Below are 287,056 nucleotides of genomic sequence, written 5' to 3' on the forward strand. Positions count from 1 at the left end.
GATAGATAGATAGATAGATAGATAGATAGATAGATAGATAGATAGATAGATAGATAGATAGATAGATAGATAGATAGATAGATAGTATTGGTATTATTATTTTAATGTATTCGATTGATAGGGCATCATACTGGATAAACAGAAGTACACCTGTAGGCTGTTTTATAAACGGGGGGCAGGTGTACAAACAGCGCGGGAATGGGGGTACTTTCAAATGCGACATGTAGCGGAGCTCTCCGGTTTAATAAACTCTCAATGGCTAAACAAATGAAACGACCTCCACAACAAGGCAAAACTCTTCCCTTTCTGTTAATGATCAGAGAGTATAGAGGGGCCCTTAAATAACTCGTTGTCCAAAATAACTGGTGAACATTCAGAACTTTACTAACAAAGCCCTGAACATGACTTGTATGGAAGGCACTAGTTCATCACTCTAGTTACCTCATTGCTCATGATTTTTTTTTTTTTTTTTAAAACGTTAACAAGCGCTTTACAAAGGGGCCTTAAAGTGAATGTGACACGAAAAAGCATGTTTATTTCATAATACACGCGGTATTTTATGCTCCTAAATGATATGGACCGCTTGGATGTATGTGGAAGGGATCGCTATATTTATTTAGTTTTTTTTAATCCCGCGCCATGAAAATGAGGGACTTCCGGCTTCGGTCTTGCATTGAGCAGGAGGGCGCTGTGACGTGTCCGGGTGAAGTCGTCCTCTTCACTAAACAGCCGTACTGTTGTGTATGAGGACTAAGGATTCAGCCGATTTTGCGGATTAATACGTTTATTTTTTCGAATCACGCCAGCTAAACGGCTGCAGAAAAATATTGCTTTATGAGGGAGAGGCGTGTGCGCCTTTTTGGAGTTTCAAAAGGTTCCCATTCACCGTGGATATTGGCCAAAACAAGCCCTACCATTTGACTTACGAGGAAGTGAGTAACATCTTGTTTTGTATTATGTCAAATATTAATACAGCGATTACAAAGTAAACACTACAAACTTTCTTTAAATAAAGGACTACTTACGTTTGATTATTGATAGGCATATAAAAAGCTCTCCTCAAGCACATTAGCTGCAGGTTAGCTGCACAACAACTGCAGCCGCCCTGCTCCGGGGAACGAACTGTAAATTATTCTCCGCCGGGCGGGTTGTCGATCTGCGAAGACAATCGACAACCCAGTCGTCATGTCAAATAATCCGGGCTAGTTATGTGTGATTTTTCGCTTCGAAGACTTTGAAACATCACTCGGTTCGGGTTAGCATGTCAGCTAGCTGTCACGCCTCTTGGTTTGTTTATATTCTCCGAAGCCGGGGAAGGGAAATGACATATGTCCGATTTAGGTGTCATAAAATATCGTTCGGGAGGTGCAACAGTAAAGGTGAAGTCGACAGTTTTGACCATTATGGAGTAATTTTGCCATGTCGTCCTGAATAAGTGCATTTTTATTATTTCATATTCCATTTAGCACAAGACTTATTTGTCATGACCATGCTGTTTATTTAGCAATTGGGGAAATACTTGGATAAAAAGAATATCCTGTAAAAATATTGGAGACAGAAACAATGACATTTTGCAGCTCTCTTCGTCGTGTTTTGCTCGTTGTGAATAGTTCCCCCTTGACGGGCTGACTGGTCCTTCTCAAGCCATTTATTTAGCTATTGGGGAAAAATACTTGGATAAAAAGAATATCCTGTAACAATATTGGAGTAGAGAAACTGAAACAATGACATTTTGCGGCTCTCTTCATCGCGTTTTTCTCGTTCCGAATAATTCCCCCTCAATGGGCTGAATAGTAAAACCGATGAGCCCAGTCTCCCGCTGACGTCATCCACCTGTTGGGGACGCTCGAGCCCTATAATGGTAGGCGTGGCTAACCGGCAGATTAAAAGACTAATTTCTTATCATCTGCGCTTTGCTAAATTGTTGTATATAGTCGAATCGTCTCAATATATGATTCTAATTCACATAATAATGCTATTTAAGACTTTTTTTCTCCTGTCGTATACTCTTTAAATAACTCGTCACAACGCCAACTGTCGACAATTCAGATCCCAACTGACGTTCGCTAACTTTACTAGCAAAGCCCTGTGTGAAAGAAGCTAGTTAGCCCCTCCGCTGTTAGAGCTACCTCGAGTAACTGCGTTCTACGAGGCGGTGAAATATCGAGGACTATCTGAAGTCAGTTATCGAGAAATTAAGCGAATACTTGTGTTATAGACACCATTACAAGCGCAGGAATTGATCGAACAACACGATTGAATTATTTATGAAGACTATTATAGGCCATCACTCAAACTTTTAGCTTTAAGAAGTTAACAATTTTTGACATTAATCCCTTACCTTGCCGCAATATCCAACGGGTCCGGGCGAGAAGCTGGGATGGAGAGGGGTTCGGCCTCCTCATTGCTGATTGGTGATAACTGTGCTCGTCACTCTTGTCAGTTATTTGTTGTCACGAGAAGAGTGGTGGTGATAGGTCTAGGTCATAGGACTAGAGTATAGTTTTGAGCATGGACTACGGTTTTGAAGTGAACGGTTTCACTCGCTCGTTGACATGCCCGCTCTCCCATTTTTTTCTCCTCTGATCTACGTGATTCAGAAGAATGACCCATTTTGATTTCAAAATGGTGAAATTTAGCCGCAAGGTGGCAAGTTTGCATGCCTGGCCTCTTACAGAAAATCACAAATGATCGGTGTGGTAGACGTTCTTCAAGTGCACGCTTCACATTCCGCCCTCTTTCCAAAGTCCACAAAATTTACCAAAACCAATTCTAAAACATGTCTTCGCTTGGCGCACACACGCTACTCTAATTTTGTACAGCGTTTTAAAGTAGGGTCTATAGTGTTTTGTTTTTCATTTAGCTAACAAACCATGGGACAGCATTATATTTATTGCCAAAACTTTACGACCAATAATTCATGGACAAAAACTTTGCTCTACTAGAACTCTATTAATCATCAAATTGGCATGATACGACACATTAACAAAAAAGAAAGAAATATTTAAAGCAAAAATGTTTACGGGTACCACCATCAACGGCAAAATATGTCAGTTTATCCTCAATTACAATTAAGGCCCAAGTGGAATGGAAACTGAAATTCTTCTACTTCTTATTCCTCCAGTGAGGAACGGGGTGTCCTGTCCCTGTGCGTTGAGCTGACCATATGAACCAGGATTTACCCAATGCTGTTGATCTTGTGCCAGCTGCTCTGCATCCTCCTCGGCAACTCCATGTTGGTTGAGGTCGCCCTCAGTGATGGCAAGCTATCAGGTGAGAGGCTTGCCTCGTGGTCGTCTCGAGCCTGCGGCCTTTGGGTCAAACTGGAGGATGCCACTTGTAGGATGGTCTGGAGGCAGACGAAGGACATGGCCGAACCAGCAGGCTCTAAGCACTTCATTGGAGACTTACTGGGACCACCTGATGTTCTCGAGGGTTCTGAGAGCCATGCTATCAAAGCCATCGATTCTTGCAGCGAGAGTGTCATTCAGTGGCCATGTTTCTGAGCCATAAAGCAGGAGGGGAGAGTATGGCGAAGTTTTAAATCTGGAGCTTAGTCTTGTGTGAGATTGTCCAGTTTCCAGAGTGTCTGTCACTTTGCATTAAGAGTGTGGCTGATGGAGCGACTGAAGTCTGAGGTGATGTTGGTGTCACTAGGTCGGGAGGGTGTCGGGGCGAGGCAGAGTCTTGTGCAGGTTGACTCAGAGCTTTAGCTTAAGATGAGCCACCAGCAGACAATGGTCTGCGTTGTCAAGCTGTGTTCCTATGTACACCTGGCAGTTGGTGACAAAGAACTTCAGGTGTCATGAAATTTGGATGTGGTTCAATGCCTTCCTAGTCCTGCCATCTGGGCTGTACCACATCCAATGATGGAATACTTTCGCGGGGAAATCAGCGACACAGAGGTTGTTATGGTGGCAGAAGAAGAGAAGGCGGTTCCCAGTATCGTTTGTTGCCCTGTCAACAAAGGTGGTGCCGACAAGTGAGCCAGGGTACCGATCACTGCTGGATAGAGTGGTATTGGTGTCAGTGAGAATGATGGTGAAGTCGGGTGGGGGAGCTTGGTTGACAGCCTGGTGAAATTGGTCAAAGAATATGTATTTCCCATCGTCATCAGTGACATCTGTGGGGGTATAGGCGACAATCACTGTCATCTTCCCATGGTGATGGGGGAAGCGAGCAGACAGTAGTCTGTCCAGCTGATGAGGGACCTAGGGAGGGCTATTGGAGTGTCAAAAGTCATGCCAAAAATGCAGGTTGGACTCTTGGGGCCACTCCACATTGTCAGTCTGGCTATTTTCTGTGGTCAGTTTTGTAATAAACAGTTTATCCCTCTACAGGAAAGTCTGTTGGTGGGGATGCCACCTCATAGCATACTGCCACGCTGGGGTCTTTGTCTATCTACAACCTACGCTGAAGACCGGTCCACCTTGGCTAACCCTACCAGCAGTGTTGTCAGTAACACGTTACTACTGTAATCTGATTACTTTCTTCAGTGACGAGTAATCTTACGCGTTCATTTTTCCAAGCTAGTAATCTGATCAAAGTTAGTTTCCCTAGTGCCTGTGCGTTACTATTTTGTTTTTGCCTCATAATGTATGTAGAATGAAGAATACTGTAGTCATGTACGAAGAGCATTTCTCATGGGGTGGGGTGGGGGTGGGGTGGGGGGGGTGGGGGGGGTGGGTAACGTGCATTACGATGCTGTTTGAGGCTGTCTGCCACGGCGGTCAACAACATAGCATTCTGACGAGGCAGCGAGGCTGACAGTGAAAGGCAGGATATATATCGCAAATGGATGCCTTTGCTAACTGGAAATACAGCCATTACTTCACATTTATGTCCAGTAAAGATGACAAAAATATCTCCGTGCGTTGCAAACTTTACGCTGGCTGAAAAAGACTGTCGGCCGCTAAAAACTCTACATCCAATTCAACAAGGAAGCACTTGAAATTACAGGAAAATGCAACAAAACTCAAAAAAGCCTACAGAAAACAAGACAGCCAGCACTTCTACAGTTTGTAACCAGCCTTTATGCACATTTTATCGTCAGTGTTTGTAACCATAGGCGGAGTTTTACTTTTGTGGGGCTGGGGGCAAAGCATGTTGATGACTGAAAAAGTCAAAAGTTTGGACACACCTAAACATTTTTACGTTTTATATATTTTCCCTACTATTGTTAATCCTCTCTGAATACATCACAACTATGAACGAACATGAGGAATGGCAAAAAAAAGCGAAATAACTGAAAACAGGTGTTATATTCTACATTCTTCAAAGTGTCCACCTTTGAGGTGTCGCCAAACTTTTGGTCAATACTGACTGGATATATACATATATATAAAACTGTCCAAGCTCAGTTGTTGTTGGTTGCGTTTGAAAGCTTAGGTTTACAGAAATTCTAAATATCCATCTTGCCTCCACAGGTGTAGTTTTGGCTTAGCAAAGCAAAAGCTAGTGTCTTAGGTGCTAGTCACATGATCTGCTCGAAAAATGATTTTGACCCATTATGAAATACATTGTAGGATTCTTGTTCATTTCAATATTTTTTGTTGTTTTATTGCTTTACAACTTTTATAGACAATATTTTAACAGCTAGGTCTTTATTTTAAAGAGGTTCAGAATTTTTTACATTAGGCTTTATCTTGGAGTTAGCGGGGCTTTATTTAGTCGTTGGAGCTGATTTGAACAAATTCCGTGCAGTTTGTCAGTTATTTGTTAGTTTCAGGGCTCCGGGGTGGCTAAGCTAGCGCAAGTCAATGGTGGTTGAAATCAACTCCATCGACTAATTAAACCCCCGCTAACTCAAAGATTAAGCCTTATGTGAAAAATTCAATTACATGCAATGACATTTTTTGTTGTCATTTTTATGTTGAGGCCGCAAAAGGAGAAAAAAATGGTAAAAAGTAACTGATAAGTTACTTTTAAAGTAAGTTAGTTACTTTGATAATAAAGTAATCGGTAAAGTAACTAGATAACTTTTTTGAGGAGTAATCAGTAATTAAATTACTTTTTTAAGTAATCTGTGACAACACTGCCTACCAGAAGCAGGCACCTAACAGTATCGTGTCCAGGATCACTGGAACACACAAGACACATCGCCACATCAAGGCCAGAACCATTCAAGGGGGAAACTGAAATTAAGAAGCCTTTAATTTTTAGGATCTGCTCTTACAAAACACAATAGTATGGAGCATGGATCACATTATGACGAATGCTACTAATTACAACTACTCAATTGTCTCTATATGACATCGATTAATCAACTTTGGCTCAGCTTTTAACAAATTATAGCTGACTACAAAATATTTTTTTGTCATTCGAGACCTAGCAGAACATGTACACTAATGTCCAAAAGAATGATGATGTAAGAACACAATGTGTCAACAATGGTTCTCCAAAGACCAATTGTAACTGAAGATCTATTCAATTTCTATATGTTCATACCATCATTACATTTTTTTATTACTCTGCCCTCGGTCTCAAAGAACCACAAAACCTGGGGATACAGACATGCTGTATTGTATGGTAGGTGTCCTTTCCCTGTGATTGAATGTGTGTCCTTGTGTGGAAAGCACATTCTCCTCCTCTCAGGGAGTAAAAAAATAACACTCTAGTGGTGCTGATGCTGATGTACAGGTGAGAGAATAGCCAAGGATTTAGAGATTACCCGAGGCTTTGTGCGTCCACCATGGCCCATTCACAATAGGTCAGCTCAGAATAACTAGAAAGGGCTGACCAACCGTGTTCAGTCACCCCTGGAGTCATTAATCACACAACTCTGCAGATGAGGGCAGCACAGACGCTTGCACACACATGAAAAAAGCAGACACACCAGAGCTCGATGTAATTATGTAGGCAAATGCTGGATGACAGCCTCGCTGCAGGTAGTCAGTGCTTAAAGCCTCCACTCCAGCTACATTATCATACACACACAAATGAGAATATTGTTGCAAAACACCTCAGCGCACTAACAACACATCACATCATGTTAGGTGGTGATAAGACGAAACTTGTATCACACATCTGAGACTCAGATCTGCGTATTTCCTCCTGAGCTTTATTTGACATCTCCCTAGACACAAACAGAAACTACTGGAGCGGCGCAGCTGAACATTCATATTCCCAAACAGGATACTCAGCTTGCCGCCAGAACGTAATCAGGACCAGAATCTCAGATAAAGTTCCCATTTACAGGTTATGGAATCTTCAAAGAGACTTCTCAAGCATGACTGTCTGTGTTTTTGCTTGTGATATGCAACGTGAAATGTTCAGTAGTAAATCTGCAATTGTTGTGGGCCAATACTTGCGGTTTTCATCCTGACATCTCTCGTATAATTACTTCTCTTCCCCCATTTACATTACTCATGTTTTAATTTTGCCATGATACAATAAGTGTTTTCATGGTAGGTGCTTGACCACTGTGAGAGACAATCTAAAAAAAAAAAATCCAGAAAATACAGTGTAGGATTTTTGTTTAATAATTTATTTGTATTATGCTGCAGCAAGTATTAGAACACATGAGAAAAGCAATATTAATATTTGGTACAGTAGCCAATGCTCTAACTGATGGAATGTTATTTACCCAAAATATCACAATACATGGCCCTGGTCATCCTCTCCTGAATACAGTGCAGTCGTCCTGTCCCATGTGCAGAAAAACACCCCCAAAGCATGATGCTACCAACCTCATGCTTCACAGTAGGGATGGTGTTCTTGGAATGGTACTCATCATTCGTCTTCCTCCAAACACTGAGTGGAATTAAGACTAAAAAGTTCCATTTTAATCTGATATGACCACATGACTTTCTCCCTTAACTCCTCTGGATCATCCAAATGGTCACTGGCAGACTTAAAACAGGCCGAGACATGTGCTGGTTTACGCAGGGGAACCTTCCGTGCTATGCATGATTTTAAACAATGACATTTTAGTGTATTACCAACAGTAAACTTGGAAATGGTGGTCCCATCTCCTTTCAGGTCACTGACCAGCTCCTCCTGTGTAGTTCTTGGCTGATTCCTCACCGTTCTTAGGATAATTGAGACCCTACGAGGTAGATCTTGCATGGAGCCCCAGTCCGATTGAGATTGAAAGTCATGTTTAGCTTCTTCCATTTTCTAATAATTGCTCCAACAGTGGATCTTATATATCACCAAGCTGCTTGGCAATTTCCCCGTAACCCTGTCCAGCGTTGTAGAGGTCTACAATTCATTATCTGTGTCTTTGGAGAGCTCTTTGGTCTTGACCATGTTAGGAATTGGAGTCTTCCAGATTGCATGGGGAGGACAGGTGTTATTATGCAGCTAACCATCTCAAACAGGTTAAAAAGTCAGACTCAAAAAGTCGACCTCCACTCCACTAAGTCACTAGACTTTTTAAAAGGTGACTAACAGATCTTTCAGGCTCACAATTCTAGCTAATAGACAGGTGTTCAAATACTTATTTGCAGCAGTATTTTACAAATAAATTGTTAAAAAAAAAAAAAAATCATATAGTGCGATTTTTTTTTTCTTTAGATTGTCTCTCACAGTGGACAAGCACCTACAATAAAAATTTCAAACCCGCCAATCATTTCTAAGTGGGAGAACTTGCAAAATGACAGTGTGCTCAAATAATTATTTTCCTCACTATAAAGGCTGTATTCCGGACAGTTGGGAAGCCAGAAAGCATACTGTATCACTTGAAATTTCTGATGATCTTTAATGCTTTCATGCAGGCAAAATTATATAATTTTAAAACAATAATAAAAATAGCCTAATTTGTGATGTTAGATGTAATTTCAGTTGACTCCATTATAACAGACTAGTGGATGTGTTGGACTACTTCTCTAGACACCAAACTACTTTGTAGAGACTGAGTCAACATCACATTGACTTCCTGTAAATCAATCTGAAGAAAAGCTTGACAATTAATTGTGCTTATGCTTGGCACAGTTTTTAAAAGATGTCTTACTTGTCCGCATTTGAGAAGTTTGTAAATACTTTTACCATTTGCTTTCCAGTTTTGCTGAAAACAGTTTATTACATTTTGACACTAAATTTGTAATAAATTATGGTCGGGCAGTCTCTTGTAAGGAAACGTAAAGAAAAGAATTCCCAATTTTATTCAAGCATTTTGCCATTGTCAGCCCTCAATATGGATTCTACTGATCTTAAAGTGTCACCGGGTGTTATTAGCTGGTTGTAACAGCAATAACAAGCAGAAGACTCAGAGAAAGGTATTTTAGTGGAAATCCTTTGAAGTGTGCAAGATGAAAGTCACTTTTGAATTTTGCTGTTATGCTCCTTGTTAGAGAACAGCAAGTTGTGCAAAAAGTGAAAAACTGAACAGACGGGCAAGAGGTCGAACTCAGTTCACCTCTGAATATTGAAGCGCATTTGAGGTTAATCCTAAAATTTCCCCAAAAACATTCTGTCAGTAGGGTATTTTTCGTATACTTCAGACATTTATCATATTAAACCACTGCTGACTGACATTCTCTTTTGACAAACTGTGCTTCACTTAAATCCGTTTGTGACCTCAACCACTTCTTTCCTCCTTTTAGGTGACACAACTTTCACTTTGGCATTACAGCAGCACTTTAAAGATAGTGAAGCCTTTGCTACATTCTCTGACCTTGAAGATTTAGGTCTGTATTTACTTGGGTAAAACGTGTGACAATAAGCAGTTGGTTTGCTTTGCAGTTGGTTTTATTACTACACCAGCCAAGTGCAGTGACAGTATTCTAGAGATGTTTCTATGGGAGATGTGAGTAAAGGACATCTGTGATTGGGCTCAGATGTTACATACCAGAGCAGCCAAGCCACCCTCTTTCAAATGGCAACACCTGATCTAACATGACTCCTAGCGCAACAAGTCTAAAATTGCACAAGGAACAAAAACTATAGCCCCATGTCTTTTGCATTGGTATGTTATAAATAAGTAAGTGAATATGAATTTAATATAAAAATACAAAAAGGTGATGTTAACTGTCAACCAACGCAGTGTTTTTGAAGTATACTTTCACAACTATTTTTTTTTTTTTTTAAAGGCTTTTCAAATTTGTTAAAGAGGAAAAAAATGTCAAAAAAGAACTTCACATTTAGGTAAAGTGACAGCCAGGTTTTAATTGACTTACTTGAATTCAGTTCTTGGATGAACAAATTTGTGACCATTGGAAAGGCACTTACAAGGGAACATTAGACATTTATGTGAGAAATGTAATATTAGAATGACCCTAGAAAACTAGTTGTAGTATACTAGTTTCTTAGAAAAAAAAAACAAACTAAAAATAAATGTGGTCAGTGTTCCATAGGCATATCCTCATCCACCTCTTCCTCATCACTAGCAGGTTCATAGTCTTCATCAACACCCAAATTTGTCTCTTCGCCATCCAGTTCTCCTCCTAGCTCGCCTAGCAGCTGCTCAACATGCTCCAACATGGGTTGGTCGTCACAGCATAGCTTGGTGTGCAGCTGCAAAACACAAAAATGGTGGCATGAGCTTCCAGTCTAGAAAACACATTCCTGTAAATATCACATCAGAGAAGAAAAGGTTCAGTTTATTTGGCCAATCAAATGCTGGTGACCAGATCTTTGCATGTACATGGTTTTTCATCGATTTATACAGTGTATCACAAAAGTGAGTACACCCCTCGCATTTCTGCAGATATTTAAGCATATCTTTTCATGGGACAACACTGACAAAATGACATTGACACAATGAAAAGTAGTCTGTATGCAGCTTGTATAATAGAGTTAATTTATGTTCCCCTAAAAAAACCTAAAAATATAGCCATTAATATCTAAACGCCTGGTAACAAAAGTGAGTACACCCCTTAGAAACTACATCCTTAAATGTCCAAATTAAGTACTGCTTGTCATTTTCTCTCCGAAATGTCATGTGACTCGTTAGTGTTACTCGGTACAGGTGTGCATAGGGAGCAGGTGTGTTCAAATTTGTAGTGCAGCTCTCACACTCTCTCATACTGGTCACTGAACGTTCCAACATGGCACCACATGGCAAAGAACTCTCTGAGGATCTTAAAAGACGTATTGTTGCGCTACATGAAAATAGCCAAGGCTACAAGAAGATTGCCAACACCCTGAAACTGAGCTGCAGCACAGTGGCTAAAATCATCCAGCATTTTAAAAGAGCAGGGTCCACACAGAACAGGCCTCGGGTTGGTCGTCCAAAGAAGATGAGAGCACGTGCTGAGCTTCACATCCAAATGCTTTCTTTGAAAGATCGTCGCAGGAGTGCTGTCAGCATTGCTGCAGAGATTGAAGAGGTGGGGGGTCAGCATGTTAGTGCTCAGACCAGACACCGCACTCTACATCAAATTGGTGTGCATGGCTGTCACCCCAGGAGGAAGCCTCTTCTGAAGACATGAAAGCCCACAAACAGTTTGCTGAAGACACGTCAACAAAGCACATGGATTACTGGAACCATGTCATATGGTCTGTTGAGACGAAGATTAATTTGTTTGGTTCCGATGGTCTTAAGCATGTGTGGCGGCGACCAGGTGAGGAGTACAAAGATAAGTGTGTCATGCCTACAGTCAAGCATGGTGGTGGGAATGCCTTGGTATGGGGCTGCATGAAACATGAACTCTAACATGTATTGTGAAATACTGCAGCAGAGCATGATCCCCTCCCTCCAGAAACTGGTTCGCAAGGCAGTGTTCCATCATGACAATGACCCCAAACACTCTTCCAAGATGACCACTGCTTTACTGAAGAGGTTGAGGGTAAAGGTGATGGACTGGCCAAACATGTCTCCAGACTTGAACCCAATAGAACATCTTTGTTGGATCATCTAACGGAAGGTGGAGGTGCACAAAGTCTCAAATATCCGGCAGCTCTGCAATGTCATCATGGAGGGGTGGAAGAACATTCCAGTGGCAACCTGTGAAGCTCAACTCCATGCCCAGGAGAGTAAAGGCAGTTCTGGATAATAGTGATGGCCACGCAAAATATTGGCAGTTGACCTGTTGTATGTTAATATTGACAACTTTCACTAAGGGGTGTACTCACTTTTGTTGCCAGGGGTTTAGATATTAATGGCTATATTTTGAGTTTCTATTATATAAGCTGCACACAGACTACCTTTTATTGTGTCAAAGTGTCATTTTGTCCCATGAAAAGATATACTTAATTATCTGCAGAAATGTGAGGGGTGTACTCACTTTTGTGATACACTGCATATGACCTTCTCCATTCTATCGTGTTTGCATGCACATGTCCCTGATCGTGTAGTGGCACAGGGCTTTCCTCTACTTGGGCACACGGAACGGAAGATCCATTCCAGCTCAATGTGAGTGCGAAAGGTTGTCCTTGCCTTGTAAATTCACAGGCGACCTGTTCAGGGTGTAGTATCTCTTTTGCCCAAAGTCACCTATGGTAGGCTCCAGCACCACGTGACCCCGACTAGGTTTACCAGTGTTGAATGAATGGATGGATGCTGAATACACATCACAAGGCAAACAGTAGGGAAATTTATCTATTGATTCATATGTGCTTATAGACTATGTAATTTCTTTTTTCTTCCACCTGTATTCAAAAAGTGTATCACTGTGTGTAAATACAGTTAAATGCAAAAGTATCTGAAGCTTTATGAATTTCTCACATTTCTGCATTAAATCATCATCAAATGTGATCTGATATGAAAAAACTTTCTGATTTAACTAAAATCAACCAAACATTTATAGGTTTTCATATTTTTAATAGGATAACATGCAAGCAATGACAGAAGGGGGAGGAATAAGTATCTGAACCATCACATTTAATTCCTGGTTGCCCCCTGCTGATTGCAGGTCTTTTGAGCGAGGCATGGTGCATGCACATCAGAAAACGCTTCTCATCAAAACACAATTCTTACCAGATGTGGTTTTTATAGATAACAGCGCAGCTTTAAGCCACTCCTCAGTTATTGGACACGCAACTATTTAAAAAAAATACAAAAAATTAAAATATAGTATTCATTGCTCTCAAAGTCATTTGGCAGAAGGTTTAGTTACTTAATCCTCCCCCTCTTCGGCATTGTTTGCAGGTTATCCTCATTAAAAATAGGAAAACCTACCAACGTTTGGGTGGTTTTAGTTACAGCAGACACACCGTTTTCATCTATGTGTCTGTTAAGTAGTGATGGCCAGTGAAGCTTTTTTAGAAGCTTCGAACCATTTGGGCAAATTGCTTCGAAAATAGGTTTGGTACATGAAGCTTCATTACTAGTGACCTCTACTGGCAAAAACCAAAACTGCAGGGGCTTTCAATGCATTTTTCCTTTGAAGTTTCAAGTTTGATGCACACAGGAAAGCTGATTTTGATGTGCCATTTCGTCAACCTCTGAAAATAATTAAAAAATAAAAAGTCAATTTTGTTTTTTTAGAAAACGAAATTCTCATTGCATTATATTTATAATTAATTTCAGGGACAGAAATGAGTGATCCATTTAACTCAGGATGTAGCCAATTTTAGCAAAAGTGGACAGCTTCTTGAGGAAAGGTTGAATAAAAAAAAGGAAATATTTGTCAAAATAGGACTTGCACGAACAAATAAAGATTAATGCATTACAAATATTGAGTTATGAATGTGTTTTGGGGGGGGCGGGGGGGGGGGGGTCACGACGGTATGCTTGTGTAACTATGGCCGGGATATATGGATATATATATGGTGGGATGGAGAACACTCAAAGGTTTTTATTGAGGTGCATAATTATTAGCAAGGCAACGGTTTACGGTTCAAAGATGAACCATACGGTTCGCCCTGTACGGTTCAATACGCCTTTATGAACCGCGCCTTTTCGGTTTTGGAATTAATATTCCGAACGCTTGTCGAATGAATTGGTCGAGCTCTGAGTGCCTGTGCGTGACATGAAGCACAGCTGTGGAGAAATTCCCACCCTGCAAGTAAATGTCCGATCGCTGTCAAGCACCTGTGTAATAGAAGCCGAGTAACGCACTCTCTCGCTTACGAGCGAAGTGAAAGTGAAACAAGAAAGAAAACAAAAAGCTATGGCAAGCGGGGGAGTGGAGAGACCGAATTTTGAGGACGCACCGGCTTCTTTCAAATCTGCGGTGTGGCAACATTTCGGTTTCCCCGTGGACTACAATGCGGAGGGTGAGAAAATATTGGGAAAAAAAAAAAAAACAATTTGCAAGCATTGCTCAGCGATTGTTCCCTATGTCAGGGGTCCCCATCTGCCGGGCCGCGGAACAGTACCGGTCCATGGCGCATTTGCTACCGGGCCGCACAGAAATAATAATTTAATAACGACCGCATTCTGGCTGAATTAACCCTGTGCCCCTGCTTAACACACCAATATCTCTGTGTACTCTAGAAATAATACTACGGGATAGATTACAATGGTGTCATAGAAGTCCATTGATTGGACTGCTAGCAGTACATCTTGTTTGTGTATATAATATATCTATGTGCGCTTGTCCTCGATAATAGCGTATTACTAGGCCGCGGGCGCAGCACATTTCACACGAGCGAAGATAACTGGAAAACAGACGTCTTTGGAGATATTTTCACGGCGAAAAGGATATTTTTACGGCGAAAAGGGCACCTGACGAGCCTACAACCTCGAAGACCCACAAACTGCTAAGGAGTGGATTCGTGACCCGTTTGTGAATGAACAGAGAGATCGCAAATGACGGCGACCTTATTAAATGTACATTTGAGACAACAACTTTACCGAGGTTCTGGATTAAAGTCATTCTGGAATATCCTGACATCGCGACAAGAGCATTGAAAACCTTGCTACAATTTCCAACATCGTATCTTTGTGAAGCGGGCTTCTTAATTAATGTTTAGCGACAAGGCGAAGTCGTTAATGGTGAGCGCGGTGTGCAGCTGTTGTGTGCAGCTTACATGGCAGGATGAATCTGAGGAGAACTTTTCTACAAGTCCTTCCATGATCAAACGTAAGTTAATATTCCTTTCATTCAAGAAAGTTTGTAGTGTTTACTTTGGAATCGCTGCATTTACGCATTTTGCGGCTATGTGTAACGTTACGCGCATGTGCAGAATCGCATCGTAGCAATTTTTGATGGGTTGCAAAATTTGTCAAAACACCGGTCCGTGAAAAAAAGACCCAAATAACACCGGTCCGTGGTGCAAAAAAGGTTGGGGACCCCTGCCCTATGCTAATGGCAACACTCATAACATGACTCTGGCACCTCAGCAGTAGTTCTGACAAATTTTGCAACCCATCAAAAATTGCTACTTTGCGGTTCTGCGCATACACGTAATGTTAAAAATGGCCGCAAACGCAGCGATTCCAAAGTAAACACTACAAACTTTCTTTAAAGAAAGGAATATTTACTTAAGTTTGATCATGGAAAGACGTGTAGAAAAGTTTTCCTCAGACACATCCTACCATGTTAGTGGCACACAACAACTGCACCCCGCTGTCTCACTGTTAACGACTTAGCTGTGTAGTTAAGTATTAATTTACGCCATTTTGGTGTTGTACATGTATGTTTATGATGTATCTAGTTTAGTTAGCACCTTTGGATAACATTGAGAGTCCACCTGAATGTAAAAGCGCCACAAAAGCTTTGGGAGCAACATTTTATAAGGGAGCAAATTTTGACAGAACACCGGTACTTTCAGATATCACTTTCTCAGAGCAGGACAACCCCGAAGATGACACCAGTGAAAACACACGGCGGGCTTCGTTAATTTATTTGCAACGCTTGACCAGCGTTACATTGTTCCCTCGCGGACATATTTCTCCAACAACGTAATCCCCAACATTTATGAAATGGCACGCAAAGCCATCGAAGATGATTTCGCTAAAGCACATAGTTTCGCCCTGACCACTGATAGTTGGACGTCCCGTGCTACAGAGTGCTATTACCTAACTGTGACGGTCCACTATAATTTATACCTGTCAAGTTGTACGGTCTCGGCGTAATTTGTACCAGTGAGCACTGATTTTTAAATGTGTACGCCGTACGTTACGTTCAAAATCTGTACGTTTTTTTTTTCTCCGTTCAAATTTTGTCCCCGTTTCGGCAACAAGACAATGTGCGTTAATACGTTGGTTGAATGACGCGAGAAAAGTCAGAGACACGGAGAGGGAAGAGTGTTTGTTGAGACGCTGTAGCAAACACGATGCTTGACTAGGTGGTTCCAATATTTCCTGACTGTAGCCGACAGCCTACAATCTACGCCTAGATATCTCATGCATATACTGTAGAACTACATGCGAAATGACAGATACGGTAGCGTTAGTAAACAGCCGCCATTTTAGAGCAGTAAACTTCTCAGAAAGGCTCTGTTGTAGTGAACCTTCCTAGCAAACCTAAGTGACTTTTTATCTAAAATACCCCTAAATCGGCTAAATCTTGACTTGAGTATCTTTAAAGGATGAAACAGTTTTAAAATGTTCACATGTTGAAAGTAGACAGAAGGGAACTAATGCAAAAACGGGGGCAATTTTATCAACTTTAACGGTTCATTCACAACATTAAATCACCTAAAAACATAGCAAAGGTTACTATGTTTTTTTTTTTTTCCCCATTAAAAAAAAAAAAAAAAAACATGAAAGGTATCACTTTGCCAAGTAACTTTTTTACTACTGTGTGTGTATTTCAGTGATAGTCACTACACTAGCCAAAGAGCTAAGAGGCATTTTAATAGTCGAAAATGTTTACATTTCAAGTGTTTATTTCATTTTCTTAAGAGCAAAATAAAAGCTTTTTTTTTTTTTTCTTTTTTAAATGCAAAACGAAACCAAACCTGTGATCCCAAAACCGAGGTTCAAACCGAACCGTGGGCTAACTAAACCGTTGCACCCCTAATAATTATCTGAACTTTTTCTTTTTTTGCTCACAACTTCTCTTGTAAAATACTTGCTCGCAAGGTATACAGTACTATAGATGATGCTGGAGTGCATAAAGATGTTTTGCTAACTGAAAGAGATCAGGGTACATGTTTGATGGTTCTGCGAGTAAATGAGTGGGTTTTCTGCTCTTCCCAGTGGTGGATCAGTAAAGAATCGTCGCACCTGTTTTGTTGCATCTGCTGAGGCATTGACCCTCTGGTATGAGACACATCTCTGTCCAGAGTATCTATACTGAACTTTAGTTTTGTTAGCGATGTAACTTTTTTAAAATGAAATGACTAATGTTACGTTTCAAGCTAACATCACTCCTGTTATCCTGTTAAGTATTAAGCGGTCAAATTGTGGTCAAATTTCAACCACTCCCTTCATTTACAATTCCACTAATACAGAACATAATTAAATCCCCAATAAAATTTGCATTACACCATTGAATTTACAGTGATATGAAAAAGTATCTGAACCTTTTGGAATTTCTCACATTTTTGCATAAAATCACCATCAAATGTGATCTGATCTTTGTCAAACTCACACAGATGTAAAAACAGTGTCCGCTTAAACTAAAACCCCCTAACATTTATAGGGTTTCATATTTTAATGAGGATAGCACGCAAACAATGACAGAAGGGGGATAAAATAACTAAGTTAACCATCACATTTAATATTTTGTGCCCCACCCCCTTTGGCAGCAATAACTTCAACCAGGCGCTTTAGACGCAATCAGTCTGGCACATTGATCAGGACTAATCTTGCCCCATTCTTCTCTACAAAACTGCTGTAGTTCAGTCAGATTCCCAGGATGTCTGGCATGAATCACTGTCTTTCGGTCATACCACAGCATCTCAATGGGCTTCAAGTCTGGACTTTGACTTGGCCACTCCAGAACATGTACTTTTTTCTTCTGAAACCATCCTGAAGTTGATTTACCTGTGTGTTTGGATCATTGTCATGTTGCAGCATCCATCCTCTTTTTAGCTTCAACTGTCTGACAGACGGCCACATGTTTTCCTACAAAACACCCTGAAAAACTTTTGAATTTATTCTTCCAATAATGATTGCAAGTTGTCCAGGCCCTGAGCTAGCAAAACAGCCCCAAATCATGATGCTCCCTCTACCATGCTTCACGGTGAGGAAGTGGTGTTGATGTTGGTGAGCTGTTCCGTTTTCCCACCACACATGACGTTGTATGTTACTCCCAAACAATTTAACTTTGGTTTCATCAGTCCACAAAATATTTTGCCACAACTTTTGTGGAGTGTCCAAGTGCCTTTTTGCGAACATTAAACGAGCAACAATGCATTATTTTAGACAGCAGTGGCTTCCTCCGTGGAGCCCTCTCATGAACACCATTCTTGGCCTTAGTTTTACATATAGTTGATGTCTACACAAAGATATTGGACTGTGGCAGTGATTCCTTTATGTCTTTAGCAGACACTCTAGGGTTTTTTTTTTTTTTTTTTTTTTACCTCTGAGTATTCTGCGCTGAACTCTTGGCCGTCATCTTTGGTGGACGGCCATGGGAGAGAAGCCACAGTGTCAAACTCCCTGCATTTGTAGACAACTTCTCTGACTGTCGATTGATGAACATTCAGACATTTAGAGATGGTTTTGTATCCTTTCCCAGCTTTATATAAATCAACAATCCTTGATAGCAGGTCTTCAGAAAGGTCTTTTGACCGAGGCATGATCCATATCAGACAATCCTTCTCAACAAGACAATTCTTACCAGGTGTGTGTTTTATAGTGGGCAGGGCAGCTTTAAACCACTCATCAGTGATTGGGCACACACTTGACCTAAAATGGTAAAGATTGGTTTCAATTGCTTTTTAAGTCTCCTTAGGCAGAGGGTTGACTTACTTATTTTCCCCATTCTGTCATTGTTTGCATGCTATCCTCATTAAAATATGAAACCCCATAAATGTTTAAACATTGTTTTAACATCTGTGTGATTTTGACAATGATCAGATCCCATTTGATGGTGATTTTGTCCAGAAATCTGAAAAATTCCAAAAGGTTCAGATACTTTTTCATACCACTGTACGTATCCACGCATTGCTAAATATAAAACTGTGTGTGATATTCAAACTTTTCACCCTCTAGCCCCAAGCAAACATTTTATACAGTAGCTTATTATAATCCTTTTTATCTAACTCTGACCTTGAGCTTCAAAATCTTGTCAGGTACAGTACTGTGATGTTGCCATTTCCTTCATTGATTAAGTCTTTGTATCCCTCAGTTGCCACGAAATCACACTGGGCCACTGAATTTAATAGTGCAACATTAAGATGTCAGCAAACAGCCACTTGGAGCTAAGGAAAGTGTGCAGCCCTGGTGTTTTAAGTCTCTAAGTGCCGGTTAGAACGGCTGAATTATCCAAGAGCAGCTTGCAAGCTGTCAGCGAGGCCGACACAGCTCGCAAAACGCTGGTAAACAGTTTTTTCCCCTTCATTTGGCAAATTAGCATGTTAGGTGAGACACTGCAACATGGAGGAGGAAAAAAGAACATCTATTGCCTCTGCTTGTGGACTGCGATATACAATACTCAACCTAAATAAAGTAATTCCAGCAAATTATTTAAAAGCTTTTTAGAATCCATTTGTCATATGACCGTAGAACTACAAAATACCGCCATGAATCTGAACTTTTTTTTCAATGTGTATACACAGAAAGTTATTGTTCGAAACAAGATCCCTTAATACTGCAACGTTTCAAAAATGTGTACGTAGACTGATGAAAAACTAGAAAAGCTACATGTTAAATTAGACATGAAGTCGACCACAGGTCAGTTAAAAATCTCTATTACTCACTGAGAAAGGGATAAAAACAAAATGTTTAGCTCCGAAAGGGGAGTGTAGTTATTTACATCTAGCACTTGACGCACATATGGCCATGCAACGCACGATCAAATTTGCTCCGTCAGTGAAATATTGCGGGCAAAAGCCAAAAAAAGTTACTCACGTAGCCAACAGATTTATCTCTGTAAAATACTCCGCTTGTGTGTAATTACTGAACTCAAAGGGGTGGGGGTTATAAAACTGCTTCCCCTGCCACTGAGGACAGGAAGCACAACGCTATAATTCTCAGCGTGTAAATGCAGAGTAAGCAGAGCGTCTGCAGAGATTTACGCTAACGACCTTTTAGAAACAAACTACAGTGAAGTTGCAATAGTCCATCGTAAAAGAGTAGTATCTAGTATACAAGTGCAGGGTCACAAGGCCAGAAGATTGGACACGAGTTTGTGCGACTGCCTTGCGAAGGCAGCAGGCTCCAAGCAACATCCTGACACACAATGTCAGGGGAACTCATTTGGACTGTAACTCTGTCCTTTTGCAGTGTGTGTGTGTTTAAGAGGATGTTTTCTACACAGGTTGCAGCTCCTGAGGGGCAGAAGAAGAGGGATGAATGCATACCTCGGTCACAAAAGTCTGTCACACTGCCTAGCCTCCTTACCACCACACAAATTAAACACACTGGTGAAGGACACTAACACAATTGACTGTCGCTAATGCCTAGAGATGTCTATCCTCTTCAAATAAAAGTTGTCTGTGCTCACAGACATATTATCCGAATACAGAGAATAATTGCATCTTGCAGCCTTGCATGAGTCTTACTCATATCATTTCACTGGTTGCATAGGGGACATCATGTACAGAGAAGATAGCATGCTAAGATTACGTGTATAATGCTAACATTATACACTGCAAAAACACATCTCCAGAAAACTAGTTAAATTCCCTTGTTTTCAGTGTAAATCTACTAGAAATAAGTGGAAATATATGCCAGTGCTTCAAGTAAATTTTACTAACTTTGATTTCATCTTACAATACAGCCATTAGCCATAGCATGCAGAAGGGCTGCGGATTCAGTGGATTTTGCGAGAGGTGTGTGAGCCTTTTTGAGTTTCAAAAAGTTCCAGTTCACTGCGCGGAGAATGGCCAAAACAAGTCCGACAACTGTGAGACCATTGGACCGACGAGGAAGTGAGTAAACTACTTGATTTGTCTTATGTCAAATACAAGGCTCATGGCACACATTTAATAAGGAGGTGGCTAACATTTTGCGGGTGACAATACTCGGTGTCCACCGAGTACAGCGGTTACAAAGTAAACCCTACAAACGTTGGATAACACTAGAAGACCCATGGGTTTTGGTGCTCCCTAACCCTTACCAATGGTATCCCTTTTTGGGATGTTAGTCCAATGGGTTTTGGTGCTCCCTAATATTACCAATGGTGTCCCTTTTTGGAACATCCTGGGATCACCCCAAGACTGTCCCACTTGTTTTGTAAATGGGGCCATTACTGATGCACCGCAGGGGGGCACGTGAGGTAGGCCCAATCTCATTTCTATTTTTCTACCCCTTCCCCCTACCCCTTGGCCATTCAAACGGAGCAATAAGGGGTAGGGCTTGAAACGTCAGCCCTAAGAATTGGGACACCCCTTCACACTCACGTACGTCATAAGTCCGTTCGGCCAGTTGTTACGTAACCAAAAGATAAAAATGTTTTTCAGCATGTGCATCTTTCGTGGCATTCCAGACCCACTTAGAGTGTTGCCAAAAAGCTCAATCTTGGTCTCATCTGACCAAAGCATATGGTCCCAGTTGAAGCCCCAATACCGCTTGGCGAACTCCAGACGTTTGCGTTAATGATTGTGAATGAGGAAAGGTTTTCTCCGTGCATGCCTCTCAAACAGCTTGTTGGCGTGTAGACAGCACCTCATACCCACTGTGAAGTATTGGGGTGGGTCAGTGATGCTGTGGGGCTGTTTCGCTTCCAAAGGCCCTGGGAACCTTGTTAGGGTGCATGGCATCATGAATGCTTTGAAATACCAGGACATTTTAAATCAAAATCTGTTGCCCTCTGCCCGAAAGCTGAAGATGGGTCGTCACTGGGTCTTTCAGCCAGACAATGACCCTAAACATATGGCCAAATCTACACAGAAATGGTTCACCAGACACAAAATCAAGCTCCTCCCATGGCCATCTCAGTCCCCAGACCTCAACCCCATTGAAAACCTGTGGGGTGAGCTGAAGAGGACAGTACAGAGGAGAGGACCCAGGTCTCTGGATGATTTAGAGCACAGGTGTCAGACCGATTCCAGAAAGGGCCTAGTGGGTGCAGGTTTGCATTCCAACCAATGAAGAGGACACCTTTTCACCAATTAGATCATTTACATGTGTAATCAGTTAAACTTTGTCAGGTGCTGCTTGTTTCAGCAGGAAGTTCATTGGTTAAACTCTCTGCACGTTATCGGTTGAACAAAAACAAGCACCCAATAGGCCCTTTCTGAAATCTGTTTGACACCTGGGATTTAGAGAGATTCTGCCAAGAGGAATGGCTGAGGACCCCTCTTTCTGTCTTTTCCCATCTTGTGAAACATTATAGGAGAAGATTAGGTGCTGTTTTGTTGGCAAAAGGGGGTTGTACAAAGTATTAACACCAGGGGTGCTAATAATTGTGACACACATTATTTGATGTCAAATAATTATTTCTTCATGTGGGATTTTTTCCCCACTGAATAAATGCACTTCTATTGAAGGTTGGATTTTTCTCTTTTTTTCCATTAAGGTCCCATGTTATTTTGAAAAAAAAAAAAAAAATATTAGAAGCTAAAAAACACATAATTATTATAAATCCAATAATTATGTAGGGTACTGTATATCGATCGCTTCTTCACACATCCCAGTGTTCCATTTCATTCAGGAGCATAAAATACCGCGTGTATTATGAAATAAACATGCTTTTTTTGTGTCACAGGCACTTTAATTCACGCCATATTCGTGTTGAACATGTATGTTTACGATGTTACTTGTTTATTTAGCACCGGTGGATAACATTGAGAGTCCAAATGAATGTAAAAGAGGGCTTATTCACCCCCACAACAGCTTTCTGAGCAAAATATTATAAGGGTGCATAATTTGGTAGAACACCAGGGGCTGGCCGATCGGTGAAGACAATCAACCCCACCGCCATGTGTGACATGAGTCGGGGTAGTTTTGTGTGATTTTTCGTTTTCGAAAGGCGAGAAAAAGACTTGGAAACGCCGCTCGGTTCGGGTTGGCATGCCACCTATCTGTCACGCCTCCTGTTTTGTTTACGCTCTTTCATCCATCTCTGCAGCCAGGGCAGGGAAATTACAAAAGCTGGACTAACTCCGGTGGCATAAAATACCGTTTGGGAGGTGAAAGAAGTCGGCAATTTTGACCATTATGCAGTAATTTTGCCCTGTCGTACTGAATAAATACATTTTTAATATTTCATATTCCATTTAGCACAAGACTGTTATTTGTAATGACCGTACAATTTATTTAGCAATTGGGGAAAAATACTTAGATTAAAAAGAATATCCTGTAAAAATATTGGAGTAGAGAGATTGAAACAATCATGACATTTTGCTGCTCTGTGTCGCTTTTTCCTCATTCTGAATCTTCCCCCTCAGTAGGCTGAAATCTAAATCAGCTGAAATCGTGACCCTGCCGACGTTATCATCCAGCTGGGGACGATAAAGTGCTATAATGACAGGCGAGGCTAAACAGCAGTTTAAAAGACTAATTTCTCATCATCTGCGCTTTGCCAAATTGTTGTATATAGTCGAATCATCTCAAAATATGACTTTAATTCACATAACGGGTTTTAAGATTTTCTTTATGCTGTCACAGGCACTTTAATCAAACGTTTGTCAGAAATGTTCTTAATTCAAGAATAGGTATTGTTCAGAAAATAATTGTAAAGCATTTTTTTTTTCTTGATTTTAGGGGGAAAATTATTTTTAGGTGTATGGGCTTGATTAAGAGCAAATATTAATATTTACTTTAAATTGAATAATCTGACACATTAGTTAATCTGTAAACTAGTATTTAACACTCAAAAGAAGATGGAAAAAATTATTTGACTAGCTTTAAGAAATATAATCTGATTAGGACGTTACAAATTTGCAGTGTACAGTTTGCACAAGTGCATGTATGGAAAATTTTAAACTAAATGTTTAAACCAAACTAACGAAATGGTTGGAAAATCTCTAGGTCACTTCTTATTGATATCAGGTCACTTCCTGTAGATTTGGGGGCATTTCTGGTTTGCTTCCTGTTCATATCAGGTCACTTCCTTGTTGGTTTTTGGGCATTTCTGGTTTGCTTCCTGTTCATATCAGGTCACTTCCTTGTTGGTTTTTGGGTATATCTCAGTTAGTTCATGTTCATATCAGGTTATTTCCTGTTGATTGTGGGGCATTTCCCGGTCACTTCCTAATGATATCAGGTCATTTCCTATTGGTTTTGGGGCATTTCTAGGTGAGTTCCTGTTGATATCTGGGCATTTTTCCCAGAATTATTTTAGTAAAAATAATGAATGCTAAATTGCATTTTTTTAAAAAAATAATTTGGCTGAAGTTGAAGTTAAACAATTGAAACCGCTCAAAAATATATTTTTTTCTGGGCTGTAGTTCAATGTCAACAGGATTTATTGGGAAATCTTGGTCAAGAATAATGATGAAGCTAGATTTTCTGGGGACTGTCAGTGGTACCTAAAATGATTTGTTTGTGGGGTGGAGTTCAATATGAATAGTAGCCAATAGAGAGTTTTTCTGTGAGTTGACCATGGAGTCAAAGTACGTCAAAGAGAACACGGCTCACCTGGGCCCTCACGTTACCATCTAATTATGTGCCATTACAGCCCTTTTTAGATATACGAAGAAGTCTGGTAATATAAGGTATTTGCCCGGCGAACGCAGGTGAAATGCAATTTGCCGGCTCAACTGACAAGGACACTAGCAGGAACTTTACTGGCTCGCAACCCTGTTACAAGTCTGGTACATTACTGGTTCACGATGTCGAATGCAGCAGATAATGCTCCACTTCAGAGTGCAGAGGGTGATGACATACTAGCTCTCATGTGACTACCACACGCTGCACTACAATCCTCATTTTTCTTCACCCTAAGAAAAAGTAACATTTGACAAGCAACATAGGAAGAACTGATTACCTAACTTATTAACAAATTAGAATCGACAACAAGCCAGGTAAGTACCACTACAATTAACTCTTGTATAAACGGGGATGAGCTGGTAAAGTATCGGTACATTTCCCTATGTCTGAAAGCCATGAGCAAGGTAGATTCCAAGTCATCTTACCTAGAAATAATATGGTATATTAGTACGTCTGAAAGCAGCTTAAAGTGCATGTGACATGACAAAAAAGATCTTAAATTGCATTAAAATTGGAATTAAAATCATATTTTGAGACGATGGACGACATACAACAATTTGGCAAAGCACAGATGACGAAAAATGAGTCTTTAAATCTGCCGTTTAGCTCCTCCTGCCATTTTAGTGCTCTGGCGCCTCTATCTTGGTGATGACGTCAGAGAATGAGCGATTTCATCGGATTTAGCATTGAGCCCAATGAAGGAGGAAGCGTTTTTCAACGATTCCGGTTCAAGTGTGGAATTTTCGAACGATACTATTGATCCTGAAGAAGTATGTCACATACAGCCATATATGTTTAAGTGGTATTTGGAGGAGGAGGAAGATTCCAAACGAGAAAAAGGCGAGAGAGACAACAAACACGAGGCTGATGACGAGAGCAGACTGCATAATGTCATCATTGTTTTTATTGCTCTACTCCAATATTTTTACAGGGTATTCTTTGTATCTAAGTATTTTTTTCACGATTGCTAAATAAATTGTATGGTCATGATAAATAAGTCTTGTGCTAAATGGAATATGAAATATTAAAAATGTATTTATTCAGTACGACAGGGCCAACTTGCTGCATAATTGTGAACACTGCTGACTTCTTAAACCTTCCGAACGGTATTAACCCCACTGGAGCTAGTCCGGCTCTTCCCATTGCCCTGTGCGGATTCTGAGACGGAGGAAAGAGTGTAAACAAAAAAGGTGGGTGAGAGCTAGGCGACATGCTAACCTGAACCGGGCAGCTCTTACAAGTCTACTCCTCACCTTTTGAACACAAAAAACACAGAAAACTACCCCGACTCATGTCACACACAGCGGCGGGGTGATTGCCTTCACCCATCAGCCAGCCCGCGGAGGCGAGCAAGTTTCGGCTTGTCGTTCCCCTGCTGCGGCCCCGGCAGGCAGTCTCGCCGGATGCCTGCTGACATTGCCCTTGGTCCGGCGGTAGGCGACTGCTCGTCGCCGGGACGCAGCAGAGGAATCAAAGCTGAAAATGGCGCATTCTCAGTGGACAAACCGGCTGACGTCGGAGCGCATGGCTGCCCGAGGCCAAGCCGAGTATAGCGCTCTGTAGGCAGGTACGCGAAGAGGCCCGAGAGGGGTGGAAGTCTCGACGCAATCGAGAACCGGAGACGAGAGCGGTGGGCTTCCCAGGCCCAAGTCGTGTATAGCGCTATGTAGGCGGGCATGCAAAGAGGGCCGAGATGGGTGGAAGTCTCGGCACAATCGAGAACTGGAGAGTGGGGGGCTACCCGGGCCCAAGCAGAGGATAGCGCTCTCGAGGCAGGCACGCAAAAAAGGCAGGTGGGTGGAAGTCTAGACAAAATCGAGAACCGGAGATGAAAGTACGTGGCTGCCCGAGCACGGGCGCTCCCGCCTTCATCGGCCAGCGACCATTGTGTGCGACAGAAGCCGGTGGTCGGCCAAGGGAGGCATCTACTCCCGCCTTCTCGATGGACAGGAAGCATTGCCACCCACAAAATGCAAGCCAATTTCTTATTAAAACACGTACCATGATCCCAGTATATGACATAATATCCAACACGTAACTTACTTCGTCATCCGTCCAATGGTCCCTCGATTGTCGGACTTATTTTGCCCATTCTATGCGGTGAACAGGATCTTTTGAAACCCAAAAAGGCTCAAACCATTCTCCCTGGTCTAGCAACAAAAGCCTGCAGCACATTGGACGGGCGTGATGCGAAAAATAAACTATTTAATTCGCAAGATCAGAGAATCTGCAGCCCTTCTGCGGACAATAGTATGGCTGTATAGTGTAGATGATCTCATTCATTGACATCACATTCGCCTTCTTCCTCAACTCGAGACTCTAGCCGGAAGTCACTCATTTTCATGGCGCGGGATTCAAAAAGTTGAGTAAATATATCGATCGCTTCCACTCACTTCCAAGCAGTCCATTTATTTCGGGAGCATAAAATACCACATGTATTATGAAATAAACATGCTTTCCTGTGTCAGATGCACTTTAAGACTTTTAGACAGAAACCGAAATCCTCTGTCAATTATACGCCTTTACTGTTTACCTGGAGGGCTAGCATGGTCATGTGAGTTGTATAAAGAACTCACAGCCCCCCAAGAAAAGAAAAAAAAACACAGATCATAATCCTCATAAGGGACCAGCATACCAACTCAAGGACCAATTTCTCTGAATCAGTTACTGTATTTGCTGTGTGTAAGAGCAGCTTTTATGTCAATAGTGGTAAAATATTAACTACAAGAGAATATAATGGATAGATAAACAAGGTACATCTGTATTCTACTTTAATAACACTAGCTATTGATTGGGGACATAATGCAATAGCCGTGTGTCACAATAACATATGCTTCCAATGGGATTCTAAGGGATAATTAATTTAAATATGTGCTCAGCTTAGACGATCAAAATCCTTGAATAATATTCTGTATTCATTTACATTTTCTGACACTTCTGACATTTCCTTTGCCCTGGAGGAAAAGAAGCTGCTCGGCAACACTGAAAAGGACCACTGCTGAGTCAGTCATGGAGCAATTGAAATGAAACAGAGTTACACGAGCAAATACTAGACTTGATTTGAAGCCTCAAGTAGAAAAATTTAGCAGTCATTAGGCCATCAACGAAAGCAATTTAGAGTACTTTGCAAATGAACATTGACAGGACAACGTTCATTACAGCATTTTCAAAGTTACTGAGATTTAAAGAGCTTTCCAGATAAATCAAGCAGACAGTGAAATTTAATGATCAGTGATGGATACAAATTTCTTAAAGAAATTTTAAGTCTTCATTGGAAAAGCTGAAATAATGGACGATGAAGAGGGTGTGAGGGTGAACACACAGATATCTGTTCAGTCCTCCAGTCACATTTTGGGAGGAGGAAGTCATTAAAGTTTCATGGCATGCACATACCTTGGTCCAACCCATCCCACAATCCTTGCTCATGAGATCCCCTTTCAGGCACATCAAAAAGTAAAGCTTTGACCTCCATTTGCTTTTGTGCCTATTGCAAGCACACACACGAACACACACATAAATGCACACACAAGTATATATTCATCTATTCCATTGTCCTTAGTGACTACATAGCAGATCCTACCTGAATCCTGCCTCTATCTGACTGAGACTTAAATTCCATTTCATGACAGGTAGAAGATCGATTTTACGTGGGCTACTATTCACCATCTACACATAACTCGTTTTCAACCACACAACCACACATGCACATTGCCACACAGACCTCAAATTCAATCCGCTTCTTTCCTCAACTCCTGTCTCATTGTGAAATTGAAAACTGTACGATTAATGTATAAAGCAAGATATAAAGTACTGCCGGGCAAAACCAAAAATACGTTTTCAGAGAGAGAATGTGGCTATACTTTAAGGGGAATGTAGAACTTCAACACAAAGTATTCAAGGACAACAATGAAAAGCTTTTGTTTATCTCTACAGTATGTGGAGTGAAAGCCTGGAATAGTTCGAATATTGACCGTCAACAATGTCCAAACATGCAGCAGTTAAAAAGAAAAAGGAAAAGAGAAAAGAAAAGACAGCAAAAGAAATGAAAAAAAAAATCTATATTTTTGACACGTACAAGGAAAAGTTTGATAATGGGTTGGATAAACACAGGGTAAATTCTTATTGTCATTGCTTGTATTATTATTATTACTGATGTTGTTATTGTACAAGCCCGTTGTTTCATGTATACTGTTTAAGATTAATGACGAGTGTAGTAATTATTATTAGTTAGTATATTACCTAATACCTATATGAGTGATCCCGAACCACCGGGCCGGAGACCGGTACTGGTCTGTGGCGCATTTGTCACTATGCCGCAGGCTGATAAATCATTTGTTAACGACCACAATCTGGCCTGTGCCTCTTGACACATCAATATTCCCATCTACTCTATTGACCAATACTAGTAGATATTTGTCTATGTCGCCATCTAATGGTTGGCTGCCATTACTGGGGTGTTTGCACGCCTATAGCAGTGCAGTGTCAGTTAATGTAAACAGTAACGTTTGCTGTTTACTGTGTGCTGCGGGCGACGACGTCTTCAAACAGTTTTTTTTTTTTTTTTTTTTTTTTTTTTTTTTTACACAGGGAAAAAGCCACCTGCTCAGCCAGAAGAGGAGCCTGCAACCGAGGCCATTCTGCATAATATGTGCCAAAAAGCTAGCAAACAAGGCAACAAAGGCAAATCCACTGACAGCATCACACCTCGTGGCGAACTGTATTGCTATAGCCAAGAAAACTTTCATGATTTGAGAAGAACTCATTATGCCTGCAACCAAGGATACTTGCCGTCAAGTTTTGGGAGAGGCAACTATTAAAAAAGGTTGATTCAGTGTATGGTGAGTTACATTTTCCCAGCACTTCATGTTCGTTTTTAGCCCTGTCGTGTTATTTCCTATTTACTGTAATTTTTTGCCACACATTGCCGGTCCGTGAAAAAAAAGACACACATTACACTGGTTCGTGTTGCAAAAAAAGCAGACGAACTTCTCCCCAAAAAGACTGCTTGATTTTGTGCAACTATGACCAGGCCAAGTGATTAGGACACCAGATTCTGATCATTTGAATGGGTGAGCAAATACTTTGGATAATTTAGGCCAACTTTTCTACGGTTTGGCCTATCAGCCACACGCACATTTAAACAAGGGTTCTTAAAAACTGCGCCCAAAGCAAAAATGTACGAATTCTGTGTTTGTGGACACCAATAACCGAAGATTTAACAGTGGAAACGTCACTGATGTCACACATGAGACCGATCTTTACATTTGGAGTGAATTAGACAGGTGCTTTTTTGCTTCCATTTATTTACAACCACTTGCAGAGCTTCATATTGAAGAACACATGCGAAGGATAGGGGTATTATGGACAATTATTTTTCATGCATTGTTATGAATGTACTTAAAAATGAATGAATGAGGTTGGCTGTGGAAGCTCGTTTTTCTACAAACGTGCAGGTATGGACGTAATAATTTTTTATCGATGTATTAGAGCAGGATATGTGTAGGTAGATATGGCAGTTTTTGTGAGGGGTGTATTCAATTTACCACCAACCAATTTTCCTAAATTGTTCATTTGTGTTCTAGGTTCTAGCAACAAATGGTTCTAATCAAGCAGGTATTGTGTAAAACTCAGTTATGTTGTAAAAACTGCTCTTGTGTTAATTTATTACTGTTCATTTCCGGAGAGGGTGTACTCAATTATGACATGCACTGCATGTGTGTGACAATACAAACAATAACCCAAGTTATTGGACCCAATGGTACATGAATCTGGATAGCTGCTACACTCGTATCCACTTGTTTATCAAAGACCTTTTTCGTTAAATTTTGTTTTAAAGTGATTAACTTTTTTTGAATGAAAGTAGTTCCACACCTCAGTTCTTGTGCAGAGCACACCACAGTAAGACAGAGGATATTGCCAAAACAATGGGGACATGGTACATGTTTGCACATATTTGTCACCAGTCACATCTGAACAGTAAGGAGCCCGATTTCCCACTGAAGGTGCAGCTTGGCAGTAAAGATTTACTACTGTTTGCAACACAAAGCTTTGGCATCAGTTAAAGTAAGGAGATCAGGAGCACCCAAAAAAAAAAAGTTCAAAATGAACTACGACCACCGGACTCCCTCTACTGGCTCACTTGGAACCTACAGGCAACCATAAATTTACATTTACTTCATTTAAGTAATCAGCCCTAAGAGAAAAAAATTAGAAACAGAGCCCTGAGGATCAATGCTAATAAATCCCTAGAATATACCTACTAAATTTCATTCTGATCCTTCCAGAAATAATGGATGAGTAGCAGGTTTAATTCCGCAATTAATCAATCAATCTAATTAATCAGACCTAAGACCCCTTCCCAAAAAAACAAGAAAAAAAAAAAAAGAAACCAACATTTGGGCTCTAAGTATCGCTGAGTACCGTATTTTTCGGACTACAAGACGCACCTGAGTATAAGTCGCATTTTGGGGGATATTTACTTGATAAAATCCAACACATAGAACAGATCTGTCATCTTGAAAGGCAATTTAATATAAAAATACAATAGGGAACAACATGCTTAATAAGTGTACAGTGCATGAACAATGAAATGCGAATATACTGTCCTCACCAGGACGCTACGGCTCGGTCCTGGCTATACAGCGAGCTAAACTCCCAAATGATGATGCTTGACGTCCGTATAATTTGCAAAATCAATTTCGTCCTCGATACCAAACAGGGTCGCATCAATGTAAATAAATGATAATTAGGTGCTGTTACAGCAATGACACAAACGGTTAGCATGCGTTCGCTAGCATTAGCACATCGTTCAAACAACCACACAACTGGCTTTAACTGTCCGATCACGAGTGAAAAACACACAACAACAACAGAAAAGATGATACACACAGGTGTTGCCTGTGTAGAGATATTTTACAAGCATAAACAATGAACGTAGGTTTCTCACTAACTCGCCCACTCACTCAAGCTGCGTAGCTGTCCGTCTTCTTCTGGCGTGTGAGCGGTCTTCTTCACGTAAATAAGTGCGAGTGCGCCCTCACGTGGGTGTGAAAGCGCCACAAACTAAAAGCATGCATTTTAATATAAAAAAGTCAACTATACAATTGAACACACATTGCCAAAGGCAGAACGCCAACGTGGCCATAGCTATTAAGAGTTATTCAGATAACTATAGCATAAAGAACATGCTAACAAGTTTACCAAACCATCAGTGTCACTCCAAAACACCAAAATAACATGTGAAATGATATCATAATGTGTTAATAATTTCACACATAATCCGCTCCTGAGTATAAGTCGCACCCCCAGCCAAACTATGAAAAAAACTGCGACTTATGGTCCGAAAAATACGGTATACCTGGAATGTGCGTGCCAAATTTCATTCTGATCCAGCTATGAAAAACAGAAGAGTAGAATTTTTTATTCTGCGACTAATTAATTTAATAACGCTGAAACAGAAATCCAGCTCCGAGATAAATTCATATACAGGACTTGCCTAACTGCAGACCTTCAGCTTTAATTGTTTTATCTATCCAAATAAGGTGAAAGGTGTAGGAATTCCAACAACTCGTATAAATGCCTTCCAGTTATTCATTGACAAAGATATGGGACACAAAAAAATCATTTTGATATTAGTGGCAAATACTTTGCAGTCCATTTTTCCATAATATAAGACTAATAGTACAGTATATAAAATAATATTATACATAGCGACTAAGCTGTTGAAAAATGGTGTTGCACTTATAAATGAATGTTCCATTGGACAGGACAGTGTGTGTTCATCAACAAATAAGCTATTTATGGGCCACAGAGACATTGCACTGCTTCAACAATAACATTTAATTGGCACATTTCATGAATTACCTTCTTAGCATTGGTCAGATGTAATCTGGCTGCCTCCTTCAGCGATGACCTCTCCTCGTCCTCCTCATCCGTGAGTGCTTTCCCCTCTCTTTCCTGCTGCTCTTTGGCTCTTTCCAACTGCAAGTAACAAACCCAGCCGGAGAGATACCATACCTGGGGGAAAGACAAGGGGCATAATTTATCATTTATTTTAGAAAACAGGAAGCTCTAAATAACATTCTATAATAAACATCTCCCGTGCATTTATGTGAAGTCATGCATACACACAACCTAAAAACAATTGTATCATTTTCAAATTGCCACTGGCAAAATTCAATCTTTAGTTTGAAACAATTATTAACTATTCCCAATATAGATCATATTCTTTGCACATTGGCATTGTATTTTTATTTCAGGCTGTATTTAGAAGCTGATAAAGGCATGAAACCAATGTTTAAAAAAAAAAAAAAAATCTGCATCATTCTGAAATGATTAATGAAAAAAAAATTCATGCCCCTGTGGGTGAACAAGCATAGCTGACAACTCTGAACAGAACTTTTTGCACCAGATCCTAGGATAACACAGCACAAGATGGTTGGCCCCCATATTGTAAATCAGGGGTACCCCACTGGCAGAATGATGTCTGGCCCTAGGAACATTCTTGTTACTTAATAAAGGTAAATATATTTTTTTCCCCACCCGAAAGAGATTTTTCAATAGGCACGCATAAGGGCAGCTATTGTATGTCTTTCAAGCGTCTGCACAGATGGGCAGATCTCTGCGTGGTCACAACTGTTGTACTTTGGTTTTCGTGACTGCATTATGGTGTTGTCTAAAATCATTAAAGTGGATTCTGAAAACCATGTCCTCGTATGAGTGGACAGAGGCTTATCCTTTAATTTTAACTGCAATGGGTTCTACAAGGCCAGCGTGTTTTATGTGGAGTCTGTGCACTTTTTTAAAAGCCAACATTAAGCGACATTACGTACCAAGGCACAAAACTTTTGCTAAAATTACTCATCCTGCCTTTCCTGGGGAGAATCATTGAAAGGTTTTTTTTTTTTTTTTTTTTTTTTTTTTAAACATATTCATGTTTTTATGAAGCAAAGCAATCTTTCATCTCAGTCCAAATTTCGGCCACATCGCAGCAGTGAGACTGTGCTTATCAAAGTCTTAAATGATATTCATTGGAATAGTGACACAGGAACATCATCCGTTCTGGTATCACTGGATCTCAGTGCCGTTTTTGGTACGGTTGATCATAGCATACTACTCGGCAAACTAGAACAGTGAGTCTTTACTTCTAAATGTTATTTACCAGAAAGGGTTCCTTTGTCTTAATCGGAAACCATAAGCCCAAATAAACCAAAATTTCATATAAGTTCCTCAAGGGTCCGTTCTTGCACAACTTCTATTCAACACCTACTGCAAATGCTTCCTCCATATTAGATTATGTACTAGTACTTTAAATTTAAATATCTCCTCTAATACCTAAGCGGATGACACACAACTCTACATTTCACTGTTCCCAACGGACTAGTCTCTTACTCTGAGTAAATCCATTTATTCATCAAATCAGTGCCTGAATGTGCCAGAATTTTCTCCAGCTGAATGCAAGAAAGACAGAAGTGATCATTTTTGACCACAAAAAGGTTAAAGATCAACGCTCACCTTGGCTGAATGTCATTGGCGGCTATAAATCAAGTCAGAAATCTTGGTGTAATTACTAAACCCAGAACTGAACTTAAACAGCCATCAACAGCTTATTGCTACATCTCCGAATAACTGCCTTTGAAAAATTGAATTTGAGAAATTGAAAGAATTAAGGAGCTTCTGCCTAAACAAGAAATGGACACACAAATATAAGGAAAACGGACCATTTTACACCAGTCATTAAATTACTAGACTGATCTCCAGTGAGTCAAAAAGATAATCAAATCTTATTACTGGTCTTCAAAACACTTAACGGCCTTGGACCATTGTCATCAGGAACTGTTTTTTTTCTGTGTGTTTCAAGAACAAGAACCAAGCAGGCTGAGATAGCATTCGGTTATTATGCTCCTCAACTGTGGAACAAATTCTGATCTGTGGTGTGCTCAAATGGTAATTGCCTTTAATTCAGGGCTAAAAGCACTACTGTTTACTATAGCGTATGATTTGAAATTTGAACATTTACGCTAAATGAATGACTACTGTAGTTGAATAATTTTCAGCAAAATCCTGTTGAAATAATAAGATTATAGTATTGCTAATTCATCCATATTGTTTTGACGGGGGGAAAAATGTTATTAATAAAAAATGTCGAGACCCCTCTGGTTGCAGATACTACCCGCACAGTACTTTTTACAAGTAATTAAAATGCTTGTGAATGGGTGTAATTACTCCCACTTTAAAAACACATACCGTACTCATCCCTAGTCCAAGCTACTGTATTTTCATAGTTAATCTGTGAAATGACCAGCTGCCTTTTATTAACTTACTAAGTGTATTCAGAGTATTAAGTCTTAAGTGTTGCTTTTCCAAAAAATTCATTTTGCTTTCACAGTGGGGCACCAGGCTGTCTACCATCATTTTAATGATGTGTGGAAGTGTGGCAATTCTGGAATTGCAATAGGCTGGTGTAATAATTGAATGTTGCAATGGTAGTATAATACAAAAGTTACAACTCAGTACCAATTTGTTCAAAGTCTTGTCAACTTTAGAGGAATGAAACACTTGATTTGAAATGGGTCACCTGAAACCAAAGCCATTAATTGTCAAATATGACTGGTTAAAGATTTGTGGGGGAAAAATATGACTAAAACTAATTAGGCATGATTTGCGCAAAGTCTATATTCAATTAGGCTAGGGTGCACTTAATGGTATCTCTCTGGCTTTACTGTACTTAAATGGTGAGCAACAATTGATGAAGAGCAATTAGTGAACACATATCATGTGCAAGGTCCCTTTGACAAGCTCAGGCTATTGCCTGCAATGTACCAGTTGCTCTACAGCAATCAGCTGTCTTATCTATTCTGCCCACTCGTAGTATAGTATAGTTACTAATCGTTTTTTCTGCCTACATTTAGGTAGATAAAACTAAATTATTTATCAAATATGAAATTTTTTTCTTTGCACTATGCCTTGAGACATATCTAGTCATTGAACAAGTAAATAAGTTTGCCTATTAGTGAACATACTTTGTCTAATTCTGATACACTACACAGGATGCTCTGGCTTATTAGCTATCGAAGTCATCACCACCTACTCATTTACCCTTCTGGCACACTGATTTTTAGATGGCAATACTAAGATAGATGTTCTCTATACATTTCAGGTTGTAATTTGATACATTTAGAGAAATATTAATAATTGTAATACGATTTGTATTGTACTGTTAAAACAGTTTCCTGCTAAAATATACCATTCACCGTTATTTTAGCTTCAAATGTGTCCAGGGTATAAATAACTTGAGGCCTGAATACATGTGAAGGTTACCATATCGTACCATGCCAAACCAAAACATACCATACAATAATGATTAGTATAAACATTAATATACCAACCAAACATTCGGTGTACCACTTATTTACCACTTATTTATTATTTTATTATTTATTTATTACCGGGGCTATTCCAGCAAATTTTAAAGCTGTAATGTTAAGTAATTTCATAACATGCCAAATAGGGTCACAATTACAGTAATTAAACATTGTCCAACATATAAAGCATGAAAAAATAATTTATATGTTCTATATTTGACAAAATAATCGCGTTTCCGAAGTTCGAGCCTGAAAGGGGACAAACGTCACACCAAGAACAGCGATGGCAGTGCTCCATACGGCCGCCATACAAAGCCCTTCAAACAATGATTCAAACAGCGATATAAGCGATAGATCGAGCGCAAGGGAGGAGATCCAAGTTTTTGAAGAGTTGAAGGAAGAAGGAGGTTGGAATTTTATGTTCGACCTAACATGTATTAGCCAGACGCTAATCAGGATGCAAACAATGTGCCTACACTACCTGACATGGAATGGAGACAAGACCCATCGAGATTACAAGACTGGTAAGATATAGGCTGTTATTATTTTCATGATTTGAAGACTCAGGCATTTGCACATAATTTTATATTTTTGTCTATCTGATGACATTGTTTAAAAAAATAATAATCAGACTGCATGTTCATTTTGGCAGATCCGGCAGCGCTCATGCATATAAAATGATAATATAAAAACGTTGGGGGGGGGGGGGGGGAGATGAGTCGTTGATGGCTTTCTCCACTTTATTGTGGCAACAATAAGAAAACAAAATAATGGCGGACTGCCGCCACATTCGACCGCCAAGTTTTGCTTCTCGCTCATCTCCGCCTCGCCTCGTACTACCAGCTACTACTACTTCCAGTCCTAGCGTCTCTTAAACGGATCATGCATAGTGTCTTGTTATGAGCATTTTGTTGACAAAGGTATCGAACACACGACGTGCTTACTTCTTTATTAACACATGGAGCTAACAGTAGCTGGGGCTGTCGGCAGTAAGTGGCGTCTAATGGCGTGAGGAAATGTAGTTTTTTCACACAAGCGAACGGATTACAAAGCACCACTTCAGTGTTGTCCCGAGACTACATTTCCCATGATTCACTGCGTGACTTGAGCCGCTCGCTGATTCGCTGCGAGATTGACTCAATGACAACACGCTCGCTGTCACCTGTCAGCGGCTCTCGCGAAACAAAAACTAGAAGGCTATCAAGCAATCACCGTGAAAGAAACGCCGCTACAAATGCAATGCAATGCTTGAAGCATGAAGGTGGAAAGACATAATACAAATACAAATAAATGTGCACAAACTCACCGGCGGTGTAAACCTGCCGCTGTCAACGCTGTGGGAGGTCGCATTTCACAGCATTCTGCCGCGGTCCTCCTCGCCAGCTGTTTGCTCGCCATTCACGCTCGTCTGCATTTGATCGCTAGTCTGATACACTCCCGCTTTTTTGGTGAAGTCTTTTGTGTTTATTCGTTATTGGATCGTTTTTGTTCACCACTGTAAATAATAGCACTGAAGCAAGAAGGGGTAAGTCGCCATTTCTGTTCAACCCATTTTCTCCTGTTTTGTTTAGCGTAAGAAGCTAGGTTAATGGCTGTCTTTTCTTTGTTCTTTTTCAGGATCAGGGTTTAGTTAGCGGGTGGGGTTCAAGTGTAGATTCCTTTTGTTTGTTGTTTTGGCCTGGGCTTACCCTGAAGTCGCGCTTCATCCACATTTTGTACATATTCATTGCGAGTTTGATTGTTGTGTAAATAAATTTGTGCCACTTGTGAAATTGTGTGGCTCGTTTTATGTTACGCCCTTCGCGAGCCGTCCTTGGGACGTAACACTAGCGAACACAACAACAACTATGCCACGACTATTGCCACGAGTTGGCTTTCGGCTAACGTCGCTAGCTTCTACTGTACATTCCACAACAGTTGGCAGCTCTGCTTTGACAAAGTCATCAGTCATCTATCCAAAAATCACACTTACTTTTTGGCAAATACTTGATCATAAGCAGACCGGTTAAGGAAGCAGGCGTCTTCGAAGTGTTTGCAGCAGAGAACACTACTCGATGATGGCGTGAAATTCATTCGCTTCGTGCGAACGAAAGATGTCCATTTACGTGCCCTGCTATCCTTTGGCCACTCATACAACTTTTCGTTTGAGTGAGAACAAAACATCGCCACACACCGCCGTGGCATCTTACCGAGAAGCAATGCAACAAACAATACTGTTCTATGGCTGACTTCCCTCGCACTTAAGATTTCCGAAGATTGCCGAAGAAAAGCATTTTCGTTGTCAAGGGCGTTGCTATGGGTTAAACTAAGAATCTGGAAGGGTTGCGTTAAAAAAATAATGAAAATATGCTTATAATTGTTTAGCCATTGATATTATTCAAAAACATGGTTGGCCAACCTTAGTTCACATTTCCCCTTTAAGCAAGATGCAGGGTACAGCCTGAATTTGTCACCAGCCAATCGATGGACACATACTGTATACAAACAAGCATTCACACCTACAGAAAATTTAAAGGCAGCAATGACCCTACCTAGCGTTTTTTAGAGTATGGGATGAAACCAGAGTAGCTAGAGAATACTCAAGTAAGCACAGGGATAAAATGCAAATTACACACAGAAAGGCCACAGTTTGAATTGGAACCCAATACCCAAACTCCTGCCTATTACAATGGGTTTTTTTTCGGATGGATGTAAGGAAGGAAGAAAAGAAAGAAAGAATAACTGTCACTTTGTACAAGTCCAAAATACTAGTGCACCTGTGTTGCGCTCAAAAAGAAATCTGAGCAAAATCGAACTGATGTCTACAAAGCCAATGTACATTGGTACCTCGACATACGATCGCTTCGACACAATCTGTTCTACATCCGACGCAAAATTTGACTCACCATTTGTTTCTACATCCGACAACATGCTCGAAATACGCCGATTTATGACAGTGCCGCAGTTTCTGTTAGGTTTTGTGTTGGTTACCTCCTAGTGTCACTGTGATTGCCAATTGATTTCACCTGTAGTGCCTGCTCCTGGTGTATCCTCCAACTGCATCCTCCTGTGTCACCCACCTGTTCCTCATTGTCTCGTTACCCAGTGTCTGTGTGTATTTAAGATTCCAGTTTCTGTTTACTTGTTGCATCGTTGTCAATGTCTATGCCAGTGTGGTTGATATTAGGGATGGAACGATACAGTAAAGTCATGGTTCGGTACGATTTTCAAACGAGGGACAGGGTTTTCGATTCGATTCAATACATTTAATGCTCTGAAACAAAAAACACAAATATTTTTGTTTTTTTTTAAATTCTGCTAACAAGTAAAAATACCAATGCCATCATGAAAACATGCTTTTTAGTTCAAAGAATATTCATGTGCTTACTTCTTACTGATCTGAAGAAATTTTGTATAAAAGTGGTGAGAACAATCTTTACTGTTTGTAAAGTGAGGCGGGGCACACTGTTGTTTGCTACTGCTCTCTTAGCAGGTATGTTTACCACATGAGCAAAACATCCTATTAGTGGTCTGAATCCATCTGTGTTACGTACTGAATTAACAGTATTTGCAGCATTATCTGTAGTCACTGGTATGGATTAATTTGGCCTACTGAACTTCCATTAAGTCATGGCGGTTTTTAATTCATCGATGTGGACTTCGCGTCCCATGATCGCTCTGGGCTCACGCAGCCAATGGCATGTTGGGGGGAGAGGGGGGGTTTAACGTAGCATATCTAGGTTGCTATTTGATGATATCTATTGTCTACGCACGAGTGTTGTCAGGCATTAAAAAAGATAAAAAAACGCCAAAGAAGTCACGTCTGCTCATTACTGCACAACACCAGTATTTGACAATCGACTTTCAAAAACAGGACAAGTGTGAAGTACAGCGCTCTTAATTTGCCGCTCATTGTTCATCATGCAACCGTGAGATAGCTCTCAATGTCATCCCGGGGTGTCCAGCTGTCTATTGTCAAAGCGAGGTTGTTCGTAGCAGCCAAGTTGGCAACAATATATTGGCGGACTCTGTTGTACATATCCGTAAAGACAGTCTTTGTTAAATATGTACGAGTGTGGATAGCATATCAGCTCACCCATAATGCTGCCAAACAGTGGATCTGTACGACATTGAAGCACACACACAAAAATCTGCCACATTCGAACCCAGTTTGTTACATTATTACAGGTATTTATTATTACTATAATTATTCCGATTTTTATTAATAATTTATTTGTTTTGCTCTGTGTTACTGTTACTGATTTAGTGTAGGTTTTCGTGCTGTGGAGCGAATTAATGGAATTATAATGTATTCTTATGGGAAAATCCTGCTCGACATACGACCATTTCGACTTACAAACAAGGTCCTGGAACTTTGTATGTAGAGGTACCATTGTATTTCAAAGGTTCTCACTTTTGGAAACGTTAAAATGCCACTTCAATAATAGGATTCTTGTATTTCCATATGGATAAATCAGAATTTTCCAATGCCCATAAAAATGAAAAGGTTGGAGGGATACTTTAAATTTTGTTACACTGAAGCAATAGCTGGGACATTGCCAAATAGTGGTGAATAATACTGTGAGAGTTCGTGTATCACGACATTATCTTTCCTATTGTGAATAGGATTTTATCCGGAGTGACTGTGATTACCACGACTCAGCCACAGCAAGGCCTGCAGTGACTATGTGGCAGATGCAAACAGTTTTATCTTCTTAAAGAACTAAACAAAACATGCGTGAATTCCACTGAAGCCCTGCAGAAATTGGACCGATGGACTGATAATATTGGGACAGACCGCAGACAGCAGCGTAAAAGCAGCAGGTTCTTGAGCGAAATTTCATGTAAATAAAAGAGGCAGTATAGCCTTTTGAACATAACCAATGTCAACTCTCTATGAACTTGGAAGTGTGCTTGAGACTCACGCTAGGCCACACAACACCTACTTTTCTTTGCTCATTACAACGCAAATATTGGCTTTATTCATTGAAGGGCAAAAGCAGATGTGTAGGGCCCCTCAACCGCTTTGCTAACAAACACATCAGGATGTGCTGTGCTGAATTCAGAACTGCTGCTAAATATGCTTAGTGGGAAGCTACCCCCTGCAGCCACACTCACCAGAACATCAGCAGTGCTGGATAAATAGAGTTCGCACTGCTCTCATGATTACAGCAGCAGCAGGATTTCATTTCCAATCAAGGAAACATTTCCTGAGAAAGACCCCCAAAGAAATACTAGTGCTGTAAAATGGAATCTTTAAAGTGCCTGTGACACGAAAAAGCATGTTTATTTCATAATACACGCAGTATTTTATGCTCCTGAATGATATGGACCGCTTGGATGTGTGTGGAGGCGATCGCTATATTTATTTAGTTTTTTGAATCCCGCGCCAGGAAAATGAGTGACTTCCGGCTTCGGTCTTGCATTGAGGAGGAGGGCGCTGTGACGTGTACGGTAGAAGACGTCCTCTTCACTATACAGCGTACTGTTGTGTATGGGGACGAATGATTCAGCTGATTTTGCGGATTAATACGTTTATTTTTCGCATCACGCCAGCCAAACGGCTGCAGAAAAATCATTCTGTATGAGGGAGAGGCGTATGCGCCTTTTTGGAGTTTCAAAAGGTTCCCATTCACCGTGGATATTTACTGTGGGACCATTGGACTTACGAGGAAGTGAGTAAACATCTTGTTTTGTATTATGTCAAATACGAATACAGCGATTACAAAGTAAACACTACAAACTTCCTTTAAATGAAGGACTACTTACGTTTGATCATTGATAGGCATGTAAAAAGCTGTCCTAATGGTCATTAGCAGCAGCCCGTTAGCTGCACAACAACTCCAGCCACCCTCCTCCGGGGAACGAACTGTAAATTGCTCTCCGCTGGGCGGTTTGCCGATCCGCGACGACAATAGACAACCGGGTCGTCATGTCAAATAATCCAGGATAGTTATGTGTGATTTTCTGCTTTGAAGACTTTGAAACATCACTCGGTTCGGGTTAGCATGTCGGCTAGCTGTCACGCCTTCTGGTTTGTTTACATTCTCCGAAGCCGGGGAAGGGAAATGACATATGTCCGATTTAGGTGTCATAAAATATAGTTCGGGAGGTGCGACAGTAAAGGTGAAGTCGACAGTTTTGACCATTATGGAGTAATTTTGCCATGTCGTCCTGAATAAATGCATTTTTATTATTTCATATTCCATTCAGCACAAGACTGTTATTTGTCATGACCATGCCATTTATTTAGCAATTGGGGAAAATACTTGGATAAAACGAATATCCTGTAAAAATATTGAAGTAAAGAGACAGAAACAATGACATTTTGCCGCTCTCTTCGTCGTGTTTTCCTCATTGTGAATAGTTCCCCCTCGACGGGCTGACTGGTCCTTCTCAAGCCATTTATATAGCTATTGGGGAAAAATACTTGGATAAAAAGAATATCCTGTAAAAATATTGAAGAAAAGAGACAGAAACAATGACATTTTGCTGCTCTCTTCGTCGCATTTTCCTCATTGTGAATAGTTCCCCCTCGACGGGCTGACTGGTCCTTCTCAAGCCATTTATATAGCTATTGGGGAAAAATACTTGGATAAAAAGAATATCCTGTAAAAATATTGAAGTAAAGAGACAGAAACAATGACATTTTGCTGCTCTCTTCGTCGCGTTTTCCTCGTTCTGAATAGTTCTCCCTCGACGGGCTGACTGGTCCTTCTCAAGCCATTTATATAGCTATTGGGGAAAAATACTTGGATAAAAAGAATATCCTGTAAAAATATTGGAGTAGAGAGACTGAAACAATGACATTTGGCGGCTTTCTTCGTCGCGTTTTCCTCGTTCTGAATAATTCCCCCTCAATGGGCTGAATAGTAAAATCGATGAGACCAGTCTACCGCTGACGTCATCCACCTGTTGGGGACGCTAAAGCCCTATAATGGTAGGCGTGGCTAACTGGCACATTAAAAGGCTAATTTCTCGTCATCTGTGCTTTGCTAAATTGTTGTATATAGTCGAATCGTCTCAAAATATGATTCTAATTCACATAATAATGCCATTTAAGACTTTTTTTCTCGTGTCGTATGCTCTTTAAAGTCAAACATAGTCCACTTCTAAAACCTGACTATACTGTTGATTTGTTAGAATTTATAGACTCTCACATAGCTGACATCTCAAAAACTATTCCACAATCACGGACTTTTAATGTGTATTTTCCCATCAAACTTTAGTCTGATATTCAAGGCGCTATAATTTTGAGCATCGTTGGTATATTCATTAGTAGGGGTGTGACAAAAGATCGAAATGGTGATACATCATGATACTTTCTATTCCAAAAGGTTATCAATATGCTTCTGCCAAGAATCGATCTATAATTTTAAAAAAGTGTCACTGTTATATATACTGTATATATATATATATATATATATATATATATATATATATATATATATATATACAGTAGAGCTGAAATGAAATGAATACTCGAGCAACTCGAGTAACTCGAAAACTGATCCGAGTAATTTTATTCACCTCGAGGAATCGTGTAATTTTGCTCTAAGCATCACGTTTTGCCCAGACTACTTTTTAATGCAGGACAACGCGCTGATGTCACGTGCGTAGAGCAAGAAGCAATTTAAAAAAAAATACCCTACTGCAGCCGACAGCCGCTACAAACTACGCCAACGTTGCAAAAAACTAGCCCGCATGATGCCACGCAGAGCATGCTACAGTGGTAGCAGGTAGCGTTTGAATCGTCTCATAGATATCACGTGTAAGTTGAACTAGATGCGAAATGACAGAGTCAGCGGCGTGAGTAAACAGCCGCCATCTTAAAGCAGTAGACCTCTCAGCGCTAGTAAATATGATTAACATTAGTCACTCGCTCACGTAACGTTACCCTGCGGAGGGCTAGGTTTCTATTCATTTTGACCACTGTCGATGCGTGCCTAATGTGTTTTACATACAGGCTTTATTTAATCTGTGAAAACATAGCGCTGTAGAGTGATGAGGGTGTAAAATAAAAACTAAATAATGCTAACTAAAGGTGTAACGGTACATGTATTTGTATTGAACCATTTCGGTACGTGGTGCTCGGTTCGGAATGGAGGCGTACCGAACGAGTTTCTGACGTAATGTAACCCTTACTTTTCGAGGCTGTGAGTCGATCGGGTTACAGTTTCTTTGTGTAGATTATATTTACTCCGTCTTCTCGACTATAATGAGGACCAACACGGTAGGACAGTAAAACACAGAAACGTCAACGGCGCGACAACGTGGCCGCCGCTAGAACGCAGTGAAACACGGGCGTTAAAGTCAATCAGCCAGTGCACACCAGTCGCAGTACGGCCGCGTGTTCAACACGACACACGCGAAAAGAACGGCAGTTTATTATTTGACGCAAGAGGCGAACGTCCTGCGTCAATACTACTCGATTTTCAAACTAATATGCAATCATAACCCACGTTTTGAGTCCATCAGATCTCTTGAGTGGTAGATCGGGGCACAGTTGACTTGTCTTTGTTGATTTACTGCTGTCTTCTCTGCATTAATAATTAGTGGTGCACGATAATACATTTTTCAACCGATATCGATAACCGATAATTTCCTGGCCCTTCCACCCGATAACCGATAATGTCACGCCGATAAATCTATTCTAATATGTATGTAAAATTTTAAAGTACACAAAGATCAAATGTCACTGTGCAAAAATGTAATTTAGCGCTATTTTTTTCCACATCAAAATTGAACAAGTAGTAAATTCCAACATCTAAACAATGGCAATGACATTGTGTAATGGTAAGCTTTTGGCAACAATTACTTAGAGAGTAAACACCCAAGTTGCATAAAAATGCCTTTAAAAGTAAGCCATTCCTAACATATATCACATTATTTCTCTGCAAAAAATACCTCCGTAAAACTAGCAGAATTGGACAAAACTGTTGATTGCGCACATTTGGAGGCTAAATCAAAGTATATAATTGTCGGATTGCATTATCGGTTGAATTTCGTTTTATCTGGATTATCTGTGTGACGTCATAATTGCCATTATCGGCCGATAATTATCGGTGACCGATATTATCGTGCATCTCTAATAATAATAACCAACATGGCCCCGTGTTCAATACAGAACCCTCCTACCACAACAAAACAAGTAGGAACTAATATTCACATAGGAACTAAAGTTATACAACATAAAATGTTAAGGGTGTAACAGTACATGTATTTGTATTGAACCGTTTCGGTTCGTGGTGCTCGGTTCGGAACGGAGGCGTACCGAACGAGTTTCTGACGTAATGTAACCCTTACCTTTCGAGGATGTGAGTCGATCGGGTTACAGTTTCTTTGTGTAGATTATATTTACTCCGTCTTCTCTACTATAATGAGGACCGACACGGTAGGACAGTATAACCCTGAAACGTCAACGGCGCGACAACGTGGCCGCCACGAGAACGCAGTGAAACACGGGCGTTAAAATCAATCAGCCAATGCACTCCAGTCACAGTGCGGCCGCTTGTTAGATGCGTCCTATAATCGGCTCAACACGACGCACGCGAAAAGAACAGCAGAGTTTATTATTTGATGCGAGACGAGGCCCTCCTGAGTCAATACTACTACCGGGAGCTAGGATTGGGCAGACCGGAAGTCACTCGTGTAAAAATATGATGGATCTGGTCGATTTTCAAACTAATATGCAATCGTAACCCTCTTTTTGAGTCCATCAGATCTCTTGAGTGGTAGATCGGGGCACAGTTGACTTGTCTTTGTTGATTTACTGCTGACTTCTCTGCTATAATAATAACCAACACGGACCCGTGTTCAATACAAAATTAACCTACCACAACAAAACAAGTAGGAACTAATATTCACATAGGAACTAAAGTTATACAACATAAAATATACAATATTAATGAATACTACATCACATTTGTAAAATATAAACACATAATAAAATAAATAATAGCCCATTTGAATAAAATAAATTGAAATGAGCTAAAACACCTGTAATTAAAGAATATGAATAATACACAGATCCTGCTTACACAATCATATTTATTAATTTCTGTGTGGCGCTTTAACTTGAGAAAATCCACCAATAAAGCTTTTGAAAACCGTTCATAAGAAAAAAAAATTCATTGAGGCATTTCATTTGTAAAATACACGTTAAAATCTTTGTCATGGGGATTGCTTTTCTCTTTAGCACAGGACTTTTTTTTCTTCTTTCTTTCAGAAAGCTGACCAATACACGGGTTCTGAAAGGCAAATTGTTGTTGGATTATCTTTAAATAACCGCTACTTTATGAGCAGAATTCTAGCTTTGTATAGGCCAATGTTCCTGTTGTTGAAAGCACAAAGGTGTGTAATAAACAACTAGCACATTTATATTTTGCATTTTGTTTTCTTACTTTACCGAAAATGAACCGAACCGTGACCTCAAAACCGAGGTACGTACCGAACTGAGATTTTTGTGTACCGTTACACCCCTATAAAATATACAATATAAATGAATACTAAATCACATTTGTAAAAATATAAACATATAATAAAATAAATAATAGCCCATTTAAATAAAATAAAATGAAATGAGCTAAAACACCTGTATTTAAATAATAAGAATAATACACAGATCCTGCTTACACAATTAAATTTGTTCATTTAAGTGTGGCGCTTTAACTTGAGAAAATCCACCAATAAAGCTTTTGAAAACCATTCATAGGAAAAAAAAAGATTAATTGAGGCATTTCGTTTGTAAAATACATGTTAAATCTTTGTCATTGGGATTGCTTTTCTCTTTAGCACAGGACTTCTTTTTTCTTCTTTCAGAAAGAAAGCTGACCAATACGCGGGGTCTGAAAGGCAAATTGTTGTTGGATTATCTTTAAATACCCGCTACTTTTTGAGCAGAATTCTAGCTTTTTATAGGCTAACGTTCCTATTGTTGAAAGCACAAAGGTGTGTAATAAACAACTAGCACATTTATATTTTGCATTTTGTTTTCTTACTGTACCGAAAATGAACCGAACCGTGACCTCAAAACCGATGTACTGTACATACCGAACCGTGATTTTTGTGTACCGTTACACCCCTAATGCTAACTGTAAATTTTAGCTTGGTAGTCATTGCTAGATAAAACACCAAGTAGCACTGATCCCTTATTTGCTCCAATACAGCAGGTATCATACTGAAACGTTGACAAAGAGTCACCCGCCTGGGTTGCAATTATTTAATTTTTGGGAACTTGTGGAACAACCAACACACGACTGCTATCTCCCGCAGCCAACGCACGCGCATCTGCCAGAATGACAACAACAACAGGAAGGCACATTTCTCGCTCTCCCACACCTCCCTCATCTCCGCACGCCACGCGGCGCATTCAAGAATGCATGCAAATATCCCCGCCATATTATAACCTGATATGGTACAATACATTTATTTTGAACACTGCAAAAACTCAAAATCCTATCAGGACTTACTTAACTTAAAACTTAACGAACTTGACACAAAGGGAAATTCAATTGAAACGTGGGAAAAACACCTAACTTTTAAGTGATGTGTGTTATCAGGTGTAATGGCATTTTTAGGTATCAAATATATATACAGTATATATATATATATATATATTATATATATATATATATATATACACAGTGGGGCAAATAAGTATTTAGTCAACCACTAATTGTGCAAGTTCTCTTCAATTGTCAACATGGGTAAACCTCAACCATGAGAGAAAGATTGTGGAAAAAAAACAGAAAATCACATTGTTTAATTTTTGAAGAATTTATTTGAAATCATCGTGGAAAACAAGTTATTGGTCAATACCAAAAGTTCATCTCAATACTTTGTCATGTACCCTTTGTTGGCAATAACGGAGGCCAAACATTTTCTGTAACTCTTCACAAGCTTTTCAAACACTGTTGCTGGTACTTTGGCCCATTCCTCCATGCAGATCTCCTCTAGGGCAGTGATGTTTTGGGGCTGTCGTTGGGCAACACGGACTTTCAACTCCCTCCCGAGGATTTTCTATGGGGTTGAGATCTGGAGACTGGCTAGGCTACTCCAGGACCTTGAAATGCTCCTTACGAAGCCACTCCTTAGTTGCCCTGGCTGTGTGTTTGGGATCATTGCCATGCTGTAAGACCCAGTCACGTCTCATCTTCAATGCCCTTGCTGATGGAAGGAGATTTTCACTCAAAATCTCTCCATACACTAACCCATTCATTCTTTCCTTTACACAGATCAGTCGTCCTGGTCCCTTTGCAGAAAAACAGCCCCAAAGTATGATGTTTCCACCCCCATGCTTCACAGTGGGTATGGTGTTCTTCGGATGCAATTCAGTATTCTTTCTCCTCCAAACACGAGAACCTGTGTGTCCACCAAAAAGTTCTATTTTGGTTTCATCTGACCATAACACATTCTTCCAGTCCTCCTCTGGATCATCCAAATTCTCTCGCGAACTGCAGACGGGCCTGGACGTGTACTTTCTTCAGCAGGGGACACGTCTGGCAGTGCAGGATTTGAGTCCCTGGCGGCGCATTGTGTTACTGATAGTGGCCCTTGCTACTGTGGTCCCAGCTCTCTGTAGGTCATTCACTAGGTCTTCCCGTGTGGTTCTGGGATTTTTGCTCACCGTTCTTGTTATCATTTTGACGCCACTGGGTGAGATCCTGCATGGAGCCCCAGATCGAGGGATATTATCAGTGGTCTTGTATGTCTTCCATTTTCTAATAATTGCTCCCACAGTTGATTTCTTTACACCAAGCGTTTTACCTATTGCAGATTCAGTCTTCCCAGCCTGGTGCAGGTCTACAATTTAGTCTCTGGTGTCCTTCGGCTTCTCTTTGGTCTTGGCCATAGTGAAGTTTGGAGTGTGACTGACTAATATTGTGGACAGGTGTCTTTTATACCGATAATGAGTTAAAACAGGTGCCATTAATACAGGTAACGAATGGAGCCTCATTAGACCTCATTAGAAGAAGTTAGACCTCTTTGACAGCCAGAAATCTTGCTTGTTTGAAGGAAACCAAACACTTATTGTCCACTCTAATTTGGAAATAAATTCTTTAAAAATCAAACAATGTGATTTTCTGTTTTTTTTTCCACATTCTGTCTCTCATGGTTGAGTTTTACCTTTGTTGACAGTTACAGGCGTCTCTCATCTTTTCTTTTTGTTTTGTTTTTAAACCTGTCCTGTTCAGCTGTTTGACACGGAGAATGGAAGTCTAAGTAATCTAAGTAGATTAGTAGTCTCTAATCTTTTCAAGTAGGAGAATTTACACAAATGGTGGTTGACTAAATACTTAGTTGCCCTACTGTATATGTTTTTATAAGATCTAAAAGTTTTTTGAGTGAAAGCAGTGAATTAGTCTTTTTTTTTATTCTAGTCACATCTGAGATGCATTTGTTGGCTGTTTTCAACAATGTACATCAAAAATAAGGACAATGATTGACTGAAAATGGTTCAATGTTAGACGAAATGACGTTTTCTCATGTATATGTATAATTGTTCTTTACCTCAAAAAATATATGTTTTATCAGATTAATCGATTAATCGATAGAATTTTCAGTCGATTATTCGATTATTTAAATACTCGATAGCTGTAGCCCTAATATACAATATATATAATGCCCAATTTTAAAGAATAATGGATGTTAACTCACTGGCTACAATTGACGCCTGATCATTCGCAGCCAGTCTTTCTGATTTTTGGGGAATTGATAGGTAACTTTCTGTTCATGTAAGGGCATTTATAGGTCACTTCTTGTTGAGTTTGAGTCACTGCCTATTCATTTGAAAAATTTAACTCATTGGTTGCCATTGACCGTCACAGACGTCCAATCCATTTGAAGTGGGAAGGATGGCAGCTAATGAACAAATGTTGCCACCCACCTTCAAATGACTATAGGGCACTCTATCTTGCCAGACACCTCCAAGACTATTTTTACTCACTTATAAAACACCCAAAGCCTGCTACAAACCTCCAACACCTCCCGGGGAAATTTCAACAAATTTTCCCTCAAATCAAGCACCACCAAACACCTCTACAACCTCCGAGGGGATATTAAACGGTACATTTCTCATTTTTTACCTGCTTTGACAGCTACAAACTCCCAACATCTCTAGGGAAATTTTAACTTGTTTTTTTTTTTTTTACCCGCAAATGAAGCATCATATCCCTGCTACATGCTCGTGAGTGGAGCACCAAGACATCGAGGAAGTGTGCCAAATTTCCCCAACGCATCACGGAGTGACTGAATAAGGACATGTGAAGTATACAATATGTAAATATTAAAGATACACGATAATATCGGTTACCGATAATTATCGGCCGATAATGGGAATTATGACGTCACACAGATAATACAGATAAAAAAAAAAAAAATCTACCGATAATGCAATCCGATAATTATATACTTGATTTAGTCTCCAAATGTGCGCAACCAAGCAGTTTTCTCCACTTCCCCACCGCTGCCTTCTCAACCCCTCCCCTCTCTGAAACCCCTGTGGGAGGAGGGGTTGAGGAGTACGGCGTCATTGAGGAGGCGGTGTTACACATCAGTGTTGATGCGCTCTCAGTAGCGCGCGTTGCTTTTCCCGTGTGTGAAATGAAATAAACGACGCTCTCGCCATCTACAAAACAGTTCCACGAGGCGTAAAGAAAGCGTCCTCATTGAACACCACTAACCCAGCAGCCATTTAAAACTGCATCACAATGATTTTTGGACAGAATACGAGGCTGCTGCTAGCGTGAATGCTAAAGCTATTGTAAACACAAACTATAAAGGAAGCTACGGGGCTTGTGACGATACAGAGACCCGGAGTCGGGTTGTTTGGGAATGCAGCCCAAAGCGGGTGGTAAACTCCCATCTGTGGCTAAACACCTCACGAGACCGATAGACGACAAGTAGCTGTCTTCCGACGGAGCCCGCCGGTCCGGCCCTAGGCGGGCAGAGCAGAGCCATGCACCGAATACGGCGCAGCGAGCCGGCCGGGGCGGGCGGATATCAGGTACGAACTTAGCTGCCGCCGCCACTCCAGTTCAAGACAGAGGCCAGGCGCGGGTGCTAATTTGGCAGCCGGGCAGACTGGAGGGCACAGGCGAGAGGAAATTCCCGAAATGACCCGAAAGCCAAACCCCTGGATGAAAAAATAATGCAGTTTATACGACCACTATTCTTCGTGAAAGACATGCCGATCACATCAGTTTTACCACGGACATTTACACAAGTGATGTCAAGAAAGCATGTTTATCATGACGGCACAGTGGTTAGTTGATAATTTTAACATGCACCAAACCACACAAAGAAGTCATCCAGTCAGTAATCCATTCAGTACGCTTTAAATTTATGACGTCTTAATCAGATCATTCTTCTTAAATCTAGTCAAATAATTTTTCCCATCTTGTTTGAGTGTTGAAGACTAGTTAACAGATAAATGCGCCAGATTATTCCACTTACTTGAACTAAATATTGCCATTTGTTCTTATTAAGTCCAAACATCTAAAAAAGAAAAAATGTAATTTTTCACCTAAATCGAGAAAAAATTGCTTTCAAATAATGTTTTGAACCATATATATTCTTGAATAAAGAACATTTCTGACAAGTTTTTTTTTTTTTTTTTTTTTTTTTAGGATTATGTATAATTTATTGCTTAAAATAAGGCTGTTAAGCTTATTTTCAGCTGGCTATTTTTCTTCAAGAAATCTGAGTGAAATATACTTGAAGTGCTGGCAGTTAATTTCACTTATTTCCAATAGATTTAAACTGAAAACAAGGGAATTTAACTAGTTTTAAGGAGTTGTGTTTTTGCTGTGTAGTAATGTTATACATTAGGAATGGCTTACTTTTAAAGCCATTTTTGTGCAATTTATGTATTTACTCCAAGTAATTGTTGCCAAAAGTTTACCATTACACAATGTCAGACAATCTGTCTTTATTTAGATGTTGGAATTTACTACTTGTTCATATTTGATGCTGGAAAAAAAGAGCAATAATATTTTTGCACAGTAATATTTTCTCTTGTGTATTCTTTAAAATTTTACATAAATCTTTTAATAAAATTATCGGCTTGACATTATCGGTTATCGGTTGGAACGAGGAGGAAATTATCGGTTATCGGTATCGGTTGAAAAATGCATTATCGTGCATCACTAGAAAATGTATGTAAATAAATATTGTTTACTTTGATCTTTATAACCCTTTAACACCGAACGTGTCGGCGACGACATTTTTACGCATGTCATCTTTGAAGCCTCATCACCCTGTAATTACGTCACCCACATGCTGCTGACTGGTCTCATTTGAAAGTGCCGAAGTTGAGGTCCACACCCACTTTAACTTGAAGTTAATCGACTACGTAAAGCGGGAGATAATGTCATTTGAGTTTCATAGTTTTATTGCACTCATAAATAATCATTAAAACGCTGCATGGAACATGTGTTTATATGTCCATATATCCATCATTTTTTATCCTTTTTCAAAACCGAAAGCACCATGAAAGACTACATATCCCAGGAGCCGTTGTGAGGTCAAGAAGGACAAACCTAATGTAAACATTTTTTAAAAATTGCCGAGCGAGGTGCCATCTAACGAAAGAGAGGCAAGGGAGAGAGCGACGGCCGGTTGGATTAAGAGAGCGACTTTGAAACATGCGCAATGAATCGAAAACTAAATTTGGCGCAAGCTAATGCATTATTTCATCAATTCAAGGAAGAGGATGAGCCGGATTTGTCATTGTTTTCCTCGGATGAGTCGGCGTCTCAGCAAGTGAGAAAGTGACAGCAGCGTGCAAACGGCGAAATAGTGTGCTGTGTGACGTAGCTCCATGTCCTGTTCAAGAGGAAACTTTCTTGAGTAGCATGCCTGAAAAAATTGAACTGAACTAGATTGTCAATATTTTTTTTCAACGTTATATTTGATTTTTTTTCTTCACTGTCAATCTTTTTAATTTGTATACAGATGTGTGTGTTCAAGAAGCTTGATTGCATGTCGATACTTTTGATAAGGTGAGGGGTACAATACCTAACCTCGCAAAGAGATACTCTACAAATCCCTTTTGTGTTAGATGATACATGTGTGTATATATACTGTGTAAGTGTGTATATATATTTTTTCCACCATTTTGCACTGTATATAACCTGTTTTGACCATAGAATGTGTAAAGGCCAAAATCGCCAATGACCATACCTGCTGTTTGTGTTGAATTGTCAAACATAAAACTATCGTCTTATGTTTTTCTGTTGAATTTTTAAACCCTAACAAGTTGAATGAATATTATCAAGCTTCAAAACTGCTTGTCCAGCATGTTTGGTTGTCAATGGGACATCAACATTACAAATTTTGACATATGATTTTTTTTTTTTTTTAATTTTTTGGGTCCATAATATTGATCATAATTTGTCAGTGGAGAAAAAAACAGTTTGGACATGAAGGTTATGGTGTCGTGAAAAAAGGGACCCAATATGGCCATTGTGAACAATTTTTTCTTTGAAATATAAAGGTACACTGCTGGGCAAAAGTATTGGCACCCCTGCAATTCTGTCAGATAATGCTCGATTTCTCCCGGAAAATGATTGCAATTACAAATGCTTTGGTAGTAATATCTTCATTTATTTTGCTTGCAATGGAAAAACACAAAAGAGAATGGGAAAAAAATACATCATTATCATTTACACAAAACTGCAAAAATGGGCCGGACAAAAGTATTGGCACCCTTTAAAAATCATGTGATGCTTCTCTAATTTGTATAGTTAACAGCACCTGTTACTTACTTGTGGCACATAACAGGCGGTGGCAATAACTAAATCACACCTCCAGCCATTGAAGTTGGATGAAAGTTGACTCAACCTCTGTCCTGTGCCCTTGTGTGTACCACATTGAGCATGGAGAAAAGAAAGAAGACCAAAGAACTGTCTGAGGACTTGATAAGCAAAATTGTGAGGAAGCATGAGCAATCTCAAGGCTACAAGTCCATCTCCAAAGACCTGAATGTTCCTGTGTCTACCGTGCGCAGTGTCATCAATAAGTGTAAAACCCATGGCACTGTGGCTAACCTCCCGTGATGTGGACGGAAAAGGAAAATTGAGTTTTCCGAAAGATTGTGCGGAGGGTGGATAAAGTACCTCGACTAATATCCAAACAAATTCAAGCTGTCCTGCAGTCTGAGGGTACAACAGTGTCAACCCGTAATATCCGTCAGCGTCTGAATGAAAAGGGACTCTATTGTAGGATACCCAGTACAACCCCACTTCTGACGCAGACATAAAAAAGCCAGGTTGGTGTTTGCCAAAACTTACCTGAGAAAGCCAAAAACGTTTTGGAAGAATGTTCTCTGGTCAGATGAGACAATAGTAGAGCTTTTGGGGAAAAGGCATCACCATAGCATTTACAGGACGAAAACGAGGCCTTCAAAGAAAAGAACACGGTCCCCACAGTCAAATATGGCAGAGGTTCCCTGATGTTTTGGGGTTGCTTTGCTACCTCATGGGTCTTTCAGTAGGACAATGACCCAAAACACACTTCAAAAAGCACTAGAAAATGGTTTGAGAGAAAGCACTGGAGACTTCTAAAGTGGCCAGCAATGAGTCCAGACCTGAATCCCATAGAACACCTGTGGTGAGATCTGAAAATGGCAATTTGGAGAAGGCACCCTTTAAATCTCAGAGTCCTGGAGCATTTGACAAAAGAAGAATGGTCTAAAATACCAGCAGAGCATTGTAAGAATCTCATTGATGGATACCGGAAGCAGTTGTTCGCAGTTATTTTGTCTAAATGTTGTGCTACCAAGTATTAGGCTGAGGGTGCCAATACTTTTGTCCAGCCCATTTTTGGAGTTTTGTGTAAAATGATTAAGATTGAATATTTTTTTCCCATTCTCTTTTGTGTTTTTTCATTGCAAGCAAAATAAATGAAGATAATACTACCAAAGCATTTGTAATTGCAATCATTTTCTGGGAGAAATTGAGCATTATCTGACAGAATTGCAGGGGTGCCAATACTTTTGGCCAGCAGTGTAACATCAAAGGCATACAAATTCGACCAAAATAGGCTTGGCTGTTAAAGGGTTAATTAAATTTTATCTATTTTTTGGGGAATGGGGGGTAAAATCCTACTTCGCGGTTTTTCACTTTACGCGGGGGGTTTTGGTCCATATTGACCTCGACAAATAAGGGATTACTGTGACACTTGTACTTGTAGAATGATTTCCTGGCCCATGTAACGATAATTGTTATACTGCCATGTTGTAAGATAATCCTTATCGTGTGAGCCTTGCATCGCTAATCATATCTTATCGTGAGGTACCCAGAGGTTGCCACCCCTATTTATTAATATTATTAATATAAATAAAATGTGGATAATTTAAACAAGTAAGCCACAGTATATAATACTTTATGCACCAAATTTTACAGATGGTTGTCTGTGAAAGGTTTGCAGAAATGATGATTGAAGATTCTGAACCAGAAATGAACCCAACCCAGGAATCTGACCAATTAAGAAAAGCTTCACCTGGAGCAATAATAAAGGAAATCAAATAAAGTGCTACTTCTGTCTATCAAAACCACTTGTCATTTCATAGTGGAGATGCATCATAACCCCCATATGGCACTGCAGCGGGAAGAAAAATAGAATCATGAATCAACAACCTTTGAAGTAAGACTTGTGAGGTATTGTGTTTGTACTGCTTTGGCTAAGGCCTTTTACAAAAAAATATAAAACATAATCAGAATGTTTCTGTCCCAATAAGGTTGGGTTCCAACTAATTTAAATACAATATTACATATGTTTAATTTAAAAAAATCGAAATGTGTGCAGTAGGGCTGTTGGATTTTGCCTAAAAAGAACATCACGCTCATTTTCTCTCAAACCCAATTTTCAGAAATCAATTACGATTTCTTGGCAAAATAAAAACAGTGGCAAAGTATTCGAAATGTCTTCTATTTAAAGGTTTTTTTTTTTTATTTCAACTGAAAGTGCCAGTGAATTAAATGCACACAGAACAATCCCTTGGGATTAAGAGCATTTTATTTATACAATAGACTCTAGCTCTGTTCCTAATTAAAGCGATAATGAAAGAAAGAAAGTGCATATTCCATTTGAAACAAAATCAAACATTCAGTCAGTCAGTCAGTCTGTAAACCAAATAGTCTGTCAGCAAGTCACTCTGTCAAACAGCTAGCCATCCAGTCAATCAAGTCAGTCAGGTGAAGTAGGTAGCCAGTCAGGGTCAGGGTGAAGTGCTGTCACATTTCTCTCTGGTTTTACTTACATAAATTAAAGCGCATACGACAGGAGAAAAAAAGTCTTAAATAGCATTATTATGTGAATTAGAATCATATTTTGAGACGATTCGACTATATACAACAATTTAGCAAAGCACAGATGACGAGAAATTAGTATTTTAATCTGCCAGTTAGCCACGCCTACCATTATAGGGCTCTAGCGTCCCCAACAGGTGGATGACGTCAGCGGGAGACTGGGCTCATCGGTTTTACTATTCAGCCCATTGAGGGGAATTATTCAAAATGAGGAAAACGCGACAAAGAGAGCCGCAAAATGTCATTGTTTCAGTCTCTCTACTCCAATATTTTTACAGGATATTCTTTTTATCCAAGTATTTTTCCCAAATAGCGAAATAAATGGCTTGAGAAGGACCAGTCAGCCCGTTGAGGGGGAACTACTCACAACAAGGAAAACGCGACGAAGAGAGCTGCAAAATGTCATTGTTTCTTTCTCTTTACTTCAATATTTTTACAGGATATTCTTTTTATCCAAGTATTTTCCCCAATTGCTAAATAAATGGCATGGTCATGACAAATAACAGTCTTGTGCTAAATGGAATATGAAATAATAAAAATGCACTTATTTAGGACGACATGGCAAAATTAATCCATAATGGTCAAAACTGTCGACTTCACCTTTTCTGTCGCACCTCCGAACGATATTTTATGACACCTAAATCGGACATATGTCATTTCCCTTCCCCGGCTTCGGAGAATGTAAACAAACCAAGAGGCGTGACAGCTAGCCGACATGCTAACCCGAACCGAGTGATGTTTCAAAGTCTTCGAAGCGGAAAATCACACATAACTAGCCCGGATTATTTGACATGACGACTGGGTTGTCGATTGTCTTCGCGGACGGCAAACCGCCCGGCGGAGAGCAATTTACAGTTCGTTCCCCAGAGGAGGGCGGCTGCAGTTTTTGTGCAGCTAACGTGCAGCTAATGTGCATGAGGAGAGCTTTTTATATGCCTATCAATGATCAAACGTAAGTGGTCCTTTATTTAAAGAAAGCTTGTAGTGTTTACTTTTTAATCGCTGTATTCGTATTTGACATAATACAAAACAAGATGTTTACTCACTTCCTCGTGAGTCCAATGGTCCCACAGTAGTAGGGCTTGTTTTGGCCAATATCCACGGTGAATGGGAACCTTTTGAAACTCCAAAAAGGCGCACACGCCTCTCCCTCATAAAGCAAGATTTATCTGCAGCCGTTTGGCTGGCGTGATGCGAAAAATAAACGTATCAATCCGCAAAATCAGCTGAATCCTTAGTCCTCATACACAACAGTACTGCTGTTTAGTGAAGAGGACGCCTTCACCCGTACACGTCACAGCGCCTCCTCCTCAATGCAAGACCGAAGCCGGAAATCACTCATTTTCATGGCGCGGGATTAAAAAAACTAAACAAATATAGCGATCGCTTCCACACACATCCAAGCGGTCCATATCATTCAGGAGCATAAAATACCGCATGTATTATGAAATAAACATGATTTTTTGTGTCACATGCACTTTAATGATTAGTGCAAAACTGTCACTGAGTAATAACAATATGCAAGGTGGCAATTGGCTAGGCAAAAGTAGCAGAATCACCACAAGTAGCCATGTTGTTCTTTTTATTTTAGACGGCTCGCTCTCGTTGGAGGAATCGGAAATGCAGAGGAAACTACGGTGGTTTAGATAAACCAAAATAGTGCGGTTTTAAAAATCAAACGTACCAATTTCAACATTTAACATTTTTAAGTGTTTCGGTTCAAAATCAATTACTAGTCGAACAGCCTTAGTGTGCAGGGAAAGCTATTGTCTCCCCAAGTCATGGCTACGTAAACTGTGACGTGGCATGAAATTTAGCAAAATAAAAGAAAGAAGCGCCTTGACTGAAGAACAAGGAATCAATCATAAACAAAGATGTCCATACATGTCTGATAAATTATCTATTTAGATTGAAAATTCTCATATAACAGGCTCGACATTTAAGCACACGCGAAGATTAAATGGCGAGAGTAAAGTCTTCTATTGTGATTGAAAAAACAAGAGAGGACACAGAGGACATGGTGTGTGCATTAGGAAGAGAAAATATAATGCCATACAAACTGACTAAACACTTTTGACCATTAAAATTGGAGAGTGTGCATTTCCAATTGGCCAACTGCCCACTCGCAGGCAGTGTCACAGCTAAACCTCTATAGTAAGTTTTAAAGTTCAGCCCCCTGATGACTGCTCTCAATCTGTCAGCTGAGGCTGTGTGCATGTGTGTTTGTGTGGGAGGCTGAGCCTGAGGGGGAGTGTGGGAGAGACACTGTTGTGCTCTTTGACACTCAGTGGCGCACCTTCGCTTTCTGCACTGCTCACAGTGGGGATTTCAAGTGGAGAGGGACTACGGAGTTTCTACTAGTGCATAAAAATATTGTGATCCACGCCCCTCTTTAATAAACATACAAACTGCAGGAGTAAGAAATACATAAAGGATTTTGAAAGTAGACATTGCTAGTGCTCACAAACCAACTAAGCTCAAGCAACTTATCACTCAGAAGCATCTTCTCAGTTTTTGTATTACCTCATATACTGTTTGGGTCAAATTTAGGCCTGTTCCCAATTGACATCATGAAAAATATCTCTAAAAAAATAATAAGTAGCAAAAAGCATAAATATCCATACTCTCACAAAAACTCATCCAAAAAATATGAGACTACAATCATGAAAACTACTACGACTACTTACTAGACATCAGCCAAGGGGACACTTAGCGCATATGTTTTCGTTCCTTGCTTTCCCCCTCCCAACTCTTGTCTCTTTTGACTTCAAGGCATTTGTCCTTGTGTTTCTTCCTTAGAGTATTTGACTTGGTGATTATTTGAGCCGTGAGTGACCCTGCTTTGCTTTAAATAAATTATGTAAAAAATGTTTTTTTTTAACTGTCAAGTTGACATAATTTTAATGCCTCGAACATTTAGTTTAATGCTTTTTAAAGTGCGTATGACAGGATTAAAAAAAAGTCTTAAATAGCATTATTATGTGAATTACAATTATATTTTGAGACAATGTGAATATATACAACAATTTGGCAAAGCGCAGATGACGAGAAATTAGTCTTTTAATCCGCCGTTTAGCCTCGCCTACCATTATAGGGCTTTAGCGTCCCCAACAGGAGGATGACGTCGGCAGGGTCACGGTTTTATCTGATTTAGCCGAGTGGCATTTTCGGTGGACATTCAGCCACAAAATGCAAGCCACCTCCATATTAAGACATGTGCCATGATCCCAGTATTCGACATAATACAAAATATTTAATTCTAACATTTATTTAACCTATTCAACCACGAATATAGTGACAATACATCCTAATAAATGACCTATTGAAATGAACATTCATTCATTCATTCATTTTCCGAGCCGCTTAGACGCGAACCCTCGTGAGGATAAGCGGGGGTAACAAAAAATTGTTATTCGTAAACAAAACACAAACTGTATTAATATTTATAAATATAAAAAAAAAACACAATGAATAATGAGTTATTTTAAGGCTAGCTAGGTGCAGAATATGCAATAGGGGAGAAACCCACTGTCATTTTTGTTGTCTGACAATTAGAACCCATTAAAAGTATTAACTTGATCCAAAATGACTGTCATCTTGTCTTGCAAAGTGTGCATGCGACAAATTTGAAGCCAAATTATTATCATTTATTACATCATATTATTCATTGCCAATCAGAATTTTCATCATGGGTATCATTTTAAATGACATGACATGCTTTTATTTTGAGATGTTCACCGGAAGTACGTTTGCTAAGCCACTAACCGTAAGCTTTACACTCAGTAAAAAGAGAAAATGGACTTCTCTTTCATCATACATGTTGTATCAGTAATGGCTTCTTTTTTTTTTTCTTTTGTTCGCATCGCTTGCAAATTCTTTAATTCAGTGAGTTTTCATGTTTGATGTGCCACCTTTTAACCGCAATTTTGCGTTGTGGAGAAGACTGTCAATATTTTATAGCAGACTAAATAAAGTGGTTAGTACATTGTCTTTTTCCAATTAGCCTCAATGGCTAGTAATGGTGTTATGCAATGCTAACATTTTACAATGTTTAATATTGAAAATTTTTCTTATTTTGTATGTTGGAACGTAATTCCACGGCAGGTTGATGGCCAATAAACATCAGTGAAAGCTACTGGAGTCTCATATGTAATCAATACGCACAAGTGCCGAGTGCATGCAGCATATGTATGCATGCATATGTATGCACACACGCACGCGGCAATAAATCGCAGCTGGAAAAATTACCGCCCTCATTTTTATTTATCGTGCAATAAGTTGACTTCTTGCATATCGCAACAGGTTTATATACTCTTATACTATACTTTATACCCACGCTGCTGGCTAAGCGGAGACTTAATGCGCGAGGCGAGCTCTGTAATGCCCATTTCAGTGCAATTTGTGACCACCAATGGGCACTGGGTTGAAGCATATCATTGTGACGTACGTTTGAAATGTCCAAGATCAATGTGTGAATGCACCATCAGCTCATCACAGCTCGTTTATGTCAAGCGAACTGGCCAGTTCGACATTTAAAATTACGGGTTGGTGGAGAGCCAGATGCACTCATCAAAAGAGCCAGATATGGCTCGCGAGCCATAGCTTCCTGACCCCTGCTTTAGATTCAGTGTATTTGATGTGTGCAAGATTTTAAAAATGTCACAGTAAGTAAGGCATGATAAAAAAAAAATTAAATATATATATATATATATATATATATATATATATATATATATTAGGGCTGTCCCAAACGACTAATTTTCTCCCGATTAGTCAGCCGACTATTTTTACGATTAGTCGACTAATCTAATAATTAAAATTTTATTTATTTATTTTTTTTTTTTTTTTACTAATTTAGCAATGAAATTTTTGTTGACGCTTATCAATTCACCAAAAACCTATTGGTACAGTCAAATCATTTATTAAAGTACAAATAAACACGTAAATAACAATAATAAATCACAAATAAACAATGAGTTCAAATGCTGATAGAATTAACTAGCATCCCGATTGAAAAGATGGTCTCTTAAACTGATGGTTTACAACTTTTATTCCATCCTTGATGTAAACACACCGTAAGAGCTACGGTGCACACAAATAAAGCAACTCAATTAGAAATTAACAAAAACTTTTCACCTTTTTCCTTTTAAACCTTATTTATATATCAATGAATTGCCTATATGAATTGCCTTTACCTTATTACCTTATCATTGACAATCTCTCCCTTGAGTGCAATCACTGTATATACTGTATATATTTATGACCTTTTAACCTTATAAAATTTTCTATACCATAAAATAAACCATAACATGAAATAAATCTTTCAATTAGCATTAAGAACAATACTAATAGCACTTATAGGCCCATTGTCAATGAAACATTATTATTTAGTAAGGCGACAGCACCCTCTGGTGTACAAAAAATGGAGAATAAAAAAAAAAAAAAATTACAAACTGCGTGAAGGCGCTTGAGGTGTTTATTCACGGCCGACGTGCAGCCAAGCTTGGCACTGAAGAGACAGGACAGAAGAGTGTACTCTCCTTAGTTTCTTTGAAATAAGTCAATGTTTTGGACACTCTGGTGCGCTTTTTTTGGCTTTGTGCCGCTTTCCCCGCTTGCAAACAGAGCATCCGACATTCTAACTTTCCACGCATATATTTTTTTAACCCTTCATTAACCGTCGACGGGATGTTGTGCTCGTCGACGGATTTACGTCATCGATGACGTCGACTATGTCGACGTCATCGATGACGTCGACTATGTCGACTAGTCGGGACAGCTCTAATATATATATATAAAAGCAGATAAACAACCAACCACTAATTAAGAGTTAGAATTTAGAATTAGAGTTATTCAAAGAATCAAATCATTACATATAACATATGGCTTCAGTTGTCATGCATAATCATGCAATGGGTCAGTGACCATTTGAAACCATTTTAGGTTTTGAAAGGTTGCCTACAGGATTGCTGTAGTTGCATCACACGGTAGCTAAAGTTCTTGTCACGTGATTTTTTTCTTCATGTGGGAGTATGTAAAAGATCATGTTAAGTGACTTTACTACGCACTAACCTCTGTGGTATTAAACATGGAATAATGAAAGCAATGAATTTGTAATAAGGATCGTTGATGAATAATAAAGTGGACTGAGATATTTGTACATATTCACTCAACTCAATGATGCTGAACGTGCTGCAGGCATTGACCACATTGATAATCCCTATTCGCATCGCATCTATAGTGTATATGACCTATGGATGTCTGAGACCTTAATCCCGTCTGAATGTGTCATGTCTGTGATTTGTTAGGTAAAAATTCCACAGTAAATTACCGGCAATGATTTGCCAAACACTCTGATAAAAGTAGTTCAGTGCAAATATGCATGTCAGCGCTTGTAACTTGAAATTGCACGACTTTCCTGTTTCTTCTCTCTTTGCAATTATTTCTCTGTATTAGTGTGGCTTTCTATTTCTGTCTTTGGTAAGGGAGGCTACAGTACAAATTTTAATTAGTAGTCTTGACAGTTTTTAGTGTCCCACGTCTAATGCATGTTATTTATTCATTTATTTTTTACACTTTTGTGTTTTATGGCTAAGAGTGTCGGCAGACATCCTGTCATAGATGGGAAAAAAAAAAGATTAAGCTATATTGTCTTCTGCTGCTGCTTTTTCATCGTGTTTAATGGTGGGTGACATTTTATGTTCAGGGTACATGACCGCCACCTTGCTGTGTTGAGTGTGGGACTGCAAAGTCAGTAAAATAGACCAAATTAGAGACATTGCTTATCCCGTGCAAATGTGCTTTAAGATCTTAGACAACCTGTATAATGAATATTAATCATCAGCAGTCCCCAGGTAATAATTATCCCCTGCGAATAAGGCTTAAGACAGGGGCAAAAAAAGACTGATAGTAAGTATATTACTTGCGACTCAGTTGGATTTTTATACCGATTTTCCTTATCAAAACATTGCATAAAAATTGCTTTATTCTTTTGAATAACCCTGAATGGCAGACCACAGACTCTGAAGTACAAAAAGTCCAATCCATTATCTGTACCACTTATCCTCAGGAGGGTTAGCTGAAGCCTATTCCAGGTGACTATGGGAAGAAGGCAAAGAACACCCTGAATTGTTTGCCAGCCCACGGCAGGGCAAAAATAGATGTACAACCATTCGCCCTCACAACTGAGGACAATTTAGAGCAGGGGTGTCTAAACTATTCCAAAAGGGACTGCACTGGGTGCAGGTTTTCATTACAACCGATCAAGAGGACACCTTTCCACAAATCTGGTGTCTTACGAATGTTATCAATTGATTGCAGTAAGGTTCTGCTCGTTTCAGAAGAAACCTTAATGGTTAAAGTGCCTGTGACACCATAAAAAAAAAAAAAATCTTAAATAGCATTATTATGTGAATTAAAATCATATTTTGAGACAATTCGACTATATACAACAAGTTGGCAATGCACAGATGACGAGAAATTAGTTGTGCATTCTGCCGTTTAGCTACTCCTGTCATTATAGCGCTCTCGCGCCGCCATCTGGGTTATGACGTTGGCAGTGTAATGATTTCAGCAGATATGAATTCAGCCTAATGGAGGAGGAAGATTCAGAACAAGGAAAATGTGACGGAGAGCAGCAAAATATCATCATTGTTTTTATCTCTATTCCAATATTTTTACAGGATATTCTTTTTATCTAAGTCTCTTTCCCTTATTGCAAAATACATTGTATGGTCATAACCACTGGTGTCAAACCGATTCCAGAAAGGGCCTAGTGGGTGCAGGTTTGCTTTCCAACCAATGCAGAGGACACCTTTTCACCAATTAGATCTTTTACATGTGTAATCAGTTAAACTTTGTCAGGTGCTGCTTGTTTCAGCAGGAAGTTCATTGGTTAAATTCTCTGCGTGTTATCGGTTGGAACAAAATCCAGCACCCACTAGGCCCTTTCTGGAATCGGTTTGACACCTGTGGTCATAACTAATAACAGTCTTGTGTTAAATGGAATATAAAATATTAAAAATGCATTTATTCAGTAAAAATGTATTTATTCAGTACAGCAGGGCTAAATTACAACATAATGGTCAAAAATGCCGCCTTCTTAAACCTACGGAATAGTATTTTATGCCACCAGAGTTAGTCCGGCTCTTGTCATTTCCCTGCCCCGGCTTCGGAGACGAAGGAAAGAGCGTGAACAAAACAGGAGGCGTGAGAGCTAGGTGACATGCTAACCCGAACCGAGCGGCTTTTCGAAGTCTTCCTCACCTTTCAAAAACGAAAAATCACACAAAACTACACCGACACATGTCACATACGGTGGCGAGCAAGCTCTCTAGCCAGGCACTTGAAGAGGGCTAAGGGGGGTGGAAGTCTCTACACAATCAAGAACTGGAGATGAAAGCGGGGGGCTCCCCGAGTCCAAGACGAGGACAGCGCTATATAGACAGGCACCTCTTTATCGGCCGACGACCATGGTGTGCGACAAGCCGCCGGTCGGGGCAAGTGGCCTTCTTGGTGGACAGGGAGCATTGTCACCCACAACATGCAAGCCGCCTTCTTATTAAAACTTTTGCCATGATCTTTTGGAAATCCAGAAAGCCTCATACCATTCTCTCCCTGGTTTAGCAAAAAAAACTTGCAGCACATTGGGCTGGCTTGACGCAAAAAGTAAACAAATTAATCCGCAAAATCAGCTGAATCCGCAGTCCTTCTGCATACTACAGTATAGTTATGGCTTTAGTGTGAAAATGATTAGTCCGCTGACGTCACATTCACCTTCCTCCTCAAGTCAGACTCTGGCCATAAGTAACTCATTTTAATAGCGCGGGATTCAAAAAATTTAATAAATATATTTGTCACTTCCATACACATCCAAGCGTTCCATTTCATTCCGGAGCATTTAATACCGCATGTAATATGAAATAAACATGCTTTTTTGTGTCACAGGCACTTTAAACTAGGGTTGTTCCGATCATGTTTTTTTGCTCCCGATCCGATCCCGATAGTTTTAGTTTGAGTATCTGCCGATCGCGATATTTTCCCGATCCGATTGCTTTTTTTTGCTCCCGATTCAATTCCAATCATTCCCGATAATTTTTCCCGATCATATACATTTTGGCAATGCATTAAGAAAAAAATGAATACAACTCGGATGAATATATACATTCAACATACAGTACAGAAGTACTGTATTTGTTTATTATGAAAATAAATCTTCAAGATGGCATTTACATTATTAACATTCTTTCTGTGAGAGGGATCCACGGATAGAAAGACTTGTAATTCTTAAAGGATAAATGTGACTTTGTATATTGTATTGTATATTGAGACTAAATATTGCCATCTAGTGTATTTGTTGAGCTTTGTAAATGATACTGTAGCCATGCCCAAATGCATGATGGGAAGTGCAACCATGACTTGCGTAGTGCTACCAGTTGATATATCTTCTCTGCGTTGGGAAATAACATAGGATGTTAAGAAAAAGATCAATTACTACCTTGCTTCCCACATTATTTTCTAATCGTAGGGAGAGGGATTGTAAGGCTTTAACCAATTAAAAAAAGGCTCCAAAGGCTGCCAAAATTCACTCTACTCATTTTAAGCTGCCTTTTAGCTCTCTATATAGGTAAAACGGCGCCATTACAGAATGAGCGCAACAATGAGTGAGTGGGTCGTGCAGCGCATGCATTAATTGCGTTAAATATTTTAACGTGATACATTTTTTAAAAAATTAATTACTGCCGTTATCGAGATAGATTTGATAACCCTACCTTAAGCCTAAACTAAAGACTCTGGATGAGTGTAACATATTATGTCTGTAACATTAAATACAATTAGAAAACAATTTAATTAAAAAAAATATATATATATATGTGTTCGGACCCGATCGATCGGGACATCTCTACTTTAAACAGTCTGTGCTGGATCGGTTGTAACAAAAACCTATACCCACAACATTCCTTGACGACCGGTTTTGACACTTCTGATTTAGAGTGTTCAATGACATCCAGAACTGAAAGGTAGGTGAACAAATAACAAATTGCTAACGTCAAATGATCTTAATTATAATATTATATATATATAATTTTCTCCTGTCGCTTTCCAGGGCTCTGTTTGGCAAGGAGATTGAGATTGCAATGTATAAACTTGTTTAAAAAGATGTTTGGTCAATTGCTTGCACAACAGAGGGAAACAGCAGTCAATATAAACAGCTGACCCGTGAAGTGAACTGCAATTTAAATTCGTCTGAAAAAATGTGACTACTAAAGCTATTGCTGCCTCTGCCAAAGAAGTTATGTTTGCTCTGTGGGTGGATGATTGTCTGCTTGACTGCAGTCTGCTGGTGGGACCACCCGGAAAATAATAAAGCAGAGAACTGCAGCATGGAACAAGCTTGAATAACAATCTGTGTTAAACTGTATCTATTAGACATTACAAATTACTAATTTAAGTTTTGTCAACAGATGCAGATAAATCATAAAACTATCATAAAGCTGCCATGTCAAACAGATAGGGAAAATGGGAAAATAGTCATGATATGTTCAAAATTAATTTTGTAAAAAGAACTAAAAAGAATGGAGATTTTTCTCTATTTTCGAGAGCACCACTTTACCAATATTAGAAGACAGGGCCTGGATATAACAACTGCTATTCGAGTTTAACCAAAACATCTATGAAGAAGCCACTTTGAACATCTGCCTCACTTATATGTAACAATGTGGTCAATTTCCATAATAAATGGTTCCCACCCCAAACACAGTTTCTTCAGCCATAATTTGGAAGTGAGGCTTTTTAAACCAGTTATATTGCACTATCTGAAACAATATGATGTTGTAAGAAAAGCTGCACTGATACCTTGAGTCTCAAGCCTCCAAAAGTCAAAATGTTTTGTTTATGCGGGTGATCACTTTTTTTCCCCCCTACACAGTGGGACCCCCCTAAGTACGCAACCCGCTTATGCCGGTGGTTGTAATATTACCACCACTGGTTTCTGTACAGAGGTGGCAGAGTGGGTGGTACTATCTGCCCACTCAAAACAGGCTAAGAGAAATAAAGACACCTAGGGACTGCTCAACTCAGAAGGAAAATATCATTGAATTTAAGTTTTTATTTGGGAAATTGGTCAACACATCCTTCATATACAGTGCATACTGTAAATTCATCGATCTGAATGGACAACCCCAATTTCAATGCAGTTGCGACGTTATTTCAATCATAAATAAAAAAACAATTAGAACACAATGATTTGCAAATCATGTTCAACGTATATTAAATTGAATAAAACAATATAGTACTAAAAAGACAAGATGTTTCATGTTTAAACTGATAATAATTATTTGCGAAAAGCAAAAATGGTTTAAGTAAATTTTTTTGGCCTGTAACACCGATGACTAAAAATCTATTATTCTATTTTTGGAACCGGCTGGGGATCGATAGAATTAAAGGTGCGTGAAATTTCCGATTCTTAGATTGGTCGTGATTCGGCTGTGGAAGATTCGAGAACGATTCACAAACATCCATATTCCGATTACTTAAATATGCCAAATAAACTGAAAAAATTAAAACACAGTCAGCGCGGTCTCCGGGACGCAATGAGGAACGGACCGAGAGTACACATCCACAACTAATGACGCTAGATACAAACCATGCATTCAAACATGGCTGACTTAACCAACCAACCTCTCCGTGAGATCAGATCTGCTCCCATAACTTTAAAAGCAGACATGTGGAATTATTTTGGATTCTATGAGAAAAACCTCTAGAAAATAGGGGGTTTCGAAGAATGTTGAAAGCAAGCCGAGATACGTCATCCCATTTGGACGCCGTTTCACTCACACAGCAGTCCTGGCTCTCTACAAGCAGACGATTGTAGAAATCATGTCATCGCTGTTGAATGTAAACAGAGTCGGTGTTACGTGTGATGCACGGACATCTGTAGCCACCGAATTGTTTGTTACAGTAACAATTTATTTCATGACCGATGAGTGGGAGCTGAAAGCACACACGCTTCAAAAAAGACCGATGAACAAGGTTGCTAATATGGTTGAGCTGCTAAGCGGTGCTGTAAATGAATGGAACATCGCAAAAAAAGACTTTTCTGTTGTTACAGACGATGCAGCTATTTTAGTTGTCGCTGCCCAGCTGGGTAACTTTAGCCATCTGACATGCTCCACCCACACGCTGAACCGTGTTTTTTTTCCATTTGCAGGAGTCAATGCACAGCACACAAGAACATGGAATTTTCTCAGTAGCTTAACACACTTGACCTGTCCTGCATATTGGTGAGGTCCGGATGCAAAAGGACTGGAGGTTTATTGTTTTAATTATTTGTACCTCAGGGAAACTGGTTAATGTTCATATGTTCATGTTTACACAACTTAAAGCAGAAAAGAACTTTTTTTAAGCCATTTGTATTGAAGAAGTAGTACACATTGTCTTCATTTATACCCGAGTTCACTTTTAGTTGGATAAAAATATATTTCTGGAGAATGCTACGATTTATTCTGCTGTAGATTGAATGTAGCTTAAAGCTGCTGATACAGAATGGGGACTTGAGTATTTTATTTACTGTTCACTGTACTTGATACTGAAATAGTAGTTTATTTAAGCTTGAGAGGATTTTTGTACTATTTTTGTAACTAATGCACAAAACATTAAAAGCCAATAGCTGGGGGGGTTGTGCATCAATAATCGATTTGTAGTCGAACTGTAGTCTCTGAATCGTAATCGAATCATGAGGTGCCCCAAGATTTCCACCTCTAGATAGAATGATACCTCGTTCAGTTCTTTTGGAGTGTTCTATGCCTAAAACTAGAGAAAACCACAGTGGAAGTTTGGCACAATACTAAGCATGTGACATTTTTGTCCTATGCTACTATTATTGCATACATTTTACAGATAAGCTTATCAAATAATTTCTCTGAGAAAGAGAGGCACCTGACTGGGACGCTGATAAGCCAGGTATCATGAAAATTGTGTTTTTTTCCCCCCCTTAATTTGATTTTTTAAATCATAATAGACAGGTGAATATTTTTGTTTAATATTATTATCTTTACATAATCTTTATATTTAATATAAAATATTTTAAAAATTTAATCTAAAATGCATTTAATTATTCAAATTTCTTTTTGCCCCCGCTGCTGAAAAAAAGCCTATCGGAAACAGTGTTATTATTATTTTTTTTTATCCAGCTAACAAGTGTGTTGCACAGTATTACCCCTAAATATTGTTCAGAGTGGTGATTTTTGTTTTATTCACTTATTTGTTTTTGCACTACCACAGGTCAGCAGAAATGTGTTGTCATGGGGAGAATTTGATTTTGAACTACTCATAAGAGGAATGGTAAAGATGTGATAGGAGATAGAAAGAAGATGGGGAAATAAATCTTAGTAAAGCAAATTACAAAAATTTCTTGGGAAAAACACACACACGCACACACACGCACACACACACACACACACCTTTATGTAAAGTTGTGCTGTTCCTTCCAACATGTTATTTTCGCGCAGCCATAATCGATTCATTTCGTTTTAAAACAGTCTTAGATGAATGAATGCTGTCCATGAGAAAACTTGTTGTATCAAAGGAATATAAACTCGACACAAGAATGTAAAAGATTAATCTTTACACCTCAACATTTCCCTTTTTGGCGGGGGCAGAATACCAAAAATGACATCCGGTGCACCCGCACATAATGCACATACCATGGTATAAGCTTAATTGATAATGTTACAGGTGACGAGGCTTCTTTAGATAAAAGATTTTCAGATAGAGAGCATGAAAAATTCAAAATGCAAAAAATATACATATATATCTCGAACAACTGCTTCTGCAACGTTCATGCCATAGCTACTCAACAAATTGATTTTGCAGTATGAGAGGAATAATGTATGTGGACCAAAAATAATACACTGTACAAATGACAATGTTAAGAATAGTTTGGACTTATTTCAATTAACTACACAGACTTTAAGTAGTAAACATTTTTCTCATTAATCATCACTGAAGACTTTGCAGATCCTAGATAATGTCAAGGTAATAGGTAGCTTGGCAGGTAAGGCTAAGGTAGTTAGCATCATTAACTGTAGACAATCACTTTAGTTTGAAAATAAAGGGGATTAAAATTCAAATATTTCATTTAAAACCAGAAAAGTCTTACTTCAGTTAAAATATGCTATGTCGCAAAGAACAGCTAAGACGTTCTATTAGTTCTTACCTGAACAACCTCATCATCTTCTTCCAGAAGACCCTCCAGTACATCCACTGCCATCTTAAAAAAGACAAGAGATGCAATCAGAATGAAAATTGGAAAGGCCTTTGCAAGGACAAAAAAAATAAACAATCAGAAAATCCCTCCAGCAGAATCACACAAACACCCTGTTGAATCTCCAAGCCAGCCAGATCAATCAGAGTGATCCAAGGATCTGATAAGCATCTAGCCAGACCGCATCCCATATAACCAAGCCTGTAGATACAAAGATGAGACAAGAGGCACAGCCATCGACAGACACGCTCAGCAGTGCTTATTGCGCGGTCAATAGGCACTTTAGCTGCTCTGCCTGATAGCCTTTTTAATCTATTTAATGACATTTGGAGTCAATCCACTGTTTGTTTTCGCCCGGCTCACCACACTGATAAATCTAAATGGCAGTGTGAGCCGTCATCTATATTTCTCACCAGGTGTGCATATTTTTCTGAACAGTTCTTTTTGGCGCCCTAGGGCAACACTTTGAGCTATGAAAGGAGTCAAATGTTCAGTGACCTTTTACTGTCGAGCGTCATTGTTTCAGTCAGCTGCTGTGGGAACGTTCTATTACGGAAAATAGACCTTGACTCAGGTAGGCTGTGTTTCTTTTGCTCTCCCTCTCTTCCTGTGGAGCGTGTGCTCATGCTGTATGTGCACACGTTTTAGGAGCCCTAGGTGATGATTTATTGATTTTTGTCAACTTCAGGTTGGAGGTGACTGTTAGCCAATCACCCGTGATGTAGGGCAAGAACACACATGCACAACACTGTAGTTATTAAATAATAATAATAATAATAATAAATAAAGAGAGCAAGCACAATAAACAACCTTTTGTTATGGCAATCTTAGTTGCTGGCTAGCCTCTGAATTCCACCGCCCTTCCTCCCGCTCTTTAGAGTACTGTTTTCATTAAGCATGTGTGGGTCTGGAAGCAATAAGGAGGTGTGCTGCCAGGATACACAGAGGGAGAGATGGGTTAATTGAGAATCTTGTTAAGAGTGTACAAGTGCCCATTTCAGTTGAGTGATCGCTGGACTAATTATCGGATGAAAACCCCGAAGTTTTTAATTAATTGATGTCTAATTAAAAATAGACAAACAAAAACACCTAATCCCCTAAGATGATAGATGGATTCATGCCCCGTCTCAGAAATACTATATCTCCTTATCACTATTATGTGACACACAGTAATTTCAGGTAGGAACTTGGAAAGTATGAGAGATGGCAACAACGATCTGTCTGGTTGTGAGGGAGCTGTAAAACAGCCATTTTCAGAACAACAAATTAGAGCAAGAGGTATCTGGGAGCTACGATAAGTTGAGCAGCGATAACTGTTTCGTCATCGCCATGTGCCTAGCTTCCTAACTACATTGGTCAACCCTGGGGGCCTGTGATTAAAGATTTAGATCTTCTTAAGCTGCTTTATACTAAACAACAACAAGCAAGAAGATTAATATATCTGTGCCGCTATGGAGGAGGAAGTGGCCCCTTGCTGAGAAGATGGGGCAAAAGGCTGCATCATAAAGAACACAAAGTGGTCAGTGAACAGCAGCATCAAGATAAATGCACATGCCTCAAAGTCACTACGTTCACATTGTCCTCTTTATTTCAGCACTTTTATTACTTAAAAAAAAAAAAAAAAAAAAAAAAAGAGCACTAGTAGGGAAGAACTCATTTTTAATAGCTATTGTGTGCAGTTTGAGCAATCTGGAGGCAATTTGGTTTTACACCACTATTTTACTGTGATGCAGCAGCAGAGAGACGACTAAGACAAATCACTCCACAAGCGAAAGCAAACGATATCTGTAACACACACACAAATGCAAATAGTAATGCTTAAGTAAATAAATACAACAAGGGCAAGTCTCACTCATTGTAAAGTACAATCACCCTGCCTTCGTGAGCTACATTTCAGAACACAAATGTTCAATGACAAAAAAAGTAAACAAGAGTGACAGGAGCTTAGGAGTGAAACATGCCCTCAACTCATAAATATGCTGAAAGACAATTTAATAACTATCAGGGGACAGCCCATATGTCTGCCTGTCTGCACGTCTGCCTGAAGTGAATTAGTGATGCCTGTAACTATAGTACTTTTATTTATATACTTAGGGGTGCAACGGTACACAAAAATCTCGGTTCGGTATGTACTGTACCTCGGTTTTGAGGTCACGGTTCGGTTCATTTTCAGTACAGCAAGAAAACAAATGCAAAATATAAATGTGCTAGTTGTTTATTACACACCTTTCAACAATATGAACATTAGCCTATACAAAGCTAGAATTCTGCTCAAAAAGTAGCGGGTATTTAAAGATAATCCAACAACAATTTGCCTTTCAGACCCCGCGTATTGGTCAGCTTTCTTTCTGAAAGAAAGAAGAAAAAAAGTCCTGTGCTAAAGAGAAAAGCACTCCTAATGACAAAGATTTTAACATGTATTTTACAAATGAAATGCCTCAGTGAATCATTTTTTTTTCTTATGAACGGTTTTCAAAAGCTTTATTGGTGGATTTTCTCAAGTTGAAGCGCCACACAGAAATGAATAAATTTAATTGTGTAAGCAGGATCTGTGTATTATTCTTATTATTTAATTACAGGTGTTTTAGCTCATTTCAATTTATTTTATTTAAATGGGCTATTATTTATTTTAATATGTGTTTATACTTTACAAATGTGACGTAGTATTCATTTATATTGTATATTTTATGTTGTATAACTTTAGTTCCTATGTGAATATTAGTTCCTACTTGTTTTGTTGTGGTAGGATGGTTTTGTATTGAACACGGGGCCGTGTTGGTTATTATTATAGCAGAGAAGACAGCAGTAAATCAACAAAGACAAGTCAACTGTGCCCCGATCTACCACTCAAGAGATCTGATGGACTCAAAAAGTGGGTTATGATTGCATATTAGTTTGAAAATCGACCAGATCCACCGTATTTTTACACAAGTGACTTCCGGTCTGCCCAATCCTAGCTACTGGTAGTAGTATTAGAGAGTAGAGTAGTAGTAGTAAAGAGGGTCGCGTCTCGCGTCAAACAATAAACTCTGCCGTTCTTTTCGTGTGCGTCGTGTTGAGCCGCTTCTGGGACGCGTCTAATACGCAGCCGCACTGCGACTGGTGTGGATTGGCTGATTGACCTTAACACGGCCACGTTGTCATGCTGTTGACATTTCTGGGTTATACTGTCCTACCATGTTTGTCCTCATTATAGTAGAGAAGACGGAGTAAATATAATCTACACAAAGAAACTGTAACCCGATCGACTCGCAGCCTCGAAAAGTAAGGGTTACATTACGTCAGAAACTCGTTCGGTACGCCTCCGTTCCGAACCGAGCACCACGTACCGAAACGGTTCAATACAAATGCATGTACTGTTACACCCTTATATATACTGTATATACACTATGTAGATACAGTGTATATAAATATCATGTAATGGGTGGGATTTCAACACATTAATTATAGTTATTAATGACTATATTTTATTATTGACAGATGGAAAGAAAGATCAAACAGAAGAACAAAAACTAAACAAAAAAAAAATACATTATACATATACTACCTAATGTAAGGAGCGGTGCTATCATGATATTACCTTCCATAGGATGTTATGTGAGAAGGGTGGGGGGAGGGGGGGGGGAGTAACAGAAAGATAAGAGGCAAGATAGGTCATATAGGCGTGTGATAGGGTAAGGTGAGTGGACAATGAGTATTCATGAGTCGGGGCCCTACTTTTTGCTACCTGATCGCTAATCCTGACACCAATAATTATTTACCTCAATGTGTCTGGTTGCACCTTGTCATGCATTTGTTATTCATGCAGAAAATAATCCGCTATGCGGTAAATGCCGGGTATGCATGGCGCTGCCCCCACCAACCGAGGGGGAAGCGGGCAGGCCAGGCCAGGCCAGCCCCCCCCCGCAGTCCTAGCGGTTGGGACTCCGACAGCGCCCCAGCACCCAGGGCCTCAGCCCATCAGAGTCACTGCCAACCAGCCATCAGGAAGAGGACAAAGCGATGCAAACCACCACTCACCGAAACGTACCCCCCTGTAACGCCGCAACCACCTTCTCGACCGGGACCACAACGAGAAACCCATGGACTCCAAGGCGCATGGCAAAAAAAGACCCCCACCTGGGGAGAGGGACACCCCACCACCCCACTGGCGCTAACAGCATGGTGACTGTCGCTGAGGTACCACGAGCACCCGGGTAGATGGGAAAGGATGGGGACAAGAAAAAGACAGGAGGGTGTATATATATATATATATATATATATATATATTACAAATAATAATAATAAATGAATTACAAATAAATATTACAAATAAATTATTGAAAAATCATACAATGTGAGTTTTTTTTTATTATGTCTGTGTAAGTGGAAATGCATCTATGAGTGAAAGTTCAGAACTCTACCTATGACTTGCAATATCACAAGGGGTGCAAATACAGTACTTCTTCTCCTAACTATATATATATATATATATATATTACTGGCAATATCACAAGGGGTGCAAATACAGTACTTCTTCTCCTAACTATATTTATATACAGTGCCTTGCAAAAGTATTCGGCCCCATTGAACCTTGCAACCTTTCGCCACATTTCAGGCTTCAAACATAAAGATATAAAATTTTAATTTTTTGTCAAGAATCAACAACGAGTGGGACACGATCGTGAAGTGGAACAAAATTTATTGGATAATTTAAACTTTTTTAACAAATAAAAAACTGAAAAGTGGGGCGTGCAATATTATTCTGCCCCCTTGCGTTAATACTTTGTAGCGCCACCTTTTGCTCCAATTACAGCTGCAAGTCGCTTGGGGTATGTTTCTATCAGTTTTGCACATCGAGAGACTGACATTCTTGCCCATTCTTCCTTGCAAAACAGCTCGAGCTCAGTGAGGTTGGATGGAGAGTGTTTGTGAACAGCAGTCTTCAGCTCTTTCCACAGATTCTCGATTGGATTCAGGTCTGGACTTTGACTTGACCATTCTAACACCTGGATACGTTTATTTTTGAACCATTCCATTGTAGATTTGGCTTTATGTTTTGGATCATTGTCCTGTTGGAAGATAAATCTCCGTCCCAGTCTCAGGTCTTGTGCAGATACCAACAGGTTTTCTTCCAGAATGTTCCTGTATTTGGCTGCATCCATCTTCCCGTCAATTTTAACCATCTTCCCTGTCCCTGCTGAAGAAAAGCAGGCCCAAACCATGATGCTGCCACCACCATGTTTGACAGTGGGGATGGTGTGTTCAGGGTGATGAGCTGTGTTGCTTTTACGCCAAACATATCGTTTTGCATTGTGGCCAAAAAGTTCAAATTTGGTTTCATTTGACCAGAGCACCTTCTTCCACATGTTTGGTGTGTCTCCCAGGTGGCTTGTGGCAAACTTTAAACGAGACTTTTTATGGATATCTTTGAGAAATGGCTTTCTTCTTGCCACTCTTCCATAAAGGCCAGATTTGTGCAGTGTACGCCTGATTGTTGTCCTATGGACAGACTCTCCCACCTCAGCTGTAGATCTCTGCAGTTCATCCAGAGTGATCATGGGCCTCTTGGCTGCATCTCTGATCAGTTTTCTCCTTGTTTGAGAAGAAAGTTTGGAAGGACGGCCGGGTCTTGGAAGATTTGCAGTGGTCTGATGCTCCTTCCATTTCAATATGATGGCTTGCACAGTGCTCCTTGAGATGTTTAAAGCTTGGGAAATCTTTTTGTATCCAAATCCGGCTTTAAACTTCTCCACAACAGTATCTCGGACCTGCCTGGTGTGTTCCTTGGTTTTCATAATGCTCTCTGCACTTTAAACAGAACCCTGAGACTATCACAGAGCAGGTGCATTTATACGGAGACTTGATTACACACAGGTGGATTCTATTTATCATCATCGGTCATTTAGGACAACATTGGATCATTCAGAGATCCTCACTGAACTTCTGGAGTGAGTTTGATGCACTGAAAGTAAAGGGGCCGAATAATATTGCACGCCCCACTTTTCAGTTTTTTATTTGTTAAAAAAGTTTAAATTATTCAATAAATGTTGTTCCACTTCACGATTATGTCCCACTTGTTGATTCTTGACAAAAAAATTAAATTTCATATCTTTATGTTTGAAGCCTGAAATGTGGCGAAAGGTTGCAAGATTCAAGGGGGCCGAATACTTTTGCAAGGCACTGTGTATATATATATTATTAGGGCTGTCAAACGATTAAAATTTTTAACTGAGTTAATTACAGCTTAAAAATTAATTAATCGTAATTAATCGCAATTAATCGCAATTCAAACCATCTATAAAATATGCCATATTTTTCTGTAAATTATATATAAATTCTGTAAAATAATTTGTTGGAATGGAAAGATAAGACACAAGATGGATATATACATTCAACATACGATACATAAGGACTGTAGTGGGCATTTCACTCTGTCATTTAAATCTGTCTATGCTGTCCTCACCCCGAAGCGTCTACTTTTTCCAAACCTAGACAGCTAGTGAACGACGCCTTAACAATCAGACTTCTTTCTTTTTCATCTGATTTATTAATAAAATGGCCTCAAACCACTGTCCTCTTTAGACCGTAGTGAAACTACAAAAAAAAAGTACACAAGCATTGCATTAGCAACAACGTTAGCTTAGCATGCTATACAGGTTCACTAAACATAAACAAAAAGCGTCTCATACAAAAAATATAACATTTCGCTTACTAACTTAATATGTACATTCTTTACAACAACCATACTTACGGACAAATCTTGTCCAAGGATCATATAAGCACAACATTACAACGTAGGCGTCAGCCCGAGACGTCGTGCAGCCAGTGGCAAGAAAGCAATAAACCATGTCGCAAAGCGACCACAAGAGTTCGCTGTTTGACAGGACAAAAAAACCTCGCTGTAAAACTTACCAAAAGGCAGAATACTGTCTGAGCGGGACATGTGCGTTAATTGTAAGGGTGTCAACAATAATCGATGCGGCGATGCATCCCGATGCAGGGCAGGGACGATTCGATTCGATGCGGGCAACACGCTGAATCGATTCAGCGCATTTTAAAACATATAAGTACGTTCAAAAATCTTCCCTGCGCAATTCCGGTGATGCAATGGATTTGGTTTCCCCATTTGTATTGTTATTCTCAGAGAGAGCTACTTTACATTCAAAGCAAGCCCGTAGAGGTTAGATCGGCCCTAAAAAATTCCAGCCCAACCCGACACGGCCCGCTGGTATTGAAGCCCGACCGGCCAGATCAATTAACTATAGATTTGCATGCCCGAGCTGAGTGATGCGGGGGAAAAAAACGCAGCAGCAGCAGCAAATTATTTTCATTTCTTCAAGTTTTCTTACTGTTTAAATAGTCTACATATTTTTATAAGAGTTATAAAAGCCTTTACACAACGAAATAACGCTGGGAAAGTTTAATATAAAAAAAAAAACACGGTTTTGCAGACACACAGAGGAGAAGATTAGAAAGAATCACATTTGCCTTTGTGTGCATAAATAAAAGTGTCTTTCCTAACAAATTCTCAGTTGGCAGACAAAAAACGCAAGTTTACTCAATATTTAAATAGTCTACATATTTTTAAGAGATTTATAAAAGCATTTACTCAACAAAATAACGCTGGGAAAGTTTAATATTTAAAAAAAAAAAAACACGGTTTTACAGACACACAGAGGAGAAGATTCGAAAGGATCACATTTGCCTTTGTGTGCATAAATAAAAGTGTCTTTCATAACGAATTCTCAGTTGGCAGAAAAAAAAAACGCAAGTTTACTCAATATTTAAATAGTCTACATATTTTTATGAGATTTATAGAAGCATTTACACAACGAAATAACGCTGGGAAAATTAAAAAAAAAAAAAAAAAAAAACACGGTTTTACAGACACACAGAGGAGAAGATTCAAAAGGATCACATTTGCCTTTGTGTGCATAAATAAAAGTGTCTTTCGTAACGAATTCTCAGTTGGCAGGAAAAAAACGCAAGTTTACTCAATATTTAAATAGTCTACATATTTTTATGACATTTATAGAAGCATTTACACAACGAAATAACGCTGAGAAAGTTTAATTAAAAAAAAAAAGAAAAAATAACACGGTTTTACAGACACACAGAGGAGAAGATTCAAAAGGATCACATTTGTCTTTGTGTGCATAAATAAAAGTGTCTTTCATAACGAATTCTCAGTTGGCAGGAAAAAAACGCAAGTTTACTCAATATTTAAATAGTCTACATATTTTTATGAAAATTATAAAAGCATTCACACAACGAAATAACGGGAGGAGAAGAAGAAAAAGAGGGCTGCGCTACAGCCCTCTGCGCATTTTTTTTTTTTTTTTTAATAATTTATTAGTCCGGCGCGGCGGCCCGACCCGACCCACCGAAACGTGAATGCTTAACATTTCGGGTCGGGTTTGGGCACAAGATCTAACCTCTATGCAGGGGGGACGAGGAACCCAAATCCGCTTCCTTACCGGAGTAACGTCATAGACAAGCGTAGTTGTAATCGAGAGAGCAGAGAGATAGGACATAACATAACAATGGCTGAAACGGAGAAAGAGGGAGCAAGAAATATTATAGAAATAAGATAGGCTAGGCCTACATTTTACTTTTGTTCTACATTGCAATTTAGTTGATGTTTTGTTTGCAACTGAACTGATCCCTGGATTGATATTGCGATAAAGATGCTGCTGCACTACAATATTTTCTTTGTCGTTTTCTTTAATATTTACTTGAATATTTTTATTGATGGGTCGTTGTGACTAAAATACAGAGACTGTTATTACTGATTTTGCACAGGAGTTCAGATGTTGCACTGTGTGAAAGGCTGCTACTGTGTGTAAAAAAAAAAAAAAAAAAAAAAAAGAGAAAGCCCTGGTCTCATTCAAAGCACTAATTAAATGCTGTGATCTGATTTTTTTTTTAAAGATATATATGAAAGTATACTATTTTCATTTGACTTCAACCAGGAGTGACACAATAGCCAATAAAAAGTTGTTTAATGTCTGTCCGCTTGTGTTGGCTCATGATTCATGAAAAATATGCTTTGCGTTAGAATTTTAATGCATCCCAGGCTTTAATGCATCGCAATGCATTGCCGAATCGAACCGAATCGTGACCCTCTGAATCGAATCAAATCGAATCGAATCGAATCGTGGCCTTCCGAATCGTAATCGAATCGAATCGTGAGGGCAGTGTCGATGCACACCTCTAGTTAATTGCGTCAAATATTTTAACGTAATTTAAAAAATTAATTACCGCGCGTTAACACGATAATTTTGACAGCCCTAATATATATATAAAATACACACCCACACAGTGGTACCTCGATGTATGAAGTATGAATGGATCGACATACGATTTTTTCGGCATCCGATGTAAAATTTGACTCGTCAACTGTCTCGACATATGATGAAATGCTTGAGACACGACAATTTACGACATTGTTACAATTTCATTGCTTTCCCATAAGACGGCAGCACGTCGGATTCTCTTGTGTGAGAAATCATAATGGGTCCCGACTCCCAAAAAGGTTAGTGCAGGTGGTAGTAGTGGTGAAAAATGTTACAGAATAAGTAACAAAGTGCTGGTTCCGCAGGGACTGGATTTTTCAACAAGATAATGAACCTAAACACTGCTACAAATCTACTTAGGCATTCATGCAGAGGAACAAGTAATATTATTGAAAATCTGTGGTCTGATTTGAAGCGAGCTATCCATGCTCGGCAGCCATCAAACTGAGCTAGAGAGGTTTTGCAAAAAAAGAAACGTCAAAAATACCTTCATCCCAAATCCAGAGCCTCATTTGAAACTATTGACTAATCTGAGTAGAGATTGGCCACCATTACTGGGGTGTTTGCAAACATATAGCAGACCAGTGGCCTATACTACGAACCGAGTTCAACCTCCCCAGAAGTAATCCAGTTTACCATCGGGTAACCGGAGTTGACAAAACCTGGTTGTCTAGTTTGTGGTCAATCGGTGCTACGACGCTGATTATGAGGTAGATTAGTCGAACCTGTGTCAACCCAGTCAGAGTTACTGCGCGTTCACATAAAAGGGGGCGGTGACCAGAGTCAAACACTACTTGTGACGATGGCACGGGCACCTTACTTCACGGAGGAGGAATGCGCGATGATCATGCGGAATTATGAGGAATTAAAATCCACCCTCACCGCGAAATCCAACACCGCTTCGGCGAGTAGAGCGCAACGGGTCTGATGACAGCGAATTTACAGATCGTGTGTTTTGTGAATGCGTCAATATGCCAGTTTACTTATGTCCATGAAAAGAAATAAAGCCTGCTGTCAGGACAATAAAATAAGATTTGGTACATAAACAGTAAGAAATAATTGTCACGCATCACCACACGAAACAGGATGATTGTATGTTTAGTCCCCTTGACTGTACGAATACGTATGTTCTTTTTTTTAGTTTGGGCCTAAAAAATCCAGCCCGACCCGACCCGAGTCCGATCAATAAACTTGATTTGCAGGCCCGAGCCCGACAACCCCCCCCCAAAAAAAAAATATTTGTGAGGACTCAGGAGAAGAAGGAAATGCGGGGATGCCATGCGTTGTTGCGTAAATATAAGCCCGTCTTTTGTAACGATTTTTCACAGTTAAACAAGACTGTAAGATGCAAATTCAATAAACATTTATATCTTTTATATTTGTGCGTCTGTCCTATCAGTGGATTTGACATTTAATTTAATCTCCTCGAGTTGGCAGAAAAAAACGCAAGTTTTCTCAATGTTTAAATAGTCTACATATTTCTATGATTATTATAAATGCATCAATTTGAAGCGTTTCCATACTCCACTCCGAATCGCACGGCATACAGTGTTCTTACGCAGATATTCAGCATCCCCGATGGAATACATATATTGTCCCTGGCGAAAGAGCGCGCGGACAGGCACACACAATCTACGCGGTTGTGAGAGCCTGACTCGGCGGGTTACATTTGTGACATCTGCCTAGATCAGTTGGCACAGGTAAAGAATTCCCTCAGCTGAAAATCTATATCTTTCATAGAGAACATCTTCCGGGTACGCCAGCGGATTCTGGCGGTCCCGAAATACCCGTGCCCTCCGGAGAGAGCCCCTCACAATCCGCGCGCCAATGTCGTATGGGTCGTCCAAGTACGCTGTCATTGTCAGGAGGACACGTCCACGGAGGAGTGCTTTTTAAATAGAGCGTGGTTAATTGGAATCCTGATGTTAAGCAAGATCTAACTCTGACACGACCAGGTTTGGCGTGTGGCGTGTGTTGCCATGGCAACACTTCTCGGTTCCAACATATCCACCTTTCGTAGTCTCGCATAGCCGCGAACTTACGTCGCACGTGATAAAGTTACTCTCGAAGTTACCCTGCTAAACCAGAAAACCGGCTTCGTAGTATAGGCCACAGCATAAGTCAATGTAAACAGTAACGTTAGATGCTGTTGGCTGTGTGCTGCGGGCGACACAACTCAGCAATGGAGGACAGGGTACTTCCGGTCATTTTGCTCGGATTAGTCAATCAGAAGTGATTAGAGGTTGTTATTTCTGCAAAAGGTTCTAGTTAATATTGATCATGATTTTGGTAGAGGTGCCTAAATGTATACAATGGCCGTTATTGTTTAAATAATTACTACGTACTCTGTTTATCCAACAATGGGTAATTTATTTGACATCTTTTCTTATTATCCCACCTTTGTCATTCCTTTGAGTAATTTTTTTTTTTTTACTGTAGGCACTTGTATGGCCAGTAGGAATGATATATTATTGCCTGAAACACTGCCTGCAGAGTTAAAGGTTTATGATAGCAACTATTACAGCTTTGAGCAGACGCATTATTTCCCATGGGAAAAGGTATTTGGAATTAGAACAATGTAGGAGTCAAAAAGCAACCTAAAACATATTGCTGTATTATAACATTCTACAAAGAAAGAAAGTAATTCACAGTGCATCGCAACTGTATTCACAGTTTTTCACTTTTTGCTACATTTTCAGGCATGAAAATGGGTCAAGGGTTAAAAAGGTGAGAAGGGTGTGGAGGAAATATATTCCAGCACACTGTATTGTACACCCCAACAAAATATTGAGCTCTGTCGACCCACACTGTGTTTCAGCAGGGCCATGCAGAGACCGGTGGAGGGGTGGGTGCTCGTAGATCAAAAGGGGCACATGAACAAGTATTTAATACACCTTAAAACAACATAACTTAAATTTTAACCAGCTTTAGATAATAATTGGCTGCGACTGTGACATACTTTAATTGGGAGGGGGCAACAGTGAATAGAAATCAAAACTGTCATCAACACTTTCTGGCTGTGACTCAGTCAGTCTGCCTCTTTTCTTCCTTCAACCTCTGCATCAAAACTTCCTTCCTCAACTTGTTCATCTGAGAACAAACCACATCAGATGGTCACTGAGCCACCAACAGCACAGTTTTCTTAAAACTATTATTTCATTATTATCCATACTTAACAACTCTAGCACCTAATGATTAATAAAGCAATGACATAAAAATCTTATAGAAAAATAACATTGTAATTGTGTTTATAATTGGATTTAATACCCGACTATTCTTGCAAACTTGTTCTTACCAGGTCTGCTATTCACCCAGCTGATGAGGTATCCACTGCCTTTAGAAGCCTCATCTAACTCCTTTTTTATCCCTCAATCTCCCTTCCCTACGACGCATGTCTATGTAATGAAATATAAATATTTAAAAAAACAAACAGACTCCCCGGTGGCTTTCAGTTTTAAAGCTTTCTTAATTTCTTTCTCACTCAATAACGATGGAGTTAGATTTGTGTTTTTATTATTCAATCAAAAAACAAAGTTACTGCTATCAAAAACAAAGTTGCTTCAATCAAAATACAGGATATACTTTTAATCCCAAAAAGTAGCTTCAATAAAAAAAAAATGTTTTTGATTGCAATAATAAATTTGAGACAAAAAAAGCATTTGAAAACTATTTTTCTTGATTGAAACAAATTTTTCCATTTAATGTTTTGCATTTGGGCCACATTTTGGCTAGGACATTTGTGTCTTTATTATTCAATCAAATAAGTTGCTTCAAACAAAAAAATATATATAAAAAGAAAAACTTTGCACATGTGCCAATCACTGTTTACCAAAGCCTGAGAGGGTTTGAGTAGACTCACTATGAAGCTTTTAATAAAGCCAAGCATTTTCTAACTACTTTATTCTTGTTTAAAAATAATTCGGTGGGGCAGTAACATGTTTAAAACTTATCATAATTCTTACATTTTGAAGTGCTTGAAAACCATTTATAAATGATACTTTGGTGAAAAAAGTGAAAAAACATGTCTTATATATATATGTATCTTTTTTCCAATGTAAAATCTGAATAAATGCATTGAACACGCACAAAAAATGGGGGGGGTTGGGGGGGCGCTACTTCGCAGTTTTCACTTATTGCGGCGGGTTCTGGTCCCCATTAATCGCGAAAAACGAGGGATCCCTGTATTTCTGAAAAGCTTTAACCCTTTAACACCTAAGCCTATTTTGGCCGAATTTGCATGCATTTGATGTTGCCTTTATATTTCAAAGAAAAAAATTGTTTACAATGGCCAAATTGGGTCCCTTTTTTCAGGACACCTTGAACTTCATGTCTAAACTGTTGTTTTCTGCACTGACCAATTATAATCCACATTTTGGACCCAAAAAGACAAAAAAATTGCAATTTTTTTTTTCAAAATTTGTAATGTTGACGTCCCATTGACAACCAAACATGCTCGACCAACCGTTTTGAAGCTTGATAATATTTATTCAACTTGTTAGGATAAACATTCAATAGAAAAAAATAAGATTGAATAGTTTTATGTTTGACAATTCAACACAAACAGCAGGTATGGTCATAGGCGTTTTTGGCCTTTACACATACTATGGTCAAAACAGGTTATATAGTGTGCAAAATACTGAGAAAAAAATTTATATATATATCATCTAACACAAAAAGGGTTTGGAAGATATCTCTTTGTGAAGTTAGGTGTTGTACCCATCACCTTATCAAAAGTATATACGTACATGCAATCAAGCTTCTCGAACACACATCTACATAAAAATTGAAAAGATTATAGTGAAGAAAAAATATATATAACATTGAAAAAAAGTATTTAAAAAAATATTTACAAGTAGTTGAATTCAAATTTTTCAAGCAAGCGACTCAATAAAGTGTTTTTTTTTTTTTTTTTTTTTTTTGCGCACTCAATAAAGCTTCTTCTTGAACAGGTCACAGAGGGAGCTGCGTCACACAGCCTACTCTTTCTAGTGACGAGATTTGTCGTTCACTTGAGCAAACGAATCCATTCCGGTTCGTTCAGTAAAAAGATTCGTTCAAACAAATCGTTCAACGAATCGTTCGCCCCCCTCATCTCCCTCCCCGCCCAAACGAATCGTTCGGTTACTGAACGGGAAGTGACGTTGCCGAACGAATCACCAAAGACCGCTTCGCAGTATAACTGAACGGGAAGTGACATTGCTTGGTCCCTCCCTCTCTTCCACATTGACCACTCGTCGTAGTTTCAGAAATGAGTGACAGGCGGTATCATTCTGCTTTCACAGACAGCCTCGTCTCCCTCCTGCTGCTGCAAAAGCGAGGGAGAACTTCCGCGTCGTCTGTCCTAGTTCTATGGGCTCAAAGTCATGGCTCGTGCTTGCATTTCGATTTAGGACACGGTTAAACATTTTCCTTTTGTGAGGGGAGTAGGGGGCGGGGGCGCACGGACTTTCTTTAGCAGGTTCTTGATCACACATACATATACAGCATGTTTGCTGTCACGAAAATAAAAATACATCGAAAGTTTAATTTCTGAATATGGAACGACCAACACATCATATTTACATCTCGCTCTGTTGTATTTTTGTTTTTTAGTATTAAGATGATCGTGTTGAATTTTTGCACTGGTATTAATAAATAAAATAATCCGGTCAGCTCCCCTGTCGTCCCCGCATCTCAGATCGTCAAATGCTGACGAGAAATAATTGTTTGCTCTTTACGATGTCGCCTTTCTACTCTCATTAGTCTGTTAAGAAAAATGTAGACATATTGCGACATCTCCCGTGTCCGCGTGCTTTGTTTTTGGGCGCTTGAGTAGCACATGATGGACGGAGTGACATAATTTGTCAAACCAACCAACACCTGACACGAAGAAAAAAAAAAAAAACACTCGGAAAAAAATTACATGTACTGTATATACAGTTTCATTGCAAATCAGTATTATGGTGATCATATTGTTTTTTTGCACTGGTATTAATAAATAAAATAATCCGGTCAGCTCCCCTGTCGTCCCCGCATCTCAGATCGTCAAATGCTAACGAGAAATAATTGTTAGCTCTTTACGATGTCGCCTTTCTACTCTCATTAGTCTGTTAAGAAAAATGTAGACATATTGCGACATCTCCCGTGTCTGCGTGCGTTGTTTTGGGCGCTTGAGTAGCACATGATGGACGGATTGACATAATTTGTCAAACCAACCAACACCCGACACGCTGACACGAAAAAAAAAAAATAAAACACTCGGGGAAAAATTGACATGTATATACAGTTTCATTGCAAATCAGTATTATGGTGATCATACTAAATATTTTTTTCTGTGCACATATGAGGTAAATATCGCTGCCATGAAGCCTCCATATAGTGACAGTTCTCTGCCCGCTTCACTGCCGTCACGCGACCGCAGCTCAGCTTTTGCTTGCCTCGTAGCTACCCGTGTTTTAAATTACTGTAAATTTGATAGTATGTCGTCATAGGCAGTCACGAGTTTGTTGAGAAAAGTACTACTCTAAACAATGCTCGCTAGATTTGTGTGGTGTTTTTGTCTGTTTGAGCAGCATTTGATAGGCTCCACGTTAACAAATATGTGACAAAGTCATTTCCTTTCATTTTCTGATTCATTCACCGCATAGTCATTACTGGAAAATCAAGTTAGCAGCAAGCTAGGTCAGGAACCGGAGGACCGAGTCACTGAACGGGAAGTGACAAAACTCAGTCTTGCCCCCCTGCCTGCACGCTGGCTGCTTATTGGCCACACGTGGACGTGAGTGACAAACGCCCTGATTCTGTTTCCGGTCCCTCCCCTGCCCGCGATGAGGCTGGCGTCTGATTGGTCGTGTGCGATGTCAGAAGACGCTGCCGCTTGCTCAACGCCCTCCCACGCAGCGAACAAGCACCACCTTCATAGAACGAATCAGTGCAGATGATGATTAGTTCGGTCTCGTTCACCAAAACAATTCGTTCAAAAAGAACGAATCGTTCGCGACCGATACAACACTAACTCTTTCGCCGTTTGCGCTCTACTGTCACTTCTACTCGCCGAGACGCCGATTCATCAGAGGAAAACAACGACAAATACGACTCATCTTCTTCCTTGAGTTAATGAAATAATGCATTAGCTTGTGCTAAATGTAGTTTTAGATTCATTCTGCGCGTTTCAAAGTCGCTCGCTCAAACAAACCGGTGTTGTGCATTTTTCGGCACAACACCGGCCGTTGCTTGCTTCGCATGCGTCCCTTTCAATAGTTGGCGCCTCGCTCGGAAATTTATTAAAAATGATCACATTCGGTCCGTCCTTCCTGACTTTACAACGACACTTGGGATAAGTAGTCTCTTGTGCTTCTTTCGGTTTTGAAAAAGGACAAGAAATGATGGAAATATGGAGATGGATACATGGTCCATGCAGTGTTTTAATGCATATTTATGAGTGCAATAAAACTATAAAACTCAAATGACATTATCTCCCGTTTTTCTTGGCTGATTGACTTCAAATAAAAACTGGTGTGGACATCAACTTCCACACTTTCAAACGAGACCAACCAACAGCACGTGGGTGATGTAATTACAGCGTGACGAAGCTTCAAAGACGATATGCGTAAACGCGTCGCTGCCGACATGTTCGGTGTTAAAGGGTTAAGAAGCAGGACTCATTCCCACCACTCGTCGGGCCGCTGTTGTGCCGACACCGGCCGTCAGCTCAAATCCAAGCCGAGAATAACGCGTCTCCGGCGGATGACGGGAGCGATGTGAGGCGCCCCCTCCATCCGAGAGAATGCCGCTTAATTTGACTCAACAGTGTGTTTCTTCGTTTATATTACCGCTAAATACACAAGCTTGACGCCAATTTAACGGGAGCTATTTTTTTTCATGGGAGATTTGACTAGCTCTGGCAGTGTTCAACGCAAGCTGCGACGAATGGCAGTAACTTTTTTATATCGCAAAACGTGAAAACGATTGAAACCATTACTCACCAAATTCAATCTGCTGGCAAATACAGGCAAGTGTGTATGCTGCGCTCTGGTCTGCCCCGATGTGGATAAGGCCTGCTTTTTGTTTTCGCAGCTTTGCAATGCAACCGAAGGCTCTCCGAGCACTCCATGTACACGCAGATGTGCGCGCGTTTGGAATAATGGAACGCAGCTTGGGCCGATGATTGGTTCTCGTCAGCGAAGCATCTAGAAGGATTTGCTGACTGTGTTCTTAAGTGCTCAGTTTACGTACTAAGTTAATCACATGATGATAATACTAATAATTAAATAAAACCTCCCGACCCCCCCCCCCCCCCTCCCAAAAAGAATTTCTCCTCGGATCTACGCAATTCACGTAGGTCGCCCTTTTTGACTTCAAAGCTGCGAATTTCACCGAAAGGTGAGAGATTTTCATGCCTGATTTTGTTATGTATATATTTTAATGGAATAATCTATGCATAGTTTACGGGCTCATGACCGAATAAGAGACTCGTGCTAGGGAGACCCTAAAAGTTACAGCCTCATTCAAAAATGTAATAAATTTTTTTCCCCCTCAAACTTTTACAAATAACATTCCGTAATGACATGGAAAAGGTTTTTAGGGGGAATTCGTTTTGCAATTTTATTGAAAAGTTAAAAAGAAAAGAAAAAAAACTATGAAATTACAAGCTGGAAGGAGCCAAAATGAATGTTTTTGTAAAGAGAACCAAAGTATGACTGACAAAAAACTTCCAAGAAACAAGATGCACTCCCGCAACTTTTTTAAAAAGCTATTACAAGAGGAAGATTGCCTCTTACAAACTAGCACAATTTCTTTATGCCATACATTTTTTTAAGGTCAAAACTTGAATGGTGTGATGGACTCAAATAGTTGCTCTTTCAGTCAAATGGATGCACTCGGTACTCAATTGTTACTGAACAGTGCACTCATTCACATAAGAAATAGAAAGCTTTCACAAATCATAAAATGTCAAAGCCTTGAAATCTTTTAGACACTTGAGATTTGGTGGTGCAGATATTTCACAGAGGTTTTGAATTACTGTAGATAATCTCAGTAAATACACTATTATAAAAATGACACCCTATCTGCAAGTGGCTAAAAAAGCAGGCTTGTTTTTACCCCTTCGAGTTACCATAATACAGTGGTACCTCTACATACGATCACTTCGACACACGATCTTTTCGACATCCGACGTAAAATTTGAGCCGCCATTTGTTTCTACATCCGACGAGTTGCTCGAAATACGACGACATGACAGCACTGCAAACGAACGCACGGTGGATTTTCTTGTGTGAGAAATCAACACAGTTTTCAAAAAAAGTTGATACAGTTGGAGAAACAAGGAAAAAAGTGATGCTTACCTTTGAAATGAAGATGCAAGTTATAGAAAAATATGAGCTTGGGGTGCGCGTCCCTGAACTGGCTCAACAATACAGCTCCATGGTCCTCTTCCGACCACCGTTCGCCACTATTTATAAGTTAAGGTGACAATTATTATTGTGGTAACATTGCCAAGGAAATCGCCAGCTTCGTCACGTTTTTATCATTTATTTAAGAACTTATCCAACACAAAACGCCCATTGTCTTAAGCAGTTGACCGCTCTCAAGAAAACGAAAGTATTATCTCTACCGCACCGACCTATCTCACTGAGACGTCACCTTCGCGGTGCGTTCAGGGACAGTAAAAAGTGTCCGCCATATTAGAATCCGATTCGTTACATTATTTACAGGAATAATTATTAATTATTCTTCTTATTATTATATTATTCTGAATTATTTATTTATAACTTATTTGTTTTTCTATGTTTAATTGCCATTTGTAACAGTGCCAGCAGTATTTATTAAGAATTTAGTGTATGTTTTTAGGCTTTGGAACGAATTAATGGAATTATAATGTATTCCTATGGGAAAATCCTGCTCGACATACGACCATTTCGACTTACAAACAAGGTCCTGGAACGAATTAAATTCGTATGTAGAGGTACCACTGTAATTCGTTTTGGCAAAACCTTCATTTCAAAGTCACACATTAGTTGAGACAAAGAGCTCAATACAAACAGGTGTTTTTCTTCTAACACAGGTGCGCTTCCAAATTGCACTGTTAGACGTTCTTGGCAAATGGATCCATGTGAAAATTTCAAAGCCTTGGCAATGTTTCGCTCGACCAAAGTCACCAATCCAAAAAAATATGGACAAATGGTCAGTTTCTGGCAATCTAATAGGGAGGCTGCCTTCAAACTAAAAACTTTACAAACTGCAAACGTACAAAACTTTTTAGTCTGTGGGTAGACAGTGTGTATGTGTGTCTTCATATTCAATAAGGATTAGTCTCAGACTGTGAGAACCGCGAGAATAATAAAAGATTGCCACTGCCTTTAAAGTCATTTTCCGTCACAAGCTTCCAAATTGCGGAATAGATGAAGAACAAAAATGATGTGCAGGAGGTGTAAATGAATATAAATGCATACATGCTCACGCAGCAAAACACTGATGTTATTATTTATGAAGCAGTCACAAGTGTCTGCAGCTGGTGACATCGACAGCCGGATGAAGACAAATGACATGTCAAAAACTGTGAACTGAGATGCTGTCATTTCACTGATACACCTCACAGCCCGTTCTCTCCTTCTACCGCAGCACGCTGCAATAACCGTAAACCTCTCAGCAAGAATGAGCACAAATTAATCAGTGGATCAGAACAGGAAATAACTGAACAGTGGTTAACATGGTGGAAATCACAGAAAATGACTTCACACACTAATGAGTTTGAGGTTCTGCACTGAACCGACAAGTATTTAGCTGCAAAAATTCATGGTAATTAATATGGAAAATTGATGGGTGATTAAGCGGGCAAGTGTGCCATAATAAAGATATCATGGCACAAACTCATACGACAGCGTCATTTATGCCTCCACTAAGCGTGAATCAAATGAGCAGGGGTGACAAAAATGGTCCCCGCGGCCCATTTTTAGCCTGTGGGCCTGTTCTGAAAATACCTGACCAGAAAATGATTCTGATTTCCTCAGAATTTTATAATAAACAGGTAAGTAAAAAATATGAACACTTGCATACATGTACAAAAATTAAGTGTTTTGTTTCGATACGAAACCATGACCGACCTCATTAATTCATTATTATTGTGAAAAATCATACACTTCTTAGGTGGCTTCACATGAATGAATATCATTGTTGTAATAACATCACTAAAGATAATTTGAGGAAATGTATTATTTTAAGCAACACAATGTAACGTTTCAACCTTTATAAAATATTTTCATAACATTTGTGATGATATGTCGACTGACTAGTTGAATGACACCTCTTTTATATCTTGAGGGGGTCTGTATCGCTTTCACTGGCACTAATTAACTTTGAGGAGGGTGGCAGGAACACGGCCACACAAAAAAACTACAAATGTGCTGACTGCTTTACGGCATACGTCACTTCCCACTTTCCTCATTCATTATAATGACGGAAGTCGATGCAAACGTTTTCGCGCAAATACTGCAAAGATGGCAGAGCAACAAAAGAGACAAAAAGTTTTGTACAAGGAAGAAGAAAAAAAAGGCAGGCTACCAGGATACTCAAGAATAAACATTAGCCCGGCTTTCACTCGCTGGCGGGACAGCCCCACACTGGCGCTTTTGTCCACCGGCGTCGCTAAAATCGACTAAAACTGAAAAGTTACCTAGTGTTGCTTTGATAAGAGTGTTTAACTCCATGAAACAGATTTTAGAACGCATTTTAAGGACAACTGAAGTTGCAACAAAATGCTGTACAAAAATACAATGTACAAAATACAATAGAACATAAAAACAAAACTAAAGAAAATCTAAACAGTTTAATGGAAGGGGGGAATGAATGAACGAACGCACAAATAAAGATTTAATGAATAATTAAAATATGTAAAAAAAAATAACTCAAGTTGTGTTAATTTCCAACAAATTAAAATAGTTTTTAAGACAGATTTTAAAAGTGGAGAAGCTGCTCGTCTAATGTACACCCAGAGGTCATTCCATAGTTTTGAACTAGCAATAAAAACAGCTCCATCTCCTCTAAGCTTTTGCTTAGACTTTTAGCCTTTTTGGCAGCTGGTTCAATTCAAAGTTCGTCTGGAAGTGCACATTTTTCAAATATTATGTCCTACGCAAAGGTAAAGTGGTAACTTAATGCTAAATGTTTGAAAAAAAAAAAAGACCCATGTAAACACATAGCATGCAGTGACACTAACGTTTTATTGCTTTGTGACTGAGATTTTCCTGTTAATAATATTAATAATAAGTTAATAATTGTATTTTTCAATTTGGTTGGTGGTATTGCAAATTGTACAGTATCGGCAGCATTGTACCAATTTCAAATACCCTCTGCATAAGGGTGGTACCATAAAAGAAATAACACATTAAAATTTGATACAGCTCGCCATCATGTTTTTTTTTTATGTTTTTGTTTTTTTTAATCAGCTGTTATGCTTGCTTTGCGTTAAGTGTTGAGCTGAATAGACACACTGAGTAGCAGTTGACATCCACTTTCCATTTTTGCATCAGCCCTACTTTCCGATCTGGAGCATGTGCCAGCTTTTCTTGTGTTTCATTCACACTGACATATTGTAATTGACTGTTTGACCTTGGTGGTTGTCTTTGCTGCACTGAATGTTATTGTAGTTTTTTTCACTCGTGTAGCACGGTAGCTTTGCCCAACACTGCAAATACCAGTCTTAAATTATTGACACAGGACTCTGGAGGGGATAAAGACCTGCCATGACCTTACCACCTTCCAAGCTATTCACTGGAAAGCAAAAGTGCTTGGCTGTTCCACTTCAAAGACATCCAAACAGGTCGACAAAAAAAGCAAAAATGTTTCAGCATAGGATTGGTCAATTTACCTCGTATTCTTCACCCTCGACGAGAAGCTTGACTGTTGTGATGCGAGACTCGTATGGCGGGATAAGGCTCTGTGGGAGAAACAAAAAAAAAGGAGACTGTTGTACTGCAATATCTATGCCGAACATTTACACAACCATGGTTCCAGCGCAATGTCTGATAATGGCAGGATCCAATTTCAAGGTACGGGACATTGTGCGGCTAATCATAACGAAGATGACAGCAGTCCGAGTTTGGATCAAGCTGCTGGAGAAGATAAGGGACACAAAGATGACGCCACTGTGGGATCGTTGTCTCGTCATAAGAACATTTGCTCCATTTATCCATGAAAACTCGGGTCACAATTAGAATTTATTCTATTTTAAAGTGTCTCTTCATAACATTCTTTGGCGACATTATTTTAATTTCCTTCACCCGCAGCCAGATCACACATAAAATTACACAGTTTAGCAAGCATTGGTTCCACTTATAACTTTTATTATCCTTTTTTCATTATCTTCTACTTTTAATCTCTACTTGTGTTTGTGCCTTTGGCAAAATGCATTGTGAAAATCCTTTTAGTCCAAAGTATTTTATAAACCATAGAACATTAAGAGTTGGATGAAGACAGACATTTACAAATTCACCTTTATGTCATCTTCCAAGATGGAGGAGGTGTCGTTCTGTTTCTGGGCAGGCAGCCACTGTCTGACACTCTTCAATAAGTATTCTTTCCCTTCCTAAGAACGGAGGGGGGAAAAATACATCAGTGACACCGTAGTACAATATCTAATTGTTTAATGGATGCTTAACAGATACAATGAAATCCATGGACTGGTTTGTTGTATGAGATCCAGCAAGCAAATACCTGGCCGTGTTGTTCAAAGAGTAATCTGATTCAAAATCATCTGATTTTGAAATCCCTTTTTTTGCATAAACTGCAATGTATTACATCTAAATTACATCTATCCAAATCATTTAAAGTTTTTGGATCAGCCTAATCCAGATCCAAACTTTACAAAATGACCATATTTGGGTAGCAAGTGCTCTATATTAGACTGCATATTACACAGAAGGCTACAAGTTCTGTAAAATAAAAAATACACAAATAAAAATTTAAAAAAAAAAAAACACACACGAAACACCAGCATGTAGCAACGCTAAGTCTACTCATTTGAAGAAACAAAAAGCACATAAAGGCAAATACCCCAATCTCAACATCTCAAGATCAGAAAAAAAGACCATGTCCAACCCACAAAAAGTTTATAGAAGAAAAAAAGTAAAATAATATCCTGCAAAAGTGGAGCGTCCCTTCCTGTGATGATATCATTGAGCCAGCACAAAATGCAATTGTCCGAATGTATTTTTGATACTGTATTAAGTTCCCAATTCATGTAAAAACTGAATCCTTTACCCAATTTCTACAGCTTTTGAGTAGTATTTAGTGTGAAAGAGTATAATTTCAATTGTCTCGTTTCAAATTGAGAACAAATGGATTTTGTACTGCATGGTAAATGTATTTATTTGGCAAGTTGTAACCTTGTTTGAATATCATATAGTTCCTGGAATAAACCCTAAACCCACCAAGCTGCTGGGATCAAAAGTGATCCCAAATCCAAGCAAAAGGTTTAGAAGAAGAAAAAAAATGGGGTTGATCCAGATTAAAACCAAGTTGTATTAACCTATCAAATCTAATTTTGATCCCAAATCCAAGCAAAAGGTTTAGAAGAAGAAAAAAAATGGGGTTGATCCAGATTAAAACCAAGTTGTATTAACCTATCAAATCTAATTTCAGAATCTGTATTTGGTTTTCAGCAAAATATTTTGAAGAATTGATTAAATCTATTCTTAAAATCAGTTTCGATTACCGTAGTTAAAAAAAAACAAAATACAATAAAAATCTGGGTCCTGGGCTTCCTGAAGTATAATTCTGCCAATGGAGTTAGACTGCCCCCTACAGTTAAGAAATTAATGTTTAGGGTTTAATTCCACTCAACCTTTTGAAAATACCATACAGTATATTAATTGTTTGGTTGAGAGTGGCACAGTGGGCAACTGGTAAACACGTACACCTCACAGTTCTGAGGCTGTGGGTTTAAATGAGGCCTTAGTGTGGGGAGTTCGCATGTTCTCCATGGACCTACGTTGGACTTCTCTGGTTACTGCAGTCTCATCCCAAATTCCAAAAACGCTATTTGAGGGTTAACTAACATTTCTAAATTATTTGTGTGTGAACACGAGTTTGAATGTTTGTTTCAATGTTCAGGCATTTAAAGATTTTAGGCCACAGTCTAAATTACATTATTCATTCATTAAACTAGTGTAAATGTATCAATACCCTGTTTCACATGACTGACATAATAATAGTGATAATAATTCCTTATTTTTTAAATGTAATACAGTCAAATTTATTTGTGTGTCTTATTGTCAAAAAGATGACAAGAAGCCTTGATCGTTGGATGTTTCAGGGCACAAATGAGGCATTGCTGTTTGTACATTTAGCACTTGTTTTTGAAAGCAACATTATTTGATACAAATGATTTTAGTCTTTAAATGCAATGAATAGACATTCTGAATGAAAACTAAATGTCATTGCTACAAAGACTAGTCAAAACATTTGAACAAATATTTTGCCGTTGTGATGTGTCTTTGTTTGAATAATTGACACGCTGATATGTCACCAGCACCATTCTAATACAGTTCTACTCTTTCTTATTAATTATAATACGTAAAATTTAAATGTCAAAAAGAGTGTGTGAAAATGGACCTTGTGAAAGGTTGAGCAGAGCTTCATTAGGATTAAATGAAACGCAAATCAAAAATAATTTCGCACTTCTTTTACAGAGAAAGGTCAGCCTGTGACCTTTCACTTGATATGTGGACAACTCACTTCACAAGAAATTTCTTTTAGAACTATTCAATAGTAGAGGTAAATTTGAGAGTAACTTTCTCAAAGCAGCTCTAGGGAGATGAAAAATAAATACTGATCATATAAAATGCATGGCCGATTCCCACTAGTAGTGCATGCCCTTTTTACTGAACAAAAGAAATCATCATCATTTAAACATTACACTTCAAAATGAAAGGATATTCTTGGGACATTCTGCCTGATTATCTCTTTCATTGAAGTTGCATAATTGTCTAACAAAGATCTGCCTGATAATTAGCATTCCCATCCATATGACCCGCTGCGTTTCTGCATGAGTGATAATTTAAGTGTCCATATGCTGATTAATGGAATACGATTCAATTTGCTGAGAATAATTAACTCAGCATATTCCTACTTTAATGTGGTGATAATTCATCCCACGAGTGTCTGCGTACGTGTGTGTATGACCTGACCTGAATTTTCTCTGTACTGAACAAGTAGCTGGCCATGAGCTGGAGCCCTTCAGGGTTGTCAGGGTGATACTGCAATGCTCTCTCAATGAACTCTCTGCACTTGTCAGCAGCTCCTTCCTCCATGCTGCACACACATTGACAAACCTCAGCTCATTAACCAAAGTAGAGACAAGAAGAGAGATTAGAGATGTCCAGATTCAAATTATGTTCTCAATTACCAGAGATCAGTTAGGTAAAGCTCAGCAACAGAGCAGTAAGCCATGCTAACATCCTTCATCGTTGGGAGTTCTGATTCCGCATCTAAAGGTGATGCAGCTGCGGCCTGTGCCTGATTAAATAACATGGTCGGCTTTAAAAACATGTCTTGATCAAAAATGCCTTAAAAATACATTGCATTTTCATGAAATCATAACACCGCTAACATTTAATTAACATCACTGGTAGCACGTCATTCTTTTAAAATCCATTTCTGTTAAAAAGTAAATCCTTCCAGCACCAACATTGTATACAGTACAACCTAGCGACAAAAACGTAGAATGCACCAGGTATGGACGGTTAACCTTAAATGTGGATGATGGCTAAAATTGATTGGCTGATGGATAGTGGCTTCCAAAAAAATAAAAAATGTGTTTGACTCCTCTCGATTGGACAGATTACATAAGAGGTTCTTAACACTTCCTTACTTTAGGGCCCAACTTTGTGCAAACTTTTATTACATTTGTAGTCAATACATAAAATAAATCAACAAAATAAAAATAAATGACTAATAAAAAGAATGATAAGATGAAACTGTAGAAAGGATCATCTATTTTTCTAAAGAAATCCAATTAGCATACATTGCAAACAAATATATTTAACATATGTATTATTATTATTAATAGTAATTGTAGCAGTCAATATTTTTATAAATCAATAGTCAATATAAATTAATTTTTATACCATTAGAAGATCGAAGTCAGCAAGAGTTCAATCAGTGTAGCAACTCTAATGTAGGCTACAGTGCCATGGGTGTGGTAATGGGTGAAAAAGCTCATCAAACCTCATTCCATACAGATGTATTTTACACTTATGTTCGCTATCAAAGACGTACAAATACATCTCTTTTGTCTATTTATTTATTGCAGGAGAGGCTAAATAAGGGTCCAACATCACTTTTCACCATGAGATTAATCTGGAGAGTGGAGACCAATTTTTATGTACCCACAACGGCCAGTAGGAAGCAGAAGTGCGTTGAATGCACTCAGCAAGTGTCAGTAGTGTATTAAAAAAAAACAATTAAAGTATATTGATAACAAACAGAGAAATTGAACTTTAAATCACAGGCCTCCAACATACTGGACATTCTGGGAGGGCGCAAAAGGGTTAAGACCTCCAACAGCGACTGGCTTATTTCATATTCCGTATTCATATTTTGCTCACACGTCTCATGCACAGGCATGGATAGGAAAGTGTACAGAGCCTAGAATTTGGTGCTACGTGCCTGTCCCCGCGCATGGTCCTTGCTTCTCATAGATGGGTATTTTTTATAGGGTGCCATTTGTGTCCCCAGTATAAATTAGGATGTATTTTCCCGAAAGTTGGACGAACGTATTTTTTGTATATTATCAATTACCGTGTAATATAAATTCAACTTTACAGGCTCCTAAATTCTTTTTTCTAATTTACTTCTGGTAAAGGTTTACTGAATTTTGGTAAGTCCCCAGTGTGTTTCATTCAAATTTAGTCTTTAAAATGACTAATATGAGTAGAAAAAAAAATCCCAAAACAATTTTGATTTCATTATCCTGGATAAACTATCTTTAATAATGTGTTGTTTTCAAATTAAAATCCACTCTGTTAAAGCCATATGTATATATCAAAGAAATTAATTAAATTCAAACATTTCAAAAGGTTCATTTGTAAAATTATAAATTTCTCATCAAGTATCCAAAGTCACATTAGCTATTATGCTAGCAGAGCTAGGCTGAGGGCTAACCTTAAGACAAAATGTCCTCTCTGTTAGTGTCCATATGGCAACTTATTTAAAAAATTCCCCAGGTAACAAACATAAATTATTTTGATAGCGACAAGAAATTAGCTGTTGATTACAGACTGTTCATTTGATCAGTATGTCCATCTAATTGACAATGAATTTAACCTTGGAATTGTACTTCAAATCAGTGTGCACTCACGGTAGCCTTTTGTTTGTCCAATGCAGCGAGCAGGACGTGTATTCCTTTGGTGTAGAAATCAATAGCTTCCTGCCCTGTGTGGAGCTGTCCCAGGTACATGTACTTACTGTGGCCTACATCTGGGTTTATCTCCACAGCATGTAAAAAAGCGTGCATCATGAGTCAAGGAGGCTAAAGGCACCCATAGAATTCATGATTACAGAGAGTACTCCACAGTTAAGGATATTCCTTTAGCTTTCTCGGTTTCTCCAAGCTCAGAGGAGATGTGTCCCAGCATTTCAAGAGCCTGGAGGTTGGTGGACTCCAGGTCTAGGGCGCGCTGACAGTAGAGTCCAGCCATCTGAAAGTCAAAGCTGTCCATGCATTCTTCAGTCTGTGCAACACAAAACGACAAGATAAGGTTGACGTAAAGAAGAGTTGGGTACCGATATCACATTAACTCGTTGGCTTCAATTGACAGCGCAAGAGCAGGGGTGGGCAAACTCTTCCACAAATGTCCACGGTGAGTGCGGGTTTCATTTCCAACCCATCAAGAGGAAACCTTTTCACCAGTCTGGTGTCTTGCAAGCACAATCGGTTGATCGCAGTCAGGTACTAGTTGTTTCAGCAGAAACCTCATTGTTTAACTGTCTGTGCTGGATCAGTTGGACAAAGACCAGGACCCACTACTGCCCTTGAGGACCAGTTTAACTACCCCTGCGCTACAGGTCCAATCCATGTTGACTGGGAGGGCTGACAGTGAATGATTGCTACGAGCCCTCCCAGTCAAAATGGCACTGGAACATGAGCATTCAAATGGCACTGGAACATGAGCATTCACAGCCATTCCTCAAAGTTTAAATGAATTGGACGTGAGTAACCTTCTCTAGTAGTTGCTCAACAGAGTACTTGGCCGCTGTTTTCTTCTTTGCCTTTTCATGCATCCTCACTTTCATCCTCTCCTGAGGTGTCAAGTCCACAAAACCGGCATCTAAAGTTGCAAAATAAAAAGGAAGAGTAAGATTGACCATTTGATGCAAGCTTATACTCTATCGGCATCTTAAATTGGAAAATACATTGGTAGAGTAAGATTGACCATTTGGTACACGCTTATACTCTATCATCCGTACATATTACCGGTTTACCGTGGTTTGGACGGTTGCCTTTCCTCTTTGGTTTGGTTTTCTTTTTGCCCTTAGCCTGCCTTCCCATAATTTGGAATGCAATGCCTAACGTTTGAACAATTTAGACTTTCCCTCAGTGAACTCCCAAAACACATGGAAATCAGAACATTAAAAGTGTGCGCATGCGCCAAATGATTGCTTCCTGACAGCTACGGAAAGTGACAGGAGACATACTTAGTTGTCAAGCCATATTTGTTGCCCATAATATTAAAATGTCCAATTGGCCATATTTAATTATTGCCATTGTAATTAAAAAAAAAAAAAAAAAAAAAAAGTCTAATCTTAATGCGACGTGGGATGCAATTTTGAGGGCGGGATTCATATAATGACAAGCGCGTGGACCAATGGCACAATGTGTTTTGAACGCACCCCCAACGCAATGAGAATTTTCTAGATTTTAACCAATGAGGAAGCACGTTACATTTACGCACAGGTTTTTCTGATTCGGTTGTAAATACGAATGACAGAGGCGTTGATATTGATGACATCGCGCAGTTAATACTAAAACCCGACTCGACTTTGTCGCTCAGGTAATTGAACATTTGCGTGATTTTACTACTGACGAACAGTATATTATTCCCGTTGGACTGCAACGAAACTGAATTGCAAAGCAATCCTAGGTTAGCTGACTTGTAAATGCTAATGCTAGTTGCGTTAGCTTTATCCATTAAATCGAATCTGAGTTTAAGAATAGCATCACAATGTATCATACGCGTAGTGAATACACAAGCATGAAACAAGGTAGTCACGCAATCTTGTCAACTGTCGTCATTTTATTTTCGCTATCCAGACCTTGTAACGATTAGCTGTTAGCTTTCCAGCTGTATATTTTTTTTTCTGTAGTTAAGTTCAGTTTTTGTTTTAAGCACCCCTCGAGGTTTTATTTTTAATTATTTTTAAGGCACTGTATATGTAGGCTCCAGGTTAAGGCGTTTGTTTATCATGCTCCCTGCAGGCTGATGGGACCACGTTGATGTCATTCCACGTACCACTCAGCTTCTTGCCAGCCCAGAGAGGAAGACTGCCTTGTTCCACAGGTAGCTTGTGGCCAATGCCACAGGCTCTACCTGCGAAGGAAAGTGGCCCACCAGCGGGACAAAAGATCTTACACGTTAGCTGCAACCAATATCAGTTGACCTGCGCCTTGAATTGCTGTGCATCTGTTTGCATGAAAAGTGGTCATGTCAGACTTAAATAAAGAGGTCGTGGATTTAGTGTGGGGGAGACCAACAAGTGGAGCAGTTTCAGCCTCCATATTTCGCAGATGGACACAAGGTAAGATGTTAAGTCTGTTTATTTCTTTTTTTTTTTTTTTTTTTTTTTTTTTTTTTAAACCTGTCCTGTTCAGCTGTTTGACACAGAGAATGGAAGTCTAAGTGCCCGGATTCTGAACAGTTTTAATGTTTCACATGGAGAGTCTGACATACTCCCATTGTGATCATTCAAAATACCTTTTTATTATGACAAAGCAGCGAACAGGAAGGGATTATGGGGGGACAGAAGAAAAGAAATACAAGAGAAGAAAGAAAAGAAACACATACACAAACAACAAGAAATACGTTGAACATCTAAACTAGTTACTAATATGCTGGTGCTATCGTCAGCGAGATGTATTTCCGGTTTACACCATGTGGGGGCCAATTGGCCAGTGAAAGAGGAGAATGGGGGTGGGGGTGTCTATAAGACTATATGCTAAGTGATTGAAAGGGGTAGAGTGTACACAAATCAGTTCTGTGATCTAGAACCCAGTAATCGTGTGAATCTCTTATGAGTGTAAACCCGTTGGCGACCAACCCTACGCCGCCGCATCGCCAATCCCGGCACCGGAACCCCCAACCCGAGCATGCCCTACCACATCCAGCAGCACGCAAGCCCCACCGGGCGCGCGACAGCCACGCAGACGGGCGGAGAAACCGTGCGGGCGCCAACCCAGGGCCACGGCCCCCACCCAGCCAGCCCGGGGAGGGAGGGCGGGCGGGGGGGTGGGGGTGCCATGCGCAGCCCATCCCTCCTCCCGCCGCCCAGCAAAGAAGCCACCGTCCCCCCCCCCGGGACCCAGGGTGGTCCCCCGGGCCACCCACGCGCCCATCAACCGGCCTTCAGGGATGGCAGGAGGGGACGCATCACCAACCCCACGCCTACACCCACCCCCGCCCGCCCACCCGGGCCACGAGCCACAGCCCCCCAACCGGCACGGCACGCCACGGGACCCCCAGCGGCCCACCAAGCCCCAGGCAAGGCAGGGTCCCCCGCCGGTGCAGGCGACACCCTGCTGATACACCGGTGCCCAGCCAGCGACCCGCGACGGAGCGCAGGGCGGATGCCCAGCCAGAGAAGAGAGGGGAAGGCGGAGGCAGGAGAACGCCCAGGAACTGCCACGGGGCGATGCAAGATCGGAGACCCGACCCCCCAACCCACTCCCGCGGCCGGCAGCCGAGGCAGAGGGGAGGCCACACCCCGGGAGCCACGCCATATAGAAAAAGTGTGGGACCCACCTACCACCCTATTACTGTGGCTAAGTCTGTTTATTTCAAATTGAATGCATGTTGTGTCATATAGCGCTCTTGTAATACTCCGGGTTGGCGGATATTTGAATATGAAACTATCCACCTCAGATATCTGTGTGCACTGTGCAGAAAGTGTTTATTGGAAATAGTTTAAAATGATTTGCTCTGTGTCAATCACAGGGTTTGTGTTCAGTGACAGTGAGCACACGGCACTGGAGCAGTTTGAAGGAGGGCCATGTGCAGTAATTGTACCTGTACAGGTATGATCATTTGTAAATCCATATGATATGTATGCTGCCTTAAATATGAAGTCAAATGAAAATGTAAATTTGTTTTCTCCTTGCAGGCTTTCCTCCTGAAGACTCTTCTCTTTAACCGAGAGACTTCAAACTGGAGACATGTGACAGGTACATCAAACTAAGAACCATCACATTCTTTTTGTATGCTTCTTAAATAATGCATTATTTTGTGTGTGCTCTTTAGAAGAAGAGCAAAAAACGCTCCTGTGTTCTGCACTAAGTGAGATTCTAGAATCTGCCTGCTCCAACACCTCCACAGGATTCTGCCTTGTGTCATGGGCCAAGGGACAAGGCCCACATATTCTCACACATACAAAAGCACAGAACCTGTCAGAAACGCAGGATATGCCAGTGCCAGAGAGCAGCCAACCACTGGAGGGGCAGCAGCAACCCAGTGAGTCTAAACAACTGTTGGATTACAAAGTCTGATTTTGAATGACTCTCAAAAAGCAATGCTCACTCCTTCACAGGAATGGGCTCTTTGCACAGAGCACTGTGACGTCACATCTGGAGGCGAGTTTACCTTAAAATCAGAAGATGTAAAAAATGCTGCTTGGTGTGCTGGGCGAGGTTTTACAAAGACAATGTATGTCTATGATGGTCAGTTTGGGCAAGTTCTTTAAACAGCACATTAGGAATAACAAATTTTTTGACAATAAAAAACCAAGCAGACGTTTGTCCGTTTTGGAGAGTTTGTGCAAAGAGCCCATTGTATGTACTGTGAAAGACTAACCATCAAGACTGTAATATGCTTTAAACCCTAGCACACAGTCCAAGCATCTCACTTCTTTGTTCAAATAACAGGTTTTTGTGATTAAAAAAAAAAAAAGAAATCCTTTTTGAAAATTTCTAAAATCAACGTATGAGAACTCTGCTATTATTAGGATATGGCTATGATAAGACATAACTAATAACATTAGAAATTCGATATTAAATTTGAGTCATTGCACATTTGTGAACATTTATTATTCCTTTGAATAATGTCAAATAATTCACCTCTGTACAAGTAGGTTTTTCCTAACATTGTTTGGTTTCTGGCTGAAGCCTGAATTTTTTTAAGGTGGTCATCAATATTTTTCATGAGTTTAATTGTTAATTCTGGAGGGGAAAAAACATGGCAACACCTTAGTGTATCAACGTTGCCTCCATTTAAAAAAGAAAACAACAACAACAAAACTTTTTTTTAGATGTATAATTTACTTGTTACATTTCCAATGTTAAATGTTTTGATTTTTGTCTAAAGTTTTCTATCACAAAAACCTTGCATTTGAGTGTGGTGTGTAAACACTTTATATCTACTGTATGTTTGTTTTCTTGTACTTAGCTGCTTTGGCTGTTGAAGACCTTGGCTTTGAGCGATTTCACAGTGTTCTTCAGTAAGTGACACTATGTTTTCTCTCTAAGATACTTTATCTTTAAGGAGATAAATTCACCAAGTCTCACTTGTCTAAAAGATCTGTGACGTTGTTGGAAATATCCCAAGGATTGTCCACTTTGATTTGTAATTGTCATGTTGAAATCAACTGCTTTGAGGACTCATGGCTTATTCAAATGTGCCACTGGTCAACATATTCCACTCTAATGCAGCGTCTACAAATGCAAGAATGGATTTGATTTTACCATGTTGACCAGTGGGACCAGCTGTTTTAAACCTGAATCTAAATTTTTACTTTTGAGATAATAATGGGTGCCCATGTTAACAGTAAAAGTATTTGTTATTTTTATTGGTAAAGGCTATGCTTAATCACTGAACCACCAAATGAGTGTGCAGATCCAGTCATACATGTGGGGCAGTAAGAATTGCCAAACATAACAACTTCACCGAACATTTCAATGTGTGTAGGTTATGAGAATATAGTGGCTCGGACTGATGAATGATACACTCAAATTTAATGAATTGAATGTTGTCACTGCAGTATTGAGCTGAGATAACAAGGCATGATGCGTGCGCAGAAAATATTAGAAAGGTCACTGCATGTACTTTGTTTTAATCTAATGAAATGTAACATTCTTGGTATTTATGTCTCTTAAAAATGCCTGTGATTGTTTTACAACCTGCAGGAAAAGAGTGTTGATGTCTGTGTCAGATCTCCAAACTGAGGTGCTATCCCTCTTTCACACCTGGGAGGGGTGCTGTGGAGTTTTACTTTTCCTCTACTCTGTCATCCTCACCAAGGTAATGAGAGGGAAGAAAATATACTTAAAATTGTGGAGAGTGAATGTCATTTTTTTATCTGTTGGTCTGCACAGGGCATTGAGAACATAAAAAATGAGATCCAGGACACAATGGAGCCTCTTATAGATCCAGTGCACGGCCATGGCTGGTACCAGAAAACATTTTATCACAAAAAATGATATGGTCAAAATTTTCATTTTTAATTCAATTTTTTTTTTCCTCTTCATAACTGTTCTTTATTTATATATTTTGTAGTCAAAGTCTGGTGAATCTTCTTGTAACTGGCCATGCAGTTGCCAATGTCTGGGATGGAGATCGAGAGTGTTCTGGAATGAGTAAGAAAACAAATATTTAATCCATTTAATGTTATGTGAAACTAAGTCACAAACAGTAAATATTCCTAATTTTAATTAAAAATGCACAGTCTCTTGAGTAACATCACAATAAATACAATACGTTATTGTGTGCTAATTGTCAATCATGTCCACAAGAGGGCAATAGTTTTAAACTCACTTCGAAGTTGCACAATTTAGATTTTTGTTTAATCTCTTTTGTGTCCTGTGCCTTCATGTTTAGAGCTGCACGGAATTCATAAACAGGCATCAGTTGGCTTCCTCACACTCATGGAGTCACTTCGCTACTGCAAGGTACAATGACAGTAAACACACTAGTAAGACATAATACAAACTTCTTAACAGAAATGAGTGAACACAACACACTATGTTTACAGGACTCCACATTCTAATAAACACAACCTCACTGTTACATGTAAAGTAGAGCTTGTGTATTACAGTTTAGGAGTGGGGGGCTTAGAAGGTTTGGATAAGTTTCCAAACAAATGGTACAAACGGCTACTGCCACTTTAACTTATTGACTATAGATAGTTCTAATGTGTTTTAAAATAGTGTTCTATTTAACATGAAAGAGCAATAGCTATTTATTATTGCCAACACAAGCACCAAAAAGGAAATTGCATTTAGTTGATAACAAGATGATCCATACATGCCAGACTGAGTCTAAATAAGGCTATAAGCGAGCTTGTTTTGTGGAGTTCTGCTACATAATAATAATAATAGTAATAATAAATAACTAGAATGAAAAACCTTGGCTACTGATGTTGCAGAGGTGACATAGCTCGACATTAGTTCAGGCAACTTAAGTTCAGTTCCCATTCAGTGAAGGAAAATGTGAGTGGTTGTTTCAACAAGTGACCGACTAGTCAGAGTCACCTGGGTTGGTCGGTGGCTCCTAACAGAATTTCAACTGAATAGTTTATTCAACTAAAACAATAGCATGGTGCAAAGAAATTGTTTCCATTCAAAGTTGGACTTAATATGAATGTAATTATTACTTTATGTCAATCTTTCAAAATTGTGATGATAATAATAACAAATCTATATTCATTATAAACACATTCTCTCTATATGTATATTTCAGGTGGGGACATACATGAAGTCGCCCAAGTTCCCTATTTGGATCATTGGAAGTGAAACACACCTCTCTGTTTTTTTCACAAAGGCAAGTTCAATACACTATTCCATAATTGTCTAAACACATGTCAGGCAGTGTTTAATAAAAGCCAGACTCCTTGACAGGTTAGGAAAACCAAAATATGGAACCCACTTAGCAGATTTAATAAAGTGAGGTAAGGTATCAATGCAAGAGGGAGCACAGTGAGGGAGAAGAAAAAAGTACGTTTAAGAGACAGTCATATATGGCCAGTGCTGTTTCTTGGCTTTCCACGTTTTTTTTTTTCTTTTTCTAAAAGGAGCGTGGCCTACCCCTACAGTTATAACGACACACACAAGCTGAACACAATGCAATTCCACAATCATGACAAAATTGTGACTCTGTATCATCCTTGCGGCCTGCTGTATATGAAAGTTACTGGTTGTGGTAATAATTACTTGTGGCAATTCTGACCACAAAGGCATTCTTCTCAAAAGCGGTTCTGATTTTATTAATGCAGGGTTAAACCCGCAGTCCGTACTGAAGCTCAGAGAGGGCTTCATGAGGCACTGCTTGTCAATGTCAGTCAAATAAACTTTTGTCTTCAACAATTACAGTTAGTCAGGCAGTGTTTCTTTGCTTAACTATCAGAGGAGGGTTTGTAGAAACAAAAGGAAGGAATTTCATTTTTGTGCTGTACAAAGGGAAGACACTTGAGTTTGTTTTAATGAGATGAGTGAACTTATATTTGTTTGGACTAGTCCATCTGTGAGAAGAAATCATGACCAGTGGATCAAATGAATGACAAATAACAGGAGCTGAATACTTCAGGAAGACCACACAACTACCGTAGATGTAAAATGTGTATCTTCACTCTCATGATTCACTTGGACATTATTAAGACTGGCCAACAGGAGTTAATGTATCCATTTTGTGACATTTCCTTGATTTTTCTATATTGCTATTCTTAAGGTTGGGTTCACCCAGACAATGTTATTTTCAATGAAAAGTCAGAATTTTATTGATCACGTGAGTTGTAAAATGAATAGAAAATATAGTGAAGAAGGTTACTAGGTTAGAAATAATTTATTCTTGTAACATTACAAGTTTTAGCTCCTACTATTGCAACTTTTTCTCGTATTACAATGTTTGATTTCATTCTCATAATATTGTGACTTTAATCTCATATGACTATTCTTGTAGCCTTAATTTTATTCTTTTTCTTTCTTTTGTTTCCGGCCTTTTGCTGACCGAATGTTGAGGCAAGGTTACAGCTCTGGCAGCTGAAGTCAAGTGAATCAGAGCAAATATTTGATTGGCTGCTTACTCATCGTCAGTGAAATTTGTCGCAGAAAGATCCACCAAGGCATTTTCTTCACTTTGCAAGCTAATTGACTGGTCAGTAATCAAAATGTATAACTGCCCTGTTGCCTGCCAACTCCACGCAAAGCTTTCAAACTTTGGGCTATGCCCTCTGTGGTTTTGTGGCAGGGGGCTTTATGATTGAGCCATTGTTACTGTAGGAGTTCATATACAGTCATGTGAAAAAAATTAGGACACCCTATGGAAGCCTGTGTGCTTTCTAACATATTTGGTCACATGGATATTTTGTATGAATTTTAACAATATTGAGAGATTCAAATAATATAACCAAACAATTAAAAATGAAGAAAAAAATATATAACGTTTTGTAAAATGTAATTTTAAATAAATGCAATTTCTGTTGAGGAATAAATTAGGACACCCCCACATTTAATCCCACCTAAAATTGCTAAACACACACACACACACGAGTATCGTATCAGGTGCACATGACTAGAACATCATTACCAAGTGTTTTGAAGGAGGCGTGCCTTATTTAAACCTCACACACAGTTTTGTGTGCACTGTTGAAGTGAGAGAAAACACCATGGTGAGATTAAAGGACCTATCTGAGACCTTCAGAAAGAAGATTGTAGACGTAAGTGTGGTAAGGGATTTCAAAAGAATATAAAACCAGCCATACCACTGTCTGGAAAATAGTCTGCAAGGGGAGGACATTCAAAACAACTGCCAACATGCCCAGGTCTGGCTGTCCAAGCAAGTTCACCCAAGGAGCAGACCACAAGATGCTAAAATCCAAAAACCCTAAAATGTCATCACGGGACCTACAGCAGGGTGTTGCTACTGTTGATGTGAAAGTGCATACCTCTACAATCAGAAAGAGACTTCACAAGTTTAACCTTCATGGGAGGCATGTAAGGAGGAAACCTTTGCTCTCCAAGAAGAACATGAGGGCAAAATTGAAGTTTGCCAATGTGAATGTAGACAAAGACCAGGACTTCTGGAATAATGTTCTCTGGACAGATGAATCTAAAATTGAATTATTTGGACACCAGAACAGAGGACATTTTTGGCGTACACCCAATACACCATTCCAGGAAAAGAAGCTCATACCAACTGTGAAGCATGGAGGTGGAAGTGTCATGGTTTGGGGATGCTTTGCTGCAGTAGAACGTGGCCAGCTCACCATCATATATTCCACCATAAAGTCTATCGTATATCAGAGGGTGCTTGAGGAACATGTGAGATAATCTGTGAAAAAAAATTCAAGCTGAAGCAAAACTGGACCCTGCAACATGACAATGACCCAAAACATACTAGTCAATCCACCAAGGACTGGCTGAAAAGGACAAAATGGAAAGTCCTGGAATGGCCGTGTCAAAGCCCAGATCTTAATCCCGTTGTGTTGCTGTGGGGTGACTTAAAACGGGCTGTACATGCAAGAAACCCCTCAAACATCTCGCAGCTGAAAGTATTCTGCGTTGAGGAGTGGGGAGGAGTGGGAAAACTTTCTTTAGACCCGATTTCATAGACTGGTAGATGGCTACAAAAAGCGTCTCACTGAAGTCATTTCAGCCAAAGGGGGTACTATCAGCTATTAGGTAGTACGGTGTCCTCTTTCCTCAGTTAGAATATGCATTTTTGTTGATATATTTGGTTTAATGAGTAAAACAATGTTAATTTTTGTTGTTTACCTGCAATTAAATCACTTTCTTTTCCAGAGCTAACGAAAACCAAAATCAGACATTGATATATGAACGTTTTTTAATAAAGAACTGAATATTTAATGGAGTGTCCTAATTTTTTCACATGACTGTAGATGACACTTGTGCACCTGGCAATAGATCAGTTCCTGCTTAATGGGTGCTTCACAATTACCCTCTAATTGACTGGCAGCGATCAGTCCAGGATGTACTTTGTATTATGCCTGAAGTCAGTTGGGATACGTCAGTTGAAATATACTGAGGCTCCCACCATCATTCCGAATAGGAAAAGCGATATAAAAGATTAATATCTGGATAGAGCTTGCCTTGCACAGCCAGACTATTCTCCCTGTATTTTTCAAACACTGTGAGAAATAGTCTGGGACCCACCCCATTAACGTCCTCTTGAGCAAGGTACAAAATCAACCGTCCAATCAGATTTGTTTATTTGCGTCTGTCAGGGACGCGGGCAGGCAGGCAGGTTGTGTGGACCCAATTGCAGGGAAACAAAAGCGGCAAGGCAGGTGAACTCAAAAAACGTTTAATGATATCTAACAAAAACACAAAGTACAACTGAAAGCACTGAGGATCAAAAGGGCAAGATTCAAACAAAACTTACTTAAATCGGAGGGACTGGTACACGAGGGCTTGGACCGGACTTGAAATTGACGTAGACATAGACATAGACAATGACGCAACAAGGAGTGAACAGAAAATGGGAGCTTATATACACACAAGCAGACAAGGGGTAACGAGACAACAAGGAACAGGTGAGCACAGGAGGATAGGCTAGGAGAAGGCACATCAGGTGAAATCAATGGGCAATCACAGGGACAAGTCACACTAGGAGAAAACAAACACAAAACCTAACAGCGTCACGTGTTCTTAACGAGTAACGTCACTCTTGTGCGCCGAAAATCGTCTCTACAACAATACAGATGGCGAACGGGAGAGCCGAGAATATGTTCCAGTCCGCGGTAAAACCAGTTTTAAATTACCAAAAACACATCGAAAAAAGTCATTGACAACAGTCAACATGGCTCGCGCTAGCCATGTTTAATAAACTTCTCCATTCTCCACTCACACCAATTACTTGTCGCTTTAACGTCATGTCTGCCTGTCGCTGATTGGTCCACTCCGCTGTCTGTTTGCTGTGGCTTGCTCCGCCCTCGGAATTTGATCCGCCGGAAGGCCGCCAGACTCCATCGCTGGAACAGCGGTGAGTCTGGTATACCAGGCAAGGATAGCGCAACTTTTGAAATAGTAATTTATAAGTATGAAGGATCAGTGAGGTGTCCATCAGCAAGTGCCGTGTCATGTCATCGCATGTTAATTTATATGAGCAGCCGAATTGGATCCATGTTCCTATTATTCCCATAAGGGTTATAGCCTTGGAACCTTTTTGAATAACATGTAAGCTCAAACAAACATGCAGTGCTTCCTCGCTTGGTGTGAAATGCCCTCATCCATATTCAGGTCAATTGTGTTTTTTCAACTTCGGTGAAAGGCCCTTCTGGAGTCAGAATCCTCAGATTTCAGATGTGTGGGTCTATGTGTAGTACAGTACATAAGGTCTATGTGTAGTACAGTACATAAAAGTGATCCAGCATTCAGATAGCTATATTTGTTCCTCATAAAGTAACATAATATATTGGTGTCTGGTGTAGTTAACTGGCTGGTTGACTTAGACCAAATCAATTTGCTTTGCTTTTGTTAGGGGGGGGGGGGAGATCCCAGGCAATCATGTTCATCACAACACAACACCCGTAATTAGCCATTGATTAAAAGCTCAGTTACATGTGTCCATGTTGAGGGACTCATGTGTTGATTCACTGATGACCAAACGTCATTATGTATGCTTACCAAATGCGTCAGTTCTCCTGGTGTTAGTGACATGCGTACAGTCACAGTATAGTATCTTCATTAAGTACAGGGAACCTAATCCTGATTAGCGTTTATGTGTGTGTGGCTCAGGTCGATGACTTCTTGTGAGTGAAAGCGATTCCAAAATTCCCATCTGGATCCATTTGTACTCTTGGAGAATTGACCTGAATATATGCGCATACATGTTTACTGACATAACTTTAGATGACTTTCTCTATTCTCTGTCACCATTAACATGCTCAAGCCCATTGAGCCCAAAACCGCTCTTGACAGTAAATCTGCTTTCAGTCCTTGTATATTGCTATTTCCCAGGCATTGTGGTACCAAATCTGTACCTGCTAATGTAGCTTTTAGTCCCAATATAGAGACATTCTCACAAAAGCATAACATCCGATCCCTGCCTCTGATGTGTCAGTCGCTCCTTCTGTCTGCCTTTGGGGAGGGGTGTGTGCTCCCCAGAGCTGTCATCAGTGTGTGACTGTAACCTTTTAGGCCACAGCTTAATAGCATCAGTGCTTTTAATCAAATCTACCTACACAAAGGACATTTTGCCATCTTTCATACACACTTGTTCCCATGTCTGTGTGTGCAAGCGTGAAATGTTTTGTAGGATAAAACAGGATGTTTTCGTGATGCCATGATGGGAAAGTGAAAATGAGAGATAAAAACTATCTAGTATATCTTGTGTTTCTCTCCTAAAGGACTAATTTTACCTTTAGTTTGATCACTTTCTCTTTGAAATTATTAGTCACTGCAGATGTCATCTGTCCAAGTAAAATACTTTCACAAACCTATTCAATGTATTGCTCCCATATGGAAACTTAAGATGAAAGAAGGGATCGGGTCAGAAGGATGTCCTTCAGGTAACAGTGCTGTGGTCACTCAGGAAAAGCATGTGTGTGTGGGTGACAGTGTACATTGACCTTTGCCCTCGCCAGTGAGTGATGGCGGTTGCTGTATATCATCTTGAGAGAATTTAAAGGCGTGTGTGTGTGTCTATGTACAGTAGTCTGGGGCAGTGATTTGCTTGCAGGGAGAAAAGCCTCACTGATGCTCTGTGTCCTGAGAATACTCTGAATACACATACTGCAAATTTTCTTCAAGGATTTGTACAAGCATACAGAGAAAACATGTGCAGATAACAAGGTCGATGTAAAGTTTTCTCCTATATGTTGGCAGAGCAACAAAAGGAAGCTATTTAAACAAAAACTGACGACGAGCATTAGAGTGACCTGGCAGAGAGCTGTGGGTTCCAGAGATTGTTCATTTCCCAGTCATTACAAAATAAGCAACTTTAAAACTAATGGTTTGTCTTTGAGATGGCATTCATTGTGGATCTCACTTTAATAAAGAAGTCATATGTATAGGGGGCCCACTATACTGGACTTAAAGGGGAGTTTAATTATTCGCTGGAGTTGATTTCAACAAATTCATAGCAGTTTGTCAGTTATTTGTTAGTTTCAGGGCTCCGGAGTGGCTTAGCTAGGGCGAGTGAATGGTGCCTCCTAAGCATGCCGGTAAAAACGATAGTAACAGATGTAACACTGTCAAATAAATTCAAAATGCAGATCCTTGTTGGAAATACCCATGCGGCCAAAACAATGTCACACCAAACTGCCTTAATTCATTTCATTAAGCAGGACAATTTTTTTTTTTTTTTTTTTTTAGATGCGTAATGCGACCACAATAGAGGAGTGCTTCGGTCACTCGTTCTCAGCCTGCTGGGGACTCACTTTCATTCCAACAAAAAAAAAAAAAAAATCGGCAGCGAAAAAACCGATGTGATATCACTCCGCCCTGCTTGCCTAGACAGCCTGTTCCCTGCAGAGCTGCTGGATTACAAACGTCGCTGTTCATACTACCATTATTGACATGCAATGGTAAGATTTAATAACTATCCTAAAAACATAGCCAACACTATTGATCGCATGTGTCATCGGTGATTCTCATGCGTGCATATGTTGTTTTTTTATTGGTATGCTTAGCAGGCAGCATTGACTCGTGCTAGTTTAGCCGCTCAGGAGCCCTGAAACTAACAAACTGCGCGGAATTTGTTGAAATCAACTCCACCAACTAATTAAACCCCCATTAACACGAACATTAAGCCTTATGTCAAAAATTCTGAACTTCCCTTTCAACATCAGATTGAACAAATTGGGTATTTTTTTCCCTGGAAAAGTATACTGTAAGGTTGCACGGAATGGCCATCATGCATGACATTGCACCAGACCTCACCCTACCTCGTTGGGGCGCAGTTCAGTAAGCATCAAAGAATATCTACATAACTGTTTCGTTACTTCTGCCTTTATAGCTATTTTATGGCATTGGGTCACTTCTTTGGAGGAAAAAAAAAAACTTTTGCATAAATCAGTTGTTGACTGGCAATTTTCCCCCACAAAACTTGCTATAATAGTAGGTGGACCAGCGTTCTTGAATTAATTCTGTTTGACCTAAAAGCCACATACAATAACAGCATGGTGTCAAAAGTGAAGAAAGAACGGTCTCTTCTAAATATCACGCTTTCAGGAGATGAAGTGTGGGTGATGTAGACGCACAAGGTGGCAAAGAGGTGTACATTAACAGTCATTAATAATCTTTGACAGGTTAGACCAAAGGCCATTGTATAAAGCTGAAAGGCTGTGTGTGTGCTGCATTAGTTGTCCTATCCCCCTGTGTAATGTTCTCTGTTACAGGATCCATCAGAAATGCTGTTGAGCCATTCTATTGTGTCTCCTTGATTTTCTGTTGAGGCAGTCTTTTAAAGTGTACGACTGCTCCTTACGTAAAACACATGCACCGTAAACCTAGATTGGGAAATATGTCCCGTATCAAGTCAACTCAGATGCATTCATAACTTTGGATTTGGATAGAACAAATCTGTTGAGTCTGTGTTGTACTGATCCTGTTTGGAACATGGCAGTTGACAAGATCCCGGCATTGTTGTCTTGAAACAGATCCCTTTGGACTTGCTCCATGGTCACTAAAAAGCCTCTCAAGACATACAATAGCTCTTTGGGCGGACCGGAGGGAAATTACCCACGTAGCTTCCTGCATGTGAAGATAAGGGTTGAACGGGGGGAAAGAGAGCATGGAAGACAAAGAGGAAGTACTCCACATTTTAAAGTACCATTTTGGAGTAGGTAAATTTGACTTGAGTACACATCTCATACAAAAGACAAACCTTAGGCTGCGTGACAGCAAAATTAAAATGTGGTCTGTAGATTTGACTTTTGGTGTTGTTTATTGTGCATGTCAGATCAGAATCAAAATATTCGTTGTCGGCCAAGTATGTCAGAACCACATAATTTGTCTCCAGTATCTAGAGCCACTCTAGTATTGGTACAAAACAACCCACCAACAAATGCATTTCAGACATGAGCTATTTAGCCATGAAGGGGATAAAGGTAGTGCAAAAACATGACCAAATGCAGAGGCAAAGTTTTCTTTTGACTGTCTGACGTCAGCGTCAGTTAAATAGGACATGCTTGATTTTTAGCTTGTGTTTTCTTAACTTTGTTCCTGTGTTGAGAAGTTTGTTGTTGCTCTGTGAAGAGGGTCAAGGGTTTGAGCCAAAATGTTGGACTATGGAGAATGGAATGTCTTCCTCAAGGCCACACACACACACACACCCCTTTCTCTGTTGATGTTATGTCTTTCTAGAAGTGTCAATTTGACAATATCTACATCTGCAACTAGAATATACTTATTCTTTTCAAGCAATTAAATGTTTGCAAATGAGTAATTACTGTTTCGCAGACACAAACACATTCACAAGTAATGTAATGGCACCAAGAAGAGAGACAAACACGTACTCCCTGTGGAGTATGTTAGCAGCATGTCTCACAACTCAGCGGCATCTTCCTCAGGCCTCTAATAAAACATAGATCAAAGACAACCAAGCAGACCTGTCATCACACACAGTCACGTCATTTTGGCTGCCATTATTTCACCTGGTGAGCATGTTCTGAGAGCTCATGGACTTTGTATTATGCCCTCCCTAACATCCATAATGGTAGATTTTCTTGTTTTGCACGTGATCACAATGTGTTGTTTGTGTCCCGAAGACAATCTATCTGATTTTCCTTAATATCAGTTGGACCTCTAGGTTTTTTTAATGCTGCATGAAATCTATAGTTGGTCCCATAATGTTGCAATAAGACAAACAGTCTTAACATTAATATGAAGTTAATGGTTTATCAACATTGTTCGTGTGCCTAGTCCTCCAGTCCAGTGTTCAACCAGTGACTATTAGAACAAAAACTGTTCTAATAATGATCTGCCACCTTTTATATTCCTTGTGGAACAGACACGATTAGGTAATGACAAATCTACCAAGAGATTTATGAAACTTATAATGCTAACAAATCAGGCCCAGCTATAGTATGTGTGACAGATGACCATGTCGACTGCTCTGTTTTTTTTTGTGTTTTTTTTGTATCTGAAGCAAAAGCAGCTGGGAGTCATCTCTGTCCAATCTCCCCCTCTCTCAACCTCCCCAGTGAACACTGAGCACAGTAATAAGTGGACAGTGAAATCTTAGCATCCTTCCCGGATCAAGCTTTAATAAAGGCCAAGCATAACTGAGATGACCAGGGCTCATTTGCCCTACATCAACATTGTGTGTTAGTGTAGTATTTGTCAGTACTTCCTGACTTGTAAAGAGGAACCAGAAATATCTGTGCATCTTCTCTACACACCTCTATGACATTTCTTTTATTAACAAAATGTTTCCTTTTCATTCTACACAGCAGTTTTTCATTTGTAATAATTATTGAAACTGTGTGATATTTTAGCTGTCTTGACATTTTGCCTTGTTTTCTTTGTCACCATTGGGCATTAAAATATACAGTACTGTGCAAAAGTTTTAGGCAGGACACCTGCCTAAAACTTTTGCACAGTACTGTATATATATTTTTTAAATTATTTAATTTATTAGGATCATCAAAGCTTCCACTTGGGGAAAATGTATACATACAGTATATCCTGTATATACATAATATAATAAAAATATACAGTACTGTGCAAAGGTTTTAGGCAGGTGTCCTGCCTAAAACTTTTGCACAGTACTGTATATAAATGAATAAATCATGTAGAATTGTAGATTATCACAAATAGAATTTGAAGCTAATTCAGTCAAAATTATGAGCCAAAAAAGTACAATAAGCTGTAGTGTAGCCTCAAAACTTTTGAAAACTTTCCCGTTCGTGTTTTTGTTTCAGGATATAGAGTAAAACTGTAGAGCTCTACATTGTTAATATCCTCAAGAAGATATCAAAATGAATGACTATCCAAAAATTACAGCCTGGTATTTGCCTACTGCTAATCTTATCTGGGTGAAATTCACCAACAAACAAAGTGCAGAGTTTCTCATGAATGATGTTTATGTGTTGGGCATGATTACCTGATTGTGTGTTTGCAATAAAAACAAGTCAGCAGACGTTATCAGAAAATCAGTTAATAGTCTGGCGGACTTCAGTGATTATGTTGGCCCCTTGCACTGCCGTACACCCACACATGTTCAGCCTACATTAACGGTGCACATGCATACATGCACACGACTGTTTCTACATCGCCAGACACTCAACATCCATTTGTTAATACTTTCCAGTTCCCACAATACCTACGTATGTCTGCTTGCCTGGCCCATATAAGAGCCAGTCAAACATTCTTCTTGTCATAGTGTCAGTCACCTCATTATTTGTTGCCTCTATTTTCAATGTACAATGTGTCTTCCTGCCTATAGGAGATGTCCCTGGTCGGACCAGAGTGTCCATCAGAGCTGGCAAGGAGAGTCTTCCAGTCATTTGATCCTGAAGGTAATCAATTGATGCAAGTATTTATTACATAGCATCATAAGCACGACTAATGAGGTAGTGGCATGGTAAAATCGACGCAGCATTTCTTGCCTATCTGGTGTAAGATGCAAAACCACCCCGTTGCTTTTTTTTTTTTTTTTTTTTTTTTTTTCTTTTATTTCTTTTAAACAATATTTTTCCTCTTCAACAACCAGAACGACTTTTCTCTCACATCTTCACTGTTGTTGTTTAGGTTGGTGAGCTTAGCTCCTCTCACAGCTGAGTCAGCCATCCCACTCTTTCCTCCTTGTCACTTCCAGGTTACTGGGAGAAAGGGCAAAAGGAGTGATGCAATATTATTAAAGAATCAGAAATAATTATTTGGATTCTATTTTTAATGTATGTCAATTTGCTGCAATACACAAAAGAAAAAATGATTCCCGACCAGTATCAACTTTCGTCTCGTTCTGATGGGGTCCCTTACATTTTTCATTTAATGTCAAGGCCTTCTAAGGTTGAAACATTGATGTCAAGCCACTTTGGGCTAAATTCACTGCCACAGCAGACTTGAAAAAAGCTCCCCTAGAGGATGTCTTACCCTTTAAAGACCACATGTGCCATCTTACACCATAGTGGAATGCAATACTCATAAATCGTCAAAAGGCACAAACTCACAACATGATTGAATGCGACGAAATGGCTGACAACTCACTGGTTTGCTGAGACAACCATGACAAAACAGGAAAAACTGCTCACGAAGCACAGCAGACTGACAAAACCTTAAAGGATTGTGATACGCTAGGAAAATATATATGCTTACCCTCCCACGACAGACCCGTCCAGTTTTGTTTCACCCTATTATGTATTGTCAATTTTGTAGCGTTTAGCTCTTTATATGACAGTCAACTTAAGTTTTTCATCTGCACCGTGACTGCTGTGGCACATGTTTTAGACAAGTTCAAAATCTGATCATGCATCATATTTGCTTCTGACTTACCCCCACATTGTCTTCCCTTACCTCCCATTATGTCACTGTGGCTGTTGGGACCAAATCGTATGTGTAAATTAAGCATGGGTTTAGAATTAAATTATATTTATATACAGTGCTGGCTGAAAGTATTGGCACCCCTCCAATTCTGTTGGATAATGCTCAATTTCTCCCAGAAAATCATTGCAATTACAAATGCTTTGGTAGTACTGGAAATATCTTCATGTATGTTGCTTACAATGAAATAAACACAAAAGAGAATGGAAAAAATAATAAATCATTATCATTTTACACAAAACTCCAAAATTGGGCCAGACAAAAGTATTGGCACCCTTTGGAAAATCATGTGATGCTTCTCTAATTTGTATAATTAAAAGCACCTGTTACCTGTGGTACATAACAGGTGGTGGCAACAACTAAATCACACTTGCAGCCAGTTAAAATGGATTAAAGTTACTCAACCTCTGTCCTGTGTCCTTGTGTGTACCACATTGAGCATGGAGAAAAGAAAGAAGACTAAAGAACTGTCTGAGGACTTGAGAAGCAAAATTGTGAGAAAGCATGGGCAATCTCAAGGCTACAAGTCCATCTCCAAAGACCTGAATGTTCCTGTGTCTACCTTGCGCAGTGTCAACAATAAGTGTAAAGCCCATTGCACTGTGGCTAACCTCCCCTAGATGTGGACGGAAAAGGAAAATTTACAGTGCCTTGCAAAAGTATTTGGCCCCCTTGAATCTTGCAACCTTTCGCCACATTTCAGGCTTCAAACATAAAGATATGAAATTTAATTTTTTTTGTCAAGAATCAACAACAAGTGGGACACAATCGTGAAGTGGAACAACATTTATTGGATAATTTAAACTTTTTTTAACAAATAAAAAACTGAAAAGTGGGGCGTGCAATGTTATTCGGCCCCTTTACTTTCAGTGCAGCAAACTCACTCCAGAAGTTCAATGAGGATCTCTGAATGATCCAATGTTGTCCTAAATGACCGATGATGATAAATAGAATCCACCTGTGTGAAATCAAGTCTCCGTATAAATGCACCTGCTCTGTGATAGTCTCAGGGTTCTGTTTAAAGTGCAGAGAGCATTATGAAAACCAAGGAACACACCAGGCAGGTCCGAGATACTGTTGTGGAGAAGTTTAAAGCCGGATTTGGATACAAAAAGATTTCCCAAGCTTTAAACATCTCAAGGAGCACTGTGCAAGCCATCATATTGAAATGGAAGGAGCATCAGACCACTGCAAATCTACCAAGACCCGGCCGTCCTTCCAAACTTTCTTCTCAAACAAGGAGAAAACTGATCAGAGATGCAGCCAAGAGGCCCATGATCACTCTGGATGAACTGCAGAGATCTACAGCTGAGGTGGGAGAGTCTGTCCATAGGACAACAATCAGTCGTACACTGCACAAATCTGGCCTTTATGGAAGAGTGGCAAGAAGAAAGCCATTTCTCAAAGATATCCATAAAAAGTCTCGTTTAAAGTTTGCCACAAGCCACCTGGGAGTCACACCAAACATGTGGAAGAAGGTGCTCTGGTCAGATGAAACCAAAATTGAACTTTTTGGCCACAATGCAAAACGATATGTTTGGCGTAAAAGCAACACAGCTCATCACCCTGAACACACCATCCCCACTGTCAAACATGGTGGTGGCAGCATCATGGTTTGGGCCTGCTTTTCTTCAGCAGGGACAGGGAAGATGGTTAAAATTGACAGGAAGATGGATGCAGCCAAATACAGGAACATTCTGGAAGAAAACCTGTTGGTATCTGCACAAGACCTGAGACTGGGACGGAGATTTATATTCCAACAGGACATTGATCCAAAACATAAAGCCAAATCTACAATGGAATGGTTCAAAAATAAACGTATCCAGGTGTTAGAATGGCCAAGTCAAAGTCCAGACCTGAATCCAATCGAGAATCTGTGGAAAGAGCTGAAGACTGCTGTTCACAAACACTCTCCATCCAACCTCACTGAGCTCGAGCTGTTTTGCAAGGAAGAATGGGCAAGAATGTCAGTCTCTCGATGTGCAAAACTGATAGAAACATACCCCAAGCGACTTGCAGCTGTAATTGGAGCAAAAGGTGGCGCTACAAAGTATTAACGCAAGGGGGCCGAATAATATTGCACGCCCCACTTTTCAGTTTTTTATTTGTTAAAAAAGTTTAAATTATCCAATAAATTTTGTTCCACTTCATGATTGTGTCCCACTTGTTGTTGATTCTTGACAAAAAATTAAAATTTTATATCTTTATGTTTGAAGCCTGAAATGTGGCGAAAGGTTGCAAGGTTCAAGGGGGCCGAATACTTTTGCAAGGCACTGTATGAGAGATTTCAACGAAAGATTGTGCGGATGGTGGATAAAGAACCTCGACTAACATCCAAACAAGTTCAAGCTGTCCTGCAGTCCCGAGGGTACAACAGTGTCAACCAGCACTATCCGTCGGCGTCTGAATGAAAAGGGACTCGATGGTAGGATACCCAGGAAGACCCCAGTTCTGACCCAGAGGCATAAAAAAGCCAGGCTGGAGTTTACCAAAACTTACCTGAGAAAGCCAAAAACGTTTTGTAAGAATGTTCTCTGGTCAGATGAGACAAAAGTAGAACTTTTTGAGAAAAGGTATCAACATAGAGTTTACAGGAAAAAAAACAAGGACTTCAAAGAAAAGAACATGGTCCCCACAGTCAAACATGGCGGAGGTTCCCTGATGTTTTGGGGTTTCTTTGCTGCCTCTGACACTGGACTGCTTGGCCGTGTGCATTGCATTATGAAGTCTGAAGACTACCAACAAATTTTGCAGCGCAATGTAGGGCCAGTGTGAGAAAGCCAAGTCTCCCTCAGAGGTCATGGGTCCACCAGCAGGACAATGACCCAAAAGACACTTCAAAAAGCACTAGAAAATGGTTTGAGAGAAAGCACTGGAGACTTAAAGTGTCCAGCAATAAGTCCAGACCTGAATCCCATAGAACACCTGTGGAGAGATCTGAAAATGGCAGTTTGGAGAATGCACCCTTCAAACCGTTACCTGAAACGGTTGTTCGCAGTTATTTTGTCTAAAGCTTGTGCTACCAAATATTAGACTGAGAGTGCCAATACTTTTGTCCGGGCCCGTTTTTGGAATTTAGTGTAAAATGATGATGATTTAATTATTTTTTTTTTCATTCTTTTTTGTGTTTTTTCATTGCAAGCAAAATACATGAAGATATTTCCGGTACTACCAAAGCATTTGTAATTGCAATCATTTTCTGGGAGAAATTGAGCATTATCTGACAGAATTGCAGGGGTGCCAATACTTTCAGCCAGCACTGTATACATTATAAAGTGATAATATATGACGTGACTTCCCTTAAAAAATATTATTTGCAACATGCATTAGTGACACATATAAATATATAACACAGATTGTTACATTACATGGTCATATAAGCACATCCTGCCAGGACATTGTGTTCACCCAATTGCCTTTTTTCCTAAATATTCTCAAATAAACACATCTACAATCTCAACAAGTGTAGGATTTTCAATAAAGGTTCTTCATATGCATACATTCAAGATCATTTAGTATGCATTTTAATAGATATTATGATATTATATATTATTATTATTAACTAGGGCTGGGCGATATGGCCTTAAGTACGTATCACGATAAATTGAGCAGATTTACCTCGATAACGATAAATTCGCTCAAGCGGACTGTTATGTAATTTGAAAATCTGAATCAATCCATGAAATACAAATTAACTGTTTCTCGTTAAATTTATTTACCACCTTTCAATTTAACAATTGTACATGCAATCTAAACATTAGTTATTTAAAAATTTCTTGTAAACAATAAGAATTCAAGTGTGAACATTTATAACAGCTTGTTTGACTTGAAAAATGTACAACATCAATACGACGACTGTGCAAACGTCATTGTAACACAAATGACTTACAGCTTGAACAGTACACTTCAAACAGACAACTTATTGGTAATGGCTGCTGTGACGTAATTACTCAAAACAAGTGTTTTCTTCAAGGTTAGGTTTTGTTTTTTTCTCCATAGCATTTTTTTAATACATGCCCGCACTCATGCGCCCCCCTCACTGACACAAACACATTAAAGCTATATTGCTTTTATGCCAATGAAACATTTAAGATTTTATGATGGCAGTAATGACACAATAAAGCAAGCACATACAGAAAAATAGCTGTGGCCATTAAATGGACATATTATAGGCTTCACTGTTGGATTATACTTTATGCTGAATGCTTTACCATCATAAAAGCTATCAGAGAAATCACACACACACACACACACACAGATACAACATAACGCGACACAATGATTGCTAGATGCAGTCCGTGCCCAATCCACTCATTAATTTCAGCCGTTTCGACAAGGTTAGAGCCGCTATCCGACTCATCACGTTCATTTGTAGCGTTAGCAACGTTAGCGTTACCCTGTGGCCTGGCTACCAGTATAAAGCACTGAAACCACCCTCTCCTGAAATCGTGAGAACAAGGGAGGACAGAAGGTGAAAACCCGTCTGGAAGCCGTCAAGAGTCTACTTAATGTCGGGTGAAAGTTTGGCGAAGCTCCCTTAAGCCCGACTGCATCACATTTGCTTGTAGCGTTAGCCGGTAGCGTTAGCCTTCCGTGCTTCTGTTTGATTTCCTGATAACCACATGACTTCATACAAAAGCACACTGACTGCTTCCTTAAAGGGAAATGAACATAGCCGAACAACAAACAGTCAAGGCGGCATGAAAAGACTATATTTTCTTGTTTTATTAAATTACCGAATTAAGCGACATGGTCAAAATTACAGTACATCGGTCACCGTGAAGAATTTCGGTAACGGTAAATTTTCGGTTTACGGCCCGGCTCTATTATGAACACACACGCTTTAGCCTTAATCTGACCAAGTCAGTACGTCTCCCTGTGTTGCGAAAGGAGAAACACTCTCCCACCCTATCCTTAAATTTGCATTTTTCACCCCAAAGATTTGACAAAGTGCAAGGTAAACCTGTCGCAATATGCAATAATTCAATTTATCACACGATAAATAAAAATGAAGATGGTAATTTTTCCGCTGCGGTTTATCGCCCCGTGTGCACGTGCGTGCGCGTGTGCGGCAGAAGTGCTGTTAAAAGTTCAGATTCCCTGTTACCAACTACGCAAAATGCATCTTCGTTCCAGGTCCGGCAAAAAATAGCGCCGGAGCCAATCCGTTCCCATTATATCCTATTGTTCAACCTACACCGGCCGCGTCAGTGGATTGACTGCGGACCATCACTGGCGTGCCGGAGCTCGTCGACTGGTTTAGGCGATTTTCTATTTTTGCTGGGGACGCATCCGTCAAAATGTGCGGCTCCAGGCCTGGAGTCAACAGCCCAGTGTCTTATTAAACACCACGGTTTAAACACCAGCGAACATGGACGAAGAACGTTTCATCGTGGAGGTGGAAAGTCGTGCGTGCACTTCCGGATATTTACAACGAAGTCCGCCAAAACATTGTTACCGACTTGGCTGCTACGAACAACCTCGCTTTGACAACGGACAGCTGAATGGACATGATGAACATTGAGTGGCAAATTAAGAGTGCTGTGCTTCAAACTCGTCCTGTTTATGAAAGTCGATTGCCATATGCTGGTGTTGTGCAGTAATGAGCAGACGTGACTTCTGTGGAGTTTGCTAACTTTTTTAATGCGCGCACACACTAGATATCATGAAATAACAAACTACATGTGCTACGTCCCATGCCCTTAGCCACGTGAGCCCAGAGTGATTATGGGACACGTAGTCCACATACTACATTGATGAATTATAAACCGCCATGACTGAATGGAAGTTAAGCAGGCCAAATCAATCCATGCCAGTGACTATAGATAATGCTGCAAATATTGTTAATTCAGTACGTGACACATATGGATTCGGACCACAAATAGGATGTTTTCCTCATGTAGTAAACCTAGCTGTTAAGAGAGCTGTAGCAACCAACAGTGTGCCCCGCCTCACTTTACAAGCAGTAAAGATTGTTCTCAGCACTTTTATACAAAATTTCTTCAGATCAGTAAGAAGTATGTACATAAATATTATGCACTAAAATGCATGTTTACATGATGCCAATTTATTTTTGTTCGTTAGAAAAAAAAAAAGAAAAAAAACGGAACAAAAAATAAAATTGTTATTTTTTTCAGGGCATTAAATGCATTTAATCGAATCAAAAATTGTGTCCCCCGTATGGAAACTCGGACCGAACCGTGACTTAACTGTATCATTGCATCCTTATGGAACACCATAGCAGAAGTTATGAGGGGAAAAGTTTTCATTTGCCTAAATGCTGAAATTACTAAGTGCAATTTTTTTTATTTTTTTTTTTGAGAAACACATTTTATTCTGCGTTTCTGTGCGGTATTAATATTGTTGTCTTAAGAGGCATGGTCTATTGTTTTTAGTTGTGATTTCTTAAACAGTATTTTTTAATTTAAGAGTAAACATTTATCGCGTTGAAATGGGTGTACTTTATCAATTAATATATACTGTATTCTCACTGTGTTATTGTAAATTGGTTTTTAAAAAAAAAATTGGGGGGACTTGCTTCACCCAATAACACTAGGCACGCTAACTTGGGGAAGGCTCTCTAAGGCTAATCAATTCCTACTCAATTCCTAGTTTTGCTCAGTAGTCCATCATGTCTGCTGTTGAATTTTAAACCTACGGCATATTTACCAGTCTTAAAAAAAAGCAACTTACCCAGCACACAAGAGTCAGTGCAATCCACCAGTTACCATTCTAAAGCAAATCTCTGTACCTCTCAAATAGTCATACACAAAAGCCTTCAATTCCTATTGGTCTAGATGAGTGTTTCATGTCATTTTCAGCTATGATGTCAATGTCCTTTATTTTGTACTAGCAGTTGTGGCTTGAAGTTGCCGGGCATACTGCTTGTGCTGAGTTGTTGGGGCCAAGGTTTGTTAAATCGCGACATAAGAAACCTCGAAATCAGGGCTTCCCCATGATTTTTTTTTTTTTCATGTATACTGGACGGATTTATCGAGCAGTATGGTCTGGCGTTGCTCGGTTGAAAAAGTGAAAATTGGCATTTTCTATGCTAATCTTTTGAGTTTCGAATGCATTTTCCACGCTAAAAGGAGGCCTACAGAGATAAACCTATCTCAGAACACTCCCAGACAAATAAAGTACAACTATGTATGTAACATTATGTCAAAATCCGCCCAGCCGTTTCGGCATCCATAACACACGAACATGCAGACAAAATCGCCTTCATAGAGATAAAGATAGTCAACTGAAACAAATCCCTTATTAATATTTCAGAAAATTTTACTTTTTTTTTTTTTTAATCCAGCGTTTTGTTGTAGAGTACTCAAAGCACCAAGGTATCATCTCACCACATTTTAAATGTGTACATCAAAAGCGTAAAGTTTGAAAGCCAAATGTGACATTGCAATCGCAAGAGAAGTGTCTTTTGCCCAAAAATGGTGCTGTCGCCTCCACAATCAGGTCGCATTTTCTTTGCTAATTTTTGGAGTATCGAATTAATTGTCCACACTAAATGGAAGCCTACAGAGTTCAAACCCATCTTAGACGCTCCCAGACACATAAAGTACAACTGTGTAAAATTTCATCAAAATCCACCCAGCCGTTTCGGAGTCCATAGGGAACGAACACACACAGACACACACAGACAAAATTCTATTAATATGTAAGTATATAATATTATATATGACACTTCAAAGTCTCATAAACATGCAGGAGTTTTATTTGCGACATCTCCTCTTGAGCTTTAACGTTCCTGGTGAAAATGAATGCAAATCTATATTTATTTAGTCGTCGATTTACTTTAGCGCCCCTAAATTTTCTACTTCCACCCCTAAAATTTAAGCTCAGGGCCTCGGTATTCTTAGTAAAAAAATTCTGTCGGGAGCCCTGCTCTCCCAGGAGGTATGACAACACAGCCACAACGGTCTCTGTTAAATGCTTAATGCTGTTTGCACATACGTTTTTGGGTGAGATGGGTTGAGGGAAGTGGTCAAAACAGATAGGCCATGCATCTAAATAAGTGCCTACAGGCTTACATGTTCAAGTTTGAAAGAGCTGCATTCTATATTCGTAGATGGGCCTTCAAAAGCACATGTTAGCATTTAATCATCTCCTTACAGGTAAAATGATCATCATGCCCATGGAATGTAGGTCTGGAAGAAAGGGCAAAGTGTATATGTGTGTTATTTTGACTTGCATCACATATGTTAATTCCCATGTGGAATGTACCGTGTGTGCAGTATGGGTGAAGGACTTATTTTTTTATTTTATTTTTTTTAGCTACAGCTGTGTCCTGGTCCAACTTGGTCATCCGTCTCCCTTTGTGTCTCTCCCTCCAGATAACGGCTTCATCCCAGACTGTCTGCTACAGGAAGTGATGAAAGCCCTTGACCTTGTCTCAGAGCCAGAGTAGTAAGTGCTTGCATTTCTTGCGGCTGGTCTTCGCGGCTGCTCGTATGAGTGTGTGTGTGGCACCTGTAGCTCTTCTAAAGTTCCCACTCCAAAGTCATGGCCAGGCCAGGTCAACGGCCCAGCTCACGTTTCACTGCCAGACTGCTACAAAGTACAGCTAGAGTCGACTCATAGTGAATGTGTAAGATTAAAAAATAAATAAAACTCAGAATCCTCGGCTCAGAGGAAGAACATTAACGACAGGAAGAAAGCCAGCAAGAGGGGAGAACAGTTAAAAGTATTGCTTCAAACAGGAGCACGTTTTCCACCAAGGAGCGTTAAGCCCTGCACTGGGACAGGCATAGCCGGGTGTTTTGACCAATGATGTGCTCTGCAGAGCCCCAGATGGCCAACACATCACAACATATTCGAGCACACCATGGGGGGACTCCTTTCCCTTTACATGCCACACAACATGAGTATAACAGGCCAAAATACATCATGTTGAATAATGTTCCGTTAGTTGGTGGTGATGATCTAAAACAACCCATTTTGTGCATTTATTATTAAGTGAACCAGGGCATGCTGTTCTTTCCATGTGCCTCACAATGTCTTATTTTAGTTTTTCGTGTGATGCTGTTCTGGCCACTTGTGAACAAATGATAGATGTTCTCAGCCATCAAAGAATTAGATGTATTAATGTCTTGCTATTTTAAATTAAGCAAAAATATGTTTTTTGCCTGATATATTGAACAGATGGTGAATTAAAACCGTTAGCGTAACTCTTAAGTTAAATTTGTTTTTTTAACTGACTGCTAATCACAAATTACTCATAGCATATGTACCATTTCTTAAAGGGACCCACGGATAGGAAGACTTGTAGTTCTTAAAAGATAAACGTTAATATGAGTTGATATGAAAAACCCTCTTGATGTTGTCGTTATTATCCAATTTGTAAAATTAGTTTAACTTGTAAGTCACCATTGTTGTTAACGTCGCAGGGCGGTGACGTCACATGGTTACGCTGCAGGGCTTCCAGATTATGACTCTAGTGACATAAACATGTCATCTGTTCAACCCCATTCAATTTAAACCCGAGAGGATTCAATTTGAACCCAAGAGGAACATTAATGTGCATGACAGCACTGTCAATATTTCACAAAGCGAGCAGCAAAAACAAAATGAACAGGTAAGACGGGATGAGACGAGACGAGTGTATGACAAAACCATTCTTCTGCCAAAATGTGTTACACTGGCGAAACGTCCTACAAGAAGTGAATTTAAACCCAAAGTACTACCGTGCGCTTTTACCTTGTTTTGTTTAGATGCATACAGACAGAACATACTAAAGATGCCTTAAAAAAATACTTAAACGTAGTAATATCAAATAAGGGTGGTTTAAATACTCTACGTGACTAATGTGGTCAACAGTAGAGGTGTGCAAAATTTCCGATTCTTAGATTATTCGCGATTCGGCCGTGGAAGATTCGAGAACGATTCACAAACATCCAAATTCCGATTATTGAAATATGCCAAGTAAAGCGGAAGTACAACACACTCAGCGAGCCGCGCGGTCTTCGGTACGCAATAAGGCACGGTGCGAGAGTAGCTAAACATCATGCTTCTCATTACCCGGCCCCTCAGGTAATGCCAATGCTCAACTCACGGCTCTAGCTCAACTCATGCCACGAGATAAAAAAACACAACAACATACCTGACTGCTGGCGACAAGCTGCTACAAAGTACATCCACATAATGTTACGGTAGATATAATTTATATAGGACTAGATGCAATATCGATTCGGTAGCGTGAGCAGCACATCTACAAAAAGCTAGATGCGTGCGTTAGTAAACGGCCGCCATCTTAAAGCAGTACACTTCCCTGCAAGGCTGTTGTAGCGAACCTTCCAAGCGGACCTAATTAACTTTTTATCTAAAATACTCCTAAATTGGTAAAATATTGACTTGAATCTATCTTTAAAATAGTTTTTAAACTTTCACATGTCGAAAGTAGACAAAAGGGAAATTATGGAATAACGGGAGCAATTTTTACAACTTTAACAGTTGATTCACATCATTAAATTAATTGAATGTAGTTCAAAGCTGCTGATACAGAATGGGGACTGGAGTTTTTTATTTACTGTTATTTTTGTATATTTGTTTACTGTTATATGTTAACTTGATACTGAAATAGTAGTTTGGTTTAGCCTGAGAGTATTTATGAACAATTTTGGAACTAATGTACAAAACATTAAAAAAAAAAAAAAAAAAAAAAAAAAGGAAGGGGGTGCATCCATAATCGTTTTATAATCGAATCGGAGCCTCTGAATCGTAATCGTAATCGAATCGTTAGGTGCCCAAAGATTCCCAGCTCTAGTCAACAGATCAACAATCGGCTTGAAAGCTACCACAAGAAAACACAATGCTTAAAAGTATGAGAGGGAAACACATGCAAAAAGTATTTTGAGGCAATGAAAAGATATTAAAAGACTCAATAAAAACACAAATGTTAAATACTCTGTGCTTTTAACCGATGTGCGCATGTGTTGGACATCTCTCCGCGTAGAAGGAATTGCAGAAGACCGGTAGTGTTCGTTTAGTGAGTGACAAATTACGTCATCACCCCGAGCGTCCATTGCGCGCATAAAATATGGCGCCATCCGTAGGTCAAAACATGTACTGAATGTTATAGATTTTTTTATTAGAGCCTACAAGTCTTTAAGTTCGAGGTTCCATTTAAAGAGGCCAAGATTTTGAATGGATGAGGTAAAGAGCCAATGTAACATAAATTGGCACTTTTAGAGTGCTGGACTAAAAAAAGAAAAAGAACGGAAGAAAGAAAATGTCTAAGGAAAATCTTCCCTTCACAGGAGACTTGGTATTTATATTAAGATTATTTTTTGATCAGGTTTTGCCATTCTTGGAACAGCCACCTTTTGGCAATGCAGAGGATAGGCTAGCTTAACTATCGTTTTTTCCAAATCTACTTGGCTCGATCATAATTTGAAGGTCCATTCTGTCAACTGATAGCATTTAAATCATTCCGTTTACTCATGAGCTAATATAAAGAAGGGATTTATAAATTGTACTGTGTATGTCAAAAACTATTAACAATGCTCGCGTTACTTCCGGGGGCAGCAGCGAATGAATTAAAATCCTTATTATTAGTGTAGTTGCTGCATAAGTCATTATTGCTACCATTGATGTCACTAGTATTATTATTTATTATCATTATTATTATTGTTGTCGTTGTCGTTATTGTTGTTGCTTTTGCTGTCATTATCATTGTTATAGTGTTGTCACCGTTATTCGAATAAATTTAAGTCCAGTTATTAAGGTTATAAACATAATACATTCAGGATAAAATAAGGACGTTCGTGCTGATAGTGATAGTTAAAATAAATAGGGATTCAGCAGCGAATGAATTAAAATCCTTATTTTTAGTGTAGTTGCTGCATAAGTCATTATTGCTACCATTGATGTCACTAGCATTATTATTTTTTATTATTATTATTATTGTTGTCGTTGTCGTTATTGTTGTTGCTTTTGCTGTCATTATCATTGTTATAGTGTTGTCACCGTTATTCGAATAAATTTAAGTCCAGTTATTAAGGTTATAAACATAATACATTCAGGATAAAATAAGGATGTTCGTGCTGATGGTGATAGTTAAAATAAATGGGGATTCATATCTGTTTACAGTAGATGAAACATTATGCAAACATGTCTCCACATTATAGTATAGGGCTGACAAGGAGGAGATCTGATGCTAGAGGCTAACCCCATTGGCTCAAGCTCCAAAATCTTGTCTTTTAATGCCTGATGAACTCGTCTAAGTATCCTTGAGGAAGATACAAAACCCCACGTTGCTCCTGGTGCCGCGTCACCAGTACCTAAATGAGGATATAGTGTGAAGCGCTTTGAGGACCTTAAAAAGGTGGAAAGGCGTAATACAAGTTTAACTCCATTTACCATTTAACCAATCAGGGGCACGGCTGCATCTCAGCTGAAATAACCAGGTTTTAAATGGATTTTTTCATATCGCCCGGTCGGATTAAAAAAAGGCGGATACAGATACAAGTCAAATTTCCAAATGTCTGTGCCGATAATCGGTCTATCTCCAATACTAACAGTAAACAACATTTGCTGTTTTTACATATCTGAGGCCAAAACTCATTGAATTGTGTTCACGCTCATGCAACCATGCACAAGTTTAAAATAGGCTGCAGTTACGCTTTACCCCAGTGGTGGCAGTCGCGAGTAAAAAAAAAAAAAAAGTTACAAACTCTGTATAGTACCTCTAACAACATAACTACAACTTCCTAACGTTCTACTTACTAAATTTTGAATTTACGTCTATAATATATAGAATAACAAGCTACCTTGCTCTGTTCTCATGTTTCTATTGTCAGAAAGCTGCTAATATCGAAATCAAATTGGGCCTTTTAAACAAGTTCAATGAATGTTGTGTTGAAATAAGCCTGACTTCCTTAGACTACTGCCAGATAAACGCACAATGTCTCTGCATTGAAACAGATTGACGCAAGGCTATAAATCACAGATGAGAAAACATCAGCTGATTGCATTAGTGCACAAGACACAAAGATGGATTAGACATGAGGAAAAACTGCAACTTGCTCCAAGGAATTGCACGCATTGTCATACCGCATCGAGTCCACTTTTAAATGATCACGTCACGAATACACACACACACATACATCATACTTAACTACACTACACAAGTAGAGGGAGTCCATTCTCTCCCTGCTGCCTTAAAAGGCAATCGAAAAAAGTCTTATTTCATTTGCACCGTAATAACAATAATAACGCTGATCTAACACACAGGAATGTCTGGAAAGAGGTATATTTAGTTGCACCACAGTCTTTGTGAAAACACGCTAGCGCTCACCAAAACATGGTTTCACTGGGCGCTGACGTGATGTTTCCTTGTATTCTTAACTAACTTTTTTCTTTATTTCCCCCATTCCTTCATCAGTGTCAGTCTGGTCAAGAACAAGTTGGATCCAGAGAATTTGGGCATAATTCTCTTGGCCCCATTCCTCTTGGAATTCTTTCCTGATCAGGTATGTGCACAAAGGTGGACACACAAATTCCTTCAATCCTTATTTAGTTGTGCTTAGCGTAGTTAAAAAACAATCAGTTTGAGAACACCTTCACATGAGCTTCGATATCCGTGGCCAAGTGCTGTTTTAGCTAATCAAAGGCTTTTGCGCCAAAACATTCCTGTGGTGTCTCATGTGAAATCTATGCGTGTGTTCACAATCGTGACGCTGCTTGCTAAAGAGTTTAGAGAGGGCTGTTAAGCCTTCGTATTTTATGAGACAGAGATAGAGGGAACTGTGTTAAAGTGATCAGGGCTTTAGGGACTCACCAGAGGAGCTGCAAAGAAATTATACTGCCATTAGCCAAGTGGTCGCACAAGCAGACACACGTGGGATTGGGTCAAGGGTTTGAATTTCATACAAAGGCATACAAACACAAGAAACTGAACACGCGCACAGACAACACACCCTATTTGCATCTTGCACATATAAGCTTAACTCAGCAAAAGTGTCATTGCTGTTCTAGTTTTGGCTCCTTTGTGGTAATTGGAGTTACGCTTTGTTTCAGGGCTTTAAAAATGCACTAAAATGTAACATGCAGGATTGTAAGTTTGCTGCCAGAGCTTTGCAGTCAAAAATGTTCCACTTCTGGGTCTTAACCTCCAGTTGTGCGATTATGTTCTGGCTGGAGAGCCTCTCCAGCATGTTTTTCACTCTGTTTCCCGACCTGTGTTCCAGGATTCAGGAATCCCGGACTCATTTACCGTGTATCACTATAATGGGCTCAAACAGTCTAACCACAATGAGAGGGTAAGACGATGATGCTTCCTTCTCCTAAACAGTCTCTATCCATGTTGCATATCTTCATTACCTGTCTTCACTCATGCACACTCTGTCACAAAGACACACACTGTCGGCGGTACCTTAACCTTCCAGAATAAACAGTAGCTATTGCAAGCCCAATCGCCTGTCCAGTCATCCAAAAACCCATAGCCTTTCCTCCTGTTTGCAAAGCCATTATGGCAGAGAGGCGAGTGCCAACAGCACGGCTGTGATGAATTGTCACCGGCAGGTTTAGTATGACGGATGACTGTCAGTGTGTGTGTAGCGCATCTGTCGCTGCAGACAAACCTGGTAGTCAGGAATATCCCTTTCTGAAGCAACAACTTTTTTTATCATTTGTCATATGACCATGTATGTCTACCTGAAGTTGTCGGAGGTGAACCAACACAAGTCTTCAAATGCAAGGGCATTTTTAAGCACATCACTGCAAGGCGCTTCTTATGTTGCAGTAGCGATTCCTTTTAATCGACACAAATGGGTATAACAGCTCCTAAAAGTATTATTCATATCCCTGCAGCTGGTATATATGTGTATGTCTGCACAAGTGGGTGTGTCTGCTCTAAAATAACACTGAAAAGAGATTGATAGCGCCACTGTCTGTGGCTGGGGTCAGGAAACAAATTAAATCAAGTGATATTGTTTCCCATTGGGACACATTGGATCTATATTTGTTTTTCGACTACCGCAAAGATTTTATTGTGTGCTTCACAAATGTGACAGGTTTATTTGGAAAATGTTCATTTTAGGGTTTTTTTGTTCAAGAAGGGTACATAGGTAGCAATATTTAAAATGTGAGGGACCCCACACAATGAGGAAAAACGTATGTTCTGACTGTGCAACTAGAAGGTAAAATTAATAAGAAGAAGCTTGGCCAAATAGCAAAGACTAGCTACTGGTTAAGGCATTGCAGTTGTCACATTTATTAGGAATGACTTTTAAAAAGATTTATCCTAACTAATAATGCTTTGATGTAGAGCCGTCCCGACTCGTCGACATAGTCGACGTCATCGATGACGTAAATGCATCGAAGAGCACAACATCCTGTCGGCGGTTAATAAAGGGTTAAAAAATATATATCCATGGAAAGTTGAGAATGTCGGACTGTCGGTATGTAACCGGGGAAAGTGGCACAAAGCCAAAAAAGCTCACCAGAGTGGCCAAAACATTGACTTATTTCAATGAAACAAAGGAGGGTACACTGTTGTGTCCTGTCCCTTCAATGCCAAGCTTGCATACCAGGCTGCACATGGGCTGTGAATGAACACCTAAAGCGCCGTCACCCAGTTGTAATTTTGGAAGACGACAGGAGACAACAAATTGGCAGATCTTAAGTCTATCTAGCGAACTAACGACATGTTTTATTGAAGTTTGTAAGCCTGTCGCGATATGCAATGAGTCAATTAATCCCACAGTAAATAAAAATGAGGGCGATAATTTTCACTGCTGCGTTTTATCACCGCTTGCGTGCATACATTTTGATTGTGCGTGTTGATGGCATATGAGACTCCAGTTCCTTTCACAGATGTTTATTGGTCATCAATATGCCGTAGAATTAAAAGTTCAGACATAAAAAATAAGGAAACACATCTACTATATTAAACACTGTAAACGTTAGCATTGCTACTTTGAGACTACTGGGGCAAAAAGACAACCTACTTAACTCTGCTATAAAAAAATTGGCGGTCTTCTCCAAAACGCAAACTTGCGGTTAAAAGGTGACACTTCAAACATTAAAAATAGCTGGTTAACAGCATATGCAAACGAAAAAAATGAAAGAAAGAAAAACAAATCTATTACTGACACCACATGCAATGACGAAAAGTGTTTTTTTGTTTGTTTGTTTGTTTGTTTTTTGCGGAGTGTAAAGCTTACGGTTAGCGGTTTAGCGAACGTACTTCTGGTGAACATTTAAATTACATAAAAGCATGTGATGTTTATCACATAAATAACGATTTCTGGAATTAATACCACATACTTCAGAATTCGGATTCTACACTAAAAAAAACTTTAAAATTACACCCTTTATGAAAAATCTGATAGGCAATGAATAATTATTATAATACTATTATATATAGTAGCATACTATAATATTAATGCTGGATTTTTTTTTAAATAAATAATTGTTTTGAATCATGTTTGAAAGGCGAAGTCAGTGTTCTGAATCTGTTTACATTCAATTCTTTTGCACTGGTTAATGCTATCAGCATTTGACCATTGTTTATTTGTGATTTATTATTGTTATTTACGTGTTTATTTGTACTTTAATAAAGAGTTTAAGTGTTCCAAAATGTTTTTTGTGAATTAATAAGCGTCAACAAAAATGTCATTGCTAAATTAGTGCTTGGGGGGGGGGGGGGATCTATCAAAAATCTATTCGGCTGACTAAATGAGAAAAAATTAGTCGTTAGGGACAGCCCTACTTTGATTTGTGTTAAACCAGTTTAACATTTACAGTAACTCGCTTTGTGAGTCCTTTAAATAATCAGTAAACTTTTTTTCCAAAGTTACAAAAACCCGAAGAAAAAAAAAAAATCTCACATTATTTTTTTTAATCCCTTGATGCTGGCTAAATACCTTACCTTTAGATCTGATATATTGCGCAGTTTTCTCGTGTCGTTATGCAAAACAGCGATCCAAAAAACTTGGAAGGGCTTGCTTATTTTTAAGTTATGCAACTGCAGGTTAAAATTCTGAATTGTCAGATGTGTCATTTTTTTCTTTGTGATTGTATCCTTCTAATGTATAGCCATCATTTTGTGTTTGACTGGATGAGAAGATCACTTGTACGGTGGGATGACACGATACATTCCAGACACGATATGTCCCAGACAATAACACAACTTTCATTCTATATTCCCTCAACTTGTATATGAAAACCCCCTAACACTGTCGCTACAGTGCGGTTAACATGAATAATGTGCTGCCATTTGTTACGCATCCACCCATCCATCCATCTATACATTTTCTATACCGCTTATTTTCAGAAGGATTGTAAGTGTGCTTGTCAATGCTGACTTCAAGCAAGAGGCAGTATACACCATGGACTAGTTGTCAGCTAAATGCAATCTGCATTGCCTAATTTAGTGTTTGTTGGTTTGGCATTTATGTAATTTGTTTGCTTTTTGAAAAATTCAAGGTAGCGCCACTGCGCCATTTTGTTTTGGAGCTTGTTAAGGCTTCAAATTCTGCTGCTACTAGTTGGCGCTACAGAGGTGAAGCAAATGACCCATACAGGACCCTTCAGGGTATGACTCTCAACAAGCATGGGAGGTTTGGCGCAGATATGATGTATATCAGTCAAGTTATGACTGTTCAAAAAATTTTGTGAGAGACAAAATGCCGAGGGTCTTTTCACTTTCCTGTTTGGACCCTGCCGCCTCAACGAAAACTCAATATTTTTCACCAGATACCTGATCAAATGTCTTAAGGCTCCCCTGATGCTGGTTTGAGATGAATTGATTTTTTTTGCCCGAGGAGGAGGGGCCTTTCTCGTAAAAAAGGGGATTTCCTGTTCAAACGAGGGGGCGCTAGACCTAATGGGTAATATTTCAATGCAGTCGTGTTCAGGCTCGGATAGCTCACATGCATAACAGATATGAAAAAGATTGCACCTTGTATCAGGAAGTTATTAGTCATTTACTGAATTTGGCGTGTTTCCAAAAAAATTGCTGACTTTTAGTACCCTGCCAGTCAGGCCTGTGAATGAAAACTCACCATTTTGATAAGTTAGGATCTCATATGTCTCGTGAACAGTCGTACCAATTTTGAGATGATGTTTAAAAAACGGCTCAACTAGAACAAAATGCTTTTATTATGACGAGGGCTTACGTTATCATTCCATGTGTCAAAATTGCATTAAAATCCCCCTGAAGTTTGTACTGACATCGACATACAGTGGGGAGAACAAGTATTTGATACACTGTCAATGGGTTTTCCCATTGGCAGTGTATCAAATATTTGTTCTCCCCACTGTATGTATGTGTTGTGCATACACGCATGTTTCAGGTGGAGTATGCGGAAGGGACCGCTTTGGTGCTAGGATTTGAAGACCCCATGGTACGGACCGATGACACTCCAGTCAAGCGCTGCCTACAGACCAAGTGGCCCTATATTGAGCTGCTGTGGACCACAGAGCGTTCACCATCACTCAACTAGTCTTGTCTGTACGTGAAACGTACCACTACTGCCTCCATCTCCCACACACAAACACCTGCACACACTGCTGTGCTCCAGGGAGATGAAGACCAGTACCACAACCATTTAAACACACATACATGCAGAATATATACACAATATTAATGAATGAGAACTGCACACAAAAGACTGCAACAAACACACTATATGCCTGAGATTAATTCTTTCAGTCGAGATTCAACTCACCTTTAAATGTTATTGTTTTTGTCCAGCACGGCTTGCCATTTGCTACACAGAATGTTTGTCATGTTCAACTGTAGTGTGTCACACAAAGACACATGCCACAGTGCATATAGAGTTGTTATAAAAACTCAACGACTGTTTAAAGGACTGAAAACAAGGAATGACCAAAGCCTTCCACATGAGAACACAGACTTTCATTCTCAAAACGTTTACAAGTATAGGACCAACATATTCACTCGTTGAACTGTGGAGGTTGATTCAATGTTTTCAAGAATATGTAAGACTGCACACTGATAATGTACCTCATGCACCACATTGAGAAGTTGGTCAGGCGTTCATGTATTTATTAACACACTCACAGTTCGGATTATGGAATAAACACTTTTTTGACAAGCTCCTCCATTGTATTAATATGAAGTCTTCTTTGTTCAACATCATGAAACATAAGGTTTCCAGGTCCGTCTGCATCCCTGCGCCGCTTATTTGAGGCATGTGTTTGTGTTCTGTAGAGGCTCGCAAGCCATATTTCACTACATCGTCCGGTTGGTGAGTTAAATGTCTAATACAAATAATGTTTTCTGACATAATACTCTTTAAATGGAAATTGTCCTCTTACCGCAAGTATAAACGGACTGGAGTGGCAATATAGTTGTTGTCCTCGCCAAGAAAAACAAAGTGAGCGAGAGCTAGAGCCCTCCCTTTGGGCAGTCGAGAACAAGTAAACCCGCTAATGTTAACTGAAAAAAAGCACATTGTGGTTTTTTTTTTCATATTAGATGTTATTTGAATTCCAGAACCTGTGTTTTTAGGCTGGCAACCCACTGTATTCGTCACAAATCATTCATTTTGTATCTGACGACAACAAACAATTCTCATAAATAAGGCCATAGATGGGGAATGTTTTGCTTCTTGGAGATGTTTGTGTTTGTTTATGCTCTTTGGTTCACATTCCTCCTTATTGCAACTGTTCCTGTTTTTCAACCAAAGATCCAAGTTGAGTGGTTGGCTTGACCTCTCTGGTGATATATTTTTTGACCGAAGAGCAGAAGGAGCAAATCTGTTTTCAAAAAATGAGTAAAAGTAAAGTAATCAAGTCAACTCAAAATTATTCCTTGTTAAAATGCAGACACCTGTATATGCTACCAAACTACGCTAACAGTACAGTAAGTTTTTGTACTTTGAGTAAAATGACAAGTACAAAGTAGAAGTATTTAAACTTTTTTACTTCCGATCAATTAACATGTAATATGAGGATGGGCAAACAGTAAAAAATTGATAAACTTAATTTGATATATTGCCTTCAAACTGCCTATTGCCAAATCAGCTCAAACCGAAATATGTCAGCTGTGACCTTCTGGAGAACTTGTGTCTTGTTCATGTTAGATTTCATGATGACATAGAGCAGACACTTCACATGCATACTTTTTGCATGAAAGTTACTTGAAGACAAGGTGAAGCGTGCAATTAAATGATGAGGGCAATGGTTCAGCAAGTGAGAGCTGAAGTGTCTCCTTTTTTTTTTTTTTTTTTACTTGACAGACACTAATTCTGCTTAATTCTTCTTCACGCTGCATTATCAGACTGTCAGCGGATTGCATTTTGTTATTAATACGCCTGTAAAGCTCAGTTAAGTAAAACAGACCGTCCGAAGTGGATTTTCTCAGTCCATTATTACTATCATCTCTGAAATATTTTGAAATGAGGTTATGCAGTCAAATTACAGCCACGTTTTCCAACTTAAGCAAATCTTAAAGCCTGCATTAGGTACATTTGCATAAACTAATTACAAAAGCCAATAAATGTGCTTTTACAAAGACAACAGCCACCGGTTAGGGGCCCTTGAGCAAGGCACATTTATCATCGCCCGCTCAAGACGTGCAATGCTGCACACCCTTTTCACTTGACATCTGCCATTGCATGCATGAGTGATATGGTTCTCAGAGTTATATAAATTACATAAAGAGCTAAAAGCAGAGCATTAATATTTTATTATAAAATTCTTGTGTTGGATCTTATATAAAGCAACACTAGGTAACGTTTCAACCTTTATAAAATACTTTCATAACATTTGTGATATGTCGACTGACAAATAGTTGAATGACACCTCGTTTATATCAGGAGGTCTGTATTGCTTTCACCGGCACTGATTAACTTTGAGGAGGGTGGCAGGAACCCTGCCATACAAAAGAAAAATACAAATGTGCTGACTACAGCATATGTCACTTTACTCATTCATTATAAAGACAAAATTTGATGCATACGCTTCGGAGCGAATTCTGCAAAGATGGCAGCACAACCAGAGACAAAACGTTTTGTCTGAAGAGGAAAAAAAAAGGCAGGCTACCAGATTGCGCCATTTTTCAGAGGATCAGAATCAGGTGAAAAGGATCGGGTTTTTTCGTTTAAAAAAAATATATATTTATGTTCTTCTGTTTCATGCTCGTACAGTGCCACAGCCTCTCACCCACCTTCTTATTAAGCTGTGCGCCCAAACTGTGCAGCTTGGGTTTAGCACTTAAAGTTAACGATGACTGATAGGTTTGTAGCTTTGCTCTTGCCAGAGAAGCTTGGTAGCTCTACGATCAAAGGCACAAATGTGTCAATCATCGTTACACTTGCATAAGCGTGCTGTGGCAACTCACTGTGTAAGTGAGAGCCTGTTCGTAGCAGTAAGCGTCAAAGCGCAAGTGGATTTGAGTTAGGCCTGCACAATATATCATTTGAACATCACCATCGCAATGTGCAGTTGCGCAACAGTCATATCGCAAGACGTGCATGTGTTTTTTTTTTTTTTTTTCACATGTTAACTTTTGTTTTACTTCGTAAAAGCAGCAAGTGTGCAGATCCTGGATCCCTTTTATATACAGCAACCCTGGATTAAATCCCATTATATAAATTAAAGATGTCCCCGATCTGATCACGTTATCATAAATCTGGCCGATCGCGCCATATTTCAGAGGATCGGAATCTGGTGAAAAGGATCAGGTTTTTTTTTTTTTTTTTTTTTTTTTTTATGTGTTTATACATTTTTCTGCTTCATACTCGTACAGCGCCACAACTTATCACCCTCCTTCCTGTTGGGCAGTGCGACCAAGCAATTTTTCTTGGTCACCAGTGCAGCTGGCATTTGGTACCTAGATTTAACGATGATTGACAGGTTTGTTGCTTTGATCTGGCCTAGAAGCCTCAGGAGTCCTACCATCAGAGGCACAAATGTGTTAATCATCGTTAAACTTACAGCTCAGTGTAACTGTGCTAACTCATTCATTGTGTAAGTGAGAGGCTGTTCTTGGCTGTGTGTGCGCCAAAGCGTGAGTGGACTCACTTACAGTGTATCACAAAAGTGAGTACACCCCTCGCATTTCTGCAGATATTTAATTATATCTTTTCATGGGACAACACTGACAAAATGACACTTTGACACAATGAAAAGTAGTCTGTGTGAATTTATTTTCCCCTCAAAATAATTCAAAATATAGCCATTAATATCTAAACCCCTGGCAACAAAAGTGAGTACACTCCATAGAAACTACTTATATCCCTAAATGTCCAAATTGAGTACTGGTTGTCATTTTCCCTCCAAAATGTCATGTGACTCGTTACAGGAGTGCTGTCAGCATTGCTGCAGAGATTGAAGAGGTGGGGGGTAAGCCTGTTAGTGCTCAGACCATACGCCGCACTCTATATCAAATTGGTGTGCATGGCTGTCACCCCAGGAGGAAGCCTCTTCTGAAGAGTTTACACAAGAAAGCCCGCAAAGAGTTTGCTGAAGACATGTCAACAAAGAACATGGATGGCTGGAACCATGTCCTATGGTCTGATGAGACGGGCGGGCTTTGTTGTGGCAAAGTGTCATTTTGTCAGTGTTGTCCCATGAAAACATATACTTAAATATCTGCAGAAATGCGAGGGGTGTACTCACTTCTGTGATACACTGTACAGTCCCTGACAAAAGTCTTGTCGCTTATCCATTTATAAGCGACAAGACTTTTGTCAGGGACTGTATATGAATTATATAAATGTTAAGGAAAGTGATTAAAAGTATGGCGTTAAAGGTGATGCAATGAAAAATATGGGTGCACCCACAAGTGCTAGTGCACTTTAAGAAAAATGTTGCAGCCAGTGCAGCCTATGCAAAAAGTAAGTGCCTTGGCAATTTAAATCGCCATGTTCATTTCTTCTAATATCGTCCAGGCCTATCCTAAACAGGTATCTTCTTATCTGGTGAAAATTCTTTAGTTTTAATATCGAAATATACCCCCCCCCTCCCCCCCCACCACCAATTGGCAATGATAGTTTTTCCCAACATAATTTAGGCCTAATTTATGTGGATTCACTCAATGAAGCATTGAATAATGACAAGCATTTTTCTACGTTATTCTGTCTAAAAATAATTCACATTATGAAGGCAGCACGGTGGGACAGTAATATGTTTGGAACTTTTGTTCCCCAAAAAAATTTTAAAAAGCAAACTTTTTTTTTGGTATAGGATCAGGGTTCGCTATTGGCAGATTCTCAAAATTAGGTGACTCTGACTTGGGTGCAAAAATATGCGATCGTGACATCCTTAGAAATTTTGCTTATGTACCAAATGTATTCATTTCAAAATGTGATTTTTTTTTTCCTAATGGGTCCAAACTCAAAGAAACCCTGTTCTAATATACAGTCATGTGAAAAAATTAGACACCCCATTAAATATTCTGTTCCTTATTAATAAATGTTCACATATCAATGTCTGATCTTGTTTACTTGGTCTCTGTTAAAGAAAGAGATTTAATTGCAGGTAAACAACAAAAATTACCATTGTTTTACCCATTAAACTAAATATATCAACAAAAATGCATATTCTAACTGAAGAAAAAGTTAGAACACCCTACCACCTAAGAGCTAGTGTTACCCCCTTTGGCTGAAATAACTTCAGTGAGGCGCTTTTTGTAGCCATATACCAGTCTTTGACATCAGTCAGAAGTTTGCCCCACTCCTCAACGAAGAATACTTTCAACAGTGACTGACTATTGAAGTGAAGAGAAAACAGCATGCTGAGATCAAAGGAGCTGTCTGAGGCCTTCAGAAAGAAGACTGTAGATGCTTATGAGTCTGGTAAGGGATTTCAAAAGATCTCAAAATAACATGAAATCAGCCATTCCACTGTCTGGAAAATAGTCCACAAGTGGAGGACATTCAAAACAACTGCCAACATGCCCAGGTCTGGCCGTCCAAGCATGTTCACCCCGAGAGCAGACCGCAAGATGCTAAAAGAAGTCGCCAAAAACCTTAAAATTTCATCACGTGCAAGGAGGAAACCTTTGCTCTCTAAGAGAAACATGAAGGCCAGACTGAAGTTTGCCAGAGTTAATTTAGACAAAGACCAGGACTTCTGGAATAATGTTCTTTGGACAGATGAATGTGAAATTGAATTATTTGGACATCAGAACAGAGGACCTGTTTGGCGTAAACCCCAATACAGCATTCCAGGAAAAGAACCTCAGACCAACTGTGAAGCATGGAGGTGGAATTGTCATGGTTTGGGGATGCTTTGCTACAGCAGGACCTGGCCAACTCACCATCAAAGTATCCACCATGAATTCTATCATGTATCAAAGGGTGCTTTAGGAACATGTGACATCATCTGTGAAAAATTTTAAACTGAAGCCAAACTGGACCCTGTAACATGACTATGACTTAAAACATACCAGTAAATCCACTAAGGACTGGCTGAAAAGGAAGAAATGGAGAGTCCTGGAATGGCCGAGTCAAAGCCCAGATCTTAATCCCATTAAGATGCTGTGGGGTGACTTGAAACGGGCTGTAAATGCAAGAAACTCCTTAAACATCTCACAGCTGAAACTTTCGTCACAGCTCTATGGAATGGGACGGGAAACCAGCCCCAATGCAAAAGCTGTGATGATAATGATGTCAAATACTGGTAAACGGCTGCAGAAAGCGTCTCACTGAAGTTATTTCAGTCAAAAGGGGTAACACTAGCTATTAGGTGGTAGGGCAGGGGGCGGGAACCTATGGCACACAAGCCAGATCTGGCTCTTTTGACGGCTGCATCTGGCTCGCAGACAAATCTTTAATTATTTAAAAAAAAAAAAAAAAAAAAAAACGGTCACCAGTCATACTCTGGTGTTGTGCAGTAATGAGCTGACGTGACTTTTGCAGGGATGCTCCGACAACACTCCTGCACTACGTATTAGATATCATCAAATAGCAACTTAGATGTGCTATGTTAGATCCCCCCCAAGTCCCATGCCATTGGCTGCGTGAGCCCAGGGTGATCATGGGACACGTAGTCCATATACTACAACCGTCGACTAGAAAGCCGGTTCTCAGAAATTTTAATGGAAAAGTGGCAAACATACTTGTCGTTGTGTCTATCTATCTATTTATCTATCAATGGCATAGGCAACACAGATGAGGCAGAGACACTGTTCAAGTGGGGTTGCTGTATTGCTGTTAGATAGCGGCCGATGTGCTCGTGTGCGTAAAATCAGGAAGTATACTTTCCTCGCTTTCAGTTTCGTGTTCAGCGTTGTCATCTAATTTTAGAAACCGTTTTGAGAAGATGGCAAAAAGAAAAAAAGACAAGGAGTTTTGTACTTTTCAGCAGGACGTAAGGACATAAATGCGGCACCATTTTTTCTCTCGCTTTGGATGAGTCAACAGACATAAGCTATTTATCGCAGTTCAGCGTGATTGCAAGGCTGTGACAATGAAGGGACAATAAAAGGGGAAGATTTATTCAAATCCTTCACTGAGTTCGGTAAAGAAAAAAACTTGTTTCGTTGTGCACTGATGGTGCTACGTGCTGTCAACGCCTGCATGGAGCTTAACCCCACCAAGTATCAACCAGACTACAAAGCCATCAACAAAACCATGCAGCACCAGAAGTCACATTAATGGTAAGAAATACTCATCATTGATGAGCAAAAGCATAACTATGTTATTAAAAAGAATTCAGAGATTTATTGTCGTTTAAAAGTGTTGCAATTACATTAAATGCACACATTACTTGTGTTTTTAGTTTTAAACATATTGTATGGCTCTCACGGAATTACACTTAAAAATGTGTGGTGTTAATGGCTCTCTCAGCCAAAAAGGTTTCCGACTCCTGCGGTAGGGTGTCCTAACTTTTTTCTCAGTTAGAATATGCATTTTTGTTGGTATATTTGGTAAAATGAGTAAAACAATGTTCATTTTTGTTGTTTACCTGCAGTCAGAGGCGTAGCGTCCCATTAGGCATTCGCAGGCAGTTGCCTATGGCCCCCAGCCAGCAGGGGCCCCCAGAGGGCCAACAGATTTGGCACACAATGATTTAGCACACTCAGCTTCACCGCACTGTCGTAGCTACAAGTATTGGGAGTGATTCAATACCATGGAATCATTTCGCAGATTATCTACCAATTCTGTTATCAGTCCTAATTAGCATACATATTTAAGCAAGTCCACTCAGTTTTAACACTGCATTTATATGCAAAGAGTGATTCACCAAAACTTTATGATAAGTCCTTGCTGTAATATTCTATGTTGGTTTTCACAGGCCACCTCATTATTCATGTTACTACTTAAAGAAATGGTGATTTTTCCAAGAAAGTCTATTAGTGGGTCTATCGTATTCCTCCTTGAATACTCTATAAGAAAAATATAACATATATGCATCTAAAATAATTCTTAACGATTTTATCAGCAATTTTAATACTCCTTTTAGCAAAGTTCCTTGGGTATGCGGTATGCCGCTGCGTACGTTCCCATACCAACCAGTCCTGTTATTGTCCTACGTCACAAGCGCTGCATATTCTGACAACGAGAATAGGCGTAAGCGTAAGGTGCGCATTTCGAGCAGAGGACGGCCTCCCCACCTGTTAGAGGATTAATCTGTGCGTCCATGAACGAATTTAAGTATTTCCTCTACATGCCATAAAGTTCTTATGATAAGTTAGACCCATTATCAGCGCGACCGTTTCGTGTTTTTCCTGTTACGTCGGCTGGTTGATCCCACTCGTTCTCGCTGCGTCGAGGAGAGCGTTCTTTACATTATATTTGCATTGCACATTTGCTTTAAGAGGGAAGGTGTTAGTTTAGCATCTTAAAATGATGTACATCCATATGAGTGTAAAGTGCTTAGTTTTCGCCACTTTTATGGCCAAGATGACCGCACGCAGCGCGCACTCGAAACCCCCCACCCCACCCCACCTTCGTGTTCATTTTACTGCGCAAATATGTATGTATTAATGCAATTGGGGGGGCACTTTGAGTGTCCTAAAAAGCGCTCTATGAGAGCGAGGCGTTATTAGACTTTTATTAATTAATTATTAATTTTTGTGGGGTGGCGTGGCTCAGTGGTAGAGTAGTTGTCCCCCAACCCAGAGGTTGTGGGTTCGATTGTTCGCCCTGATGAACTCGCCTAAGTATACTTGAGCAAGATACTGAACCCCACGTTGCTCCTGGTGCTGTGTCACCAGTAGGTGAATGGCGAGATAGTGTAAAGCACTTTGAGCGCCTTGAAAGGTGGAAAAGTGCTATATAAGTATAACGCCATTTACCATTTAAATATGCTATTGCTCCAAGTCCAACTGTCCCCCTTACTTGCACATGCTCAAAGGGCCCCATGTTGCCTGTTGCCTGGGGACCCTTGCTATCCCTCTGCCTGCAATTAAATCACTTTATTTTCCATTGATCAGACATTGATATGTGAACATTTCTTACTACAGACCTGAATATTTAATGGGGTGTCCTAATTTTTTCACATGACTCTATGTACCTTCACTAGCAATTGGGTTGTTCGATTCTCATGCTAATCTACTGCCAATTACTACTAATAGTTTAATTTACAGTATCTTTCATTCGGTTGTTTTTTATTTTTCAAGTATTTAAAATGATGGATGCATTCCCCATGCGGAAAACGCGCCATAAAAGGAGCGGTGACGCACGGTTTGCGCGCTCAGATGTGGTTTGTGCCTGCTTTAATGACCGCAGTGTGTCTGTGAGTGGGGGGTAAAGTTTGGTGCAGGGGGCGGGGTGGGATTGTAGCAATTTGTGGCTGTCCCGTTCCCGTGCACTCGACTTGCTTGCTGGCTTGGAAGAGGTCAGAAGACACAGAAGATCCGGGGGACAAGCGCGGTTATCCAGACTCACTCAAGCCAGCACTTGAAACTACCTCACCTGCACACTTCGGGACCTCCATTTGCTTGCCTCGCAGTTTAACCGGGAACTGGGAGCAACAGGATGGAGCATTTGTTCGTATTCCGGCTACTCAGCCTATTCTGGTGCGCGCCAAGTGAAGTGTGGAGTTTCAACCTTTACGCACAGCATCCCACTGTGTACCATGGACCGACTGGGAGTTATTTCGGTTATTCCGTGGATTTCTATCAGGCCAGCCCCAACAGCAACGCGTGAGTGGCAAATTTGTCTATCACAATATTACTTTACACTTGCATAACAGCATTAGATCCATAGGCGCATTATAGGATAGATCAACATTTTTTACAAGCGGGATAATATACTGTATGTGATTGGTTGATATTGTTTATGATGAAGGTTGAAGAGGTCCACTGCGCTGTTTTGAGGTTTATTTCAAGTATTTAAAGTCTCATCTAGCTAAATGGTTCCCAAATACTGTTTATGGATTGGATTTTACCAGGTTATGATATGCATATGGAACACATGTCAATATAGGAGGTATGATTTTTGTTGTTGTTGATAGTAATTAACTATGATTAAATATCAATATGCACGTTTTATATTTCATTATGACGTTTGCGTACTTTCACAGTCTACAAAAGTCTACATAAACTAAAATATCAAAAATACAACTATAGTGGTATGAAAAAGCATCTAAACCTTTTGGAATTTCTCACATTTCTGCTTAAAATCACCATCAAATGTGATCTGATTGTTGTCAAAATCACACAGATGTAAAAATAGTGTCTGCTTTAACTAAAACCAACCCAGCATTTATAGGTTTTCATATTTTAATGAGATTAGCATGCAAACAATGACAGAATGTGGGAAATAAGTAAGTGAAGTCCCTTCCTAAGGAGACTTAAAAACCAATTGAAACCAATTTTCCCCAAACAATTTAAGTCAGGTGTGTGCCCAATCACTGATGTGTGGTTTAAAGCTGCCTTGCCCAATATAAAAAACACACCTGGTAAGAAATGTCTTGATGAGAAGCATTGGGGATGGCGTGGCTCAGTGGTAGAGTAGTCGTCCCCCATGGGTTCGATTCTCTGCCCTGATGAACTCGCCTAAGTATCCTTGAGCAAGATACTGAACCCCACATTGCTCCTGGTGCTGTGTCAACAGTAGTTAGATGGCGATGTAGTGTAAAGCGCTTTGAGCGCCTTGAAAGGTGGAAAAGTGCTATACAAGTATAACACCATTTAACACCATTGTCTGATGTGCATCATGGCTTGGTCAAAAGAGCTGTCTGAAGACCTGCGATCAACGATTGTTGATTTGTATAAAGCTGGGAAAGGATACAAAACCATCTCTAAAAGTCTGGATGTTCATCAATCGACATTTAGAGAGGTTTTCTAAAAATGGAGAGAGTTTGGCACTGTTGCTTCTGTCCCAAGGAACGGCCGTCCAACAAAGATGATGCCAAGAGTTCAGCGCAGAATACTCAGAGAGGTAAAATAGAACCCTACAGAGTCTGCTAAAGACTTCAGACAGAAATCACTGGCACAGTCCAATATCTCCGTGCACACATTAACTATATGTAAAACTATGGCCAAGAATGGTGTTCATGGGAGAACTCCATAGAGGAAGCCACTGCTGTCTAAAAAAAACATTGTTGCTTGTTTTGTAGAGAAGAATGGGCCAAGATTAGTCCTGATCGATGTGCCAGACTGATCTGCAGCTACAATAAGCGTCAGGTTGAAGTTATTGCTGCCAAAGGGGCCGGGGGGAGGGGGGGCACAAAATATTAAATGTGATGGTTCATTTACTTCTTATTCCCCCTTATGCCATTGTTTGCATACTATCCTCATTAAAATATTAAAACGTATAAATGTTTGGGTGGTTTTAGTTAAAACAGGCACTGTTTTTCCATCTGTGTGATTTTGACAAAGATCAGATCACATTTGATGGTGATTTTATGCAGAAATTTGAGAAATTCCAAAAGTTTTAGATACTTTTTCATGCCACTGTACATCACCTGTAAACTGTCAATTTTCCCTGAGTTATTGCAAAAAACGTGCCCAGTTTCAGTACACAACTATTACCAAAATGCACTTTATATTAATACAACATATAATATTAAAATATATTGTAATCAGACTATAATGCCCAATGCACAACTCATGTCTTGAGTTATCACCAGAATGGAGCTGTCATGCATGATTGTTCTGTCGTTTCTTGCATTAGTTGTGAGAAGGATGTGCATTTGTGTCTCAGGTTCAGTGTGTTGGTAGGTGCTCCAAAAGCCAACACCTCCCAGCCTGGAATCGTGGAGGCTGGGTCGGTCTACTACTGCCCTTGGCCTGGCCTGCCTGACAGCTGCAAACAAATACCCTTTGACAATGCCAGTGAGTTGCCTTCCTTATTTTATTCTAAACTGAGAGCTGTCTTTAAGAGATATCTTGGATGTGTGAAAGAGAGACATGTATATCCCTTTTGAAGCTAAAGGTGACCTCAGTTGTTGTATTTAGAACCAAAGAGTTAATTGTTTTTGAGCTGGCACGTGGTTGTTTGCATGGAAAAACAAGAGCGATAAGACATGTGGCTTTTATCAAAATGATGGCTGGTGGGTTTGCTGTGGCAAAACTGAATAGTTTGATATGCAAAGTATCCAATCAGCCTCTCCTTCATCTCTAACGTTCTATGAGGCAGATGGAGGTAAAAATCCAGAACAAGTGAGAACACAAGAAAGGCGGGGAGTGTAAAGGGGTTGGGGTCTTTGTATGCACATGGGAATTTGGTTCCCCTTTGGAAGAAAGAAGGGATTGGGTGAGGTCTGCTTTTCATTACATCTTGAAAATGTACCCTGTCTCCTTTCCCCTCCTCTTGTGTCTCCTCTCCTCCATCAATCCACCCCCTCTCTTTCTCTCTTTGAGATGACTTAACATCTTCAAAATGAGAGGGCAAAAATGACTTTTTCATGCCTACTCAGCTGGAGGAAGTGGTTTTAAATCAGCATTTGAGCAGCATCAAATACTGTAAAGGCTTTGTAAAGAAAAGTTATGACCCTTCATCCAGAAATAAAAGCCTTGCATGTGTTTTGTAAGCACTGTACTGTGCCAACGTCATAGGCCACTAAGAGCTTTGTTGTTTTAATAACATTTTTACTGCTGTCATTTTGACTTAGTAAAACAGAAGGACATACAGTATTCGGAAAAGGGTGATGCAGAGGCCAAGTAAGAAACCATACATTTTCAGTGATGACCTAGAAAAAGGTGGATTTGACATCATGAAATGTTCTCTACTTTTCAGAATGATAATGGAACTGCCCTTTAGTTTAGTATGCACCAGGAAGTAGCCGTGTCACTAACTATAGTACTTTTTAGCGCAAAAAAATTTCTTTTTATACTTTTCATGAGAAACGCTTACTGTTTTCCAACTGATCTTTTCCAAATTGAATGTCTGCCCTGCACTATGGATCAGCATGTTCTTTATCAATTTGATTAATAAAGTTGCTGTATGAATTAACTTTATGAACACATTTCTGTATTTTAATAATTGCAGTATTGCTGCCATAACCAATAGTAACATAAATGTACTTCTGCTTTTCATATCTGACATCAATTTGGACTTTTTTAGAATGGAAACTACCACAAATTTTGAACTATGAAAGGCACACCTGACTATCAGCTGCATCCTCTCTACCTGTAGTTTTTCATATGTAGGCTGCACTAAACTATAGGCCGCAGATGTCCATGTTGTATTATGGGATATTTAGCTAAAATGACATGCAGCTCACGAGTCTGTATAAAATAATAAATTAGCGCCACTGGACTATAAGTCGCAGAGTTCCCTCTGTTTCCCTTATTTGGGAACAGTCAAACATGGTGGCCTATAGGGTAGCATAACAGCACGACAACTCTGAGGTTCAGAATTTGAACCTTGGCTTTTGCTTTCTTTTGTACTGCATTAATTTTCTTCGCATGCATATTTTTTTCTATTGGTATTCTAACTGTTATAACACCCATTTTAGTAAAAACTTACAGTATGTCTTCCATAGTTGTGGTTGTGATTGTAAGTCATTGGTATATACTGTATGTGCCCTGTAACAGCCTGGCGACCAGTCCATACCCGGCTTATCGTTCAAAATCAGCTAGAACATGCTTCTACTCACCATGATTAGGAAAAGCGCATTTTAAAATAGATGCTTCAAAACACAATAAATCAATACCAAATGTTCCACAAACAACAGTATTCTTATGAACGAGCTGATACGGTGAATGGAAGTTTCCTGGTGGAATATTATCAATATATCAATAATAGAGGATTTTAATCAGCTAGTTTTGGGTTATTTTTACCAAAGTTTAGTTTCTCGAGATAAGTGTTTCGGGTTTAATTACAGATTCTTTAGGTAGCGTAATGAGTCAGGAACAGCAAGCCTGTGCTTGCATGTGTATGTACTAATCTAAATACCAGTGCTTGTATCTCTTCATGCACTACTTTGTGATTGATGACCAAGCTCATGGTGGGCATTTCTAAAGTTGCAGCAGGCCCACTAATATGGGTACAATTTTACAAACCAGACTAGGAAAGAAGCACACTTGTACACAGTAATTAAGGTAAGAGTAGCAAACAGCTGTGTTACTTGTGTGTGTGTGTGTGTTTCACTGGTTATTATCCACTCGTGACTTTCGTATGGACCTGATTAATTGCATGTACCTGCTTGTTCATGGGAGCAGTGACAAAAGACAGTCTTATTTTCTCATGTCAGCATCATGGAGGTTGGAAGGCTGAAGCTGATTAATGTATGTACTGTATGGTCAACAATAATGTGAAAGCAACTCTTCTACAAGATAAAGAACAGTGCGTCTGATTGAATTGTAGTGTGATGCAGTTAAGGTCAGGTCTCTAAACTTCTTCCATATCAAACTGGGTAATAAAAGGATACTTGATGATTCCTTTTTAATCTTGAGCCTTTTGGGGTATCTTATCTTGGTGGATGTTCGAATCAAATGTTCAATGTAGATAGTAAATTATCATGGAAATCCCACATCAGACACATCAAAACCAAAATCTACAAAAACCTGTCACTAATAAACAAAGTGAAATCATATCTTGATAACGGTGCACTCCGCACTTTGTATTGCTCCCTAGTGCTCCCATATTTCACATATTGTATTGAAGTGTGAGGAAACATTTATAAGTCTACCATCAATTCATTAGTCACATTGCAGAAACGAGCGGTACGGATTATACGTAAGGTCGGATTTCTCGATCACACCCATCATTTATTTGCTCACTCGAAACTATTACAAATCAAAGATCTTGTCAACTATTATACAGCTATAATGTTATTTAAAGCATATAATAAATTACTGCCATACAATATACAAAACCTTTTTAAGGTACATGAGAGTATCCATAGTCTGCGAGGCTCTAGAGATTTTATGTTACCAAGATTTTGAACTACTTGCAAACGTTTTCGTTGTCAAAGTTGTCAAAGTATCCAAAAATTATAAATTGTTGTATAAAAATATGGTCTGGTCACAGTATAACGACATTTGCTGACAATGTGTGTTGCTGTTCTTGTCAATTGGTGTATATATTGAAATTATTGTTAATGAGCCAACTTTAGTTGGTTGTCTATTAGTTTACCGGTAGTTGTTTCTGTCTGTTTTTCTTCGCTTTCACTGTGTGGACAGGAGAATCCCACAAAGTAAGGATGCTGGACAATGAGATCAGGGGTGGGATAAAATATGATTTTTCGTCTTCCCACTCCCTTTCGAGTGCAATTGTTTTTGTTGAATTATACTGTGTTTGTTTTTGGGTTTTTTTGTGTGTGTGTGTGCGTGCTAGAAATAAAAACGCTTCATCATCATCATCATCATCATCATCAAATGTTCTCTTTTTTTATTAGTGGAACTGGCGTCACTGATGGTCTGATGGTTCGCTCGCCTGACTTCCATGCAGACAGCATGTGGTCTGTCCACATTCAGTGACAATGTGGATGTCAATCGGCATCTGCATGTGCCCGGTAATTGATTGCTGTCCAAGTCAGTGTATAGCCTGTCTTTTACCGGAAATCAGATGGGACAGACTTCAGCGCCCTGCAGCCATCAACTGAAAAGCCATAAAGAAAATTGATGGTTTCAGTAACAGTGTAAATGGGAGTCTGAATGGTTATCTTTCTCTTTATGTGGTCTGGGATTAATTGGGGACAAATCCAGGGTCTAATCTCGTAACTGGGATAGGCTTCAGCCCCCTTCGTTCCTAAACATCATAAACAGTATAGAAATTGGATGGATTGATGTCAGGCTGTTTTTCAAGTTGAGTGAATTGATTGTGTTCTGAACCAACTAAAACGTGTTCCTGTTCACCAGAATACAAATGCTTGCCCAGTATGGATGTTGCTTTTTTTTTTTTTTTTTTTTTTTTTTTTTTTTTTTTTTTTTTTTTAAATCATCCAGTCAGTCAATGTGCTTTGAATTCCCCACATCCATTCACAAGATCAGAACAATGGCTGGCCGTGATCATGCACATGCATAGTGTGAGTTTGAGTGAACATGTGTTAAAGGAAGGTCTTTAACGCGGATGGGGGTATACATTCCTAAAGAGACCCAGCTGCAATAATGCTGGAAAATATCCACAAACACACACACACGTACACACCATATTACCGATCCTAAAACAATCTAGTTCAGTCAGCGGGGAGACACTTGTGTGTGTTTGTCTCCCAGGTGTTGTTATGTTTTATGAGAACAGCTTTAGCTCTTAAAAAAGAAAAAATTGACATCCTGACAAATGTCTGTTTCTGTGGCACAAATGTTGTTTGGTGTTTATTTATTGTTTTTTTCCCTTTTTTTCTTATTGTGTGTTTTATCAAAGACAAATGCTTTCCATCCTCTCAAAATCCAACAATGAATCCTCAGTGCCAAAATTCATGTCATCTTTTGCTGTCATCAATTAATAATGTTTTATTCATCTTTGCTCTTTCTTTCTGATAGATAACCGCATGATAAAGGTAAACGGAAGCAGAGAACCTCTAGAGTTTAAGTCCCACCAATGGTTTGGAGCATCTGTGAGGACACACAAAGGCAAAGTAGTGGTAAGTAACCACTGGAAATTTGTAATAAAAAGTTTATTATTACTGAAAAATGAAACGCATTTTAGCAACTCCAGGTTTACAGCTAGGTGTAATATAGAGATATGCAGTAAAATTGATTCATGAGCCTTGAGCTGAAATTTCAATATCTTTATGACACTTATTTTTGGGGTGTAAATGTTATGGCAGCAAGTAATGTTTTAATACTGTATGTGCAGTAAATGTAATCCAATAAAATAAAAATACTATATACCCTGCATGATATGATTAAATATTAATGAAAATGAATAAAATATTAGTTATATTCACTCATATAAATACAGTATGGTTATACTAAAGTGATACACATTACACATTCTACGTATTTATTTATTTATTTATTTTATCATTTTCCTGAAAAAGATTTGGTGTATCAACTGAATCTGATAGTCTGCTCCTTTGAGCAGCTCCAAGCTTGAGGTTGCTTTCCAAAACGTAAACTTGATGTATTGTGCAGGCGTGCGCTCCTCTCTACCACTGGCGCACTGTGAAGCTAAGCGGGGAGATGGATCCCGTGGGTACATGCTATGTGGCCGTCCAAAACTTCAGTACCTACGCAGAATACTCTCCGTGTCGGACCAGTGAGTCACTCTACTACGCCGCCTCCACTTCTTATCCACCTCACCTTTCCCTTTCTTCCACCTTTCCATCTGTACTCAGTGGTCATAACACTGGGTACACTTGCAAAGAAGAATGCAATAGCTACTTTTACTTAGTAAACATTATGATTTTGTTGAGCATCAGCCTAACATTAAATTTAATGATGCATCTTTTATCTCAACAGTCTGACTAGAATCTGTTAATTTAGTCTGCCTCCTGGGACTTTTGAATGAATATACAATACCATATAGTAGGCCTAAACAATATATCATTTGAACATCGCCATCGCAATGTGCACATGTGCAATACTCCAATAGCAGAACATGCGATTGTTTTTTTTTTTTTTTTTTTTTTTTTTTTTATGTAAACCTTTTCTTCATAAAAGCTGCAATTGTGCAGAGACATGACTTCTTTGATCTCTTTTATATACAGCAACCTTCATCATTCACAGATAAGTCCCCTTAACCTGGATTTTGGTATTATATGAATACTAGGGATGTCCCGATCGCATATATTTGCACCGAATCGGTGTCACCTGATTTTGAGAATCTACCGATACAGAGTCCCGATCCGATACTGAAAAAGGTTTTGTGTTTTTTTTGTTTGTCTTTTTTTTTTATTTGCTTTGCAGCTCATGCTGCTGAGAACAGCCTCTCACTTACACAATGAATGAGTTGCCACAGCATACTTCAGACTGTGTACCAAGTTTAGCAAAGATTAACACATTTGTACCTTTTATTGAAGAGCTACTGAGGCGTCTCTGGTCAGATCAAAGCTACAAACCTGTCAATTAACTTTAAAACGCCAGCTGCACTGGTGACCAAGAAAAACGGTTTGGTCGCATTGCTTAGCAGGAGGGAGGGTGAGAGCTGTACGAGTATGAAGCAGAAAAAAACGATCCTTTTCACCCGATTCCGATCTTCTGAAAAATGGTGCGATCGGCCTGATTTGGGATCGGATCGGGACATCTCTAATGAATACAATATGGTCATAATTAGTCAATCGAAGTCTTCCTAAACACAGCTATTCAAGTTATCTGGTGAAAATTCTGCTAGTTTTAATATCGCAATGTACAGTGCCTTGCAAAAGTATTCGGCCCCTTGAACCTTGCAACCTTTCGCCACATTTCAGGCTTCGAACATAAAGATATAAAATTGTAATTTTTTGTCAAGAATCATCAACAAGTGGGACACAATCGTGAAGTGGAACAAAATTTATTGGATAATTTAAACTTTTTTAACAAATAAAAAACTGAAAAGTGGGGCGTGCAATATTATTCGGCCCCATTGCGTTAATACTTTGTAGCGCCACCTTTTGCTCCAATTACAGCTGCAAGTCGCTTGGGGTATGTTTCTATCAGTTTTGCACATCGAGAGACTGACATTCTTGCCCATTCTTCCTTGCAAAACAGCTCGAGCTCAGTGAGGTTGGATGGAGAATGTTTGTGAACAGCAGTCTTCAGCTCTTTCCACAGATTCTCAATTGGATTCAGGTCTGGACTTTGACTTGGCCATTCTAACACCTGGATACGTTTATTTTTTATCCATTCCATTGTAAATTTGGCTTTATGTTTTGGATCATTGTCCTGTTGGAAGATAAATCTCCGTCCCAGTCTCAGGTCTTGTGCAGATACCAACAGGTTTTCTTCCAGAATGTTCCTGTATTTGGCTGCATCCATCTTCCCGTCAATTTTAACCATCTTCCCTGTCCTTGCTGAAGAAAAGCAGGCCAAAACCATGATGCTGCCACCACCATGTTTGACAGTGGGGATGGTGTGTTCAGGGTGATGAGCTGTGTTGCTTTTACACCAAACATATCGTTTTGCATTGTGGCCAAAAAGTTCAATTTTGGTTTCATCTGACCAGAGCACCTTCTTCCACATTTTTGGTGTGTCTCCCAGGTGGCTTGTGGCAAACTTTAAACGAGACTTTTTATGGATATCTTTGAGAAATGGCTTTCTTCTTGCCACTCTTCCATAAAGGCCAGATTTGTGCAGTGTACGACTGATTGTTGTCCTATGGACAGACTCTCCCACCTCAGCTGTAGATCTCTGCAGTTCATCCAGAGTGATCATGAGCCTCTTGGCTGCATCTCTGATCAGTTTTCTCCTTGTTTGAGAAGAAAGTTTGGAAGGACGGCCGAGTCTAGGTAGATTTGCAGTGGTCTGATGCTCCTTCCATTTCAATATGATGGCTTGCACAGTGCTCCTTGAGATGTTTAAAGCTTGGGAAATCTTTTTGTATCCAAATCCGGCTTTTAACCTCTCCACAACAGTATCTCGGACCTGCCTGGTGTGTTCCTTGGTTTTCATAATGCTCTCTGCACTTTAAACAGAACCCTGAGACTATCACAGAGCAGGTGCATTTATACGGAGACTTGATTACACACAGGTGGATTCTATTTATCATCATCGGTCATTTAGGACAACATTGGATCATTCAGAGATCCTCACTGAACTTCTGGAGTGAATTTACTGCACTGAAAGTAAAGGCACTGTATATCATAATATATCGCAAACCCCATAAGTCGCAATGTCAGTTTTTTCCGGTATCGTTCAGCCCTACCATATAGTTGTTCATAAGTATTATTTCTCTGAATGGTTCTTCTACACTCAAAAGAATCTTCCTAGTTTGTGGTTCTGAATCTTTTTCACCAAGTACCATGGGAAGTACCACATATATTACCACCTTCATCACCAACACTACACTACAGTATCATAGTAAGCCTAATTGTTCATTAAAAACGAGTTGTTTCATTCTTTGAAATAGCTATATTATTAAATGCTACTGTAACATTATACAGGGTGAAAATTAATAGGAAGATAAATGCAAGCGTATTACACTATAAACTTAAAATACAACTAAACTGTACATTGGCAGGGATACTTTAACTTTGCACCAAAATATATACCTAAACAAGCTACAATCCCAGTAATAAAACATTATTTATTTTAGTGGTTTTGATTTGCTGCCTTGTACAAATGCTAAGATTTGTTTCTAATCATTTGACGCCTGTTTTAAATAACCAACGATACTAAACAATAACATACAGCATTATTTGCCATATTTGTCATGGAGACATTTTATATTACAGGTAGTCCGCAGGTTACAACGGACCTGACTTACGCGATTTCGACTTTACGACGCCTGCGTCTCGTCATTTTTTTTTTTTTTTTTTAATGTGACTTTTGTTTTGTGATGCATGCTTTTATTTTTGCACAGGAAGTGTAGAACAGGAAGCAAGCGTATGTACAGACGTGCCCGCCCGGGTTACATCGCCAGCGCAGTAACAGAACTCGTTCAGAAACCCGGGACTGCCTGTATATCAATTATTTTTTAATTTATTTATGTTCTTATGGTTTATCAAACCATTTAAAATTCCCTAGCCCGCAAGTGACTGAAAACCAGACCACGGTACGTATATTACGTAAATTGACATACCCCTCTGAAAATTGACACAATTCCATGTACTTGATATGTGCATTCAGGACAGCTCTTCTGCATCTTATTAGATTGTGCAAGGGGACCTGATTACGTGTCCATCAAAACAGTTTATCTTATTATGTCCCGCTCTCCTTCCCAGTTGCACCCCGACAACAATTGATAAATAGAGTTGCTACCTTACATCTCACATTCAAGTCCTACCCGACTGATAGTTTATCTGTGTCTTTTTTCTGTCATCTCAAAGGGCTTGTAGGGACTTTCCTTCCCTAACTCAGCTGCACTCACATCGAAGTCAGTCTTTCCCCCTTCCTTGCGGGTGATATGAGCATGATAAGGACAGATGGAGGCTATCAGGTGGCACATCATAAACAGCAGATCAAATGCAGCCTGTACTGTCAGACTCTCTGCTAACAAATCCCTCACTGTTCACACTCAGATATACACGAGCACCCTCCAGTTATCACACAGATATGCATTTTCTCCACATTTTCTATGTGTGTATGTACTAGTTCAAACAAAGCCCCACTTAACACAGTGAACCATGCAGTTCTCCAGAGGGACATAAAACTGTGCTGTATTTCCTATCATATGTCTCATTTCTATGCCTCCACTAACACTTGAATGTTCACCCTCCCTACATCCTATCAATCAAGCTGTGTTTATGCACACGTGCGTTGTTACACATCATCAAGCATCACCTCGGGGTGCCTCCAACGTGGGGAACAATCCATCCTTTTTATTTTCATGCACAGTTAAGCGATATAATTCAAACCAAAACAATCCTTGACCATATTGTTTTTCTTTTTTCTACTTTCTATTAAACTGTTTCATCTGAAAGAGGTAATATACTCCTTAGTCAGATTAGCTTTTAGCTCCAAAAAAACAAACATTTCGACTGATTAAAACAAATGACATGCTGCCTTATTATACTCAATTGTGCATGTGTGTTTTTTCAGATGACCCAGACCCAGAGGGACAGGGCTTCTGCCAGGCGGGCTTCAGTGTGGATTTCACCAAGGTACAGATGAATGCTAACACTAGCACATTATTGGCAAAGTCTCCCTGAAGCATCAAGCACATCCCTTCTTAAAGTTGCAAACTGAGACCTCCCTTTTGAGATTTATAGTGAAAGATGGGGAGCCTGTTTATCCCATGGGGAGCTTCTTATTCCAGTGTGCCTCTTAACACAATAGACTAAATACACATATGTGCATTCTTTCACTGTAAAGTCAGGGAGACCTTTAACCTTCATCTCACGGTCCAACGTAACCCTCCTGTACAGGAAGCTCTCACTCTGCGAAAGTTGTCAACATATATGACAGCAGGAATCAAACACACAAACATATGTGCACACTGGACCACATTTGTTGCCACGCAAAGAGTCACATGTACGCACAAGTTCCTGTCACATGACTGACCGCAAGTAATTGTATTTATTCCAGGAAGGAAGGCTGGTGGTAGGAGGCCCTGGAAGCTTTTACTGGCAAGGTAAATGCAGCAACGCACCCACTATATACTAAACTGATGGAGGGGAACTTCCGAATCTAAATAATTTCAAATTCAACCAAACATCCATCCATAAAGTTCCCAAAAGGTGACTGGAATGTATACAGAGAAATTTAATGAGGGCCTGATGTGTAACTCTAATCCGTGAACCAGTTACAGGTCAATCACAAGATATGTAAAGCAAAATAAGGCAGGTGAGCTAGCCATGAGTTCAACATTAGTTTGGTGATTTAACCACAAACTTTCAAGAAAAATGCATGATTAAAGTCGTAAACAACACAATGACATGCATGGGATGAGGCCTCATTTTGTTGAGTATCAAAGGATAGCATATAATTGATTTCTTCATTTGCATTTTGAGGCCGAACAACTAGAATGCCAACAACACTCGGCCTAAAACACACAGCTACTGTACACATAAGAAATGTAACCAGTAGAAACTAATATTATAATCCATTGGTCAACCATAATGTCCCTCGTAGGACATCACATGTAGGACTTATGCCAGTATTAAGTGTTCAGTAGAAGCTATAAAGTTGAATATGCCGAATCCCATCCATTGCAGTGAACCTTGAGTTATAATCAAAACAACTTGTCGTTTTTTTAGATTGATATCAATCCTAGAGATGATTTTTTTTTTTTCTTCAGTTTCAAGAAAAAAACTAAAAAGTTTTCGCTATGGTGGCAGTGAACTCTACAACAAACACCAGATACGTATCCATTTTTCAAAAAAGCCGAACCTAATATGTGAATTACATGTTGCTTGTAGAGATACCACAATAACTTTGCCTTCTGAAAGTGCTCTTTAACAGATTAATAACATTTGATTTTTTTTTGTTTTTGTTTTTGTTTTTTTGCCACCATGTTTAGCTGTCTCGACATGTAGAATAGTGAATCTGAATTACTATTGCTATCGGATCCATTTTAAAGTGTCATAAGGGAGTTTTGTGAGTATTGTGGTGTATATCAAGAAAAAGCGAACGGACAAACAGAAAATACAATGATATGTGAATAGTGACACAGAAATGTGATTGACCATATATACTGCCTAACTATAAGTAGCATTACAAAATGATGACAGCTTCATTTACCGAGGTGAAATCCTACGATGAAAAGACAAAGGACAGGTTCGCTGTGATTGTCAGATTTCCTTACATTTCGGTGGACGAAAGTTACAAAAAGACAATTTTAAATATATAATTAATTTGCTGTAATTTTTTATTCTAACGAGAGATATGAATGAAAAGTGTTTTAAGTAATGAGTGTGACACAGAACAACCAGAACTTGCCGTCTTTTCTTGTTCTGTGACTAAGGCAATTAAAAGCGTAATGATGTGAAATGAAATGTAAACAAATTCAATTGTTAGTTTATGTTAGTTAATCATGGAGGAAGTCAATGCTTTCAAAACAGCAGAATTTTTACCTAGGAATAGATCTTTTTCAGTTTAAAAAAAAAATCAAAGGTCCATCAGCAATCCCAGAACAAATTGTGTTCAACCTTAAAGGTTCCACTGCATATAGACAGTATTCATGTAAGTGCAGATGATGAGTTTAGCAGTCATATCACTGCATTTTACTCCCACACACGTACGCACACACACGCAATGTTGCATTTGCCAGATAAGCAGCGTCATTGCAAAAATATGATAGAAAGACCTCTTTCCTTACTGTTCCCTTTCCCCTCACCTCATACTTCGGGTCTCGCACTGTGATAGGAAGTGGGTGTTTGGGCTACATAATAATCTGATCTGGGTGGTAATGGAGTGAGGAGGGACGGCAGCTCTGTTCCATGATAAAGTTCTCAGGAGGAGGAGGGTCAGAGAGAAAAGGTGGCGGTTGGGATAGCAGGTCATTAAGCAGATGAGAGTAACATGTTGCAGAAGGCCGCAAGAGAGATGCGAGGTGAGGGCGAGGGTTAAGGATTTAGACATCACAGAAGTAATTCCTGCACGATGGATTGCTTTCAGGATGTGGACTCCAAGCAGATTGCTGAAATGTCATATAATTAGAGTTCACCCTTATATGTGACAGTACTGCCACTACTCCAGGTGCTCTCCTCTAATATATCCTATATGATAGAAATCACTGTTCTGCAGATGCTCATTTATCTCCACTTTCCTTCTGAGGCCCCTTTATGAGCCCTCACTGCATCACGGTACCGCCACAACGCGTCTTCGCTAGACCTGCTGCGTATTCAGCATAAATTGTCACCCAGCGTTTTGTCATAAGTCCATTTAGTCACATGTGATGACATGCCCAACTTTCCCTGCCTCCGTTACTCGATACCGCCATCTTTAAAAGAAAAAAAAAACGCCCGCACAAGTGTAAAGAAACCTTTAGTGTCATTTGGGCAGCATCCCATTTATTCAAGATGACGCAAAGGCAAGCTAGATTACAGCACACATTTTGGCGAAAGGGTAATGATTTTACTGTGATTTAAGAGCCAAAGAAAAAAAAATGACATTGCTCCTATTTCTGTTCGTTGTCTTCATCTATCTTTTTAGTCAGCCGGCCACATTCTGTTTCATGTTGGATGACACAAGGCCATAGACTTCAAAATATATTATATCATTATGAAGTCTATGACAAGGCATTAGGACTTCACCATTGGGAAGCAATGCATTTTGGAGCAGACGCAACAGTTTTCTTTCTTTTGGTAGCTGATGATAGATCATACAGAGCAGTTTTGTTTCTGTTACGGCTCTGGGGACAATGTTTCCATCCTGTCTTATGACAATGTCGAATTCCTCCAACAAAACTGTAAAACTTTTTAGTACTTGTTCGTTTGCATTCCAGTGCCTGAAAAAAGACACTTAGGCTAGGTTCATACCGCAGGTCTTAATGCACAAATCTGATTTTGTCGTGTTTTTCCGACTCGAATGAGGCATTAACTTGACGGTCTGAACGTGACAAGTTGTAAAGAAGTGAACCATTTCAAATCCGATCTGGGTCACAATGTAGTGGTGGTCTGAACTGTCGTCTCCCAAATCAGAATTCATGCAGCAATTACATCAGCAACGAGCGAGAGGAGCAGGCAAGATGGCGGCAATGTGGCTGTTTATTAGCGTTAGCGCTAGGGTTGTTCCGATCATGTTTTTTTTATCCCGATCCGATCCCGATCGTTTTAGTTTGAGTATCTGCCGATCCCGATATTTCCCGATCCGATTGCTTTTTTTTGCTCCCGATTCAATTCCAATCATTCCCGATAATTTTTCCCGATCATATACATTTTGGCAATGCATTAAGAAAAAAATGAATAAAACTCAGACGAATATATACATTCAACATACAGTACATAAGTACTGTATTTGTTTATTATGACAATAAATCCTCAAGATGGCATTTACATTATTAACATTCTTTCTGTAAGAGGGATCCACGGATAGAAAGACTTGTGACTTTGTATATTGTGACTAAATATTGCCATCTAGTGTATTTTTTGAGCTTTCAGTAAATGATACTGTAGCCATGCCCATATGCATGATGGGAAGTGGAACCATGACTGTGCGCTGTGCTACCAATTTATATATCTTTTCTGCATTGGGAAATAACATAAGGTGTTAAGAAAAAGATCAATTGCTACCTTGCTTCCCCATATGGCTTCCCATGATATTTCGAATCGTGGGAAGAGGGATTGTAAGGCTTTAGCCAATTAAAAAAAGGCTCAAAGGCTGCCATAATTCACTCTACTCATTTTATGTTGCCTTTTATCTCTCTATCTAGGTCAAACGGCGTCATTACAGATTGAGCGCGACAATGCGTGAGTGGATCGTGGAGCGCATGCATTAATTGCGTTAAATATTTTAACGTGATACGTTTTTTAAAAAATTAATTACCGCCGTTATCGGAAGAAATTTGATAACCCTACCTTAAGCCTAAACTAAAGACTGTGGATGAGTGTAACATATTATGTCTGTAACGTTAAATACAATTAGAAAACGATTTAATTAAAAAGTATATATATATTTAAAAAAGGCATGGCAGATATTTTTTTTGCCGATTCCGATACTTTGAAAATGACGTGATCGGACCCGATCGATCAGGATGTCGATCGATCGGGACATCTCTAGTTAGCGCCTAGCTTAAACTTGGCTTTTACTACGCGGGAGGCAGGCTTGACCACAGTCATAAAAAAATACAATGAAGAAAAGAATAAGCCTAATAATGCTCGATTTCCTACTGTGCGCTAAATGAGCAATATTTTTGTATCGCTTACATGGTTGAGTCGGTGCAAACTGACGCACACACATAAGGCTTATTTGTGTGCATCATGCACGCACAGCGCGTAGTTATTTGTTTTGATGCTTCTGCGCATGCAGGTCAGTTTGCTCAGAGCTTGTCTCGGCGCGTGTCGGACAGCGAATTAGTGCACATGCGTAAGGCTAGGTTCATACCGCAGGTCTTAATGCACAATTCCGATTTTTTTATACGTTTTTTTAGCGTGCCCGTTCAGACTGCCTTTGTTCATTAGGACCATTCAAATATCACACACTAATTCGCAGTCCGAGATGCGCTGAGCAAACTGACCCGCATGCGCAGGGTACATCAAAACAAATGACAACACATGACAAATACACACACATATACAGACAGTTTGTCACGAATTCCTGCCGTATACTGTAAGCAATCTTCAAATATTGCTTATTTGGAGAAGAGAGAAAACTGAGCATTCTTGGACCTATTCTCAACCCATTTTATTTTTTTTATGACTGTTGTCAAGCCCGCCCTATGCTCAAAAGCCGCGTTAAAGCTAGGTGCTAACGCTAATGCACGGCTGCACCGCTACCGTAGCACCCTGTCTCTCTCGCTCTTTGCTGATGTAATTGCTGCGTGAATTCCGATTTGGGGGACTGTACAGTTCAGACTGCAGCCACAATCCTGAAAAATATGGCACAGATCGGATTTCAACCGCATACGAAAGTGACCTACATCGGATTTGAAATGTTCCACTTTTATGTGATTTTTCCTGTTCAGATCATCAAGTTAATGCCTCACTCGAGTAGGAAAAGCATGAAAAAATCGGATTCGCGCATTAAAACCTGCAGTACGAACCTAGCCTTTGTGATTCAAATGGCAAAAACCAACTAAATAGGGGCAGTGCTGTGTTGGAACGCATAGGTCATAGGCAGGACTTCCACTACTTTTTCATTCTCGTGGTTCAAAAACGAGCAAAAAAAGAGAAAATTAATTCTAATGACAAAATGAATCGTGAGAGAATGGATCACTCCTGTTTAGTTTGTTTGACTGTTCATTTGTTTATTAGTAGGCTTACGCTACCTCCTGGTTCATGGATGACAAGTGAAAAAATGTTTGGCATGCCATTTTTGTCTTAGTCTGCCTGTTTGTTCATTTGTTGTTTTTTTACATAAACCTGGGTCGGTCAAAACAATGCACCAGTATGCCCTTAATGGGCTAAATAGACAGGCTGAGCTATTCAGAACCCAACAAACAATGTTTGTATGATTCAGGGTTCTTGTTTATCAGCTACTTCAATAATGCACATTACAGCATATAAAAGCCACGATAGACTAATGGACTCTCCCTTTGGTGCCTTTGTCTCCACAAGGCCGGCTGCCTCCAGTTAAAATACTTCCTCTTCATGTTTATAAAAGCACTTCGCCTGGATTTTATGGACTGTTATATGCAACAATCATCATTAGCAATGGAGCCCATCACATGTATACTCCTAGACACTTTATTATGTAAACTCTCACAATATCCAATACAGTACCAAAAAAAAAAAAAAAAAAAGAACAAAAATTATAACACCCTGTTCTGATTGACACACACAGAGGCGGCATTTAACACTATATTTATTATTGTGGCTGCAGTTTTCAGTAGTGAAACAATTTTATGAATTATACTTAAACCGATGTATTGTAAACACCTGTCATTATGATGCAGTGCAGTTCTTCACCATCACAGCGACTGCAATATGCACATTCTGAAGTTGTGCCTTATGTTGTGACCAGTGAGTGTATGGTCTCCTCCTTGCTGGCATATTTGTCATTAATCAACTTTAATGGTTAGTTTAATGTGTTGATATGTTATTTTGGTAGATAAAGTCAGTCCAAGTAGGCAATATGAAGCTGCCAGGAGGGTTAAGAGGGCGCCGTTTCCTCTGCCTGAGTCCAAGCACACGCACACATGCACATTAAAAAGGATTTATGGAAGCTTGAGTACGGCAGTAGATAAAATGGTTTGTTTGTTTGACCTGCTGCTCAACAGAAGAGCAAAGGTGTTGTTTGTGTCTCTGCGAGTACGGATAAATCATAAGCCCTCACTGTGGAAAAAGACAGATGTTTTCTTGCAAGTTTTAAGTAAGTTTAGGAATATATTTCCTCTTTGTTGTCTCTACTAATGATGGGTTTTACATTCCCTCGGGGAGCACTCCATTGTTAGCTCTATGCACACAATGCTTCTAACGATGATGCGTGAGCCTAAACAGACATGACAGTCTCACTCTGATTATTTTCCCTGTTTTGTGTATCTCTGTGTGTGACTTTGTGTGTGTGCAGGTCAGGTGATGACAGCAGGCGTAGCCGAGATACTGAACGGCTACTCCTTGAAGGCCGTGCTAAGACGAGTTCCAGGAGAGAAACACACCGCCGCTGCTGAAGATACTCATGATGACAGTTACCTCGGTAATGCGCAAACACTCAATTATCCTCTTATGATTGTAGAATCATCTTCAAAATCAAAATCTTACACCAAAGTGTGTGTCTCTCAGATCACTATCTGATGTGCCAAAATATCAAAATGGTGATCTATCCTGATAGTTCGTATCCCAAACGGTTATCGATATGCTCCTGCTAAGAATCGATAAATCATTTTAAAAAGGTGTCCGTGTTTTAAAAAAAAGATGAACCAACAGGTTGTTACCAAATCTTCCACTTGAATAGTATCTCTGTTACATCAATGGCTGCCGATGACGGTGCTAGACACTCAATCCATTTAGACTAGGACCAGACGAGAGCATTTGCAGCCAGTCTTTCCGATTTTTGGCGCATTTACAGGTTACTTTCTGTTGAGTATGAGTCAGTGCATCTTCTTCTGTGGATATTCCCGGGTCACTTCCTGTTCTGTAACCCAAAATCAACACAAATGCCCTAAAAAAAACAACAGGAAGTGACCCAGAAATGTCCCCCAATCAATAGGAAGTGACTGAAAATCAAAAGCAAATGACCTGAAATGCCCCAAAATGAACTCATTGGCTGCCATTGACGCCCATAGATGTCCAATCCGTTTGAAGTGGGAGGGATGGCCGCAAATGAACGAATGCTCACTAGTTATATTGTAGAATATCGTAAAATGATTTCCTGACCCATATAGCGATAATCGTTGTATCGCCATATCGGGAAATCATCGTTATCGTGAGCCTTGTATTGGAAATCGTATCGTATCGTGAGGTATCCAGACGTTCCCACCCCTGTCTGATACTAGGTTAAAGATATAGACTTAGTTTTCATTTAAACTGGTGAGATAGCAAATATACAGTGGGGCAAATAAGTATTTAGTCAACCACTAATTGTGCAGGTTCTCCCACTTGAAAATATTAGAGAGGCCTGTAATTGTCAACATGGGTAAACCTCCACCATGAGAGACAGAATGTGGAAAAAAAACAGATCATCACATTGTTTGATTTTTAAAGAATTTATTTGCAAATCATGGTGGAAAATAAGTATTTGGTCAAAGTTCAAAGTTTGCTTTCTTTGTTGGCAATAACAGAGGCCAAACGTTTTCTGTAACTCTTCACAAGCTTTTCACACACTGTTGCTGGTATTTTGGTCCATTCCTCCAAGCAGATCTCCTCTAGAGCAGTGATGTTTTGGGGCCGTCGTTGGTCAACACGGACTTTCAACTCCCTCCACAGATTTTCTATGGGTTTGAGATCTGGAGACTGGCTAGGCCACTCCAGGACCTTGAAATGCTTCTTATGAAGCCACTCCTTTGTTGCCCTGGCTGTGTGTTTGGGATCACTGTCATGCTGAAAGACCCAGCCACGTCTCATCTTTAATGCCCATGCTGATGGAAGGAGATTTTCACTCAAAATCTCTCGATACATGGCCCCATTCATTCTTTCCTTTACACAGATCAGTCGTCCTGGTCCCTTTGCAGAAAAACAGCCCCAAAGCATGATGTTTCCACCCCCATGCTTCACAGTGGGTATGGTGTTCTTCGGATGCAATTCAGTATTCTTTCTCCTCCAAACACGAGAACCTGTGTTTCTACCAAAAAGTTCTATTTTGGTTTCATCTGACTTTAACACATTCCTCTTTTGGATCATCCAAATGCTCTCTAGCGAACCGCAGACGGGCCTGGACGTGTCCTGGCTTCAGCAGTGGGACACGTCTGGCAGTGCAGGGTTTGAGTCCCTGGCGGCGCATTGTGTTACTGATAGCAGCCTTTGTTACTGTGGTCCCATATCTCTTTAGGTCATTCACTAGGTTCCCCCGTGTGGCTCTGGGATTTTTGCTCACCGTTCTTGTTATCATTTTGACGCCACGGGTTGAGATCTTGCATGGAGCCCTAGATCGAGGGAGATTATCAGTGGTCTTGTATGTCTTCCAGTTTCTAATAATTGCCCCCACAGTTGATTCCTTTACACCAAGCGTTTTACCTAGGGTTGTTCCGATCATGTTTTTTTGCTCCCGATCTGATCCCGATCGTTTTAGTTTGAGTATCTGCCGATCCCGATATTTCCCGATCCGATTGCTTTTTTTTGCTCCCTATTCAATTTTTCCCGATCATATACATTTTGGCAATGCATTAAGAAAAAAACGAATAAAACTCGGACGAATATATACATTCAACATACAGTACATAAGTACTGTATTTGTTTATTATGACAATAAATCCTCAAGATGGCATTTACATTATTAACATTCTTTCTGTGAGAGGGATCCACGGATAGAAAGACTTGTGACTTTGTGTATTGTGACTAAATATTGCCATCTAGTGTATTTGTTGAGCTTTCAGTAAATGATACTGCAGCATGCCCCATTGCATGATGAGAAGTGGAACCATGATGGGAAGTAAAACCATGACTGTGCGTCGTGCTACCAATGGATATATCTTCTCTGCTTTGGGAAATAAGTTTAAGTGTTAAGACAAAGATCTATTGCCACCTTGCTTCCCCACATTGCTTCACATTATATATCTAATCATAGGTAGAGGTATTGCAAGGTTTTATCCAATTGAAGAACAAAGACTGCCAGAATTCACTCTACTTATTTTGCGCTGCCTTTTATCTCTCTATATACAGTAAGTAAAAGCACAACGAGTGAGAGGGTCGTGCAGCATATATATTAATAACGTTAAATATTTTGACTTGACACATTTTTAAATAAATTAATTGCCGCCGTTATCGGGATATTTTTGATAACCCTACGTTAAGCCTAAACTAAAGACTCTGGATGAGTGTAACATATTATGTCTGTAATGTTAAATACAATTAGAAAACGATTTAATTCAAATATATATATATTTAAAAAAGGCATGGCCGATATTTTTTTGCCGATTCCGATACTTTGAAAATGACGTGATCGGACCCGATCGATCGGGACATCTCTAGTTTTACCTATTGCAGATTCATGCTTCCCAGCCTGGTGCAGGTCTACAATTTTGTCACTGATGTCCTTCGACAGCTCTTTGGTCTTGGCCATAGTGGAGTTTAGAGTGTGACTGACTGAGATTGTGGACAGGTGTCTTTTATACCGATAATGAGTTAAAACAGGTGCCATTAATACAGGTAACGAGTGGAGCCTCGTTAGACCTTGTTAGACCTCATTAGAAGTTAGACCTCTTTCACAGCCAGAAATCTTGCTTGTTTGTAGGTGACCAAATGCTTATTTTCCACTTCAATTTTGAGATAAATTCTTTAAAAATCATACAGAAAACGGCCACCGTTATTGAAACAAAGGATACATAACAATGTATTGAGATGAACTTTTGGTACTGACCAAATATTTATTTTCCACCGTGATTTGCAAATAAATTCTTTAAAATCAAACAATGGGATTTTCTGTATTTTTTTCCCCACATTCTGTCTCTCATGGTTGAGGTTTACCCATGTTGACAATTACAGGCCTCTCTAATCTTTTCAAGTAGGAAAACTTGCACAATTGGTGGTTGACTAAATACTTATTTGCCCCACTGTACACTACGAGGTTTTTCATCTGACACTAAACAGTAATTCTTGAGATTTAGAATGGAATATGATTTTCTGATGCTAAAATACTGTCCTGGCATTTTTGGTGAAGCCTTGACCTGGAAGAAAGGTCATCAGGTTATCCGCAACCCTCCCTATAGCTGTCAACCCTTAACAACAACACTCTTCCATTGTCAGGTCAGCAACGACTGGCCAGGTCACTGCCCTTTCCCTCCATGCTTCCAGCAGCTCTTGTGCTCAAACAAACATGAGTTTCTTTCTGACGCCTACGAATGGCGGGTTTTTCCAATGACTTCTCAGTTCAACCTTTGTCACTGGATTCCACACATATTGAGATGGGAATTTTCCACATCTGACGTCCAGAGTCATAAGCCATGCTGTTCATCCTTTGTCCCAGAAATCTTGGAAACGTTGCTGATATTTAGCCTTTTTCTATTATGCAGCTTCCCATGGCTTTGGTAACTTCACCAGGATAATTTTCTTTTCCTCTTGAGACTACATGATGATGTCATTGTCAGGCCAGGGTTGTGTATAGTACCCCATCAGGGAGTTGGGAGTTTCCTTCCAGTTTCCCATCACCTAGGTGAATGCAGGAGATGCTTGGATGTGGACGCATTTGAAAAGGAACAGGAGAGGCTTTGACTTTGGTGGTTGTTTCTTCGCCTTGCTTGCTCCTGGATATCTGGGACCACGACCATAACTGTATCTAAACCCATTTGTATCTGTGCAATGTAAAGACCAAAAGATATGCGCCATTGCCCCGTTCCCACCACACAACCTGTACAAATTGTCCTCCATCATCCTCAAGCTCTGCATATTCACCTAGATCTCACCAATCCAGGCTCGGAGTAGAAAGAGTATGAGGATGAGTGAGACACATTTTTTTCACACTTCTTAAGTACCTCAAGGTTTCAGACTTCATCATGGATCTCTTCTGAGAAACCTTTGCTGGAAATATGCTCCGCCAAACCCTGTCAGTAGTACAGCATGTTATTGTAGTAGCTCGTAAAAAAAAATTGGTGCCGACTGACTATGCTGGAGCACACTTTCAAACTGTGGTGGATAGTCAACAAGCACTATCAAAATTGGCCGGTCATGTCAAAATCTATATCCAAGACCAAATTTATACTAGATACAGTTTACAGTATATCAGTGTTGTTTTTAGCAGCCCTTTTAATTGTCGTTTTAGTCTTAGTCTTTTGGACGATTATTCTTGACTAGTCTTAGTCATAATTTTAATCATCTCAAAACGTGTCCCGTATTTTTCGTAAGTCACACCTGAGTATAAGTCGCACCAGCCATAAAATGCCCAACGAAGAGGAAAAAAAGTGTCAATGTCACTCCAAAACACCAAAATAACACGTGAAATGATATCATAATGTGTTAATAATTTCACACATAAGTCGCTCCTGAGTATAAGTCGCACCTCCAGCCAAACTATGAAAAAAACTCATAGTCTGAAAAATACGGTATGTCTTCGTCCAGTTTTTGTTGACAAAAACTCAAGAGTAAAATCGTCTAGTTTTAGTTGATGTTTACGAAAAATGTTTTTGTCTGGAAAATAAAATTAAAAAAAAAAACCTCCAAAAATGAATAAGTAAAGGTTTCCAACTATTTCAAATGAACATTGACATGCGTCTACATATAACGTCTACAAGGACAATGCTAACTTGGTAATAATACACACTCAGCAGGGAAACAGTACATTATTTTTAAATGAATTATACACACCTGGTCGCCACAAACTGTATGTAAAAAAAAAAAAAAAAAGTTGTCCGAGCATTTAAGAGAATGCTCGCCTAATGCTAACGCAAACACTATGCTAACACTACGAGTTACATTTAGTGTGTGATGATCACTCAGCACAGAACTTTGAAGGCTAAAGCAACATTGTATATTCTCCCTGGTCAAGATAAGAAAACAAATCTTACCGTATGTTCAAGCTGGAGTGACTGGAGATGACACTGGTGAGTCGGAACGGTGGGGGAGGGGTGCAGCATGTCAGGAGTGACATAACCAGACACTGCTACTGTGCACGCTAACTACACATAAAATGTCACACATTGTGAATATGTGACGGAATCTATTGCGCATCTTCGTCTCGTTCTCGTCTCGTCAGACGAAAACTGGTCTTTATATCGTTTTGTTTTAGTCTCCCAAATCACGTTTTTAACTCATTATCGTCTCGTCATGAAAAAAAAGTCTTTGTTGACAAAATATTTATCGTCGTTATCGTTATTGTCGTCGTTGACAAAAACAATACTGGTCTTTTGCATAGCCTTTGTTTACAATTGCTCTCACTTGTTTTGATATTTTCTTTGCATTTGGCAAGGTCACTCCAAAAGCAACATTTGTGCCTCCATATTTGTCGCTTTACACGATGGCCTTTGTGTGTTGTTACAGTATCTCCTGGTGTACACTGATTGTGTGTTTTTATTCTACTCGTATATTGTTCTGTAAAGTGGGATTACAAACAGTGATTGCCTTTTTTCCATGATTTGGCAATTTGACATTACTGCAATTTCATCTGATTGACTAAAATCGCTCAGACACAATGTATTATAGTGCTTGTCCCATTTTCTTTGGCATGTTCTTGACCACCTCTGAAAGTGTTTTTATGTGGACCAAAATACACTAAAACAGTTTTCTTTTCCCCAAGAGTGGAGCAAAATTGTTCTTGTTCTCCACATTTGCTGTGCTAATAATAGTCGGTATTAATGTTTTCAACTAAAAATCGGAAACAATGTCACTACAAACATTCCTTCACGTGGCAAGGGTAGACGAGAGTAAGTTTCAGTTTCATTAAGTATGTAGCATTTTTCCAGAAAGCACATTTACAATAATACTACTGGCAGTGGAGATGCATTACTTACACCTGTCAAAGCAGGCATACTGCATTGTTTATAGTCTGATTTCACAATGTCTTTGGGAAATGTTTTCCAAATGTTACCAACATGGCTTAATGTGCAAATATTTCAACTTCTAGGTTATTCTGTGGCAACGGGGGAATTTACTGGTGATTCGGAACAAGGTGAGAAAACCATAAACACATGCAGCACCGACAACCACAAGTTGTTTCCTTTGCCCCGTTGATGCTCAAAACAGTGATGTGTGATTGGGTGACACAAAGAGAGTGAGTGCACAGCTGGGTGACAATGTGCGGCTCTGAACTCACAGGCAATAGTGAGTTGTAGTGTGTGTAGTGTAGAACTGTCTCTGAATGTCTGGGTCGTGACCCCGAGGGGACACGTCTTTGGGAATTACTGATAAAGGGATTTCCTGCGCTCCAGTTTGACTGATTAGAATGATTATTGGCAGACTTTGTGGACCTCTGAAGGTTTAGTGTTTCTTCTGGACTTGAACAATGGCTAATGAGCCTGCGCTGGCGGATTTAGTAGGATTTTATTCAAAAAGAAAATGGGCATTACAGTATATACTAGTATACTTTATTTATTGTTGTACAGTGGTATGAAGAAGTATCTGAACCTTTAGGAATTTCTCACATTTCTGCATGAAATCACCATCAAATGTGATCTGAGCTTTGTCAAAATCACACAGATTAAAAAACAGTGTCTGCTTTAACTAAAACCACCCAAACATTTATAGGTTTTCATATTTCAATGATGATAGTATGCAAACAATGTCAGAATGGGGAAAAAGAAGTACGGTAAGTGAACCATCACATTTAATATCTTGTGGCCCCCCCACCTTTGGCAGCAATAACTTCAACTAGACGCTTCCTGTAGCTGCAGATTAGTCTGGCACATCGATCAGGACTAATTTTGGACTATTCTTCTCTACAAAACTGCTGTAGTTCAGTTAGATTCCTGGGATGTCTGGCATGAATCGCTGTCATTTGGTCATGCCACAGCATCTCAATGGGGTTCATGTCTGGACTTTGACTTGGCCACTCCAGAACATGTATTTTGTTCTTTTGAAACCATTCTGAAGTTGATTTACTTCTGTGTTTAGGATCAGTGTCTTGTTGCAGCATCCATCCTCTTTTTAGCTTCAACTGTCTGACAGACGGCCTCAGGTTTTCCTGCAAAACATCCTGATAAACTTTTGAATTCATTCTTCCATTAACGATTGCAAGTTGTCCAGGCCTTGAGGTAACAAAACAGCCCCAAATCATGATGCTCCCTCCAACATGCTTCACGTTGGGGATGAGGTGTTGATGTTGGTAAGCTGTTCCATTTTCCTCCACACATGACGTTGTGTCTTACTCCCAAATAATTCAACTTTGGTTTCATCAGTCCAAAAAATATTTTGCCCAAACTTCTGTGGCAAGTCCAAGTGCTTTTTTAAACGAGCAACAATGTTTTTTTTTTAGACAGCAGTGGCTTACTCCGTGGAGTCCTCCCATGAACACCATTCTTGGCCATAGTTTTACATATGCAGAAGTTGATGTGTGCACAGAGATATTGGACTGTGCCAGTGATTTCTGTAAGTCTTTAGCAAACACTCTTGGATTATTTTTTTACCTCTCTGAGTATTCTGCGGTGAATTGTTGGCGTCATCTTTGGTGAACGGCCACTCCTTGGGAGAGAAGCAACAGTGCCAAACCATTCCATTCTCCATTTGTAGACAACTTGTCTGACTCAATTGATGAACATCCAGACTTTTAGAGATGGTTTTGTATCCTTTCCCAGCTTTATACAAATCAACAATCCTTGATCGCAGGTTTTCTGACAGCTGTTTTGACCGAGCCATGATGCACATCAGACAATGCTTCTCATCAAGACATTTCTTAGCAGGTGTGTGTTTTATAGTGGGCAGGGCAGCTTTAAACCACTCATCAGTGATTGGGCAATGGGCACACACCTGAATTAAAATGTTTGGTAAAAATGGGTTTCAATTGCTCTTTAAGTCTCCTTAGGCAGAGGGTTCATTACATATTTTTCCCCCTTCTTTCATTGTTTGCATGCTATCCTCATTAAAATATGAAAACCTATAACTGTTTGGGTGGTTTGAGTTAAAGCAGACACTGTATTTTCATCTGTGTGATTTTGATCACATTTGGTGGTGATTTTATGCAGAAATGTGAGAAAATCAAAAAGGTTCAGATACTTTTTTTATACCACTCAGTGTTTCCCCTAGGATTTTTTGAAGCTGTGGTGGTGGGCTGCATCGGAGTCGGACAGCCTCACCATGTCGTGCCACAGCGAATTTTTTTTCTTCATTTTTTCCCCCAAGAAGAACCATAACAAAGATATATTTGAAATATTTCATTAGCCAGGCTAATGTTGTACCTCTCAGCTACAGTACATGTATGTAAAATGCGTAGCTGATTACAGCTACGTTACCCGATGTACTAATGCGACTTTTTTTCTCGTGGCAATAGTACGACTTACATCTCGTAGTGACTCAGGGTTGGCAACCCAAACTGTTGAAAGAGCCATATTTGACCCCCAAAAAAACAAAAAAAACTGATACAGTATGTCTGGAGCCACAAAAAATTAAAAGCCTTTTACAAGCCTTATAATTATCGATACTAGCTATATTAGCCTACTATAGAAATACGTAATTAGCCTTCATGATTAAATGTTTGTTTTCCCTGCAGTGGAGCCTATAGAGAATGACGCACCACGTGACTACTCTGTTGTACTATGCCACCACAAGTTTAACTTCATTACAATATTAATGAATTGAAAGAATGTTTGTGTCATGTTTGTCCTCCTAGAAATCCTATTAAAACAAAAAAATATATTTCCCTCCCCCATCTTTTTCCATTTAAAAAAAAAAAAAAAAGCTCCGAAGCATCGCTAAAGAGCCGCATGCGGCCCGAGAGCCGCGGGTTGCAGACCACCGTCGTAGTCCTCCTTTTTCCTTTTATTTGACCCTCATAAGTACTACATTACCACAACAATAACAGTCCTTCTGTCAATTGACCCATTTAGAGCACTGGGGGAATTCTAATAGCCGTGTAAAGAGTTTTACTTGATTCGGTGAGAAGGTGAATAGTTTTTTCCCCGTTGTTCGTAAACTAAATTTCCACACAAAGGCACGTCGAGGTACCATTAACTTAGCAAGGAGAGGTATGAGAGTCATTTTTCGAGTGTCCCAGAGCTCGCGAAATTTGGGTGGGGGGGCGCATTTATCAGTTTCGTCAGCCGTAATTGTCTGAAGTTGGCGCGCCGGTGTTGTGCCGAAAAATAGCCACTCCACGTGAAATGTCCCCCCTGACGGGAGCGCCCACACGTCACTCGTACAAACAGCCTTTTCTTACCAATCGATGGACACAGAAACGACGTTCTTGTACCGTGAATATGTATCATTTTACTCTGCTTGAACTGATAAATCGTTTACTGTGACCAACGCTCTGAAAATAGAGCAAGGCTTTATTTTGGGCCCCGCCTCTCCGCAGTCTCTCAGCGCAAGTTAGTCAAAGTTTGCATTCCGTCCAAGACGGCCGTCCACCGCTCACTTTCGCCGAAAAGTCCGAGCCAAATTATTGTAATGCCCCGGATATGGGCAAGAAGGAGAGAAGTCTGTATTTGCTTACCCACTTTATTGTGGTAACAATAATAAAGAAAAACAATAACAAAATAACAGCGGGCTGCTACAACATGCGACCGCTATCTCTCGCTATCTCGCTCGTTCTCCCATTCTTCCTACTCGTTCCCCTTGCGTCTCTTAAGGGGGGGCCTGCATAGTTACGAACATTAGGCTACAATACACAATGAATAGGTGTCCGCTGAACTCCTCCCACTCGGCTGCCGCTAGTTTGAAGCGGCCTTAAAAAAATTTTTTTTATTTAAATAAATAAATAAAATACATCTCATTTGCCAGGCGTGGCGGCTTTCATTTTAGTGTGGCGGTGCGCCACAATCTGTTGAATATAGGGGAATCCCTGCCACTGTACTTACTAGTATTTCACATGAGCAGACCTTCCAAAGGGGTTGCAAATTTTTGCAAGTACTATACTCAGAAATTAATTTTCAGCTTGACAGACACAGTTGCATCACTAGTATTACGCTATATCAACCGAAAAAGTGCTATTGTTAAAGACAAGAATAAATTTCGGAGATTTTTGTAACTACATTTTCAGACAACATTGCTGCCAGTACTATTGTCTCCAATTGTCTCGCCTATCTATGAGAGCCAGTCTGCTTAAGAGTATTTAGTGATTTTTTTTTTTTTTAACACCCAATTCAAAGGCCCTTCAGCACAACACATGTGAGAGAGTCTTTATGGTTACACATGCCTTTGGATACAAATGTTGTGGTGCGAAGCTCACTGTCGTTTCGGTCACAGAGTCTTCTTCACAACCATGAAGTGGTCGTAACTTAAAGGTTCCAAGGGTAAGTTGTGCTTTATGGCCTGGTGGTTATACGAAATAGCTGCAGGGCAGAAGAGCAAAGGGTCTCTCTGATCGCTCTAAGACGTAAATTGCACTGCAGCTTTCAATCACTAGTACAGCCGATCATTCATCGTGTTCTCGACGTGTCTCTTTTCACAGTTCTTGCACTGTTTAAAATTTAAAGCCTTTGACAAACCTCTTCCGAGCCCTGTCTTTGACTCTAAGTCTTTTCCACACGTGCACTAATTCAAGCCTGTTTGGGTATTTTTCAGAGCTCCTTGCCGGCGTGCCGAGAGGAGCACAGAACTTCGGATATGTGAGTATGGACACAGGAATGTCAAAAGTGGTGTGTTTTTGCAGGGATTTTGGAGCTAATCATACAATAAGTTGAGGAACCGTGCAATCAAAGTGGCAGCAGTGCATATTTATGACCTCTGAACTCATGTGAAGCCCCCCCAGGGGAAAAAAAGTCTTGGTGCAACAGTCCTCCAAGGACAATATTTTTTTTTAAATATCAATGAATTTCTGTATGACAGAGCATAATGATGATGAAGATTCTGAAACACAAGTGCAAGTCAATTAGCCACTGTTTTGGCCTTCAATGAAGAAAGACAAAATACTGGTCAAAATGTCACTAAAAATGTTGGAGTGCCTTTGAAATTTGCAATAACCTCATAGTTACAGGCATTTCATGGACACATGCAAAGTTTTCAATACCATAATTATAAAAGAATATTCATCAAAATGACTCACTTTATCAAATAATTTGTTATTCTCACTTAACTCATGTAAAGAATGATTTAAAATAATGCGACCACTTATTCTCCACACTGTTATTCTACACACCTAACCCTACCCCTGTACTGGACTGTCTCAGAAAATTAGAATTAGAATACACAATATTCTAATCTCAGGAAATTAGAATATTGTGTATTCTAATTTCCTGAGACAGTCCTGTATATATACACAGGACTGTCTCAAAAAATTAGAATATTGTGTATTCTAATTTTCTGAGACAGTCCAGTATATGGCATAGCAGTGTGTAAGACTGTCTGGCACAAACGAAACTCCTGAAAATCACTGAAAGACTAGTGGTGAAAATGAAGTAAAGACAATTTAAAGACCAAATGAGTAATGAAACATTGTCCAACAAATAAAGCACGAAAAAATAAATTATATGTTGTATATTTGACAAAATAATCGCGTTTCTGAAGTTCGAGCCTTAAAGGGGACGAACCCGGAAATGATACGTCACACCGAGAACAGCGATGGCAGCGCTCCATACGGCCGCCATACAAAGCCCTTCAAACAATGATTCAAACAGCGATATAAGCGATAGATCGAGCGCAAGTGAGGAGATCCAAGTTTTTGAAGAGTTGGAGGAAGAGGAGGAGGTTGGAATTTTATGTTGGACCGTACATGTATTAGCCAGACGCTAATCAGGATGCAAACAATGTGCCCAAACTACCTGACATGGAATGGAGACAAGACCCATCGAGATTACAAGATTGGTTATTATTTTTATGATTCGAAGCATGTCAGGTAAATAAACCACCTACTATTGCCTGGGATAAAAGAAAAGTTTTGACGATTCCCCGATCATGTTGTGGAATGAACAGTAGAAGCTCGCAACGTTAGCTTTTATTCACCTGATATGTTTCAGCAAACACTTCCGCCTTCGGACCCTCTGACGAAGGCGGGAGTGTTCGCCGAAACATGTCAGGTAAATAAACCACCTACTATTGCCTGGGATAAAAGAAAAGTTTTGACGAATTTAATTGTGTAGGCAAAATGAACTCAATACAACTATAATCGGGGACTGCCACGAGTTAGCTTTCAGCTAACGTCGCTAGCTTCTACTGTTCATTCCACAACACGATCGGGGTTTTGCCTCGAGTTACTTTCGGCTAACGTAGCTACCTTGTACTGTTCATTCCACAACAGTTGGCAGCTCTGCTTTGACAAAGTCATCAGTCATCTATCCAAAAATCACTTACTTTTTTGCAAATCCTTGATCATAAGCAGACCGGTTGAGGAAACAGGCATCTTCGAAGTGTTTGTAGCAGAGAACACTACTCGATGATAGCATGAAATTCATTCGCTTCGTGCGAACGAAAGATGTCCATTTACGTGCCCTGCTATCCTTTGGCCACTCATACAACTTTTCTTTAGCTTGAGAACAATACATCGCCACACACCGCCGTGGCATCTTACCGAGAAGCAACGCAACAATACTGTTCTATGGCAGACTTCCCTCGCAGTTCTCTGTGTGACGTAATTTCCGAAGATTTCCGAAGACTGTCAAAGAAAAGCATTTTCGTTGTCAAGGGTGTTGCTATGGGTTAAACAAAGAATCTCGAAGGGTTGCGTTAAAAAAAATAACGAAACTATGCTTTTAATTGTTTAGCCATTGATATTATTCAAAAACATGGTTGGCCAACCTTACTTCACATTTGGTCTTTAAGAGCCTTATCATTCCACTGGCAAGTGTTTAATTGTTACAAATCTAGAAGCAAATTGCATTAATCTGTTACCAAATGAACTTTATAGTGATATTGACCCAATTTCAGTTTTTTGTTGTTTGAATCGCGATTTATAAAATTATTCACTGTCACTTATATAAATTTTGCTGACATCAACACCACAGGAGCTGATTTCCATCCTAAACCTAAGCTCCCCAGTGTTGAACTGGTGAAAAACTCGCTGAGTGCAGCAAAGGGTTCGGAGCTACAAACACATGACTCACCCTGGCGCCTGCAACCTATGGTGCGCCACTGGTTTGACTGTGTGAGAACCAAATAAGAAACCGTTTCCAGATTTCACCACAGTCATTTCAGCCTCTTACATGGCTTCCTCATCCTTCTCCACCGCCACCACTACCGTCACGACAACAGCAAACGAGGAATCTGTCTTTTCGTTGAGGATGTGGAACAATACATTGACTCTGGTCAATTCATGCGGTTTACTGCTTTCAGACGTGGACCTTGAACTCGTCAAGCGTCGTCATGTTTGCAACGCAAAGTGGAAAGAAGCACGAGACAGGCCATGAAGAAACTTGAGTCTTACAGTACCAGACGGCCACTTTTGCATCGACGTGACTCACTCAATGTTGCACTGTGTGTTTAACTGTTGAGCGTTCTTATGGGAACTTGTCCCCAGGGCTGACTGTGTCGATCTTCCTTAATGACACACGGCTTCCGCCGCATGTGGAGAACGCTGACCCCACGTCACCCCGCTAACCCGCCTTCATGCAAACACGACCTCCCTCGCCTTAACCTGCAACCACAGTGCACGCAGAGTACACACGCACTATGCAACACTGAGGTTTAAGCAAGAATGCTGCATCAGTATAGTTAGTGCAATAGAGGATGCAGGTTGGTTATTTTCATGTCCTATATAATCATCCCACTGGGACCAGTTAACATTTAGCACTATGAATTTGATATTTGTGTTTATCTTTACCTCCATTTCTGTTTGTAAATCAATCCTGGTTTAGTGTGTCTTTGTAACATCTGTGATTGGGTCAAGCAGCATCCGTGTGTGTACATGTGTGTGTATGTGTGAAGCCCCCGGCTGTCTCCATGTGGTTGTTATTTTAGGTCTTATGAAGGAATTCTCAGCCTCCCCCTCCATCTCTCCCCACAAGTAGGGTTACTTTTGGGGGGAAGGAGAGAGTGAGGGGGGTTAGTGAAGGGGAACCTAGAGGATGGTCATGAGGGAGGGCAGGATCGAAAAGAAAGGCATGATATAAGCTTTTTTTTGTGCAGTTTTATTCCATTGTTTTTTTTTTCTTTCTTGGTTTACTCTGTGATGAACAAAACTTTCTGAATCATCATGAGTGGTCTTTTTACTTTTGTAGGTGGTGATGATCAACTCATCCAACCTGACTTTCATTCAGAATTTCACAGGAGAACAGGTAGGAGCTTCAGCACATCCCTGTCATTCCTAATGCCACCTGCTACGGTATATGGGAAATTCATTTTGCAGCTATAGTAATCATCAGGGGTATCCTAATGACATAATTTTGCATATGAGTCTGAGTCACCTGATTTTGAGGATCTTCCTATCCCGAGTCCCAATCCAAAACCTTAGTGATGTATTAAGGAGGGAAAAAAAGCACAACTTGTCATTGTTTTGAACAATCCCGACATGATAGCCATATAAAGAGTTACTGCAGCAGTTTTTTGAACCATTCATTTATTGATCTTCTGTGCTGCTTATCCTCACCTGGGTCACGAGGGGTTCTGGAGCCTATCCCAGGTAACTCAGGCCAGTAGGAGGGGTACACCCTGAATTGGTTGCCAGCTATTTGCAGGGCACAACCAGAAAAACAACTATTTACGTACACATTTATACTTACAGACAATTTGGAATGTTCAACCAGCCTACCATGCATGTTTTGGGGATGTGGTAGGAACCCGAAGCACCTTGAGAAAACCACACAGGCATGGGGTGAACATACAAACAACACACAGGAAAGCTGAAGCCATTGATTCAACCCTGTTCTGAGATGTCAGAATTGTGCTAACCTCTCTTCCTCCATGCCGCCTTGTTTTAAACCAAGTAAAAATATATACATAAATCTTTTTTTCCACAACAGTTGTGCTGCACAAAATAGGATTGCAAACAAATTATATTTGAATCTACAGTATGGTGACATACTACATACTGTAGTAATTTGGCCAAATTTCAAAATTGTCCTATATGCATGTGTGATACACCATTGAAAAGCTTAAAATCTCAATTTTCTGGGGGAAGAAAAATTTTGAACAGAAGGGCATTTAAAAAAAAAAATTAAACAGCCAAACCATGCCACCACGCAAGAGCAGAATTAAAGATGCCATGATTTTAACGAGATATTATCGCGTACTTACCTTGTTTTGACCCAAAAACTCCATGTAGCATGTATCACCAAGTGTCAAGACACAGATGTGAATGGCTACAACCGGATTTTGGGGGAATTTCATGGGTGAAACATGGTAATATAACAAGGGTCGCGATGCAGAAATCGCAGACATCAAGGAGGGGTCGAGATGTTCTTTTTCATATATTTAACCTTTTAAACTTTTTTTTTTTTTTTTCAATTTTTCTTTGTTCGGATCGATTATTTATCGTCTAAAATATCGTGGAAAATGCGGCAGAAACAAAAAATTAAAATCAAACCATAGTTATGAGATAGATATCCGTGACTTATATTTACAGACACCATTTTTGTCATTGTGACGTAATTTGTTTAAAAGTTCAAAATATGCAAGTGAATGATTTTTTAAAGTGTTTTTTTTTTATTTTTTTTACGAAATATTAGACATCAAATAATGATTCTAAGCTAAAAATAACAGACAGTTTGAATAAGAAATATAATTACTTACCTTCTTTTTATGGCTGGATTTGAAACGAAAGCGGTTGCGCGACGTCTGTAAACGGGGGTTTCCAGGGTAAAACGAACAAATTAAAAATGGTTCGGGGGCTTAATGTGCCATGAATCTGCTATTGCAGCATACTGTATAGACCAGGGGTCGGCAACCTATGACACGCGTGTCAGCACTGGCACGCGAAGGGTTAACCAGTGACACGCGAGGGCATGGCAAAAAAAAAAAAAATGCGTGTTATGTTCATTGTCGGTTGTAGCTTTATCACTTGCTCAAGCGCCCCATCTTGTGGCCGTTTTATTTATTGGTTCTAAAACAGTAGAAGAAAAATGCAAATAGGAAGTTCTTCAAATGGGATTCAGTGTGTTACATGGCAGCTCCACTCTCACAACTTGAGTGGCATTTGTGTTCTTTAGAGCAACGTCTGTGAGTATTTTGTTGTCAAATTGAGAATTACACTCTTTATATTGTCTTTAGGTTGCATGTTTGAGGGGAAATGTGTTTGATATTTCTAATTAAGAACTACTGAATACAGGCTAATTGTGTTTGCATATATGGATGGCATTTTGTTATTTGCAGCATTGTTGCTGATTGCATGTATTTTTTCATTGTTTTAGTTTCATAAAAAAGAAAAGAGACACATAAAGGATTACTGAAAACATCCGGAGTGTGAACCTTTTCATGTTTAGCTGTTTGGATAGCGGAAGCGAGCCCATTTACAATGTGCCTTTTTACCGGAAATTAAGGCATTTTCAGTTGCGCGCCCTGTTATTTAGGGGCTTTACGGGACCGCCCCTCTCACCCACTCTGCCTGTGGCGTTATATGCGAGCAATAATTGATTTTGAGCACACCTCCAGCTCTTCCCCAATTTCTCGACTCCTGCGCTTGTCGGATTTTTTTTCTCTGCGCGTTTAATTCAGCCCACACTACTAACATGTCACGAAGCCGACCAATCAGAGAGCTGGCGGAAGTACACTGTGTTACCAATTGCACTTTTTGGTAATTGCAACTCTGCACCGTAGGGTGTAGTGGACAGGCGATTAACGTGGCTTGTTGTCGTCGATTCGCCCGGTGCTTATTACTTCAGAGAGGTGGTGATATGTATAAAAACACAGTGACACGTTGGATGGTATTTTGCTGGAGACTTTTATTAACAAAACTAAAACCAGCATGGGACACAGCCACTTTTCATGGCGCTCTTCGCACATCTCTCTCTCAACACCTTGCTCCCTGCCTCTCTTTTTCTTACGCTTAACTAGTAAGCTGGTCATACTGTAGGGGACAGCGGCCCCTTGGGGGTGCCGGTAACAACTGGTTGGCTGGTTACTTTCGCTTGCTCTGTGCATTATGCCTCGGGAGCTGTGTGTGTGTGTCGCATAACAAGTGTCAAACGCAACTACGAGACGAAACATGAAATTCATGGAAAACAGGGCCAGGGATCACATTAAGGTAGTCATCTTTTGTATTTGTTATATAAAATCTAAAATTGTGCATAGAATTCACTGTTAGTGAAAAAGACAAAGTAGTCGCCTGACTTTGAAGGTTAAAACAGTCCGCTCTGTACTGTGAGAGACCTGCACTGAGAGTCACGCTTGTTCGCCTTTTCTTGCTGGGTTGTGTGTGTGTGATATGTTTACATAAGATGATGCTCAAGTTTTGATATTTTCTAAAATATACTTTTATTTTTTAGTTATTTGTTAAAGAAGAATGGTAGTTGTAAGATTTCAACGTATGTTCATGTTGTTTTCTTTGGAGTAAAATTACAGCTCTGTTGGATATAAAAACCCGGATGTGCGTCATTAATCTTGGTGTGGCACACTGATTGACAAGAAAATTTGAAAGTGGCACGCCACACCAAAAAGGTTGCTGACCCCTGGTATAGACGTATTGTTCTATTAAACACAACAGTTCTTTTGTCTTAAAATACAGCAGTTTATTTTAAAGAGGGGTGCAACAGCAGAAACTGCTTTTTCAGTCTTGTCTGTGTTTTTTCGCTATATGCTGTAGATAAATTTGAGAGGAAATAGGAAATTCCACTATTTTGAGAAAAGAAAAGCTCTTAGAAGACCAGTAAATCAATTTTACACAATGCCAGGAAAACTAAAGTGCTTAACTCCACTTTTAAATGTTAAAATAAATAAAAACTATTTAATAACCTGATCTTTTTCACCCGATCCCTATCTTCTGAAAATTAGATCTGGCCATATTTCTGTTCATGCGATCTGATCGGGGACATCTTTAATAATCATTTTCCATAAGTAAAATATCAGATGTCATTTATGATCGTAACATGTAATACTCAATGCTCTGTCCCCCAGATGGCCTCCTATTTTGGCTATTCAGTGGCTGTAACTGACCTGAATGGAGATGGGTAAGTGGACTAATTGCTCCTAGTCGCTTGAATTGCATATACCATGAATATTACTGTACATCCAATCTCAACATTGTGCTTCCAGGACGGATGATGTTTTAGTTGGAGCCCCCCTCTATATGGAGCGGGAGATGGAAAGCAAGCCCAAAGAGGTGGGCAGGGTCTACCTGTACCTGCAGAAGGCCCCGCTCACCTTTACCAAAGCTGTCGCACTCACCGGCACGCACACCTTCGGGCGTTTCGGCACAGCTATAGCACCTCTGGGAGATGTCAACAACGATGGATACAATGGTAAGAAGTGGGCGAAAAGTGTGGGAAAGAAAAGATACAAAGGAAATTAGGATGGATGAAATTAATCTTAGTAACACAAACAAATGCGAGAGGAAGAATAACAGCTCCTCCTCCTCTTCACAATCTTTGCCATTTTTGGCTCGAGGCTGATAGATACGTGGCAGATGATAACAAAAATGTAACCTTATTATTGTGGTATCATTACATCAATGAAAAGAATTGTTAATAGCCAATTTCTTTCTTAGGTTAGCATTCATGAAAGCTTGTTTGGATGATTTGAACTGCAGAGAAAATACATACCGACACCACAAATCCAATGAAGCCTTTTCTCATCAGAATTTCGGAGTGTGTACAAAACAAATGTGGTGACATTAGGAGACAATTAAGGAATTTGAGGATCATGTATTCGTTTTATTCAAAATGTTTCATTTATTGGAACATCTACAGTGTATCACAAAAGTGAGTACACCCCTTGCATTTCTACAGATATTTAAGTATATCTTTTCATGGGACAACACTGACAAAATGACACTTTGACACAATGAAAAGTAGTCTGTGTGCAGCTTATACAATAGTTAATTTGTTTTCCCCTCAAAATAACTCAAAATATAGCCATTAATATCTAAACCCCTGGCAACAAAAGTGAGTACACTTCTTAGAAACTAAGTACATCCCTAAATCTCCGAATTGAGTACTGCTTGTCATTTTCCCTCCAAAATATCATGTGACTCGTTACAGGAGTGCTGTCAGCATTGCTGCAGAGATTGAAGAGGTGGAGGGGTCAACTTGTTAGTGCTAAGACCATACGCGTCACTCTGCATCAAATTGGCTATCACCCCAGGAGGAAGCCTCTTCTGAAGACTGTACACAAGAAAGCCTGCAAACTGTTTGCTGAAGACATGTCAACAAAGCATATGAATTACTGGAACCATGTCCTATGGTCTGATGAGACGGGCGGGCTTTCTTGTGTACCGTCTTCAGAAGAGAAGGCCTTTTCTGAAGACGGTTTAGCTATTAATGGCTATATTTTGAGTTATTTTGAGGGGAAAATTAATTAACTCTATTATCCTGTATAAGCTGCACACAGACTACTTTTCATTGTGTCAAAGTGTCATTTTGATAGTATTGTCCCATGAAAAGATATACTTAAATATCTGCAGAAATCTGTGGTGTGTACTCACTTTTGTGATACACTGTAGAGTTAACACTTAACTAATTAACCGACTTTTGTCGGTAAATTATACGCCTCAAGTCAGACGTGATACAACAGCTTTGAATCTACCGCACCTATAATGAGGCAGCAGTATTAACTTGTTTTTACACCTGCACGACTGTTAAGAATTTTAAATGTTATCTTTGCATTGTAGTATGATGGTTTTCCTTCTGCAAATACATTAAATTCAGAAAAAACTCAAACATTGGGAATATGTTATATGCTGGTGCAAATGTTTGTGGAAATACTGTAGTTAAAAAAAAACAATATATTTTTAGTATAGTTTGAAAGTACATTGATTTAGTCACATCAATCTGTACTCAAATTTAGTGAGACAATCTGTATGCGAGGGCGTAGGTTTGGTCTCAACATTGGTAGGGACGCTATAACAGCATAACCTGCATGCTCTTTTCGGGGGGGTTAAAAAAATATGCATCGGCTGCAAATAAAAATATTTTTTCAATGATAAGAGATAGAAAATACATACATTTTAATTAGGGAATAAATGCACAAAATGCACAGTTGGATTAACGTTAACAGTAGAAAAAGTACAGGAAGACACGTCACTAAACAGCTTTCTACTTGAGTTTTACAGGTTAGAAAGTTCACACGGTTTAATGTTATGCTAACTCTGATGCAGGTCGAACATTCAGTTGCAAAATTAGTGGTGTGTTCCCCACCTTCACAGCATTGACGTCTTTTTACATTACTTAAAATGGCTGCTGCTGGCCGAAAAAAAAACTTCTAATATCCCTCCTCTTCAAAGGGGGCGGAGGAGGCGGCAAGTCAACATGTATTTCTGTTGGCATTGTGTGAATGTGGGGGTTCTACTCATCAGCCAATCAAACGTGCATTTGAAGGGGAAAAAATGGACCAGCACATTCAGCAAGTAAAAGGGGGTAAATGTAACTCTGAACATAATGTAGGGTCAATTCTATCCTTACAACTTATAGGAAGACAATCTAAATTACCTATATAACTGAACTCAATATATAATGCAAATAAGGTCGCTTAAAAGTTGGTGGGGACAATTTGAGAATCCCTAAAAGTGGTGTTATGTCCCTACCGTCCCTATGCAAACCTACGCCCTTGGCTGTATGCAATATAGCTCTTAGCAGAGGTGGGTAGTAATGCGTTACATGTACTCCGTTACATTTACTTGAGTAACATTTTGATAAAAAATTACCTTCTAAGAGTAGTTTTACTAAGCTATACTTTTTTCTTTCACTTGAGTAGATTTGTGAAGAAAAAAACACTACTTTTACTCTGCTACTTTGGACTTCACAAGTCGTTTCCTTTTTTAATTAGATTTTTTTTTTTTTGCCAGCAATGACAAGAGTAGCTCTACCAATTTCACCAATAGGACGCTGCAACAATAATTACATAACCCCATTACACCAATCTGACGCAAGTTTGCCGTTCTATGATCATGCCAGCCTGTTCAATCACGTGGCGTCTTTAAAGCACCGTAAAAACTGAAGTATTTGACAGAGCACTGCCCTCAACTTGACTCAAAAGCGCAGATTTAAATCTCTCTCCCAGTTTTTATTTGGGTCCGAGTGATCACGGAAAACCAGAGATATAATCCCTTTAATTTAATAATACTGTGGTACCTCGACGTACCGCTTCAACACACGATCTTTTCAACATCCGACGTAAAATTTGAATCGCCATTTGTTTCTACATCCAACGACATGACTGAAGTACGACGACATGACAGCGCCGCAGACAGACGCACGGCGGATTTTCTTGTGAGAGAAATCAACACAGGTTCAAAGAAGGTTAGTGCAGGTGGTGAAAAAAAAGGATAAAGGTGACGCTTACCATTGAAATGATGGAAATGATAGAAAAATACGAGCGCCGGGTGCACATCCGTGAACTGGCTCAACAATACGGCCGTAGAATGTCGACCATCTCCACTGGCATTTTATGACCTCCGTTCGCCAGTCTTTATAAGTTAAGGTGACAATTATTATCGTGGTAACATCACCAAAGAAATCGCCAGCTTCGTCTGGTTCATCATTTTATTCAGAACTTGTACAACACAACACACATACTGTCCGCCGCAGTTGGCCGTGTTCTCAACAAATCATTAAAATAGAAAGTAAAAGCTCAACCACACCTCTCCTTCTGTCTGTCACGTCAGCGACGCGGTGCATTCAGGTACACCACGCAAAACATTATTATAAAATATTATTATTATTATTTCATTAATTAGTTTTTTATTATTTATTTATTTTGCTTTGCTATATGTAATTGCCATTTGTAATCATACCAGCAGTATTTATTAAGGATTTAGTGTAGGTTTTCCGGCTGTGGATCGAATTAATGGAATTATAATGTATTTTTTTATGGTAAAATCCTGCTTGACATACGACCATTTCGACTTACAAACTCGTTCCTGGACCGAATTAAACTTCGTATGTAGAGGTACCACTGTCGTAACTATGAAGGAACTACAGTGGTACCTCTACATACGAATTTAATTCGTTCCAGGACCTTGTTTGTAAGTCGAAATGGTCGTATGTCGAGCAGGATTTTCCCATAGGAATACATTATAATTCCATTAATTCGTTCCAAAGCCTAAAAACATACACTAAATTCTTAATAAATACTGCTGGCACTGTTAAAAATGGCAATTAAACATAGAAAAACAAATAAGTTATAAATAAATAATTCAGAATAATATAATAAGAAGAAAAATAATTAATAATTATTCCTGTAAATAATGTAACGAATCGGATTCTAATATGGCGGACACTTTTTACTGTCCCTGAACGCACCGCGAAGATGACGTCTCAGTGAGATAGGTCGGTGCGGTAGAGATAATACTTTCGTTTTCTTGAGAGCAGTCAACTGCTTAAGACAATGGGCGTTTTGTGTTGGATAAGTTCTTAAATAAATGATAAAAACGTGACGAAGCTGGCGATTTCCTTGGCAATGTTACCACAATAATAATTGTCACCTTAACTTATAAATAGTGGCGAACGGTGGTCGGAAGAGGACCATGGAGCTGTATTGTTGAGCCAGTTCAGGGACGCGCACCCCAAGCTCATGTTTTTCTATAACTTGCATCTTCATTTCAAAGGTAAGCATCACTTTTTTCCTTGTTTCTCCAACTGTATCAACTTTTTTTGAAAACTGTGTTGATTTCTCACACAAGAAAATCCACCTTGCGTTCGTTTGCACTGCTGTCATGTCGTCGTATTTCGAGCAATTCAAACTAGGAACTTTTTTCTCCACTAGAGGGCACTCATGCTCTTTGGACGAATAACGCTTCATTTCTGTCCTTTTTTTTTTTTTTTTTTTTTTCTGTACCTCGTCGGAATTCAATGATTTTTTTTTTTTTTTCTTTCTTTGGGTTAGTGTGGTTATTATCTGTATAACAACCATTCATTTAAACAGGTTTGTGCTGAGAGAAAAAAAATATCATTGTTTACAAAAAAAAAAAAAAAAAAAAAAATCTAACAAAAAATAAGCAGTTACTCACAATGTTACTCATTACTTCAGTATTCGTTTTACTGGAAACTTTTTTACTTGTACTTGAGTACATTTTTTAGATGAGTACTTTTACTTGAGTAATATTATTTTTAAGTAACGCTACTCTGACTTGAATAAAAATTTTTGGGCTACTCCACTCACCTCTGGCTCTTGGTTACTCAAGGGCAAGACTAAAGCAATATTTGATCCTCACATTTGGAAAAAGTTGCCCTGCCCCACCTGTTCCTCACTTAGTCGGATGGTGTGCACGAATTCACATATTATTCTCTCACATTTGAAGTCGGTGACTATTTAGATTTTACTTTGTCAAGATTAAACAGTCTGCACAAGTTCATATTTAGAATATCTGTCTTTGTTAAGAATTGTAAAAATAAACAGACATTATGTCCTCTCCTCAGAACCTCCAGCCATTGTTTCAGTTTTGAGGGGTCTCCAAAGCTGAGTGAATTGCTGTTTACAGTTTCAGAGTCATTCAGAGATTTAAATAGGTGTTAAATGGACTGTGACCCTTCCTGTCTGCCAATTTTGGTCAAATGTTTGTAGGTAAATCCAATGACAGTTCTTTTTCTGCAGCTCCTGTACATTCTGGACTATGTTTGGTCTCTGACAAAGGAAATCCCATCAAAAACTTAAACGTGTAAGCCCTCAGTCCAGTCAGGAAGTCCTGCGATGAAAGGTTTTCTGCGTGAACACGTTTCCGCCAGTGATGTCCAAGTGTATAGCCTTGTTGTCTGAGCAAGTTATTTTTAACTCTCCACATGTGCCTGTAGATAGAAATCATCTGGGAGTGAGTTTCTGTCCTGGAGCCCAAAGTTAATTTCTCTTTTGTGTGTTTGTTTTATCCTCACATTGATTGGGCCTCACACACATGCACACCAGCCTGTAACTCCACTATCCACTGTGCTGAGGCTTTCTTGATGAACGGATACACATCTGGCTTTTTACATATGACATCCATGCAAGTGATTTATGTTTTATATATTCGTTGATGCGTGAACTTGCGTTTCACCCTGTTAAACTATCAGATCAATATTCAGTCAATCAATAGCAAGGCCTTCACTGACAAGCAACATAAATCACATTTAGCTGTCTGTCAGGATGTGACACGCTCCCAAGGGCTGCAGAGGAGCTCTTAGTGCCATGCATGGAATTGTTTTTAATCTAATGAGTGCACGCCCTTGTCTGCGTGATTTCGTTATTGCGCATGACATCACAATTGTCATGGCGACATGGCTATCATGGTTGTCAATGCATGTCAAAAGTATACCTGTACCCCCACTTTTTCCATCTTCATTTAATTACTAACAGATGTCGTCACAGTGTTTGTACATTCCTCTTAGAAAGAAACATCCAGGTTTGCACTCATCCTCACGTTTTGTTTGGAATCAGCTGTTTCAAACCAGTTGAGTGCAGCTGAGTGTGCTGTCTGTGGAGCAGTATGTTTTTATTTTTAGTCATAGCAATTAACTTTCTGTCACCATCACTCAAACTGATCTTATATGTGATGACTCTGACATCATTCCAGTGGTGATTTTCTATTTTGAGAAAAAAAAAGACCTAATAGACTACGAAAATTACAATGATGTATACTCGTCTCGGTAGCTGTGCCCCAGTTTATCAGGTCCTTTTATTTAAACTCTTTGTTTCACTTTGTCAGTTTGGGAAAAGTTAGAACCTGCTTATAGTTTATTTATAGTACTTATACTTAAAGATTATTATAAATGTACTGTAATTTCTGGACTATAAGGCGCACCTGACTATAAGCCGCCACCCACCAAATTTGACACGAAAACAGCATTTGTTCATAGATAAGCCGCACTGGACAATAAGCCGCAGCTGACCTCACTGTATTATGGGATATTTTAATATTTACACCAAAATATATTAACCGGTAACACTTTATTTGACAGGGGCATCATAAGACTGTTCTAAGACCAAATGAGCCACCATAAAGCTTTTACCTAATTGGCTGCAAAGCTTCATTGCTTCAAGAAGCCTCATTTGGCCATCAATGCTCCCTTGGGGGAGACAGTCACCTCTGCTGCCACCTGCTGTCAACACTGTTGTTGTCTAACGGGCCTCCTAGCATGCATTGCAGCACTACAAATATTAAATTATAATTAAAATCCATGTTCTGCGCTAATTATTTCTCCAGTTACTCTTCCAGTTGTTTCATAAATTGCTAGCTCTGGCATTTGGTAAAACTTTATTTGACAGTGGCACCATAAGACCATCATAGTTGATAATGACATCTGTCATAAGCATTCATTAACGGCCATTATCATGTCATAATTATGACGGTTTTATGGCAGTCTTATGAAACCGTTGTCAAAGTGTTACCTATTTACCCAAATAAATCAACAAATAAGCCGCACTAGACTATAAGCTGCAGGATTCAAAATGAGGGAAAAAAGTAGCGGCTTATAGTCCGAAAATTACGGCAGTTGCATTTGAGTACAAACATCGGCCCTTTTTCAGTTTTTTGGTAGCTACTTGGCTTGATATTCAATATACAGACTGTGGCTGCTACAACTAATTGATTAAAATTGCTTAATTAAATAGTTGCCAATGTATTTGTAAATCGATTTTTGCCAGCAGCTATGAGCAGTCCCATTTAGGTCGTTGTTTGTGTTGTTTGCGTAGGCCAGTGATTAGTGCAAGAGAGAGAGAGTTCACTGCTACACTCAGGTTGGGTTGTTCAATCAATAATACAGTGGTACCTCTACATGCGAAGTTAATTTTTTCCAAGACTCTGTTTGTAAGTTGAAATGGTTATATGTCGAGCAGGATTTTCCCATAAGAATACATTATAATTCCATTAATTCGTTCCACAGCCCAAAACTGAAATAAATGATAAAAACCTGACGAAGCTGGCGAATTTTTTGGCGATGTTACCACAATAATAATTGTCAGCTTAACTTATAAAGACTGGCGAACGGTGGTCAGAGAAGGACCGTGGCAATCGTAGACATTCTACGGCTGTATTGTTGAGCCAGTTCCCGGATGCGCACACCACGCTATTTTTTTCTATCATTTGCATCTTCATTTCAATGGTAAGCGTCACCTTTTTCCTTGTTTCACCACCTGTACCAACCTTTTTGAAACCTGTGTCGATTTCTCTCACAAGAAAATCCGCCCTGCGTCCGTCTGCGGTGCTGTCATGTTGTCGTATTTCGAGCATGTCGCTGGATGCAGAAACAAATGGCGAGTCAAATTTTACGTCTGATTTCGAAAAGATCTTGTGTCAAAGCGATCGTATGTTGAGGTACCAGTGTATTACATAGTGTCGAATGTTAGATTGTCTTTTGTGTTGTTAGATCCAGTGTGCCTCCGTCAGAGCTGAGTAAATGAAGCCAATTATATTGTTTGTATTCTTTGTTGATGAGACGTTACTACTTAGCATGGAGCTCTAAGCTAGTTAGCGATTATGTTAATCTGTGTCTTTAGTGTCCGTTTGTATTGTGTTGTGGAAAAGCATAATAGCACTTATGTTATTGTTATTGATTGTAAAGTTGTCTCATTTCTTCTTATGAAGAAACCCAACACATAAACCCATTCATATAACATAGTCTCCTTTCAACACAAACTCCCATTCAAACTGTAAATTATCATACAAGAGAGCGTGCTTTGAAATTGGATTACGATTTTAATTATTAACAACTGATCAAGAAAGCTGATTCATTACAGTCTGCCTCCTACAGTACTTATTCAATTTTGTTGTTTAGTTTGTTAAAAGAAAATAAATGAGTCATTTCTATCAGTGCTTTGCCCACACCAAAAAAAAAAAAAAAAAAAAAGTCAATCAGCAGCACTTTTTTCATTTGAATGACTTTGTCTGACTTGTTACCAGGGGGGAAAGTGGGCCAGAACGGTCAGGAACGCAGTTCCGGTATAAGATTCAGGGCCAGAACGCAGTTCCGGTACATGATGCTTTGATTCCGAACATATGACGGCAACTGTCAAAAAACTATGTAAAAAAAAAAATGCTAAGCTGCCACACATGCATTTCCTCTCCAAGACGAAAACAATCTACCAACATCAGATTTACATACCGAAGTGTTAACAACAAGCATAATAAAGTGCCTGTGTAGCTTAATCCGTTTCCACCAACGTTTATTATCTATCTTATTCCACGGACGGCATGGAGGTTTCCCCAGCTGCTGCAGTTATATGAGTCTGCAAAACGTAGCAAAGCAAAACGGCTGAACTCATTTAGCCGTTCAATTGGCTGTCATTCTGACATGTGATCAGCAGAAATAGTTAGCTCTGATTGGTTCAAATGTGCATGTTTTCTGGAACAGCAAAAAAAAAAGGTTGAATTAATGCGACAAAAAAGGGCAATGCAACATAAAATGAAAGAGTTGAGGAGGCTTATTTATCATATTCAGTTTTATTTGCTCTGATGGGGAGGTTCAGAACATCTTAGCTGTCAATATGCACTTTGGTCTTAAATTGGTTCATTTATGTTAGGCTACTTATTCATTTCCTTATGATTTAAAAAAGTCAATGTTTGCGCGATCTTCAAAATGTATTCCATTTCACTCTGCATTTGTACTTATTTTTCCGAATGTATGTTACTTATATCTTTTTTATCAAAAAAAAATAAAAAGTAAATGTTTAAATTAACTTCCATTTTAATATACATCCTATGTTCTTCAGTAGTTAAAATTGAGATTTGGCATTTAGTATGTGAGGAAATGAGGAAAAATAAAAATTAGGAGATGGCGGTTTGGGTTATTGCTGTTTTTGTAAACTTTTTTGTTGCAAATCATTGAAAAAATACAATTTTGAATGAAAATCAGTTTTTGTATGTGTTATAGAAATAACTGTGCTAAAACAGTTTTCTTTCCATTTCAGTAGTTCAAGAGGTTTGACCCCCCCCACACACACACACACACACACACACACACACAAAATGAAAGTAAAAAATTAATGAATAAATAAAATTTCTGGCTCTGTGGCGACACGTCGGGGAGTTCCGGCAAGAAATTCTAGCCACTTTCACCCCTGCTTGTTACTGAAAAATTATTTTGATGTTTTACACTCTGAAACTTTATTAAAAACTTTAACAAGTTTTATGTACTTAGAACAGTACAGTTGTAGACAAAAATTAATTCAGGAAGCTGTAATAAAATATTATTTTTGAAAGAAATTGTTAGCCATTTTGTCTTCATTGTTACTTACAACATGCCTAAAACAACTTCAAGTTAAAGTGACATTTATCCGATGAATCATTTAATTAATCGTCCGATTAATTGATTATAAAAAAAAAATCGCTAGTTGCAGCCCTCATATAGACACACACAGTCTCAGTCTAAACATTTTTCATAAAGGGAGAACCCTGCACATGCTGTTGAGTAAAGATGCTTTTGGACACCAATAGGCACACATCGCTCACAGTGTATTCCCTACATACTCTATATGCTGTATACTGTATACACACATGCATACATTTATTCATTCTCCTCAAATCTGCTTCATGTGGAACTACTTGTTTAGACTGACTTAGGCTGAGGGGGGGGCAGAGACAAACAGGATGTCTCAAGCTGTTTATGCACTAGAAGGGAAAGTCATTCAGTTGAGTTGGTTCATGCAAATATTAACCAAACTTAACTGTAAATACAAGGTTTTTCTGCAAAGTAAGGTGCTAGTGTGGTGAAATACAGTACGTGTGTGTTTTTGCACTTCTGTCGACACCATCTGCAGCAGTTAGAGGTAATAGTTCAACCTTTTATGGAAATGTGCTTACCTGCTGTCCTGCCAAGAATTCGATGAGAAGATAAGCGGCGCTCTCAGTTTTATCCTGAAGATATGGGAAGAGAGCCGAGAGACGTTTGGCTAATCTTGAAGACAGAAATCGTTAACCCCACCTTCTGAAAAATTGAAACAATACATTTTTCTCATTCCGCCCATACTCCAATTTTTATTATTACCAAGCATTGGAGTGAAAATGGTTATGGATGATGGGAAATAAGTTAAGAGCTCAGGTAGTGGTAAAAAGAAGAAAGTGATGCGGAAAAAACAATAACTTCCTGCACAGGGCAGAAAAGGAAGTCACTTCTTCCAGTCTTTATACTGAGCTAATTAAGCATCTTGTATTTTCCTGTTACCATGAGAACCACATCAAGAAATAATACACTTTGATTAGAAAAATTGGGGTTTCCTGAGAGGGATTTTGTTGGTTCAGCAAGTAATAAGTTTACTGGTCTGTTTTAGATGCCTTATTTATTTGTATTTATTTTTTTTTGTGTACAGCATTAAATGGGCTCTGCTAATTGCTAAGATAAGTGGGTGGAATCTACCACTTTATTGCGTTATTATCAACGTGAGAGGACCTTTTCAGCGTTTCTCAGCAGTGTGTGAGCCATGTTTGTGGACTTGATTAGGGCAGGCATTTTTAGGATATGTGCATTTTGTGAAAGTACTGGCTAGACTACTGAAATACCTGCAGTGGACTGTCAACGAAAAAATAACAAATAGGTAATCCAATGATTTGAAAGGATGCTGAAGAGCTTATTAGTATCGTCACGGGGGCAGGTAGACGAAGGTCGCTGGAATGTTTTCCCCTGCTTTGATCTCAAGGGGACCAGAACCACGCTGATGTCTAAAACATGTGCATTTGTGTCATCTCTCAGACGTGGCGGTGGGATGTCCGTTTGGTGGGGAGGATCGCGGAGGACGAGTATTGATCTTTAATGGCCACAGAGATGCGACAACGCGAGGCCTGACGCTGAGCCAAGAACTGAAAGCGGCCTCCGCCCCCACCAGGGCTCTGCCCGGTTATGGCTTCGCCCTGCGAGGAGGCCAGGACCTGGACCGCAACCAATACCCTGGTATTAGAACACAATGAGTCAGTCTTGCTCTGCGTGCTGCCTGTGTTTGTATCATCAAAATTCCAACTTAAAGTTGCAAATCCTTCAAATTTTCACTTGCTTTCCAGCTGCTCTTATTACATCCTCCCTCCTTTTCATTCCTGACCTCTACATTTCATCAGTCCTCCTTTTGCCGTGTTCTCCTTTGTTGCCTCCCTCGGCTCGCTCTGCTAAAGTCATCATTTAAAAGGAGAACCGCCAAGGAGCTGTGCCAATGAATAAGATACTCTTTACGGAGAGTTTACATAACAGTTAAAGGATGGATGGATGGATGGATGGATGGATGGATGGATGGATGGATGGATGGATGGATGGATGGATGGATGGATGGATGGATGGATGGATGGATGGATGGATGGATGGATGGATGGATGGATGGATGGATGGATGGATGGATGGATGGATGGATGGATGGATGGATGGATGGATGGATGGATGGATGGATGGATGGATGGATGGATGGATGGATGGATGGATGGATGGATGGATGGATGGATGGATGGATGGATGGATGGATGGATGGATGGGAGAGAGAGCGGTGTCATTCCTTTTCTCCAGTTGAACCTTACCTATTTTAGCCATCATTTGTTTTAATACCCCATTTCATAGTATGTAACTGAAGATTCATTAGGAATTTTGCGTTATTTCTATCCGTCCATCAGTCCCTCCCCCACATCCACTCTCCTTTCTTTCATATAAGATTTTTTCCATTCATGCAGAAGCTATTTTGTTTACTTTTTTTACTTTAAGTACAATCCTCTGCCATTTAATCAAATTGAGAAGATTTTTTCTGTGTAATGCAGTTTATATACAGTATACACATGCTTATATTTGGGTGAACACCGGCCATCACAAACAAAGCTGGGCTGTAAAGTCCCAGTTTTATTAGCTCATTATCTCTCAATCTGCTCTTTGGAAAACCTCACAATTACTTGACCTTTTCTTTTCTATACTTCCATCACCCATTACCGTTTTTGTGTGCATGTGGCCACAATGATGGTGATTTCTTCATTTAACAATGTAGGTACACGCCTAAATACACACATGTTGACAACTGTGACTTGTGATTTGTTTCATTAGTGGTATAGGGAGTGTGTTTCCGGGCTTCTTGTTAAAGTGAGACCTTATGTAACTGCCAATTAGAAATCCTGCAATTAGAAACACTGTGCAATAAATACAAATACAAGGGTAACAGGTTGAAACTCTGGTGCAGGCGGAAGTTGGTTTGATTCTCTGGGTGGCAAAGTAGTAGTCCAACACAAATACATGGAACATTTAAGCGCACAAATGTGTAGCGCAAGACCTGTGTCGCCTGTCATTAAGAACCCGGTAGATGGAATTGAGGCTCACGCACATGGTGAGTCGTTTGTTGGCCAGTAAAGTCACACTGTTCAAAGGAGCAAAGATGTTTGATCAGTGTTATAAGGCCTGTGAGTCACCATTAACGTTCAGTGTTATTACTCACAGACACAGGACAGGATTATAATTAAACTCTGAGCTGCTTTTAGTTTGAGTGGCACCAATTTAGAGTGGTGTTGTGTTTATCTCTGTGGATGTGATAGACTGCAGTTGAAAACCATGGCTGTTAGGGGGGGATTGCAAAAGGTTGCCAATAGTCATTTCAATATGACCAAAGAGCAAAAAGGACTGTTGCCGTTTCTTGACTACATCATAAGTTCTCGCAATTACAGCTGCAGAAATAGCATTCAAACTCATAAGATCGATAATTAATTTGAAAGTGGAATATGTAATGGAAAACAATGAAGTAGTTTCGTCCCCTCAGTTCCTGCTCATCCATCGGGTGTGAAATTACACTGTTAATTGTATGAAGATGACGTATTGAACAATTTGTCAAACAAATGGCAGATTTTGCTTTAACATTTTCCAAACGCAAAAAAACAAAATAAATTCACAAACAATTCCAGTTTCCTTGAGTGACCCTTTTCAGATTAGCATGACCTTGATGACTAAAATCGACACAGAAATAAATAATAAACACACAATTTTTAGCAAACATTGTTTTTATTGCGGTAATGTCAGAGGTTGAAAATAACTTCTGCAACTATGCAAGTAAGTTTCAAATTTATTCCAAACACTTGACAGAATGGTCAACAGCAAACTAATCCAAAATTGTATCGATCCCAAATAATGTGGCGAATAAAGTGGAATAGTGAAAAGCACATCAAATACCAAGCAATTACGCATGCAGGATAGATATTTGCTCATACAGAAAACTTCAATACAACAGATCAATTGCAGTGTGGTGTTATTCCGTCAACTAATAATTTTTTTCATGACGAGACGATAACAAGCTAAAAAAGTGTTTTGGGAGACTAAAACATAACAAAACTAATGCAAGTTTTCGTCGATACAATGTGTGACATTTTATGTGTAGTTAGCTTGATTCGTAGCAGTGTCTGGTTGTGTCACTTATGTGACGTGCTGCTGCTCACCAGTCTCCAGGCTTGCACACACTTAAGATTTGCCTTTAAAGGTCTGTGTAACTCATAGAATTAGCATAGCATTCGCGTTAGCATTAGGCTAATGCTAATGGCAAGCGTCCTCTTAGGCTACGTCCACACTAGGACAGACATTTTTCTCCAGGGTATTTTGCCAACTATTTTTATACCTGTTCACACTTATTAAGGTGTGTTTAAGGCCCCCCTGCTTCTGCAGGGTACGCCTGCATTTGCGCAAACTGTGCATGCGTAGAAAGGAGCAGCCTCATATGTTACGTCATCGCCCGCGCAGCTTACCCCTGAACCGGAAACTCATTACCCACCGGCGGCAAATTTCGAAATTACTACACCTTCTAGACTGTCATTATTTTCTGATCACTGCTTTTTTCGTGAATGCAATTGAACGCATCATGCAGGAGCGAGAGTAAAGGGAGTGCTCACTCGGCTTTTACGAGCAGTCGCCGAGTTGTGATTGAAATAATCCTGACATCGTACTTGGGATGTTACAATAGATGCTCTGTTGCGCTCTCACCACTTGGAAAATAATAAATAGAAGCATATGGTGTGGCCCTGTGTATATTTCCTGGAAGCCGAAACCAGGAGTGCTTGTGCTTGTACAGTTTTGACAGGCAGAAAAATTCATTGGAAAAAACTGTTCGCACACCTCTTTGACTGGGGGTACCACGCAGGTCACTTTTCAGGGTTTAATCTTCCTCAACGCATTTTCATATACTCATGTTCGGTTGACATTGAGTTGGGAAGGACCAGCCCCGCAGCTGGCTGATCGGAGACAACGCAGGAGACGAGCTCTGTATAAAACGCTCATCTGGGCGTCATCTGCGATGGGAGGACCACAAATGGGCACTGAATTGAAGCATATTATTGCGATGTAGTTTGAAGTTTCAAGAAAAATGTGTGGAAAAGAAAAGAGGAGCAGGAATGCCACGTCATGATCGTCCGCCTCCATTGTTTAGGATGCCGACTAAGTCCGCCTCCAAAACATGTCAGGTAAATAAAAACAACCTAAAACACATTGTCTGAGATATAAAAAAAATTCAACTAATCTATCTGAAGGCATGACGTCACTTCCTTAGTATCCGATTGTTGTACGGACACAGCAGTCCATATTAAGCGGCGTTTAATATTACTATTATCCGTGTAACAACTAATCCGGATAATAGGCACACTAGTGTAGCCGACATGCCGTATAGTCCAGCTGATTAAACGTTTAAGGCCATTATCCGTCCTAGTGTAGACGTAGCCTTAAACTCTGGACAACTTTTTTTTTTTTACATACAGTTCGTGGTGTTCAGATGGGTATAAATAATTGAAAATGATCTACTGTCTTCCTGCCGTGTATTATCACCAAATTGGCGTTGTCCTTGTAGACGCTATAATATGTGCTTGTCTGTCAATGTTCATTCGAAATAGATGGAAACCTTTACTTATATATTTATTTTTTGGAGTAAATTTTTTTTAAATTTTACAGACGAAAACATTTTTACTAAACGTCGACTAAAACTAGACTAAATTAGTCTTGAATTTTTGTCAACAAAAACTAGACTAAGACAAACACATTTTCAGATGACTAAAATATGACTAAGAATAATAAGTATTATCGTCCAAAACATTAAGACGTTGGTGTCTGCGTGTTAGGTGAAGGATTCTGACCTTCTAGCCGGACCGCCGGAATCGCTCTAGCCAAACCGCCGGACCTGCGCTGGCACAGATCCAACGATCCAGGCCGGCGAGACCCCGGCAATCCGGCCAGAAGGGAAACCTCCGCGCGTTCTCCTTAGTCTTAACCCTTTGTACTGACTCCATTTTGAAAGGTTTAAAGAAGGCTCGCCTAAACAAGTTGATAATTTATTCAGATCGACATCGATCAAAACGGCAAGGCAAAACAGAAACACTCAGGCGGGGAGGCAAGCTCGTTCCAAGGTCACCGTATCAGAAGTCAACAAAAGGTTCCCGAGAAAAAATGACAATGCTTATTTAAATATTCAGTCTTTTGAAGGCTCTAGCGGGGTGGGCCGTGAGCAGGAAGAAGGGTGTGTTTGGGATTGTTGTCTGTTTGTGGATTAGACAGGAGGATTCGGGAGTTACTGTTGTCCAGGCAACGAGGGTTGTGGATTTTGCCACCTCAGCGTCAAAGGGGCTCTTGGAATCTTGTCAGTCGTGTTATCAGTTGGATTTCGGCATTCTCCGGTGCTATTTGTGTTGGGACAGAGCGTCCCGCCATTTGTTCTAGACTGTCCGGGAGAACTGACTGCGAGAGTTGGTGCGTCAATCTTGCTCATGACACACAGGTTGGGCTTTCGTGATGAGAAGGCGTCGTGTATCTTTTATGCCCTGTATTCTGCTTCTTTTCCTTAAACTGTGGTGTAAGTGCTATGTATTTTATATTGGGTGTGTTAGAGTAATACAAACAGTCAAACCATAAATACGAGAAACGATACTATTCCCTGATTAATTATATTAAGTGCGTTAGAGTAATGCAAACAGTAAGACGGTGCCTACGAGAAAAGGTACTCTCCTTCAAAGGGTTAGTGTGCTACTGTAAAGGGCTTTGGGCATGGTAAAAACACATAGATGCATGCACTATATAAGTACTCTCCATTTAATGGAGAACATACAGACAATATTCAATCAAAGATTGGCAGGAACACTGTGGTTACACTGAAGGTCAGCCACTGCAACATGGTCCGATTCCCTGTGGATTCCTTTTAAGTGCAGCTCAGGGGTGAAAGATAGAAAATGGACAACATTTACCTGCCAGCCATGTCAGTGTTCAATGTGTGTGGTGCTGTTGGGTGGTTGCATTTGTCATCAAGACTCAATTTATTACAAACCTCTCTCAACTTGCAAAAATAGTGCAGATTGGAGAAATGCTCCAGAAATAATATTTGTCAGCTATTCATTGCAGTATAAAGTTGCAAATCATATGGAAAACCAATATCCCAATGCACTTGCACAAATAAGTCACAGAATATCTTAAAATCCCACACAGACACCCTAGACAGAAAAAATCCGGAGCATCTCCTCTGAAACCACCTTCTTTTCCTTCGAGTGTCGTTGACTTTTGACTTTGCCTCATCACCACTGGTCCCCCGCAGTCTCGCCGGCAGTCGGCGCGTCCTGCCAGTGACAGCTTGACAGTCTGTCTAAACTCTGCCTGAAGGTCGTGTTTTCTTAGCAATAGATGGACACAATCAGCTTGAGAGGCTGGGTTACCAGGAGAGAGGGACGTTGAAACACATACACTCCTTAACTTTGTACTGGCAGAAAGGATTGACGCATTAAGGAAAGTACACTGTTATTTTATTATTAGTCTTCCACTTAACCCTCAAATCAAATACTGGTTTTAGGGAAAGATGCCTGCCAATTGCAAAGATGGAGTTTCTTTCTTCCAGAGCTAAAAACAGCCAGAGGGACCCAGAAATTTTAAGCAAGGTGGTTTTGTCCGTCTCAGCATCTGGTGAAAGCACACCTTGCTTCTGATGGCTTTCACAGATTGCAGCCTATTAAAGGCCAAGTACATGAGAACCTACCCCCTCCCCCGTCTTTTCACATGCCCCCTCACCCTGCCCCTCCTTTGCACACCTTTCAAGTGCCCCACAAAAGCCACATCGCGGGGTCCTTTCTTGTCACAACCACACATAGCGCCACCCAACACCCTGGGAGATGGGGGACGGAGCCTAACTATTTAATGTAGTGGTTTCAGCCAAAGGCAGAAACAGATGTGGGCCACTCCAATTTAGTTAGTTCCTTCTTAAATATGCAAGAAAGGCCTTACATGACAAAGGACAACGACATGAGTAAACAGTACTGTAATTCCCCTCGTGCTTGGTTATTAGAGCTGGGAATCTTTGGGCACCTAACGATTCGATTACGATTACGATTCAGATGGTCCGATTCGATTCTAAAACGATTATTGATGCACCCCCCCTTTTTTTTTTTTTTTTTTTTTTAATATTTTGTACATTTGTTCCAAAATTGTTCAAAAATACTCTCAGGCTAAACCAAACTACTATTTCAGTATCAAGTTAACATATAGCAGTAAACAAATATACAAAAATAACAGTAAATAAAAAACTCCAGTCCCCATTCTGTATCAGCAGCTTTAAACTACATTCAATTAATTTAATGTTGTGAATCAACCGTTAAAGTTGTTAAAATTGCTCCTGTTAATCCATAATTTCCCTTTTGTCAACTTTCGACATGTGAAAGTTTTAAAACTATTTTAAAGATAGATTCAAGTCAATATTTTACCGATTTAGGAGTATTTTAGATAAAAAGTTAATTAGGTTTGCTTGGAAGGTTCGCTACAACAGCCTTGCAGAGAAGTGTACTGCTTTAAGATGGCGGCCGTTTACTACGTCTGCATCTAGCTTTTTCTAGATGTGCTGCAAACGCTACCGCTACCGTAGTGCATCTAGTCTTATATAAATGATATCTACCGTAACATTATGTGGATGACGTACTTTTGGAGCAGCTTCAGGTATGTTGTTGTGTTTTTTTATCTCGTGGCATGAGTTGAGCTAGAGCCGTGAGTTGAGCATTGGCATTACCCGAGGGGCCGGGTAATGAGAAGCATGATGTTTAGCTACTCTCGCTCCGTTGCTCATTGACCGCGCGGCGCGCTGAGTGTGTTGTACTTCCGCTTTACTTGGCATATTTCAATAATCGGAATTTGGATGTTTGTGAATCGTTCTCGAATCTTCCACGGCCGAATCGCGAATAATCTAAGAATCGGAAATTTTGCACACCTCTATTGGTTATGGTGTGAAAAGGCCTTAAAACTGTTACACACAGCAAAAACAGACATCAAGACATTGTTTACAGACTAAAGCCAAAGCAATCATTAAATTAATATACGTATCGGAGCATTATGGAATCAATATTAGCAAAACGTCATGGAAAAAATCAGATCGGAAGTCTAAACATCTGTATTGGGACATCCATGATCTGAAATTTTTGTGTCTGGTAACCATTAGTGAAATATTTTAAAATGTATTTTCAACAGTACAGTGGTACCTCTACATACGATCGCTTCGACACACGAACTTTTCGACATCCGACGTAAAATTTGACTCGCCATTTGTTTCTACATCCGACGACATGCTCGAAATACGACGACAATGGCAGCACCGCAGACGAATGCACGGCGGATTTTCTTGTGTGACAAATCAACACAGGTTTCAGAAAAGGTTGGTACAGGTGGTGAAACAAGGAAAAAGTTGACGCTTACCTTCTAAATAAAGATGCAAATGACAGAAAAATATGAGCGTAGGGTGGGCATCCGTGAAATGGCTCAACAATACATCTCCACGGTCCTCCTCCGACCATCGTTCGCCAGTCTTTATAAGTTAAGCTGACAATTCTTATTGTGGTAACATCTCCAGAGAAATCGCCAGCTTCGCCACGTTTTCAGCATTTCTTTCACAACTTATTCAACACAAAACGCCTGCTGTCTGCCGCAATTGACGATGTTCTCAAGAAAGCATTGAAAGCGAAAGTAAACTTTCACCCGCTCCCCTCCCTCTTTGTCACGTCAGCGCCGCGGTGCCTTCAGGTACAGAAAAAAACGTCCGCCTTATTAGAACCCGTTTCGTTACACTATTAAAGGAATTATTATTATTATTATATTATTAATCCGATTTTTATTTATTATTTATTTGTTTTGCTATATGTAATTGCCATTTGTAATAGTACCAGCAGTATGTTTTAAGGATTTAGTGCAGGTTTTTGGGCTGTGGAACGAATTAATGGAATTATAATGTATTCCTATGGGAAAATCCTGCTCGACATACGACCATTTCGACTTACAAACAAGCTCCTGGAACGGATTAACTTCGTATGTAAAGGTACCACTGTATATTGCAAATATAGACATGCTACGCACTAGGCCACTGTGCCTGTAAGTAATCCATACATATAAACATCATTTGTCAACCAAATTTTGATTGCAGTATCCATGTCATTTTACAATCAGAAGGTCGATTGTGGTTTTACCAGTTTTTGCCCCAAAATCCAGTCGTCGATTGTAAAAACACAAATGATTAATCGCCAATGAAAATAGCAGCGTAATTAGTTGCCGCGCTCCATGTGCATTATGGGGTTTTCTTTCTCAAGATCATGTTAACTTAGTTTGGCTGTGTCTGGCCTGGCTTCTCTTTACAATTGACAGATTGTTTTAATCAGTGTTTGTGTGTGTGTGTGTGTGTTTTTCTTTTCTTTTTAAATGGAATCTGCCCCCATCGACACTAAAATATAATTTCGGATTTCTTCCAAACTGCAAGAGGCAATTTAAAAAGTTTTTTTTTTTTTTTTAAGTTCATCCCAAAATCAATGAAAACAACAGATAGTTGTGTTGCTATTTTTTGTGATTTCCTTTGGTGCTAGGGCCTCACAAATATACATGCACGGCTGGCCAAAAGTATTGGCACCCCTGCATTTCTGTCAGATAACTCTCAATTTCTCCCAGAAAATGATTGCAATTACAAATGCTTTGGTAGTAATATCTTCATGTATTTTGCTTGTCCTGAAAAAACACAAAAGAGAATGAAAAAAAAAAAAAATCATCATCTTACACAAAACTCAAAAAATGGGCCGGACAAAAGTATTAGCACCTTCAGCCTAATACTTTAGACAAAATAATCACCAACAGCCGCTTCCAGTATCCATCACTGAGTTTCTTACAATGGTCTGCTGGAATTTTACACCATTCTTATTTGGCCAACTGATGCAGGTCTCTGAGATTTGAAGGGTAACTTCTCCAAACTGCCATTTTCAGATCTCTCCACAGGTGTTCTATGGGATTCAGCTCTGGACTCATTGCTGGCCACTTTAGAAGTCTCCAGTGCTTTCTCTCATACCATTTTCTAGTGCATTTGAAGTGTGTTTTGGGTCATTGTCCTGCTGGAAGACCCATGACGTCTGAGGGAGACTCAGCTTTCTCACACTGGGCCTACATTAGGCTTCAAAATTTGTTGGTAGTCTTCAGACTTCATACTGCCATCCACATGGTCAAGCAGTCCAGTGCCAGAGGTAGCAAAGCAACCCCAAAACATCAGGGAACCTCCGCCATGTTTGACTGTGGAGACCGTGCTCTTTTCTTTGAAGGCCTTGTTTTTTTTTCCTGTAAACTGTGTATATGTTGATGCATTTTCCCCAAAGAGCTCTACTTTTGTCACATCTGACCAGAGAACATTCTATCAAAACGTTTTTGGCTCTCTTGGGTACGTTTTGGCAAACTCAAGCCTGGCTTTTTATGTCTCTAGGTCAGAAGTGGAGTCTTCCTGGGTATCCTACCATGGAGTCCCTTTTCATTCAGATGCCGATGGATAGTACGGGTTGACACTGTTGTACCCTCGGACTGCAGGACAGTTTTAACTTGTTTGGATGTTAGTCGAGTTTCTTTGTCCACCATCCGCACAATCTTTCGTTGAAATCTCTCGTCAAATTATCTTTTCACATCTAGGGAGGTTAGCCACAGTGTGTGCCGTTGGCTTTACACTTATTGATGACAGTGGACACGGTAGACACAGGAACATTCAGGTCTTTGGCGATGGACTTGTAGCCTTGAGATTGCCCATGCTTCCTCACAATTTTGCTTCTCAAGTCCTCAGACAGTTCTTTGGTCTCCTTTCTTTTCTCCATGCTCAATGTGGTACACACAAGAACACAGAACGGAGGTTGAGTCAACTTTAATCCATTTTAACTGGTTGCAAGTGTGATTGAGCTCTTGCCACCACCTGTTATGTGCCACAGGTAAGTAACAGGTGCTGTTTATTATACAAATTAGAGAAGCATCACATGATTTTTCAAAGGGTGCCAATACTTTTGTCCAGCCCATTTTTGAAGTTTTGTGTAAAATGATAATGATTTTTTTCCCATTCTCTTTTATGTTTTTTCATTGCAAGCTAAAAAAAAATTAAGATATTACTACCAAAGCATTTGTGATTGCAATCATTTTCTGGGAGAAATGGAGCATTATCTGACAGAATTGCAGGGGTGCCAATACTTTTTCCAGCAGTGTATACAGTATATATGAACCTTTTTGGAAGGTGTTTGAATTTAGTCTGTAGTGAGTCATGGATAAAAAAACGAGGATGGAATGATACCCGCGCCTCCAACTATGTCCTTGTGCATGTGCATTAACACAAGGACTGTTTGTTGATTAAGATTTTTGAGAGCTTTAAATCAATCCCATCTGTGCCCCTCTTTGAAACACCCCCTCTTGTCCTCTGCTCCCCCCGCAGATTTGATCGTGGGGTCGTTTGGTGCTGGGGAGGTGTCAGTGTACAGGTATTGCAAGACCTTATCCTTGACCTTGTTCATTGAATTCTGGGTTTACCTGTCAAATAGTGATAGTTTTGTGACATATGAATATGTGTTTTGCTCATAGAGCTCAACCTGTTGTATCTGTGGATGCAGCAATGATCCTGACTCCCAGGATACTGAATCCTGATGACAGGCAGTGTCAACTACCGTTCAGCGATGCCATGGTTACCTGGTAAGACTCTCTGTGCCACACTCACATTCATATGGACAATTTAGAGTTTTCATTTAATTGAATATCCATGTTTATTAAATGTGCGAGGAAGCAGCAAACCCACACAATGTTGGGGATTTCATGCAAACTCGACTTGTGCCGAGATTTAACCCCGGGATCTCTCGAACATAAGGCAGACGTACAAACCACTGTTCTTAACCTTATGTTATATATCGTCATCAGTTTTTCAATTTTTTGGGAAAATGGTGTGTCACGAAATGAACCACAATGTAGTCTGTGTATGAAGCTGTAATGTCAATGTATTTTAAATGATCAAGGCTGCTGAAAAATAGATTATGTTTGCAGTCAGGACTGCTGATGTACACATTTTTTATGCAAAACAAAACACAATATTAGCTCATTGTGGTCATCAGCCGTTTTTCTTTGTTGTTTTCGTTTGGCTGCAACCATTTGAGGTTGGAACTTCAGCTCCAAGAGGAATAGTTCAGATTTCCCAGCAGTCTTAAATATGGCATCACTCCTATACGATGCTATGAAGATACTCGACAGCCCTTCACACTGAAGTTAACATGACTGGAGCTGTTTGTGTACGTACATACGAATACTATATAAAAAGAATGTTATACATGTTTATATATGATGTTTTCGGGATCTTATAGTGACCATGCATTATTTTTTTTCTCACATCATGGCTTTGCTGACAGGTGATATTTTGAGTTTTTGAACACAATGAATTACTTTGTACAGTTGCGTAGGAACAATTTTGTCATGCGTTAGGACATTATCAACAGTAACTTAAATGATGTTACTTGCTGTTTTTGTGACCAAATATTTACAGCAATAATATGGCTTTACAGTATAGCAATAACATAAGTTAGAGAGAGATATAACAACTAGTGGCGGAGCAAATGGGAACAGGGCCCAGGTGCAATGAGCATAAACAGGATCCCCGGAGTGTACAGTCCAACTGGGGTGGGGAGGGTGCTTGTGGGAATTTATTCACAGGCCCTTCCAGACAACCGGCCAAGCGGCTGGCAGATATATTTTAACACTTAAACACTATGTTACAGCTTAGCGCATTATCTTAACTTTCTGTTTGACCGTCCCCTGGCCCAACCACGCCAACTTAACGAACGCAAATCGGGCCACTTAGAGGGCCAGGTGCAGTTGCACCCCCAGCGTACCTCTAAATTCCAAACATACAGATTTAAAGGGGAAGTTCAGGATTTTTGACATCGGCTTAATCTTCGAGTTAGCGAGGGTTTAATTACTCGGTGGACTTGATTTCAACAAATTCCGTGTAGTTTGTTAGTTATTTGTTAGTTTCAGGGCTCCGGAGTAGCTAAGCTAGCGCTAGTCAATTGGACCATCTTAGCTTGCCAATAAAAAACAACATATGCACACATGAAAATCATCGACAACCCATGCAATCAATAGTCTTGGGTATATTTTCAGGATAAAGTTGTTAAAATTTACCATTGCATGTCAATAATTGCAGTATGAACAGCAACATTTGTAATTCAGAAGCTCTGCAGAGGAGCAGGGGGAGTGATATCACATCCTTTTTTTTTTTTTCACTGCCGATTTGTTATGTCGTAGCCAGCAGCAAGTAACCAGTTTATATTATTCCTGGTTCTTCATAGGGAATTTGTGGAAACTTTCCTTTGCCCATTACTTCTGTCTGGTTCCACAGCCTCTGAATGCACATTTCGCCATGTTGCCGGCCATCAGTAAACATTCGAGGCAGGTGGGAAGTCAGAGTTTCCAACCTCCGATCTGGAAAAATATAATTGGAAGGCCTCCACTATTTGATCACTTACAAGAAGGCAGGTTTGCTGGGGGTCAAAATGTCGTTTGATGGCCAAAATAAAAAACATCGTGATCAGCCATCTTTGCTGTTTACATTCGCTTGGAACGCTTTGAGGTCGCAACTGGTAACCTCCGAGTGGGATAAGTCCGACTTCCCACCTTCCTCGAATGCAGCGTGAGCACGAGTGGCCGAAGCACTCCTCTCTATTGTGGTGGTATTACGTATCTTTAAAAAAATAGTCCTGCAGAATGAAAGGAATTACGTCAGTTGGTGTGACATTGTTTTGGCTGCACGATTGTTTTGGAACAATGATCTGTGTTTTGAATTTATTTGTGTATGTTGGATCTGTTCGTAGATCTGTATCATTTTTTATCGGCATGCTGGAAGGTCCCATTGACTCGCACTAGCTTAGCAACTCCGGAGCCCTCAAACTAACAAATAACTTGCAAACTGCACAGAATTTGTTGAAATCAACTCCACCAACTAGTTAAACTCCGCTAACTCAAAGAGTAAGCCTAATGCCAAAAATATTGAACTACCGCTTTAAGTTAAACTATAAGAATTGAACTCGGTCATTAACATCTTAGAATGTGACCAATCCAAAGCTATCCCTAATATTGCCACATTACTCCTTTCTCCGTTATCTTCCTAGGAAAGTCAAATGAACCACGTGTGCTTAAAGGAAGGACAATTTAAAAAGTTTCAATTTTTTTTAAAAGGACTTGTGATTTAAAACCAGAAAAGATCAAAGTCTTAACCAAACATGCATCTAATTGGAACTGCTACAGCTGTAATGAATCCCGAATGTGCCTGGAATCATGCTGCTTATACAGGACCATAACACACACTGTGTAACGCATGGACAATTACAACACACGATCACACACACTAGGACAAATACTTCACCTCTATTTTAGCATATCTCGGATCAAATGCATATCCAAACAATATTTCATATAACCTTTAGGGAGTAAATTAATCTGAAACCTTATAATCCTATTTTCAATATATTGTTTTCCCCATGTGGTCAATTTGGATAGTTGAGTGAGGCCCGAGTTGAAAATCTCCCACTGCTTCAGCTACATCTAGCATTGGTCCCAACATATTAAGACTGGAAGCGGGACTGTTTAGACAAGAGAAGTGTGCTGGGCTCGCTGCCATGATGGTGCGGTGGTGTGTGAGTGTTGGCGGCAGCTGAGGCGGGACTAGAGATTTGAGACTGATTGACAAAAAGCACTAAACTGGAGCTGTGTCATAATAATACTCACTTAATTCAAATAAACAGGCTCAAAGTTGGTTCGAAGGTATGGAATCAGATATGCCCTGACATACACACACACACCCTCACAGTAATCAAACAGCAGCAGACAAAAGTAACGAATTGAGGAGACTCCCTCGGGTCAAGAGGTGAACGAATGTTAGGTTTGTTTGTGTGTTGTTGTAACAATAGGCACAAATATGCCACACATTGAGAACATGCAAGGGGATTTTGTATCTTAAATATTGTTCATTAAGCTCGTGTATTTTCTCCCAGCCAATCAACAAAGGAAAATTCAGTGCAACATCTAAGGATTGTTAGGGTTTTTAATCATTTTTCTACATAGGATAAAGATGTAACTGTAAAACCTTTGTTAACTACTAAGTAGAGGTGCATAAGATAGTGTCAGTCGAACGGGTAGTCCTTCCTTCCTTTGTATTGGATTTTTTTTTTTTTTTTTTCCGATTCATATACAGGTAAACTAGTCAAACTTTAGCAGAGGAACCAATGTCGGAGCCCATCCAGCCTATCATCCACCTTCTTTTGTGTCTACCACTTGATTGAAATTCATGACAACAAGCCAGATCTCGTTTTTGCATGTGTTACAACACATGTACAGTCAATCACACATGCACATAGACGGCATCTCTGTTTTTTCAAACCGACATTTTAAAGCAAAGGCTCAATTCCTATTGAGTTTCCATTGGGTGCATCCATGAGAGCAAGGTAATGAACAAAAGTCTTCTCAATTGTTTTTTGCTATAAAGGTTCAATGCCGAAATACAATATATTTTTGTGTATATAAGGAAAACAGTATACTGTATATGCATGCAACACAAAGTGATATATACAGTAATATTTTACATATAGTGTGGTATATAAAGTTTTTTATATACGGTATACTGTACATGTACGTATGTATGTACGGGCGGCTGTGGCGTAGTTGGTAGCTTGAGTTGTCCTGGGACCGAAGTGTCAGCGGTTCAATTCCCAGCTACGACTACCCGCTGTCGAAGTGCCCTTGGGCAAGGCGCTGAACCCTAATTTGCCCCCAATGGGTTGGCAGCAGCACCAATGGTGTGTGAATGTGTGCCAATGTAAGGCGCTTTGGGCATTGTAACAATGTAGATAAATGCGCTATATAAGTACTCTCCATTTACCATTTGCCATATGTACAGTATGTATGTGCAGCATAATCTCAACAAGAGTGTGTCAAAGAGTGATTTACAATCCGATAATGCTTGCATCAAAGATAAAGGCTTGTATTCTGCAGCCCCTTCTACTGGCTATTTCAGAACTTACAGGCAATAATAAGTCTGCAATTAATTATTGTAATCAATTAGCTTTGATACCAAAAAAAATGAAATACCAGTTTTGAGGCTCGACATGTATACATCGCTAGAATATATCTATTAAATTGTAATTCTGATCTATCTACGAATAACAGACTATTAGCAATTTTTATAAGTGTCCTCTCCAACACCAGTAACAACTACAACAAGAAAAAAGTGAGCGAGAACTTGCGACCTTCTAACGGGTTTTCTAATAAGGAAAACTAAAATGGGTAGTAACATTTGTGACCTTCCAACGGGTTTTCTAATAAGGAAAACTAACATGGGTAGTAACATTTTGAGGCTAGTGTCTATTACCACAATTGAGTTCTACATAGTTCTGAGTCTTTGTACTACCCTAATTATTTTCAAACATATTCAGAAGCAAATCTATTATTTTATTTTACAGAATTTAACCATTCACAAGACTCAAAGTCAATCATTTCAAGTGACAACTGCTAGAGCCTGTGTTGCTTATTGGATTATGTGATTATATCATGCAAACATTTACAGTAATCGTTAATTAATCGACCATGCTTGCGCTTCTGCTTTGCATTAATCTTTGTTATAGGAGTTTACGGTAAAAAGGCCGTTTAAATCAGTGGTACATACAACATTTGTTATTGATATTTATTTAAAACACATTTTAATAGGAGCAAGCTGTAGATTCTCTCAGCTATATCATTTTTTTTCCTGCAGTAGTTTGTGGTCTCCCCACTAAAAGTACCGAAACTAATCCCAATTTTTTTTTTTTCAATGCGAACAATGCATTCCAGTTTATTTTTTATGAATTTTGAAAAGAATGATCCAATCAATTGTTGTTTTGATTTTTTTTCTGCTTCCAAGCATGCATCCCTTGGGACTACGACTGGCTGTTATTTACTGTTTTTGTAAAAGCAAAACAGATGGAGGCCCGGCTATAACTATTGGTCACAGCATTTAAAAAAAAAAAAAAGAAAGAAATGCTTATCTAATGTTTATGAAGAGGAGAAGGAGGCTGAAGCTGTGGTGTAAAATGTTTTAAAAGTTCTCACTCATTAAATGTGGCCAGGGTGAGAGGGTACAGTAAGCATGTCTAATAATAACAATGTGTTTTGGTGATAAAACGCAGATGCATTTTTGGGAACAGTGCCATATAGTTTGTTGTCATGACAAAGAAAGTGCCAAGGTTATGTTCTATATGTGCAGTATGCCACACACACAAACATGCACACACCAATTACTAGAATCACTTTGAAGCACACCCACCTTAATACATAAAACACATGCAACACTCAAAATACCACCTGGTCAAAAAAATATTTCAAATTGACTCAAAGGGGGGTATTTTTTAAAGGTTTGTATTTTAGTATGTGCATTTAAAGCATCTGCATCACATATTTATTATATTTGGGAAGCCCAGCTCTTAATTACTGAGCATGGCACCGACATAGGCAAGCTCAATATGTACAATGAACTCATTAGAATTTTTGAAGTGGAACCAAGCAAAAAATGCCCCATGAAGCTTAGCTTTAACTCGGTCATGATTCCACACTTGCTTAGATTATGAGACATTAACAGCTCCCCATGTTGGACTCACTTAACTGTTTCCTTGATTTAAGGAGGTGATAACACACACATGTGCTTATATTGATAAACACATAAATAAAGGAAATGGGGAACAGTTACCTAGGTTCCCATGTCTGTTTATTTAAAATAAAATTCTCAGAGGAATGAACTCCTAATAAATTACCTGGAATAAATCCTTTAGCTTGTATACATTAAACACTATACGCAACATTAACTCTACATCACTTATCTTGCAGCCTGAAGGTGGATGTGTGTGCAGAAGTGAGTGGAGTAGCCATCCCAAGCTCTGTGGGTAAGCAAGTTTCTGCTCAGCCATACATACAATACAGGATGACCCAAAAAAAAGTTTACACTGCCATAATACAACTTACATGCCATGTTTATTCATATTAAAATTAGAATGTAATCACAAATTATACATTATTGTAAAGAACATGTACAGTACACTCTATTTTTCAGTGTGTCCTCCCTTAAGTGTCACAACAGCCTCCAGGCGCCTGTGGAACGCTTGACAGGTCTTCTTTATGTAGGATGCTGTCATCTTTTCCCAAGATCTAACAATGGACCTCTCCAAGGCTGCCACAGAAGTTTGTGGCTTCTTACAGGCACTGTCCTCCACAGTTGCCCATATGCTATAATCTAGGGGATTGAGATCTGGACTCTGGGGTGGCCACATATCACCTTGTCAATCAACTTTTTGGTCCGCACAGATCGGGTTTTCCAGACACAGGTTTTCGTGAGGCTGTTCCAGTATCTTTCAGCATCTTTTTAACTTTGTAGACTGCACATCTGGATATTCTCAGATTTGCTGCAATCTCAGTAGGTGTCAGACCGGCATGCAGCAATTCAGGTACAGTTTAAGTTTTCTTCATTTTCAGCAGAAGCACAGAAATTGTAGAGACGAGAGATTACCAGCTGCATTGAGTGACCTTAATGAATCACTTAAGCATGACAACCTATTTAGATATGTTTCAATGGCTTTTAAACAAGCAGTCAACTGAGTGTAAACTTTTTTTTGGGTCACCCTGTATACTAATACAGTATATACTATATACAGTGGATATACAGTATAATGTGTGTGTATATATATATATATATATATATATATATATATATATATATATATATATATATATATGTAAATTTATCGCGTTAACTGGCGGTAATTGATTTTCTTAATTAATCACATTAAAATATTTGACGCATTTAACACATGCGCGGAATGACCTGCTCATGCATTGCCTCAAACAGATTACAATGACGCCGTTTTTATGCACATTTAGAGCTAAGAGGCAGAGGAAGGCGAGTGGACACAGGCGTTCATTGTACCGGGCTGTTTATTGGCATAAGTTTCGGCAACTCCTTCACAACAAACATAAGTATCATTTAGTGAAAGCACAACAAAAGGCACAAGGCAATTCAAAGTGCTTTACATCACATGAAGATCATAAAAATCACATTTAAATCAATACAACGTAAAAACCAAGACAAAAGATCGCATTTAATCACAAATAGAATAAAAATAAATAAATAAAAATAAAACAGAAATAAAAATAAAACAAAAACTACTACTACTAATAATAATAATTGAAATCAGCAATGGAGATAAGCACAAGAGAAATAGAAAGCAGGTAGATTGAAATGTATAGCCAGTTATGGATATGCAGTGCTAAACAAAAGCGTTTTTAGCCCTGATTTAAAAGAGCTAACAGTTTGAGCATACTTCAGACGTTCAGGTAACTTGTTCCAGAGGTGAGGAGCATAATAACTAAATGCTGCCTCACCCTGCTTGGTTCTTGTTCTTGGAACATGCAGAAGACCGGTTCCAGACGACCTTAGGGGTCTAGATGTCTCATAGGAATCTAACAAGTCAAGCATGTATTTTGGTCCAAGGCCATTAAGTGTTTTGTAGACGAGCAGTAGTATTTTATAGTCTATCCTTTGACTCACTGTAAGCCAGTGTAGCGATTTCAAAACCGTTGTAATGTGGTCCAGCTTCCTTGTATTTGTGAGGACTCTGGCTGCAGCATTCTGTACTAGCTGCAGCTTCCTGAATGATTTTTTATCAAGACCTGTAAATATACCGTTGCAATAGTCCAATCTGCTGAAAATGAATGCATGCATAAGTTTTTCCATGTCTTGTTGAGTCAGAAGCCCCTTAATTCTGGTTATATTTTTTAGGTGGTAATAAGCGGATTTAGTGACGGACTTTAGATGGTTATCAAATTTTAGGTCTGAACTAGTCGATTTTTTGATTGAAAATGTTACAAATTTATTACCGTAAAACGAAAACATTAAAAAAATTACTATAACTTGTAATAACATTGGTCTTTTAAGAACTACAAGTCTTTCTATCTGTGGATCCCTTTGACAGCAAGAATGTTAATGCCATCTTGTGGATTTATTGCTATAATAAACAAATACAGTACTTATGTACAGTATGTTGAATGTATATATCGGTCTTGTGTCTTATCTTTCCATTCCAACAATAATTTACAGAAAAATATGGCATATTTTAGTGATGGTTTGAATTGCAATCAATTACGATGAATTAATTTTTCAGCTGTGATTAACTTGATTAAAAAATTTAATCATTTGGCAGCCCTAATATATACTAATATATACCTACATACTCTATGTACAAGAGATGTTGTTGAGTTGCTTCTCGTCCCACGTCACATCAAGTACAGTGTATTTGAGCACGTGATTGGGTAGTTTGGTGTTTAATCAAGCAAGCGATATACAAATAAAGTAGTATTTAAATGCAGACATTTGCATTTGCTATGGTTTAGTGCAATTATTTTATGGCACAAGCAGTTTTTGTCACATTTTTTCCGTGACTTCCATAACCCCTCCTGTTGCCCATGTTGGTGTATCCTTCAGCAAGATATCGAATCCCACATTGCTCCTGATGCTGCATCATCGATATATAAATGAGGAAATGAATGAGCGTTGAAGCGCTATGAGTACATTAGGTACAAAAGCACTATACAAATATAAGCTAATTTACCTTTGACCATGATTGTTAAGCTCCGCAAATGCAGAAACAAGGTTGGATCTCGAAGCAGACAATAACTGAGGGATTCATACAAGGGTTTATTTGATACAAAACAAAAAAACACGCAATCGCGGAAAAGTGGAACAACAAAATGCGTCCGCGACAGCAGGTCGACAGGGCTCAACAATACTAACTCGAGGGTAACTAAGGTGATAGACAGAGAGCCAAAATGACAGAATAAAACACTCAAATACCTGCACAAGGTAGAGGATACAAACGAGAACAGCAGATGAACAAAAACCCCACATAGGGGCAAAAGAAGTGAATGCATAGAGACTAGACTGCGATGTGTCAAATGGCGATCACCAAGACAATACCTCGGCGCCCTTCTCTTGAATAGCCTACGTTTATATACTATTGTTGATGAGCTTTGATTAGCTGCTGGGGCGACGCCGGATATGGAGGACCAGGAGTGCAAAAATTAAATAACTAAATACACAAATAAATTATTAAATGTATCATTTAAATGCTTCTTTTTCAATATTTCATTTATTTCAATATTTAATTTCAACATGTATTTATTTATTTCAATATTTATTTGTTTATTTGAATTTATATTTATTTATTTTACTTTTTATTTATTTTTTTCACTTTTTATTGATTTATTTTAATTTTTATTTAATTATTTCAACATTTATTTCCACTTTTATTTATGTATTTGAACATTTATTTATTGATTCCAATATTTATTTATTTCAACATTTATATATTAATTTCAATTTTTATTTATTTATTTCATTATTTATTTCAACAATTATTTATTTCACTTTTTATTTATTTCATTCTTGCACTCTTGTTCCGCCTGTGGCCGCATGAAATAATTTTATCTGTTATTGGCTCATCAAACTCGGTGGGCGGGCGTGAACTAGGCGGGGTTTGAGCTGAGTAAGTCATGGCGGCGATTGCTGAGGTTCTGCATGAGCTTTCTCGGGATTTAATAACGGACACGTTAGACTTAGCAGAACACGTTGACACAGGAAATTCGGACCCTGAGCACGTGGCTTAGAAAAGGGTTTATCGTGAGAGGGAGCTCACGCAAACCACAGCAATTGCTGCCATGTTAGAAAGGAAGGAGCACTAGCTATCCAGAGCCATGTAGCTTGATTCTCTCAACTCAAACCCCACCCAGTTTGATGAGCCAAAGACGGATCAAATTATTTCCTGCAGCCACAAGGGGAACGAAAGTGCAAGAATGAAATAAATAAATATTGAAATAAATAAATGTTGAATTAATTAATTAATTAATTAAAAATTTGTCGGAACACTCCCACAGCCGGCTCCGAGCAGCACCTGTATAACATCTTTCCTGCATCTTTGTCCATCAATTCCTCTCAGACCTTAGAGCCGAGTTGCATTTGGATTGGTTGAAAGGTGTCCGAGGAGGTGTGAAGCGAGTCCTCTTCTTGGACACTCAGCAGCCTCAGCTCACTGGTCTCTTAACGTTGGGCCACGACCATCCACAGGCTTGCTTAAGCTACATCATTTACCTGAAAGTGAGCGGACCGGAGAAGAAGCACACTGTCCACTCAAGTAGACCAGCTGTTCTTCTTATTGTCACTTTTGACTATATGTTGGTTCATCTTTCTCCACAGGAGGAAGATGAGTTCCGGGACAAATTGACTCCAATCTCATTGGCTCTGAACTACAGTTTGGCTCCTCCCTCTCGGGGCCAGCAGCTTCCACCAGTCCTAAACTACTATAGCAGCACCTTCCTCCAAGAACACGTGAGCATGAACACAAAAGAACAGTTTGATTAGTGGTTAGCACCATGGTTTTGGGTTCGGGTTTCAGATACGAATCTTGGCTCCGGCCTTCCTGCTTGGGGTTTCATGTGGGTTTTCTTCAGGTATCCGACTTCCTCCCATGTTCCAAAGCAAGACTCTAAATTTCCCATATGGGTGGATGTGAGTGTGAATCATGGTTGTCTACTAGTGGTTGTCAACTAGTCAACTGTGTACTCCAAAACTTACCTAGCACAATTCAGTGCCTGTGCCTGTATGGAAACTCAACATTTTTGCTCTATTTGTATGACAAAATCCAGTGTAGCCTTTACATTTCCTCATGATGCCCCTCCTTTTCCTCTCAGGCTTACATTCTGCTGGACTGTGGTGACGACAATATTTGCATCCCGGATCTCCATCTTTCTGCCAGCATGTAAGACCTCGACCGACAAACATGGAACAAATCAAAAAAACGCACAGCCACACACAAAAATCTGTTACTCCTCAAACAATGAGAAAACATTAGAGTTGCGCATTGTTGTTCCCTATACCATGTGGAGATTATAATGTGTGTCCCGTGTGCGGACCAGCGTTCTCTCAGTAGTGCTTCCAGATGCACGCTATCCCCATGGAAACGTTATACAAACATCCTGTCACCCACTACTGACTGACAAATACAGTACATGTACACAAGTTGAGGTCAAGAGCAGTCGATTTCACAAATGCTTGGATTACACGTGTCATATTTTTGAAGATCGCGTGTACGCAGATATTTTTGACTCATTCACTGCCAGCCCAGGTTATCTGTTGTGGTAGTTAGTAAAAGAATGAAATTGTTTTTGAAAGCACCCATTAACAGCAATAGACGCCCGATCCATTTTGACTGGGAGGAGCTGGAAACGATCAAATGGTCATCGATCGCTACCAGTCACTCTCAGTCAAATTGGATTGGACATCTATTGCTGTCAGTGACAGTCATTGGTTAATAATGTATATCTTCAACACACTTGACTTAAAAACCAAAAGCTACACTTTTGAGTTTTAAAAAAAAATCATACATCAATGGGACTAGAAAAATGCTTTCTACTTGAAAAAAAGCTTTTTCTTTTAACAAATCAGAAGCCTGAAAATACAACATAAATGGTCTAGTAGATTGTAGCCCGCAGGGTGCATGCCATATCTACCTATGTTTATATAGCCATGTAGTGTATGTTGCTGGGTTTTTTTTCAACCAATTGCATGCCATGTCATACATTGATAACGAGCCAATTGCAAGCTGGGATATGGTCGACCAGAAGTTACACTTCATAAGATTGGCGAAACCTGAAAAGAGCTAAGGGAGCTTCTCCTTCCATGTCTCATCTATCATTATAATCATTTTCATGTATTATGTAACCGCCCTATTTTGAAAATGTACCAAGTAAAAAGTACAGATGTTAGTGTTAAACTGCTATTAGTAAAATGTAGGCTAATATACTAGCCCTTCCTAAAAATTTGCATATTGTGATAAAGTTCATTATTTTCTCTAATGTACTGATCAGTGTTGTTAATAACGGCGTTACAATATAACGGCGTTACTAACGGCGTTATTTTTTTCAGTAGTGGGTAATCTAATTAATTACTTTTCTCATCTTGGCAACGCCGTTACCGTTACTGAGGACGGAAAAGCATGCGTTACTATGCGTTACTATATTGGTCGAAAAGTCTGAGGGAGACGGACTCACCGAGACGACAGAGCAGAGCAGGAGTAGGGAGGAGGCAAGAAAGTTGTGACGCCGAGCAAACGCGATGCCAGGTAGCTCCAATAATACATGTTGTAGCCGATAGCCAACAAACTACGCCCGCATGTTATGGTAGACATGGTAGATATCACATCTACTGTACATAGATATAACTAGATGCAAAATGACAGACATGGCACTAAATGAGTTAGTAGACAGCCGCCATCTTAAAGCAGTAGACTTTTCAGGACGGCTCTGTTGTAGAGAACCTTCCTAGCGAACCTAAGTAACTTTTAATCTAAAATACTTCTAAATCGGCAAAATCTTGACTTGAATCTATCTTTAAATGATGAAACAGTTTTAAAACTTTCATATGTCGAAAGTAGAGAGAAGGCAACAAATGCAATAATGGGAGCAATTTTAACAACTTTTAACAGTTGATTCAGGGTAAAGGGTAAATTAGGGTAAATAATTGGGCTCGGGCCAATTGTACCAAAAACCTTCACAAAAAACTTCCCATCGTGTGGCCAATGTTTTTATTAGGGTTTTTTTTGGTTTTTTTGTTTGTTTTTTTTTGAGGGGAAAAAAAAAAAAAGTAATTATCACCAATTACTTTGCCAAGTAACTAATTACTCTTACATTCAGGTAATTGAGTTACTAACGCAATTACTTTTTGGGAGAAGTAATTTATAACTATAATTAATTACTTTTTTTCAGTAAGATTAACAACACTGGTACTGATAAACATTAGACTTTCATATATTTTAGATTCATTACACACAACTGAAATAGTTAAAAGCCTTTTATTGTTTTAATATTGATGATTTTGGCAAAAAAGTCAAGAAAACCCAAAAATCCCTATCTCAAAAATTTAGCATATTTCATCCGACCAATACACAAAAGTGTTTTTTTAAATACAAAAAAAAGTCAACCTTCAATTAGTTATATCAGCTATGCACTCAATACTTGGTCTGGAATACTGTTGCAGAAATGACTGCTTCAATGCGGCGTGGCATGGATGCAATCAGCCTGTGGCACTGCTGAGGTGTTATGGAGGCCTAGGATGCTTCGATAGCGGCCTTAAGCTCATCCACAGTGTTTGGTCTGGTGTCTCTCAACTTCCTTTTCGCAATATCCCACAGATTCTCTATGGGGTTCAGGTCAGGAGAGTTTGCAGGCAAATTCAGCATAGTAACCATGGTCAGGAAACCATTTACCAGTGGTTTTGGCACTGTGAGCAGGTGCCAGGTCGTGCTGAAAAATGAAATCTTCATCTGCATAAAGCTTTTCAGCAGATGGAAGCATGAAGTGCTCCAAAATCTCCTGATCGCTAGCTGCATTGACCCTGCCCTTGATAAAACACAGTAGACCAACACCAGCAGCTGACATGGCACCCCAGACCATCATTGACTGTGGGTACTTGAAACTGGACTTCAGGCATTTTGGCATTACCTTCTCCCCAGTCCTTCTCTAAACTCTGGCACCTTGGTTTCCGAATGACATGCAAAATTTGAGCGGCAAGTCCATTGCTGCTTCTCTGTAGCCCAGGTCAGGCGCTTCTGCCGCTGTTTCAGGTTCAAAAGTGGCTTGACATGGAGAATGCGGCACCTGTTGGCCATTTCCAGCACACGCCTGTGCACGGTGGCTCTGGATGTTTCTACTCACGACTCAGTCCACTGTTTCTGCAGGTCCCCCAAGGTCTGGAATCGGCCCTTCTCCACAATCTTTCTCAGGGTGCGGTCACCTCTTCTGTTTGTGCAGCGTTTCCTGCCACACTTTTTCCTTCCCACAGACTTCCCACTGAGGTGCCTTGATAAAGCACTCTGGGAACAGCCTATTCGCTTAGAAATTTCTTTCTGTGTCTAAGCCTCTTGCTTGAGGGTGTCAATGATGGCCTTCTGGACAGCAGTCAGGTCGGCAGTCTTGCCACTGATTGCGGTCTTAAGTAATGAACCAGGCTGGGAGTTTTAAAAGCCTCAGGAATCTTTCACAGGGGTTTTGAGTTAATTCGTTGATTCAGATGATTAGGTTAGTAGCTTCTTTAGAGTACCTTTTCATGATATGCTAATTTTTTGAAATAGGGATTTTTGTTTTTTCTTGACTTTTTTGCCAAAATCATCAATATTACAACAATAAAAGGCTTTAACAACTTAATTTGTGTGGAATGAATCTAAAATATATGAAAGTCTAATGTTTATCAGTACATTACAGAAAATAATGAACTTTAAATATGCTAATTTTTTGAGAAGGACTAGTACTAGTATACTGTACTTCAGTACCAGAAAACATCTTCTCGAATACAGTAACGAAATACCAAAGTTTGGTATTTCCCATCTATGGTTAGTAGTTGATACAGTGGTGTGAAAAAGTAAACATTTTGGAATTTCACACATTTCTGCACAAAATCACCATCAAATGTGATCTGATCTTTGTCAAAAACACACAGATTTAAAAATAGTGTCTACTTTAACTAAAACCACCCAAACATTTATAGGTCATAATATTATATAAATAATATACATTTTAATGAGGATAGCATGTAAACAATGACAGAAGGGAGAAAAATAAGTAGGGCTAGGTTCATACTGCAGGTCTTAATGCACGAATCAGATTTTTTCTTGTTTTTCGACTCAAGTGAGGCATTAACTTGACGGTCTGAACGGGACAAGTCGCATAGAAGTGGACCGTTTCAAATCCGATCTGGGTCACTTTCGTATGTGGTTTAAATCTGATCTGGGCCACATTTTTCCAGAATGTCGCGAGCGGTCTGAACTGTCAAGTCTCCCAAATTGGAATTCATGCAGCAATTACGACTTTTAAGAGCGAGAGAGACTGCGCGCTACGGTAGCGGTGCAGCTGTGCGTTAGCGCCTAGCTTGCCTTGAGCACTGCTTTTTAGGAAGGGTCGGACTTGATAACAGTCATAAAAAAATAAAAATGGGTTGAGGATAAGCCTGAGAATGATCGGTTTTCTCTGCTCTATATGACCAATATTTCAAGATTGCTTACACAGCCGAGGGTCGGGGCAAACTGCCCGTATGTGTGTGTGAGATGCACTGACAGTCTGTGCATGCTATCGATCCATATAAACTTTGAATACAAGCCTAAACGGGGATTATTTATGTCTGTGATTTGTGTCCTCTTTTTGGAAATCAAAATATGATCTCCCTGGAATGACGGCTGACAGCCAACATGTGTGGTAATTTGTTTTGATGCCTCTGCACATGCAGGTCTTCTTGCTCAGCGCGTGTCGGACTGCGAATTAGTGCGCATGCGTAATACTTGAACGGTCTCAATGGACAAAGGGAGTCTGAACGGGCACGCCAAAAAAACAGATATGACAAAAAAATCGGGATTTGTGAATTAAGACCTGCAGTATGAACATAGCCTAAGTGAACCCTCTGCCTAAGGAGACTTAAAGAGCAATTGAAACCAATTTTTACCAAACAATTTTAAGTCAAATGTGTGCCCAATCACTGATGAGTGGTTTAAAGCTGCCCTGCCCACTATAAAACACACACCTAGTAAAAATTGTCTTAATGAGAAGCATTGTCTGATGTGCATAATGGCTAGGTCAAAAGAGCTCTCCTAAGACCTGCGATCAAGGATTGTTTATTTGTATAAAGCCAGGAAAGGATACAAAACCATCTCTAAAAGCCTGGATGTTCATCAATCGACAGTCAGAGAAGTTGTCTAAAAATAGAGTTTGGCACTGTTGCTTCTCTCCCAAGTAGTGGCCGTCCACCAAAGATGACGCCAAGAGTTCAGCGCAGAATACTCAGAGAGGTAAAAAAAGAACCCTAGAGTGTCTGCTAAAGACCTACAAAAATCACTGGCACAATCCAGTATCTCTGTGCACACATCAACTATATGTAAAACTATGGCCAAGAATGGTTTTCATGGGATGACTCCACGGAGGAAGCCATTGGTGTCTAAAAAAACATTGTTGCTCGTTTAATGTTCGCAAAAAGGCACTTTGACACTCAACAGAAGTGTTAGCAGAATATTTTGTGGACTGATGAAACCAAAGTTGAATTGTTTGGGAGAAACACACAACATCATGTGTGGAGGAAAAATGGAACAGCTCACCAACATCAACACCTCATCCACACCGTGAAGCATGGTGGTGAGAGCATCATGATTTGGGGCTGTTTTGCTCTCTCAGGGCCTAGACAAGTTGCAATCATTAATGGAAGAACGAATTCAAAAGTTTATCAGGATGTTTTGCAGGAAAACCTGAGGCCGTCTGTCAGACAGCTGAAGCTAAAAAGAGGATGGATGCTGCAACAAGACAATGATCCAAAACACATTTGTATAAAGCTGGGAAAGGATACAAAACCATCTCTAAAAGTCTGGATGTTCATCAATCCACAGTCATAGAAGTTGTCTATAAAAGGAGAGAGTTTGGCACTGTGGCTTCCCTCCCAAGGAGTGGCTGTCCACCAAAGTTGAAGCCAAGAGTTTAGCGCAGAATGCTCAAAGAGGTAAAAAAGAGCCATAGAATGTCTGCTAAAGACTTCTAGAAATCACTGGCACAGTCCAATATCTCCGTGAACACATCAACTATATGTAAAACTATGGCCAAGAATTGTGTTCTTGGGAGGACTCCACGGAGGAAGCCACTGCTGTCTAAAAAAAAATCATTATTGCTCGTTTAATGTTCGCAAAAAGGCACTTGGACACGCCACAGAAGTTTATCAGTTCAAAAGTTTATCAGGATGTTTTGCAGGAAAACCTGAGGCCGTCTGTCATACAGTGGAAGCCAAAAAGAGGATGGATGCTGCAACAAGACAATGATCCAAAATACAGAAGTAAATCAACTTCAGAATGGTTTCAGAAGAACAAAATACACGTTCTGGAGTGGCCAAGTCAAAGTCCAGACTTCAACCCCATTGAGATGCTGTGTCATGACCTAAAGACAGCGATTTATGCCAGACATCCCAGGAATCTGACTGAACTACAGTAGTTTAGTAAAGAAGAATGGGCCAAGATTAGTCCTGATCGATGTGCCGAACTGATCTGCAGCTACAGGAAGCGTCTGGTTGAAGTTATTGCTGTCAAAAGGGGGGGCCACATAATTATAAATGTGATGGTTCACTTACTTATTTTTTTCCCTTCTGTCATTGTTTGCAGAATGTCCTCATTAAAATATGAAAACCTATTAATGTTTGGGTGGTTTTAGTTAAAGCAGACACTGTTTTTTCATTTGTGTGATTTTGACAAAGATCAGCTCACATTTGATGGTGATTTTATGCAGAAATGTGAGAAATTCCAATAGGTTCAGATACTTTTTGTCTAATTGGCCGGGACAGGGACAGTCAAAGTTAGATTTGATTCCAATGATGAAATGTGAGATTTGGGCAAGGCTACATTTTCGTGCTACTTCAAAGACAAGAGCCCTTTATTTTTCAAAAATTTGCAAGATTTTTTCATTACCTAGCTTGCCAATGGTTCATGTGGCTTTGGCCTTATTGGTTCATTTAAACTTCTGCCTCACCCCTGCATACATGAGTAAGAAAAAAATTAAATCCCATTCCTTATAGGGACCACTCTGAGCTGGTGATTGGAGACGACAATTTGGTCATGTTGACCATCACTGCAGCAAACAGAGGAGAAGGAGCCTACGAGACGGAGCTCCATGTGTTGATCCCATCAGAGGCCGACTACATTGGCGTGGAAAGGAGAGTAGAGGTAAAATAAATCACATACTGTATATGCCACAAACACACGAAATCAAAGATCCTGCCGGACTAGTTCTGAAATTAAAGGCCACAATGAAGCAATTGTTATGATTCATGAGTAAAATATGAAGTATACTAGTACATGCCGTCACAGTACGACATCACTTCCTGTTGAGTCTCGAATATGTTTGTTTGGGCCGATTAAGTGGCACTATCAGGAGTCTACACTTGACTGGCAAAGGCACAGAAAGCTTCCTTTTACGATGCCCATGGTGCATTAGCGGCCCCCGGAAATCGACAGGGTCAAGTGCCGTGCGTGTGGGGGTTGGGGCATGTACTAATGAGAGTGTTATGGGGCTTCTTGATGGATGGGCTCTTTACTGTCGGAGCATTCATCACTCTCTACCACCTCTACTTGCTACAATGTTTCCCTTTTTTGATGCTGCTTTCCTCTCTGGCTTGTTCTCCAACTTCACATAAAACAAAACAAAACAAAAAAAAAACCTCACAAATATGTGCAGTCTTACTTTGCAGTTTTAAGATTATTTTTCTCACACAGAATTCTTTTATTCTCACACATATTTTTGCTTTCACTCCATGTTCAACACAGTTGAATACATGAATACATAAATACAATGACATTTTAAATGCCCCAAACCTCGAAAGTTTCTAACTTGTTTTTTGTTTGTTGTGTTTGTTTCTTGTTTTTTTGCAAATTGTTTTTTTTTTCCTGCAACACATTCCCAAAATTTGAGGAATGCTAAAAAAACACCTGTGTAGAATAGTCCCTGGTGAACAGCTTAATTGGATACAAATACAGTGATCCCTCGTTTTTCGTGGTCAATGTGGACCAGAACCCGTAGCGGTAAGTCAAAAACCGCGAAGTAGCGCCCCCGGAACACCAAAAACTTTTTTTTTTTTTTTTTTTTTTTTTTTGAGTGTGTTAAATGCATTTATTCAGATTTAGCATTGGAAGGATATATAAACATAGTATATAGAAGACGTTTTTTCAATTTTTTACCAAAATATAAATGAAAGATATATATATTTATGTAAATATATAATTTAATAAATGTTTTTTAAGTATTTAAATTGTAATAATTATGATAAGTTTGAAACATGTTTCTGTCCTACTGAATTATTTTTAAACAAGAATAAAGTAGAAAAATGCTTGTTTTTATTAAAGCTGCTCAAGCTGCTCACTTGAGTTACCACAGCAAGTTTAACAATGATTGACGCATGCAGTTTTAGAAGTTTCTGCTTCCATGCATCTCTAGCAAGATCAAACCTTAACGTCTGTCAATCATTATTAACTTTAATAAGCAACATGACCAAGAAAAGCGGCGAGAGTGAGAGACTACGTGATTGGATCGGGACAGCTTTATAAAATACTGCATTTATTTATGTATTTATTTATTTTTAATTGAAAAACATTTGCGCGGGACTGAGGGCGCAAACTTTGAAGCGCGAAGTAGCGAGGGATCACTGTATCATGATTGGGTATAAGATGAGCATTCCCAAAAGGCATAGTTGTTCATATGCAAGTAACTTGAGCATTGGAAAATGAAAAAAAAAAGAGTATTGGAGTATAAAATAAAGTCAATTGGATTAAAAACAGTGCTGTCAATGGCAGCCAAATGAGTTAATATGGCATCAACTTCCTTGTCACCGTCAATATTTTTAGGAGGGAGAAACATTTAACAATCAGGAGACTTTAGATCAGAGGTGTCAAATGTACGGCCCGTTGACCAGAAGCGGCCTGCCAGGTGGTACCATTCAGCCAGCGGAGTTGTTCTGCCTAACAGGCGCATTATAGCTCATTCATAGTGTACATACAAAATCACATGCTTTTATTTTGACACTGGCGCCGTAAAACCACAGATTTGTGATTTGTGTTATCGAGTGCGTGCACTACTGCACTTGGCTGACTTTTGTATCCCCAGTTACATTCGTTCATTCGTCACCTCCCAGTCAAAATGGACTGAACGTCTAGCACCATCAATGGCAGTGAATAAGTTAACAAGCAAGTGACCCAAAAATGCCCTGAAAACCAACTGGAAATGACATCAAATCATCAGGGAGTAACCTGGAGATGCCCCGAAATCAACATGATGCAGCCCGAAAATGTCCAAAAAATGAACAGGAAATGATCTAAAATTTGCAGGAAGTGACCCGTAAGTATCATATAATTACTTGGAAGTGACACAAAATGAACTCACTGCCTATTGACAACGATAGACATCCAATTCACTTATACTGGAAGGACTGGCTGTGATTTCTCATCTTCCAGTGCCATTGACGGCACTTGTATTCGCATTTTGACTGGAAGGACGAATTTACCCCCTCCCAGTCAAAATGGATTGGATGTTGACTGCCGTCAATGGCAGCCAGTTAGTTAGCTTATTTGGCCAAAAATTAACTAGTCTGGCCCACGTGAGATCTAATTGCCAAATTTGCCACACTACAAATTTGCAACATCTTAATCAGATTATTTTTCTTAAATCTTGTCAAATAATTTTCTCCATCTTGTTATGAGTGTTAAAGACTAGTTAACAGGTTTATGCGTTAGATTACTCCACTTACTTTAAGTACCGGTAAATATTACTGTTTGTTCTTATTAAGCCCATACATCTAAAAGTTGGTCATTTTTCACCAAAATCAAGAAAAATCTGCCTTCTAATAATATTTTGAACAAGGTCGTAGGTTTGCATAGGGACAGTAGCGACATAACACTACCAACTTTTCAGGATGCTCAAAATGTCCCTACCGACTTTTAAGACACCTTATTTGTATTATATAATTAGTTCAATTATATAAGTAATTTAAATTGTCTTCCCATATGTTGTAAGGATAGAATAGACACTACCATTATTTTAAGTGAATTATTTACATTATGTTTAGACTTCGATTTATCCCTTCTCACTTATTGAATGTGCCATTCCCCCCCTCAAAAGCACATTTGATTGTCTGATGACTTGACCCCGCCCCCTCCTCCTGCCACGGACGCACATGCACACTCACACAACTCCGCTGACAGAAATGCAATATGCCCCCTCCTCCACCCCTTCGAAGAGGAGGGATATTAGAAGTTTTTTCTCAGCCAGCACAAGCCACTGTAAATAGTGTAAAAGACATCAATGTTTTGGAGGTGGTTGAAACACCACTAATTTTGCTACTAAAAGTGAGACCTGCATCAGAGTTAGCATAGCATTAATCTGTGTGAACTTGCTAACCTCCAAAACTACTGCGGTTAGGCCAGTCTCCACAAGGAACAAAAAAGTCAACCTAGCGTCCCTCATTTGGATCATTGTTTGCATTATGTGCATTACCGTAATGCAACACGGTAGCTTCAAAGTGCAAGTCCCAAAAATGGGTCTGCTTCAGAGGGACACTGACATGAACATGAAAAAAAAAATCTGTGAAATGAAATCACACATCATAATTTCATGAGAGTACTTTGGTTTGAGTCTTGGGGTAGTCTAGGATGGCTCAGATGTAGATTGGTCCTTGGATATTTCAGATTTTTGTTCATTATTTTTTTCCAATATCACTTTTATATTACAATACTTTTGTTTGAGTCAAGGGGTGCTCCAGTGTCCTCTAGAAGTCGACTAATTCTTGGATAACTCCCTGTTATTTTAATAAAAAGAACTTGCACTTCAAAAATGTTTCTTTAGTAGTTTTAGAAAACAAAGGTTTGAATCGCACGTTTATCACGTGAGCAATACACGTAAAAGTTAGTATAAGTCAATACAGATATATTTTGCTTTGGTCGTTTCGCCCATCCATTAATTAGGTTCATATTCGTGAGAAATGTGGTCCTGACTGTCGTTTATTAATCTGTTTGGTTTTATGAATGTCCCGTCCCCAGCAAAAAGCGTACATGCAGGTTATGCTGTTATATCGTCCCTACCAATGTTGAGACCAAACCTACGCCCTTGGTTTTGAACAATACCTATTCTTGAGTTAAAAACATTTCGACATTTTTTTTTAAGATTAAATATGCAAATTTGTTGCTTAAAATAAATCTGTCAAGATTATTTTCAGATGGCTATTTTTCTTACTTCCAAGAAATCTGAGTAAAATTTACTTGTTGCACTGGCAGATAATTTCACTTATTTCTAGTAGATTTACACGGAAAACAAGGGAATTTATCTAGTTTTAATGAGGTGTGTTTTTGCAGTGCATAAATGTGTTCCTCGAATCTAAATGAGTTTGACCCTTGCTTTAAATCAGAGGTTCTTAACCTGGGTTCGATCGAACCCCAGGGGTTTGGTGAGTAAGTTTAAGGGGTTCAGCGAAGGGCCCTATTTTTGGACACTGATTAAATCTAGACAAGGTGGTGTTTTATCACAGGTTTTGGACTGATTTGCCTCCAGTTCAGAGGCTGTATTCAATTTCTTTCAACTGCTACCCATCTATCTAATGAGATGAGAAACTGCTCAATGGAAGGTTAACTCGCACTGAGTATGAGGAAGTACAACAGACCTACGGTCAGCATCGTTTCAAATTTTGACCCATTTTAAAAAACTTTCCAAATGTGACAAAATCTGAAGAAGAATTTGCTTTGTCATTAGCTTTCTAGCTTAGATATATCAGATTTATTTTTTTTTATTTGCTTTGTTATCTAATTCTGAAGTGTGACAGAAGAAACTCCTTGGGGTTCGGTACCTTTAGTATGGTTAAAAAACACTGCTTTAGATGATCCAAGGGAAAACAGACATGCGCCACAAACAAAAATAAAAACACAGAACCAAAGAGGTCCTCTTATTTTTGGAGCATACAGAAGCCTCATACGCTTCGCCCAAGATTAAGCTCTCAATAACAAATTTTTAATCTCACTTTTTGTGTTTTTTTTTTTTTTTTTTTTTCCTTTTCAATATGTGTCCACCCAACTGCTTCCTTCAGTCTCTGTCTCAGTTGAACTGCGAATACAAGATGGTGAATGACTCCAGGATAGTCGTGTGTGACCTGGGCAATCCAATGGTGGCCCAAACTGAGGTGAGTGAATTCACACTGCAAATCCATCAACATTCTTGATTCCCACCATTAAAAGCCAGCACTGGAACTCCTCAGCTTTAACACATACTGATTGATTGTTTCCAATAGTTACCGATCATCTCCTTGACCCTCATTTCATTCCAAAGTCCCCTCGCCTTGACTATACTCACACTGAGTCACACACCAAATGAGGGTGCTGCATATCCGAGGGTGTCAGCTTGTGCAATAAGGATCCACTTACTTCTTGATGACTGACACATGCAGGAAGCCGAAACTTTGTAAAGTAACGGGTCGTCATTTCCTGGAACGAAAATATGGATCTCATGTCATTTGTCACATTAGTATATGTGTGTGTCAAGAATGTAGGATCTTAGCAAAAATGTGTCAGTGGGAGTGTGACAACCAGCATTGTGATCAATCAATTATGTGGTCAGTGGTCATGTTACACTGCTTGGGGAAGCAAGAGAGCATTACGAGACACACAAAATCTTATATGTGTGGGTGCGGGTGTGTCCTAGCCTTCCAGATGAGAGTTATTAACTTTCCCCATGCCCTCTCTGGATGCTTAGGAATCCACAGGCCTGTGCAGAACATACTTGCATGCACCCCCCATGCACATGTTGGGTATATTTGGCCCATTAAGAGCTGTCATCTCTGAAGTTGAGTCATTCCTTCTGCTTCAGGTCACAGATGTGGCTCATCCCCGAGATGGGGAAGTCTGAAATAATGTGATGGAACACAAATGTAATGACCGAGTAGACCTTTTTATTAAAATTAATTGGTAACACACTGTGACAGCAACATTGAGCTCACCTCCACAATGTAATGTTATCCAATACAAGAGGCAGAGGAAAAGTTCTGCTTTCTTGTCCAAAAAAAAAAAAAAAAAAGCCAGTAGTGGACATAATTTAATACCGAAGAGAAAACTTGCAGCGCTTGTATGTTATGTCATTTGATTGTGCAGGTTTACTTTGCGTGGTGTCATGACATGATTATGAAAAGGCATGTTCCATTTTTCCTGATCAGCTAAAACAAAAAGATATTGTTCTGAATGGTTCAGCCGCTTAGTTGGAGATGCAGGTTTTTGATTGAAAGCATATACAGTGGTATGGAAAAGGATCTGAACCTTTTGGAATTTTCTCACATTTCTGCATAAAACCACCATCAAATGTTATCTGATCTTTGTCAAAATCACACAGATGAAAAAAAGTGTCTGCTTTAACTAAAATCAACCAAACATTTATAGGTTTTCAAGTTTTAATGAGGATAGTATGAAAACAATGACAGAAGGGGGGGAAATGAGTAGTTAACCATAACATTTAATATTTGGTGCCCCTCCCCCTTTGGCAGCAATAACTTCAACCAGACTCTTCCTGTAGCTGCAGATCAGTCTGGCACATCGGTCAGGACTAATCATGGCCCATTCTTCTCTACAAAACCGCTGTGATTCAGTCAGATTCCTGGGATGCCTGGCATGAATCGCTGTCTTTAGGTCATGCCACAGCATCTCAATGGGGTTCAAGTCTGGACTTTGACTTGGCTACTCCAGAATTTTGTTCTTCTGAAACCATTCTGAAGTTGATTTACTTCTGTGTTTTGTATCATTGTCTTGTTGCAGCATCCATCATCTTTTTAGTTTCAACTGTCTGACGGACAGCCTCAGGTTTTCCTTCAAAACACCCTGATAAACTTTGCAATCAGCAATGGCTTCCTCCGTGGAGTCATCTCATGAACTCCATTCTTGGCCATAGTTTTACATGTAGTTGATGTGTGCACAGAGATATTGGACTGTGCCGGTGATTTCTGTAGGTCTTTAGCAGACACGCTAGGGTTCTTTTTTACCTCTCTGAGTATTCTGCGCTGAACTCTTGGCGTCATCTTTGGTGGACGGCCACTCCCTGGGAGACAACTTCTCTGACTGTCCATTGATGAACATCCAGACTTTTAGAGATGGTTTTGTATCCTTTCCCAGCTTTATACAAATAAAAAATCCGTGATCGCAGGTCTTCAGACAGCTCTTTTGACCGAGCCATGATGCACATCAGATAATGCTTCTCATCAAGACATTTCTTACCAGGTGTGTGTTTTATAGTGGGCAGGGCAACTTTAAACCACTCATCAGTGATTGGGCACACACCTGACTTAAATTGTTTGGTAAAAAATGGTTTAAATTCCTCAAGTCTCCTTAGGAAAAGGGTTCACTTATTTATTTTTATCCCCCTTGTGTCATTATTTGCATGCTATCCTCATTAAAATATGAAAACCTATAAATTTTGGGGTACTTTTAGTTAAAGCATACAATGTATTGTCATCTGTGTGATTTTGACAAAGATCAGATCACTTTTGATGGTGATTTGGTGAAATGCCAAAAGGTTCAGATACTTTTTCATACCACTGTACAGTATTTAAAGAGGCACTAAAGTCATTTTTCAACATTTTAAATGTTTCATTCATAAGAAATGAGTTATTGCCTTGGTTGATGTATGTTATCTAAAGGAAAACCCCACAGCGCCCCTACTGGTCTAATCACTTGAAGTTCACCGGTTTTCACAACCTTCTCCCATATATAACTCTGTTCAAATTTGGCATGCTTATTAAACAACAATCTTTTCTTTGGCCAAATAAAATAATTTATTAATGGCGAAGTACCGTAAATTGGAGCGATCTACACCTAATTGATGTGTGGATCAGCTGCGAGTGTGTGTCCGGGTGAAGCTGCACAATGTGTGATCAGTAAAAATATGGCGTAATGTGTTATACAAGATGTTCTTGTAATATGTTCAAGTATTCCAATAGCTCCGGAATAATGTTATAAAGATCCATTTAATGCATTAATATTTAAAACGATTTACTGTTTCAACCTACCACTGTGACAGCTTTATTGTCTCATTAATGGTGTTTTTTTTGTGTGTACTTTTTTTTCACTCTGCGGACAGCACACCAGGGTAGATTTCCTCAGTCATCATTTTGACAAAAATTTGGATAGCATGGGAACATGAAAGGATGAAAGCTTTGATAGGGATTAGTTACAACTTGAGCCATATTTTGGCAAAAAAAAAAAATTCATTACAAAACATTTATTGAGCATTGAATTAAACAACATGTAGTTTTAAGGCACATGAAATAAGGTTTCTGTGGATGATTTGCATTTTCTGAATTACGTAGCTCCATGCTGCCAACAGATGCTTGACTTGGATGGATAAAATAGCAACTTTAAAGATTCATAACAACCGCTTTTAGATTGAACCATTGTGACGTCTTCACTTTGACCGGCCTGTACCCATTTGCCCTCTTTGGATCTTCTCCGCCTGGTTCTTCTCCTTCAGCCTTACTAATGCGTTCCATATAGACGGCCTCCCATCTCCACGGCCCCACGGGGCTGATTCTTGAAGCCTGCTTGCTGTCATTTTCACAACCGTATGTCAGCCCTGATGTCCAGTGCAGGACTCACGTGCACATATGTACTACACTGCTGTGTAGTTTCGTGATGACCGCATTCTAGCATGTGTTTTACGTTAGAGGACACGGTGGGATTCGCAAGCATTTTCGTGTGCGTCTTGTCAACACTACAAACTGGATCTTCTACTCGTGTAATAGCACAAGATGATCTAGTTAATTGGGCCTTTCCTGCGTCATTAATGGACACTGGGGTATCATGTGAACTTTAAATGAACACATTCAACATCTTTCGTCTTAACTCTTCTAAATTGACTTTTTTTTTCTCTCCACAGCTGTCTGTTGGTTTGCGGTTTTCAGTCCAAAGGCTTGAAGATGCCGGACCAAAGATTAGCTTCGACCTACAGATCCATAGGTAACACACTTTAAAAATCATCACATATGCAGTAGATCAAATCACATAAAATGAAAAGACGTTTTTAAGACATTGAATTTTTAAGTATTAATTAGCTGCTGTGAGTGATCTCAGAAATACTGCAGCTCTTGAATGTTCAATGTGTGTGGCTTTTGTGTTGATTAATGTCCTAATTTATCACATGCACATTGTTCACAATGGGACGGGCTCAATGCAAGATAATTCCAATAGTTTAGTTATTGAAAACAACAACTGGCTAGAATTATCGTCCACGACATTCCTGTCACTTAGATTAGGTCACAGTTTTATAACATATAGCGGCTGCTGTGTTTTATTTCCTTGACACCCACTGCGAATCTTCACCCCCAACCCTTTTCTCCCTCCAATACAGCTCCAACAAAGACAACCCTGAAAGCAACCCAGTCAGCCTGAATCTGGCCATCGTTGCTAAAGCTCAAATTGATTTACGAGGGTGAGTCCTGGCATTTTTTTCGTCTGTGACATACAAACGATCTGCTTTTATGTTTGAGGATTGTGGAGCTTTTTTGTCTTCTTTTGTTTTTGCTCTGCCACAATGTAATGTGCATGATTAAATTTTTTTTTAAAAATACATCAGCTGTAATCATGTGCACATGGGTTAATTTTGTGCCCTCGGCATGCACAGTGATAGGCGTACAAACATGCAGGCTGAAGACTCAGGACGTTTTTCTCTCGTCTGTTGTAATGGAAAAATGTAATAATAATAAGCGTTGTCAGCTGCCATCAAGCATCAGTCAAAAGTTTGGAGGGGGACAATGGGAAGTACATTGTGAAGACTGGATGCCATGCAAAAATTGTAACCGTAGCTTTTTTTTTTTTTTTTTTTTACATGAATACCAGGAAGGCGAATGAACCATTAGACCATCAGTGACACTCAATCAATAGTCTTATATTTGTGCAAATGTAATACATTAAGAGGACCTGCTGGGTTAAAGTATGTGTAGTGTCTAACCAAGTGTCGCCCAGATCTAATCCAGGTTGAACATTTTGGCAGCATTTTAAATTTAACATGGAAGATCCTATTTAACATATGCTCAGCTGTTTATACCTCTGTCAAATACGGTTCAATCAAGTTGTAATTTGCTGTGTTTATGTGAGATCCAAATAGCTGTTTCATGAGCATCCAGAATTTCCTCTGATTCAAAATGAGCCAAATGTAAACAATTCAGGTGCTAGTTTAATTTTTTTTAGGGGGCTGTTTAAGCCCTGGCAGAGGTCTGCACTCCCTGACCGTTCCCGTTTTCAACATTAATAATCCTCAATCCACAATTTATTTTAACGTATTAACAGCATCTAACTAAGGTTTACTTTTCCTGTTTAATACGCAGTTACTCGATAGTCAATTATCTCAACTTCTGAATTCTTCCTTTTGGTTATAATGAAAACTACAGTGATCCCTTGCGACTTCGGGCTTCAAACTTCGCACTTTCAGTCCATCGCGGATTGTTTAACTTGTTAAACAGTTGCTGTGGCAACTCATTGTGTGTAAGTGAGCAGCTGGAGCGGATTCGAGTGGACACTCAACGAAGCATTTAATAAAGAGCGTTTTTGTTTTTTTTTTTTACTTTTTTTAAATGGATTGGGCGTCTCCTTTTTTTCTTGTTTAAAAATGATTCTGTGGGACAGTAACATGTTTAAAACTGAATAAATACATACATAAATACACTGAACTGGAGCTGCTTCGCGGTTTTTGGTCCCGATTAACCGCGAAAAACGAGAGGGTTCACTGTAATACTGAGCAACAATATGAAATGTGAAATACAAAACTGACCTCAGTTTTTCTCAATGAGGTCAGGAATTTTCTCCTCTAGTTTCCTACTTACTGTTATTACTGCATGCAGACAACTAACAACAGTGGTACCTCGACTAGGGTTGCCACCTTTCAGAAATAAGAAATATGGGACGTCCCCCTCGCGCCCATAGCTGTACAGGCAGAGAAAGAAAGGTACATCCACAAAACTCCTAAAATGCATAGAAATGTATCTATTCATTTATATTCCGTATTAGTTCAATACAGAACGCAGCATTTAATTCCCAATTTTGGACCGTTCCTTATTTTAAGGGACAGGTGGTAACCCTAACCTCGACATACGTTCCTTTTGACACATCCGAGGTAAAATTTGATTCATTTGTTTCGACATATGATGCATATACACTCACCGGCCACTTTATTAGGTACACCATGCCAGTAACGGTTTGGACCCCCTTTTGCCTTCAGAACTGCCTCAATTCTTCGTGGCATAGATTCAACAAGGTGCTGGAAGCATTCCTCAGAGAGTTTGGTCCATATTGACATGATGGCATCACACAGTTGGTGCAGATTTGTCGGCTGCACATCCATGATGCGAATCTCCCGTTCCACCACATCCCAAAGATGCTCTATTGGATTGAGATCTGGTGACTGTGGAGGCCATTTGAGTACAGTGAACTCATTGTCATGTTCAAGAAACCAGTCTGAGATGATTCCAGCTTTATGACATGGCGCATTATCCTGCTGAAAGTAGCAATCAGAAGTTGGGTAAATTGTGGTCATAAAGGGATGGACATGGTCAGCAACAATACTCAGGTAGGCTGTGGCGTTCCAACGATGCTCAATTGGTACCAAGGGGCCTAAAGAGTGCCAAAAAAATATTCCCCACACCATTACACCACCACCACCAGCCTGAACCGTTGATACAAGGCAGGATGGATCCATGCTTTCATGTTGTTGACGCCAAATTCTGACCCTACCATCCGAATGTCGCAGCAGAAATCGAGACTTATCAGACCAGGCAACGTTTTACCAATCTTCTATTGTCCAATTTCGATGAGCTTGTGCAAATTGTAGCCTCAGTTTCCTGTTCTTAGCTTAAAGGAGTGGCACCCGGCATGGTCTTCTGCTGCTGTAGCCCATCTCCCTCAAAGTTCGACGTACTGTGCGTTCAGAGATGCTCTTGTAACCCGAGTGTCAGCGCCGCCCCGCGTTCCGCTCCCACCTCTGACGAGGCTGGGACGCGAACCCGCACGCCGCGATAATTCTACTCGGCAGGCAAGGACGGTAACCACTGCGCCAATAAGCTCGAGCCAATGGCACAGCCGTTAGCGTCCTTACATGAAGGAATCGGCGGGGAGGTTTCCACATTCCACAACGGATACAATGTGGACCCGTTACACTCTTCTGCCTACCTTGGTTGTAATGGGTGGTTATTTGATTCACTGTTGCCTTTCTATCAGTTCAAACCAGTCTGGCCATTCCCCTCTGACCTCTGGCATCAACAAGGCATTTCCGCCCACAGAACTGCCGCTCACTGGATATTTTTTCTTTTTCGGACCATTCTCTGTAAACCCTAGAGATGGTTGTGCGTGAGAATCCCAGTAGATCAGCAGTTTCTGAAATACTCAGACCAGCCCTTCTGACACCATGGCATCATGGATGTGAAGCCGACAAATCTGCACCAACTGTGTGACGCCATCATGTCAATATGGACCAAACTCTCTGAAGAATGCTTTTGAATCTATGCCACGAAGAATTGAGGCAGTTCTGAAGGCAAAAGGGAATCCAACCCGTTACTAGCATGGTGTACTTAATAAAGTGGCCGGTGAGTGTATACTCGAAATACGACGATTTATGACAGAGTCGCAATGTCATTGTTTTCCCACAAGACGGATGCACGGCTGGTTTTCTTGTGAGAGAAATCAACATGGGTCCCAAGAACGTTAGTGCAGTTGGTAGAAGAAGGTAATGCTTACCATTAAAATTAAGAAGGAAACGATAGAAAAATATGAGCACGGTGTGCGCGTCAGTGAACTGGCTTGACAATATAGCTGGAATATGTCTACTACGATCTCTCGCACGACTCTCATTAATATTATTATTATTATTACTGTAAGATCGGCAAGGAAGTCGCCAGCTTCGTCAGGTTTTTAATCATTGTGCGCCACAGCTGACCCCAACAACAACAGCAACAACATGGAAAGAGAAAGTAAAAACTCTGTAGCACCTCTCTCGTCAGTCACACGGTGCATTCAGGAGCAGCATGCAAAACACAACTGCAACATTAGAACCCAATTTGTTACATTATTATTGTTATTGTTATCAAAATTCCGATTTGTATTATAATTTATTTGTTTTGCTATATGTACTTGCTATTTGTAATTGCACCTGCTGTATTAATTAAGGATTTGGCATAGGTTTTTGGGCTGTGAAAACTAATTAATCAAATGATAATGTATTCTTATGGGAAAATCCCAGTCAACATACGACCATTTTGACATACAATCCAGGTCTTGGAACAAATTAAATACGTATGTAGAGGTACCACTATATATCCTTTTCAATAAAAAGAAAAAAAAACATGTTATTGTTAAATAACCATTGCAGTTATGCCTGTTTTTTCATATTTATTTGTGTGTCCTTTTCCATATATATATATATATATATATATATATATGTGTGTGTGTGTATATATATATATAAATAACAAGCATTTATGAGAAAACCAGGATCCTATAGTTCAGAACTTGCGTTGAGAAAAGACAACAGTGGATTGAAAAAGTATCTGAACCTTTTGAAAAAGTAAAACTTTTGGAATTTCTCACATTTCTGCATAAAATCACCATGAAACGTGATCTGATCTTTGTTAAAATTACGCTGATAAAAAAAACAGTGTCTGCTTTAACAAAAACCACCCAAACTTTGATAGGTTTTCATATTTCAGTGGATATTATGCAAACAATGACAGAAAGGGGAAAAATAAGTAAGTGAACCATCAAATTTAACACCCCCCCCCCCCCCCCCCCCCCCACGGCCCTTGGCAGCAATAACTTCAACCAGACGCTTCCTATAGCTGCAGATCAGTCTGGCACATCGATCAGGTTCGGTCAGATTCCTGGAATGTCTGGCATGAATCGCTGTCTTTTGGTCATGCCACAGCATCTCAACGGGGTTCAAGTCTGGACTTTGACTCGGCTACTCCAGAACGTGTATTTTGTTCTTCTGAAACCATTCTGAGGTTGATTTACTTCTGTGTTTTGGATCATTGTCTTGCTGCAGCATCCATCCTCTTTTTTGCTTCAACTGTCTGACAGACGGCCTCAGGGTTTCCTGCTAAACATCCAGACAAACTTTTGATTTCATTCTTCCATTAACGACAGCAAGTTGTCCAGGCCTTGAGGTAACAAAACAGCCCCAAATCACGATGCTCCCTCCAACATGCTTCACGTTGGGGATGAGGTGTTGATGTTGGTGAGCTGTTCCATTTTTCCTCCACACATGACGTTGTGTCTTACCCCCAAATAATTCAACTTTGGTTACATCAATCCAAAAAACATTTTGCCAAAACGTCTGTGTCATGTCCAAGTGCTTTTTTAAACGAGCAACAATGGTTTTTTTTAGACAGCAGTGGCTTACTCCGTGGAGTCCTCCCATGAACACCATTGTTGGCCATAGTTTTACATATAGTTGATGAGTGCACAGAGATATTGGACTATGCCAGTGATCTCTGTAAATCTTTAGCAGACACTCTAGGGTTCTTTTCTACCTCTCTGAGTATTCTGCGCTGAACTCTTGGCGTCATCTTTGGTGGACGGTCACTCCTTGGGAGAGAAGCAACAGTGCCAAACTCTCTCAATTTGTAGACACCATCTCTGACTGCTGATTGATGACCACTCAGACTTTTAGAGATGGTTTTGAATCCTTTCCCAGCTTTATACAAATCAACAATCTTTGATCGCAGGTCTTCAGACAGCTCTTTTGACCAAGCCGTGATGCACATCAGAAAATGCTTCTCATCAAGACAATTCTTACCCGGTGTGTGTTTTATGGTGGGCAGGGCAGCTTTAAACCACTCATCAGTGATTGGGCACACACCTGACTTAAAATGTTTGGTAAGAATTGGTTTCAATTTCTTTTCAAGTCTCCTTAGGCGGAGGGTTCACTTACTTATTTTTCCCCCTTCTGTCATTGTTTGCATACTATCCTCATTAAAATACGAAAACCTATAAATGTTTGGGTGGTTTTAGTTAAAGCAGTCAGTTTTTTCATCTGTGTGATTTTGACAAAGGTAAGATCGCATTTGATGGTGACTTTATGCAGAAATGTGAGAAATTCCAAAAGGTTCAGATACTTTTTCATCCCACTGTATACTGTCTCTGAGTGAATCACCTTTAACATTACGACAACAAAGCAATTATCATTGAATCATTCTTGTTCTTTCTGTGGTAGCATTCGACAAGTTCCGTTTCTATTTTATGCTATTCATCAGTCCATCAATTATTTCCATCACTAGTAACCTTCTGTTGTCATTGAATGAAAAACAAAGAAAAGCAAAATACACATTTTATGTGAGAGACAATCCTGAAAACATTTTAAAACTCTTTGCATTTTGAAGGTTGCACTATTTTCTGGAAGAAAAAAAAAAAAAGCTGAAACCAATATTACGCTCCAATGGGCAAACCTAATGCAATAAGATCTTGTGCCTTTGTCGCCACAGGGTGTCTCACCCCTCTCAGGTGGTGTTGCCATTTCCACGCTGGGAGCCCAAAGAGAAGCCTGTCAAGGAAGATGATGTGGGTCCACAGGTCACGCACATTTATGAGGTAACCTGCACTCACTCAGGCTGCAATAAGAGTGGAACGTACTATCTTAAGTACACGTTGACACAAGTAAAGAGAATTAAAACAGTATGTGAAGTGTAATTACAGTTATGAAGGCAGGTAGATTGGAAAGGCCAGCATGATGGTTCAACATAGGATAATTAGAGGAAAAACAAGGTCAAAACAAGGTCGGAACTACAGATAGATTGAGGGAGGATGGCAGACACACTGGCGACAGTTTACAATGAGTGTGTGTGCGTGATTGTGGGTGTGTGTGTGTCCATGTGCTATACATGTGATGTCTTTGGGTCTTAAAGGGGCCACTGCTTCAATGAACTAGAGCGCTGCAGTGTCTGGCCTTTCCTGCAGCTGATAATGATTTTCATTGGCGGTACTTTTCCCACTTGGCAGCTGCTTCTACTTAAGGAGGACATTTTGTTTCCTTTTTTTAAGGGGGGCTTCTTGCGCCAGAATTCCTGCCCCGCAGCACCAAGATCATGTCCTGTTTGGAGGACTTGCCTCACTGTTAATGACTGTGAGTGTGTCTATGAGAGAATGTGTGAGTGAGTGGAAAGGTGGCTCTGTTGAATTGATGGTTCATTTAAGCTCCCAATTCATTGCTCCGCATCTCGGTGCCAAACAACAGTTGAAGCTCTAGATTAGTCTCGTCTCTGTGTTCAATCCCCACTGAGTGAAGGCCTATTAGTGTTGCACTCTGTAGCCAAAAACCCAGGTGGCCTGTGTCATCACGCCACAGTTATGATAACCCAATTATAGCATATAGTCACTTGAGGCCCACAGCAATAAAACCACTAACTTCTCGACCACTTCTTACATCTCTAGCTCCATAACGCGGGTCCCAGTAGTATTCGGGAAGCCGAGGTTGAGGTCGGCTGGCCTTCCCGCTTCCGTGATGAGAACCTGCTGTATGCAATGGAGATTAAAACTGATGGACCAATAAGCTGTCGGACAAATAGCAGCCTCAACCCACTGGGACTTCAGGTAAGACTAAAGAATGCACATGAGCATATAAATATAGAAAGAAATTCTTTAATAAACTGTAACAACCTGACGTTAAAAAAAATGTATTTGAACTTTAAAGTACTATTTTGTCCTAATTTTATTATATTATTTAATCATACCATGACATGATTTACATACTACTATTTTGTCCTAAATTTATTATATTAATTAAACATACCATCACATGATTTGCATACTACTTATTTAATCAATTTTAATGTTGCCAAAAAATAAGTTTACTCAATAAATACTATACAGTACTATACAAATATTTGTGCCTTGAGATAAGAGTTTACAGTAATTCATTCCGTGAATAAAAGTCAAATCAATGTATCATAAATTCAACATCAATTCAAAATTATTATGATCTTAAAAGTTTTCAATTTCTTATGTCATTTGCGGTGTATGTGTTGTGGTAGTTTGTAAAAGAGGAACATTTATATTGAAAACACCTTTTGACGGCAATAGACGTTCAACCCATTTCAACGAGGAAGGGCGGCATTAGATGGCTTCCAGCAGTTAAAATGCAGTGTTAAGTGTATGTGTTAAGATAATACCGTAATTTTTGGACTATAAGCCGTTACTTTTTTCCTTCATTTTTAATTCTGTAGTTTATAGTCCAGTGCACCTTATTTGTTGATTTATTTGGGTTAGTAGGTAGCACTTTATTTGATAGCGGCGTCATAAGACATAGTCTTAATAGTCATAATTATTACATAACACTATCATGGGCACGACTGAATGCTTATGACAGATGTCATTAAGTGTCATCCGGCAAATTATGTAACTAACTGTATTTATATCCAGCTTGGATCTTTTATATCCATTTAAAAGTGAGATAATTTGCCAGATAACACTAAATGACATCTGTCATAAGCATTCATTAATGTTCATGACAGTGTCTTGTCATAATCATGATTGTCTAATTACAGTATTATGGCGCCACTGCTAAATAAAGTGTGGCCAAATACCATAACTAGCAATTAATGAAAAAACTTGAACAGTAACTGAAGAAGAATAAATTATTAACACAAAACATTAATTTTGATTGTTATTTACATCTGTAGCGCTGCAATGCATACTAGGAGGCATTTTGGACAACAACAGTGTTGACAGCAGGTGGCAGCAGAGGTTGACTGAAGTAATGAAGCTTTGCAGCCAATTGGTTCAAAGCTTCATAGTGGTTCATTTGGGTCTTATGATGCCGCCGCCAAATAAAGTGTTATCGGTTAATATCTTTTGGTGTAAATATCCCATAATACAGTGAGGACAGCTGCGGTTTATAGTCTAGTGCGGAACAAATGTCGTTCTAGCGTCCAATTTGGTGGGTGGTAGCTTAAAGTCAGGTGCGCCTTGTAGTGCGAAAATTACGGGTCACTGTTAAGCTATGTGAGGTCACAAAACAAAACAAAAAATAAATAAAAAATATACCCAGAGGAAAATACACATGGGTCACACTTATTTGAATTAATGTCTTCATTGTTCTTCTTTTTTTTATCTGTCTTGTTCAGCTACTTAGACTCGGAGAATGGGAATGTGGGTGTCATTACGGTCTGAACAGTTTTAATGTATCACATGGGAGTTTTTTTTCCCAATTTATTGTAATTTCTTTTTAATAATTTTTTGAAGTTTTATTTTTTTTTAATTGATTTAATTTTATTTAGAATTATTTAGATTTTTCATTATGTCATGTTTTTTAATTAGCTTGTTTTCCATTCCTATATACATATATATATATATATATATATATATATATATATATATATATATATATATATATATATATATATATTTTTTTTTTTTTTTTTTTTTTTTTTTTTTTTTTGCCTTGACGATCGCAAAATACACAGGGGCAACACTATTACTAGAGTTACTAGAGTTGAATGTCAATGCAAAATATTGTCCCATTGGCCGCGATTGGTGATTGGGCTGAGACCCATGTCCTAAATGAATGTAATTAATTTTTTTTTTTTTTTAAACGCAATTCGTGCATTGAAAGGGTTTATATAAATAAACACTATGGAAAAGAAATGCCTTCAACTATTGACAAAGTATGGATACAATCAACCCACTATGCACCACTACGAGATGCTTATCCATCTATTGCTTTAGGATCTTTACCCAGTAGTTTAGAAAATGTCCTGCCCAGTGTTCTGTCTGCTCCCCATGTTCTGTGCCAGCTGGCTCTTAGAGAGGAGTTTACGTATTAGCAGAAATTACACCTGAAGTATGCATGATGATAGCATCTGCTCTCCAATTCACAAAGGAAAAAAATATGTAGTTATGTTTGCATGTGAAGAACAATGGGACATGAACCAGGATGGATACAGTATACGTGACTTAATTAATGTTGTTGTTTTTTGGCTTAGTTGAATCAGTTTTGGCCACAATAAGAAGGACTTTCTGTGAATCCTCTGTAGATTTCAACCCTCCAAGATACCCCAGAACTTCTGGGCTTCTTGAGGAACACAAGCGCACCCCTTCGCCGGCACAAGCGATCCGCCAGCGCCGCCCACAGTAACAGCGGTAAAACACTGGTGAGAAACACCCGTCATCGTGCGACTTCTCCAGAACATTAATCAAAATGTTCCTGAGGCATTCACAGGTGTGTCTTCCGCAGAACTGCACAAACATCTCCTGCCTGATAATCAAGTGTATTGTGGGCCATCTGGATCGTGGCCAGAGTGCTGTCGTTAAGGTCCGGTCGAGAATGTGGGCACATACTTTCCTGCAGGTCAGTGTCTGGTTCCACATCTTTACTTCATTAACCCTTTGTTTATCTGCTTGAACTAGCTTTGCTGCGTAACTAAACTAAAAAGGTTGAAGTAACATCCGTGACCTTTGCAATACTTGTCGTAAACGTGTCACCCTTCGCCTTGATTGTTGGTCAAATAACTTGCATATTTGTCCTGCAGCGACGTAATGACCCCTACATTCTCAACTCGACTGTGTCCTTCATGGTCCTGGCCATGCCTTATCGGGTGCAGCCCCACACCCTGCCTCATCGCACTATATCGGTAAGATATGAAGAAGGAAAAATTTGAGTTCACTTAAATCTGATATTGAATCTGTATAGGATTATGTCTTTTTTTTGGGGGGGGGGGGGGGGTTTGCCTGTTCTCGCAAGGCTTGTGTAGGCTTTCATTCATTCATTTTCCATGCCGCTTATTCCTCACGAGGGTCGCGGAGGTGCTGGAGCCTATCCCAGCTAACTTCGGGCAGTAGGCAGGGGACACCCCGAACTGGTTGCCAGCCAATCGCAGGGCACAAGGAGACACACAACCATTCACGCACACACTCACACCTATGGACAATTTAGAGTGTTCAATCAGCCTACCATGCATGTTTTTGGGATGGGGGAGGAAACCGGAGTTCCCGGAGGAAACCCACGCAGGCACGGGGAGAACATGCAAACTCCACACAGGAAGGCCGAAGCCCGGGATTGAACCCTTGATCTCAGAACTGTGAGGCAGACGTGCTAACCACTCAGCCACCGTGCCGCCTTGTGTAGGCTTTTTGTAGAAATTTAAGCCTCTTCCTAGACTACAGAAATATTGGAATATGTTGATTAAAGACTCTAAATTGCCTGTTTCAGTGGAAATGCTTGTCCATCTGTCGTAGAAATCAGTTTGTCTGAAAACAAATTGACAAATTTACCGTATTGGCCCGAATATAAGACGGTGTTTTTTGCATTGAAATAAGACTGAAAAAGTGTAGGTCGTCTTATATTCAGGGTCTAGACATTATACCCATTCACGCCAGATAGCGCCAGATATCATTGAAGCGAATGCTGAACTTGAGGAGTAATGTTCTGTCATGACAGATCTCAGCTACTCTCAAGTTTAACCAGTTTGCATTGTTTTATTGCAATGTTTTTCCTTATTCAGATTTGTTTCAAGACTACAGTTGCAGTTATACCTCTCTTTGATGGTTAATGCAGTTATTTCAATTTTGTTGTTTTATCACAATAGATTGGTTTATTTACATTTCAAAAACCAGAAGCCAATACGGTAATTTGACTACTTTGTTTGAACTACACAAGTCCGAAAACTAGTGTTGCACCGATACAATTTTTTGGCTCCTGATGCCTATTCCCACACCTGGCTGTATGGCCAATACTGTACCCATACCACTTTTTTGAATAAAAAATTATAGCCTACTGTATTTTTCAGACTATACTAGTAAGCTGCTACTTTTTTTATCGCTGTTTCTACCCTGCAGCTTTTATAAGGCAGCGGCTTATTTATGGATTTTTTAAAAAATTTTTTATACAAACGAGATTAATATTTTTTTGTTAAAAATAAACCAAAAAAAGGATAATTAGACATATTTTGAAAGAAATTCTGCCATGACATAACTCTCAACCGCTTCACTAGCATTGATAAAGCTTGCCAGAAGCTCTTTAGACTCAGGAAAAAACTCAGGATTTTATAGATAATATGGCTCTATCTGATGCTATATGCTGCTACAAAAGAAAAAAATTTAAATAGATGGGCATCCACCATTTGCTCCGATAGGAGAACACGATGCCAGTGTTGATTAGCCGTTTTCAACTTGCACTCCGTGGACTTTATTGCCACAGTATGCTACAACAAAGTTGCTTTATAAGGACTAGCGCTTCACTATTCAAACTCGGAACTATTTTGTCCACCAGAGGGCAGTCATGCTCTTTGGACAAATAATGCTTCATTTATGGAATTTTTTTTTCTTGTCGGAATTCAATTTTTTTTTTTTTTTTTTTTTGAGTATTTCTTTGGCTTAATGTGGTTATGTAATGGGTTATCGTACACTATCACTATAACAATAGTCCATATGAATAACTTTGTGCTCAGAGAAAAAATAATGCTTCGGTAATGTAATTTTTTTTTTCTCTTATCGGAGTTCAATGATTTTTATTTATTTATTTATTTATTCTTGTCGGAGTTCAATGATTTTTATTTATTTATTTATTTATTTTTTGAGTATTTCTTTGGCTGAATGTGGTTATGTAATGGGTTATCGTACAGTATCACTATAACAATAGTCCATATGGATAACTTTGTGCTCAGAGAAAAAAATAGTTAAAAAAAAAAAATCCAACAAAAATATAAGCAGTTACTCACCATGTTACTAATTACTTGAATATTCCTTTCACCAAATACTTTTTTACTTGTACTTGAGTACATTTTTTGGACGACTACTTTTACTTTTACTTGAGTAATATTATTTTGAAGTAAGGCTACTCTTACTTGAGTAAATATTTTGGCTACTCTACCCACCTCTGGATACAGTACATCCATAGACTTAAAAATCTGTTATGAAGTCTGGTACATCACAATGTCTATGCAACTGTGAGGCAGACAGGCTCACCACTAGTCCACTGCAGTGCCACAACCACAGAATTGAAAGAAATGAACGCACAACTAACCTTTCAAAGTCTAATTGAAAGCACTTTTTTTTTTCAGGCGCAAGAAAAATGGCTCCTTAATTTTGGAATTAAGTGTTGTATGGCAGCACAGTGGATAGTGGTTATTACATCTGCCTCACAGTTATGAGGTTTGGGGTCTCGAATATCAACACCGTCCTTTTTGTATGCATAGACAACTTCGTATTATTATATATCTGACACCAACAGTGTTAATATCTGTTGTTGGCGTATCAAACAGTAATCATCACGGTATCAATAGTTTACCCCACCGCTGCTGTGAATGCGGCTTACGTTAGCTAAGAAAGGATCATCAGTAAGTGCATGTGTTGTATGTGTCCCTTGTAGATGGGCACACCCGTATTATGGGGGACACCAGACGTGTCCTTTGCCGTTCCACTGTGGGTCATCATCCTGGCGATACTGCTGGGGCTGCTTGTGCTCGCTGTGCTGACACTCGCCATGTGGAAGGTTCTGATTTACGACAATTTTCAACCAGGTCAGAGTCACGTGACTGACTATGCTAAAGGATTTTATTTTTTTGTTTTGTTTTGTGCGTTAGTGTGGCTTCTTTGACCGGGCGAGACCACCGGCCGGTGACAACATCTCTGACCAAGAGCAGCTGACCTCCGATCAAACAGGGGATGCCTAAAAGACACATGGAGCAGATCCTAATAAGGAGAGACTGTGGGTTTAAGAGGAATGTGCACCTTCTGACCAATACAAATCCGAACTGAGATCTGGACTTGTTGGACCTTCTGCCTCTCCAGCTGATAAGCTGGCCCGTGAGGGGCGGCTGGCCTCAGCCTGCATCAGGCGGGGACCAAAGATACTCAGCTCTGACCGCACGAAACCAAAGCACACTTCAGTGGAGGGTTTTGTGGATTGTTTGTCCGTGGTGATTGAGGACCACAAGAGAACTGCGTGAGGAAAAAAGTGCTTCATGCATTACGCAAACTTCGGTTAAATTGGACTAAGAGGGGCTTAATCAATTCTCATGTTAATGTGATTTTAAACACTCACCAGCCACAATATTTGGTACAACTGCACAATGTTCTCAATCTGATCAGTACTGTATCCTTCCACTATTTCATGACGGCTCGGGAGCAAGCCAAAAAAATGAAAGAAAAGAAAACGCAAGTCACTAACCTAAAATATTGTCTTATAGCACATATTTGTGATTTAAACTGTAAAAACACCACAAAATATCATCTACAAAAATTAGTTTACGGATTGGAAAAAACGCCACATAAAGTGTTGTTTACGGTGGTATGAAAAAGTGAAAAAGTGTGATCTGATCGTTGTCAAAATCACACAGATGAAAATACAGTGTCTGCTTTAACTAAAACCACCCAAACATTCATAGGTTTTCATATTTTAATGAGGATAGCACGCAAACAATGAGGGGGAAAGGGGGAAAATTAAGTAAGTGAACCCTTTGCCTAAGGAGACTTAAAGAGCAATTGAAACAATTTTTTACCAAACATTTTAAGTCAGGTGTGTGCCCAATCACTGATGAGTGGTTTAAAGCTGCCCTGCCCACTATAAAACACACACCTGGTAAGAAATGTCTTGATGAGAAGCTTTGTCTGATGTGCATCATGGCTCGGTCAAAAGAGCTGTCTGAAGACCTGCGATCATGGATTGTTGATTCTTATAAAGCTGGGAAAGGATACAAAACTATCTCTAAAAGTCTGGATGTTCATCAATCGACAGTCAGAGAAGTTTTCTACGAACGGAGAGAGTTTGGCACTGTTGCTTCTGTCCCAAGGAGTGGCAGTCCACCAAAGATCACACCAAGAGTTCAGCGCAGAATACTTAGAGAGGTACAAAAAAGAACCCTAGCGTGTCTGCTAAAGATTAACAGAAATCACTGGCACAGTCTAATATTAACACATCAACTACATGTAAAACTATGGCCAAAAATGGGTGGTAGTTAAAGCAGACAGTTTTTTCATCTGTGTCTTTTTGGCAAAAATCAGATCACATCACATTTGATGGTGATTTTATCCAGAAATGGGAGAAATTCCAAAAGGTTCAGATACTTTTTCATACCACTGTATCTATATGGTGACCATTTCACCTCTTGTTAAAAGTTGCTCCGGACAGGTTCTAGCTCATGCATAACCTGAATAAAGACGGGGTGACTAAGTTGGACAAGTAGGACAAGTAGTGGTACAAGTGGTTCTTGTTTGTGATAGTCAAAATATTTGCTGTAAATGTTCCAAGGCATTTCTCAAACTTTTCCCCTTGTAAATTAAAAAAAAAAAAAAAAAAAAAAAAACGTTAGGAACACCTATTTTATTACGATGACAGAACTTGTAATGGACGTTATTAGATTGTGCAGGTGAGCCTAATATTGCGACTGATTTGTGTTTGTGTTAATGTGTGTGCAGGCACTGTACATATTGCGTGTGGGCATGTGTGTGTTTAGTAGGGGCCTTTTTAATCCAATATGTTGTTGAGTAATATGTGTCACACACATATAGACGCATTAATATGAAGGCCCAAAGAAAATGTGTGTATTTATGAATGTACGTGCAATATTTTGACATTGCGTGATACTGAAGCTTGTTTACACTGGCATTATTTTATCAGAGCTTAATGGCATATATGTATATACTGTAAGTGAGATGTGAGTACGATAGACTTTAGTTTTGCAATTCAACAAACGCAGTTCTGACAGGTTTGTCAAATAATGTGAGTTGCAAATAAGTTAAAACAAAATATCTTCTAAGGTTTCACTTTCAAGTAACGTTCTGCCTCATTGACTGAATGTTTTTATTTTGGGCTTCACCAACTGTAACTCCGGCAAAGTAACAATACACTTAACATGATAAACCATTTTTTTATGTTGTGTATGTTTTTTTTTCCACAATGTTGAATGTTATGCATATACACGGCAAAGTGTCACATACTATAAGCAGCACCCAAAATTAATCTTGTTTTTCATGTTTGAGTATTTGTTTTTCTTCATTATTCATTTGAGCTTCTCCCCAACCATATGGATAACAGCTTTTCACTCCTACACTTCAGTGGAAGATCTCTTGCTCCCCCTGATGGTAAAAAAAAATAATTGAAAAATAAACGCCAGGTTAGGCAGGGCCTTTTACAAGTGACACCAAAATGATACTTATTGCTCGCCAAGTACACAGAATAATAAAAAGAAAAGATTTATTAAAAACTAGATTGAGGGTTTTAGTCCCCAATAGTGTATTTTATAATACTTTGAGCCATGGTAATATTATACAAAAACATGATCCAAACAAATTTGGTCTAAAGTCATGTTTGAAAACTAACGACATAAACTTTAAAGTTTAATTGCAAATGTACTTATTTTGTTCATGCAGGCCTTTACATTACAGTTTTGCGAATTAATGTAATTTACAATATTACGCTCGATGACAGACAAAAGTAAAAAGAGAAAAAAAAATCCCACTGAATAACATTAGTCTTTATTTCTCTGAATATATTTGATCAAATTCGAAATCAAACATTGTAAGTAAAGATTGACTAACAAACCTCAACACCAGCAAAACAGGGGAACATTATTGATACATGATGACGAGAAGAAGGACATAGGGCATTATAGTTGATATTTAGCCAACAAACCCCCGTCACAAAACTGATTTACAAAGTCGGTGTACAGAAGTTTTGGAAAGAAAGTGCTTAAAATGGGTGTGTTAACAGGTGCAAACACGCAAAACCCTAGATTTCTGTTAAATAGGCAAATTTGCAGTTTGGATACCTAATTGTTTTGTTTTTCTCTTCTTCAACATTTTGGAAGACTTTGGCTATTTATAACTGAAAATGTGTCTCCAGATCTCAAAGTGCAATGCAGTATATATTCAATCAATAAATTAGCCAACCCAATTAGGCCTTTTCACATTTAATGACTATATATATCGGACTTGTGAATTGAGTATTTGTTTGTTTGTTTGTTTATGCCACAAGATCCAATGGTTGAAACTCAGCCAAAATGTCTGTTTCTTGCTTGAAGGGGAATGATAAATTAAGTGTAAATATGCTGGACCCACAAGAGTTTGGTCAAGTGTTTGACTAAATGTTTGTCAAGATACAATTCCAATTCATATTCATATAAAAATAAAGAGCTATCAGTGCCAGGGGTGGGGAATGTATAGTGGTATGAAAAAGTATCTGAACCTTTTGGAATTTCTCGCATTTCTGCATAAAATCACGATCAAATGTGATCTGGTCTTGGCAAAATCACACCGATGAAAATATAGTGTCCGCTTTAGCTAAAACCCCCCAAACATTTACAGGTTTTCATATTTCAATGAGGATAGCATGCAAACAATGACAGAAGGGGGGAAATAAGTAAGTGAACCCTCTGCCTAAGGAGACTTGAAGAGCAATCTAAATCAAGTTTTAACAAACAATTTAAGTCTGGTGTGTGCCCAATTACTGATGAGTGGTTTAAAGCTGCCCTGCCCACTATAAATCACACACCTGGTAAGAAATGTCTTGATGAAAAGCATTGTCTTATGTGCATCATGGCTCGGTCAAAAGAGCTATCTGAAGACCTGCAATTAACGATTGTTGATTTGTATAAAGCTGGGAAAGGATACAAAACCATCTCTAACAGTCTGGATGTTCATCAATCAACAGTCAGAGAAGTTGTCTACAAATGGAGAGAGTTTGGCGCTGTTGCTTCTCTCCCAGGGGAGGCTGTCCACCAAAGATGAGACCAAGAGTTCATCACAGAATTCTCAGAGAGGTTAAAAAAAAAAAAAGGAAAAAAAAGAACCCTAGAGTGTCTGCTAAACACTTTCAGAAATCACTGGCGCAGTCCAATATCTCTGTGCACACATTAACTGTACATGTAAAACTATGGCCAAAAATGGTGTTCATGGGAGGACTCCACAGAGGAAGCCACTGCTGTCTAAAAAAGACATTGTTGCTCTTTTAATGTTTGCAAAAAGACACTTGGACACTCCACAGACGTTTTGGCAAAATATTTTGTGGACTGATGATTTTTTTGGGGAGTAACACCCAACGTCATGTGTGGAGGAAAAATGGAACAGCTCACCAACATCAACACCTCATCCCCACAGTGAAGCATGGTGGAGGGAGCATCATGATTTGGGGATGTTTTGCTGCCTCAGGGCCTGGACAACTTGTAATCATTAATGGAAGAATGAATTCAAAAGCTCATCAGGATGTTTTGCAGGAAAACCTGATACCATCTGTCAGACAGTTGAAGCTAAAAAGAGGATGCAACAAGACAATGATCCTAAACATAGAAGTAAATCAACTTCAGAATGGTTTCAGAGGAACAAAATACACGATCTGGAGTGGCCAAGTCAAAGTCCAGACTTGAACCCCATTGAGATGCTGTGGCATGACTTAAAGAGAGCGATTCATGCCAGACATCCCAGGAATTTGACTGAACTACAGCAGTTTTGTAGAGAGGAATGGGCCAAGATTAGTCCTGATCGATGTGCCAGACTGATCTGCAGCTACAGGAAGCATCTGGTTGAAGTTATTGCTGGCAAAGGGGGGCACAAAATATTAAATGTGTTGGTTCACCTACTTACTACCCCACCTTCTGTCATTGTTTACATACTATCCTCAATAAAATATGAAAACCTATAAATGTTTGGGTGATTTTAGTTAGACTTTTTTTTTTTTCATCTGTGAGATTTTAACAACTATCAGATCAAATTTGATGGTGATTTTATGCAGAAATGTGAGAAATTCCAAAAGCTTCACTAAAGACTTTTTCATACCACTGTAGTTTGAGGAGGTGGGCAAGCTCGGTCTTTTTTTCTGAATGCTGCCATGCCCAGAATCTTCATGTACGATGCTGCACCATCTTAAATATGACACAGACATCGTCTTTTGAATGCTTGTTAAGATTAGAGTTTGTGAATCTGTGTAGCCTACACTACATTTTTACTTGAGGAATTCCTTTCAGCAGTTTGAGGCGCTTTCATCTGTCCATGCTAAGCTAATCGTCTGCTAGCTACACTGTAACAAGGAGCGATGTTATAGGTCACTTGTCTTATTCCTGTGCAATTTAACAATTGTTCATTCCCATGACCAAAAAGGTGCAGATATATTCCCCAAGTTGTAAAATGTAAGTGTCAACAGTACATTTTTGACAAGCTATTGTGGCCCTAAAGTTAAAACAGCATACCTTTTTCTGAGAGTGTATGGCTTTGTATTTAATGTGCAACATCTCAACTTTTGCCACAAGTATGTCTTCTATTTTCAACAACACATTTTATTGATTTATCTCTGCATTGATGCCATTTTAGATTAGTGTCTGCAGAAATAAATTCAGATGGAGAACTTCAACACGGTCCAAACTCACAGACTGCTTCCAACTTCAGGGTGCGGTTTCTGAAACATGACATCCTCTTGGATTTGGTGCGGCTTTAGAAGCATTTTTATCAAACCATACCGCAAGGTAGTGGGGTTACACAATACACAATATAAAGATAGTATTCTATACAATATTGTTGAATTTAGCCACCAAATGTAACTGTCTATGAATGGAAAATGAAATGAAACGAAACCCGTACTCTGTTGACAAATTTTGAGTAGTTGTGTTATACATTTAAGTGAACAATGTGATATTTTGCATGGACAACAGTCAGTGGGCAGTGTTTAGCCTGAGCAGAACACAAACAGAACAGTCAGAATTGTTTTTTAGGTTACAAGAAAACACCTACCGGAGTTAGAAAAGGACAATGGCTATCGAGGTGAACGGGATCATCACATATTATATTTTACACTGTGCAAGGTTGTCAACTCTTGGAGGAGGCCAAATTTAAAGATAGTGTCACATTCATGATTGAAGCAATAACAGGACCACCTTGATGGCTGCTAAAATGGAATGATTGAAGAAAGGGCGCCGTGGCACATACAGTACATAGGCTACGTAAGGGTTATATCTATAGACACACTGTACACATTCTAAGATACAATTTACTGTACAAATCAACATTAGCTGGCTTTCAGTGACTTTCTTTCTCTAAATAGTAGCTCTATCCATCATCAAAAATAAAGGTGAGATAGTTTATCCAATGGTTGTTTACATTCCCTGCCCCGCTATACCATCATTTTACATGGTGGACATGATGAAAAACAGTCAGTTGATTATCCTCATCGAGTATCCTCACCCCACACCAACCGGATGCTTCATCAAAGTGCTGCTGCTCAGAATGTACACAAAGACAAGTGATCAACCACATACATTTACCGTCTCAGTCACACATACATGCATACAGACGTACACAACTTTCCTGAGTATGAACTGTAGGATTTTGGCTCTAGTTTTAAAAGGAAATGAAATACCGGTAGAAAAAAGCCATACGCCACAGTGGCGCTGATGTAGCAGGTACTGTATGTACTTGAAGACAAAATCTTCATTGAGAAAAAGAGGTTTTATTCTGTCATCACCCTTCCTGGTTATAAACCAGGTGAACCTTTTCTATGTAGTATGTCCCTAATAATATAATCATCTGATTTATCAATCTCATGTGCTCCACTGAGCACTCTCTGGATTTTAACTAGTTTAAAAGAGAACATTGTGCTTTTGCCTTCGCCACGCTTACTACTCATCCATATTTTTTTCAAAAACGCATACAGCGGGCCGTCACAATTCAGCTTGGTAATTGAATTACTCAAAATTTGACCTAGAAATTCAAAGAACATATGGTCCAAAGGTCTAACATTTAATTACCTGAATTAAAAAAAAAAAGCTGAGAATTACAAAGTGCTATTCTTGTTGGGAACATTTGTAATCTGAATAAATCAAAAGTTTTACACCTTCCCCTTACCAGTACATACTGTACCTAAACTTTCAGAGCATTATGCCTATTTTCCACTGCACAGTACTTACTTGGCTTGTGAGGTAATAAATATGGGTGATATAAACAACTGCTCAATCATTTTTGAGTACATCATAGTATATCATTATAGCTTATGAAGCTGCATGGATGGAACACACACGTTACCCTACCTTATCGCACTGCCTTATTTACAATATGTCCTTGGCAATCAAGTACTAAATGAGGGATAAAGATGTTCCTTGACTGGTGTAGCAAAAGATATGTTTGAAAATTAAACTACTGAGGACATAGTTTCCCCCATGAAGGATTTTGGACGTCAACACATTTTTCCAGTCTCCTCTGGTAGATTTTCATGTGCTCATGTAAGGATTATTACACATTAATAATAAGTTTCCACAGTATGCCAATGTTGTTCTCAATAAGGAACTGTCGGATGCTCAGGGAAAACTCTTTGTATTTTAGGTTTTAAATACAGTGGGGCAAATAAGCATTTAGTAAACCACTAATTGTGCAAGTTCTCTCACTTGAAAATATTAGAGAGGCCTGTAATTGTCAACATGGGTAAACCTCAACCATGAGAGAATGTGAAAAAAAAAAAAAAAAAATCACATTGTTTGATTTTTAAAGAATTTATTTGCAAATCATGGTGGGAAATAAGTATTTGGACAATACCAAACGTTCATTTCAATACTTTGTTATGTACCCTTTGTTGGCAATAACGGAGGCCAAACGTTTTCTATAACTCTTCACAAGCTTTTCACACACTTTTACTGGTATTTTGGCCCATTCCTCCATGCAGATCTCCTCTAGAGCAGTGATGTTTTGGGGCTGTCGTTGGGTAACACGGACTTTCAACTCCCTCCACTGATTTTCTATGGGGTTGAGATCTGGAGACTGGATAGTCCTCTCCAGTACCTTGAAATGGTTCTTACGAAGCCACTCCCTTGTTGCCCTGGCTGTGTGTTTGGGATGCCATGCTGAAAGACCCAGCCACGTCTCATCTTCAGTGCTCTTGCTGATGGAAGGAGATTTTCACTCAAAATCTCTTGATACATGGCCCCATTCATTCTTTCCTTTACACAGCTCAGTCGTCCTGGTCCCTTTGCAGAAAAACAGCCCCGAAGCATGATGTTTCCACCCCCATGCTTCACAGTGGGTATGTTGTTACTGTGTTTTGTTACTGTGGTCCCAGCTCTCTGTAGGGCATTCACTAGGTCCCCCCGTGTGGTTCTGGGATTTTTGTTCACCGTTCTTGTTATCATTTTGACGCCACGGGGTGAGATCTTGCATGGAGCCCCAGATCGATGGAGATTTTCAGTGGTCTTGTATGTCTTCCATTTTGTCATAATTGCTCCCACAATTGATTTCTTTACACCAAGCGTTTTCCCAACTGCAGATTCAGTCTTCCCAGCCTGGTGCAAGTCGTCTACAATTTTGACTCTGGTGTCCTTCGACAGCTCTTTGGTCTTGGCCATAGTGAAGTTTGGAGTGGCACTGACTGAGCTTGTGGACAGGTGTCTTTTATACCCATAATGAGTTAAAACAGGTGCCATTAATACAGGTAGCAAGTGGAATCTCTTTAGACCTCGTTAGAAGAAGTTAGACCCCTCTGACAGCCAGAAATCTTGCTTGTTTGTAGGTGACCAAATACTTATTTTCCACTCTAATTTGGAAATAAATTCTTTAAAAATCAATGTGATTTTCTGTTTTTTTCCCACATTCCGTCTGTCATAGTTGAGGTTTACCCATGTCGACAATTACAAGCCTCTCTAATCTTTTCAAGTAGGAGAACTTGCACAATTGGAGGTTGACCAAATACTTATTTGCCCAGCTGTATGTATTTTGTGACACCGTTTTTGCTAAACTTTCTCCATAGACTTCATAATTGTCTTGACGGGTCCATTCAGCCAGCCACTGTGCAACGCCTTCAACCAGGGGGCCCATCCCACAATCCGCTTCAGTTATTCACAGTCGGTCGACTCGACACATGCAGTGATTCAACGCCGGATTTTGGGTAAAAGTGCGAAAGATGTCCCGCATACAAACAGAAAGGATTGTCTCAGGATTGATTTGTTTGAGGGTTCAAGGTAATTATTATTTTTCATACCATGCATGCATTTTGAAACACTGTAAAAAAAAAAAATCAATGGGAGAAATTAGCCGTAACAGCATTGGCATCATAGTTCACAATAGTTACGTAAAATACATGCTAACTGCCCGGTTCTTTGCTCTTTTAACAAAGAATCGAGACTGTTTACGTCCATATTTATAAAGAATTCAGGGATTTATGATTTATTCACAAGAATTTCAACGCAAAAAGCTCTTTGTTGTGGTAAGGCGGCACCACAGTGACTTAAAGACGAGCAGCACATTCGACATATTTACGTAAAATAAATTATACTGCCCGTATTTTTTTGCTTTAACCCAAGAATCGAGACTTTTTTACAACCATATCTATAAAGAAATCAAGGATTTAAGCATTTATTCACAGGAATTTTAACGTAAAAAGTTCTTTGTTGTGGTAAGGTGGCGCCACAGTGACTTAAAGACGAGCAGCACATTCGACATATTTCCTAAAAATAAATGCTAACTGCCCGTTTTTTTTGTTTTTGTTTGTTTTTAACCAAGAATCGAAACTGTTTAACGTCCATATCTATATAGAATTGCGGGATTTACGCATTTATTCACAAGAATTTTCAACGTGAAAAGCTGTGTTTCCTCTTGGTCAGCTTTGACGGAGATAGGCCCCGTTAATCGGCCCCGTGTCCCCTCAATACCATTTTGAAGTCTATGCTTTGTCTTCTTACTGAAGCCAATGGTAAATATAAAAGAGATTTGTTCCTCATTGTTGTTGTTTTTTTTTTTTCCAATGATGTTTGAGCTTCCCAGTCTTTTACAGTAATATTTCTGAGGTGAAAAAATCAACCATCCTAAAATGATGACAGAAAATCTAGGCTAAGCACATACTATGCAGTGGAACTGCGGCATTAGATTCCCAGGGTAGTGAGCAGTCAATGGGAGCTGGAAGTCGACAGCTAGCTATAGGATCACTTAGCGGCTGTGATGCCACATACTGTATTTCCCTCTGGAACCCAAAAGAGGGCTTAAAGGACGAGTGTATTTGACTTCCTGACCCTAAATGGTGGTTGAGGTTTCTTCGTGTCTGTGGGATGCATCGTAAGACAAGTGGTTGCAATTGGCTTGCCAACTTCGGTTTAGTGTAGATCTGCTCAAAATGCTTAAGATGTAGGGGTGCAGTGGAAGTCCATTTATGCCACTAAAGGAGCAATCTAGCCAACTATACCCAACAGGGCTAATGGACTCCAAAGGTGCTCTCAAGTTGTAAAAGTCAAGCGTCAGTGGTACAAAAGCATATACGCATTGAGGTACTAACCCATGTACACGCCATGGTCCTCTTTAAAAGTAGTGATGTAATTTTTCAGAGTGCACATTGGTACTATAAATATATTCCAATTTGTAGTAACTTGAATTTTTTCTTCATAGAAATGGTAAATGCAGCCAGACCTAAAAACACCATCTTTAACTACCATAGGAATGTCTGATTATGAAACTGCTGTGACACACAATTTGCAAACGCATCTGTATCAAATTGTCGCACATTGTACTCATTGCTTTTGCAACGAACAATGTACCCATGACTTCATAAGTCAAAATCTGTGGTGTACAGTACATTCATACCTGACCCCTGTGCACACCTTGTGCCTCAATGTTGAGGAACGCACAAACACATAATCTGTGGCAGCACACACACTCAATGGTGTGAAAGACTGAAGATTATAATTAAACATCGAACAGATGTGTGAGGTTGCAAATATCTCTGCCATAATTATTGCCAAATTAATATCACCATGAAATTGATCTTTGACTCTTAAATGTACTACCACTCATCACATAACTCCTAAAAGACACACATGATGGCTTGCCTTTCTACACATGAACATCCGTATTCTGTGCTTGTTCATGTTTGTTTGTCCATGTTGCAAGTACGGCTGTGAACGATGTGACAACTGAGATCCAGCTCATGATGGATGACACACTTATAGGTATCTTACCAGCACTCAAGCTTAACATTCGCACCGCACTCATTTTTGCTTACAGCATTGATTGCACTGATTGCACAGTGTGTGCAGCCACACACTGTACTTTGTTGAAGGTGTCTGAACCTATAGCAGAAATAAAATGGTGATACTTTGTAAACTTTGCTATTTTAAAGTAGTCTGAATAAAGAGAACACAAAGTGAATGAACACAGTACAAACATGTTCAAGATCCCTTGACAGTCTACAGTTTGTTCAAGCATTTTTCTCTGCCGCTGCTCGAGTGGCCCTCTATGCTGATTTTCACCTCCTGAGAGATGATGGAGGGTTTTAGCAGAGTCAACGGAGGTTCCCCCTCTACTCTTTCAGTCTGGTCTCGCTCCGGAGCGGACCAACGTCTCTTGCGAACAGTGGTTCTGTCTGGATCTCTGGACTGTATTTTGCAGAGTGTGGGCATATCTATTTTCTCGGATCTCTGTCTTGTACCTGCAGTTCCAGAGACTGCCAGCACCGATTCTCCAGCAGAGGTCCCCACCACTGATCCTGGATTTAGTCCCATTTCTGTGAGTAACTGCCGTCCGGACGCAGTTCCAACTATCCTTTCGACACCAGAAGCCTTCATGAGAAGACCGCTGTTAATGCCTGTCGTGTTACGTCTTGGACTGTTGTTGACAGTTGAATCTGTGTTGTTTCCAGGGTCAGAGAGTCTTGCGCTCTTCAGCCTTGCCCCCAAAACCTGGCTGTCTGATAGAGAACCATTCCTTAGACCCCGAAGGGTCAAAGACACACAAACATCACCTACGCACAGCTTAGCGCATGACAGCTCAAAGAGCTGCGTGGTCCGGTCAGGACAACAGGACGACCACCCCTGTCCGAATACGAAGAAGGGATACTCCACAAGAACTTCCACACACACCTGTAGAAACATATATTTGTATCTTGAGTATTCTTTTTACTCACTGAAAAGAAAGCAAGAATTTCATATTATATTACCCCAGAAAGCCTATCTGTTAGAGTGGGGAACTGGCTTAAATACAATGGACTTAGTCAACCACCAATTCGGCAAGTTCTCCTACTTGAAAAGATTAGAGAGGCCAGTAATTGTCCACATGGATAAACCTCAACCATGAGAGACAGAATGTGGAAAAAAAACAGAAAATCACATTATTTGATTTTTAAAGAATTTATTTGCAAATCATGGTGGAAAATAAGTATTTGGTCAATACCAAAAGTTCATCTCAATACTTTGTTATGTACCCTTTGTTGGCGATAACGGAGGCCAAACGTTTTCTGTAACTCTTCACTCTTCGCTTGGTGTAAAGCAGTGCTTCTCAATTATTTTCTGTTACGCCCCCCCCAAGGAAGACGTAAATGTTTCGCGCCCCCCCAAACTCTCTGCCGCCACTGTAAATAGTATCATTTGTCTATAAAATTACTATTATAAATACGCATCTGCCAAACATTGTGTCCTTTTTTTCTAATAAAGAAGAAAAGTAACATAGATAAACTTATAATAAAGTATAACTTTATTAACATTGTTTTGTTTGTAACAGAGAAGACTTGATGCGCATCAATTTGCCTGAATTTTTTTAAAAAAGTCACATCCAAACTGTAAAAAAATACACTCAAGGTACATTTTTGACCATTTGATACAGAAAAATAAAATGTAATAAAATCAGTAAATAATAACTAATTCAAATTGATTAGAAACATTCACTCATGAGGACAATATGCCAAAAAATTTGACCGAAAAAACAAAACTGAATAAAAGAATGAGCATGCTAACAATGCTCACTGGTTTACTGATATAACACTGACAAAGTAGGACGATTGTTGGCAATATTCAGCACGTTTTCGCTGAAAAACAATAAAGCGGCTTATCAATGAGATTGGGGTCTAATGTCTTTAAGTGGCGTCTTAATTCATTTGGCTTCTGGCTGTCCGCTATAATTTTTTTAGACACAGTAAACAGTGGTCTTTCCTCATCACCCACTGTATTAAAAGTCAAAGCTAAAAGGCAAACGGCTCGAAAAAAGCGCATTCTCGGCGGCCGAGGTAGAACCGTAGGTGAGGGCGGTCGTCGTGACGATCCCGAGCCGAAAATGGCACTTCTCGGGCGGCGACGTGAGAACCGGACAAGACAGTGGGTCGCTGCATGAGTGAGTCCGGTCGGAAAACGGCTTTCGAAAACGGCGGCGGCGCACTGCTCTTCATATCTGTTTTCTGTGTGTGCTGAGTGGTCTTCCTTAGTTCAAAAATACTGCGCGCACTCTGAAAATGAGAGCGCCACTGCCACCCACTGAGTGGATGTGCAAGTACACTTTATTCCGGTACGGCAAAAAAAAAAAAAGCATGTTCCCCGAGGTCACATGCGCCCCCCCGGCATCGCTCTGCGCCCCCCCCAGGGGGGCGCGCTCCACTATTTGAGAAGTACTGGTGTAAAGAGATCAACTGTAGGCCAACTTATTAGAAAATGGAAGATATACAAGACCACTGATAATCTCCCTCGATCTGGGGCTCCATGCAAGATCTCACCCCGTGGCGTCAAAATGATAACAAGAACGGTGAGCAAAAATCCTAGAACCACACGGGGGGACCTAGTGAATGACCTACAGAGAGCTGGGACCACAGTAACAAAGGCTACTATCAGTAACACAATGCGCCACCGGGGACTCAAATCCTGCACTGCCAGACGTGTCCTCTTGCTGAAACCAGTACACGTCCCAGCCCGTCTGCGGTTCGCTAGAGAGCATTTGGATGATCCAAAACACGACTGGGAGAATGTGTTATGGTCAGATGAAATCAAAACAGAACTTTTTGGTAGAAACACAGGTTCTCGTGTTTGGAGGAGAAAGAATACTGAATTGCATCCAAAGAACACCATACACACTGTGAAGAATGGGGGTGGAAACATCATGCTTTGGGGCTGTTTTTCTGCAAAGGGACCAGGATGACTGATCTGTGTAAAGGAAAGAATGAATGGGGCCATGTATCGAGAGATTTTGAGTGAAAATCTCCTTCCATCAGCAAAGGCATTGACGATGAGACGTGGCTGGGTCTTTCAGCGTGACAATGATCCCAAACACACAGCCAGGGCAACAAAGGAGTGGCTTCGTAAGAACCATTTCAAGGTCCTGGAGTGGCCGAGCCAGTCTCCAGATCTCAACCCCATAGAAAATCTGTGGAGGGAGTTGAAAGTCCATGTTGCCCAACGACAGCCCCAAAACATCACTGCTCTCGAGGAGATCTGCCTGGAGGAATGGGCCAAAATACCAGCAACAGTGTTTGAAAAGCTTGTGAAGAGTTACAGAAAACATTTGGCCTCTGTTATTGCCAACAAAGGGTACATAACAAAGTATTGAGATGATCTTTTGGTATTGTCCAAATACTTATTTTCCACCATGATTTGCAAATAAATTCTTTAAAAATCAAACAATGTGATTTTCTGTTGTTTTTTTTTCCACATTCTGTCTCTCATGGTTGAGGTTTACCCATGTTGACAATTACAGGCCTCTCTAATATTTTCAAGTGGGAGAACTTGCACAATTAGTGGTTGACTAAATACTTATTTGCCCCACTGTATCCTCAGTGTTATTACTGTATGTCTTAAAAACAATATGCTTAACATGTTTACCGCCCATGTTCAACCATTTCAATTGTACAATTGTGAAGACTGACTATTCTTTACCTTAGCGTTCAACACAGATAACAAAACACCATTCAAAAAATGTTCATCTCACCTGAGCTTTAAGTTCCCCGACAGAAAACTGTATGACCACAGCATTAGGACTCTGTCCGGTATCAATTCGTTCAACAGTGCTGGAGTCGATCTTCAGCTCACTGCTGATCTCTGCACTCTGGATAAAGTCCTCAGTTTTGAGGTCCTCCACACGCTTCAGCTCTCCATCAGCAAGCTGGATTATTGAGCCTCGCATAAAGAAAGGAGGGAGTGCCACAGGGGAGGAGGGAGAGGAGATTGCAGAAGAAGCTTGAATGGAAGTAGGGACTGGAGCATTGACAGGAAATGTGACGGGAGCTGGGACTGGAGAAGGAGCTGCCACTACTGCAGGGACTGGGTTTGAAGGCAAGGCTGGGATTGCTGGGGGTGGGGCTACAGCAACGGGAACTTGATTTCCATCTGGACCTATTGACTCACATTTGGACAGGGCAGTGGCAAGATATGCATGAGGCATTGCGGTGGATATTTGAGGCGTCGTGGTCGTGGTCATGGAACAGACAGCACGGCTGGTCTCCATTTCTGTGCTGTTATTTGCACCGCTGACTGGGATGAGCAGGGATTGACCACCTGGAATGACCAAGTGCTGTGGCAGCGCAGCATGGTAGCTAACTGCATGCTGGTTGGCACTGGTGATATAGCCAATGATGGGTGCTTGAGTAGAAGAATAAAGACTGGCTGGGAGCTCTTCAGGGGGTAATGTTGTCTGAATTACTGTATGGGGTGTGACGGACTTCATGACGTCTGATGATGAGAGGGAGGAGAAGGAGGAAGATCTTGATATGGGTTTTCCCAAACAGATGCCTCCTTTCTCAGTCTGAACTAAGGAAATTTTATTTGAACTATGTTCCTGATCAGCACCATGGTTTGGTTGGGCCACAAGTACTAAAGAGGTCTGAAGTCCTGATGAGTTCTGACCATAGTCTGCTGGCACAAGGATGTGTCGTGCCTCATAGCTCTGAACTTGCTGATGGTTTGTTGGTTGTGTGGGAGCATTAATTTGTTTGACCACTTGTTCACCGTTCAGCACAGTCTTAGCATGCACCTCTGGTTTCTTAATGGTAGATCCATCTGCATACTGAACAACCAGCTGGGAGGGAGCGAGTGTGAGCGTTTGAGGGAGGACAGCGGTATGAGGATGAAGCTGTAGGTGGGCTCCAGGTGTCGACACTGCAGCACCACTGACTGTCAGAGGGGTTCTGCTATCAAGATGGATGTACTGGCTGGTGACTTGTGGAGAGTTTGGGAGGGAGACGGGAGCAAGCTCTGTGGGAGAGAGGCCGATTTGAAACTGCTGTTCCCCTTTGGTGCCAGGCGAAATCAGAGCAGTAGTGTAACCATCGAGGTGAGGGCGCTGTCCCATAGGGCTGGTATTGGCGGGAACGACATGAGAGGAGATATAGCTTGCATAGGGCCCGGAGCTTATGAACTGAACATTAGGTCCGAGCTGAGCAAACTGTATGGTTCCTGATGGCTGAGGAATGGCTGTGGGGTAAACTGTGGGCAGCGAAGCCAACGGCACTGCTGATAGGGTAGTAGCTGAGGTTGGAATAGTAGGAGAGGAAGAGGTGGTCGATGTTATGGGACATAGTGGGCTCTCTGAGTCTCTGGACCTGCATCGTTCACTGGCCACACTTGCCAACCAGGCAAGGTTTTCAGTATGGGGAGCAGGATTGTTATGAACAACAGGAGTAGTTGATGTAGCCACTGCGACTGGCCTCTGTTCCAGTGCAAGGATTTCTCGCTTTTTGGGTGGCAGGCATCCATTACTTCGCTCCTGATTTGATTTCATTGTGCAAGGCTGGTTTTGATGTCTCAGTTGGCACTTCTGTTGTCTTCAGAGTCTCAACTCGCTCTCAGTGTTAATGTCTTCTCTCTTTTCCAGGGTGTGATGTCTCTACTTGTGGTCACTGGCATACATTGCCAGGTCTCAATCCACACGCGGTGTAATTGCTACAGCTCATAAAATGAGCGCTATAAACTTCATGTGGAATCATCTCCAATGGATCCACTTCTTCCACAATGTTGGTGGGAATCTAATAACAGATATACAAAAAATGGGTGAGTATATACTGTTTAGTCACATTTAGGCACAGAAATGGTCAATGTGCCTTAAACAATGTTCTATTTTCAATTAGTCGTGCAATGCCAGTTTAGTAAATACAGCTTATCTTCACTAATCATGCAAAGGAAAAGAAAAACGATTTGAATTTCTGCAACATATCTTTCAAAGCTTCAAAAATTATATAACTAAATAAACATTATGTGGAGATTTTATAGTTGCATTTTGTGCTGTATTTGCCTTTCGCAACAGTTTCTGTCTTCTATCAGGTGCACACCCATCGCGATTCTATAGGAACATGCTAGTTATGCAACATTTGTATATTTGATTTTCTTTTTCTCTTTGAAGTTGTATGTATGTGGCAGCTAATACAATTGTGTTTTTCTTGAGTGGCTCTTCCAGTGGACTGCCAGTTAAAAAGCAGACATCAGAGTGACCCACTTCTAAAGCGTGCCTGCTGCCATAGCTGTAATTGTGATATGCTTATTTTCACCACTAGATGGTATAAATACTAAAACAGTACTGAAATTATTATTTACACTATAAAATGGCATTATTGTTATGGTGCATGTTATTCTTTGCATAAATCTTAAAAGTAGTATCCAAGCATCCATTCGCAAACTAGCACTGGAAAAAAATCTGTTTCCAACAGGATTTTTCCATGAGAGAAGGCAGTGCAATGATATCTCACATAAATATATTTTTATATATCGCATTTTAATGGCAGATTGAGATTTCCTTGGCAACTGTCTGTCAGTGAATGTTATGTAGACTGTGTGGTGCTTTGCCTGCAGCTGTGTGAAAGCATTACAACATAGTCTAAGAATGGGTCAAAGTTAAAAGATAAAAATGCAAAGTAACAACCTCAGAACTGGTTCTTTTATATTTTCCAACTCGATGAGCTAGTTAAACTAAACACTGGGTCAGCGCGTGCATTCCAGAGGTGAAATAACAAATATCTGGAGTTTAATTGAGGTACATTTTGGAAAATGTGAAGTTTTGTTACAAAGTTACATCATTGAGAGTCCTACTTCAGACATACAAAGTTACCTAAAATACTGTATCTAGCAATGTCAACAAGGCCAGTCAGCACATAGTCAATATTTAACTGCAGGGATAAATCGACACATTCTATATTTGCATAGTGTAGATCTGTGCACGCACAGAAAACACAAGATCTTGTTACATTTGTTTACTATGAATCGTCAAACGCTACAACACAATATAACAAATTTGCCTTTCTGGCTCTTTCTATTGTATTTGTGTTTTGTACATTGGAACTGCTACAGCTGTCAATCTGTGCAGAGAAATTGGTCGATTTCCAATTTGCGGGCTTTGCAACGGTTTTCAGTTAGAAATATAGGAAATTGAATGCTCATGGCATCACCACTTTATCATAAAAGTTTGAAAAGAGCTTAACCTCCATACAGCATAAAAGCAACCGAAAGTCTAAGTTTGATAACCTGAATAAATGTGATGCTCTGAATGTGTGTCAGTTTGCTTCCACTGCATATTCTTTGTCTCTCACCAATCCCTGTCGAGGCTGGTCCTTGTATTTGAATCACTCATAAAAAGCCAACGAAAACGCAAAAATGAACTGAGTTGCCAGAAGGTACACTGAGGTCGTACATGATGTCATACATGACAGCAGTTCAAATTTCAGAGGCATATTATCTCAAATTCCTATTCACTTGTTCCACTGTGCTTTCCTAGATATTGTTTTTGTAATGTTTTTTGTTTTTGTTTTTTTTAATCTATGGGTCAATGAGCAAGACAGTTAAATTGATCACTAGCTAGCAGCACTGCAGATATTGAGTGTATGACACAAACACACTCGCATGCTATACGTGCACTCTTACATACCATACCATTCAAAGGAGCTGCTCTTTCTTCTTATTGTATAGGAGGTTCAACACACTAGGCAGACACAAGTGTCCTACATAAAATATATGAAGTAATCCAAAGTGGACCATGGTCGGCTATTGTTTGAATGAGTATTACCAAGATAGGACAAGGCTACAGTTTGCCAAAGAACCAGTTAGGAAAAAAACTGAGCAATATATGTGACCATAAAGCCTCATAGATCCAGCAAATGAGACAAAGAGCGTAGAGAAAAAGTGAGGGGGAGGCGAGGAAGCGCGGCATTGTAGGATGACAGATAGAGTAATATGAATTGTAGAAAAGCAGGGAGAGGATTCGGAATGGGGAAGAGGGAGTGAGAATAGGGTAAGAAAGACAGTGCCGCTCCTCCTGACCCATATTGAACAGCGCCTACAGCATCAGCCCCCTGCCTTGTGCTGTCACTGTACATATAAACACACAATCACAGTACACACCATGCAGCATCACTCTATGGCAACAACCCCACCTCATAAACACCTGTAATTACATCATCATTTTAGCACAATACAGCAAGCATGCAAGGAAACACTAAAAAATGCTAAAATGCGACCTGACTTGACATTAAATAGAACTGATAGGAAGGTGTTTTCCACTGGATTATTAACACAGTGCTCACTGTGCACATGGTCACACAGACATCTTTTGATCTTCCAAGTTCCAACCTATTATTAGATTAGTAACTCTAGAAAACATACGCCCCTGTGCAATGCTATGGGGAACAAAGCTTTTAAGGCATGAATGTCACAGCGAGTCAAGACGGCGGGAATGCTCTGGATGGCACCCCGGACTGTCCCTTCTCCGAAGACAAGTGTGATAAAGGGATGACATCAGTTAGAGAGGGGCGGAGGCACAAATGAGGCATTCTCATATGCTGAGATGGAGTGATAGCCCCTGACAAAAACCTGCACAACCACACAGAGTACGTGTAGCCGTTGGTGACTCCAGGTGAAAGGCAGATACATGTCCTCTCTTACGCAGCAGTACACCCTCCAACCCCCGCCTGCGCTTGCATTGATCCTCCGTTTCATAGCAATAACATCTCTCTGCAGCAGGAGGAGACAAGGAAGCAGTGATATTGTATCCAGAGTGACCCGACTTAGTCATAATGCCTCCCACAGAAAAGCAAAATATAATGACCCTGGAGTGACATTTGTGTAGTCAGTAATGCTGATATCCATATCTCACCTGCTAGACTAGACATTTACAGCCCTGTGCAGCAGAGTCTATATTTAGAAAACAAAAACATCATCATTATCAATCTGAGCATGCATGTAACAGCGGGGGGAATTACCGAGAGAGGCATGCATGTGGGATTCTCTGCATATAAATAGAACCTTGCCATAATCCCAGCACGATGCACAAAGCAGATCGATACAATGCAGTGTTTTTTTCCCCCCTTAATATCCAAAAGAGCCATTTTACTGCCCTCCCTCCCTTTTTTTCCTGTGTAAAACTAACGTCTGTGTGTGTGTGTGTCTCTTTAAGAGGCGGACCAGGCCGTGTGCTTGGCTACAGCCAAAGAACAGACACTAGGCTCAGGCTGCATGTCTCCACAATGACTCCGGAGTTCTGCATCAGTGCCGGACACACACACAACACAGACTCGGGCACCCCAACATGCAGGGCCCCTCCCAGAGCAAGCGCCGAACATCTGGGGGTTGAACATTTCTTGCCTCCCTGTTTTTCTTTTGTGGCATGATTGTGTATAGTAGCAGGACAGAAAATACTACTATGCCACAAATCTAAACGCTAAGAGACAAGCCTCCTCCTCCTCCTCCCACCCCCTTCTTCTGCTGGTTAGAGTACTAAGAATAGCTCACCAGTACTTCCACAGCCACCGCTTGCAGAACATGTCCAATGATTCCTCCTGTGCCTCAACGGAGTCTATCCTGGAGACGTGCTTCCTCGAAGCGTCCTCTTCCCGGTTCGCTCCTTTGTGCAGTAGTCGCTCAAGCCTGTCTTATGAGAACACGATTTAGGAGTTGCCCCTCCGTTGCCCTTGCAATCGGCCTGATGGCAGAGGAGGTTCCCCCCCTCCGCCGGCCCCCCCTTTCCTGTGCAAAAGCCCACACCAGGTCTTGCGTGCGAGGCTTCTCCAACGTGTGTTATGCAAGGCCACCAGACCGCCAGCTCCCTCTCCCTCTCTGCCGGGCTGCCTTTCTCCCCCTTCTCTCTGTGACTCTCCCTCCTCTTTCTCCCTGCCTCCCTCCCTCAGTACTCCAATTGACACAGCTCCTCCCCCTCGCCAGCCCCATCAGCCATCAGGTATTCATTCAAAAAAAAAAAAAAAAACACACTACTTGGCTTCGCGCCCAGACTACGCTCACACAGGGAGGGAGGGTGGCAGTGTGCAACAGACAGAGAGAGGAAGGAGGAGGCAAACTTGAAGAGTCAGAGAGGTTTTGCACAGACATACATGGATGTGCAGGAAGATAAAGAGCTATTCACATGGGCATATTCATGGAAAGACACTGGCACATATGCATGCGCGCAAAATTGACGGAGGATTAAATTGTAGAGTGTGTTAGCAAAGCCCCTTTAATGCTTTGCCCTTGTTCATTTTCATATGCATTTCTCCTCTCAAGGCAAATCTATCTTAATCTGCCCTGCAATGATTTAGCCTCTCTTCAACTGGAAAATGACTCAGAGTAACCAAGAACTAGTCCACCCCTTTCTTTGCCCCCAGAGATATTTCCTCTCCATTCACGCAAGAACACGCAGCACAACAAACTGCACAAACAAACACCCACACCCAGCCACTTGGCCCTCTTCGGCCCACTTTCCCCTGCTGGGCATAGGGCAGAGAGAGAGAGCCAGGCACCAGACAGGCACTCTAGTGCCAGGACAGAGTGCTATCTGCTCTTCTGCAGGCGCCACATGCACGGTGGCCCCTCCAAACTGAACGCACGCTGGGGGGCGAGGAGGAAGGGGAATTTAACAGAATCATACACTTACAAACAGACTAAGTAGCAAAACACACGGGAGGTGACATCGCTCGCGTTCAATACATTTTCGATGGAATCAGCAACAGATTTATTGATCGGCAAATCACCTGCGAGGACACTGGCCAAACCGGAAATTGACATCCACACGCCACACTTTGTCAACATTACAGACAAGTTTCCTGAGCGAAATATGGGCGGCGTCATCTTGGAAAATGTCTGCTCCGAACTTCCGGTTTAGAAAGAACATGATTTGCGGTTCAAGTAAGCAGTATGTTGACATACAGTGCCTTGCAAAAGTATTCGGCCCCCTTGAATCTTGCAACCTTTCGCCACATTTCAGGCTTCAAACATAAAGATATAAAATTTTAATTTTTTGTCAAGAATCAACAACAAGTGGGACACAATCGTGAAGTGGAATAAAATTTATTGGATAATTTAAACTTTTTTAACAAATAAAAAACTGAAAAGTGGAGCGTGCAATATTATTCGGCCCCTTTACTTTCAGTGCAGCAAACTCACTCCAGAAGTTCAGTGAGGATCTCTGAATGTCCTAAATGTCCTAAATGACCGATGATGATAAATAGAATCCACCTGTGTGTAATCAAGTCTCCGTATAAATGCACCTGCTCTGCAATAGTCTCAGGGTTCTGTTTAAAGTGCAGAGAGCATTATGAAAACCAAGGAACACACCCGGCAGGTCCGAGATACTGTTGTGGAGAAATTTAAAGCCGGATTTGGATACAAAAAGATTTCCCAAGCTTTAAACATCTCAAGGAGCACTGTGCAAGCCATCATATTGAAATGGAAGGAGCATCAGACCACTGCAAATCTACCAAGACCCGGCCGTCCTTCCAAACTTTCTTCTCAAACAAGGAGAAAAACTGATCAGAGATGCAGCCAAGAGGCCCATGATCACTCAGGATGAACTGCAGAGATCTACAGCTCAGGTGGGAGAGTCTGTCCATAGGACAACAATCAGTCGTACACTGCACAAATCTGGCCTTTATGGAAGAGTGGCAAGAAGAAAGCCATTTCTCAAAGATATCCATAAAAAGTCTGGTTTAAAGTTTGCCACAAGCCACCTGGGAGACACACCAAACATGTGGAAGAAGGTGCTCTGGTCAGATGAAACCAAAATTGAACTTTTTGGCCACAATGCAAAACGATATGTTTGGCGTAAAAGCAACACAGCTCATCACCCTGAACACACCATCCCCACTGTCAAACATGGTGGTGGCAGCATCATGGTTTGGGCCTGCTTTTCTTCAGCAGGGACAGGGAAGATGGTTAAAATTGACGGGAAGATGGATGCAGCCAAATACAGGAACATTCTGGAAGAAAACCTGTTGGTACCTGCACAAGACCTGAGACTGGGACGGAGATTTATCTTCCAACAGGACAATGATCCAAAACATAAAGCCAAATCTACAATGGAATGGTTAAAAAATAAACGTATCCAGGTGTTAGAATGGCCAAGTCAAAGTCCAGACCTGAATCCAATCGAGAATCTGTGGAAAGAGCTGAAGACTGCTGTTCACAAACACTCTCCATCCAACCTCACTGAGCTCGAGCTGTTTTGCAAGGAAGAATGGGCAAGAATGTCAGTCTCTCGATGTGCAAAACTGATAGAAACATACCCCAAGCGACTTGCAGCTGTAATTGGAGCAAAAGGTGGCGCTACAAAGTATTAACGCAAGGGGGCCGAATAATATTGCACGCCCCACTTTTCAGTTTTTTATTTGTTAAAAAAGTTTAAATTATCCAATAAATTTTATTCCACTTCACGATTGTGTCCCACTTGTTGTTGATTCTTGACAAAAAATTAAAATTTTATATCTTTATGTTTGAAGCCTGAAATGTGGCGAAAGGTTGCAAGGTTCAAGGGGGCCGAATACTTTTGCAAGGCACTGTAGTTAAAACTGCGAAATCAAGCCAGAGTACCCTACGGAATCTCCAAAAATGGATTCAGTGCGACGTACATGAGATTGTATGATTGTTCTTCTCACTTTGTTGATCATTCGTGGACAAAATTATATCAACCTGTCAGGCTGTGTTTACGTAAGGTATTGATTGATACGCCGGCAACATGAGTGACCAAAATGAGGTGAAATTACAAATTACAGTGGGGGCAAACAAGTATTTAGTCAAATTTTTAGTAAAATAGTGTTTCAAAAGTTATATAAAGTACAAGTAAAAAACTATTCGTTGAAAAGAATACTCAAGTAACGAGTAACATTGTAACTGCTTGCAATGTCAGATATTTTTTTTTTTTTTTAATAATGGTATTTCTTTTCTCAAGAAAACTTCACATACAGTGGGGCAAATAAGTATTTAGTCAACCACTAATTGTGCAAGTTCTCCCACTTGAAAATATTAGAGAGGCCTGTAATTGTCAACATGGGTAAACCTCAACCATGAGAGACAGAATGTGGAATAAAAATCCAGAAAATCACATTGATTTTTTTTTGTTTTTAATTATTTGCGAATCATGGTGGAAAATAAGTATTTGGTCTATACCAAAAGTTCATCTCAATACTTTGTTACGTACCCTTTGTTGGCAATAACGGAGGCCAAACGTTTTCTGTAACTCTTCACAAGCTTTTCACACACTATTGCTGGTATTTTGGCCCATTCCTCCATGCAGATCTCCTCGAGAGCATTGATGTTTTGGGGCTGTCGTTAGGCAACACGGACTTTCAACTCCTTCTACAGATTTTCTATGGGGTTGAGATCTGGAGACTGGCTAGGCCACTCCAGGACCTTGAAATGCTTCTTACGAAGCCACTCCTTTGTTGCCCTGGCAATGTGTTTGGGATCATTGTCATGCTGAAAGACCGAGCCACGTCTCATCTTCAATGCCATTGCTGATGGAAGGAGATTTTCATTCAAAATCTCTCTCTTTTCTCTCTTATCATTTTGACGCCACGGGGTGAGATCTTGCATGGAGCCCCAGATCGAGGGAGATTATCAGTGGTCTTGTATGTCTTCCATTTTTTAATAATTGCTCCCACAGTTGATTTCTTTACATCAAGCGTTTTACCTATTGCAGATTCAGTCTTCCCAGCCTGGTGCAGGTCTACAATTTTGTCTCTGGTGTCTTTCGACAGCTCTTTGGTCTTGGCCATAGTGGAGTTTGGAGTGTGACTGACTGAAGTTGTGGACAGGTGTCTTTTATACCGATAATGAGTTAAAACAGGTGCCATTAATACAGGTAACAAGTGGAGCCTCGTTAGACCTCGTGAGAAGAAGTTAGACCTCTTTGACAGCCAGAAATCTTGCTTGTTTGTAGGTGACCAAATACTTATTTTTCACTCTAGTTTGGAAATAAATTCTTTAAAAATCAAACAATGTGATTTTCTGTTTTTTTCCACATTCTGTTTCTCATGGTTGAGGTTTACCCATGTTGACAATTACAGGCCTCTCTAATCTTTTCAAGTATGAGAACTTGCACAATTGGTGGTTGACTAAATATTTATTTGCCCCACTGTACCTTCCATAACACAGCAGCAACATGGCTACAAAAACACCCGGTCTTCCCGGTGCCCGAGCTTGGTTCAACATCTGCCTTCATGAACATGATATCTTCTGTCGTGATGATGGCAGATTGATGCGGTATTTCCAAATTCCTTTTTTTAAGGGATTTTGATGAGTAATGTTACTCCAGCTACACTGTTATTTTGAATGGAGAAATTCTAAAATGGAAGTTGCGAGCAGACATGCGGAAGTAAAGCGGAAGTACCTCGAAAACTTGTCTCTAAGCTCAAGCTATTATGCCGTTGACGGCGATGGACGTCCTATCCAGGCAGCGCGATCATTGGAAGCTATTCTAATGAATATATTAATGTGCAAGAACAAAAACAATTCAAAAATGAGTTCAAATATAACTTTTGTTCTCACTAATGTCATGAAGTCAAAAAGTGTCATTGCATGTAATTGACTTTTCGATATATGATTTTAAAATGAAAAATTTTCCGGTAAAATATTGTCTGTAAAAGTTGTAAAGCAATAAAATAACAAAAATAAATGAAATAAACAAAAAAAATTAATAACGTGTCAAAATTATTTTTCGAACAGATCATGTCACAATTGTAATGATACGAGTAAATCGTATCAGCATGTTCAATTAGTAATGTCTGTTCTTCACTGCACACGGAAGTCAAGAGATACGCAGCAAGCTCAAAACAGCTGATCAAAAGCCTGCCAGTGAACAGTAAATGTTGATGCCTCTCTTCTGTTCTGTAACTAAACATCTGTCAGTAAAAAACATCAGCGCTTTCAGTAAGTTATCTTATTCAAGAACCCACAAATACAAAGTAACACAACTAGCACCTTAGACGGTCATTTGCTTTGCTAAGTCAAAACCACCTGAGCAACGAAGAGGCAAGATGGATATACGTATTTTTTTTTCAAACCTAAGCTTTCAAAAGTGGCAACAACTACTGAGCAAGAACCAAGGATTGAAAATGTGTGTTGAGGTGGTTGCAGCTCAACGTTGCATTCGTAGGAAGAATTGATGGAGAATAAGTTGTCTTTTAGCCAAAACTTGGCGTGTTTAATTTCCATCGACATGCGGATACATCCTCTCTCATTGCTGTTTTCACAGGCAATCCCACAAATCAAAGTAATCAAAGTCAAACACAAAGAAGTAATAAAAGTAGCACTTTAGACAATTAAGTCTCATCCTGCCATCTTGTGGCGAAAAGATAATATGTCAATAATAACAAGCAATAGGAACATTATTTCAACATCAACTGAGGAGACATTTATGAATACAAAACATTTCCTCCACCATTTCTCTCAACACCCCCACTTGTTCTCATGTTGATGCCTTTTTAACAACCAAATGAAATTTTACATTTCAAATTCCAAAAATAACACTGTCAAACTTCTTCAATTTTAACTTTGTTACAGGTTTTGTCATGGTATCAGCTATCATGTCATCCGTTTGACAATACGTCAATGTTACTCTTCCCTGATTCACAGTAGATCTAATAAAATGATATTTTATGTCTATGTGCTTGCATCTCTGTCTGTTAACAGGATTTTTGGCAAGAGCAATTGTCCCCTGGTTGTCTTCGTGTACAGTTGTTGGAGTGTACTGATAATGATCAATGCTACCTAGTAGTTGCTCTAAATATAGGCAGTCTTGTATGGTTGAAGCCAGTGCCATATATTCAGCTTCACAGGTAGATAGTGCGACTGTAGCTTGTTTCTTTGTTTTCCAAGAAATTGGAGAACTCTTCTTGCTCAAGAAAACACAGTATCCTGAAGTACTGCGCCTGTCGCTAGTATCAGCTGCCCAGTCAGCATCACTATATGCCTGAATACCAAATTTTGCATTGTCGTCTCTTTTGAAACTAAGGCCCTTTTCGGAAGTACCTTTATCTCTCCCATCTTCATCCTTTTGTGAGTGTGTAAACCCATTTACCCCCCCCCCCCCCCCCCACACTGTTTTCTTGCCTTTTGGCAGTGTTTTCAAGGTAAATGTTTTATTTTCGTTTAGTGACTGAATTTCTTCATCCATGGCTTTTGACCAATCTTTTGAATTATTTGAACTCATGACCTCCTGGTATGTTTGAGGTATACCAACTACCATCCTGTAGCAGTAGTCTACAGTGGTATGAACTCCATCACTATCTCTGACATCTGTTATGAAGTCTTCTAAATGACTCGGTTTTCTCCTCGCTCATGAGGGATATCTTCTACTCTCAAGTTCACATTGTGTCACTTCCTTTGGACTCTCACTATGTGCAGTTGGTTCTACAGGATCTTCAGTTCTGTTTTTGACCTCTACACTTGCTCGATCAGCCCTTCGCAAACCCATCATGTTGCATTCTTCATCTTGATCCATGTCACATGTCTGTGTCTGGTTTTCTATTACCTCCTTGTTCACAAACTTTATCAGCCTATGTTTTTGTACTTGGTTTGTGTCTGGATAGTAGACTAGATATGCTGGACTATTTTTGTCATAGCCAACAAACTGTCCTTGGCCACACTTAGAATCAAATTTTCCCTTGTCTTGTATGTATGCATAACATACAGACCCAAATTTTTGCATTTTGGAAATATTCGGTTTCTTGTTTGTCAACATCTGGTAAGTAGTTTTCCCTGTAAGTCTATTATAACATCTGTTGCGTACCATTGCTGCGGTTTGTACAGCATAGTGCCATAGGTATTGTGGTAGCCAACTTTCGACTAGCATGCACCTACACATTTCAAATAGTGTACGCCATCCTCTTTCAGCTGTCCCGTTCTGGTGTGGGGAATACGGCGCTGATGTTTCGTGTCCTATATCACTTTTTCTCAACAATGTTTGGAACTCATTGCAAGTATATTCAGTCCCGTTATCAGATCGGATGCACCTTAGAAGCAAGAATTTTTTCTGTTGCTAGAACAGTGTCACTTTTCTTTTTCAGGAAATATGTGAAAATTGCACCAGAGTAATCATCTGTGAATAACTGCACATATTTTTAACCATCAATCGATTCTGGAGTTATAGGACCTGCAAGAGCTGAGTGTACCAATTTTAAGGGTGTATCTGCTCGAGTATCTGGGTCTCTATTTCGAGTCTGGATAAATTTTCCTTGTATGCATATCTCACACGTTTGTTCAGGTCTTGTTTCTTTTCCCTTAATCTGCATTCCATCAACTACTTTCTGTAATTTGATCACATCCTCATAATTACAGTGGCCTAATATTTGGTGCCAGGTGTGAATATCATAACATGCGTTGCACTTGTCAGACTCACCAATTGTATGCAAAAAGTACAGCTTGCCATACACATGAATATTGAATTTCGTACCGTCTTTGGTTATCAGTGCGTCTTCACCTTCTTTGAAAAGTACCGTGGCTCAACTCGATGATGTTGCTTTCACCGCAAAAATGTCTTGTGGGTACGATGGTATGAAGAGTGCGTTTCTGAGTGTTGCCTTGCGCTGCTGTCCTCTGTTGTCAATCAGGTAGCACTCTGCATCTCCTCTTTTTAGTGCGACTCCACTGCACTGAGTACCATCTGCCAACTCGACGGTGTGGTTCTCTGGTTTGAATGTCTCCTGGAAGCTTTTGAACTTGGTCACGTCAGTGATGATATGAGATGTCGCTCCCGTGTCCACCATCAGGCCTCGTTCCCGGATGCTGTGTGTATCCTGCCACCTGGTGTCGGGCTGTTCATCTCTCACCTTGAACGCGAAGTCAGGATCTCCATCTTCAGCAATTTTTCTCGCTCCGTCCGGTTTGTCCTTGCGTCTGCAAGTGGCGTCTTTGTGCGTGTCAGTTTTGCAACGACTACGCCATGTCTTTTGTCGACATGATTTTGCACGGTGGCCTTTGATCCCACACTTGAAGCACACCAACTCTGTGTCATCTTTGATCCGGTCACGAGCGTTTGCTTTTGTGGTTTGCTTTGAAGCTCTTGCTTGAGTCTTCATCACTCTTTCGCATGATTCTGCTGCATTTAATTTTTCCGTTTCTTCAAAACTTCGGAGTTTGGTTTTGAATTCTGCAAATGTCATGTTCTCATCGGTACAGTATGCGCCACATGAATTGTAAATGGCTTGTAACTTTCTGGCAGTCCCTTCAAGACCATTGCGATAAGTAGACCATCTCCCATTTTTTCACCTGCATTTCGCAATGCTGTGATGGCGGTCTTAGCTCTTATTATGTAGTCCACTATGCTTTCTTCGGTTCCCTTTTGAAGAGATGTTAGCATGGTGTACAAATTTATAATCCTGGGTTTTCCCTTCCCAGCATAATATTCTCTTAATATTTTCAGAGCTTTTCTTCCGTCATTTGGCGCATCTCTCATTATTAACGAAAGGCTTTTATCATCAAGAAGTTGTAGCATTTCAGCATACGCGTCCGCATTTTTCATTTCATCATTTTCTCTCTCAGCTTCAGTGGTTGGTCCTACCAGCACTGTCTTCTTTAGCCCGATTAGATGAAAATGTCCCAACATTTTAGTTTCCCAAAGTTCAAAACTAGCTTCATCTTCGTCAAATGCCAGTCGAGGTAACCTACTTGTTCCTCGTGGATCCATGTTGCTTGTTAGCTTTTTTCCGCTAATCAGCAGTCCGTGAGCACGCTGTCCTTCGCGACCTTCTACACGGTGGAAACTGACTTTACCTTCGAATGACTCCTGGGCCCATAACCTGTTGAGGTGGTTGCAGCTCAACGTTGCATTCGTAAGAAGAATTGACAGAGAATAAGTTGTCTTTTAGCCAAAACTTGGCGTGTTTAATTTCCATCGACATGCGGATACATCCTCTCTCATTGCTGTCTTCACAGGCAATCCCACAAATCAAAGTAATCAAAGTCAAACACAAAGAAGTAATAAAAGTAGCACTTTAGACAATTAAGTCTCATCCTGCCATCTTGTGGCGAAAAGATAATATGTCAATAATAACAAGCAATAGGAACAACTGAGGAGACATTCATGAATACAAAACATTTCCTCCACCATTTCTCTCAACACCCCCACTTGTTCTCATGTTGATGCCTTTTTAACAACCAAATGAAATTTTACATTTCAAATTCCAAAAATAACACTGTCAAACTTCAATTTTAACTTTGTTACAGGTTTTGTCATGATATCAGCTATCATGTCATCCGTTTGACAATACGTCAATGTTACTCTTCCCTGATTCACAGTAGATCTAATAAAATGATATTTTATGTCTATGTGCTTGCATCTCTGTCTGTTAACAGGATTTTTGGCAAGAGCAATTGTCCCCTGGTTGTCTTCGTGTACAGTTGTTGGAGTGTACTGATAATGATCAATGCTACCTAGTAGTTGCTCTAAATATAGGCATTCTTGTATGGTTAAAGCCAGTGCCATATATTCAGCTTCACTGGTAGATAGTGCGACTGTAGGTTGTTTCTTTGTTTTCCAAGAAATTGGAGAACTCTTCTTGCTCAAGAAAACACAGTATCCTGAAGTACTGCGCCTGTCGCTAGTATCAGCTGCCCAGTCAGCATCACGTGTTTAATTTCCATCGACATGCGGATACATCCTCTCTCATTGCTGTCTTCACAGGCAATCCCACAAATCAAAGTAATCAAAGTCAAACACAAAGAAGTAATAAAAGTAGCACTTTAGACAATTAAGTCCCATCCTGCAATCTTGTGGCGAAAAGATAATATGTCAATAATAACAAGCAATAGGAACATTATTTCAACATCAACTGAGGACACATTTATGAATACAAAACATTTCCTCCACCATTTCTCTCAACAATGTGGACCATGAAAAGCCAGAGAGCACCACCAAAATGGTGAGCGGAGTTTCTATTTGCTCCACTAACGACGCTAATTGTACAATAGAGCCATCACCGGTGTTCTGCCAAATTTTGCACCCTTATAATATTTTGCGGCCAAAGCTGTTGTGGTGGTGAATAAGCCCTCTTATACATTCAGTTGGACTATCAATGTTACCCACAGGTGCTAAATAAACATGTAAGATTGTAAACATACATGTTCAACACGAATATGGCGTAAATTAATCCTTAACAAGACGGCGAAGACGTAAACAGTGAGAAAGCGGTGTGCAGTTGTTGTGTACAGCTAACATGGCAGGATGTGTGATGTTCGTCCATGATGAAACGTAATTAAATATTCCTTTCTTAAAGAAAGTTTGTAGTGTTTACTTTGTAACTTCTGTTTTTTCAGCTATTTTTAACACAAAGTTGCAATTTCTGATGGGGTACAAATTTGACATAACACCTATCTGCGTACCATAGTCAATGGATGACGATCTTGGCAAAAAAAGTATAGCTGTCCTTAGCAGCCTGATTTAGAATTCCCCTAAAAAATAATGGGGGAAAAATGCTTATTTTCAATTTATTATTATAAATATTGTTGTAAGTTAATTTTATTGCTGACACTTGGTTTCGAGGTCATCAACATGTTGTGCCCCCCCCTGCCCCAAAAGTCAAACTCCGCCTATGCTCCTCAACTCCATCAACACACACGCCTTCCCAAAAGGAAGCACCGTCTGAAGACTCTGAAGTGAGCTCAAAGTGTTTAATGACATGTACGGTGAGTGACACTTGAATTTTACTGCTATAAATGTGAGTCAGGTTATGTAACATTTCTTGTTTTCTCATGGCTCATTTTTATGTCATTTTAATATTGAAGAAAAACACGGAAGGTGATGTTCTTCACTGTAAATTGGTGAACCAGCCAGGCGACCTAAAACAAGCTTTCATGTGGCAATTCCAGCAATGAATACCATGCATACAGTCATGGTTGAGTACTGTAAATGTAGATTGCATTGTCAAGCATGCCACTTTGATGTTGGATTTTTTTTTTTCAGTATCATGTGCATGTCTGATTTTCTTCAAGACAATTCAAGCTCACATTCCTTACAGCTTACATTCCTGCATTATTTAACACTCACATACTGTATTTCTATACTCATGCACCGGAATACTGTAGGCTACAGCAGCACACTGCATAAAACCTCTAGTGGCTTCCATCTTTTTCTGAATATATATTTTTAGATTGTTATCTTCTTGCTCAAATTTCCAAATTCGATTTGGCTATAGCTATCAACAGAAAAAATATATTCAAAATCTTGAGTTAAGAGGAAGCGTATAAGTGGGTTACCTTGAAAAAATGTAGGTGTCCAAAGTAAACAAAATCCAGTTATCATCTCTGGCCTTTGGCTGTTGTTTCCTCACCACACCGTTGCTGTGAGATCCTCTTATAAGTGTAGTAGTAGACATGTCCAGACATGTTGCAATAGCCAACAAACAAGCAATAGCAAACATGATGCAAACAGCTAGAAGCAACTTTAAAGCTGCTCAATGAGAAATATGAGCTCAAAATGAATAATTATTAGGTCAGCAAACAGGTAGTTTAGTATTAACAGCAACTCAGGCTACAATTACGCACTCACTTTGCATTTGCATTACAGCATAGCATAGAGGTACAGTGGTATGAAAAAGTATCTGAACCTTTTGGAATTTCTCACATTTCTGCATAAAATCACCATCAAATGTGATCTGATCTTTGTCTAAATTACACAGATGTAAAACCAGTGTCTGCTTTAACTAAAACCACCGAAACATAAATAGGTTTTCATTAGGGCTGTCAAACGATTAAAATTTTTAATCGAGTTAATTACAGCTTAAAAATTAATTAATTGTAATTAATCGCAATTAATCACAATTCAAACCATCTATAAAATATGCCATATTTTTCTGTAAATTATATATATATTCTGTAAAATAAATTGTTGGAATGGAGAGATAAGACACAAGATGGATATATACATTCAACATACGGTACATAAGGACTGTATTTGTTTATTATAACAATAAATCAACAAGATGGTATTAACATTATTAACATTCTGTTAAAGTGATCCATGGATAGAAAGACTTGTAGTTCTTAAAAGACAAATGTTAGTACAAGTTATAGAAATGTTATATTAAAACCCCTCTTAATGTTTTCGTGTTAATAAAATTTGTAAAATTTTCAATTAAAAAATAAACTAGCAGCCCGCCATTGTTGTCAATAATTACTTACACAATGCTCATGGGTGCTGAAGTCTATAAAATCAGTTGCACCCAAGCGCCAGCAGAGGGCGGCAAAATTCCATAAAACACAATTAACAAGTGGGCATTTCCCTCTACTGTCATTTAAATCTGTCTGAGTGGGACATGTGCGTTAATTGCGTCAAATATTTTAACGTGATTAATTTAAAAAATTAATTACCGCCCATTAACGCGATAATTTTGACAGCCCTAGTTTTCATATTTCATTATGGATAGCATTAGGGCTGCAGCTATCGATTATTTTAGTAGTCAATTAATTGATTAACTATTTAGTTCGAATAATCGAGTAATCTGATAAGGACCATAGAAAATTTAAATACTTGAGCTGAGCCTCAAACGGTATAAAAAAAATTTTAAATAAAAAAAAAAAAAAAAAAAAGATCTATGTCCAACAAAAGAACAGTTTGTTGTATTTGTTGTAGTATTTAAGCTAGAGGACTTCTGCTAACTTTTTTACAATGCTTTTAATGTATGGTTGAGACAAATATTCCCACAAAAAATGGCTAATTATATCAATAAACTAAATTACGAATGCATTAAAAAAAAAAAAAAAAACATTAGCTCAAACAAAAACTTAGCTTATGTTGGTCTTAACAGGGAGCAGATGGATTCAGCCATCTGAAATGAGGTACGCTAGAGGGCCGTGTATCCACCCAAATCAATGAAACTAAATGCAAACACTTTCAAAACAAACCATTACAACGCCACTTTAATTAAACGAATACTCGAAGCAGCCAATTTGAATCTTTTTTTCTAATCGAATACTCGAGTTAATCGATTAATCGTTGCAGCACTAGATAGCATGCAAACACTAACAGAAGGGGTAAAAAAAAAATATATATATATATATATAATGATTCTTTACATAAAACAATAACTTTTGTAGAAATATAATTTTTTTTTTACTAAGAAGTATACTATTGTGTACTTTAGCTACTGTATTTTATCCAACCACAGAAGGCAGGAAGGGGGGCCTCCTGGGGAAATCCTTTGCATTAGTAAAATAGAGAATGGAGAACAGAGTGGGTGGCAGCATTATAGGAGCATGTGTTAGCAGAGTGGGAGGTAAACCACCTTGGCGAGGTCCTGTCTGAGAGCAGACCTTCCTCCGGCTGTGGCAGGGCTCAGGTTCGGAAGTAGCAGCACGAATGCTCCAACGCTATGTGGGGAGAATGTGAAAGTGCTTGCTGCTATGGCAACAAGACCGCTCCACAGTCTCCAGTGCACATTAGGATAGACGGCTACCAATGTGTCCGTGGTTCAGTGGCAGGGAGTATGACACGCTGAAAGAGCCTATTGAGCACTTATAATCAGTTAATGGCCACAGTACAAGATCAAGCAATTCACATGGAGGATGACCTCATTTTAGCTGCTTGGAAATGTTACTGTACATTTCATCCCTTTCTCTACTTTGCCTCAGGGTAAGAAGATGGGCACTGTTATTAGCTCTACGAATCAAAGTAAAAACCAGTACAATCCTGATTAGACTTTAAATTTACAGCTTCGCATTTCTAGAATGATCCATACAATTGCAGCGGTGTCCCTAGATCACCTACAGTACTTCAGTGCCAGCCAGAACATGTCAGGACAAAAAGGGCATTACTATTTTGGGGTGTATGAGGTCCTTGTATGAACTGTAAGTAACTCGCTGTAATTTTGTTTTTTAAACACCCAGTGCTTTGTATGCGTGCTATGGTATATTCATTATCTTGACTTCTGTAATAGAGTTTGACTCATAGACTTCATAATTATATTGACGGGTCACATCCATCATATACTGCGCCACACCTTCAAGTAGGGGGCCTGCCCATAATCAGAGGAGTTATTTTCAAAAAACACGCACGCAGCGATCTAACACCGGATTTAGGTTGAAAAAGTACGAAAGCTGTACCGTATACAAACAGAAAGGATTGTCTCTGAAGTGATTTGTTCGAGGATTCAAGGTAATTATTATATTTTTCGATAATGTTTGTGGAAAATAAAATGCTAACTTCCTGGTTCATTGCTCTTTTAAAAAAGAATCGAGACTGTTTTACGGCCATATCTATAAATAATTCAGGGATTTAAGCATTTATTCACAAGAATTTTCAATCTAAAAAACTCTGTGGTGGTTAGGCGGCGCTACAGTGGCTTAAAGACTAGCAGCAAATTCGACATATTTACGTAAAATAAATGCTAACTACCCATTTCTTTGCTCTTTTAAAGTGATCCTCTAACTTAAAATACATGTAGGCTCTAATAACCCACAATTGTTCTCTTGTACTAAAATATGTTGTTAGAAACACATAAAATGTTAAATCAATGGCAATATTTTATAATATTTAGTCCATATTTTGACCGTTAGTTGGCGCCATGGTTTGCTGGCTCGCAGTGATGACGTAACTGGGATCTTTCCAAATGTGTAGCGTGTTCAACAATTGCTTATTGCTGCCTAAACTCGTGAAGTAAAATGTCACGATGTGCTGCTTTTGGATGCAATTTCCAGTCAAATGGAAACAAGCGGAGTGAAGTAAGTGGTCAAGGTGGAATTATTATATTTAGTAAATAAATGTGCATAAGTGGAAGCTTCTCCCCCTTTTTGGTCCCTGTATGCACGTATCCTACCCACCACACGTTAAAACTGGCGCCCGAACATTTTTCCTGGATCCTCAGTCAGGTAAGGGATCCGTCTATTTTCTGGATCCGACGGCCCCACCGCATCTGCAATATTGGTTTCGGATCTGTCCATTTTTTTGATTCGTCGGTCCCACAGCGGCTTTTCGGAATCGACGGCCTGATCGCGGCTACGACATTGCCATGGGATCGGTCTAATTCCTGGATCTTCGAGTGAGTAAAAAACGCGGATTTGGATTACTATTGCTATCTTTTATGTTGACTATTCTTCGTGGGAGTTTTCCCCAAATCATACTAAATGATTAAAGCACTATGGCACGCTACAGTGACGACAGGGACTCTGACGTGGACCCTACAACAATGTTGGAGTTCGTCAGGGAACGCGTGTTTGCATACTGCTGAGCTCCCAAGTGAAGAGTGGTCAAGGTGGAAATATTATTTTTTGTGAATAAATGTGCATAAGTGGAAGCTTCTCCCCTTTTTGGTACTTTTATACACGTATCCTAGCTACCACGCGTTACAATGTACAAGACATGGATTACACAAGGTGTGCTCTTTGGCCTGTACTGTATGTAAAGCACACGACAGCTCTGGATGCTAACAATCTACATAATTACATTGGGATAAGTTTGAAAACGCAATATGCTTACCTCGAATATCTGCAAATAAAACCGTAGTTCCAAACAGCATACACTCTCGCTCCCAACCGGAGTTTCCAACAACAGCACTCTCTCGCATCACCAGTTTTGCCCAACTTTTGTCTTATCAGGTATTTGCTGCACGCATTTTCCCTTGAAGCTCGTCTTGTGAACAGCCGACAGTGCTGTCCTGCTCTTAACTTTTCAGATCTGGTTCAGATAGGAAGGGTAGAACTGACGACATGTTGGTAAAGCTAACGAGTGACACGCTGGAATTTCGGCAACGGGACCGGTGACGTCACGCACTGCGATGTAACAAGAATGGCGCCCTATCACTTAAAATAATTTTACAAACTTTATTAAAACAAAAACATTAAGAGGGGTTTTAATATCAAATTATTATAACTCATACTAACATTTATCTTTTAAGAATTACTTGTCTTAAAAATAGAGGATCCCTTTAACAAAGAATTGAGACTGTTTTACGTCCATATCTTTAAAGAATTCAGGGATTTAAGCTTTTATTGACAAGAATTTTCAACGGAAAAAGCTCTTTGGGGTGATAAGGCAACGCTACAGTGGCTTATATACTTGCAGCACATTTGACATATTTATGTAAAATAAATGCTAACTGCCTGGTTATCTGCTCTTTTAAATAAGAATCGAGACTGTTTTACGACCATATCCATAAAGAATTCAGGGATTTAAGCATTTATTCACAAGAATTTTCAACGTAAAACGCTCTTTGTGGTGATAAGGCGGCGCCACAGTGGCTTAAAGACTAGCAGCACATTCGACATATTTACGTAAAATGAATGCTAACTGCCCCCCCCCCCTTTTTTTTTTTTTGCTGTTAACCATGAATCGAGACTGTTTTACATCCATATCTATAAAGAATTCAGGGATTTAGGCATTTATTCACAAGAATTTTCAAAACATAAAGCTCTTTGTCTGTGTTTCCACTCGATCAGCTTTGACGGAGATGTGCCCCCTAGTAATTGGTTCCGCACTCCGTCGATATCATTATGTAGTCTGACTATTCAGCTATTGACTTCATAAGGTTAATTTTAATTACCACATACATGTTGACTACTATGTGAATTATAAGGACCATAAATGCGTTAGTGGCTATAAATGACCACATAAATGAGTTAGTGGTTTTAAATGACCTAAAATGTTGCATTCACAAACAGCGTTACATCACAAGAAGAGAAAATACTCTGAAACATCCCTACTGCTGTTTTAAATGTGTGTAATCATAGTGGGGGTTTTTTGCGCTGAAAACAAGTTGTTAACGCATTTCAGCGTATTTGAATCCCTTTTAAAGCTCCAGGCCCTTCGTTTTTCCATGACAGGAAATGGTTTTCGACAAATGCCTTGTAATACTGGCTATTCATTGTACTGGAGGATGTTTACCGTTTTATATGCGGAAACGAGTTTGGAAATATTTTGTTATTTTAGGCTGTGGATGTTTTTCAATCTTAAGCGCTCAGAGCAATGTTACAAGTCATGGTTTAAATTTCTGTTCAGAATGACAACGTGAGAACAATCAAGACAGACACTTTTTTTTTTTTTTTCATAACTGTGATTCTGCACAAAATTATTTTTAACAGTTTATGGACATATAACAATATTTTCCTAAATGGACGACAAAACACAATTACTTTCTTTTGTAGATGCTGAAAGCGAAAATAATCCGAACAAACCAGGTTTCTTCCTGACTGAGTCCAAGTGCCAAGCCTCCTTTTCATTCAGCTCAAAATAGAAAGTCAGTGCTTACGCACGTCTCCACAACATAGTTTAGGCAGTGCTCGGGCGGGAGTGATTTGTGGGGGTGGAGTAACAGAATCACAGGGAACCAAATGTATCTGGAAAATGCCAACCAGAGCTCAGTGTGTAAATCATTGACTTTATCCACATGTGAACAGCCGAGGCAACTCCCACTTAGAATAAATCCAGTGCAACATTCAAAGCTTTTGACCTATTGATTTACATGCCATGTCATGTGATCTGACAGTCTGTGTTCATATGAGGAACCCAACCATCACTTAAATGACCTCCGTGACCCTGCTAAGACTGCCCACTTACTCCTGCAACTGCAGTATTACTACTGCATTATAACAGCAGAGGGCAGCAGAATATATAATAGAACTCTACTGTACTTTATAATGCTTTACCATACTTAGACATTCATATATACAAGTACTGTAGAGATGTAGACAAAAAAGATCTGTATAACTGTTATATATCTAATATATACCACAAGGACAGGAAGTGCAATAAAACTGGCATAATTTAAAATCAAAAAGTCAAACATACTGTATTTTTCTATGATGCAACATAATCAAGTTGCAAAAAAACCTTCATCAGACCAAACGACTGTGTTGTTAGAGACGGGAAAATTTAAAAAAAATTTTAAAAATCAGTCCACTGTGATTGTTAAGTTCCTCTCGTTATGAAAAATAAAATTTTAAAAATAAACATTACACTAAGTAAAAATTACGAAAAACAGGTTAGGCCCAAAAGGTTATTTAATACACACACACTTGCATGGGAACCTCACGATTGTACACGCTCATCGAGTTTTGTGCTTGCCTCGCATCTATTTTTGTAACAGCAGCAGAGCCTGGTGTGCCTCTGAAAATGTGCTTTATTCATGTCATGATAGCACTTATTTATTCACTAGCCTAGAAATGAGTTCATTCATAATAGATTAGCAAAGGCAGTACATTATAAATGTACACTGCTTGTATCGGTTCTGGTACAATGACACAGCATTTTAATTAATTCATAAGATTTTATACATAGTTGTAAGGACTGTATGCAGGGGTGAAAGTGTCTAGAATGTCTTGCCGGAACTCCCTCATACAGTGGGGAGAACAAGTATTTGATACACTGCCGAATTTGCTGGTTTTCCCACTTGCAAAGCATGTAGAGGTCTGTAATTTGTATCATAAATTCTCTTCAACTGTGAGGGATGGAATCTAATACAAAAAAAAAAACAGAAAATCACGTTGTATGATTTTTAATTAATAAATTTGCATTTAATTACATGAAATAAGTATTTGATACATCACAAAAATTGAACTTAATATTTGGTACAGAAACCTTTGTTTGCTATTACAGATACCAAACGTTTCCTGTAGTCCTTGACAAGGTTTGCACACACTGCAGCAGGGATTTCGGCCCACTCTTCCATGCAGATCTTCTCCAGAGCCTTCAGGTTTCGGGGCTGCTGCCGGGCAACACGGACTTTCAGCTCCATCCATAGATTTTCTATCGGGTTCAGATCTGGTGACTGGCTAGGCCACTTTAGGACCTTAAGATGCTTCGTACAGGGCCACTTTTTAGTTGCCTTGGCTGTGTGCTTTGGGTCGTTGTCATGCTGGAAGACCCAGCCACGACCCATCTTCAGGGCTCTCACTGAAGGAAGGAAGTTGTCAGCCAAGATCTGGCGATACATATCCCCATCCATCCTCCCCTCAATACGATGCAGTCGTCCTGTACCCTTGGCAGAGAAGCAGCCCCAAAAAATGTGTACTCCTCCATGTTTCACGGTTGGGATGGTGTTCTTGGGGTTGTACTCATCCTTCTTTTTCTTCCAAACACGACGAGCCGAGTTTAGACCAAAAAGTTCAATTTTGGTCTCATCTGACCACATGACCTTCTCCCATTGCTCCTCTGGATCATCCAGATGGTCAGTGGCAAACTTCAGACGTGTCTGGACATGCACTGGCTTCAGCAGCGGGACCTTGCGTGCGC

At 39.6% G+C, this 287,056-nt stretch overlaps 4 protein-coding genes and 1 long non-coding RNA gene across 9 annotated transcripts; 2 read left to right on the plus strand and 3 right to left on the minus strand.

Annotated features, from left to right (window-relative positions):
• Positions 1-9,807: 9,807 nt before the first annotated feature.
• On the minus strand, positions 9,808-99,360 carry si:dkey-12j5.1 (uncharacterized). The gene is made up of 11 exons (XM_057834677.1): positions 99,192-99,360; positions 98,928-99,037; positions 98,294-98,440; positions 98,068-98,217; positions 96,115-96,224; positions 95,897-96,020; positions 93,202-93,294; positions 92,578-92,646; positions 70,408-70,461; positions 32,402-32,554; positions 9,808-10,455 (listed from the first exon to the last, which is right to left on the minus strand). The coding sequence occupies exons 1-11, from the start codon at positions 99,256-99,258 to the stop codon at positions 10,282-10,284; spliced, it is 1,251 nt and encodes a 416-aa protein (XP_057690660.1). The 5' UTR covers positions 99,259-99,360; the 3' UTR covers positions 9,808-10,281.
• Positions 99,361-99,642: 282 nt separating this feature from the next.
• On the plus strand, positions 99,643-136,558 carry mindy3 (MINDY lysine 48 deubiquitinase 3). The gene is made up of 16 exons (XM_057834543.1): positions 99,643-99,760; positions 100,186-100,505; positions 101,918-101,997; positions 102,084-102,144; positions 102,221-102,430; positions 103,361-103,412; positions 104,098-104,212; positions 104,287-104,360; positions 104,468-104,547; positions 104,789-104,859; positions 105,650-105,730; positions 116,315-116,387; positions 125,751-125,823; positions 130,799-130,886; positions 131,604-131,675; positions 135,714-136,558. Exons 2-16 carry the CDS (start codon positions 100,412-100,414, stop codon positions 135,861-135,863), a joined length of 1,374 nt encoding a protein of 457 aa, XP_057690526.1. The 5' UTR covers positions 99,643-99,760; positions 100,186-100,411; the 3' UTR covers positions 135,864-136,558.
• LOC130914942 (uncharacterized) lies at positions 104,146-124,169 on the minus strand. The gene is made up of 4 exons (XR_009063025.1): positions 124,105-124,169; positions 116,599-116,690; positions 104,726-104,852; positions 104,146-104,538 (listed from the first exon to the last, which is right to left on the minus strand). It is a non-coding gene; the product is annotated as an uncharacterized LOC130914942 (long non-coding RNA).
• An 8,611-nt stretch (positions 136,559-145,169) lies between the features above and the next one.
• Positions 145,170-248,263, plus strand: itga8 (integrin, alpha 8). 3 transcript variants are annotated; one of them, XM_057833181.1, is made up of 30 exons: positions 145,170-145,480; positions 147,486-147,616; positions 152,213-152,313; positions 152,807-152,930; positions 157,349-157,410; positions 157,835-157,880; positions 164,417-164,542; positions 171,056-171,100; positions 175,645-175,688; positions 179,232-179,288; positions 183,061-183,113; positions 183,199-183,404; positions 194,754-194,951; positions 205,714-205,759; positions 205,860-205,967; positions 212,172-212,227; positions 216,329-216,486; positions 216,586-216,717; positions 217,080-217,147; positions 223,978-224,125; positions 229,024-229,116; positions 232,848-232,927; positions 233,319-233,399; positions 239,437-239,542; positions 240,383-240,541; positions 242,983-243,099; positions 243,183-243,296; positions 243,478-243,579; positions 246,315-246,437; positions 246,529-248,263. In XM_057833181.1, exons 1-30 carry the CDS (start codon positions 145,314-145,316, stop codon positions 246,616-246,618), a joined length of 3,141 nt encoding a protein of 1,046 aa, XP_057689164.1. In that variant the 5' UTR covers positions 145,170-145,313; the 3' UTR covers positions 246,619-248,263. The 3 variants fall into 3 exon arrangements, with proteins under 3 accessions (XP_057689164.1, XP_057689167.1, XP_057689166.1); XM_057833184.1 differs by lacking the exons at positions 145,170-145,480; positions 147,486-147,616 and adding an exon at positions 148,396-148,444; XM_057833183.1 differs by lacking the exons at positions 145,170-145,480; positions 147,486-147,616 and adding an exon at positions 151,153-151,242.
• Positions 248,264-248,744: 481 nt separating this feature from the next.
• Positions 248,745-279,169, minus strand: LOC130914202 (ataxin-1-like). 3 transcript variants are annotated; one of them, XM_057833187.1, is made up of 3 exons: positions 279,091-279,169; positions 261,584-263,615; positions 248,745-258,759 (listed from the first exon to the last, which is right to left on the minus strand). In XM_057833187.1, the coding sequence occupies exons 2-3, from the start codon at positions 263,369-263,371 to the stop codon at positions 258,088-258,090; spliced, it is 2,460 nt and encodes an 819-aa protein (XP_057689170.1). In that variant the 5' UTR covers positions 263,372-263,615; positions 279,091-279,169; the 3' UTR covers positions 248,745-258,087. The 3 variants fall into 3 exon arrangements, with proteins under 3 accessions (XP_057689170.1, XP_057689168.1, XP_057689169.1); XM_057833185.1 differs by lacking the exon at positions 279,091-279,169 and adding an exon at positions 267,364-267,715; XM_057833186.1 differs by lacking the exon at positions 279,091-279,169 and adding an exon at positions 265,510-266,775.
• Between the last annotated feature and the right edge of the window lie 7,887 nt (positions 279,170-287,056).

The sequence above is a fragment of the Corythoichthys intestinalis genome, chromosome 4 (genome assembly GCF_030265065.1).
Source record: "Corythoichthys intestinalis isolate RoL2023-P3 chromosome 4, ASM3026506v1, whole genome shotgun sequence".
NCBI lineage: Eukaryota > Metazoa > Chordata > Actinopteri > Syngnathiformes > Syngnathidae > Corythoichthys > Corythoichthys intestinalis.

Bases quoted from the DNA above. Each gene is read 5' to 3' on its own strand.
- si:dkey-12j5.1 (XM_057834677.1), bottom strand. From the start codon at position 99,258: ATGGGAAGGCAGGCTAAGGGCAAAAAGAAAACCAAACCAAAGAGGAAA. The intron at 92,647-93,201 runs GTGAATTTGTAA...TTTCTCCCACAG, and splicing joins TCTTGGAAGATGACATAAAG to AGCCTTATCCCGCCATACGA. The intron at 32,555-70,407 runs GTAAGAACTAAT...TCTTTCCCCCAG, and splicing joins AAGATGATGAGGTTGTTCAG to GTATGGTATCTCTCCGGCTG.
- mindy3 (XM_057834543.1), top strand. From the start codon at position 100,412: ATGTCAGACTTAAATAAAGAGGTCGTGGATTTAGTGTGGGGGAGACCA. The intron at 130,887-131,603 runs GTATGTGCACAA...CCTGTGTTCCAG, and splicing joins TGGAATTCTTTCCTGATCAG to GATTCAGGAATCCCGGACTC. The intron at 131,676-135,713 runs GTAAGACGATGA...CGCATGTTTCAG, and splicing joins AGTCTAACCACAATGAGAGG to GTGGAGTATGCGGAAGGGAC.
- itga8 (XM_057833181.1), top strand. From the start codon at position 145,314: ATGGAGCATTTGTTCGTATTCCGGCTACTCAGCCTATTCTGGTGCGCG. The intron at 152,931-157,348 runs GTGAGTCACTCT...GTGTTTTTTCAG, and splicing joins ATACTCTCCGTGTCGGACCA to ATGACCCAGACCCAGAGGGA. The intron at 212,228-216,328 runs GTAAGCAAGTTT...AATTCCTCTCAG, and splicing joins AGCCATCCCAAGCTCTGTGG to ACCTTAGAGCCGAGTTGCAT.
- LOC130914202 (XM_057833187.1), bottom strand. From the start codon at position 263,371: ATGAAATCAAATCAGGAGCGAAGTAATGGATGCCTGCCACCCAAAAAG. The intron at 258,760-261,583 runs GTGAGATGAACA...ATGTTTCTACAG, and splicing joins TCGGGGAACTTAAAGCTCAG to GTGTGTGTGGAAGTTCTTGT.